This window comes from Oreochromis aureus, linkage group 15 (assembly GCF_013358895.1).
Source record: "Oreochromis aureus strain Israel breed Guangdong linkage group 15, ZZ_aureus, whole genome shotgun sequence".
Taxonomy (NCBI): domain Eukaryota; kingdom Metazoa; phylum Chordata; class Actinopteri; order Cichliformes; family Cichlidae; genus Oreochromis; species Oreochromis aureus.
Window position 1 is genome coordinate 770,031 of NC_052956.1, and position 277,428 is coordinate 1,047,458.

A 277,428-nucleotide genomic window follows, 5' to 3' on the forward strand; every position below is an offset into this window, starting at 1 on the left:
GAAAAGGGTGTGTTGTACATTATTTTTCCTGCCTTTACATCCAGTAAACTTTTTGTTTATGTTAAAGAGTTGTCTGGGGTTGTTTCTTTACTACTGATTAAGTTTAACTTGCAGGTCAGGGCTTACTGGTAGTTTCCCTGATTCCTGTCTTTACCAGAACCAATTGTGGTATCTGGGCTGTAACGAACCTAACACCCCGTCTAGGGGGTCCAAACTGAGGTACGTGGGTTTAGACTCAGTATAACGGGTGGGGTGCTACATAAAATGGAGGCACCGCTGGGATAATGACTGGTAGTAATTTGTAGTAACTTGTGACCCAGACAACCCTTAAAGAGAGAGTGATTTGAAGTTACAGTAAGCTACATCAAAGCAAAATTAGTTTGTGTTTGGTATTGTGTTACACTATACACATACAGTAAGATTCACACACACCCAGCACCAAGAAATGGCTCAGTTACGGCACTGGTGTAAAGGAGAAGGCCTTAACCCTTCGCATGCCATACTACTTAAAAATGTTCCCGAAGACACAGAGATTGAACTCATAGAAAGGACTCTGCAATCCATTAAAGTTCTTGGACGTGTGAAGGTTAGAGGACGTATGTATGATCCTCAGAGCAAGTGTTTGACCGTACTGTGTGAATGCAGAGAAAAGGTACATACTAAAGCCATTCCTCTGGACATTTTAGCTGATGGCAGCAATTCACCCTGGAGAATCATCGGCCGCTTAGAGGAGGATGATGGTTCAGTTGACCAGCTGGTTGCAGATGACTGGCAGGCACCTCAAACTGATTTGGGACCTGCCGCCACACTTCAGGCCTCTACTCCTGAAGCCATCATTAGAGCGGTTGGAGACTTTCTGCAAAATACCTCTAGGCCTGCCAGTGACCATAGCAGCTACAGGAGGTTGCGCACCTTCTCAGGGGTTATTCCCACACCCCCAGGAGAGGAGCAGTTGGAGAACTGGATACTACAGGCTCGATTGATGATAGAGGAATATGATCGGCCTGACAGAGAGAAGAAAATCAGGATAATGGAAAGTGTAAAGGGTCCTGCATTGGAGATTTTACAGGCTGTACGATTTAATAACCCTGAAGCAACACCTCAAGAATACATTGATGTGATTGAGAATACTTTTGACACACCAGAAACAGGAGAGGAACTCTATTTCGCCTTCCGTATGCTATGCCAACACAGAGGGGAGAAACTTTCTGAGTTTCTGAGAAGGATGGAGAGATCTCTGAGCAAGGTGGTAAAAAGGAGGTCTGTCTCCGCTCTCATAGACAAAGCACGTCTTGATCAGCTCATTAAAGGTGCAACGGGATCTGACCTGATGCTGTTAAGTTTGCGTTTAAGGGAGCGAAAAGATAATCCCCCTACCTTTCTGCAGCTGTTAAATGAGGTCCCCATTGAAGAGGAGCATGAAGCTTCTCGGCGCAGACTCAACCCCAACAAAGCTGTGCATGTCAAAAGTGCTACTGTACCCACAGGGGCACACGTGGAAAATCTCAGACTTGAGATACAAGGTCTGAAAACCCAAGTCAATGAGCTCACCACTACAGCAGGGGTGCCAGGTGTCCATTCACCTGGGGCAGCATCCACAGAAAATGCTGAAGCAGAAAGCTTGGGAGAAGACAAAAACCTCCAAGCTTTAAAGAAAGAAGTGGTGAGGCTAAGAAAACAGATCTCTGTCATGTCAGTCAACCCCAGCAAAGGGGTTGCAGTGCCCTCGCCCAGGCACCATGGTTCTCCCACGCACCTTTAGCGGGGAGCGAGAACACTCAGAGATCCCAGTCATTTTTTCTGTTATCGCTGTGGGGAAGATGGGCACAGCTCTACCAAGTGTAAGGCTCCAGAAAACTACCCCAAAGTGATACAAAAATTCATTCAGGCTCAACGGAAGCAGGGAGAAAGTAATAAAACTCCCAGTCCTGCAAAAGAACCGACCACCACCAACGTAGGTGTTAACCGGAGTGTTGTCAATGTCCGGACACCTAGTTTCCCTGAAGGACTGGTAGGGCCACCCTCCACAACTTGTGTGAAGGTAGATGGTGTACCTTGCACTGCTCTCCTCGACAGTGGCTCTCAGGTGACCCATCATTTTGACAGCTGGTATTCAAAACACTTGTCTCATGTGCCTTTACGCTCGGTCACTGGTCTAGATATTTGGGGCCTAAGTGAATCAGAGACCAGCTACCCTTACAGGGGGTACATTCAAATTGAATTGGGATTCGCTGAAGAAACACAAGAGAAAGTTGAGACTATCCCAGTCCTCGCTTTGGTGTGCCCGGACCCTCGGTGCTCAGATACCATACCAGTCTTGGTGGGCACCAATGTTCATAAAATCAGACCCGTTTCCGCAACTGGAAAGAGAGGGAGGGTGGAGAAGGTTTTCCCTACCAAAGTGAATGTTCAGCAGCCTCAGAACCTACCGACTATTAAGTCTGAGTCTGCCAAGGATGATGACAGTCCTGTAGCTAATGTTAAGTGGACTGGTCCTGGCCCACTGGTCATTCCAGCTGGGAAAGAACATATAGCTGTCTGTAAAGTCAAAGACATTCACACTATTGGAGACAGCATCCTCATCACGGAACGGGCAGCTTCACATGCCCTTCCCCCAAGTGTGCTTGTGCAGCCAACCGTACTGTTCTCCAAGATGCTTGATAGAGACAAGTTTCTAGTGCTCATGCGCAACCAGTCACTAAAGGACACTGCCATTCCCATGGGCACTGTGGTTGCACATCTGCATGTAGCTGATATAGTGACTGATGTCCCAGGCCCAAACACAAACGCTTCTCCTAAGCTTGACCCATCTCTGTTTAATTTTGGGGACTCTCCTATACCAGCTGAGTGGAAACAGAGGCTTAGTCAGAAACTTGCAGAGAGAGGCAAAGTTTTCTCGACGGAGGAATCGGATGTGGGTTTGGCTAAAGGAGTGCAACATCACATCCGTCTAGTTGACCATACCCCCTTCCGAGAGCGGTCCCGCCGTGTTGCCCCAGCTGACCTGGATGACTTACGCCGCCACCTGCAAGGACTTTTGGCAGTGGGGATAATAAAAGAATCAAGGAGTCCTTATGCTTCCCCCATCGTCTTGGCACGAAAGAAAACAGGGCGGTTGCGCATGTGTGTGGACTATCGGACTCTGAATCGCAGAACTATCCCTGACCAATACACAGTTCCTCGTATTGACGAGGCGTTGGACTGTTTGTCTGGCAGCAGGTGGTTCTCTGTCTTGGATTTGCGTAGTGGATACTACCAAATTCCTATGGCAGAAGAGGATAAGGAGAAGACTGCTTTCATATGTCCTTTGGGATTCTTTCAATTTGAGAGGATGCCCCAGGGTATAACAGGAGCTCCCGCGACCTTTCAATGAGTAATGGAGAAAGCCGTGGGAGACATGCACATGATTGAGGTCATAGTGTACCTTGACGATTTGATCGTGTTCGGAAGAACTTTGGAAGAACATGAGCGGAGACTAATCAAAGTTCTTGACAGACTGGAAGAGACTGGCCTAAAATTGTCCATCGACAAATGTCAGTTCTGCATACCACAGGTGACATATGTTGGACACATAGTGTCAGAGAAAGGGATTGCCACTGACCCAACCAAGGTTGAGGCGGTAGCTTGCTGGGAGCAACCCACTGATCTCCCATCACTGCAGTCTTTCCTAGGGTTCTGTGGGTATTACCGTCGCTTTATAAAGGACTACTCCATCATTGTCAAGCCGTTAACCGAGCTATGTAGAGGTTACCCACCGACCCAGAAAGGAAAGAGAGCTGTTAAAGTCCCAGCAAAGACCTACCATCGGGTGAATGAACCGTTTGGGGACAGGTGGGATGCGGCATGTACAGGAGCTTTCCAGAACATTATACATTCTCTTACAAATGCACCTGTGCTGGCATTCGCAGACCCAACCAAGCCTTATGTGTTGCACATTGATGCTAGCCTTCAGGGGTTGGGCGCTGTGCTCAACCAAGAACACCCGGAAGGGCTGCGACCAGTTGCCTTTGCTAAGCCGAAAGCTTAGCTCATCAGAAAAAACTACCCGTGCACCAGCTTGAGTTTTTGGCGTTGAAGTGGGCGGTAGTTGACAAGTTTCACGACTACCTGTACGGAGCACAGTTCACTGTGAGGACAGATAACAATCCCCTCACATATATCCTCACCACAGCCAAACTCAATGCCACCGGTCATCGGTGGTTAGCTGCTCTTGCCACCTACGACGTCACTCTTCAGTACCGACCTGGAAGCAGCAACATTGATGCTGACGCATTATCGCGTAACCCCTTACCAACAGAGGACACTGATTGGCAAACCCTGCCCTTGGACGGTGTCAAAGCTCTGTGTAAGCAGATCTCCTGTGGAAAGTTAGCAGGAGGAGGGGCGGTCAGCTTTGCTGAATCTTTGGGGGTTTCCCCTGAGGCACTCCCCGAGTGTTTTGTTTTCCCCACTCATCTTGACTATGGGTGTTTGGCCCAGATAAGCAAAGCCGAGCTTATCACAGCACAAGACAATGATCCAGTGATTGCTCCTGTAAAGAAATCCATGAATGGGGTGATTCCCTTTACTTTTGACAAAGACTCCAATGCAGAAGCCATGCTGCTTCAAAGAGAGGCAAACAAGTTAGTAATCACTGATGGAGTACTCTATAGGAAAGTACAGAGACAACCTGGAACGGAAATACATCAGCTTGTACTGCCCCGAGAGCATGTGGCCATGGTGCTTAGATCGCTTCATGATGAGTCAGGGCACCTGGGGGTGGACAAGACAGTGGAGCTAATACGAGACCGATTCTACTGGCCTAGGATGAGTGCAGAAGTTGAGCAGTACATCAGGAATTGTGGGAGATGTGTTGCACGTAAAGCACCTGCACAACGAGCTGCACCATTGAACCAAATCACCAGTAGTGGGCCACTAGATCTCGTGTGTATCGATTTTCTATCCCTAGAGCCAGACTCTCAGGGATATGCTAACGTTCTGGTAGTGACTGATCACTTCACCAGATATGCACAAGCTTTTCCAGCTAAAGACCAAAAAGCCTCCACAGTAGCCAAGATTCTCTGTGAGCGGTACTTTGTGCATTATGGACTTCCGGCCCGGATACATTCCGACCAGGGACGTGATTTCGAAAGTAAGCTGATCCACGACCTTCTGAGAGTGTTGGGAATCCGGAAATCCCGGACAACGCCGTATCATCCTCAGGGAGATCCACAGCCAGAGAGATTTAACCAGACGTTACTTTCCATGCTGGGAACCTTGGATCCCAAGAAGAAACAGGCGTGGAATCAGTCCATCAGTCATTTGGTACACGCATACAATTGTACGCAGAACGAAGCAACTGGGTACTCACCCTACCTGCTTATGTTTGGCAGGGAGGCCCGGCTGCCTGTGGACATCTGTTTCGGAACCAACGATCAGACACACAGCAGTCTGACACATCACCAGTACATAGCTAAGCTGAAAGCCGATTTGCAACAAGCTTACCGCCTAGCGGCAGAGGCTGCTGACAAAAGTCATCAGAGAAACAAGAAAGCACATGACAAGCATGTGAAAGAACAGACCTTGGCGCCAGGAGACCGAGTGTTGCTAAAGAATTTCGGTGTCACTGGAAAGCACAAGTTGAAGAATAAGTGGAGAACTGCACCCTACGTTGTGCTTGACAAAATGCCCCATCTACCAGTATACAGAGTGAAACCTGAGAAGGGACTGGGGGTGGAGAAAACAGTGCATCGTAACCACTTACTGCCTATTGGGTATCTGGTGAGGCTTTCAAATGATAGTGAACCAGAGTTGTTTGCTAGACCTGTCACTCGATCCCAAAGGGGATTCGGCAAGGCTAAACCGGTTGACAATCAGGGAGATGCAATATCTTCGTCAGCGTCGGAATCCGAAGATGCATGCCTGACACAATTCCCATACATGGGTTGTGAAAACCTTCCGTCACTGTCAGAACAGCTTCTAAGGAACCAGGGTCAAAAGCCAAATGTGTTGGATCTTGAGAGTTCAACCACGGATTTGGCACATATTGAAAGAAATCCAGATGATCATAACCCTTCAGATCTTCATCTAGACCCTGAGGCAGTTGCAGTGACTGGCCTAGAGGAGGGAACCGAAGAGAGTGGGATGTCGCTGGAGGGAGAGGAGCATCCAGTGGGCCGCCCACAGAGACTAAAGAGGCCTGTGGTGAGACTGAGTTATGATGAACTCGGTCAATCATCAGATCACCCTGTAGTGGTTCTGAGCCATGGGGTTTTGGTGGGAAGTGGCATTTATAGACATGCACGAGATCACACTTGCCAGACTTCATGGTGTCACCCACTAGCACTATGCCCTTCCTGTGTTAAATTAGGGCTGGACTAACAAAGCCCAGATTTTTGTGTTTATAAATCTGTGGGGTTTGATAGGGGCATCAAACACATTTAGAAGGGGGAGGGTGTAGCCCGGATGGGAGTTTGGGAATGGATGCTCATGGTTCCCATGGACTTGAACGCCACAGTAGCATGAGGTATTCACAGTTAATTTTATGTGATATAACTGTGAATGTGAATGAAATTTGCCCTGTAATAAGTCACAAGGTAAATACATGTATTTAGAGCAATGAAACTATTATGTTAATCATAAAGTACTATGTTATGGTATGTGACTCTGAAGAGAGTTGAAATGTTGATCGGAGTTCTGATTTTCTAGAGGCCCGTGAAGGTAGCATAGGACGGGACCTGTGTTTGGTTGAAGAGACGGAAGGGAGGTGTGCACGCGCGAGCTGAACAGAAAGGAGAGACTCCGCTAGTTTTTACTGTGGTTGACTAGCGAAAAAGAGTGCGTGATTCGGAGGTCCACCGTGCTAGAGCTTCGCGGCAGAGGTGGGCGAAGCAACTTTTCGGTTTGGCGGTCGCACCACCGTAGAGAGCCATGTTTCCAGCCGCGGCTGTCGGGACTGGAGGCTAGCTTGGACCTGCTTGGCCTCGCCACGGAGGTGGCCACGGAGGACTGTCGGGAGCCGGACGGCGTCTGGCTGATGCGCTGCGGCAGAGACAGCATCGGGTTCGCCGGGAGAGCGGAGAGTGGATTTAGTTCGGGACTGGAGGACGGTAACCTACCGAGCAACTGAACTGTAAGTTGGATTTTCGTGCTGTTACGGGAAAGAAGAGGATTTTTCTCTCCATCATCCATCGTGAGCAGCAAACAGGCCTGCAATCAGTGTGAATGTGAGTGTGTGTGGGGCCCATGTGTGAACAGTGTGTATCTAGTGGATTTATATAGCCTAGTTTCGCGTATATATTAGTGTGTTATGTGCCAAGAGGTGATAACATCAGTTGTATTGTTTAACCTAATTTCAAAGGGAATTAGTTCATTTACCCAGCATGTTTCATTTGTTTATGGAGCTGGATATCATTTGAGTTGAGCCGAGAAAAGGGTGTGTTGTACATTATTTTTCCTGCCTTTACATCCAGTAAACTTTTTGTTTATGTTAAAGAGTTGTCTGGGGTTGTTTCTTTACTACTGGTTAAGTTTAACTTGCAGGTCAGGGCTTACTGGTAGTTTCCCTGATTCCTGTCTTTACCAGAACCAATTGTGGTATCTGGGCTGTAACGAACCTAACACCCCGCCTAGGGGGTCCAAACTGAGGTACGTGGGTTTAGACTCAGTATAACGGGTGGGGTGCTACACATGTTTTTAATTTAGCATTACCATCTCACCTCTCTCAGCTTTAGCTGCCTCAAATCATCTCCCATCAAAGGGCCAGAGATTATGTGCTGTGGACAGCAAATACCACAGCAGACACTAACACTGGGAGGCTGGTTTACGTTCCACAAGGAAGGAGTTTCCTGCCCAGGATGAGGATGGACCACAATGTAGGCTCTCACAGAGAAGCTTGACTACTGAGAAGAGGCTGCTGACCTGAGCACTGTCCTAGATCAGCGGAGGAAACAGGGTTGGAGTACGGAAGCACGGAGGTATGTAGATGATAAGAAAGGAAAATGAAAATTAAAGGTCGCTGTGGGGGGAAAGATGAGCAGATGCAGGTAACTGGTGCAAGTGAGAGGGAAGTTACATATGAAGGGAAAGTGGTATACTGAGAAAGACATGAAGAGGGATGGGACATGAAAGAAAAGCGATGTAAGAAAGGAGGCAGGTGGGAGAGGAAGAGTAGGAAGGCATTTCTAAAGAAATACAAAATCAGATTAGGGGAGGAAGGGAGAGACAGAACTGGAGGAAGAAGGAGAGATGAGGTGTCAAAGGGAGTAATGAGCAATGGGGAAGAAAGTGATGACGCCCTGCAGATGACTCATCATATTCCCACTCAGAGAGTAGATGGAGGTCTAAACAACATAATGAGATAGTTTCATTAAGGCCTGTGTGTCTGGCTGTGATCGAAACAGCGACAGCTGCTGAAAAGGCTGACCTAGTTACAGCAGGTACAGCACGGGGGGGCCTGGATGCAGAGATGCTGCGTACTCAAACAGGCTCCTGCACCATTTTAGAAACTACGTACAAAAAAACCCTGTCACATCGTACTTTTGCACCAACTGTCATTTTTCTAAGTGTGACCTGCTGAAACTGATTTTTGAGCTATAACTGATGGGGGCGGGGCTTTTCTGAAATGTAACATTGGAATTTTCTTTGATGAAGACCATTTTTTTACACTCACCTTTACCTGACATACCAAACATACGCAGGTGCAACAGACTGATTACATCATTTTCCAGTCTGTAACTTCACCAGATAACGTGACCCTTTTCTCTTTTTCAGTTTTTCTTTAAGTGCTTTGACCCTTCGCTCATACCGAGGCTCTGAGCTCTGGCTAGCTTTAGCTTTAGCCACATGGCCTTTGTGAGCATCTATAAATCGTCCTTGTTCAGCTGGGTGAAGGTTATCTCAGTGTTGTATTGATGGTGGTAGGGTTAGGCCCTGGTTGACTCTTCTGTGCTAACACGTTAGCTTTGAGTGTGCACATGCTGAGCATGCACAGAATGGACCAGCTTGTTATGAAGCATACATGCGGGCTTGAGAATACTGGAAATAGTCCATGGCCAGTTTTTTGGGGGGTATGTCTAAGCCTAAACAGACTTGGACTGAATTTGGAAAAATAGCATTCAAATTTGCAGCTCCTTCCTCCTTCAGTCACTTCCAATAAAACCTGAAGGATCAGCTCTCACTGGCTGTATTTGAGGCCATAAAAAGGACTTGAACGCTGTTATTTTAGGCTGCAAAAGCTCACGTTTTATGGCCTGAGTGCAGACAATGACTTTGATGGATATTTTAGTTTTAATTGGCACTGAAGTTCACATTTTTTAAATCTTTATCTCTTGTACACTGGTGTGCTTATTTGTATGTATTTTTGCTGTGTGTATTACTGCTTGTACTGCAGCCAACCACCAAAACGGAGTGAATGGAGCTAAACAAATCAAATCAGTATTTCCACCTGTCCTTCGTGTTGTTAGCCAGCCTCGAAGATATATTTGAGATGTGGATGATTCCTAAAAATCATCCTACAGTGCAGATTCAGTGTTCTCAATCTACAGAAAGATTTGCACATGACTAGAAATCCTCTAAAAACACGTCTGAGGTTTTACAATCTGAGGGTTGATCATTATAATAGGTTGTGTATATATTTAGTGTACAGTGTTTCCTCCCAGAGAGGACAAACTCAACTGTCAACTCACTGACTAAAAACCTTCAGGATAACATTTAATTAAATTAGAACAAATTAATTAGGAATTTGGGTTCAACTGGGAATTAGGAACTGAACCAGGATTCAAATTAAACTTGGTCATTTTTCTATTTTAAAAGTAGAACATCAGTGATCGAGTAGCTCATCCAGCTCAGGTTTTTGTATGTGCAAAGGATCAAATTTGAGTCCTTTCTGGCTGCACCTGTTCAGCCAGCTAATTCAGCTTTTTTCCTGAAACTCTGTCCCAGAACACACTTATCAGGAATCCTCTCACCTTTCAAAACTGTGTTGAACTCATTCCCTTCTCACCTATACCTCCACGGGGATATCATCCGTCCCAACCACCATTCTACTTTTCCTTCAGAGCTGCCAGCTCGTCCATCCGCTCTCATTTTCAATCATTCTAATTTAAATTGTGAATGATCATCTATGGGAAACAGGAAAGATGGTACCAGAAATTCCAGGGGTGGAAAAGACTTGTTTTGTGGCAAAGTCAGCAAACTTTTTTATTTTATTTTTTTTTAGGATTATTTCAGTGTTATAAATAAAAGGAACAGTTCAAATATAAACAATGCATTAACAGTGAATTGTTAAAGGATTAGTCAAAGAGCTGGTTTGTATTCACCTCTGCTTGCCTCCTCAGCACAGCAGTATTCAAGCTCATTTGATCCACTGATAGTGTCCTAAATCTGTCTCTGCTTCACTGCAAGGCGGCGCATTTCAACAAAATCTCATTACACTGAATGTAATTCAGACTGCCACACAGTAATAGTCTGCAAGTCGCAGCTATCTTGCAGAAATGAGCTGTGTGTATTTTTTCATACAGTTTCTAAAGCTGAACTAACCAAACGTTTGCTCCATCAGCACCAAACCTTCATCATAATTAGAAAAGTATTCCCGGTTTCACTTCACACTGCTGTGATGTGGGCTAAGTGTGTAAAAGGAGGCATTTCCAAGGCCCAGCACCACCTTCCAATAAAAACACTACTACTCAGATTTAATAGTTTCAGTCAGACAGTAATGGTCCACCTAGAGCTTCACCTTTTTTCGACGTTGGCTCCTGCTACATGCAGCGGCTTGTGGCCAAATGTCTTCCTCCGCTGGCGCAGTCATCGTTGACTGTGAAGACGACCCTGAACAATTAATTATGTCACAGCACAGGAAACCGATGGCCTCAATAAAGGCTTCATTTGAATAAGCATCTTATTCTTCTGGTTTTGCTCACTTTTAGAAACTTTAGCTGCAGCCATGTTCAGGTGATCAGGTTATATATCAGCATATCTAGTTTAAGGCAAATTAAGAGTGAGCAATATTAGTTTTACCACCAAACTCCAAACTATTGGCTTGATAACCAACTTTCCTAACATACTTTTTTTTGACTGGCTATCAGGATACTGGTTATGAGGAAGTCTGAGGTCCGTGTTAGCACAGAAATCCAGCAGGGCATGTGTCTCCATCCATCCCCTCGGGGCTTTTCATAAATGACCTCTGTGTCACATGGATATGGATGTTTGTGCTACTGCGTTTGCTGCAAGTGCTTTTTTATGAATTAAAATGCAAGACTTTAGGTCATAATTGAATTTCAGCTGTGATCCAGTGTTTACAGTACTTTCCTTTAACCTCCACCAAACATTATTAGTCACAATATCACACTAATTATAAATTTAGGACTGCTTACATAAAACTGACACATCACTTCACTAAGTTCAGAGAGTGTGTTGGTTAGTTACTTCCAGGAAGCTCCTCGCTGCTGTCAGAGGTCCTGAAATCCCACCAAACCACATGCTTGGATGTTTGCGGCCTTTGGTTTTGTTCTACTTCACTGCTCCAGTAATGCTGAGGTCCGGCCTCTAGTGAGGCCAGTTCATCATAGACTGTGTTTCTATGCAGATATGCTTTTACTGCATTGGCCGTGTGTTTGGGACGATTGTCATGCTGAAAAGTCATCACCCACCAAATATCCCAGATGTTATTATAAGGTGGATATGTACTAAGTATATATACTATATATGAATATATATACTTTTCTGTTATGATGCTTTGACACAATCTCCAACCCCGCTGGTGGAAACAGTCCCAAACCATGACAGAGCCTTCACTATGTTGGCTGTAGACACACTGGCGTGCGTCTCTTCTGACCTCCTCCATACATACTGATGATTATTTCAACTAATTCCCAATTTCCCATTTACCTGTTGGCACTGATATTCAGTCTCATGTAACTGGCATACCTCAAAAACGAAAAATGGTAATAAAAATGGAAGCAGCAAAGTGCATGAAAAACAATCTTTGTACTACTGTCACATCCACAAAAGAACATTTTATTTAAAAGATCATGTGTCATCGCTGGTATTTGTTAACCTTCAAATGTGATATGCTGACAGATGACTGCCTGTTATTTTTACTGTTACTAGTTCACTACCACATTTTCCTTCACCAAACACCTCAGCACAGTATTTGGCATTAGAATAGAATAGAATAAACCTTTATTATCCCACGGATGAGAAATCTCAGTGTTACAGAGCTCTTACAGCAAGGGAAAATAAAATATAAAAGGAAGACACATTATATAAACTGTAATCATGTCAACAAGGAACAATCATCTACCAACTATTCCGCTTGTCCTTTTCAGGGTCACGGGGAACGCTGGAGCCCATCCCAGCCGTCTTAGGGCGAGAGCCGGACACTGGCGGCACCGGGCCCTCTGACCACCACCAGTAGGCAACAGGTGAAGTGTCTTGCCCAAGGACCCAACGACTGAGACTGTCCGAGCCAGGGCTCGAACCGGTAACCTTCCGATTACATGACTAACTGCCAACTCTTGAGCCACGATCGCCCTCATCCGTGGGATAATAAAGGTTTATTTAGTGTTTCCAGTTAAGCTAACTCCACTATCTGCATGTCTGCGGGAGGGAGAACCCCCACACACAAGGAGAACATGCAAACTCCACACAGAAAGAACCCACCCTGATGGTGGAATTGAACTCAGGACCTTCTTGCTGTGAGGCCACAGTGCTAACCACCGTGCTGCAAACTAACCTGCTTTAGTCTGTTTGTTTTGTTTTGTAGACTGAAATATGATAAGACACACAGCTGGCTCAGACTACGTTGCTAACAGAATAATTTACAGCCTATATCAGCCCTGATAGCATATTCATCTTGTAATACTGCAGTAGATCGTGTGTGAAGGCCCTATTGGCGGCTGATTCTGTGGTTTACAGGGACATCTAGTGGCCAAGTGTCAAAATAACACAAAAGGAAATGATCAAATATTTCATCCATGTAAATCACAAATGACCACAAATCTTTATTTTGTTTGTTTGTTTGTTTTAACCATAAAAAGAAAAAGATGGTTGCTGTTTGTTACTTTATCATTTTTTGTAATCCCACAAATAAACACAAATAAACAGACATATAGAAACATAAAGGCGGACTGCATAATGCAACACTTGTTGGTAAACAGTGACAACACAGAGGCAGCGTTTGTCACTTTGTAACATCTGAAGTTGGAAAGTAAAGATAAGATAAAAATGTTCATATAAAGAAAATGATAAAGGAGCATGCTTTCATGTTCTCGGTTCCAGTCACATACAAAGTCTACAGGTGTGTTTCTGTTGTGTTGCTTAAACCAGCCAAAAAAACACAACTGCTGCTCCATAAAGCTCATGCCTGTTTTGTGATCTGGTCCCAAATGCATACACAGTCCTTTTCTCTCTTCCAGTAGAATTCAGGACCTGTTTGTAATCACAAATCATGACTTAGAACAGAGGTTTAAGGTTCACACATGTACACGTAACCATGAAAACATCGAGCACCTAAAGTATGGACACAGGGAAAGTGCCTGAGATTGTGGAGCAGCTCTCAAGTTACTAACTTGGCTAACCGGCACATGGCTAACCGTGATGACCACAAAGAAGACAGGAATTTCATACCGCTCTCCCTCAATCTGCATTTAAAGCTTCATTAACGTGGAAATACTGCAGTCAGTTTGAACAGGGTTCTAGTCTAGCACAGTCTAACATTTCTTCTTAATCTGGTCATATTACGGTAAGGGAAAAATAAAGAATAACTACAAGAACGAAGGTAAACACACAGCTATTACCACTAAAATCATATCAGCTCCTTTCACATTTCACATGAATGTTTTTCCAAAATATGAAAATGTTTGAAGCCTCTTCTCCAAAAGTTGATTCTGTTCATCTGGACGTTTCGTCACTCATCCAGGTGACTTCTTCAGTCTCAGCTGACTGCAGGTTTCCCCAATCTTATAAACAGTACATTTACATTTATAAGTACGTGTACCGTAATCCTACGCATACAGATCAGTATTTAAGGTTTGACTCTCATCATCCACTGGAGCACAAACTGGGTGTCATCGGGACGCTACAACACAGAGCGAACACCATCCCCACTGACACAGCAGCCAGGGGAGGCAGAAGAACAGCACATCAAGAAGGCCCTGAGTAAATGTGGTTATCCCAGCTGGACTTTTGTCAAAGCTGGGAAGGCGCCTAAAGAAAGCTCCAGCCGATCCAGGAGAGAAGGACAACCGCTGCCCAGGCGAAAACCTGTAGTGATCCCATATGTGTCAGGAGTATCGGAGCAGTTGAGACGCATTTTTTCTAAACACCGGGTCTCTGTGGCTTTTAAACCCCAAAACACGCTGCGCCAAAAATTGGTCCTCCCCAAGGATCGGGTCCCCCGACACAAACAGAGTAACATAGTGTACGCTGTTAAGTGCCAGGATTTATACATCGGGGAAACCAAACAACCTCTGGCGAAGCGGATGCCACAACACAAAAGAGCCACCTCATCAGGCCAGGACTCTGTAGTCTGTTCACACCTACAGGCCAGTGGACACTCTTTCAATGATGAGGATGTACACATGCTGGACAGGGAGGAACGCTGGTATGAGGGCGCAGTCAAGGAGGACATTTACATGAAAAGGGAAAGACCATCTCCCCTCGAGGAGGGGGCCTAAGGGTACATCTGTCACCATCTTACAATGCTGTGATTGCAGCCATTCCCCAACTCTCTGTGAATGGGACTCATGGCCATTGATCAGTGTTCTTTGATCAGTGGGTTTTGGTCAGTGATTGTTGATCAATGGTCATGAGAATTTGCATAATTATGATTAAGGAACTGACCTCACAGCCCATTGTTCCTTCAGTGGGCTGGTTTCAGTCATTATGCAAATGTACTGTTTATAAGGTTTGGGGAAACCTGCAGTCAGCTGAGACTGAAGAAGTCACTTGGATGAGTGACGAAACGTTTCTCCCACAAAACGCTACGTCCAGATGAACAGAATCAACTTTTGGAGATTTACTTACCTGGATGATTGAGCATGCATCAAGACGTTTGAAGCCTCTTGCTGTCTGCTCTAACTGTACCCACTACTTACCTCTCAGCATGCCCGCTGTGGAGGACCAAACCTGCCAAAATAATAACTAAAATAAAAAGTTATGACGTAGTATGAAAAATATTGAGTAAAATATAGACCCTTATAATTGTTATAATAATAATAACTTCCTTAATATTTACTTTGGCATTTAATTTTGCATTCATTATGGTATTTTTTTTTTTTAACTTTAATCCCTTACAATTTGAATTTTGTTCTCTTCACATTTCTGCTCCAGTAATTTGCATAATGATGTAGAACAAAAAGAAGCTTTGGGACATATGAACTCATTCTCTGAGTCTTTTATTTCTATATGGTTTTATATTTTGGCATTTTTGGTCCTTCATACTATCGATAGCAGAATAAAGGTAAGATGAACTAAAAAGGGGGAGGGCTGGAAAATCATTATTTTTCTAAACATCCTAAAAACACACACATATGATCCTGTTGATTTGAACGACAGCTTTTCTCTACACAAGTACAAATAAAACAACAAAAATCTGGAACTTATTGATCAAAAGTTACAACTACTGCTACAAACGTGAGCGGAGCACTGCTTACACCGAGCCACTACTTTTTCTGTTTTTATATAAACAGAGCCGAGACACGTGAGCCCTCTTGTGTGGTATCTATAGCAACCACACAGATCGTAGTAAACAAGTATTTTTTAAACGCTTACATGCACACGTCACCACGTTTTGATTCTGAGGTGAAATTCTGACCATTTTACTCTTGCTACAAGCACCAGTGTAGTTATTAAATACAATTCACAAGTCTCCTTAGTTTAAACGCCTCTTCAGTCATAGTCGAAGAAATCAAAGTTTTAAACATTTCGTCCCTGCGCCGTCATGTTAGCTGGCGACTGCAGCCACTCGTTGTTGGGAGTTCTTGTCTGGATGATGGATAACGCAGATTAAGGGCGTTAAGTCCGGAAGGGCAGCCAGCGCCCGAGCCCTTCCACGAGCCTCCGCACGTTCATGACATAGAAGTCGACATTGTGAGTGAAATCGGTGCAGATGTTGGAGTAAGTGTCCAGCAGGGTGCAGTAGAGCGCAGTCCCACCTACACTGATCACCACAGTAACGAGGCACAGCAAAAGCAGGATTAGGCAGGAGTCTCCGCCCACTTCATCTGTGAGTAAGAAAGGGAGCAATACGGAGTTCATCATCAAACATGAAACATTTTAAATACCATTTCTATCTGAAATAAACTGTGCAGCAGCAGAAGAAGAAGCTGAGTGTCTCCGACAGCTCTAACTGTACCGTGCTCGCTCCCGTCCTCCGGCTCACTGAACCGAACTTTGCGTTTGGAATTTTGCTTATTGGCAGTATTGCTTGGGGGAGGTAACCCGTCCAGCGATGCTCTCCTCCTCTTCAGGATGGAAACCAGACCGTCTGGGGACGAGTTCTGAAGCAGACACAGAGACAGAACATAAAGAAGGAAGGACAGCAGCTTTGGGGAGTGTGGTCATGTTGACAAAAACAATGAAAAGATCCCTTTATGACCATTCAGCAGTTCTGTACTGTGCATGTTGGGGATATTAAAGGAGAAAAACTTTAAACGCAGAGTTGGTATCAGTCCATTATTATTAGTATCAATTCTGATTGTGATGAATGTGCTAAAATAAAGAAGAATTAGGCTGACGGGCCAACAAGCACAGGCAGTAACACCATTATTACTTTGGAACAACGCTGACCGTCTCGTCGAATGAGCTGAGGCGGTCTGTGAAGCCAAAACCCAAAATGATAATTCAATATAACTTTATGTGCACAAACACTGAAGTTCTCAGTACACTCTGTGATTGTAGAACCACCTTTAGCAACAACAAGCTGAAGTAATGATTTTCTGCATGACTTTATGGTCTTTCACACTGCTGTGGAGGAAATATGAACTTTGGTCCACTTTTCTTTGAGCATCTATTAATGCAATGCATTTCAGTCAGGCTGACATTTGAACCTTGACTGGGCCAATCCGACATCTTGATTCTTTTGCTGCTGAGATTCATCGCTCAGTTTCAGCCTGCAAAACAAAGCCGAAACGATAAGCCCTTTTCCACCGGGCTTGACGGTTGCTGTGAGGTGTTTGTGCCGATCTGCTGTTTTAGGTTTTTGCTGTGTGCTGCTGTGCGTTATGGACAAACAGGACATCGTTCCAGAAGTCTTATGGTCTATTCAAAACCAACTTAAGCAGTCTTAAGCTGTGCTGTCACGTTCTTTAATTTGAGAGAAGAGTGTTTCTCCTTCCAAACAAACCAGACTTCATCAGTCTTTTTCCAACTGTGCTGCCATGAACCTTAACATTTAACATGCTGGGGTTGTAGAGTCTTGAGCTGTAGGTCTTGGGGTAGAACACAGTCTGAACTTGGGGTGAATTTACTGAGACAACCACCTCTGATTAACAATAGTCTACAAAGTTTTCTATTGATTAATCTTTTTCTCGCTGTAAAATTCAAAATGTTTGCAAATCGTCTTACAATCCTTCCTAGATTGGCAGCAGCAGTTGCTTCCTTGCTGCATTCATAAAGGTGCCACAGATACACATACCTGCTTTTTAAAAGTAACAAACTGATAAAACTTTACTAACCAAAACTGAAACATTAGCACTTTATACTGTAAAATGCCGATACCCAACAATCAGATGAGCCCCTATGAGCAAGATCTTGGTGAAAGTGGAAAGGAAAAACTCCCTTTTAACAGGAAATGAATACATTTGACTTGAGTGTCCTTTTTTCACCAATGCCCAAGTCGAATTAGTCGTTTTGGTTTAATCAAAGCAGAAGCACTGTTACGACATTCAAGCCTGTGATTAAAAGCATCTACAGCTTTGGATATGACCATTTTAAAATTTAGTTGATTTATGATTTTGACAGTGGGACAAGCAGAGGCACAGCTGCACACACAGAAGCAGACATTATTCTCTGTGTTGGCCTGAATAATGTGTTTCAGGAGGAAGTCACGATTGGGCAAGCTAAGTATTCGAAGGGTCAGAGGGAGGAACTGCTTTCAACATCTTTATCCAGCACAGAGGGTCCATTTGCAGTGACAGTGAACAGTCAGCCTCATCAGCTCCTGCCTTTATTTACTGTGTGAGGCCACATTGTTAGCGGCGTACTCGATGTTCCACTGGTCATAGTTAACTCTATACAGACAGAACTTAATACACACTCTGGGACACATACAGCCAGGATCAGACATTATGGGGAAAAACATATGGTTTGATAAATCTTTTGAAACATATTTATCGCCTTGTTCTTGTTCTCATCTAAAATCAAAACCACAAATTCCAATCTCATAATTATACTAGAGGAAAACTCGCCAAGGTTGCCAGCATTTACCCTCTCGGGACCACAGACTGTATCCAAAAATGGACAAAGCTCATTTGGAGCTTTACCTGCTAACATACTGTTTTTGTGGACCCCAAAGGGACCATATTTCAACAGCAGTGGAGAGTGCTAAGTTATCAGCTCAGAAGCTTGGTTACCAAGCTGGACTGATAAAGGTGCACAAGATACTCATACCTGCTTAGCTACCTTTAATCCCAAGTAACTTATTGATAGAATACTGGAACTTTATTTACCAAGACGGAAACATTAGCATTATATATCGTAAGGTAAAGATTCTCCACTAATACAGAGGTAATCCCAACAATTGGACATTTCCCTATGAGCGAGCACTTGGCAACAGTGGGAAGGAAAACTCCCTTTTATCAGGTAGAAACCTCTGGCAGACCCAGGCTCACAGAGGGGCAGCCATCAGTGAAGCCATGTTAATCATCAAGCTTCATGAAAGATGCTTTAGAAAGCACCAACAACACAGTCACAAAGGAAAAGTCCATTTCACCGGCAGGAATTAGCTGAGGTGAACCTCAGCAGACAGGATTGGCTACGATATCCTGTGTCACTACAACTGTCAGTCTAGTGACATCCCGCCCTGCCCCACAAGTTTAACATTTGTTAGTACCCAAAAAATCCACCCACTGATTGGCTGTAAGACAAACTGCAATTTTTTAACCACTTCAGGGCCAACATTCAAATCTACAGGTATATAGGTTCACCCATTGGGTGAAAAGTGGGTGACCAGGGATTAAAATCTCGACAGTTTTATATTTGTATAAAAGACAGGGTGTAAGAAAGAGCTGTGGAGCTCTCCGAGCCAGCCAACGTGCTGCCTGATGGAAGAGTCACAAACACAACTGTGCTAATAAAAACACTGAAAACCACGAAGCGTAATAAAACATGACTCATCCCAAACAGGACACCGTGCCTTACTTTACTGTCCTCTCCGAGCTCATTCAGGGGCCTCTTCACACTGTCAGCAGTTTCCTGTTGTATGGTCTACAAACGAATCCTGCTTCCTGCTGCTCACTTTTCTCCACGAGCTGCTTTGGATGACACTTCTTATCATAAATCGGTATTTGCAAATTCTTTTTTTACTGTAAATTTCTAACTTAAGTCTTTACTGTCGTTTAACGATCAGGCATTGCACAGCAATAAGCATTTCACCACATGTCGTACTGTGTATGGTTGTGTGTATGACAAATCAAATTTGAGTTTGAAGAGGACCGAATGAGCAATGTGTGGGTCTGACAGACAAAATGGCTTTTTCGTCACAAGTGGTTTGACATCCTGTTAGTTCAGCCTGTTTGCTGCACTTCATTTTTGGTGAACTCCCACCTTGTTGTGCACAGAAGTCACTGCTTAAGCTCATCGCAGCATTTAGTCAAAACATATAAATAATTTGTCCAAGTCACACAACGTTTGTCATCACATTTTGGAGGTTTTTGAGTCAGATTTTTCATGTTACTACTGAATTTATAAAATGAATTGTGTAATTGTTTCGAGATGTAATGAAGTACAAATTTGCTGATGAAAAACATTCAAAGCCTTGTGAAATTTGATGGAAAGGGGTGCTTTCTGTAAAATGAGCCATGATCCTGAACCCATGAAGGCCTGGATCCTGGGATTACATCCCCACCTCTGCAGGAACCAGCCCCCTTCAGCTCAGTGGTTCAGCCAGAACATGATGTCTTGGCTCAGTAATCTAACACACTCGGCAGGGTGGACATCCCAAGTGTGAGGCTACACCAGTGAACATGGGTGGAGGCTTTCTCAACAGAAAAATGATGAAGGTCTCATTCAGGGAGGACGGATATGATTTGTGGGCGTGTCCCAGGAAGAACAGAGAGCTGCTCAGCATGTGGAGTTTTTTCCTGCAGGCAGACTTTGATGGAAAGGATAAAGGAAACAAGCCAGGATGGAAAAGGAAATAAATGAAGGGTGTTGAATGGAAAGTGAAAATATATTTGTGCCAATGCAGTACTGTGCAAAAGTCTTGAGCCAATCCTAATTTCTTTATGTTTTGCTTTGTGCGTGGGACTTGTACTAGGGTTGGGTGATATGTAAACACTTTCCAACCGACAATCATCAGTCCAGTAATCGCCAATGGGCTCAGCTTATCATCGATAGTCGATATATTCGCCCTAACTTGTACCTTGTTCCTCGTTTTCAAAGGAATCTTTATCCTTGTTTTTGACCTAACAGACCTATGAATCATTCAAGCACAAAAAAGCATCTAACTCACGAGATGAGCCAGTGTTGTGTCTACAGACAAAAGACAACAGCAGAACCGATTTGAAATGGTATCTTTAGACACTTTGTTACCAGCAGCTTTCCTTAAAATGAGTTTTTTCCCTTTCTTTAGTTGAATCTATGAAAAGTGCCTGATAGGACTAAAGTGCTAGTTTTGCCCCAACAAAGTGATTCCCAAAGAGCTTTTAGTCCAAATGTGGCACGTGCTGTCAGCGTGACCCTAAAACCTTTGAGGAAAGTAGCAGGGATGAAAACCCATCTGCAGCAGATGAACAGAATCTGAAAGTCATGTCCTTAAAAAACAGGAAAAAAATCCTGCTCCAGCTGTACAAACTCTGTTGTCTTAGGTGCTTCATTCCCATTTTCTTACAAAATATCAAGAAATAACGAGTGGCTCAAGACTTCTGCACAGTACAGTATATTAATTTAACATATGAAATGACAACATAGTCGTTTGTTGTCATTTCATATCCTCGAGTGGTGCAAACAGGGTGTAAAGGCAGATAAAGTGCAGTCCTACCCCCTCCTTGTGGGACAGTTTAGCCAGGTCCTTGTCTGATGCCTGAGGTACTCCTGTTGGCCACTCCACTTTCACCTCTTCCTCTTCTGGTGTCTCCTCACACTGCTCCTCTTCTTCTTCTTCTACTTCCTGCCCTTCCTCACATGTATCTCCATCCTCCTCCTCAGGGCCCGTCTGTGGTGATGAATGCTCTGACTCCAAGCTGTGTTCCTTTACTTCCTCCTGCGTAGTTTCTGACGTGTTGGCCGGAATGGAAATGCAAAAATCGTGTGACTTCAGTTATACTTTGCCACGATGCGCTCATTGTGCATCGTTTTGGTTGCATAGGTGAAAATCTAATTACCACACCGTCTCATTAGTTCACAAACAGAAGGTTTCCCTCGGCATCCCCTAAATTTGAACTCAGCAGGGTACGGCATTACCACATTACTTTACTCACGCTACGACATTTTTTCCGATTTTTAACATTTTGCAATATGCTGAGTAATCCATCCATCCATCCATCCGCTTATCCTTTTCAGGGTCGCGGGGGGCGCTGGAGCCCATCCCAGCTGTCATAGGACGAGAGGTAGGGTACACCCTGGGCAGGTCGCCAGTCTGTCGCAGGGCTAACACACAGAGACAGACAACCATTCGCACTCACATTCACACCTATGGGCAATTTGGACTGATCAATTAACCTATCCCCACTAAGTGCATGTCTTTGGACGGTGGGAGGAAGCCGGAGTCCCCGAGGAGAACCCACCCACGGGAGACCATGCAAACTCCACACAGAAAGACCCCGGCCTGATAGTGGAATTGAACTCAGGACCTTCTTGCTGTGCAGCAACAGTGCTAACCACTGTGGAACTGTGCTGCCCCTATGCTGAGTAATAATATACATAATTATTTATTACCTGTTCAACTGTAAAGTCAAACGTTGTCATATAAAGTTCGCTCACTGCAGTTATTTTTAATGTAAAATACACAAAGTGTCACTGAAAGCTGCCATAAATGTTGCTGTCAGGCTGATGAATATGTGGCACACAGCATAGAGCACACACTTCTAAACACATCATAATCTGTGGTGATTCTTTGGTATCAGTTATGAACAGAGATACGTGTTTACCTTCATCATGATGCGGCTGTAGTGCTTTGGTCTGAACGTCTGCGAGTGTCGTGTTGAGCTTGTTCTGGTGATTGAAACATAGTCGACAACTTTATTGTGAAGTAAAGGTCATAAATGGAGCCTGAACAGCCTGAACAGCCTGGCTGCTGGTCTGTCCTACCTGTTCCACACTGACGGATGGTCTGAGTGATTCCAAACACAGAGCAGACAAGCAGCAGGAGAGAAGAGGAGGAGAGGACGTTAATATATTACTGAACTTATGAGAAAACAATTTTAGACATTTGTCAGGCTCTCAGCTGTTCTTCAGTCAAACTAGATCCTCCTGCTTGCAGAGACTCTGGCCTGCAGTAACATACCAGCTGGCGTGACCCACCAGCGTCTGGCGTGCAAACTCCTGGTGTCTGTCTGCATCAAGCGAAAATGAATCTACAGGGCAAATCTTTGGTGCCCTTCCTAGAATATTGATATTCATATTTACACTTATTAAAATTGATTTCCATGCCTCCCTCTATCCTCACGCATCATCGATTCTGTGGCTCAGCCTATGACTTCTTGATTTGTCCTCGTGAGAGAGACAAAGATAGCAGCAGATTGTGTTAAAGCAAAATTGGTGCTAAAAGCTTTCTGTGTGACAGCGATGATGGCAAAAGGAGGGAATGAATGGCGTGAAAAGAATTTACTTCAGACACTGAGAGCTGCTCAGCTCTCTGCTGTCTGTGTATGAGTGGAGACACGTCAAAGATATGCGACATATGACACAGGACAGTCCCACTGTGGATTACCTGAGGTGAGTTCTGCACATCTGGCTCAGCGTCTCAAAGTGTTTCTCGCTCATGCCGTCCGTGTCAGAAGGCAAGCTGCTGCCGCTGTCCTTCTCCCTCCATTGGCTCTCTGCGAACACATAAGTGCAGTTACACGCAAATCACATGCAGTTTCATTTTGCCACAAGAATATGTTGTGTGTGTGTTTTTTTTAGGACTGATAAGATGGCAAACCCCAGCTCTGCTGCAGGACTGTGAGGTTGGAGAGCAGCCGTTCATGGTAGAGCTTCTCTAGCTGTAAGAACTGGATGGCCCACTGGTCTGGCAGCATAACCAGTTAAAGACACAACACACACTGGGTCCTACAATAACATCTCTGATCAACTTGGGCAGCACGTCATAATACAGAAGACGTCTCCTGACATTTAAATTAAGACTGACTACAGTATTACTATCCTTTAATAAGGCCATACCACAAAAAGCATAGTGTATTTGAGGAGGTCAGTATACTCTGTAAGACTGCCTGTGTCCCTAACAGCCATCAGTTAAAAATACTTTCTTTATAAACAAGCAATTATACTCTTATTCTGCTGCACAGTATCATTATAAGTATTTTTAAGTACTTCAACAACTACATGTTAATTACTAGAAAATTGAATTGTCGGCTGTTTTATGAAGTGAATATTAAGTCCTAACATGCTCGAAATTATTTAGACAATACAAACTGCTTAAATTCACCTGTTTTAATGCAATTTTGGACAAATTCAGAAAGCTGGTGACCGATGACAGGCAGCTTTCAGGAAACAAAACAACAGAAGGAACAAAAGACGCACACACTGCAAAGTGAAGGGCATCAATAAGCTTAGAGTCTAAAGGTGAGTTAGAACATTTAGCAACTTTGGGATTTATGTCATTTGGTGTAACAACATCAGCTAAATATGAAACACCGTGACAGAGAAACATGCCTACTGCCAGCTACCACTGAGGGTTAAATTACCCGTCAGCCAAGATAAATATGAACACATGACCTTTAAAAAAAGCAAGACAGCAGAAGAATCTATGTTTTCTCTACATTCACTTGAGTTTTTTTAGCCTTGATGTGTTCATGATCCAAACCTGCCTTTGTTGTTTCTGCTGTGCTTTTGCTGCAGGACGTGTTTCTCTTTGTCTCACAGACTTCATCCTTTTCTGATAAATCAGGACCTCTGTCTGTTTCTGCGTCTCTTTTCTTGTCTCCTCACACATAAACTCATTACGTACACACCACACTCCTTACAGCGAGACAGCCCATAGCTGTTACCACAGCAACAGCACAAACAGAGCCAGAGGAAACACTGCGAGCCCCTTGGGCCTAAAGCCAAACATGGGGAACACCCATCGCCTGAGAGACACAGAAAACCACATTAGGTCGACAAAGAGAAAGACGAAACCTTACAGAGGTTTTCTGCCTTCCACATTTCAATTATAACAAAGTTTACTCAGCAGTGTTACCTTTGACCCTGTAAGCCGCCCGGGCCCAACACGCCACAACTTGTAAATCCTTATCTCCTCGCTAAGGTAAACACAAGGTGAGGGTACGTACTGCACATGCTCCTAAACCAGGGGTGGGCAATCTCAGTCCACAAGGGCCGGTGTCCCTGCAGGTTTTAGATGTGTCCTCGAACCAACACAGCTGATTTAAATGGCTAAATTAGCTCCTCAACATGTCCTGAAGTTCTTCAGAGGCCTGGTAACGAACTAATCATGTGATTCAGGTGTGTTGACCCAAGGTGAGATCTAAAACCTGCAGGGACAGCGGCCCTCGTGGACTGAGATTGCCCACCCCTGTCCTAAACCATTTTTAATTATAATGCCTGCCGGTCTAGCTGGGTTATGAGATATCAGCTGTCTGTGCCACTGAAAGGATACAGTCTTGTTTAAGTGAGTAGGCCTCTGCAATCTAAAAGAAAAGACAGGAAAAAAGATGCTTTATTAGACAGAAGGCACTTTACACAAAATTACACAAGTCTACATTTGGCTCCTAACTGAATGTATGTTTCTGTCTGAGTCGCATTAAATCCCTTCAAAGACAAGGGTCACATGGTCTCGGAGACGACCTGAGAAACAAAAAGTCACATGCAGCAGCTTATGGTCTATGGTGGCGTACCTCTTTGGGCTGTTTCTGCCTCACAGATGCCTTTAAGTCCATCTCAAACACTAGTAGGAGAATCCGATTGCAAACAATTGCTTATGATTAGAAACAAATGAGCAGCATGTCTCACATAAATCACACAGAAACCCCCTAATCCTGGAAAAAGGATCATCTAGTGAAGACTCTGAATTTCAAACAGACAGCAGTTCAGTATCTGGCCAGATGTGAAGCCTTGTCCTCGTCCATCCCTCCTGTTCATGAGTTCCAACATCCTGAAGAGTGGCCAGAAAGTGTTTGTTGTGTTTTTTGAAGATGACATTTTGATAAAAGAGATGTGGTCACTTCATCTGGATTTACAGCCGTCCCTATAATTTTGGCACTGATATGCAGGTAAAGAGCATGTATGTGTCAGCATTCCTTGTTCCTGATGGGAACAGCAATAAGCAGCAGGAAGGCCATCCCCGACACACAAACAGTCCCAACAGTGAGAGACGCCACCCTTCCTACGCACAAACCTTTAAACACAGCTACAATAACAGAGACAACAGCACTGCTCTTCCATGAAACCTGCACTATTGTGTATCCACTGTAATCCACTAAAACCCAGCAGATTCTCATACTGAACATTAGTTCATTATTTTTTAATGATCTGTTCATGAGAGCAGAAACATTTCTATCCCACAAAATCCAGATAATTCCAGCATTTTCTTAGTAACTGTGTTTGCCTTTGTAGCTGTGATCGAGTGCTTTTGGGTATCTTTACTTTTAGACAAATATATTTAATGACATGTTCTGTGCTCTGAAACAGCAGGTAGCAGCATTTATGACACGTTTCTGCTAAATGTATAGTTACTGCCTCAGAGGCATCCCTCACAACAACAGAAATTCCTGGTATTTTGAGCGAACTTGCCAAAACAACTTGAATCTACGGCAACACATCAGCTGATTGTGTCTCTGGATGAAATGCCCTGCCTCTCCTTTCCATTATGAGAACTTAAAGCAGACAGCTTCCCCTTTGTTCCAGCTGCAGCCGGCTGCAGAGCAAACGAGTGCAGTAGCTGAAACAAATGAACCGTGTTGTGAGTGTTGTTAGGGAACAGTGACAGGAAAAGTACTGCACGAGGAACCCGCGGTGATCCTTTTAAAGCGAACACAGGGCTGAAACCTGACTGTATCCATCGGGCTTCTAATTAGCATGTGTGCTGAACACAGACGGGGGGTGGGGGGGCTACCAGTTCAGATCCTACACCTGCGCTGCAGAACACTTTCAAATAGCTGACCCTTTAAACAATAAACACAGCCACAGCTTTCATTTGCACGCCATTTGTAAATGTAACGAGCTACACTGACGCATTCGCCAAACGCCGGCTCTGAGATTTGCTGTGTTCGTCTCCACTCACATAGACTGTGCAACCAGGACACACCGAGGGACGTGCTGTGGATGTAAGCACACTCTCTCACACAGACTAAATAAAGACACTGAGAATTCCCTCTGGATGCTAAAGGAAAATATTCTTCACAGGTGCTCTCAAACCATCACACACACACACACACACCTGGTGCAAGGAGTGTGGCAGCAGCGTGTAGTCACTGTTTTCTCCGAGGAATTGCAGGGAGGCCAGCAGCTGTGGGGTGGGACCCTGTGATTCATCTCTGGAGACACTTTCTAAAAACATGAAGCACAGACAGAGCCTGATATAAAAATGATAAAATCAGTAATATTTCAGTGTTCTCTCAATATTTTAGTGTGAGCAGTCAGCTACAGAAAGGCAAAAAAACTGATATGTTGTTGCCTGGATTATTACCAGTTCCACAAAGTCTGTAAACCAGTTCTTGAATGCCTTCTGTGGCCGTGGAGAAGCTTTCTCAAGTGGCCTCATCCTGTGATGTCACCACTATGTCAGCAGGTTTACGTCTCTGTCGGAAACTTAATGACAGAAAACCTACGATCCAAAAGAATCTGGAAGTCCATCAGGAGGAGGGCGTCTAACAAAGAGATGCAAGCTTGACTCAAAGCAGGTGTGTAAGCGACGACAGCTGTAATTACGATGAACAAGCTAAGCTATACTCAGACATTTTTCACTTTTAAGAGTCAGATGACAGAATAGTGAGAGGTACGTATAACAAACTGAAGAATTGGCTGGACTGCCACCCGGCAGTGTAGCTGTGTTTGCAGTCTGTATGCTAATCATTAATCACTGTCCGGCCCTTCATAGCTACCATATGACGGTGGGATCAGTCTCCTCGTACTAAAGTAAAACATTGCATTTATCATGTATTTAAAAGCTTAACCATTCCTTTCTCCAGCTGACATAAAAACCCAAGCAGCATGAAAAATATTTTTTCCAACACACAACCTGCGTGTACAGTGTGCACGTGTATGACCACACAGAAGTGTCCCACTCTTACATAAGCCTGTGAATCTATTCTGAAATGCTTATTAGCTGAAACAGCGTGTAAGAAGATGCAGTCTTGGACCGTCTTGGCACAAATGTGTCACAGTGCAACACAGCAGCGACTTCATATATATGCTCTATAAAAGCTTGGCTCAGTACTGTGGGGAAGCATCGACCTTCGTGTTTACGCCATCGCAGTCTTGGTGTTTTAGGACTGCATGTCACTCAGACTGTGAAGTCATGTGACCAGTGGGACAGTACACAGTGAAACGAGGCGACCTTCCTCCAGGACCATGGTCCTACATATAACAGACAATCAACACAGGACTGCATAAAGTGCAATGTATGCAAAAACTGTAAAAAGCAACCCAAAGACAGGACAGAACGATAGACACAACAGCAAAACACTGAGCATGTGCAGAAAGTAAGTTGGTGTATGAACCTAAATGAACTGAATATCAGGCTGCGCTCAAACAGACTTTAAACCGCATCACAAAAGGGTTTGTGTAGGTTGTGTTTGTTAGGGCTGTTCTTACACACAGGCACACACACACACACACACACACACACACACAAGCTCCGCCCCGGCTCATTCGAAAGAAGGCAGGTTCAAAGTAGTTCAGACATCAAAGCTGTCTCCATCTTTTATTCGAGATTATGGCAGGTTAGCTTAGCTCAAGCATTTTAATTTGTTTATCTTTGCTAGCTCACGGCTCTCAGGCAGCGACGTGTCAGACGCTCAGTTACTACTATGTTCACAGTGCGGGTTTCAGACGCAGTTTACAGGCTTGAGGTTAGTGTGTAAGTCTGCTGGTAGTGAATATAAAGTAAGTATACTGTAAGTGTGTGTGTGTGTGTGTGTGTGTGTGTGTTTCACATCCTCAGGGAATACTTTAGAGCCTAAAGCCGCCTGACAGACCTCAGCAGGTTGCCGTCACAGACAGCCTGCGAGCCCCGCGATGCTGCGAATTACAATGAGTCAGGACGATCAGCTGCAGCTGTACGGGGCGCTCAGGATAACACAGCTCATCAGCTGCAGCTGTTTAGCACATTACGAGCTTAGCTTTGTCGAGATCACATCAAGCTCTACCTTCTCTGCGGCAGCGTAACAGTCTGTGGAAAGTCAGGGTCTGCCAATAGAGGACAGGCTTTAAACTGTGCGGAAAACCTCTTAATCAGCAGTCCCCTGCAGGTCGTTGGGTCTCACTCGGGTTTATAAATCTACTTTATTTGAACATGACAGAGTATTTCGATCGCATATTTGAGCAACACATTTTAACCGCCTACACTCGCTGACACTGAACAAAATGATAACATCTCCTGAGCTACACAAACTTTAAAAAGCCACGCGGCATTTGTGAACGACATTAAAAGAGGATCGAGACGAAAGCATTTTACCCGTGGCGCTGCTGATGAGTTCCCCTTCGTCTCGTTGTGTGGCCTCGGCTTCAGGGCCTTTGGGTAGGTTGGTGTTTTTGTTACCCATCTCCTCTGCCACTGCAGGAGTCCTCTCCCTCTCGTGGGCCGTGGCTGGGCCTTTTCCCCTGCACCCTCACTGAAAAACGATTAACTGTGTCTAATGTTGATCAGCGTTCTTCCACGTTTGTATCTCGCTAACCTCTGGCAAAGGGTCAAGAGCACCTTAAGCGCTGGAGAATGAGGCCTCAGCAGTGGTTTGGGATCACTCTTGATGGAGCATGTGATTTAATCCTGCATCACCTCTCCTGGGTGGCCGAGAGCGGAGCGGTTTGAAATGTCCACCACAGTGAAAGCAGGCAGGGCTGTGAAGGATGTAGTTCCCTGCCTTTGCAGGCTTCTTGCAGGGCTTTATTTGTCCCTTTTCTCTCTTACACAGAGTTCCCTGGAGCCTCCTTCCCCCATCCCCATCAAGCTGTCAAAAGAATTAGGAAGAATAAGGAGAATTTTAGAGAAAAAATTAAAACATCACACTTGCCTCGCATATTTAATACCAGACCAGAGAAAAGGAGACCTACATATAAGCACAACTGCTGGTTAAACAGCAGCTCTCTCATGATCTAACTGGGATGTGTTTGTGTCTAAACAACGACAGATAACAAAGGGGTGGCTCAGTGCTCCTCTGTGAATGACTCCAACTTCATGGCTGAGGGTGTAGTGAAAAAATACCAAGACTGTGTCACACCACAGGCTGCACTCTGTACACTACTACTATTTTAGACTCAGTTCTTCTTACAGAAAGTGCAATTTCGGGGATTGGGGCTAATTTCTGCAGGCGACATGTTGTATGTAGTGGGACAAAGTCCTGCCCTGTAGACCAATCAAAGCAGCATAATGTCACGCCATCAGCAGGCTTAAAAATGCTGCCGCAATACCTTTGTCCATATAGTGTAGAGTACACTAGGAATAATACTACAGACTGACACAACTTTAAGTTTCCTCTCAAATTTATGTCATAGCTGATATAAAGGGACATATGTGTCATTTACAGCTCCATATTTTCACTCCTGGTGTTGCTTTGCATGTGTCAGTTTTTATACTGTGCACTCTCTGAAATCAGCTGCTCTAGCTCCTTCACCTCCCTCTAAGCCCCCTTTCTTGTGACTGGCTGCCCCTCAGAAAGCTTTAACAGCAAGTGGGTGGGGCTTCTGGGCTCAGAATCAAAGCTACGTGCCTGAAATGGCCATATCGGGGTTTCAGTAACATCATACAGAACCAAGAGTTGTGCTTGACAGAAAATCAGGATCTCTTTAACATTGAAATCCTTTTTTTCTCATCATATTGTCTTTGCACAAGTTTTGCATAAAAGTGGGAAATGTAAGGTGCAAGCATTTACAGGCCTTAAGTATTAGCAATCCCTCTCAAGGTAGCAACACCTGACCCGAGGGCTTCTTACACCGTGTTCACCCTGGTTTACCTGTGACCTTTTCCACAGTCACTCAGCTGTCCTGTCACTGTAATTACTATTAGGAGAAACTAAATGCTGTATTGTAAAGGTGAGGTGGGAATTTTTTAAGCTTTTGTGCAGTTTTTTTCCTTACATTACAACAATGGAGATAGTGTTGTGAGACATTGGTGCAATTTGACACTGAAGCCTATAAAAACCATGAGTTCCTCTCTGCATCAAGCACTGGCTAAAGATAGTTAGATAGATTTCTGCCTCATGAAACTTATATTTTCAGCCTGAAGGTGTGAGGTCATGAAAGCTGCATGATACTATGTGTTCAAGCAGCGTGTTGACAGTCATGTAAACATTATGGATTCTGCAACATGGAATGGGACACAAAGTACAAACGCCAGGAGCAAAGACTCAGAAGATGCAGGAGTGGCTAAAAATGAAAATCTGTCTGAACTGTACTAAAACACATTTCGACTGTGGAGGGTTTGCTTTGTTCTCTTGTGAACGGATTCATACTCAGATTTTATTTTTTCAATTTAACTGGTGCTTGGAAATAAACTGCAGAGAATGAATGTTCTGACATTTTACATCTGAATCACTTTCTTGGAGTTCTGAGGCGTGCCACAGTTAGCTTAGCATAGATTACCAAGACTAGAAATAACAGCAAACAACGAGCCCAAATGCATTTATGCACCGTTCACTCAAGAGACAATGCGGGACTTCACCTGCTGTTTAATGTCACTTATATCTGTTTTCCAACAAAGCAGTGCTAGAGCCCAAACTAGAACAAAAAGACTTTTCTAATACCAGAAAAATAATGGTGGTCACCAAATAGGAACCTGGCTAATCGCTGGCTATGGAAATTCAACAAGGATCAGCAGATCCAGACAACATATTGTGTCATCTCTCAAAAATTATTCAAGTTCTGCTAAACCTTTTGAACCTATGTTCAAAAATCAGTTATCAAACTTATCAAAATGTGGTCTGAATCAGAAAAGACTTCAGGGCAGAAGAGAGGTACAGTCATGTGAAAATAAAAGTTTTCACAGGCCTCGCTGAAATACTGAGGAAAACTGCAAGTGTGAACACTTCTATAAATTTGCACAATTTTGGCTGTTTCTTTGCTAATATGGACCATTCAGGTTAACACAATTCCACAACCTTTCGCGGAGTCGACAGTTTCAACAAACTGACTGCACAGCCAAACTGTTCAATGCACAGAGAAACCCCAAAGCCTCAAAACTACATGCCAGGCTCTGCAGGCCTCAGTTAGTAAAAGTTCAAGTTCATGATAAAACACTTCACACTCGGAACCATTTTGTGTTATAAACTGGTAATTTTGGAAGGAACTCATTTCAAACCTAAGAATTTATAAACCTTAACGCCAAACAATACATCTTTATGTTTTCTCTATAGTTAACTTCCATTTTTGGGTAAAGCTTGTATTTAAGTGTGAACCAGCTGATCCTGAGCCATTGCTTAGCTACAGTCTCAGGCTGCATGGGGACTTCCCATGATGCACTGAACATATCTTCTCCTGCATTTACATGGTTGTCCCTCCCTGAGCCTGCTTCTGCCAGAGACCTCTACCTGTAAAAATGGAGCTCTTCCTTCCCACTGTTGACAAGTGCTAGTTTTTCCGAGGGTGTGGCCTCTAATACTGTAATACGTCACAATATTGTGAGTCGGTGCCATAATAAATTGCGTAATAACAAACGCACCTATGCTCCTAAGTTTAGACTTCTGTGACATAATTAAGAACAGGTGAGCAGCAGTTAGCGCGCTAACAAAGTGAAAGGTGGCCGTTTCCGTAATCCTGGAACATGCGCGCGCTTCCCTCTGCAGCTGAGCGTCAGATGGTCCGCGTTGACTGTCGCGCGGCAAGTGGGTGGCAGCGAGTGCGTCCCTGTGCACGTGCCTCTGACGTTTACGTGCACATCGGTGCGCTCGCGCTCATTAAACGTATTTTCGTGCTTTTTTATCGCACATCACCTGAGCTTTAACGTGGGAAGATTAAGGTAAAAAGAAAAACGCGCTAGCGTCGCCGTGTCGAAAGTGAGCTACCGAGTTTTTTGCGTTGTTCAGCGCTTCTCCCTGTAGTTTCACATCGCTGCAGAAAGCTTCACATTTGGCTGCCCTGCCCTTTAATCTGGTTTAAAATGACTACACTGAGCCTGCTGACGTTACTGTCGCACACCGACACAGCGGGCGGACAGGATGGAGACGCGTACTCACTGCTGGATGGAGCCTCTCTGTGTTTCTCTCCACATCAAGCAGCGTCGCGGTGTTTTCCTTCTCACTCTCTCGTCTGACTGTCTCTCATGCTTCTTGTTTACTGTCTTATCCGGGGATTTTTCACCTTCCCCTCACTGCAAAACATATATCGCTTCATGACAACTTTATATATTTATTTAAGCGTGTGGTGGAGGCTGCCATCTCCTGGCAGATGTGTGGCACTGGCTTCCCGGCTGGGTGTCAGCGGTTATGTAACGCCACATAAAGTGGTCAGATGATGCCACGTAAAGCAGATGAACCGTGCTGTGGATTAGAGTGGGAATGGTTTCAAATGTGCGTGTCAGTTTGTGTTGTATTGTCACTCTTACGTAATTAACGGTTACTCAGACCGATGATGTTTTCTCCGTCCTCCTCTTCTGTGCCGTTAGTGATCTCATTGAACACCCTATAAACGACAGACCTTCGCTGTGTTTTTAAGAGAAGACCAATTAGATTTAGCCCTTTAGGCACAGATGTGTTGTAAATGTAAACTGTTATATTTAAACAGCAGGTGTAATAATGTGATTATTACATATAGTAATGTGTCTTTGATATACAAAAAATGAGAAGAATTTACAAAATTATAGAATTATTATTGCCATCCTGAATACAGTCACTTAAATGGACATCACCATTTCATCTGATCACATTTTATGTGGCTACAGAGCTGCACCAAAGCTGGAGCAGGAGAGACAAGTGTTTGTGTGTTATGAAGGCAAATTTGAGTTCATGTCTGCAGCTTCAGACTGAACCTGCGGTTCATCATCTGAGAAAGGGACAGCATTTGGGCAGAACGTTTAAGGCAAAGGTTAAAAACTGGTTATGGACAAATCAAGTGTGTGATCATGTATGAGTTGTATAGTTTTAATGTTTTATTTGGGAACAGAATGGTGTGTATGTGTAAGTTTGGTGATGGAGTTTTTATTATGAATGAATGATGAATTTTTATGAATTATTATGTCTATTTTTTTTATGTTTAAGGACAACAGATGGAAATTAGCCTTTGGCTATAATCTGGCATGTTTACATTCATGTAATTTTTTTTTTTACATTTATGTTCATTAACATGCACTGTCCTAAATAAATAAATAAAAGGGTCCCGTTCAGCAAAGAAGCAAAAATGGGAAGAAAAGAGAGATATCGCAACGGGCATGTGGATAAAATGTCATCCTCTTAACCTCAAGCCACATCTCATGAACTGAGTCAGGGCTCTAACAGCTGAAAACATATTGGGTTATTTATTCCCAAAACTGTCGCAATTACTTATCAGATCAGACGTGTGAGTCTCCTGTTTCCGGAGCAGACGAGGAGCCAGCTGGTATCAGCTGGTTATAAAGTTCTGTACACTAATGTTAGGCTCGGTGTCCAAAAATCACACATTCTCCCTGAGAAACATTTTCATTACGTTCTCACATGATTTGAGAGTTTATTCACTAAGTGTCTGTGTCCAACAATGTTAGATCCACTTCAGTGAAATTATCACTAACACAGGCTAACAGCTGTAAAAAAAACAAAAAAAAAACAGCATTACTTACTAGCAGAACCCTTTCCCTAGGCAGTATCATTAGAAGGCATTTTCACTTCTATGCAGATGATACCCAAATCTAACCAGCCATCAAGGCAGATAACACACAACAATTATTTAAACTGCAGGAATGTCTTATAGACATAAAGGCTCGGTTGACCTCTAATGTCCTCTCTCTAAATTCAGATCAAACTGAGGTTTTTGTACTCGGCCCTGAAAATCTTAGAAACGTCTAACCAGATGTTTACTCTGGAACATAATGCACTAAGTGTTCTTCTTCTCTCACTGTGTGTTTATACACCACTCTGCAGTTCATCATTAGTTATTATTCATCTCTGGCTCTCTCCCACAGTGTGTCTTTTTCTGTCTTGTTGCCCTCACAAAGTTTTACAGCTGATGCAAACAGTGGAACGATAGCCTACGCTAACTATAGATGAACAGCTGTCCGAGTTTGTTCTGCAGCAGCTAGGATTTGCACTTTAACTGGGAGGGATAAGAAAACTATTTGGTAAACTGCAGTCTGCAATCTGCTGACATCTAGTGGTGAGATTTTACACATTCTGCCTACATTTAACATCTGGTGATGGTATCAGGCCCCAAACACAGTGTCTGATAAGGTTTATTATAAATGTGCCCTCTCAGCTTTCTTTATTAGGAGGCTTTAAAATTCAAGTTTCTCGGAGACAGAAATAGCACCTCTTTTTCCACCTCATGAGCCAAAGTGATGGAGTTCCCATGACATCTTAAAATAGTCCTTTAAATGTTTAAACTCAGTGTTTAAACTGGCTCAGGATCAGTTTGTGTTTGTAGTGGACAAACTGCCTCCAAATATGGAGATATTTCTAGAAAAAATAAAATGATATAAAACACATTATTCAGTTTTAAATGAGCTATGGACGTTAACCAGGCGTACAGTGTGTGTGCGTGTGTGTGTGTGTGTGTGTGTGTGTGTGTCTGAGATGAGGCTGAGCAATGAGGAAGTGGAGCAGAAAGAGAGGAAGGGCAAAAGTCAGGGAAGGAAACACGTGTGTGTGTGTGTGTGTGTGTGTGTGTGTGTGTGTGTGGGTCCCCCCAGGGCTGAATGTGGCTTGCTGTCTTTTCATTTGACAACTCAAAACCCCCCCTCCTGTTTTCGATGTTGCATGGCATCATAACGTTGCAGGAGAGCTCTCGCTTCATCATTCTTTGCACTCACACAGGTACGTACACATGCACACACACATGCACACATAAAAACAGGCTCTTGTGACCAGTAAGGACAAGATCCCAGATGTGATGGCAGCAGGTGCAGGAACAGCAAAGCACTTTTAATTTTTGCAAATCAAAGGATGCACAGTCTTTGCACACATGAAACATAATGGAGTGCTGTGCTCATTTATTCATAGTGACAACAACATGCTGATTAATATGATTCACAACAACAAACATCCAGCGTGTGTGCGTGTGTGCGATTCTTTCCCGTATATTTAAACGCATCGATCCAGGTAGACATCCCAGCACTGCTCACCGATTACTTTGCATCGTGGCTCGGAGCCACAGGGCTCTTCAGACACGATGACGTTATTCCTTTAAAGTAATTACTCCTCCATTACACTGTCAGTAGAATCTGCATTCTTTTATTCTACTCCCAATCACTTACTAATGTGTTTTACAGTCAGTGTATTGATCACCAACCTGAGAGAAAGAATTACCCCTCTGTTGGTGTAACTTTCACAAACACTACAGTTGTTCACTGAGATCCCTGCTAAACATTTACCTATTTACATTAGTTACAAATAAGGAAATGCACTACTTTTGTAGTTTTAGCACCAAAATCTATTTACACAATGGCATTATTGGTGGCATAATATTCCCTTTTTGTGAAAGCTGCTTCCGCTCTACGATGGCTAATCACGTTGCTACTCAAAGACAGCTCGAAGCTAAAAGTACAAATTGTTGTTTGAATAATGCAGAGTACATCGTGTTGGCTGATTACATGATGGGTTTGACCAATCAAATCAAGAAGAACAGCAGAGCACATGAGACTTGAAGAACATAATCGTCACGTTGAATTGCATTTCCCTCGTTTTGCTCTGTTTGTTGTAGAATGACAGTTTGAGGTATTGTAAATGTTTGCATCCAGTGGAACGGCTGTGGCTCAGGAGGCAGAGTGGGTAGTCCACTAATCAGAAGATCGGTCGTTGGATCCTTGACTCAAGTCAGCACGTTAAAGCGTGCGATAAAGTACAATTGGAATAAAGGGTTGTGTGAAAATGGCTTTAAGAAAAGCACAATTTGGATCGTCCACTTATCACAGTTTCTCATTAATTGCTTAGCAGAGTACGAAGGTGCTTCATTTTGAGCTGTAGTTGCCTCTTCAGCCGTCTTGCACAGATGTGTCGATGGTATTCACATAAATGATATTGTTGAGCCTAAAGACTTTCCAGAGAACCAGGATCTAATCCCTCATTTCTACCGTCACAGAACCAGAACACATTTTGACAGGTTTGAGTACCAGTGGTTGTGTTATTATCAGACGTGGGGGTAATTTCTTTGAGAAAATAACCATGGCAGACACAGACTTTGGACTGCTTCTACCCGGCACCATTTCATTTCACATGGTAGTCCCTCCCATTGTCCAACACTGGACCCAGCAGTTTTGTGGTACCGAGCTCGTTAGCACCAAAATATTTTAGCATTAAACGCTGCTTGAAAGTGATTGCATTAAATATACTGCCAAATGCTAAAAAAGTGCATAAACACACATCTTTATATGTTATTTAACTGCAACTACTGTCTGATACTAGAAAACATGAAGTAAAGGTTAGTTGAACTTTTTTGAAAGTCTAAATTGCAGCAGAGGAATTCCCACCAGGGGACCAGAGGCAGTGTGCTACTTCAAAACATAACAAGTGTATACATGAGGTGATCTCACCTCTGTGTCTTGAGTGTAGAGCTAACTTCATTGATAATCAACAAGTTCTACATAATAGTCTAAAAGAAACATATATTTCAGCCAGTAGGTCAGTATCCCTTTGTGAATCTATGATCTGCCGTTTTTCGCCGTCTCTTCTTACGGCGTCTCCTGGCGACGCCATCAAAGCAGGTGACCATCATGACGTTGGCCTTGCAGAGGCCGACCTTGCGCTCCAGCCGCGCCGTCACCAACTCAAGTGCTTCCAGATGCTCCAGGGAGTCCACCTCGAACGTCTGCCATAGGTCGACTGGGGAAGGACAATAAGGGTCAGTTTGCCACGTACACTTCTATGTGTTACTGTATGGGCAAAAAGGAGGATGAATCAAATCTTTGAGGTCAAAGTTCACATGGTAGATTTTTCACAAACCCACAAAAGTCATCATTGCATTACAAAACATTCTCATACTGTAAGAATTGCTTTGCCAGCAGGGCAATTTGTTGGTGTGACAGCCTCTCCTTCTTTAACAGCATCACATGCTCTGTGATAAAAGTATAATATAAAATGTCAGATGCTGGTGAGGGTATTACTAATGGTGCTAATGAGAAGTCTGGATGCTGCTCATGTAAAAGGAGGCTACAGCCTGCTGCATATAACAAGCTGATTACTTGCTTGTTCACTGAAGTGAGAGCTCAGATGATTAGTCATTTAACCAATTAATCAGCAGGATTGCTCATGTTTTAATCATTTCAGTCACCTTTCAAGCAAAATCACCCAGTTACAGAATTATGTCTTCATATTTATTTTATGGCTAAGTTATACAAAAATGTTACAATAGGTCCTACAAAACGATAAGATATAAGATAAGATGCTCTCCATCTGTAGCCAGAACAGTAAAGTATCGTAGTATTGAAAGTACATTTGTATTGTAGCCTGTGTTTTATAGCTTATAGAATGGTTGAGAGACCAGTGTATACGCTGTATACCTGTGTGTCAGTATGTTGGCACCAGGTTTGCCAGATACACATTGCATAGCTACGCTACAGTTAGCTCGCTAACCAGCCCAGGTGCGTATTATGGTGTGAACACAGACTGTATATAAAAGATGACTATAGCTTCTGAGTCTAAAAAGTGAAGCCATTGTGGAAGTGCCTTAAACCTGTATTACCTCTCACGGCCAGCAGAGGCGTCTCCTGTGGTTACATACAAGTTATAATGAAGTCTTTTCTGTTCTAACACCACTAAATATATTTTCCTGTTAACTATATGGACTCAACTGCTCCTCGATTTCACGGCCAGGTGGGCCACACATAGCTTCTGGTTTCAAAAATGAAGATGAAGGTAGTGAAAATGCTCAGGTTAAGGTTCACATCAGGACTTCATTGATACTGGGTGACTGCTGATGGATATGTCCGTGTTTTTATATCGTCTGTGTGAAGTTTTGGTACCTAACATTGTGGCTAGCTGGTTAAGCTCAGGACGCCTGCTCATTATCAGTGTCACTGGCAAAGTACTATGCAAAGATATATATATATATATATATATATATATATATATATATATATATATATATATATATATATATATATATATATATATATATATATATATATCGGATCGTTGAGTGCGAGAGGAACTGACCTGAAAGATAGGATCATGGCCAAGCTTGAAACCTGGATCCCCGTGGCGGTTACCAAGATTACGTGAAGTACCCTCAGAAGGTCTGCTAGATGATGTTAATGCAGCACTACGGACGATACCTACAACCACGATTACCGACACTAACAAGCTGATCTACACTACGGCAGCAGTGATCAGTGAGATGCTTGGCTACAAGTTGAACAGCCACAAGGGGCAGTACCCTCCCTGGAGAAGGAGGCTAGAGGGCAAGATCAAAGTAGCACGGAGGGAGGTTAGCCAACTAACGGAGTTGCAGAAAAGCGCGACAAAGAAGGTGCATAAGAAATACAGCAAGCTGTCCATACCTGAGGCCTTGGAAACTGCCAAGCAAAGACTCACAGCCTTGGCCAGCCGCTTGAGGAGGTACACCAGAGAGATAGAAGGCAGGAGAATAAACCAGCTGTTCTCCACAGAACCAGCAAAGGTGTACTCTCAGTGGCAAGGGAACAATAAGAGAACAGCACCACCAAGGCTGGAGACGGAGCAATACTGGAAGAGCATATGGGAGAAGGACGCAACCCATAACAGCAATGCTCAGTGGCTAGTGGATCTGAGGGCAGACCATAGCGACCTCCTGAACAGGGTCCAGTAACCATCACAGTGGCAGACATCCAAGAAAGGGTCTCCAGTATGAAGAGTTGGACAGCACCAGGCCCCGACATGGTTCACGCCTACTGGCTGAAGAAGCTGACTGCACTCCACGGCGTCTGGCAGCACAAATGAACCAGCTGCTAGTTAACGAGAGACACCGGAATGGCTAACCGAAGGTCGGACGGTCCTGATCCCCAAGGACCCCAAGAAGGGACCGGTCCCATCCAACTACCGACCAATAACCTGCCTCAGTACTACATGGAAGCTCCTGTCAGGCATCATATCGGCTAAGATGAACAGGCACATGGGTCAATACATGAGCGGGGCACAGAAAGGGATTGGCAAGAATACCAGAGGCGCAAAACACCAGCTACTGGTAGACAGAACAGTCAGCCGAGACTGCAAGACCAGACTGACCAACCTGTGCACTGCCTGGATTGATTACAAGAAGGCCTATGACTCAATGCCCCACAGCTGGATACTGGAATGCCTAGAATTGTACAAGATCAACAGGACCCTAAGAGCCTTCATCAGGAACTCAATGGGGATGTGGCGTACAACACTAGAGGCCAACCCAAGCCCATAGCACAAGTCAGCATCAAGTGCGGGATCTACCAAGGAGATGCTCTGTCCCCACTGCTGTTCTGCATAGGCCTGAACCCCTCAGTGAGATCATTAACAAGACTGGCTACGGATACCGACTCACGGGCGGAGCGGTTGTCAGCCACCTCCTGTACATGGATGACATCAAGCTGTATGCCAAGAGTGAGCGAGACATCGATTCACTGATCCACACTACCAGGCTATACAGCAATGACATTGGAATGTCGTTCGGACTGGAGAAGTGTAGTCGGATGATAACAAAGAGAGGAAGGTAGTCAGAACTGAGGGGATTGAACTACCAGAAGGCAACATTGCAGACATAGAGGACAGTTACAAGTACCTGGGGATCCCATGAGGCGAATGGGAACCATGAAGAGGCCGCTAGGAAAGCTGCAACCACCAAGTACCTGCAGAGGGTCAGGCAAGTCCTGAGGAGTCAGCTGACGGTAAGAACAAGATCCGGGCCATCAACACCTACGCCCTGCCCGTGATCAGGTACCCTGCTGGGGTAATAGGCTGGCCAAAGGAGGAGATAGAAGCCACTGACATAAAGACAAGAAAGCTCCTTACCATGCATGGAGGGTTTCACCCCAAGTCCAGCACCCTGAGGCTGTACGCTAAGCGGAAGGAAGGGGCGGGGACTGGTGAGTGTCAGCACCACAGTCCAGGATGAGACAACAAACATCCACGAATACATCACGAAGATGGCCCCAACTGACAGCGTGCTCAGTGAATACCTCAGGCAGCAGAAACCCAAGAAAGAGGAGGAAGGCGAGGAACCATCATGGAAGGACAGGCCCCTGCACGGTATGTACCACCGGCAGATAGAGGAGGTGGCTGATATCCAGAAATCCTACCAGTGGCTGGACAAAGCTGGACTGAAAGACAGCACAGAGGCACTAATCATGGCAGCACAAGAACAAGCTCTGAGTACAAGATCCATAGAGGCTGGGGTCTATCACACCAGGCAAGACCCCAGGTGCAGGCTGTGTAAAGATGCCCCAGAGACAATCCAGCACATAACAGCAGGGTGCAAGATGCTAGCAGGCAAGGCATACATGGAATGCCATAACCAAGTGGCCGGCACAGTGTACAGGAACATCTGTGCGAGTATAACCTGGAAGTCCTGAGGTCAAAATGGGAGATGCCCCAAGGGTGATGGAGAATGACCGAGCTAAGATCCTGTGGGACTTCCAGATACAGACGGACAAAATGGTGGTGGCTAACCAACCGGACATAGTGGTGGTAGACAAACAGAAGAAGACGGCTGTAGTGATAGATGTAGCGGTTCGAATGACAGCAATATCAGGAAGAAGGAACACGAGAAGCTGGAGAAATACCAAGGGCTCAGAGAAGAGCTCGAGAGGATGTGGAGGGTGAAGGTAACGGTGGTCCCCGTGGTAATCGGAGCACTAGGAGCGGTGACTCCCAAGCTAGGCGAGTGGCTCCAGCAGATCCCAGGAACAACATCGGAGATCTCTGTCCAGAAGAGCGCAGTCCTGGGAACAGCTGAGATACTGCAGGACCCTCAAGCTCCCAGGCCTCTGGTAGAGGACCCGAGCTTGAAGGATAAACCGCCCGCAGGGGCGTGCTGGGTGTTTTTTTTTTATATATATATATATATATATATATACATATATATATATATAATGTATATACAGTTTTTAAACTGAAACAGGCGGTTTTACACCTAGACAAAAATCTTAAACCCCCCAAAACAGAAATCAAAGTTCCAAGCATGAACTCAGTGATGATGAGTAGCTCCACCGTTATTGTTGATCACTCCAAAAATTCGTGGCGGCATGCCTGTTTCAGTTTGTTTTTTAATAAATTGCATGCTCAGAAAAATGTTTGGTCTCACTCCCATTTACTCTTGTTGCTTGTTTCCATTTTTCAACTGGTCTTAAACTTTTCATTGGGACTGTATATATTTGTTGGTGACTGGTGGACTCATTTCTCAGCTACTGTTAGTTATTGTTGCTCATTGTTGTCGCTGGAACTGAGTGTGGAACAGCAGCCAGAGGCTCTTCGAGGAAACTAAATCTAGATGACGTCTACTCTTTTAGTTAAGAGTCTTTTCAGATATCAGCAATAAGAAGTTCACAGTTTGTTTTTAAAGATAACTCCACTGACACTCTTGGTTCCACGTGGCGGGCTCCAGCATGAGGCGGTGTTTGGCCAGCTCCAGCTCTCTCCTCAGGTTGTTGTATTTGGTTCGGATTTCGGAGATCCTCTGCTGACGGTGCTCCAGAAGCTTCAGCTTGGCACTGAAGCATGTGGGCCCCTGAAAGCAGAAACATAACACTTTTCACTTTGTTTATTTATTTAAAGATTTTTAGAACACAGATTAAATTAAGTAAATTAAATTTACTCTCATTGTTTAAACAATGAGGCCTAAAATACTGTATCTGAGTACTTTGTAGGTTTTAATGAAAAACAGCATCCACCTGTCTTGCTCTTTATATACTTATAAACATGATGTTAGGGCAGAGATGGGGGAGCATGGCAGTCGTTTGGGGGTGAGGGGGTGTCAATAAATCCATATTTACAGTTTTTTAAATCTGGTATTTTACCTCCATTCTGTTCTGCTTGTTCGACTTGCCGTGTGCTTCTTTGTTCCCTGCTGCAGCACTGACCCAGTTTACCCCATGTGGTCATTAAAATTGTATCAACGTTGCCTGAGACTGGTGGAGGCAGGGAGTCGTCTCACGGGGCCAGACCTCTCGTTATGGGACATTACGTCACCACATGCACCACATGGACCCTGTTTTGCTATCAAGCGCATTTTTAAATGCCAGACAGAGTCTTTTATCTGAGGTTTACACAGTCAGCTTATTAAGCATGCTCTTCTTCTGCAGCATCGTGCTTCTACCGGCGAGGAAAAGAATTAGAAAAATATTCCCACGAGTGGGAAACGTTTGGTCTCCTAAGACATTTATGTCTATGATTTACTCACGAGTGACTCTTTTTGTATTTCTTTCCCATTTAATATGTTTACTTGATTCATATTCTTCGAACTATGTTACAGACGGAAAAATCTGCCACATTTATCATCAATCATACAAGAAAACAAAGTTTTATGAAACACACATTACATTTAAAATGGGTGGAAATTTATGCGTTAAAGGTGTGAAGACCTTGTAGCTGCTCAGTACAAACACAGGCTTAAATTGTGATTTGCTCAATAACTCACTCAAATATGACTTCCAGTTTTTGGAAGTCATATTTTCATGAGCTAATCTATGACCTCGAGACACTGGAGGAAACTTATTAACGCTGTAAATAGTCTGTCGTTGTTGTTTTTAAGCACTTTTTGAGTATACTATTTAAAAATAGTGTAAAGTATTTGTGTTTCTTATGCTGTAAATTTGCCCGGTGCACTCTCTTATTCCTTGTTTTTTCTAAGCTTTACCTTTGTGTGAACCTGCCTGTCTGTCTCTTTGCTGCTGGAACACGTGCATTTCCCCAGTGAGGGACAATAAAGGATATTTCTATTCTATTTTATTTTATTCTACTCTTATTCATTCTGTTCTGTTAAGTTGACACCATAGCTGAGGTTTCTCGCCTCACAATATCGGCTGTGAGACGGCAGATCGTTTCAATTTATTCTGTTTAATATATCAAAAAATGATATTGTGTGGCAGCATTAACATTGGTCCTTTTATCCCATAACAAAAAAACAGTTACTTACCATTTCGAATACAAAAAGAGAACTAACTGAGTTCTACATCAGAAAAGTTACTTAAAAAAAACAACAACCCACAATCCTGTTTTTTGTGGCTGTTCTCGCTCGTTGCTCGTAGAGGTTATAAAGGTCATACTGTTTATTATGTGATGCCCTTTAACCTCTAACAAAAGAAAATCAAAATAAACCCAGCACCTGTTTGCCAGCACCTGCTCTTTCCTGCATCCTCTGTACATTGTCGATCTCATAGACCTTGATCTCGTAGGCCTCTGGGATTCCTTGATCCATCCAGCGAGACCGCAGACCGCTAGCCGAGCGCCTCAGGGTCAGGGGTGGATCATGGGAAAGGTGGCGCTGCTGAGTACCTAGAGCCAAGAGCGCCAACACATGTAAGGCAGAAGCACATGTTACTCGACTTTTGTTGATTCTTAATGTAAGTGTTGAGCATTAAATAGAAAAGTCAGAGCAAGTCACACATTTACAGACGAGGCAGCTACAGCTGGAAATGATTCATGAGCTGAACATTACATGCATGTCCGTATGTGGCCGGCACCGTGGTTCCTGCTGGAACAACAGTTTGCCTCAGGCCAAAGTCAAGACCGGAGACACGATTAATGTAACTCTCTCTGAATTGAGTTAGTTTGCCAGTGCAGGACAAGATAGTGAGTGCTTTATATTTTCAAACTGTAGATTTTAGTTACAGAAGAGGACACATGAGGACAAACTGAGTGCACGCACAAAACGCAGTTAATACTATATTATTTCAGGGGACTATTTAAAAGTCATATACTTATTCAAGTCTTGTCTTCTCTGCTGTTCCATTAGCATTATCATCACAATAATGAGCCTGATCCAACATAACTCTGTTAGCACGCACACACCCATCTGTATAATTCACACAAACACGCTTCATTTTCTGTGTTTCTGTTTCCATCCTTACTGGGTTCATGTATTAATCATGTGACTTCCTACACAATCTGGCTTTTAATGCCAGCAAGGAAACTAGGTCTGGCTGCGTTCAACACACATGTCGTCTTTCATTAATGTCACATTAATATGTTATGTAGTCAGATTATGAACCAGACATGTCACCATGAAGCTAGTGTTGGTGGTGAAATGGCGGCGCTGTTTGTAGAAGAACGTCTGCTTTGTTCTTCTGTTGGTTTGTTTTTGTTTGCTTTATAAATCAAACTTGAAAACATTTTGCTTTATAATCTTTCCAAAAGTGAAAGTCATTTAATTCATTACATAAACAATGTTAGTGTAGGTGCTCTTACCTGTGCTACCTCGTCTCCGAGACGACCGGCCGCTGCGAGCCGCACTGAGGAGGGAGCCGCTCCTGTCGCTGACTGAGTCTCTGGCTGAGGTGCTGCTGCCTGTGGCCTCGCTGTCCCTCACCATGCTGTCATAGCCGCTGCTCACCAAACTGTTTCTGTTAGAAAAATGCAGGGATGTCTTCCCCATAGCTGGTGGTAGATCGCCACTCAACACACTGGTGGTGTCACTTGCATGCCCACTCAGGTGATCAGGCATGCGGGGAGATGTCAGCTGACTGTACGGGGAAGGCAGTGAGGTCATTTGGTCCGAGCCTCCTATAGTGGGACTCGGGGCTCTTTCCTTGAGAAAGTCTGAGAGGCGACCGTTAACAAATCCCTGAATGGCAGATTTTGTGGATGAGGATGTGGAGCTCTGGCTTGGAGTCCGGCTGATAGAGCGATAAGACCGTGGAGGGGAAGAGGGAAAAAAGGAGGATGTGCGTTCATGACTAACTGTTTTACTGTCTGGAGAAAGACTGGCACTATGATTGATGGAGTCCTGCAGGGTTTTGTGGGAGACGCCGGGGTTCTTGATGCTAGGAGCTGACGATCGACGGACTTTGGGGCTAGACGTCTTAAGCTTTCCCACAGCAGAAAGCTTGGAGTGGATATGCCTAGAAGAGTGAGTCGCAGGGTTTTCAGAAGGGAAAAAATGATGTTCAGACCGAGGATTTTTCCTCGGGCTCCTGCTGGCCCTCGGAAAGGTACAGTCTCCCTCAAAATTGTTTTTATAGCCAGACTTACAAGCTCCTTCAGTACTTCCCCTGGAGCTTCCCCTGGAGCTCATAGAAGTGTTGCTGCCGCCTCTTTCTAGGGCTGGGAAGTCTCTTGGGATCCGCCCAAGAGAGTTCGTCCGTCTAGCCAGCTGCTGTAGTTTGGCACTGAAAAGCCTGCCACTTTCCTCAATCGGTGACCTGAGCCTCCTGCTTGTATTATCACGTTTTACTGTTGAAGTTGATTTATCAATCACAGATCCAACACCCTTCCTGAAAGTACCACTAGGATCCTGTTTGAAGTCTGTTCCATATCTTTGAGGAGAGGAAATATAGAGGTTGTGGTTAGTAGGGGAGTGTTGCCTCACCTTCCTCCTCTCGAGAGTTACCCTTGGGCTGCAGGGAGTGGATGATGTCAGCCCCCTTGAGTCTACGAGGTGGGCATCCTGGTGTTTGGCACTTTGCCATGCTCGAGGTAAGCTACCTGTTGAATAGGAGCACAGGATGGTTTCTTGGCAACCAGGTGACTCACCAGTCCTCTTGGGCGTATTTCTGCATGTGATTTGAGTCCCCTCTGAAACCTTTGCAGTGTTAGAGGAGTAAACATGCCCACAGTCTCTGGGGTAGGACTTGTCTGTGTTTGTCTCCTCACACATTTTTTTGTCTGGAGACTTATTACAAAAACTCAAATGTTCTAAGACGACTGGCTCATAAGACATTTGGCTACAAGACTTGTCGGTGTTTTTGACATGTTTCTCAGAAGCTACAGGTGCACACTTCTTCTGAAGGACCTCCCTGTCTTCTGAACATCTAGCTTTATTTCTTTTGGACTCTGATTCTGACCTGACTCCTGCTAAAGTTTCACAATGACTTTTGTTGTCTTTGGCACACTCCAAGTCACAATCCACGTCTGTATTAATCAAGATGGGGTTAATAAATGAAGGCAACACCCTTTTCTCCCTTCTGACTTGATGCTGGGACTTCTCAGTGCCAGCAGGCTGAACAACAGAGCTTTCGGGAGCACCAGAGGAGCCTGGAGCTGCAGATTCCTCGCTGACGTTGCTGATTATCTGGATTGGCTGAGAACTAGCTGAGTCTTCAGCATGTGCCTGTGAATGGGCTCCGTCTCTGATGCAAATAATATTTCCACCTGTCCTTGCTCTGTCATATGCTCCACTGATGGTCACCTCTTCTACCATAGAGAAAACCAGCTCATCTTGACCTTTTAAGTCCAGTGGCTGTTGAACAGTCACTGTGATTGTGGCTTTCATTTCCTTGACATCCTGTTTGGGGTGACTGTTTAGGACGTCTCCGAGTATAACACTTTTAGCCAGGGAGTGTGAAGAGGAGCAAGTAGAAGAAGGAGATATGGGGGAGCTTTTGCCAACTGGTGAGGTCCTTTTGTCTGTTTTGAACCAATCAGCAGTTTCAGCATTCTCCTGTTTGTCTGAAGGTTCAAGTGCAAGAGAACTGGCCCCTGCCTTGACCTTTGTATCCATATTAAAGCGCTTGGAAGAAAGCCCATTACCTGATTTAAGAGTTCCGGTGTTAGAAGGCTCAGAGCGGCAGGTCGCGTTTAGACCAAGAGTTTGATTGAGCAGTTCCTCGCTGGAACTGGTCGCACTACACTCCTCACAGTCGTACAAACCTGAATCTTCTCTCTGAAAACTGTCTCCAGGGGCGGCGCCATCTGTTTGCTTTTCTCCAGCAGAGGTCTGACTGCAGCTCATCCCCTTATGCGGCAGTGTCTGTGGAGCTTCAGTATCTGCTCTTTTTACAGATTCCTCCTGGTGCTGGGACTTAACTGTGACATTATTTAAACAAGCACCCTTTAAGGAAGACTTGAGCACATCCATGGTCATTTCACTTCCATCGATACACCCCAGACGTTCTTGAAGTTGAGCAAACGTGTCACATTTGAGACAGTCCCTCTCTGGTTGCTTCCTTTCTCCTTTCAAAACTTCGGTTTGCCCCAGAAGACCTGCCTCTGTCGTCTTTTCTACTTGCAGCTGAGGAATTCTCAGAAGCTCTTGGAGTAGAGCAGCAAACTCTGGGTCATCCAAGTCAGCCTTGTTAGGATGCAAAGACGGTATGATTGGTACAAACTCGGGCTGTGCCTGCCTCGGGGCTGATCTGGGGTGGACTGAGCCATCTGAGTCTATCTGGATGACTGTGTCACAAGACTGTTCACTACTGGAGCGTTCATCCAGTTCATCACGCAGGCGAAAAGGACGGATGTCGACATCTACCTCATCGGTAGAGTGGAACGCCCGCAGGGAGAACGATTGCAGCCCTCTTTTTTCTCTAGTCAGACTCCTCGCACAAGGAGAACATGAGGTAGACTGCTGTTGGATGAAGGTGGATGATGCTATTAGATAAGTCTTTTAAATCCGAAGCAACATTCAACAATTTTGGGGTCCTAGATAAAGAGTGACCTGATTAGACTCTGTCATTTATACTACCTTCGTCCTCTTCTGTGTCCTGCGAAAACGAGAAGCAAGCTGGATGGTAGAGAAGTTCTCTTGAAGATGCGCCAAAGAATCCATGATTTGAGCAATTACTGTAGTGTGGCAATTTGTGTGACCCAGGGACTCTCGAAGGAGCAAAGTCAACTTTCCACTCCTGCAGAAACAGTGCAACCTCATGTGAGTATCTGCGTTCCAATGTGGTCGCAGGTTTAATTGCACCAAAGTCAAAGTCAAAGTAAACTTTATTGTCATCTCTGCTATATCCAGTGCAGCATGCGAGACGACGAGGCTCCGGTTACATCAGTGCAAAAACAAAAAGCTAATAAATCGATATAAAAAGGAGAAGAAAATAAATAAATATAAGAATTACAATAAGAATTTACAGTTTACAGTTTGGAGTGGTTTACAGTGACCTGTGTGGCAGCTTGTAAACCCGGAGTATAAATAGGTTAAAGACAACAGAAAGTTTTTAAATGAACAAACAGGTTTCCTCAGGTATTTTCCAGTTAGATTCTTACTTGTTTTGGGTGGTTTTCTGTCCACTTAGAAGAGACAGGACAATTGGGCCCAGCTCAGAATGAGGGGCTTTATTTTTGTTGACACCCCTCATACCACTACACACGTCTATCATGGTCAACTTGGTGGCGCCGCGGGAACCTAAGGAAATTATACAGTTGGACTTCAGAGGAGGTAATGCAAAAAGAATTGCAGGATTTTAAGAGATGCAAATCATAAAATATCCTGAATACTAATCGAAATTCTAGAATCAGTGGAAGATTCTGAATATTTCACTACAACCTTTTCCAATGGTGCTGCTCTCTGTACGTGGAGGCTGGACGTGAAGGGTGAAGAACATGATGGAGCTGTCACACAGGTATGTAATAAAGTCACTGTGCCGACGTGCTGCAATGGCTGCATCCAGGAGGGAAGCAGCCCGCTCGGCAGTGGGGGCCTTCACCCGGTTGTGGTTGCGTAGCTGGAAGGAAAGAAGCAGATGTAAAAGCTTATTTTACATCTGCTGTAAAATCAGCCCTTTAATCTGTTACATTTAATGAATTTTGATTCAGGTAATTCAATAATTTTATAATGATTTTAACTTTTTACTCTTGTGTCATTCGTCTCAGCAGCAAAATATTCAGGTTTCAGTCATTCTTCAAGTGTTGACTGAAAAAACAGAGAGGATGTGGTGCCCACCCACAGCAGAGATGCAGAGTCACAATGTAATCAGATATAATGTGCTGTGGAGCATAATAGGTTTCACTCCCAGCACCATTATCTTTTCCAACACAGTGCAGACCATTATCCAAACTGTCTAAATAAAGATTAATAAAACTTCATCTTCTCACATCCAGAGGGCACACACCATCACAGACAACAAATCGAACTAACCTAGTTGGCATGAACGTGTACTGTGAGAATACTTTCTCTTTTGAAACAATTAGAATAACTTTAAAAGGAGTTTTTGTTGTGTGCTGCTGCTGTCTCTTATCCACAGTAAACAGTATAACCTTTGCTCCCTGTCGTCTACTTTGGGTTAGCGTGTTTGTGTTTATGAAGCTTTACTAGACTTTCATGCCAACAACGGTAACTCCACTACTACAAATATGGGTCACTGGGCCACAGCGTGCCGAGGCAGAGGTAAGGGAGGCACAGTGGAAGGAATTTAACAATCCCTTTTCTTAATGGAAAAAACCTTCTGTTCTACCTGGATTCCATAGACCGGATCCTCCTGGAGTTTAACGTGGGCTTTCGGGCTGTCGTGGATGCTGCCTAATGATGGAACAACTTCCCCGAGCAGATCCCTCAGCGTGTCCTCCTCTCCGCAGCACAGTTCGATAGCAGACACTGACACACTGAGATCGGTCCACGTCCTCTCTCTGCGGCGCTCGATGGCGCTGTACAGCCAGGAGATGGCACAAGGAATCAACCCGAGCTTCCCGATGTTCTCACCACTGCCCACCATACTGGACCAGGACCCTGAGGTGGAAGGAGAACACATAGATGCACGCATTTTTTTGTATATAAAAATAAAGTTTTCACAAGACTTATGAAAAATGAAGCGCACCCCGAGATTCGATAGCTTGCAGCCATAACCAATAACTTGAACCAATTAATTTCTGTATGAGTGTATCAGCCTTCAATATTGTGTAATAATTTTTGACAACTTGTCTGTACAACATTGCTTTAGTTCATTGAACTTTGCAGGCATTTGTTTATTCTATTGTGGGTCACACTGACTGTATCACAACAGATTTGCTGTTGTGGGTCATTGCCTGCTGCATGATACAGTTTTAGCTGACAGAGCCTCACATTTGTCTCTAGGTTAGTTTGGAGTTCATGGTGATTGTCACGGTTCTGGGTCAGTATTGACCCAGCATTCTGAGTTCTGGTCTATTTTTGAATGAACGTTTCGTTTCTCTGGTGTTTTGATGATGATGATTATTATTGTTTGAGTTCTATAGTTTATATTCGGTCTGCGTCTGAGTCTGCGTCTGTGTCTCTGTCTGTCTATGGTGTCACTCCATCTGTTTGTGAATCTGTCTGTTTAGTTCAGCGTCTTGTCTGGTTCCCTGTGTCTGAGTTTCCTGTTTTATTGTGAAGGTCTGTGTCTTATGTGAGTGTGCTCAGTTTACGTTTCCCCTGTCTCGTCAGCTGTGATTTCTCCCAGGTGTGTTCCCCTCCTGTCTCTCATCCCTTGATTACTGCCATGTGTATATAAGCCCTGTGTTTCCTTTGTTCTCTGTCACGTCGTTAACGTCTTCTACCCTCAAGTTAACTGTGTGTTCCGTCTGCTAGCCTGCCTGTCTCCTTAGTTTATTTCTGTATTCTCTGTTTAGTTAAGTTTATGTGCCTTTTCCGCCCAGCGATAAAGCTGCGTGTTTTGAGTTTACATCTGCCTCCGAGTCCTGCATTTTGGGTCCTTCCTCCCTGCCTGCCTGCACACAGCCATGACAGTGATTATATGACTACTCGGTTCCCAGGTTACTGCAAAAATAAGCCCAAATCATCGCACCTCCACCAGCGTGCCTGACCGTTGGTATCAGGTGTTTATACTGATCTGTTGTGTTTGTTTGGGTTTTGCCTAAAATGTTGCTGTGCGTTACAGCCAAGCACCAACATTTTGCTGTTGTCTATTCAAAGGACATTGATCCTGAATTTTTGCAGTTTGCAAAGCTAAGCCACGCTGCCATCCAAACAAGCTATATGTTTTCAGTCTTTCTAGCAGTATCTTAATGGACTTTAACATTTAACATGCTAACTGAGGCTAACTGAAACGTAGCTCTTGTATTTTTGCAGTTTCTCTGAGCATAGCAGCGTCTAAGCATGGGTTGAATTTGCTAGGATGCACACATTTGGGTGACCTTCTGTTAACCACACCTGAATGCTCCAAACCAGCAAACTGTCAAAGGTGCTCACACCTGCAGATCATCAGTTAATCAGCTCCAACCGACTAACAGCACCTTCTTGCTAATTAGGGTTCCCTCTGATTCTTTGGTGTGCACTTATTAAGAGTGTAGTTAGTTGGACTGTGGACCGAGTCCTTTTCAAACTCTACTACATATGAATTAGATGAAGGTATGCATCTACACATTATACACTACATTCACAAATACACAGTTTGAGTGGCACAAACAGTTTTTATATTATTTATGTCTAAAAAATATATTAACCATATCAATGTAACGTGTTGCTGACAGAAACCGTTTTTCTGAAAATGGTGACAGGGTTTTTTAATAAATAAAATCACAGCTTCTGCAGGTCTGTACTGCCAAACACAATGGGGCCATAGTCACAGACCAGGCCATGGGCTCAAAATAGTACACACCAAATAAAGTTGAATCTGTGGAGCATCGAACTGTAACATCCACGTGTTAACATTGAAATAAAGGCAGGGAGAAGACGTGGTTCAGAACAGCACATCACAGAGCACAAGTTTGCTTGCAATGCACTGCAGGCAGAAATGACTGAATAATAAAAGATTTCATATCAGTGATAAAAAATATCAGCAAGATTTTTCCCAAATATAGATAATCACAGATCTATAGCAAAGTCTTGAAATAGGGCTAATTGCAGGAAAGCATTGGCACGAACAAAACACATCATATATAATCTCACAAGAATGCACAAATAAATGTTTTTATGGACCGACGCCATATTGTATCTTATTCTGGTGCACTTTTGCCCCACATTACTCCTGAGTTATGGGCTTGTTTCACCCTCTCTCGTCTTATCCAAACTCTAATTGAATGAGGATAAGAGAATTGGTTTACTCCAATTAAAGGCAGAGCGGTCTGCCGTTATTCAGAGAGAATAGTATTCTGTGGAGGAGATTGATATCCCCCTGGCTGTGGGCCACATGTAGTCTGTACTGGCCAACTAATTCAATCAGATTTACGGAGAGTGGCGTCATGTGAAAAAGCAAGTCCAAGGAGACCCTGTCCTTACCCCGTGTGTGTGTGTGTGTGTGTGTGTGTGTGTGTGTGTGTGTGTGTGTGTGTGTGTGTGTGTGTGTGCGTGCGCTACAAATCTATTAAACCCCTTTAGCGCTAAGTGCAGGGCTCCATCTCTCTAATAGCAACATATCACAGTCCACTTTGTTTGCAGGCCCTTCTAAGCTCAGCGCTTCAGCAAAATGAAGTGAAATATTTGCCTAAAACGTCAAACAATGGGAAGCTTTTACAAACACATGTATGCTGTATAATTGATGAACAGGCTTTTATTTATAAAGTAACAGGTGAAGGATGAATAACTTAAAGGGAAGAAGTTTTTTTTTCTTTTTTTTTAAGAGCAAAAAGAGAAAACTGACTGGGAGAGGAGACAAAAGATAGGAGGCTGGAGATCTGTATCGAGAGGACAGAGGGAGTTTAAAGTGATAAAGAAAGGCTGAAAGATTGCAGTGGGATAGAGGAGGAGGTGGGCCGGGGATGATAAAAGCATCCCATTCCCATCTTGAGATTTTAACCCATGGCCTCTCACAAGGACCGATTACTCACCCACATCAGCACAACCCAAGCCCAGAACACAGGCATCGCTGCCGCTGAGCACACAGCGGATGACATCAGCCAAGACGCCTGCACACACCTCGGCCTGCTCGAGAGAACAAAGGACAGCGAGCAGCTTGTGATTCATCTCCACTCTGAAGAAGCGCACTCGGTACAGAGGAAGAACCAAAGCAGAACAGCGATGCAGACTGATTGCCTTGGACTTAGATACTGTAAGCAGAGCTTGGAGAAAGTTGAATGTAATTGATGGACTGTGTAACTGTGGTGGCTATCCAGGGCCTATCAGTTTACAGGTCATCAGACAGAGAGAGGGAACTAACAGTATAGGATAAAGTAGAAGGAAATATGCGCTGTATACACGTAATGCTACACAATCCACTCACTGTCTGCCAACCTGATCACCATAGAAACAACTGAAGTCATATTTAAATGCTTTTCAACAGAGCCACACCTGGCTTGACTCCTGAGGATATGCACTGTCAAAGGTGAAGGTCTTCAGATGACTTTTGCCATCCCTGCCCACTGTCATGGTACCACGCTGTTGGCTTTTGGTGACCGGCTCCACTATGGTTACTCTCTTCTTGGATGGGTCGATCCGGAGAACAGGTGGTTGGCCTTGGCTCTCTGACAGCGATGGGTTCACCCTCAGCACGACTTTAACCTGTTCACCAAAGGAAATAGAAACAGAGTCGTGATGAAATTTAGACACAGTGCAGAACAAAATATCTGTTGGTCATTCGGTCCAATTGAAAAATACTGTATGAAAAAAATAACAGTACGAACAACTGCCATGAGATTGCAAAGAGCATGAGTTTAATCTCAAATTATTATTTACCCAAAAATGCCGTTTCCATCAGTTTAGCTGCACTCTGTGTTTGCTGTATGAACTGTATGCCCTGCTACGTTTGTGGGAAATCATCAAATATCAGTGGAAGGTTGAACATACCCACTGAAGTGTCAGCACCAACACATTCTCACTCCCACCTTATCAGATATTGGTGCTTTGTCAGAAAAGCCTTCCCATTCAATTATAAGCAGTTACACAGATACCAGGTTTCAAACATCCTCAAATCACAGAGCAGAATTTAGAGTCATTTAAATGCTTGGATTAAACTTTCATTTCTAACCTGTGTTTGGGGGAAAAACATCGGCCATTCCTGTAATGCTGCTTTGAAGTTTACATTATCGAGGGAATCTATAATACCTGAGTAAGACTTCTAACCAGCCATCAGTACTGCATGTGAGAGCTTGTTGTAGCATTGTGAATACGGTAGCATGCTCTTGTTAATATTTGGTAAAGCAACACTACGGATAAGCAAGGCTTCATAGATCCCCTAGTTGTTGTAGCGTAGTCTTGTTTAAACCTGATGGACTGAGCTTAACGTCCAGGCAGCTCTTGGCCACAATTACAGCTAATTCGATTACATTTAGCCGTAAGTGCGCAGATGGGTCAATCTAAATGCCACATCAACTTGTATTTTAGCTGATACAGTCTGCCCCATGCCTAGCACAACCATTCCTGGTCACCTGCAGCCCGTTTAATATTTCCAGTGAACCTAACCTTGACAAGCATTTCTTTGGACTGTGGGTTTAAAAAACAACACAAAAAAACAGGTCTTTCTTGCTGCAGTGCTAACCACCATATCATGACATGGCATGACACTATAGGCAAACTATAAAATGTTTGTATTGTATAATATTTAATGCTTGAACCTCATTGCAATGGCATTATAATGTACCTGTTGCTACTGTCCAGTCTAAGCTAAAAAGCTGAACGCTAACATGATGCTAGTATGTAAATATACAGCGCTAAATGCTAGCAGGTACCAAGAAAATGAGATCTTAATCTAAATGCCAATGAGGCAAGACTGAGTAGTACTATGTATATCATACATAGAGCCTTTAGGACAGAGACAGTTTTATTTGAAAACTCTACAGTTTATTAAATGCATTGGCCATTTGTGAGTAGCTAATATCCGCCGAAGGGATGTTCGACTAATGCCACTCTCCAGTGACATGCGGTGAGTGCTACGCTGTGGGCGCTTGCTGAATGAAGCTAGGACAGCCACTGATGTTTCTTCATTAGTGACAGTTTTCTTGCGTCCACATTTTGGCAAATCCAACACTGAACCAGTTTCACGAAACTTAGCAAGCAGTTTGCTAACTGTAGCCTGGGAGATGGGTGGTCTCGTAGGGTGTCTTGCATTGAAATCTGCTGCAATGACCCGGCTACTGCATTCACCAGATATCAACACAATTTCGAGCCGCTCCTCACGTCTTAACCTCTTCGACATGTCAATGGCTGTGAACAAAGAGAAACTTGTAAATAACTCATGAAAGAATAAAGTTACGTTGAAACCAAGCACACCATTGTTTTTCTTGTGACATTACCAATAGGTTTGATGTGTCACATGGCCCTCTTCCTATTGAAAAAACAAAAGTTGTATCCAAGATGGCCGACTTCTAAATGGCCACCATGGTCACCACCCATCTTGAGGAGTTTGCCCCCTCACATATACTAATGTGCCACAAACAGGACTTTAATATCACCAACCATTCCCATGTTATTACGGTGTATCCATATAAAAGGCCCACCCTGTACTGTCTTAGCAAATCCTCAGCTGGAAAAGAGAAACCTGGCAGAACAAAGTGATAAATGTCAAAGAGTATTAGGGCATCTTTGAGATGCTGAAGCAATGGAGGTGAACTTTGTTGAGCTAAACAGACAAACTGTCTTTGGACAACCATCGCCTGTTTTGTAAGGACATCAAATATAAATGAACTGACAACCAAGAATAAAATGGTGGTTTGAAACAAAAGCATATTACCTTTAGGCTGCAGCACACCACATGATTCAGTCAGTGCAGCAACTACACAACATCACACATCATACATCAGCTGCATGACGATGCATTCCTCCTGATGTATCTCTGCATGTCGTGACATTAATTTCTTAATGCACATCTCTGGAGGAAGTCTGAGATTTAGCAGCTTTAAGCTCTTAAATCGAGTTATATCCTGATTCTGACAGGCTCCTAACAAGGCTCACAGTTCTTGGTCTGCAGGAAAACGAGGCAGCATATACTAGACAGCGCGCCCTATTAGGGCTTATAAGCCAATTATAAAATTGGTTTTTCTGAATTCAGGTCTGCAAGACTGCAAGTAGATGTATGTTCTGACACCCACTCAAATGTGGTTTTCCTGAAAATGCACAGGACTGCATTACACCATTATGAGATCATCCTTCATTGACTGAATTTGAAAAGCCATTTTCCATCTGCCACATGATAAGTTCCCTCTGTCCCATGAAGGATTTTTTCCCCCTCTTCATGATTTTAATACCTTACGCAAGAAGTGATTTCTTAACCATATTGAACATGTGTCAAACTCTTTTTGTGAGGGTTAAATTATTCAGGAGAACCATTTGCAAGCAGAGAAAATCCTCCTCGGCTCTCACACGCATGCATATTCTTGCACGTTTAGACGTACAAAGCTGAGTGCTCAAGCAGGTGTGGCCGGCAGTGGGGTCTATTTGAGCCCTTATCTGTAACTCTAGACTACACCCAGGAGTCCATCTATGAGACAAGGGGAGGGCCCCCAGCCATATTGATCTCCCTGAGTTTCTCTCCCAGAGGAGGTGAGGAGAGGGGAGGAGGGGAACAAGATGGAGACATTAGCACCACATTATAGTGTATCACAACGGACGGGTGATATAGGATCTCATCCAAATTGACTGAGATCTCCTTACCCCACAACACGGATGGTCAGAACACTTCCAGGATGGTGCCTGTGGGCTCTTTGATGATTCGTCACCAGTCCAGGCTTATTCTATATATTTATACCTCACAATACAGGACACGTCGTTGCCCAATGACGTATTTCACTATGAAACCTATATATATTTTCCTTTTTAAATAATGTATTCAGGATGTCTGTGTGTATTATAAAGCAGTCAGTAGATGATGCACGTTATATCCGGTGGTGGCCGTGAGTTGATTTATAGTACTGCATTAAATCCATCATGTTAGCCTGATGTGCAGAATTCTAAGTACACACTATAGCAAAGCAGAGCACAATCATTGTGATTGATCCTATAGTAATATGCCATGTAAACATGTAAACACTGTGCACGGATCAGGATAGTACTGGAGTGAGCGAAAAATCTTATTGACTGTATTTGTAGCTTGCTTAAAATGATGATGACACAGACAGTATTCTGCCAGTGTACGGATCCATGTGTGATGACTAACCCTTACTGTGCACTTCACATGTTACACCTTGTCGATAGTGGGTTTGACCCCCTTTTCCCTTCAGAACTGCCTTAATTGTTCCTGGCGTAGATTCAACAAAGTGCTAGAAATACTTTGGTCCATATTAACAGGATAGCATCATCCAGGATGAAATCCTACCAGAGCAAACAGGCGCCATCTGAGTGAGCTCAGTGTCATGGACAAGAAACCAGCTTTAGATTATTTGAGTGCGCTATCCTGCTGAAGATACTGTGGTCACAAAGGGATGGATGTGGTCAGCAGCCATACGTGTGTATCCTGTGGTGTTCAGACAATGGTCACTTGGTGCTATTTGGACAGAGTTTGAAGAGAATATCCCCCACAGCATTACATCATCAGCACCACCGGACTGAACCACTGATACAAGGCAGGACAGATCCATGCTTTCATGTTGTTTATGCCAAATTCAGACCCTACCATGCGATGCTGCAGCACACACTGAGACTCATCAGACTGAACAATATTTTTCCAATCTTCTGTTATCCAACATCACTGATTTCATGTGAACTGTAGCCTCAGTTTCCTGTTCTTAGCTGACAGGAGTGGCACCCAGTGTGGTTTTCTGCTGCTTTAGCTCGTCTGCTCAAAGGTAGGTTGTTAGTTACAGTTCTTACTGTCTTGGAACAACTGTGACCACATAATTTCCTCTGGGATTAAAAATATATTCTGATGTTGTTACGGTTCTGGGTCCGTTGGACCCAGTATTTTGAGTTTATTATGTTTTGGTTTACTTTTTGCATCATGGATTATTCTTTATGTTTCTCTGGTACTGTGTTTCAGTTATCTTGGTGTTTTGGTGATGATGATTATTGTTATTAGAGTTCCATGTTTCTGTTTATTTGTATTTAGGATTTGTGTTCTCATGTTTTGTGTGAGTTCAGGTTCCATGTGTCATTCTCTGTCTGTCTCTCAGTGTCAGGTCTGCGTCTTGGTGTAGTGTTCTTGTTTCCTGTTTTATTGTGAAAGTCTGCGTCTCATGTGAGTGTGTTCAGTTTTACCTCTTGTCTCGTCTCATTAATTACTCCCAGCTGTGTCCACCACCTGTGTGCAATCTCCCTGTGTTTCTCTGTGTATTTAGTCACGTCTTTAGTCATTGTAGTTGCTGGTCCGTCTGTGTATCCACCCTGCTTCATTCTGTGTGTTTCCCTGCTGTCAACCATCATTCTGTCTTCTGCTCGCTGTTATTCGTGTTCAGGTTTGTGTTCTTGTTCAGGCTCAGTAGTTTAGTTTACCCAGTATAGTTCAGTTCTCCGTTTGCTGTTTTGTCCATTTCTTTTGTGTTTAATAAACCACCCTCTCACCTGTACGAGTGCCTGCGTTTGGATCCTCCTTTATTTTCCACACGGCTCCCCTCACTCGCCGTGACAGTTGTTGTAGGTTCAGAGAAGCTTTTCTGCATATCTTGGTTGCAATGACTAGCTGAGATACTGTTACCTTTCTATCAGCCACTCTGAAATGCCGCTCGTTGGATATTTTCTCTTTTTGAGATCATTTTCTGTAAACCCAGATCTGTTTGTGTGGGAAACTCCCAGCAGAGTTTCTGAAATACTCAGACGAGCCCGTCTGGCACCAACAACCATGTCCCTAATCCCCAACGTCACCTAAGTCATCTTTGTTCACTTTGAACTTCACCAAGTTGACCTGGCCATGTTTACATGCCTGAATGCATGAGTTGCCGGCATGTGATTGGCTGACTAGACATTTGCGTTAGTGATCAACTAAACAAATGAAGTTCCCGAAGACTTTAGACTCGATCAGTTTTCGAGTCTTTCTCCCTTTGCAGTGCTGATGCAGCTGTTGTTCAACATTTATTAGGAACGAGATTATCTCCATTTGACTTATCGTGAAGGAACAATGCAGACGCATCAAAGCATAAACGCAAACAATGACATCGACCAATATGGCGTTTTTTTAGTCAGACCTGCATAAGCAAATTATAAAAGCGAGCAGCTGAAAAAAAAAATACATTTGGCCTGCAGCAACGTGTCATCAAGGAAAAATAAATAAATAAAAAGGCAGGCGTGTATTTTTATCCAACCCCAGTGTCAGTAATGGTCTCCAGCCTGGTGATCACTACAGTTTCTGCTTTGTTTTTGCTTCATGACACATTTTAGCAAGTGCCTAAATTATGTTATCTCCTCCAAGTATTGATGGGATTTCTGAGCAGTTAATGTTTTTGTTGTAATACAGATCAATTTGATGTGCTAGAATTTGAAGTCTACCTTGCCAACGCTGGGCGAGTCCTTGGTTCTAGTGGCAGCTTGCAGCAGGCAGGTGGGGAGCGGCGGTGGGTTTTTCTGGATGATTTCCCTGAAGCAGGTGGAGAGTTGAGAGGGAGCTGGATCAGAAGCATGGCCCTTTTTCCTCAGTGTCAGGCTGAGCTTCTCAGCCGCCCTACAGGAAAGAAGTGAGGGAGCGTGTCATTGCAGCCAGTACAGATCCTTTTCAAACACTTGCAGCTATTTGGTGTGCATATACTGGCTTACCTAGCCAGAAAGGACATAGCTGCAGTGTTGGCAATGGACACCACTCTGGATATGTGCGGGATCTTAGAGGTGGTTTGTACAGCCCCGACGTCCCTGCAGCTCTGATAGGCATCATCTGTAGCCTGCCGGGGGAAAAGCTCATTATAAAAATCCAAATGTGTAATTGCACTGCAGCACCCAGTCCAAAAGGGGCTATTATCACGGGAATTACTCTGGGGAGGAACATGAGGTGGGCGTCTGTGTAAGTAGGGCACGCAGGCTGAGAGGAGCACGCTGGGTTAAACATACACCGTTAGTCATATTACAGATGCAGCCAACTGCATTTGTGAAGGATAGTTTGTGAAGGCTGCAGTGACTGCGAAACGTGATTCAGAGTAAACGCCGCCTCTCACAGTCACATCATCACTCAGGCAGCCTTACGCGAATATATTCCAACACTCCAACGCTCCAGCGTTTAGGGCTCATTCATGAGTTCACAGTGTGTCTGTGTGTGTCTGTGTGTGTGTCTGTGTGTGTGTCTGTGTGTGTCTGTGTGTGTGTCTGTGTGTGTCTGTGTGTGTGTCTGTGTGTGTGTCTGTGTGTGTCTGTGTGTGTCTGTGTGTGTCTGTGTGTGAGTGGCGTGGTCGACTGCACGCAGCTCAATGTGAACTCGTGCTGCAGGCCTCTGAGGCAGCAGCTCAGCTCGTTCTTAAGGAAAGATAACAAAGTCAACTTTTGTTTTCATAGCATCACAAACACAAAGTGCCAATTAGTGCCAGAGGAAATCGGTCATTGTTGGGAATGAGGAAGCCAGAGATAATATGGATAATGCACACTTCCCCGAACCCTCCTCCTTTCTGCTTTTTGACTCACGTCTTCTGTTGTAATCGTTTTTTTATCGCTTCACTTTCCCTCATGCAGTCTTTTATGATGTCTTGTTTTCCCCTCTCCTTCCGCGTTGCCCTTCCTTCCCTTCAACCCTTTCATTCCTTGCCTCCAATCTTGCACGCTTCATTTCCTTCTCTCCTTTTCTTCCGTTCTCCCTCTGCCCTTCTTCTCCTCACTCCTCGTCCTACGCTTTCACTTTCACCGACGCTGTAAAAACCTCTGTTGATCTGCTCTCAAACTGAAACACGTATGAATCATTTCTTCCACAGTCGTGCACAGTACAGGAGCGCTGTTATTGTCCCATTTGATTAGACGTGCCTTCAAAATAACAGTTTTTAAAAGAATCTCTGAAGACTCCTTTGGTCCAGTTGAGCACTCATTAGTATTCTCACGTAGTGATAACACGGGCTGATAAATTGCTTATCAGTCATTTTTCAAACAATGGCTCTGTTCAGACAAAAGTACACAAAGCAGACTTTCTTCTTGGATGGCGACTGTCAGTTTTGACAATTGCTGCTAGCAGATTTTTATCAGCTAGCTAACTCTGGTAGTGCTAATTCTCAGAGTTGAGTGAAAATGCCATCTAGAGCTGCCTCAGTTTTTATGAGGACTTTTTAAAATGGCAAATCTTTTAAAAGGACCTTACACAGATGCCTACATATACGTATACCAAGAGCCTGGAGCTAAAGCTGCATATCCCAGTTTGTAACTGAAGATCAAGCAGACGACATGGAAATACTGCCGTTATTCTATACTTATACACTCTATACTGTCCTGTACTGTAGATCATAGTGCTTATGATATTTAGAAGGATTCTAAAAATGTGTGCTATCAGCATGTAAGATCACACTTTATTTTATGCTAACATAATATTCAGATCCGTAAAAGCTCAAGCTGCCCCGTATCTTCAGTTCACTAAGTATATATCAAGTATATATAGCTTTGGTATCAGTACCAGAAGCAGGACGAAGTTTAGATTTTATGATTAGTGAATGGAAATCAATTTTTGGCTTTGGCAGAGACAAAGCGTTTCATGGATGCTAATGTTAGGAATAGCTCCTACAGTGAATGTGCTAGCATGAATCTGTCCTTGTCCCTCAGCTGAGCGTGCTAATATGTCCACAGGCTGCTGCTCTGTTTGAGACAGCTCCCGGAAAACCTTGAAGCAATTTTATACTGTAGACACCCTCCTACGATATGTTTATATGCAGTTTACAATAACATTCAAGGAGTATTTTAGCAAACTGAAAACTGTGAAATGGCCTACACACATTATCTGTCAACCAGGTCAAATATAGTCAGAGAATCTGTCACTAACTACATTAAATGAAGGATTTTGGGTGTTTTTAGTTGTTGACTCACAGCAAAGTGAGCCAACAACGAAATACAGAAAAGTCAGTTCTCAACCACCTTGTACAGGTTTATAATCTTTTTTATTGGGGACTTGGGAAGGACACGCTCAACCATCTTCTATCACGCTAATGCATATTTCGCCAGCCGCAGTGTTTAATACGACCATCCCTCTATTGATCACAAGTGCTTTTTGACCGGCCGGCTCTTGCGACAGGGGTAAATCATGACCCAATTCCATTCCATTAGCAAAAGTACTTTTGAACAACACACTCAGCCACGGGATCGAAATAGGCTCTGATTAGGGCCTATAAATCACTGGCTCGCCGACATGTGCACCCGTAAAGGCATACATTACCCATATAGCTCGTTAGGAGGGTCTGTGGGATTCAATGCTAAGAGAAGGGCTCATAGGGGTACCTGACGGTAAGGGTGTGTGGTGACACCATTAGCACTGGATGCAGATTTAGAAGCCACCAGCTGCTGCTGCTCCTCCACCCAGCGGCCCATGTCGGGGTTGGGGAGCTTGGGCCCCCTTCGTCGGAGGGTTTGTGGGGTCCTTTGAGGCGTCCTGGGGCTGCGTGGGCTCTGAGTAGTGTGGCTTTGATCCAGAGCCTCCCTCGAAGCCCTGTCTCCTTGCTTTGCTTCAATTTGTCCAAACAGTGAGCCAGTGCTGAGGCTGGCTTCAAAAGACGGCTTGGCTAATGCCTGACCCCGGCTCAGAGCCACATTGATGGCTTCTTGCTTGAGCTGGTACAGGTTCGTACCGCAGGCTCCACACTCCCCCTGATCTCTTTCTCTGAAGTCCGTGGTAGACCGACTATGGACCCGGAGGTTTTCATGAAGAAATGCTGACAGGTCACTCAAGTCCTGCACAAGTGAGAGAACATGGCAACAGGAGTTACAGACAGTTTATAGTACCTTTTCATTATTGCGCAACACTTTCCTGTAAGTGACTGACAAAATAAGATAAGTCCAGCCCAATCTTCACGTTAGGACACAGTAACAGTCTAATGTGCTCTGTTTGATATCTGGCTGTATGAATGATCACTGAGTATATGAGAACAGAGTCATGGGACGCCACTTTCTACATGGAGGTATTGATTAACACTGTCTTTATGATCCTTAACAGCGCAGTGAAAAAACTGTGTTTACTGCATCTCACAAGTGGATGGAACATGTCATAAATCTCAGTTCACTGGAAATTCTCGGAGAGCATGTCATCCTGGAATAATTGTTAAATGGGTTTTTTTGTCTGAAATAAAACAGGAAAAGTGAGACGTCAGCGTTTGTGCCTTTTTTCAGCCAATATTAGCATTTTGCTGAATGTCATGTCATCACTGTGTTACTGCAATAGACAGCTGCTATCTGGATTGGATATAAAAAATCCAATTTAATTTAGAAAAATCTGACAACAGGAGGTTAGAACAAGTAAAATCGTGCTGCTTTAAAACAGAGATTTTGACACCTGAGGTTCAGCTCTGGCCCCGGCTGTCACAGCTAACAAGAAGGAATCAAAAACCATCATCTTGTTTTTCATCCTGAGAAAGACATCCTGTGTCACACACACAGCAGCATCCAGCACGCACTATCCGCTGTTTTCCAAACGCCTTCCCTCCTACACACTACAATGACCGATGTTCCCTCACAGGACTTCAACAGGAGCTCTTAAATGTTGTAAAATTTCACTCAAAGCCAAAATGTGCTGAAACAGCTGGTGCTAAATAAACTTCCCCCATAAATAATATATAGGGATAATAACCCTGACAAAAATAAGACAAATTGAATTTCAGGTTAGACTGATGACAGATAGAATATAAGGTGCTGCAGAGACAGCAGCAACTCCATCTTAACAGATGACGTTATACACCCATGATGCTACTGAGAAATCACGCTTGGATCAATAAACCTGCGAGCAGCTAGATCTGGCTTATCAGATTTCTACTGACCACGTCTGTGGCCGCACGGTGCCTCCCATCTTCCTTCTGCTCTCCCTGTGGTCTCTAAAAACATGACACGCCCCATCCCACTTAAGAGGACAAAAATAAATAGCCTTCCCTCAATGGAGAGGACTGTGGAGATGACACAGGGATGTCGCCATGAAATATTCATGGACATTTAAAACCACTGGCGCAGGAATGTCACTGGTTTACTTTGGCGTTCAGAGTCCAAATGATGGATTTTGGTGGTGATGAATGTGCAGACGTGCACGCTTCTAAAAGGCTGCACTGAAGGTCCCACATGAGCCTTAGAACACTTGTTAAGCATCACCACTATATGCCTCAAAAGGAACTTCCAGTTATGCTTCTGTGTGACATAAGTGTCATAAAATGCTTTCAGAGCATGTGTATTGGAGTTTATCGGTCCACGCTGTCCCAATCTTACAGACTCTCACTAAAATATCATAAAAGACAATAAAATCCAGTAAATATTTGGTAGCAAGAGCCTTTATTTATTCAGTCATTTAGTATATTGTGATTCACAAAGTCTGCTTTTAACATTTTTCATGCATATTTATTCTTATTTATTCTTTCAATTCACAATATTCATGCCCAAAGGGGTTATTTGAGGGGGAAAAGCAAGTTTGTGAATACTTTTGTCATTGAATTGCATCAAAAAACAAAAAATATGAATGTGCATCTTTTTAATTACTGTAACAAATATACACCAGTAGCACCTGCTGAGAAGCATCCATATGCATTCAGCTTCATATTTCATTTCAGTTACGTGTTGTCTGTTGAGTCCAAACACGATATTATTACTGTAATTATATAGACTGCTTCGAAAGCATGCATGCCACATGAACCCCCTTTCCATCACAGCATCATTGTCACTGACCTTGTAGGAGAAGTGATGGTGAACAGCCAGGCTAAGGGCTTGTTTCTTCAGAGCAACAAGGGTCGCTGAGCACTTCTCGCAACGCACAACTTTCCGATCGGACCTCCCAAAGCCGGGATTCGCCGACATGGAGCCTCCTCTACATATAGTCCTGAAGGACATGGTAGTCCGAATGCGGTCTCCTACAGATCCAGGGAGGGACTTGTAAGACGGGACATCGTCTGCTCTCTGGCACATATTCCGATATGGGTCGCCCCTGGACCCTCCGGCACCCACAGGAGAGGGGCGCTCCTTGGACTGGCGGTCCTTCCCTGCGGAAAAGCCGGCGGGCTCAAAGTGATGCTGCACTTCTGTGCTCTGAGAAATAAATCATGATAAATAAGGATGTATGTGGGCTTTGGCAGGGGGAAATTAAATATCAATCGACTTGGGCTACTGTAACCACACCCTAATGTTTTGTTTTTTCTAGTGCAACAGTACTCTCAAGAAACTCTAAACCCCCACAAATGCTAACAAATTTTGCCCAAAACGAACAAATCTGACTTACCCAGAGTCCTCCTCTGATCGAGGCTGGAAACCCCTCTCCTCCTCTTCCAGTCAGAGATGACATGACAACTTGTAAATATTTAAAAAGATATCCGAACAAAGGCGGGGGGCATTTTCTGTTTATTGTTGCCAATCCTCGGGGACGTGGTGCAAAAATATCCACTCACGTGAGCGCCTAAAAGAACAAACTATACAACAAGCTGAAATGCTGGGCACAGTCTCTAAGAGGTGGAGTGATGGCAGTGGCACAGTGGAGAAGGAGTGAGAGCGCACGGGAGAACACTTCATGAAGTCACTTAGCTATTTATTATAAGCTCCTCAGGGAGGCAGCACGGAGCAACTGCTCGGAGAAACCTTAGAAAAAGGAGCAGGCGGCTGAGTGTTTGTATTTCTTGATGTGATTCATGTCCTACATACTGTCGCTGTCCCGCAAATGTCACTGCACCTTCTTACAACGGAACAGTCTGACAACATGCCTGAACAGACGTGTGCGCATGCGGAAATATCTATCCACATTATTCTTACAGTGGTTGTTTTCACCTTAGCAGCAATGGTGTCAAAGAGAAACTGCAAATATATCAAAAATATTTCCAAATGACTGAAATCCATGTCTCGGAAATGTATTTATTAATTCATTAATACATGATAAGTTAGTGTTTAATTAATACTTATTTTACTCTAAGTGCTTTAAGGAGCAAAGAAAAGTCATGTAGCTGTGTATCTGAGGGGTAACAAGTCCAGCAACAGAAGCGTGCTTGCTGTAGGGGTCACCATAGCAGATCATCTGCCTAAGCTGAGTTGTTACAGGTTAATCCTGTAACTCCAAATGTATCATGTTTTTAAATAAACTGAACAATATATTATTAAGCAGTAAATTGCAAAAAAAAAACAAAAAAAAAAAACAAAACACATGCATTGAAATAATTAGTACCCCATCAACCCAAGAACAGTTTGCTCTCGATGCTTATTTGTGGTTCCTAGAGTATTTAAAAGTAGCGCCCCTCCCTGAGCCAGGTTGTGCCGGAGGTTTCTTCCTCTTAAAAGAGGATTTTTCATTCCCACTGTCGCCAAATACTTGCTCATAGGGGATTGTTGGGGTTTTCTCTCAGTTATTCTCAGTCTTTACCTTACATATAAAGTATCTGTTGTTGTGATTTGGTGCTATATAAATAAAATTGAATTTTAAAAGTCTTTTTTTACTCGACAGCAGATTCAATAAACATTTTCCAAACAATTTTCCAGCAATTATTTCACAGTTGACATAGTTTACTTATGATTTACAGGATTAAGTAGTGGTATTAATAGGGATGGGTACCGGTGTCCGGTCTGACATAAGCGGTAGTAACCAGACCGAAAAGCAGCGCACATTTCGGTGCTTTATTTCGGTGCTTTTTTTTTTTTTTTCCTGAGCCAATTCTAGCCAATCATTTTACGTTTCCGAGGATAGTAGGCGGGGCCAGGTACGTACGTTCTTTCAGAGCAGAGCTACAGATTAAAAATGCCCAAGGCGAAGCGGTCAAAAGTCTGGCTGTACTTCACAGCAAAAGGTGCAAACTCAGCAGCCTGCAACAAGTGCTTTAAGCTGATACTGTGATACTGTCAAAGAAGGTAACACCTCAAATCTGATGAAACACCTGGCGACGCATAGCGTTTTTTTTTAAAGCCGAGAAATGCGCCGTGTTTGATAGCTTGCTGCGAGACCTCACACCATGCACATCTACTGCGGGTGTGGTGCCTGTTAGCAGACCTGGAGTTAGCAACATCCCCCCCAAAAGAGTAGAGTCCTGGCCCCTAGCCCTGTCAGCGTAGCAGAAATGATGACGGATGATGATGGCAGCAGCAGCCGTTCTCCTCTGCGTGAGTAGCTTCATGTTGTTCGTGTGTAATTAACGTTGAGTACGCTAACCACATTATCACATTAATGCATGTAAGGTGAACTAGCAAACACCGTCGTAGTTACATGCGGCTGTCTTCTTGTTTGATGGCAAATACTCCCTTCACCCTGGCCAAAAAGGCTAAAATGACCAAAGAAAGAGTGGAAAACAGCTAAACATGAGAGATTTTTGGACAAACCCATATGTAAAAGATATATAAAAATCTTATAAAGTTTGTATCTGTCTTGTGTGAAACTTGTATGAAAAGCATACAAGAGTGAAAACAGATATAAGATCCCTTGAAAAATTATATAAATGAAACTTGTATGTTTTGGATACTTACTAAAACAATATATGAAAGTAATGAGAAAGTGGCCACTTTCATGAGTGAATCATATAAGCCTTAAATGATTCACTATATGAAGTAGGCCACATGTTATGCAAGTCTTGTATAAGTTTTTACTATTTCTTTTCCATATGGGAAGTTTGTGTTTTTTCCATTGTTTAAGCACTACTTCCAGTCAAGAGTGAGACCATATATGCCCTATAGCTGCAGAAAAGGCTAACATTGTTATCTTTTTACAAAAAAACCGCTAAACATGAGAGGTTTTTGGACAAAGTTTGTGTTCTCCATTCTTTAAGCACCGGTTTGAGCACCGTTTAAGCACCGGCACCGTTTCAAAAGTACCGGTTTGGCACCGGTATCGGATAAAACCTAAACGATACCCGTCCCTAGGTATTAATAATGAGCGTGTCTCAATCTGTTAACACAAACTACCTTTTTAAATGTAACCAATCGGGATAGAAACCCAAGGACTTGAAAAGCTAATTCCCTCCGAAGATATAGAAGGACAATTGTTCTGAAGTATTATGAACTTTAATTTCAGTGATCACCAGGATCTAAAAAGCTGTATGTACAGTACCAGTCAGATCTGACAAAAAGGTGTACTGATTTGACCCCGAAACAGGGTTTATGACCTCATGACCTGTTGTTCATGGGTAATTCTGCAGCAATTTTCAGAAAATATGATGGCAGATGTGATGAAATGATTTAAATAATGTATAATTTTTGTCATTTTATGCAAATGCCCAAAGGAAATCCTCATTTCCAGGTAGTATTTTAATAAAATTATTCACATACCTTGTGTTTCTAAAACACTGAATAAAATTCCAAATACAGATGTGCATAAATGTTTAAATATATTTCAACATTTAAAAAAACAACTGTCTCACTGAAGTTTTTTCAGTCGTACAGTCGTGACTTTTCCAGGTGAACTATTTCCACATGTGCACCATTCTGAAAACTACAAAATACAGTTACAGTAATTTTGTTATTTTTCATTAATTTTACATATAGATGTGATATACATATTGTGTGGGACGCATCGTAAGCATCCCGCATTTGGGTATTTGGAGCTCTTGGTTCTGGTATTGAAGGCGTGTTTAGTCTTGGTGGTGTTCAGTAGTGTTTAGATTCAAATCGCTAAGTGAATCGAGCCTTCCCTGTATCCTGCTGTGTATTGTTCGGTCTTCTTATCTGTTTGTGATTCCTTGCTTAGTTGTTTCCTGTTTTATTTTGACAGCGGTTATTCTCCGTGTGAAGGTTAACTTCCCCCTCAGACTCATTAGCTTAATTTAGATACAATCTTCTAAACTAATTATTACATGATTCGTAGGCACGATTTAGTTTTCTTTCATTTTGAAAAATATCAGTTTACCATTTATTAATGATACTAACTGTAATGCCCTTAACAGTTTGACAATGCCAGGTATCAAAACAAAGAGGTACTTCATCTTACGTCTTTAGACTGAAAACAAAGAGTTTTTAAAAAGACTGTAACAAACTTTAGACGATAATCCGTCCAGAAAGGCGAGATCCTGCATTTCTCAAAATGTAAAAGAAGTTTGGATGTGACTTTCTATTGCAAAAACATAAATCTCAAGCCTAAGGTAACTCCGATGATGTAACCAAGGCTGAGCTTTGCGGCCACTGAAGCTCTTTATATAAAAATCGGTGTGCGCTGCTTTAAATGAGTATAACAAAGAGTTGGCAAATCACCAAAGCGCTTTCCAGAAGAGTCCACGGAGTTATGTGTTGTTTAGAAGTGCATGAACATTTTCAACATCAACTCTGAAATATCTACAGTTGACAGAAATAACAAAAAATAAATTTTAAACAGTAATCAGCTGCTTTCGTTACACGGGAGAGCGATAACGTGTATTCAGAAAGATATGTGTCGGCGTAGTTAAATATCACATTTGTGCCTCTTCTTGGATTTTATAAAATTGAAAAAGGGGCGAGAAGAGAGAGATCTTTGTACTGCATTGTTTCTAGCTTACCGATACTGATTATTCGTGTTGCACATTACGCAACTATTCGTGCTTTTACTCTACTGTCCTGGCCTGTCTTAAACTCACTGCCTGGTTAAACAGCCCTCTGTAAAATCTGTTTCGTTAAATAATGATATAAACTAATTAATACCGTTCGCGCTCTTTATTGGAACCATCTTTTCGCGTACTATCTGCCCCGCTTTTCCACAACAATGGTTTCTGAAAGGGACGTTTAGCTGCAGTGACAGATGGCCACAGGCTACATAACCAAGCTGCGCCTCTCTCTGGGCAGTTACGGTAGGAGACGACTCCTCCCCCACACCGCAGGCTCAGCACAGCTCTGTGCCGGCAAAGGATTGGTTGTACAGCGGGTGCCGTTTGGCGCAGTTTTGAGCTACATCCGTTAACAAAGGGCGTCCATTTATTTATTTCCCGTGTTATTTTAGCGCGTTCGCCGTCAAACATTCACCATGAGCACAATTAACGTGAAAAAGCTTAAAGTTAACGAGCTCAAAGACGAGCTGAAAAAGCGTAATCTTTCGGACAAGGGGCTGAAGGCCGAGCTGATGGACCGCCTGCAGGCCGCGCTGGACGAGGAGGCCCTCGCTTCTCCACAGGAGCAGGCAGCTGAGGCGGATGACGGTTTCGAGCAGGCCGCCGACCAAGAGGGTATGGCAGAGGAGGAAGAAGGAGAAGGAGAGGGGGAGGGAGAAGGCCCCGTAGAAGAAAGCATGGAGGCCAACGAGGAGGAAGAGCCGGAGAGTGGAGGCGACGGCAATGGCGTTGCCGTGGACGAAGAAATGGGCGAGGGAGAAGAGGAAGGAGACGAGGACGATGAGATGGACCCCATGCTCAAGGGGGACGTGGACGACATGGAAAAAATAGATACGGAAGACGGTGAGCCGGGAGAGCAGGCTGCCGAGGGTGAGTCGACAGAATCGCTTATGTAAATGCGGCTGGTTGGATGTGTCGTTTTTTTTGAGAAAGCGCTAGCGGTGAGGAAATTATGAAATTTGAATGCGCTACCGCACAGCAGAGCGTCCATGTTGAGAGAGAGAGAGAGAGCGTGACCTCACTACTAAGCTAGCCAGCGTTAGCACCGGTCTGCAGCTTGGTTAGCAGTCGTGTCGTAACCTTAAGTAGCCACAGTCCAGTCTACTAAAGAGACCTTTAGCGTCATGTTGAGAGCAGTCGACTAAAATTACTAAAGCGACTCTATTAAGAAATTTGCTACCGAATTTAGCTTAGTCTGGCTTTAAGTTTCGGTTTGGTTAGCGTGTTAGCTTGCCAGCTAGCGTCAGTTTCTTTGTGTCTGTTGTGCAGTGCCAACTAGCTGTTCAACCGGTTAGCTAATTCAGAGGTTCCCGGTGTTCCAGCTGGGGGCGTTGGAGAACATTTGCTTTCACATCCCATTTTAGAATGGATTGACGTGAAAACACAATGTTAGAAATGGCCACTGCAGTGGGCTGTCTTGCCACCCTTTCCGCCTTATTGTACCGACATCGTGTCTTGGGGTCGTGGGTGTTTGCCTTTAAAGGTTGCCGGGAACATCTGAATTAGCTAATCCCAAGATGTGCTGAGAAAAGGAAGGGCGCCGCACTGCTCGTATAGGTAGGACGTGGGTAGTTTTTTTTCCCCCCGTGGTTTTTATAGATAGTGTTGGATGGTCATAGAAATTATTAATCTAGGCAAAATCAGTGCAGTGTCGCGGGGAGGGGGGTGTAAATCAAGGTCTAAGTAGGCTTCCCCGTTTCCCTGCATGATGCATTTGTCCCTGGCAGCAGTAGATTTGCCCTCCTTTTAATGAAATAGATTTGTATCAAAAGCAGTATCTTTTAAACCCTTTACTGCAGATTAGTAACACTTTACTTATTAGAGACTTGTTTACCCAGCCCCATTCACAATGTTCATACGGGCCAGCTTATATTGTAATTACTACCTGGTCTTTTAAAGCTGTTACAGTTTCCACAGTATGATTGTCTTGTTTTAAGTGTAACTATGAGGTGTTGCCTCCAAGTAACCTTAATACAAATGATAATGGTCGACACACAATGTAACTAATGAACGGGCTTTGTGGGCCAGAACCCCACTGCCAGTCCGACCTCTCTCTCCCAGAAAAAGGAGCACCTCATTCTATATCTTTGTTCTATTTTCAAAGGGGATGCGGACAAAGACACGAATGCTGATCAGAAGAATAAGAAGGGTGTTAAGAGACGCCGGGAGGAACATGGAAGGGGCTACTTTGAATTTATTGAAGAGAACAAATACAGCTGGTAAGGATGGGACAGAGCGAAAATGGCCTTCAGCATCCCTGAAGCGCCATCTATAGCTTTGTTGAATTGTATTGGCTTTAAGTGCCAATGCACATAACTAGCAAGAGGAAAACCCTCATTTTTTTCAAGTATTATACTACTTGTAACATTATTTTCACACACATGCTTTGAGGGTCATCCCTGACTACTTAAAGAACCTTACCATTTACCTTTTTACAGTGCCCACTCACACTGTTTCTTTACTGGACTGCATTCTGTAGCAGAAGTGCATCTATCAAGTCTCTATGAATCCTCACACCTGTTCCTTATGCCACGTACTGTTTTGGAAAGCCTGTTGTGTCCCCAAGGTGAAACAAGGCTGCTCAAAGGGGAACCCAGAGGAACGTAGCAGATGTGCAATTTTCAGTGGGTGGGTGGGGAGAAACTAGCTCGGATTTGTGAAGAAGGGGTCCACTGCCGCAGGGTAGCAAAAAAACCCAAAACTCCAACGTCTGTTTGGAACGTCCACGGAGAAGCTCGCTATTGACCGTCCATCGTTACGCCTCGCAGTGGTCTATTCTTTTTCTTTTTTCGTTTTGTTTTTTATTTCACTGGTTGTATGATGTCGAAATGCTATTTCTGTCTCATGTATCATGTCCTGTGTGTGTGTCCGTGTTTTCATGGTGTGGGTGTGTGTGTGTGTGCGCATTTGCAAGGTTCTCTTTCTACCTCTGCTAGGTGACATCATGCATGGTGTGTGTGTGTGTGTGTGTGTGTCTACCTCTTGGTCAGTGTTTTGTTTTCATTGCGATGTCGATGCACTAAGGGTCAACAGGCAGATAATGGAATAACTTTGTGAAAGTTTTTTATTTCTTTAAAATTATTATTTTGGGAGAACCTTCGTCATGAATGTTTAGGCCAGGGCGGCAGAACTATTAGAACACCGAAGTATTGCTGCTCCATCACTTTTCCCTGAACAGCCAACTACTTTTGTGCAAGGATCCATTTTTCCCCAGATGTCCAGTATTTGCATTTTCACCCCCAATTAAACCTTCAGAGCTTAACTCTATGAAGTTCCACCTCAGGCACCATGTTGTCCACCAGCACCGTAAATCTCCCCACGGCAGCTGTTTGTATGGCATTCGGGCCTCTTGGGGGACAGTTGTGACCCATCGAGCTGTAGATAAGAGAGGAGTGATGAGCCCCGCAGTGGTTTCCTTCTCCTAAATAATTACTCAGCTGGAGTTGGACAATAGTTGGATGATGTCAAGTGAAGTGATGCTAAAGCATCATCCTTAATATTTAGAGATTCCTGAACTACAGAGTTGGTAAGTTGCTGTAGTTTTGACTACACTGATTTCTCATAAAACATGCTTACAACTTATTCTGCTTAGCGACACAGTCAGAAGTTAGTGGTGACCTTTTCATCTAGAAGTCAACACAGGGGAGGTTAAATATAACTGACCCCATATCAATTCTGGAGGCACAAACACACACTTATCTGACAGTGGAGAGGTCTGCTTGTAGTTTATCACTGTGACTCTCACACAGCCTTGCATACTAGAACAGGTGGACGTGCTTCTCTCTGTGTATCTTTCACATTTTAGATTTCGTTGGATTCTGCAAGGTAAGTGTCTGCTGAGGCCTACAATACAGCCAACATCCAGAAAGTCTGGAGGCTCGCTCAGTTATTTGGTTTCCCCTCTGTCTGTTTCTCCTTTTCTGTCTCCCCAAAATATTCTTCACCAAGTGGTACCCAAGGCATCTATATTTTCCATGCAGTTAAAGTGACGCAAACCTTCTTATACTGACTCTTGGTATCTGTTTTCAGTGCCTCATCCAAGTCACCTGTTCCCCCGTTGGAGGAAGAAGACGAAGCTAATGATGACACAAAAGTCTGCCTGGATAGCTGTATGTTTGCTGCTTTTGTACTTCAGACAGGATGTTTTCTTTTTTTTTAGACTTGTCAACTTCCTTCTGTAAATGACTCCTTAGAAACATTCCTAGAAAACAGCTTCAGGATTGAGCACGTTCTAACGGACAAATATAAACATGTATTTTAAAAGTATTGCATTATATTTGATGATTAACTTCAGTGTCACATTTTTAGCATAACATGGCAAGCACACGCCGTCTCAGCTTTCTTACACGTCGCTCTGAGTTGTGGCACTGCCATGTAACGCTGGCACGGCCCATATGCCAGCGTTCATTTCCTAAAGTCTTATATAAAAGGTTAATAGGAACCTGCCCAGTGGGCCAGTTGTCTTCACTGTTGGTTGTTTAACGCAGTACTCTCCTGAAACACGACCTGTACATCAGTGCTGGTGTAGTCATCAAAACGTTTTGGCTTTTTCCTCCTCAGATGTTGAGTTAACCAACAGCAGTGTGGTTAATGAAATGAGTATTCACTTTGCCTGAGTAGTATTTCTGCTACTTACTAATGAAGGCACCAAAGGTGATCTAGCTGACCAGTACACAAATGTGTACAGTCTTGTTCAAGAGTCATGTCTCAATTTGTACTTTTTCTGCCCGTTTAGACAACTCTGACCTGCACTTTAAGGTGTCACGGGACCGCTACAGCGCCTCCTCTCTCACAATGGAGAGCTTTGCTTACCTGTGGTCCGGAGGAAAGGCGACATACGGTGTGAACAAAGGCAAAGCTTGCTTTGAGATGAAGGTACGGTAATGATGCTCACGTCTTGCACAAATCTCTGAATGGCTGTATGTGCTGAAGTCATACTGGTGTCAGTGAGGTCAGTGGAAACGAGTGGTTTTTTCTGTGCGTGCAGATCACTGAGAAGATTCCAGTGAAGCATATTTCCAGCAAGAACATGGAGATTCATGACGTCCAAGTCGGCTGGTCCCTGGAAACGGGCACACTGCTGCTGGGTCAGTGCAATACTTGCCACAACTCAGTAAATACCACACTGACTCAGTGTTGGTGGAGCCAGCTGTAACTTTCCATTTTACTCATGGCACAATGCATTCCCAGGATCACTGGATGTGCAGACATGCTTAAATGTTTTGACCTGTGTATATTTAAAAGACTGTGCCACCATCTTAGGACAGCAGCGGTTTGCTATGACTCATACAGGCCGAATACCGCTGGGTTCAACATTTACATCAGCACAGTCCATGAGACGGTGAACCTTGTATTAAAACACAAACAGACCTAACTGTACTGCGTGTATGCATTTGCATGAAGGGCGGCCAAACAAGGCTGCAGAGATCCTCTGAAGGGCAGCGTGTCTGTAGGGGTCCCTCTGGTGGCCAGTTGGCTTCATGACACGTTTCTATAAAATGGCTTCAGCTCTGGCTGCGTCACAGCAGCGCTGCGTGGCCTAGTGCCAGCACAAATGATTCACACACCAGCTCCACTCTGTGTCTTAATCCAGAAGTGTTTTGTCATGTGTTTAGGTGAGGAAGAGCATTCCTATGCCTACTCCGGAAAAGCCAAGAAAACCACCAACTGTGTGACCGAGGAGTTTGGAGAGGCCTACGAGGAGAATGATGTCATCTGCTGTCTTATTGTAAGATATGAGATTGATTGGTGCTGCTGGTGTTTGTTTTTAATTTCCCCCTTTGTGTGCAGATAAACTGGAAGAATAATTATGTATGGAAGAGGCAAAGAATCACGAGAATATTAGTTTGACACGTTTGCCTTTCTGCTGACGCAAATGTGTTTTTATTACACACAAAAAAGCTCGAGTGTTGCTTTATTCGTGCAGGACTTTGAAGGTGAGGAGGTGGTGCTGTCCTACTCCAAGAACGGAGGTGAGCCAGCTGTCGCTTTCCAAGTCAGCAAGGACTCCCTGAACGGCCAGGCCCTTTTCCCCCACGTCATCTGCCGCAACTGCGCTGTGGAGTTCAACTTTGGCCAGCTGGAGACGCCATATTTCCCCCAGCCGCAGGGCTACACCTTCCTGCAGCAGATCCCCGTCAGTGATCGAGTCCGTGCTCTCAAGGGGCCGCAGACCAAGGCCGACTGTGAGGTGAGTTTAAGAGTTTTGAAGTGTTTTTCATTCATGAATGCAAAAGTGCGACGCTGCGGTATTGAAGTTCTCGATATATTGATCTCAATGTTCTCTCGTTGTCCAGATCATAGTCATGGTTGGTCTGCCGGGCTCAGGGAAGACCACGTGGGTGAATAAGCATATCCAAGAGAACCCTGGGAAGTACTACATCCTGGGCAGTGACACAATTGTGGAAAAGATGATGGTCAGTACTCAGACCAACATTACAGTGTCCCAGAAATAGTTGTTGCTTCTTCCTGTTGGTAGAAAAATGCTCTTTTCTTCTTTCATGCAGATCGGCAGCATGAAGCGTCAGTCCAAGGACATCACAAAGCTGACTGCCATTTCCCAGCGTGCACCGCTCTTCTTGGGAAAATTCATTGAGATTGCTGCTCGTAAGAAGAGGAACTACATCCTGGACCATGTATGTGGCTCTTGCTGAGTGTGGTCACAACCATGTATTTGATGACAGATTGTTCAAATAAGCCTCTTCTTTGTCTTTGCAGACCAACCTGTCTGCTCCGGGCCAGAAGAGGAAGATGTGTTTGTTCGCAGGCTTCCAACGCAAGGCTGTAGTCGTCTGCCCGTCTGATGAAGACTACAAGCAGAGAGTCCAGAAGAAAGTTGAGACTGATGGCAAGGAAGTGCCTGAGCATGCTTTACTCAAAATGAAAGGTAAAAGCATTAACGTTGTCTTTACCCTGTTACAATCCATCACACACTTGGACAGAAGCTATTCCAGTCTGCTGTTTGTCTTTTATTCAATCCCTGATCGTTTCCGTTCCATTACAGGCTTCTTCTCTCTGCCCGAGGAGGGCGAGAGCTTCAATGAGATCATCTATGCCGAGCTGCAGAAGGATGATGCTGCCAAGCTCCTGGAGCAGTACAAAGAGGAAAGCAAGACGGCTCTGCCTGCCGAGAAAAAGCCCAACCAGGGTAGCACGACGCCTAAACAACGCGGCGGACAGCGCGGTGCTGGACGTGGAGGCAAAAACCAGTTTGCCCGTGGCAGCGGACCTGGGCAGAGAGGTGGCGGCCGTGGAGGCTTCCAGAACAGAGGCAACTTCAGAGGAGGTGGGATTGATAGGTGGAAAATGAATGCTCCTTAAGAGCACAGTTGATGCTCAAGCTTACCTTTACCCTGGTCTGTCTGCAGCTCCCGGGCCTCGTGGCGGATTCAACCGTCCTCCTCGCGGCTTTCTGCCTCCCCCAGCCTTCAGAGGAGGATTCCCCAATCGTGGAAACTTTAACCGCGGTGGCGGCCCCATTCCTAGCCTGGGCGGATCCCCCAGGGGCGGCCCGATGAGGGGCAACATGGGACACAGAGGAGGACCCATGAGCAGAGGCGGTCCAGTGAACAGAGGGAACATGAGCAGAGGAGGCGGAGCTAGCATGGGTCGTGGTGGAAACAGGGGTCATCCCCATCAGGTTGGTTTCAGAATGACTCCTAATCAAATTATTGCTCCTCTGACGTCCGTTGATGCATAATTGACTTTTTTTCCTTTGTTCTTCCTGCACAGTTTCAGCAGAGAGGGGGGGGGCGCGGCAACTTTGGCAACAAGAACAGCAACTACGGAGGCAACAGGAATGGCATGGATAAAGCCCAGGCCTTCAACCAGAGCTGGCAGCAAGGGGTCAGTGTTTGTAAATCTGCCGTTTTGTAGTTGTTACACATAAATTATAGAAATAATCAAAGTGAAATGATGGACGGCGATTTGATGGTGTTAATGTGCCGTTCTGTTCTGTGCAGTTCTGGAACCAGAAGCCTTGGAGCCAGCAGTACCAGCCTGGATATTACTGAGACATTTGTTCTAATGGACTGGTGGGCGACACTGGGATCCACCGCTAGCCACGGAACATCATCCACTCCAGCGTTTGCTTACTTTCCTTTAGAACCCACTTTTACTAATGATCGTAAAACTCACGACTGACAGCGAGACTAAAGCTAAACGGAGAGACGACATTCCATCAGAGAGGAGACCAGGCAGCATGACTGTAACTGAAGCTTTATATATCGTCACACAGATGTACAGTGTGGGTTCATCCTCATTCAGCCATCTTTTGTTGTTGTATATTTTACCCCCCTCCACCTTTTTAAATGCTTTTAAAAACGATGTTTGTAATTTCAGGAAGCAGAAACGATTAGTCAGCCCGGCAGGCTTTGAAGAGATTTTCTTTTTTCAGGGTTGTGCATTTTATCTGTGCTGTGGTTTTTTGTTTTTCTTTTTGTATTACAAATTGTAAATATTTTTTTTTAATGCGTAGTTTGCATAAAGGTTTAAGGAACGATGATGATCTGAATGGAACTTTGGCTTCTTTACAGGAAGCGTTGGTAGCTGGTTAGACTGTACATGTCTTTAGAGTCCACTGTCAAACAGCCAGACTGAAGCTTTTCTTTTGTTCCACTATCAATCCTGTAACATAAACTCCATAGAGCTACAATAAACACATCGTTGGGTTTTTTACATTCTTCTCGGCTTGTGATCTTTGATTTGGTTCAAAGGTGTGTAAATGACCTTTGAACGGGCCGTGGCCTGGTTTGCTATCAGCCCTGCTCAGCACCTCATTAGTTAATAAATAACCTCAAGTGTCTTGTCTTTGATATGTTGTTTCCGGTCCTTCAGCTATTCAGTACTTTTAATTTGAAAATGTGTTTTGGCCAAGCCATTTTTAAGGATAGCAGTAAGCCATTTTAGTCATACATTATGCCTCTTAAGGTCTTTTTTTTTTTTCCTTTTTTTAATTAAAATTAGAGCACTGACTTCGCTTCATTCTCAGGAGATTGTTTCCTAGATTGTCTTGATTAACGGTTCCTTTTAGTGCAGTAGACTTCTGAGAAACGCCAAGCACTGACCAGTTATAAACGTCTCCACGGTAACGACTTCCCTTTTCTTCCTTGTACTGGTGATTCGTGTAAACTGGCTCTTTCAGTTTTGATGCCAGTTCAGCACAGAAAGTGGTTTTTAAAAGGAGGCCGGATTGCTCATTTTCACCAGCAAACCTAAAAAGGGCTACACAGTTTGATAACCAACCTTTCAAACTCTGACGGTGTAGTTTTGGTTTTTTTAAATGCTCTGGTGTTTGTGTTGGTGACTGTGTGGCCCGGCAATAACGGCAGCTCCACCTATAGTGTTTCTCCACGTGAACCTGGTACCCAGCTTATGTTTGACACTAGATCCAATCAATCCAACAGTTTCTTTCTTTAGATTTTTTCATTTGCCCGTGTTATTTAATAAACATGTAAATACTAAATGCATCACTAATTCAGCCATGCACGAATGTTCATGAATTAATAAATGTGTTGTGATAAAGAAAGTATTAGTTTGCCGCGTACTGCTGTGTGATGAACTATTTAAATGTCTGGAGAGTTTGACCTTTTTTTATTATACTGGATACATAAAATCTAGCAGAATGCAAGCTTTGGGTTTACAGTATAATCTATAATACAACAGACACTATATTTTTATCGCTTTGTGTTGCAGGTTGTATATCAGGTCTTTTATTAAACCAACAGTGCAAAAGCTTTGAGGCTTTTTCAGATTTGTTGTCTTTTCTATCTGACAGTTTTTAATATTTGTTTGAAAAATTGGGATTGTAATTTTTTTTTTTTTATTTGTCTCTATTAAAGTTAAAGAAGCTGGTATGCAGTGATTGTGTGATTTGTTACAGTTCCTGTAAAATGTTTCCATGCTTTTCTTTAGAGATTTTATATATATATATATATATATATATATATATATAAAAGGCATTTAGTGGTTACCTTTGGCTTTATGTTTGCACCCACTGTCCTGCTAGAAATGACAGCCTTGACTGGCAGTTTTGTGCAGACCATGTTGAGCTTAAAAACAGTTGTGTTCAGTTTGTAGGTGTTTGTAACGAGAGCTTTAGTAAAGCCGTATTCTCAAAGTGAACAACTGGAAACGCCCGTCAAGCTAACGACATTCACTTTGTGAACACCTGCAATGACTGCAAAAACAACTTTGAACACATTTACCAAAAGGTGCCTGAAACAATACCAGTGTTGGCTATCTAGCTAATATTGTTGCAAGAAATGTGTTATGAATCTTATGTACCATAAATGACAGTTGACAGGTGTACAGTAATAGTGAAAGCCATCTTGGCCTTTTTGCTGCAGCTCGTCCTGTCAAACCTGCAGCTCGAAGTCTTCCCCTCACAGCTGAAACTGAGCCTTTCTATTACTCTGTGCCTGAAGCTGTTGTCCTGTGAGCCGCCTATCACACAGGCTGTTAGCTCTCAGACACTTGTCCTCTGACTCAGGTGTGTCTTTGGCTCTGCAGACCTCTTCCTGTCACAGTTAGTTTCTGAGTGACTCACTCACACTGTGACTTTCCTACAGAGAAATGGCAAAGACCTACATTTCTATGATGGTCTGTCTCTTCCATGGTTAATTCCCCTTTTCTGTAGCAACACTCTACTTTCTGCAGTACAACACTGTTCAGCTGATGCTGCCGAGGGTCTGGTACCACGGTGTGCTCCAGCACTGCAGACAGAGGGGGCTGGAAGTGATCCAGAAAAGTTGGAGCAGCTGTAGGATGTTTCAGTTCTGGGTAACTTTGTTTTAAACCTCAGGTGTTTCACCATTTACCTTTGTACCATTTCAAGCTGTTCACTGGACTAAATGACTTGAACTGCAATAAATTACTGGAAAAATTGGGCTGTTCCAAAACGCTGGACCAGTAGTGTATGTCACATTGGGCATACACGGTAAATGTATTCTTTATTTGGAAATTAATGTCCTAGTTGTTGTTTTTTTAAAGTTTTTTCCTTATTAACACAGAATTTACTTTTTATTTGCATTTCCATAACATTTATGATGATCATAACTTTTACTGGTTTTGTTTAACAACAAAATGTTGGGAATTTTGCATTGAACAAATATGTGTGCTGAAAAAAAAAATCCTGCTTCATATTGGAGGTACTTTCAACAGCTTAGTGCAGAAATCTGAACATCATATTCATGTAAATGAGAAAAAAATGAAAATATTGTTAAAAAAAAGTATGCAAAAACAAGAGAAATGAAAATTATGTAAGATCAGCGTATGCTTTAACAACACCCAGCATGATGCTTTGCCAGAACAGGTAGAGATACCACCTCCGTGACATCACGCGCTACTTGTACCTTGCATCAAGGAGTGCTGTGTGTTGTGTTGTACTGCTTTGTGTGATTTGCTCCAGCGTTGCAGCTCGTCCTGGGGCTCAGTTGCACAGTAGGATGAGAGCACGTGTGGGTTTGTTGCTTTCCAGAGGAGAATGTTACCATCTAGCTCAGGCTAAACAAACGAAACAGACCTGCTGTCCCACATTTTTATAATTTCATTCATTTTTCAGTCTTATATTTGTTTAAATATACTTGGAATTGAATCAAATGATGAGTTCATCACCAGGCCTCCGGAGAACTTCAAGACATGTTGAGGAGCTCATTTAGCCATTTAAATCAGCTGACACGTCTAAAAGCTGCAGGACAGCGGCCTCGAGGCCTGGAGTTCCCCTCCCCTGGGTTACACCAATCATAACGTTTACCCGTGCTGGCCAAAAGCTCCTGTTTTAGTGTAGTGTCTAACCTTTGTGCTGACAAAGTCTTCCCTGCTTCTTAATCATTGCAAGTAGCCAATATCTGTAATAAATGGCAAGCAAGACATAATATCCATTTCTTCCAGTTTTTCTTCTTTGACTTTAATATATTGTTGTGTGGCCAACAATATATTAAACTTTTTGACTTTTCGCACAGCGCTAATGACATAAAAGGAAAACCATCCACGTGTATGTAAATGTGAAAGGCAAGGTTAAGCCACCACTGCTTACAATTACTTAAAATGACTCAGAGTGTGATTCGTGTCTCCTTTCCTGTAAAGTTCCTCACTATATAAAATTACTCACAGAATCTTTTTTTTGTATTTTTTCCTGTAAAAGGTTGAATTCTTACCCCCGTATTCTACCACCGTATCTCCTGGGAAGGACTTTTAAGGTTATGTCGTAATTTAAAGTGGCATTTAATTAAAGCAGAATGGCGCCATTGTTGAAGGACCACATTATAAAGCACAACCAAATGTCCCGATAACTGCTGACTGAGTAATCCGGCCAAGAAAAACACTGAATGAATAACAGAGCGTGTGCAGAGGTAAGGCCGATACTGCATAAGTAATATTAAACACGAAAACTTACTGGGGGATTAAACATGTTTATATGCATATGTGAAGTATGTGTGGTCTTTCTGACATTCTGGTCTCTTTCCTGTACCACCCGTGTTTCCTTTTCTTTTCCTGCTGAGGTGTGTGATGGATATTCACTCCCCTCGCAGACAGCCAGCTGCTTGTCTTTGCAGCATGTTTACCCACATCAGCAGCATATTAGCGAATGACAAGACCTCCCAGTCAGACAGCAAACAGTGCATTAGCTATTGGCTCTGATTAGTAGTGTTTGGCCCAGTCTAAGCCTGATGTAAGCGCACGAGGAGCCCGCTCTAGCTTAATGTGAATAGACTTCATGTTTCTCTGTAAGCACCCACGTAGCTCCTTCCCACTGCAAATAAAGCTCATTTGACCTACATGACAGTGAGGCCTCAGTGTAACAGGTGTTATAAGTCATTAGGCAAATGATTTGCTCCGCATTACAACTTCCTATAAGTGCAAACAACAAGGCGAAAGACACAGGCAGCTGTATGTAACTACATTTGAATGTGATCATGAATGTGAATGGAGCCAGAGAGACGTGCCTGACAGCAGGGAGGAGGAGGAGGAGCGACCAGGAGCTTTAAGTGAGACAAAATATTTTAATTTTCCAAACATAAACTCATTCATATTATTTACAGGTGGAAAATATAACACATCAAACAGAATTTGAATGACTCAACGCAGCTCACACAAATTCAAGTATAAAAAAAGGGAAAAACTATCAAAATGTACAAAATATATCAAAGTGCTTGTAGACGGAGTTTAGGCAGGAGTACTGCCCGGTGTGTGTGAAACTCCAGGTAAATGTCCTTTTAAATAAAAAGTATTAGGTGTGCTTTTCTTGAAACCATTAAATATATCAACACTTTATTGAAAACAACACCACGCGTGTACTCATAATACATCCCCGCCCCCAGTCTGGATTCTTGCGAGCCTTTCCCGTGACTTCATACTATCGAGATGTTGTCCAAAGTGCACGCGCACCTTTCTACAATCATATTGGGAAATTCAGCCACCTCTATCTCGGTGTAGTCCCCTTTCTTCACCAGGTACATGATGGGTAAAGGCGCACTCTCGGACACCGTGCACCGCCGCTCCCCATACCCAAAGTTGCGCTTGGGCTGCTTGCAGCCGCCGGTGCACCTGAAAGCCTGGTACCCAGCCGGCTCAATGATCCAGTACTGTGTCCATGTCAGTGCGCGGAAGTTGATGAAGTACTCCTCTCTGCAGCAGGTGTCTTTGTTTTGATTGTCGCAGTCACCGCGAGAGCTGAGGACGAAAAAACAAGGAAAGTTAGATGACAGCTGCTAGCATTAGCGGTAATGCGATTTGATTGATTTGTGTTGGTGGGGTGGGATCAGGTGCTCCAAAAGCTGTCAAAGGCCCCAAATGTCTTAGCTACACCCCTGCCTGCTATGCAGTGGTCAATTTATAGATTGATTTGTATTTTCAGTTACTTAAAATTACTTTAGACCATTCATGACAGAGAGCATATGGTGTTCTTCAGTGGCAGTCTGTAATTTGCTGCTAGATTTCTCTGAAGCACGAGAATCTGTAAACTAACGCCCCTTTTGCCACCACACAACAGTTCTATTAACGAATGCAAATGTTGACAGGTAGAAACGGGACAGGGTTAATTGTCACACTGACACAATATCCTGTATTTCGCGCCCTTACCCGTACTCTTCGAGGTTGAGTGTGTAGAGGACGAGCTCGGGCTTTCCCAAGGTGTTGTCCGTCTGCTCCTGGGTGGTAAAGCGGACACTCTTGGCCATCTCTGCCGCATAACTGCCAGGTCTCTCGCCCTCGATCCACACCTCCAAGTGCATAGGTGTCTTCTGCTGTGTCTTGGACCAATAGTGCACCGCCTGGGTGACATCAAAGCTCTTCCAGCCTGTCTCGTGAATGGGGATCAACCTGTAAACGCGATGGGGGCCATTCATTAAAGTGAGCTCCAACTGATAACTAGCGGAGAAGAATACCGCTGTCTTTTAATTAAGATAGCAAGTTGATTGAGGGGGGAGGGTGATCATTTAACGGATCCCTTACCGCGAATCTACCAGCGACGTCCGGTTGGATCCGTTGGGCAGCACCTCCACCCAGTAGATGCTGACCCTAGCGTTGTTGACGGGCCGGTGGCTCTTCCTCTCCACCGTGAAGCGTTTGTGGTGGGAAGCCCGCTGGTAGAGCTTCAGCTCGGCCATGGTCACCTCACTATTATCCGGGATCCTCGCCTCCATGTCGAACATCACGCGTTGCCGAGTGGTGTCAGAGTACACGTACTCCCCGGAAATATCTAAAACACAAACCATTTCCAGCTTTTTAGTCAATTTCGCCTCTTGTGAAGATTAAAATGACTTTTTCCATGAATATATACTGGTGCGTAAAAGAGCACTGGGTGTTACAGCTATTACGCACGTGAAATACTCTACAGCAAAATCTTTTTCTTTTCTTTTTTTGAATCTGCATGCTCCATTTGTTAAACATTTAAGAAGTGCCTACCTGCATTGCCGGGGATTCCTTTCAGGATGCCCGCAAGACTGGGCAAAGATCTGCGCCTCCTGCTGTGGTGCATCTTCAGCATGGTCATGTACTTATTTCTTATATGCGCCGGAATCACCAGATTTTCCACATCCCTTTTATGGATTCTAGGAACTTCATCCAACCCAAGCTTCTGTAGCAGTGCGTCCTTCATATCCTGATGCGTAAAAGCCTTAACGAGACCGAAGAGAGCGGCGAGAAGGACACAAGCCCGAAGGAAATCCATGACGAAAGAGAGAGGGGAAACTTCAGTGTGACAGACACACACAGTAGCGCAGGAGATACAGAGTGTGTCCCTCTGACACTCCTCTGGTCCCTTATATTGTTGCGGGTCCTCCCCGTCTTTCGCACTTTGTCGATGGGGGCAGGGACCCTTATCAGAACAAAGGTGCGACAATACAGCCCCATCCTAAACAGGATATCTAAGTGGCCATACTTCAAACAGCAACAATTAAGACTTGAGGGCCATCCGTATTGCGGAGGTGTAATTTCACCTCAGTTATGTTTGATGTGGCCAGAATGAGAATTTTTTTTTTAAAAAAATCCGTTTCGTACTGTGTATTAAAGTGACAAGACAATCACGTGATCTCTGTTTTATGTGTTTTATGCGCTTATATATTGTTTTTACTTTTGCGAGCCAAACTTGAAATCTGTGATGTTTCCCTTAAAAAGAAGAACACTGTGGAGAAGAAGAGTTTTATTTGCAGCGAACTTGTCATATTTGAAGTGCTGAAGAGCTTCTTTGGTTAAGTTAAACAAATGACCGTCGCTGTCTTTATCTGGACACTAATTTCTCTTTAATTGGAATACTGTCCTCCCACTGTGTGTCCTATGCAGCTACACATGTGCCTCAGACAGACATTACTTGACCCTGTGAACCTGAAGTGCCCTCTCCTCCGTAGCACCGTTGTCTGCACACACACACACACACACACACACACACACTGCAGTCTGATGTGTACATTCCACTGGACAATGTCAGCCTGGGTCCAGTCTGGCAGCAGTTTGTCACACGGTGGGCTTAACTTCTGTCTGGATGGCTGCAGAACCGATTTAATCCAGCAAAAGGGTGAAAGACTGAGTCTAAAACCAAGCAGGATGTTCACCTTGAGTCTATAACAACCAAGGGAGTGGGTGGGTGCGTGGGGGGGGGTCCACGGAAAAGGAGTGCAGAGCCTCGAGGGAGGAGGGGACACTAGGGGATTAGATGTTTATTCGGACCCCTGTAACCCATTCTTGGTCCACTCCAGCAGATTAAAATTATTAGCCAAACAGACAGTTAATCCAGGGGCCGGTATGAGAAAGGGAGTGTGTGGGGGGAGGCAGGGGGTGGATGTGGATTGGGGCAGGCTCTTCACAAGTTGGTGATTATCTGATTCCATTGCGAGGATTTGCCTTGCCTTTTTTGTCACACAAACATTAGAAGAGGGTTGCTCTCACTGGCTGCCCAGAAGCTCCAGGCTCTGGTTGTGTATTGGCCGTGTTTGCTTAGAGATGTCAGACAGACTGAAGGAGCACACAGGAAGAGCAAATGACAGATGACTGCCAGACCCACTTGTAGCAGCTCGAGAGGTTGCATCTGCCCAGTAAAGACAAATTATTAATTAGTGGCAGAGCCCCAGTAGCACATGACACCGTGCACATGTGGTGTAATCTTTGAAATGCATTTACTCGAACATACACGCTGGAGACGGGCTCGGCGTGGCTGCATGTGTGCAAAGGTAAAGTACGTGTAAGTGTGCAGAGGTATAATAAGCGGGTAACGAATAGATGCGATCTGTTCTGTTTATTTCAGTTATACTAAAAATGTGCGTCTGCGTCGGGATTCTGCATTGCAGCTGGTTGTAAATCAGCATTAGAAGCCTTTGGCAGGGTTAGTGTGCGCCTGTGTTTATGTTTCTGATTTTGATGAAGGTCAGGTTTTCAGTTCGGTTTGCTTCTGATTTGGTTTTACCCTTAAAAAATGTTCTTTTTGTCCACTATTTCATTATTATATATGTATGTGTGGTATTTGTCACACTGTGAGAGTTCATAACTTCAGAATGGCACTGCAGTACAATAATACAGTACAAACATGTGCACAGTCATGCACATATCCAAAATGCCAACAAGCAGATATTTTATTAAAATTAGCTTTATAAGTTCGCCATATCACTTCATTTAGTTTTTCTCCTGCTTTATTCTAAACTAAAAAAAATCAGTTTATTTAACAAGAAAAATCATGCTTAATTTTAGTTCATTCTAACGACATCAGTCTTTGGTTTCATAATATTTACTATGTATATATATATATATTGTATTTTAGGACATTTGATGTCTGTGGTATTCTTACAACCCAATTACTGGAAACAACGTTAGTCACCAGACACTTTGTTCATTTTATTAATTTAAATGATGAGACAGCGCTCATTAATTAGGCTTTAATCAACAGTCTAAAGAGCCCATGTTCAGCCATTATCTGTAACTAGATGTTGTTAATTCTTTGAGGTCTCAGTGAGGATTACAAGTAACCCCGACTAACCCAAACTCAGCCTGGACTCCAGTAGTCCAACATCTGAGCCACCGAGGGGTAACATCTTTTATTCGGCTTCTCTGGCACGCTTTAAAAACATATTTTGGGGAAACTATTTTGTTTCCCCAAAATATGAAATGCTTTCTTGTTTTCTTCAAAGATTACAGCTGGGATTAAATTAAAAATAAAAAAAATTATGCCCAAAATGCTGACTTAAAGTAATTTGATTACATGTTTCATGCCATTGGAAAAAAATGAGAAATGTAATGGAATCTGGTCAAATATACATTCAGTTTATGCCAAGCATAGTTTCCTTGAAAATTCATTATTTTAATAAACAAACATTTGATTTGATATTTTTTATTTCAGCTGTATTTTAATCAAAAAATTTAATTGACGTTTATCAGGATCTTTTCTTCGTGTAGGGTTATGACTCATCACAGACTGTTACAGGGATCTTGAAAATAAAATAAAGTGCTGTTGTACATGCACACTGATGGCCTCAGTTGTATACTGTTACTTCTGTTTTCCTTCAAACACTAACACCTGGAGGAAGGATAAAGCTGCTCAAAAGTGTATGCTAATGATAATAATCAGTGCATCCTCCATAACAAAGAGCCACTGGTGAGGTCCAAACCTGTAGACTGTCTGTGGTCAGCAGACATGTAAATTCCAAGCAAATCTTGTCCAGTCCAGCCAGATGCCAGTCTAAGTGCCTGCTCTCCACAACCTAAAATACTCAGCCCTCTGCTGTCCTCTCTGCCTCACATTACAACCCCTAATTTGGGAAATTAAGATGGCCTTTGTGTGATATTTCTCAGTCCTTCCTTCCCATGCCGTTCAGAGATGAGCTGCCTAGTTCAAAGCCGCATCTCATACACCCATAGGTGCCATTTCTTTTCAATCAAAGGCCGAACGAGCTCCTTCAATCCACAACGCAGGTGTTAATTAGTATCCACCCATTTGCATTCAAAAGCAGTCCAATTTATAGGTCAATCCGTTCCATTTGCGCAGCATCAGACCTCCCTGTTTCTGCTTTGAATGCGTATACAGGAAGAGGGCAGAGGCGCAGTTTGGTTTGCGCATTATGTTGTAGCATCTCATTATTACGCGTCTCCCTGGGAACAAGGCGGAGCTGCTGCATGCTCCAAAAAGTCAATATTGAACTTGTGGTCGTGGTCACGGCAAAAGCCCTCATTATGATGCACTCGAGGATTGTCACCCACTTCCTGGCCTGCTACTGGCCGCCTTATCTCCACGTCAAATATTTGGAGAAATGAACCGCATTAGTTTGCACCTTAATGGTCCACACCAGCTCTTCTCTTTCAGCTCCCGCAGACGCGTCTGGATCTAAATCCGTGGAGCTGGCTGCCAGTAATCATCGATCAGTCCGTGACAAAGACGAAGCGCTAGACCCGTGCAGGGGCAATACTGTCATTGCCCTCCGCAACGCAGACCAACCGCAGGACGGTTTAACTGCATTTCGCACAGCTAATGACGCATCAGTCAGCGCAGACATGCGCGTTAACCCCGCTGCAGACAAATGGGATCAGACAGGTTTAATTAGGACTATCAATACATATTTTCATTGGTGTTTAATTCATCGACAGGCTGGAGTTGTGCTGGACTGAAGCAATGAATGTATGTGGCTCCAACCTCGGCTAGGAAATATTTAAAAATCTACAACCCGATGAGGGAAAATCTCACGCAAGAAATTCAACAGCGCTGTTGTGCAACTTACAAAAAGGCGCGTGGCTTTCAGTAGCTGTGCTGAAACGGTTTGTACACCAGAGGACGCCATGCGCACGCGCGTAGTGGCTTTAAGGGGTATTTCCACCGCGAAACCCCCATTTGCGCTGTGCTACGTTCAAAAGATCAGATAATCATGATGACGTTAAATAGATAGCAAGAAGGCAACAGTGACACTTGGATTGAAAACATCATCGGGGAAATAAATATATGAATAAATGTACAGTTAGATGGGCCTTATTATACTTATTATTTTGTCCTATTCTAATTAGACCACTTCTGAGATCTGAGGTGAACATGACAGTTGAATTGAATTGTTCATTGTGCATGACTTTTAATAGGATACCTGCAGTGCTTAACACATTTATTAAACAGCTTGTCAAAAAACAAGAAAAATATCTCAGAAATCTGCCAAGCGCTTGTTTAAAACGAGCTTATTTATTTTATTTCATTAAGAGTAAATGTGAAAATTCGTGGATAACAGCAATAATTGTATTTTGGCATTAAAAACAGCATTTTGATTTAACAGCTTGCGCACACTGGTCGATTAACCATTACAGAAATATCAGAAATGACTTTGGTCATTCTGACACTTTAGAGCAGGGATGTTAACTCGTTTTACATCAAGGGCCACAGACATTCACCCACAGTGATCTGAAGTGGGCTGGAGGAGTCAAACTGCCCTTTCTGTCATTCTAAAGACATTTAACTACATTTAATCCCAGAGATATGAGATATGATATGATAGATCATAGAACATAAAGAATTTCAAGAGCACATCTCAGGTTTTCTACATGAAAGATGTGTAAAATCACTGAAAACGATCTGCTCATTGCACAGACTGTCCCATACTTATAAAACATAGTTTTTGTTCATTCACAGAAAATGTTCTCCCCCCAAAGTGTCTGTAGTACACAGCGAAAAACAGGAAGTTGTCTGTCATTTATTTATTTAGCCATTACTTAAATACTTTGGTGTAGTATGAATGGCCATGTGGGACATCTTTGTCAGCAGAAAAAGTCATATAAAAGTTATAAAAACACAGTTTAAAGTCAAAAAATGGATCCTCTCCATCAAAGTCATCCAAAGTCGTCCATCCAGTCGGATTGGAGGCTTTGGCAGGCAGATTCTGGCCCCCGGGCCCTATGTTTGGCACCACTGATTTCAAGTAAGTGTTGCATAAAGCTTACATCGGGTGGTGTTCTAATAGATGTGCAAAGCACTGTACGTAGTGAGCAACCATCACTGCTGTGACAAACTGTTTTACATGATATTAATTCTTTCACAGCAAAATGACACCCGATTGACACGAGGACATATTTGAAGGAGTCCGAGTGTCGACCAGTTCTTTGCTCCAGGAAGGATTTCATATTTCTACAAACTTTCAAGACCCATGTCACACAAACTCTGATGTAATCAAGTCTGCTGAAGAACAGAAGCATACGTTTAATTTAAGCATTTAAAACTATCTATAGACGTTTCCCATATGGAAAAGAAATAGAAAAAACTTATAAAAGACTTGCATAAGATGTGGCCTACTTCATATAGTGAATCATATAAGGCTTATATGATTTACTCATGAAAGTGGCCACTTTCTCATTACTTTCATAAATTGTTTTAGTAAGTATCCAAAACATACGAGTTTCATTTATATAATTTTTCAAGGGATCTTATATCTGTTTTCACTCTTGTATGCTTTTCATACAAGTTTCACACAAGACAGATACAAACTTTATAAGATTTATATATATCTTTTCCATATGGGTTTACATGAACATAATTCACCTACTGAACACGTTTTTACGATATTATTGAGGAATGAGTGTCGTATCAGGCTATTATTGTCTGATTAGATCCTGTTCATCAGATAGTTCACATTTTAAACTACCAGTGCAGGGAATGACAATTTTGGAAAGTGAAATAATAACAATCCTTCCACGTTAAATTATTCTAAATGGTAAATGGCCTGCATTTGTATAGCACTTTACTTAGTCCCTAAGGACCCCAAAGCGCTTTACACTACATTCAGTCATCCACACATTCACACACTGGTGATGGCAGCTACATTGTAGCCACAGCTGCCCTGGGGCGCACTGACAGAGGCGAGGCTGCCGGACACTGGCGCCACCAGTAGGCAACGGGTGAAGTGTCTTGCCTAAGGACACAACGACCGAAACTGTCCAAGCCGGGGCTCGAACCGGCAACCTTCCAATTATAAGACGAACTGCCAGCTCTTGAGCCACGATCGCCCCTGTAATTGTAATGTAATTGTAATACAATTACACCTCAGTATATGCAGTGAATGCACAGAGGCTGAAGGCGCTTTGTTTCACTGAGTTTGGCAAAAAGATTCTGTGAAGAGCTCAGAGTGACATGTGACAGGATTATCTCAGTACACACCACATTATTTCTGCTTTCTCACCACACATCAGTTCATTTTTATGGTCGAGCTGCACTCTGTTCTGAAGCATTTAGTGGTGTGTATTAACTGTGCTTTACTGATAAAATGTACTTGTGAAGATTGAACATGCATTGATAAAAGGATAAAAACGACGTGTTCAACATGAAATGTACTGATCACAGATCTTGTAAATGAAAGCAGAACAAAATCTTTAATCACACATGATCCACATTTGAATTTAATATCCACACGGGCACACGAGACCCGTTTTCAGCAACCATCACTCCTGCTGGAAGTGAAGGTTATTACATGTGGGAAATTGCCAGAAAGCTTAATGTTTCATGCAGTGGTGTGTACTACTCCCTTTCACAGCCAAACTGGGCCAAGAGTGCATAGCTGTGCAGAGTAACAGACTGATGATTGGCTCTCTGATGAGCTTGGTTAACTGTTCAATCCAACAAGGGTGATAAACATCTCCAAACAATCAACAATGAAAACTCAATCAAAGGCACAGCAGTCTCTGTGCAGGCTGACAAAGACAATCAAACACATCAAATGTGTTGGAAATATAGCAACAACACTTGTATGTTTTTGCAAGGAATTGTGTTATATCTAATAACCAAAGCACTCAGACGTATACTAAAACTGCATTGCTACTGTTCAAAATCAGAATCTTTATTGACATTGTGCTTTCAAACAATGAAAATTGTATTCAAACCTGTTCAGTACAAGTGAAAAGAGGGCACGTTTAAGTGTTGTATACAAGAATATGACCTCAGAGTTGATTTCCCTTTAAACAGGTGACTGCGTCTTATATGGTATGTTGTTGTGCGCTTACTTCATCACATTTTGTGTCTTTCTTCTACAGTCAGGGGGCCCTGAATTATTTATTTTCTTAAGTATGGAAGTTTTATGCTGCCCTTTGTTGGTGTGTGTGGCCCAAAACACCTTCTCCTCCCTTCTCCTCCCTTCTCCTCCCTTCCCCCAAAGATTCAGCCACCGAGGCCGTTATTGATTACTGGGTGCACTTTGAGCAGTGATAAGCACTACAAAGGGATCATTTCTAAACAAGGAATGATCAGTTCAGACTCTGAACTACATGAAACCCCATGCACTGTTTATATGCAAATAGGGAGCAAGAGCATGCCACACAGACCCTTTTTGTGTCAGGACATGTAAGGTGTGACTATGAATGCAAAAGCAAGACACATTTGGTAGATTGCATAATGGTTTATGGCGAGTCTGAATGTCATATTTGATGCATGTGGCTGTGTGAGGTGGCTCACTGTCACAGCTAGCTGGTCTCGGTACAGTTGCATTGACTCAGGCTGGACTGTATCTCGTGTAATTGCTGTTTGCGGTTAAAGGGACAGCAGTCATTGTTACTCCTGCGTGAAGAAAAAGACGCCACCAGCACCAGCCCGCAGTTCCCATTCACAATATTGACAACACCCCCTCCCATCAACACCCCCACCGTCACCCCCCGCCTCTCCCATTCGCACAGCAGATGCTGTGACGGGCGCCATGATGATGATCTGGGATTTTGCCTGCAGCAGCAGCCAGAGACGTTAGAACACTGGTAGATAGGCCGCGAGCTGTAGAGGACATCTCGAAATACGGGAAACATGGCGGAATAACGGGCATGCGTGGAAGTTGGAAACTGTAAACGCGTTACCTAACATCACAGACTGATAACCTTTTTTTTTTTAACAGCGTCGAAACGTGTTCAGAGACGCTGTATGAGAAATCAAACTGGTAAGACGAGACTGAAATATTTAAATAGAAGCCTCCGCGAGATATCCACAATAGCAAACATGGTGGTAGAAGTATAACTTCCAAAGAAAACAGAAAAAGAAAACAACAAAAACCTTACAAACAACGTAATCATTGGTATTTTTCTTTTACTTTTTACTTAAAGTAATGTAATAAAATTTCAAAATAACTCCCCAAATAACAGCCCAGAAACATTACTCCGGGTGATTGGTCGTAGACTGGAGAGACTTACTTCTAGAAGGATCTTCAGTGGTTACAAAAAGAAGGTACGTATGTATTAAAAACACATAATTACGTTTCTGACGCGTACAGTCGAGGTCGAGAGCTATTTGTAAGCCATTCATAATTTCCAGCCAAGCCACTTTTCCCACAATGCAGCGCGGTGCTGCGGCGCACCAGAGCAGTGTATAGTGGGTGATCTTTTCAGTTTAAAGCCCTTGGCATCGAGCCGCTGGTAGCTGACTGGGGAAAGACGGCAAAGCAGCGACCGACCGGCGGGGGAGACTGGCAGTGCAAAGGGAAGGACGGGGGGGAATTTAGGCTGTGTCCCGTATTTGGAATAAGCGAGGCTAGAGCTTTCCCCCTGACGTGAAACGAGCTTTTCTGTAACCTTCATAAGAGAAAAAGGGAGCCGCATTTTTTCTCCTTTGACGGCTAACTTACAGGGCTGCTGGTTGGAACTCTTGGCGAACCATCGCTTTTGAACTGTGAAGAAACTAAAGAGACGTTGACGAAGAATGGGATTTAAAGAACATATCTTCCAGCAGTGAGTTGTGAAAACGGGGATATTTTGCAGTTGGATAAAATAAATAAATATATATATATATATATACATTGTCAGAGACCGACTTCATTTAGTTGAGTCGTGTTAACGCTGCGTGTTACATGTCAACTCCCGGGAAAAGGGGGAAGTTATGGTATTAAGGAACGGCGAAAAGTAGTGTTAACGTTAGCTCCCTGGTTAGCTGAATAGCTAACCTAGCAGGCTGCTAAGCTTCTGTCGCCCTTCCATTCCTGGAGCAGAGGAGGGGCGCTGGAGCTTTGTAGCATTGCAGATCTGGTTTGGATTTTTTTGGATTGCTGCAAGAATGGAGAATCCCAAATATTTGTCTCAACTCAGGGAGGTGTTTTGAACGGCTTCGACTTGGTCATTTTAAATATATATATATATTTCGTCTTAGCGCCAGAGGAGAGCAGAGAACTGTCTGCTAACGCTGCGATTCCAACAAAATCAGCCGGCCCGGGGCAGGCAGGGGCTGTTACTAGCTTACTTCTTTTCTTATGCACCCTTTGAGTGGTTGGGGGGGATAGGTATTAAAAAAATGGGGAAGTGCTGCACGTCTCACCCAGCTTCAAGATACTGGCTCTCGAGAGGGAGGTCATGATTAGGCGTATTTTAACGCTTATTTAGCCCCGGCTTGGCCTCAACGCGCAAAAGTTTGATTATATTTTGAGACGTGCAGTGGCGAGAACTTCTTTTCAAGCCCCCCCCCCCTCTGCGCTGACTTCCAGGCCGAGGAGTTGTTTGCTCGTCCAACCCCATCCATCACCATTGCTACAAAAACCCAACAGTAAGGAATAAAACATGTCGGGAGAGGTGCGTTTGAAGAAGCTGGAGAAGCTGATCCTGGACGGGCCGGCTCAGTCTAATGGCCAGTGCCTGAGTGTGGAGACGCTGCTGGATATCCTGGTGTGCCTCTATGATGAGTGCAACATCTCCCCCCTCAGAAGGGAGAAAAACGTCCTGGAGTTTTTGGAATGGGGTATGTATGCTTCTTATTTACTCCTTTTTTCCTTTCTTTTTTTGGTAAGATGATCAAGCTAATAATATTGTTGGCGCAGTGGCCCTCCCTTTCTCCCATCACATTCCTTTTATAGTAGCAGCAGGGCTCACTTTGGCCTCCTCTTAACACACTGGCTCTCCCTAAAAACTAAAGAGAGAAGGGGGGGTAAGCAAGGCCACTTTATTCTCCTGTAGTTAAATGTTTTATATGTTTTGGAAAAAAAACAAAAGCATGTTGGAGGGTTAGACATTAAAACAGAAGGTGCCAGTTTATTACCAAAAACAGAGATGCTGTAAAATACCAAGCTGACAGTGATAAAAGAGGATGTATCAGCTGTAGTGAGGAGGATGGTGAGCAGGCCTGTTCAGATTTGAAATGCATCCGGGACAGGTCCAATAAAGATGTTCTCTCCCCTGCAGGCTGCCATTTATTCCAGTGGGAATGCACTCTTATGCGAAGTAGATGGCTTTTCTGTCATCACGGCTACTTTGCATGTCAGTTTGCTTGGGTTTGTATGCACGTGAAGGGTAGAGTTGTCCTATCAGACAGAAAACACTTGCACATGCCCATGGTTTGATTCGTTTCTACAGAGGAGAGGAGGGGGGTTTTTTGTGCTGTTTGTGGCTGTTTTGTAACTTTAAGACTCCCCAAGGTTAGAGAAAAGGAGAAGAGCAGGAAGACCACACACACCAACAAGAGTCATTTGCAGAGAAGGTGTGTGTGTGTGTGTGTGTGTGTGTGTGTGTGTGTGTGTGTGTGTGTGTGTGTATGAGTGACATTGGGGTTTGGTTTGTGCATGAAGCAGGAATGTGAACGACTCACCTTTTTTTTGTTATGTAGGGCAGAGGCCCAGCTAGCTGCCGGAGCATGCCTGGCTGCCTGGCCTGTGCTGTCTTTTACAGCCCTGAGAGAAGGGTGGCAGTGCAGGAGCAAATAATTGACCTCACAGGCAGAAATGTAGATTAAAACAAAAGGCAATGAGAAGACGTATTAGAAGGAAAGCGCTTGTGTGTCATATCTGCAGGAATCTTTTTGTCTATGTTTCTAAAAATACAAAAACCCCTCTACAGACAGACTAGCAGTTTGGCCCGTCAGTGAGTGACTGTGTCAAAGACAGACAGGATGGCAGTTAAACAAGTGTTAAATCTTTTGGCTGTGGCTGCTCAGTTCGTCTACCCCACCAGCCACCATCTGGCCAACCTATTCTGTGCTAAAAATGGAGTTGTGCAGGCTGGAGGTGGCTGGATTTGGCCATTGTTCATGTTTTTTGGGGGAGTCTGCATGAGGATAACGAGGTACTTTTGTGCCTCTGCTGAAACATGTTGTTTCCTTTAGGACAATCAGTTGTTGCCCCCCCCTTTGCTAGTTCTCAGCTGATGTGCTGCATCAAGTTGGCTTTGCAACAATGCCAGTGAGCCCAAGCCTTTAAGGAGAGGCGCTTGAGTGCCAAGTGGTGACTTCATCGTGACATTTCCCTGTGTTGACACTAGAAACTGAGCTCTAGCAGACACAACAGACAACATGCAGATGTATTCAAGCTGTCATAATTGTCTGGAGGTCTCGTGTTGCTGCTTGTTATTTACCACTCCAAAGGCATTGATATTGAATCCTCCATGTTTAATAATGTAAGTTGAAATGGCTGCTAAAACAAAGCTAAGGTGTCCTTTCCAGAATAGAAATGTGCCTTAATTGTAAAGTTCTAATTAAAAAGGGCCTTTCAACAAAATCCATTAAAAGGAGCTCTTAAGATTGTTCTCATCCTCTGCCGCACACGTACAGTTCCCGTGGTGGACCAGGCAGTTTTTCTACTCTGGGCTCTGAAGGATGTCACTCAGAGAAGATATTACCTTACATGGTTCTCTCATGCAGCTCCGTCATTGGCAAAGAATATCTACCCACGTGCAGTCCCATCCTTCTGTTTGCAAGCGGCACCCATTCAGCTAAAGGGATGGAAAAAGCAGATAAAATGGCTGGTTTCAGACACTGGTTGGTTGTGCACCCGGGCTAAGTATATAAATAAGAATTATTTGGAGTTGTGAACAATCTTCTGGCACAACTCTTGCTGGATTGGTTCATTTAAACCACTTGATTTCCTAGCATGGACTTGGTTGATTCGGTTGAGACAGAGGGCTTGGCAAGGCCATTCCAGAAGCTTAATGGTAGCGTGCTTTGTCCATTTTAAAACTAGTTTTGATGTTTATTTGGAATCGCCGTCCTGTTGGAACACCCAACTTTGTCCAGATGTCACTGTGTAGCTGTTGAGGTGAAGTTGAAAAATTTGGATTCCATCCACGTTATGCAGTGTAGCAGAATAGTGGTACTACCATAGTGCAGGTACAGCGGTCTCACATGTGGTCGTCCAAGCATCTCTCTCGTCTCGTTTGATCATAAGACATTTTCTTTTTTCCCAGAAGACATCTGAGCTAAAAAGAGCTGAAAACTTCAGTTGAGCTTGAAGGTGAGTTTGGAGCCGAGGCTTCTGTCTTGGTTGGGACCCGCTTGGTCCACGGTGATGTGGAACGTGCTTCACTGTGGACAGTTTCCAGTTCATGGCCCGGGTGAGCCTTTGTGGGTCCCGGGCTCTTCCTGAACTTGTATATTTGAGCTTGCATGGATCAGATGAAATCCAACGCTATTCGCGCCCATGATGAATTGTATGTAAACGACTGACGTGCACTGTAAATATGCCACTGGGTAACTTCAGAAGACATTGTGGACTTTGGTCAAACCAATTTGCCCCAGTGGTAAACAGCTAGGGAAATCCTGTCCAGACAGATGTCCAGGATGTGTCACTTATCTGCCTGTCGTGCTTATCTACAGCTCTGATATATAAACAATTAAAGATGTAGCACGATACTCGGGGATTTTTTTCCTGCCTAGAATAACTATAACATTTCCCCAATCATGTGCTGTCCAGAGCCAAAGGAGTCTAGCGCTGTAATAAAATAATTTCTGTAACTATTTTTGTGAATTTGGAGTTAAAATGTTAGTTTTGACATTTTGTGTCTGAGACAGTAACAGGAAAATGCTCAGATTTGGAGCACTGACAGGTTCAGCTTATTTGTAGTGTTACTGCCCAAAGGCTTTTTCTGAACCTGAAGAAACACCCTGCTGCTGGACGGACTAGTTGGACAGCAAATAATCACATTTCTTACATTTGTGTCATATTTCATACAAATGTAGTTCATAGCTGGTTAATTTCACTAAACATTTCAGCAGCTCAGGTTTCAGTGTTTCCCACAATAAGACTTGGTCTGGCCACACGGGCGTGTTGTGACTTGTTTTTGGTCACCGCATTGGTGGTTTTTGTGCCAATTATGATTTCCTCACAGCCGGTAACCATTCGCACTGGGGCTTGAAGCGTGCCAGACTAGTTGAACTGTAGGTGTTTAAATGTCTAAGATCATTGCTGCATCTACATGATTTGCCATATTTGAACTGCGTTGGTGTTAAATCAGTTCGTCCTTATGAAATCCAAAGGGCTGCCGCGTGACCACATCAATAAATGACACATTTCATCTTTAACTATATATTTTTTAAGATTTATTCAGTGAAGAGCTCAGGGCCAAGAAGAAAACCATTATAAACCGACTCCCAGATGGTCTTTTATTATGGACAAGATGGACAGGTGAAAGTGATTCAGTTCAGCTTTATCAGTACAACCAGCGGTGTAACAGTGAATCGGTCCAGACAATAGTTCTTCCCTCTCAGTGGAAAGATTTGAAGGAATCTGCGTGTAAGGTTTTATCCCTGTGATAACGCGCGTCCATGGTAGCAAACCACACCTCTGTGGCATAGCTGTACACAAAAGTATGGTAGAACTGAGGTCAAGTCTCGTCTTGTCCTCAAAAGTTTTGTGAGCGTCACCACTCCCATGTTTTTTCTTCTTCTTGGCAGAAAACCACAGGGTCAAAGGAAAAAAGCACACCTGCTGCACATGTAGTGCAGTTCTCAGGATTTGGACACTTATTAGCTAAATGCTAACCAAAGTAGTGACATAGTGCTGTTATAGCTCCTTATTTGTACTTCAGCAGAGGAGCCAAAGTGCACGTGACCAATAGGAGTCTATATAGGAAACAGACTGGAACAGCAAGATGGTGTTAACACGTACTTAAAACACGGTTTTATCCTACATGCAGAAAAATGGTTCAAGATGGGCCCAGTGAAACCTAAGAGCTCCTCAGCCTGTGAGCACTCGGCCTTTGTGCGGCACACAGAGGCTGCACCTTCGCAGCTGCCCTTTGTAGTCAAGTCACTGCGCCTGCGTGCCTTTTTGCTAATGCAGCACAGCCGTGACAAAGGTGCAGCAGTGTTCCCCTTTCTTCCCGACAATGTTTATGAAGCGGAGAAGAGGACAAACGCGTGGAGTGGGTTTGCTTTTCGTCTTGTTGGGTGACCTCATTCCACCTGAAATGGAGACCCCAACATGACCTGCAGTCACCGGGAACCGAACACGGGAAAGTACGCTGCATCTCGGCTCCTCGCATATCACAGCATTTCCTGCGTCTAGCAGCTCAGGCCTGTGCTTGTGTTTATTCACTTGAAGCTGAAATTTGGTCTGAGCCAGGAACTCCCCCCACACTTATTTTAAATTAATTACACTGAAATATTTCTGATTAAGCTGATTAAGAGTTAACTTGAAGAAAACACTCCTCCTCCTTTTCTTTCTCAGCAGCTGAGCTACACCTACTGTCTTTTTCATGGAACAAGCAGGAGATGAATAACCGATCAGTTTGAATGTAATTCCTTTAGTTTCACATTGATCCGTGGCTTACGTAGGCAGGCACCAACGCACCCATGATGGTGATCTTTGCAATCTCACCGTGTGCTCGATCTTTTTTTTAAAGTTTCTCCCATCGTCACCTCCTTTGTGTTTAGTACCAGCCTCACTCCCCGGGTTGGCTGGCAGCTGAATGAGAGTGGGCGGCACTGCCAGGCCACAGTTGGCAAACATGGGGGAGGCTTCCTGACCTTTTCTCAGTCCAGACTCGATGTTAGCCCGCAGTGGCCAGCTGTTCAGCTGCAGCTGATGTGTGCTCCACCCTGCAAGGCTTTCATTGGCAGCATGCCTCACACACTACTCGCAGTGGAGGCGTGCACACATACACGCACACACACTCTTATTATTGTGGTGTTTTTTTTTTGCCTAACTAGGCTATCTCATAGTGCACAGACCAGAGTTCTTCCCTGTTTTTCCGTTATTAATGAAAGAGCTGCCACTTAAATCATGCTGCTTCCAAAGAAGAATTTTTGGATCACATAGTTTAAAGTTGTCCACCACACCAAAAACAACCACGTTCACAACACTTTCTAAGCCTCTGCATTTATACACTCAGTCCCTTCCACCTCTGCAGGCCGGGACCAAACGTGCTCAGACTGTAACCTCCGCATTAAGGATCAGCGTCGAGTTGGAGTCGAGCATAAAGGCCAACTCATCCTGGGGTTTTTCCCCCCTCAGTCAGAAGTGACCATATATAGATAAGAGGAGTGAGTGCTGAGTTATCAGCTTATTACTGAGGTATAAACAAGGCCAGGATTTGTTCTGCCCTACATTCTGTTAACTGAGGCTTCATTTACTCGAGTCACAGTTTGTTTATTAAATGATAAGTAACAGTACAGTCACCATGCCCCCTCACAGACCCGTGCAGAGCTGGTAGAAATACATCGGGAAGTAATCACAGTCTCCATTAGGATGAACTTGGTTGACAAACCTCAGTGACTTGGATTAGCAGCAATTCTTACTCAAAATGAGAGCGAGCACAGTGATCCAGGAACGAGAATCCTACCCGGTACAGTTTTCATGAAGCAGGAAATTAGCTTTTGAGACAAAATCTAGTTTGTGTGCAAAGTGGGTATTTGGGCTAAATGTGGCGTTTTAACACGGGAAACTATGGTTTTGGAGACTGCCTTGGGTGGCCATTTGAGGGATTGCAGTTTTCAGCACTGGAGCTTGCTACAGAGCAGCTATTGTAAGCAGCTGTTCCAGCTGTGCCACAGTAGCCGGCCTTATTCACGCACAGGAAATGTACATTTTTATTTTTACCTCACCTGCGTGGTGGATCGTAAAGACAGAGCAGTGATTTATTGTGTGCAGACCCCGATCTGGGTTAGTGTCTTTGACATTATGAGGATTCAATAAACGAAGTAACAGAAAAGGTTGCTGAAAAAGAATTTGAGATACATTGTAATTGGATGAGAAAATATTTCACCCTCAAACAGGAGTGATGTGGAGCAAATGCATTTTAGAACTCAAGTGTGCACAAGATTCCCTAATCTGTGTATCAAATGTCAGTATTTGTGTCAGATATTAAAATCGTGTTTGGCCTCGATCAGCACATCCTCGTAACCGCTACAGCTGTTCTGCCGTTTCCTGTCTGGCTGTGGCTTTGGCGGGCACAGTGAACAGGAAGGAACCACAACAACTCGGTGAGGTGCTCCGGACCCAGTGAGAACATGATGTCATCCGAGGAAGCGGGGACATCTGTATCGCATTGTGTCATTGTGTACTCTGTGGCTCACCGTGTCCAGCGTTTTGGTGTCGTTTTGGGCGCAGCAAGGTCACGCTGTTTATTTCCTTTCTGCTGAAGTCCTTTTCCACACCGACATCACATGCCTGTTTGCTCACTCTCATTAGCTCTCTTAGTGTTTCTGTCGCTTTTTCACACCCATGATCACAAATGCCAGCACGTGTAGAGGGGTCTGTGGTATGCGCAGGATGTCCAAGATGTCCTGTTCTGTCTACTAAATATTGATCCTGAATTTGGTTAGATTAAGCAAAGCTGGCTTTTTGTTTTTATTTGGAGTCCACTCTGGGGGACCTTTACCAGGGTAACACATGTGAAATTGTACAGTTTCAGCATATTCACAGTTGGCCTTTAAAACACTTGGTTAATCTGTCTAGGGGCTTCGTAGGCAGAGAAATGCCTGTTCGTAGTTGTGATGTGTCATCAGAAAGTGGCAGGGGAAGGCTTGGCTTCCTTTCTGTGCCTCCCAGACGACGGGCATGAAGCTTATTAGCCAGCCTCTCAGGACCCCTGGGATCTGACTGCACATGGCCTACCCCCCCCCCTGCCCTTCTCTCTCCTGTTTCCACTTTTCTCCACCTTCATTTCTCCTCATTTTCACATCTTTTCCTTTCTTCTGTTCCCCACCCAATCCTCCCCTCACAGTGGCTGACCTCCCCTTTCAGCTGTCTGTCCATCACTGCAGCCAGTGTTTGCAGACTAAATGAAAATGAAGCTGCTCAGCTTTTGGCTGCTTTTGTCTCGTCATAATGTTTCTTTTCCTGCTGCAGTCGGACCTGGAGTGCAGCCTTTCTTGCATTAGCACAAAATAAGTCATAATTTCCATCTTTTTAGGAATCGCATCTTATACTTGGTACATAGTGCTCATATAACCTCATTCAGGTCTTTTTCTTAAGTCATTGCTGCCAGTTTGAAGCTGAGATGAGTTTGTTGAGACTTCAGTGTGACTCGATGCTTTATTGTTACTCTGTGCATGCTGAGGGGAAAAAGTTGGTCTCCTGTAATGACTCTTAATCTCAGAGGAGCAATTAGGCAGAAACAGGAGGACTTACTGAGTGGACAGCAGTTACACACTCATCAACGCCACACACTGACCAATGGTGTGTTCCCTTTATCTTTGTTTTTTTTGTTTATTTAAATGTTGTCAAAGGATGAATTTGGGGAAAACAGCTCGCCCCCTTTCAGTCCATTCAGCTGAAACGGTCCCATCGCCAGCTGGCGAAGGCGCTCGCTTGCATAGTTTTGTCTTTTCCCATACTCACTGAACTGGAATTGTGTGTCACTGGCCTTACTGAGGGAACAGAAAACCATTTTGTAGTGATATTGGAAAAAAGGTCTTAGAGAGGCACATTGCAAAGACTAGTTCATTCTTAAAACCACACGGAGTGTTTGTGTGAAGGATTTTGAAAGTCTCTTCTTGGTAACGTCTTGCATTAACTGCGGATGTTGTTCAGTGCACTCAAACGAGACTGCTCACTCCATTTCTTTTCTTCCTTCTGTGCTGCGATAGACCTTTGATGTGAAAGCGAAATGTTCCAAGTCTGGAGAAAACGTCACGTTTAACCACCGTAAAGTCGATGGACAACAGCCATAGACACAGTTTGCCCTCAATGCATTATCTGCTCAGTCCAACTCAAACTGTTTGTACACTCTGTTGGATAATTTATGTTGTATTTAAGGAAGGTGTTGGTGTTCTCTGGGATACGTATTCAGCAAGGTCAGATTTCTCCAAGAGGGACAAAGTTCAACTCTGAGGTACAAGTACCCTAAAACATTGTTGTTTTTGTTGTTGTTGTTTTTTAAACCCACATGTTCCTGTCAGCTCGCTGATGTGCCAGCTGCCTGACCCTCCACCGCCTCAGACCTCAGGTCAAAACCTCTTAGTTTAACCTCAGCAGCCTTGTCACTGCTTACGAGTTCACAAACATGGGAGAAAATTGCAGCTTATGATCTTCTCTGGCCCTTTGGTTTCTCCTGCTCCCAAGTTTTTTCCTCCTCGTACAGAATCTTTCTGACATCCAGACGAGGAGCCAGACAATTTTGGCCTAAAATCTCATCTGTGATGGTATAGGCAGATGCCAAGAGCCCCTGCTTGTCTAGGCTTGAACTAGCTGTCACATTGGCTCTGCTAATGGGAACATGTTCCTAATTTATATTTCCTATTGTTGCGTAGTTTGGATGTAATGTAATATCGGCATTAGACGCGTCCCAGTAAGAATTCATTCCAACCAGATCGGCAGCCAAACTCAGGCATGTGATGTGTTTTTTTTCTTCAGTTATTGGGATGTTATTTATTGGTTATTGGACCAGCTGTGGCTCAGCAGGAGGAACAAGAAAGACGGGACTTGCGGCAGAAAAGCCGATCAGCTGATCATTGATCAGTTTCATGTTTGAAGTAATAACAGGAGAGGAAGGGGGAGTGAATGAGAGAAGTAGATGCAACTGTGCAGCAAAGACAGAATAACTCCAGCTTTGTGTCTATTTTTTTAATTCTAGCTGGAGTCCGGGACAAATCGCTTCTTTTTCACCTCAATGTGGAACTCCGACGGCCAGTCCAGCTGTGGCTCCATATATCAGTTGTTAAGCTTAACGTGGAAATACTCTGCAAACATTCAGGGATGAACTTACACACTTGCTTTACTTCTCTGGGATAGTTTTCGCCGAGATGAAATGCCGCGGTTAGGAAGCATGTAGCGAGGCTCCAAATGCTCCAACAGACCGCCGACAGGTCTCGCAGACAACAGCCGCTCTATCACGTGACACATACTGCGACACATACTGTGCCGAGCTGGGTTACGCCAAGTAGCGCATTTTGTGAGGTGATTTTGCGATCCTTCGGATTACATTTTTTATTTCTCTCCGATATCCGATCCATTAATTTAGTTCAGTATCGGACCGATACGTAATATCGGATCGGTCCATCTCTAGTTACAACCCAGCGTAGCTCTTGATATGGCCACCACTCGATGTCGTAAAATCCCCTGCTTCGTGGATAATGTGGAGGCAGTCTCTGACAAGTGATGTAAACACTGTGTCAGGTGTTAGCTTGATCATTTTAAATATTGTCAAGCCCCAGTTTTTACTATTATGTCTCCACTACCTTTCACTTTGATGCATCGTTTGCAGCATTATTTAATTTTATGTAATGGTACTACAGCATTAGTAGTTGAAAATGTAATTTTGATGCAGTAATTACAGTTTAAAAAGCTTTTCGTTGGTTATTTTATCAAAAAACAAATGAAATCACAGTTGATGGTTCGAGTGCAGCACCTTTAACTAACGTGGCTGCTGCAGGACTGTGTTGTCCCCCGGCTGCTTTAGCAGAGGGCTCAGCTCTGTGGAAAAAGCGCTGACTCAGGCCCCAGCCCCTCACGGCCGGGCTGCCTGTGGAATTTCGAGCTGAGGTGCAACGTTGGGGAGAGCGGCAGCTGTTTCGATGAAGCCAGGTCTGGCTGTTTGTCCACCAGCACCACTCGCACATTCGCTCTGCTCCTCTCTGTCTGTCAGCTCTTCATGCATCACTTTCTTTCACTGCTTACTTCAGTGTCAGACTCTTCATTTGTCTCTCTTACTTAGGCTTTATTCAGTCCAGTGCTCCACACCTTTTACAGCACAATATTCTCTTTGCCTCAGTATCCTCTCCTCTTTTCCTCACCTCTTCTGTTTCTCGTCCTCCTTTTTATTTGCCCTGTTTGCTCTTTCCTCCCCCTCCCCTTCATGCCTCTCACAACTCTGCTGCCCCCTCCCATGCCTCCCCCCACGCTCCCTCCCTCCCAGACTGCTGCATCCCAGCTTTGCCTGGTGACAGAGACTGCTGGCTTTGCTAGTGTCTGTGCAGGGCAGCAGTACTGCACGCTGTGCATATTTGTTCATACTCCTCTCTTTCTCAGGGTACGTTTGCACACTTTACCTTAACATGAAGTGCATAAAGCACCACATGTGTAGAAGCTGACAATGTAGACAACCTTCAGCATCTTGACAGGACGGAGCCGAGCTGCATCCCTGATAAAGCACACACTTTGATCCTCTATCGCATGCTGTCATATTTGTAAAAGGAAACTTCATGCCAAAGAGAGAGGATTGGTATTTGCCCTCTGAATTTGCTCAGACTAAATAAGGACTGAACACACCAGGGGCCAAATTAGCAAGAGTGTTAGAACAGTGCTGCAGCTGCTTACAGCCAGACTATGAAATCTCACAGTTGCTGAGAAATGTAAGGACATTTTTTTATCCACTCCTTTCTGTTTTCAAAGTAACTGATTTTAATGGGGAGCCTCCTTTGCTTTGTTTTTTTTCTGTTAAATACTATTACAGTGGTGGATGCTTATAATAAATATGACCAGATTTTCAAATAATGAAGTTGGTGTACGTGCAGGTAATTGCTGCAATCCTTAGACATGTTTCGAAGGTTTGTTTGTTTTTTTAACTCTTTCTTCTGTATGATGTTATAAAGAGATCAAATTTTCTGGTTAGGAGGGGCAGCCAACCAGAACAAAGCTGGATTAAAATAATTTGGATGAACTGCGGGGCTGCACCAAGGTCCAATATAAGATAAAAAGGATTAATTTGAACTGCCAGGGGTACAGAACATTTCCAGCTCCAGTAGAGTCGAATCCTGGACTCTGGAAATGAGAATTAAAGAAAATTATACAGATTTGTAAAAGTATAGAGGCGCATATCCAAACAGCATTATGTTGCACATATATGCATCATATCGCACATCAGCATCTTCTCTACTTTAGGAATGCAGCTGTTGGATAACGGTGAAAAACAGTAATAGAGTTAATTGTGCTGTAGTGTAATTGGCATGATAACACACACACTCCACACAGTGAGCTCCTTGTCCCATACATTAATAATCCCACCCACACATATGAGTCAGTGGATTGACTGAACATCTCACTGTAGCTCATTTGTGCGTGATGGTGTGTGTTCCTCGATCGGCTTTTTTTCCTGTTGCTTTAGAACTTCGGGGAAAACAACAGATAATTTTGGCGTTACTTCACTTTTGTTAGCACAAACGATGGACACTGTCAGTTGTGTGTGCTTAGTCAGACCACTGTGGGACACATTAGCATTCAGTCTTGCAATTTGTGGCATTTCGGCTCAATCTCCTTAACTGGATAATGAGAGGGGGAATGTGACAAATTAGGCGAAGATGATGAGAGCACGAGCAATGAGGACAAATTGAAATAGTTGAAATAGATTAGGGGAGCCCACAGAGTTGGCTCGTATCGGTTCCAGTTGTCGTTCTTTGTGCCTCTGTGCTGCTTGCTGACACTGATCAAGCGTTGACCTTGGCTCGTAGCATGGTGGCGTATTTGACAGTGACCTGTCTATTTTTAGGCCCGTCTTTAATATCTACACTGCTTTATGCATTTATGTCTCTTGCACTCGCTGTTCTGACCTCCTGCCTTTGGAGACACATGACTCAAATAATGTCAGCAGCTTGTCAGCACAATTCTCCATCTTCTACCTGAATGGCGGTCATTCAGGCCGGTGGAGCTTGCATGCAGCTGATTCGTTGTCTGGGCGAATTCTCGATGATAAAACAAAGCGTCTGTGCAATGCTGGGCAGTCTGGTTACACATTCTCTCATAAGCCTGTTTGTTCCACACACAGTGATTTGGTGGTTTTGTGGATAAGTGTGTGAGAATGGGTTTGTGACCTGTAATGCACACAACTGAGAGACTGACTGTAAATAGACGTCTTAAAATTCCCCTAAACATTAAAATGAATTCTATGTGGTTTGACGAACCCACAGCCCACTACGGCGTCCTGCGCTGTCCCTCTCCTCAGAAGCCTCTGGTGGAAATCCTGCGGTCGAACTGATTGTCATCTCAATTGTTTTCCACTGAATCGTCTCTGTTGTTCACCTCTATATATAGAGAGCTGCCTCACACCGTTTCCTCCCTCTGCTGAAGGTCAGCAAACAGACAAAACAATTGGACATGCTGCAATTGAGTAAATCTCATCACCCCAAATCCATTTTTTCTCCCCTCGGGCAGTTAAAACAAGACCAATTAGGTGCTTCATTCATTTTTCCTTCCTGTTCATTGATTGGACAGATTTTAGAGTCGACACATGTGAGCAGAAGAAAATGTGTCATGTTTATTTTTCTAAAAAAGGAAATGTCATGTAAATATTTCTGTTACTCTCTCTCACACACACACACACACACACACACACACACACACACACACACACACACATACACACACACATACACACACACACACACACACACACACTGGGCCTTGGCTTAGGCATTCGGGTCATGAAACAAGCTGTTCCATTTCCATTTCGTCTGACTTGATGCTTGTAAACGTAGCATGTTTAAATGCTGAAGAAGAAGAAAGACTTTTATAGGCTGTAAAGACAGACTCTAAGTAACTGAACAGTTGCTCTTTGGTTGGGGTGTTTAGCAGACAGTAAGCTGGCCCTAAACACAGATTCTTGATGGAGGTTTTGCTTTGTTTTAAAACTTCAAATATTTCATAGATTTGCAAGTGCCTCACATGTGACAAGGTGTAATGGTTTCCAATAGACTTGAACAGCTTTCTATGGACGGTATCAGGAACGTCTGCTTTATCTGTGTTTCCTCTGCTTTTCCAAATAAAGTCAGCTTCTTCTGTCAGTGGCCTCTTTCTTCATTAGAAACGCAGGTCGTTTGTCTTCACATTGATGAGTCCACCCAGCAGTAAAAGGATGTTGGGAGACGGTAACGTGACCCCCAGCCTGAGCGCACTGACTGCAGGTGTGTGGAGGGAGAACAGTGCCTGGTGATACGCTACGTCCGGCACACTGTGCAGCCTGCGGTTATCAGCATGTTGAGAGATTTGGTGCCTGCGATCACCTGGGGTTGTCTCACATCCTCGTCAAAACAAGTGGCCGTCCCCGCTGTATGTAGCCTCCCACGCTGACTCAATCTCCTTATCAGTGAGGTCATTAGCCCTGTAACTGTTATCTAAGTGTCTGACGGCTATTGCGCGGCCGCTGTTTGTTCTCACAGCTTACAGTGCCGAGCTTGAGCTCATGGAGAATTCCTAAATGGATCAGACCTGAGCTTCCTTGCCTGGTTAACTGTTGGATAGATCCTATAATTGGTTTTCAGGTTAATTGAATTAATTTAGTGATTTTGTGCCTAAATACATTATGAATGGATACCACAAGTCTGGTTTGTTCTGCAAGTCATTTAAAGGATTATTAGCTCATAATAATCTCTGCTTGCTTTGATAATTTGTAATATGAACCTGGTTAGTCTCTGTAATAATGGCTTGGGAAACACCCAGCCCTGCTCCCTGCCTCATTACCATCCTCGCCGCTCTACCCTTTGTGATGGTCATACGCGTACCTTCCCTCAGCTCTGTACAGGCAGCACGTCCTAACTCGCCCAGCTGTTGCCAGATGAATATTTTCAGCATGCTTTTGGTTACAAGTCCCAGCACCGACACCTTTCTTCTGGAGGTTATAATTAGTAGCCGAGCTAGTATTTTCGCAGTGAACGGGACTGGTTGTGGCCTAGAAAGTGTCTGTTGTGCATGGCTGCAGCAGTGGGAAGTGTATATATAGCGTAGCACTTCAGTCCTCTCCATTTATTTTGGGAGCAGAAAGCCGTAATTTCGTGGTTTTCTCCATATTTCAGTGTTTGTTAACATTACAGCCTTCCCAATATTCACTTGAAAACGGAGGGACCACCATCTGGACTACAAGACTGTCTCACAGTGTTAGGGTACTAGCAATAACTTACTTTGTAAACTGTATTTTTGGATTTTGCTTTGGTGTGAACTAGATGCACAAACAGGAGGCCCACTGGTTATGCAACGATCCTTGAGATTTTATCAGTTTGTGTTGCTTTCTCAGATGGTCCAATGAGGTGCACAGACAAGACGGGGCACACTAACTAAAGCGTTCTTGAATTAGGGGCTATTTTGGCTCTCACTGAGGGATCAACTATCGTCTCATTTTCTTTGTCTGCTGGACTGCAAGTGAAACAAAACCTTTCTGGTTTTGACGACGTATCTCGAGATTAGATAAAGAAATGATGACTGAGAATGACTTGATGCATGCTCAGTCATCCAGGTGAGGACCCCGGGTCAATTCTGTTCATCTGGACGTTTCAGTGGGAGAAACGTTTCATCATCATCTAGGTGACTTCTTCAGTCTCAGCTGACTGCAGGTTTCCCCAACCTTTAAACAGTACTTTTGCATAATGACAGAAACTAGCACCACTGGGGGACGATGCAGATGTACTGCAGAGTCCTTTGTTGAACGAGCTTGAAACATGTTAAAGTCTTTTCAGCTGTTGCTGTGTTGCTACATTTCTTGGGCTCATGTTGGTTTGAGCATTGTAACAATCTAAAATGAAAGCGATCATTATGTAGCTTCAGATTTGACAGAATCTTGTAAATTGTTGCAAATATCTTTTGTAGTGATGAATCCACTGTGGTAGCAGAGGGAGGAGGACAGAATGACCCATATAAATATATGGACTATCTCAGTCATTGTGGTTTTGGCAGTGATTTCATGAGTTGTCCTTTCTACAAAACCATGAAAAAAGAGAATGGTTGTAGAAAAGTTCGGTCTAGTGGAGCAATAGTTCATTTCTGTTTGCTTCCATTGAGAGCTGATTCATTTAGCTTTGGTGTTAAATTTCAGCGAGGTTTGGTAAAATGTGGTTAGCTTGGAAGATTGATTCATGCACAGTCTGATGGTTTCTCCAAATACTGATTCAGAGGATGCCTAGAGATGTCCAAGAGGATGTTGGGACAGGTTTTCCGCCATGACAACAGATTTCATTTTTGCTTGCTTTTTTCTATGGTATTGTCACTATTTTTCTTCTCGTGGCTGCAGCTTCAGGTTCTTCCTGTCAGCGTGAGCTTGAACATGCCTACCTGGGCAGGGTTGCAGCGCATGAAAGGGATCTTGGGTTACCTGCATCATGATACATACATAGCATTAAGATGTGTTCAGGCTCTTTGGTGCTAAGGAGAAAAGACCTTACGTCGTCTGTAGATCAAATGGCTCTTGGGTTGATGGCAGTGGAAGCATTCCCCGCATTCCCTCCTTTTACTCTTCCCCTGTATCTTCTTACTAAGCATGCTTTTTTTTTTTTTTTTTTTAAATGGTTGACTTCTCTTTACCTGTGACTTGAAAGTCTCTCTCACTCTGCAGCAGAGCCATCTAAATACTCTCATCATTGTCAGCCACTTGGCTGTTGATTTAGAGCTCTTAGGAAATGCACAAACAAGTGGGTGCCTTAATCCATTTGGGTGGATCCATTTATAGTATGGGTGGTCCCATCGGGAATCAAAGCCTTAAATGGTGCAGTGTCAGTGCTGGGTTGTTTTACCAGTGACTGTAGCACTGAACCCCCCCTTCTTTTCCACAAGCTGCCGACGTCTGAAAGGGGGGGAAAAGTCAGCGAGAGGATGAGCCCAGAAAAGGCAATAGGAAATGTGTGCTGTAATATCTGTCAGTGTGTTGTGACATGTTGGTGCTGGAACACCACTGGCAATAAATTCTTGCTTTTGTTTAAGTGTCTGATGACTTTAATTTAACTGATGTTGAAATTTATGAACTGCTGCTGGAACTTGATGCCATATCCCAGTCTAGCCCAGTCTAGTTACATTGTTGCGTGCACGCTGTGCCAACTGGAATTTTTATGCACACAATATTGGAAAAACTCGCCTGTGTTGCAGAACACTCCCACAGCACATGCCCGGCATCTGTGGGAGCTCTGGCCTGTAAAGGCGCTAAGAGGCTGCCATAAAGTCATTTGTTCCTTGGACTGAGAAACCAGTCTTGTGCTGGCAGTAAAAGCAGAAGATTCATACAGCTGTCACGGTTTCTCTGGTAACGTCATCCACCTCTTTCCAACACAGAGATGTGTTCGGAGCAAACATCACATATTATGTATTTGTAAGTCTGTTACAGCTGATTGTCCTGGCAAAAGGAGACAGACATGCCAGGCATTGACCTTTTTAAATATAAAACTGGGTGTACCTTTCAACCACCTGATTTAACCAAAGTCTTGCTATCCTTCTCTCTCCCCATCTTCATTAACTTTAATAACAGTTATTTACTCTTTTATTCACGGCTAACAAGGCCCCACCTCTAAACAAATGTTTAAATTTTAGTCGTCTTCACTTGATAAAAGCACATGAAAGTTTTATTTCATTGCAGGTGTAACAGATTAATATAGCATAACAAAAGTTAAGTATCATTCTCCAGTATCTTATAGGCATCACGCTTTTGTCTTTTTCAGTTTTCTTTGTAACTGCTTTGCTCCTTTGATTATACCGAAGCTGCTAGCTTGTAGCTAGCTCTGAGCTTTAGACACTTTCCCTTTGTTAGCTTCTTCAAAATGTCCGTGTTCAGATCAGTGAGGTTGATTGAGGTGTCTGATTAGTTTCGTGGTCCCAGCACTGTTTATTCTTTGGCAAACTTTGTGTTTTTGCTCACAGTGAGGGGTTTTTATGCTAATTAGATATTAGCATGTTGCTGTGAGTGTGCATGTTCCTCATGAATGGAACGGACCAGCCTGCAATCAGACATGGGAATTTGACCGACAAGATTCCAGTCTGGGATTAGAATGCTGGAAATCATCCAGTTCCTGTCCCTTGCAGGTCAATCGGTGCATCTCTACCAGTCGTACTGGTGACCTTGATTTCCACTGCATCTTAAGCATCAATTTAGTTATTATATGTTGTAAGATGATCAAGACTGTATGTGTGACTTGAACTGCACACCACTGTGCTTGAAAACCTGTTGTGTTATCAATGTGCACTATCAACACCATGCAGAGGAACAATGCAGCACCTGGTGCTTCCACCACCAGCAGAGCGGCAGACAGTAAGGAGAGCCGGCCAAGCTGGGTAACAGCCTGGCAGGCTCCTTTCATATTGGCTCTTTATCTGCAGATGGTATCGGGACGCTGTGTTGACACAGAATTGTGTAAATCGACTTGTTTGTGGTGTGGGTTGAACAGGTCGATGTGCTGGTTTGGAGACCTCTTTGAAGTCCTGTGAAAACTTCCTGTATAGCCAGCAGAAAGTGATGTAGCCCAGCCCCTCCAAGGCCGCTTTTCTCACATCGCCTGGCCTGGGTGTATGCTCACTGCACCAGTCTCTGAGCTGTAACACACACTAGATCTGATCTATTGTTTTGTCAAGCCCTGCCCTCTGCTTTTCTTTGGTGTTTGAGGTTTTTTAATATTTTGGGAACATCCTGTTTGTGTGTTTAATGCTGTGGGGCACAGATTGTTTAGTTTAAGGCCTTTGACCATTCCCGCCCTCTTATTAGTGTGACGGAGCAGGAAAAGCAGATGGAAAAGACCAGGAGAGCTTATATGTTGGTAGAGATGAAGGCATGGGAAGGAAAAGAAACTGGTCAGGATGGCAGGGAAGGGAAAACGACATGGAGTGGAATTTGAGGTTGGCTGTGGGAGTGGGGAGGGTTGTGCAGACAGACACCACTGGCAATGCTGGTGTCGCTGGTGTGCACACTAGTATTAAATACAATTTAATGCTTAAAGGCTTGTTAATGTGTTATGGAAGCGACCCCTAGTTTTCCTTTTTAGGTTTCTGGTTCTTGTGATTGACTTAGTGGTGTAGGCCCACATCCATAAGTAAAGTGTAAAGTGTGTTGTGTTAGTCCCCGAAGGGAAATTACTCCTCTGCATTTAACCCATTCACCCAGTGAAGCAGTGGGCAGCCACCAATGCAGCGCCCGGGGAGCAGTGTGTAGGGACGGTACCTTGCTCAGGGGTACCTCAGGGTAGCCGTTCAGTGGGGTCGAACCCCCGACCTTCCGATCATGGGGCAGACACTCTACCTACTGAGCTATCCCTGCCCCTATCCATGGCAGCTAACATGCATCATATGTTGCAAAATCTGTTTTCTTGGCTTCTTTCAGTGCCTCATGACATCACCTGTGAGTACTTTGCATGGACACACAAACCTTTTGTCGGGGCAGGTTGTGCCTGGCAGCACATCTGTTGGGGGAGCCTCTGGTTGTGACATAAAGGGGCCTGGTTCTGTTTCCATCTGTAATTTGTGTAATTTACTGGATGTTTTTAAGCTACTTGCAGTTAAATTGCTAAGAGTTGGTTTTTGAAGTGCCTCTGGCACCGAGTCACTTTTCCTTTTAAGGACTAGGTTATTAGAATCACACAGCTTTCATTTTTCCTTTGATGACCTTGCTGTACTATTTATATAGCCCTCACTTAATAGTATTTATTCAGCCTTCATTTAACTGGGAAGTACTTTTGTAATCAGGCAGCTGTTATTTGTAGGGGACCAAAGCCTTGTATTTATTTATATAAAATAGGGCATGATGGGTGTGGAACGGTTTATAATGGCCCTATTTTTAGAAAAATAGAGGATGAATATCTCATTCTTCATGTTGTTACCTGGAAACTTTTAAACAGAGAAGCCGATTACACCTTGTTTGGGAATGACGGCTTTATGACCTCATTCCAAGGACAGAAGGTAGCAGAAGCAGGAAGATTATACAGGAGAGCTGGTGGGATTCTGTTGACATCATGGATCTAAGATGTCATATTCATGTCAGTAATTTAGAAAAAACAGTGACCATGTTTAACTGCAAGCTGGTATATTAGATGACCTGTATGAAAAATAGCCAGCTCCGTGTTTAGTGATCCTTATCCCTGCAGGCAGTGATCCCAGTCATGTTAGAGGCAGAGCTGGGTAACACTTAGCATTTCTCTTCCTCCAAATGCAGCTGGTCGCGTTGATGCTAGATTTTGGTTTCATACACAGCACTTTGTCCTAAGTCTTTGCTAAATCTTTCGGATGTTCACAAATCGCATCATTAACAAGCTCCTCCCGCCTACTTTTGGGCTGAACCACTTTTCTCATGATCATCCTCAGCCCATGACACAAGATCCCGCACAGACCTCCAGACCGAGGACTACTGACGGTCATTTTAGTTCTTCCATGTCCAAATGATCACACCTTGGAAGAGAGGAAAGTGCATTGGGCCACGAGGTGCTTTATACAAACAGCCAGCTCAGTGACTGACGGATTGACTGCCTGTGGCGAACAAATCATAATCTGTGAGCCGGACATGGACTACCATTACAAATTAGAGACTGTTAATTGAGCAAACTTGGAGATTCATCAAGGGATTAAATAATTATTCCCCTAACTGTATATCTTTTCTGAAATGTTAACAAATAAGGATAAAAATAAACCATAATGGTGCAGCAGTGTTCAAACGTCTGAATCACAATTTCAGGCCTGTTCATATTAGTTTACCCTTGTTTCTTTCCACAGTCTATGAAGACTCCTGGCTTGTTTATGAGATATGGTTAGTTTGTCTCTCCAACAAGCTCACTTTGGTCTCGGGCTGTTCGATATAACGGTATATATCGGATGATGATATGAAAACGTCTATCGTTTCATTTTACGCTATCGTTTGTTTCGTGGTGTCGCAAAATAAACTGTTTACGGCAATATTTTTTATCGTTTTGGTCACTGTAGAATTTCTTAAAGTTCTCTCTTTCTCTTATATTTAATATAACCACACTAGCGACAAGCAACTGTTTTTATGCGTTGTCGTTAGCAACAACGACAGTAAAACCATCGCGTGGCTCCGCCGTCCGCTTGTTTATTTTCCACATAAACCTTTCACAATAAAGCTGAAGATCCTGTTGAGATTTTTCAAAATAAACTGAATCACGTGAAAGAGTATGCAGAGTGTTTACGGACAAGAAGCTAAAAATAGCCGTCAGGTGCTAAAAAAATAAAGCTTAGAACAGGCTTTTCCCCGCAACACGCCGTGTAATAAATACTCACAAAGAAAATTGCGGCCATTTCAACTTATATAACACTCGACTCCAGTTACACGACACCCAGCTGAAAACACTTCACGCAAGTCGAGCTGCCCGAAGTCCACAGAATTTACAGAAAATGTAAAATGTTTGTGATTTATATCGTTGTCAGGACGATAAATGTCTTGTATCGGCATATGAGATTTTGGTCATATCGCACAGCCCTACTTTGGTCAGATGGAAGGAAAAGCCATCTGCTCTTCTTTGTCCATGCCGTTCTCCTTCTTCACGTCAGATAATGAAAGGCCTCTCTTCCCCTCTCTTCATTTGTCTCCCCTGTCTCTCTTGCAAGCTGCATTTTTGTGTCATTACATCACTTATTATGGCTTCCAGATGTCCCTCCAATCCCACTCCGGGGATGGGATTGGAGCACGTCGCGGGTGCAAGGTTTGGACACTTACTGTAACTGGCTCAGCCGCTGCCTGTGGCTGGGATGCCTTTTCTGGCTCTCTCCCCACACACTGTTCCCCCAGAGCTGCCAGCCTCACTTACTCTTACAAGCTGAACTTAATGTTGTCTTAATGTTTCCATTCTGTTCTGTCTTTATTCATGTTTTTATCCTACAGTTACCTTCCATACTCGTTAGAATTCATCCTTCCTGTCAATTGGCTTTCCATACTTGAATATCAAATTCTTCACCTTGAATAATTAGGCTCCGTCATATTCTTATGAATTCATAGTGTCACACTTACCGAGCACTGGAGGCTCACTTGTGGTTCTCAGTTTCCAAAAGTAGAATGGAAGACCGAGTTCCCAGCTATCAGCCCTCTCTCCTGTGGAACCAGCTCCCAGTTTGGGAGACAGACGTCCTCCGTGCTTTTAAAAACATTCCTTTTGATAAAGTTTATAGTTGGAGCCGGATCAGGTAATCCTGAACCATCACTTAGTTGTCCTGGTGTAAGCTGCTGTGAGACTTTCTGTGATGCACTCCTCTTTTCACTCTCCGTGTTTATAAAGCACTGCAGCCTGTCGTTACATTTTCCTTCTGCCTGCATGTCGTCTTTTCTTTCCCTTCACTTATCTGAGTTTGATCTTATCCAACTTTATTGGCATAAAATATATTTTGTGACTGTCGCCAGTGTAATCTTTACATGCCTTTACAATGGAAGTCTTAAAAAGGCGAGACTCAGAGTTTGTGTAGATTTGAAGCTGCCTGCGTAATGTATGAGCGACATACGTCTAAATCTTTGTCCCCATGTATGCAGCTCTGAGTCGCAGTCTGGAGGAAAATATGACTTTAGTGGAAATATTTGCATCAATTTTATTCATAGGTTGGCTTATTTTCTATCAGAACCATCCAGGTTCTCTTGAACACAGCCTGGAGGTATTGTGTGGAGGTCTGTACTGTCGTCTGTCTTCTCAGTCAATCATTTTTTGGGGGACAGCTGCTAAGTGAACACAATCGACTTTTTTAAACAGTGATTTTCACACAAACCAGCACTGACTTATCTTGTGGTTTTGGAACAAGATGGGCCTGATAAGCACTCAGCATTTTGGGCTAAACCAGTCTGGCTGTGTGGATTAGGTGGCGTCACTCGTGTTTTTCCAGTTTCGCTGCATCCTAAGACTTTCTACTAAATCGTGTGTGTGTATTTTATATGTATATTTATCTTTCATTGTACTTTGTTTGTCTGCGCCTCAGTGTCTTCATGCAGGACAATTTTATGACACTGACATGTCTTTTTTTTTTTTTTAATATCTTGGCTCAGCTACACATTGCAAAACGGCTCCAGTCATGCTTGGAGGCTCGGATGGTTACCTTCGCAGTGTTGCAATGGATTCCTACCACACCTTGTCATAGCAACGGTTGCTATGTTTTAATGTCTCTACTTTGCTAGTGAGTTGGGTTGTATGATCATACTTTATGGTATGTGTTTTTTTTTGTTTGTTTGTTTGTTTTTTTTGTTGTTGTTTTTTTTTAAGCATGTGGCATGTCTTTTATTGATCTGCATGAATCTATAGAAAAACTGATCCCCGTGTAAATGAGTGAGTGCAATCAGAGTGAGAGAGAGACCGACCCCCCCCATGACAGAAGTTTTTGGCAACGAGGGGCAGCCAGTCAGAAGACTGGGGAGGGTCTCTAAAATGGCCCTTATTTGTCTCTTATTTCCAAAACACTCAAACTTATGACGGATGTGTAAATTATAGACAAGTGTTACACAATCATATCTGGCCCTTTCACCAATAAACCATCTGCTCTTCAAGTGGCGCCCAATGATTTTTAATCTTCTGTTTAATTCCTGTTCAGAAAAGCGATGTGTGAAATATGTTTGGCTGTAAAGTTTCTGCCAAGGCCAAAGCGAGACAGAGTCAGCAATTATGTGTCAGATGTAGATGCAAGGAATTTGCCCTCGCTCTGTGTGTGTCTGCGTGCACATATTTGTGTCCGAGTTTGCAGTTTTGCTTTGTTGTGGACGGTGCCTGTGGGCTCCTGGCTCGCAGATGAAAGCCATATCTCATGTGGCTGCTTCAGTGGAGCTCCTGAGTCAGCGTGCAGCTACTAATCAGTGTTTTCTCCTTCTCAGCTGGCGTGACTCTTCCCCTTACTCTACGGCCTGCCACCATGTTAGCTTTTACTTGTAGAGTGCATCCAGAATTTACTTTTAGCCTTTTGCTGTATTATATGTAATAGAGTCCATACAGTCCACAGCCTCCCACTCTACCTCCTCAGGTCAACTTGGAGAAGGTAGATGTGGTGAGGAAGCAAGGCGGGTGACAAATGGTGTGGTCATCCTACTAGGTAGTACAGTCAGTATGGCAGAGTAACGTAAGCTACACGTGGTGTCTGACATCAGGTCTCATTAGACCCCCTGTGTTCATAGGCAGGGGGCCCATTTGTGTCCACTATGTTGAACCAGCAGTCTGCCTCTTGAGATAACTGCGTCTACTGAAACTGCCGTGAAGAATTTCAGTACACATCACAGTTGGTTTCAGAGATTATGTGACTGGTTTGATTTTTGTGCCATGAACAACTTTACTAGAGAGCTGGATTGGCCCAAAATCTGATTTAATTTTTGGAGTTGATCAGGAAATGTATTTGGATACAGGAAGTTTGAAAGGCTGTGAGTTTATCATAGTGAGCTGGGACATTACTGTCAAATCCCCCTGATGTCCTCAGGAAAATATCACAAACTCATCTGGATTTGAGCTTTTATGGAGGCGAATTTCAGTTGTGTGGCGTCAGAGAGCTGCTGCTGAGCACGTGGACAGCTGATTCAACCGTCAACATTTATGTTAGAATCCAGTTAGAAACAATTTATGCATGTCAAACTCTGAATATGAAGTTCTTTTGTCTTTACAGTGTAAAAGCAGTTCTGGATCCTCCCACTGTGTTTTACCAGTAAAGAGAAAAACACCGTATCAAATGGATTTCATCGCTTTATAATTGTTTGCTGCTCAGGCATGGTTGTTTACCTTTGATACAGGAATTAAAATGAATCCGGTGGGATTTCATAGCAAGATGTTATCTTAACCGTGGCAAACGTGCCACATGGTTAGGTACAGGGTAAAATGGTGTTTGGCAGCTGAAACCACAGAATTTGCTGTACACAGCAAGATTACCATCAGCCCTGAGCCAAGTGATGGTGACTGTCAGAGTGTGGTGGCAATCCCAAAACACAATAAAACACATTCACTGATTGGTGTGTCACACAGTGACACTTGCACAGGGCAAGATTTAAATTGTCACATAGCTGGACATCATATCTTAAATAAATCCTGTCGTATGAGCTGTGAACTCTACTTCACTCATTTCAATCATCGCTCATGTGAACTGCCTCAAATTTGGTTTGGATGAATGCTCTCACATACCAGTGTTTCTCCTACAGTGACTGCTGGCTGCTCTGCTGTGTGTGTGCATGCACATGGAGCTTTGACATTAGTTAGAAAATAATTAGAACATTCAGAGTAGTTTTGTATTTTCTATTTTTTCTATTGTTTCTTTATTCATTTCTATTTTGCATGAATTCACTTTAGGTCCAGTCAGTCTCCAGAGTGGAGATGCTCGTTTCAGTTTTTGTTTGTTTCACTGATTTAACCCTCTAACACGAGAACCTGCCAGAATGCTGATGGTCAAAATTAATAGTAAAATAATCTGATGGTCAAAAACTCGCTGTATGTTTTTATTTCATGTTTTTTCTGGTGACATGTGACTTCAGTCAGTTGGTCATGTGGTTTGCCGGAGCATCTCCTGAGGAAGTGGGATGCCACCGCCTGCCTGTTGTGAACACACAAACACATTGAGTGGGGTTTGCTATGTACAGGCTCTTTCTGCAGAGCACTGAGTCGTCAGAGTGCGGCACCTTTAGACGACGTGGGTACAGTGTAGCTGCACACATGTGGGATACGCAGACGTAGCTGTTGCCTGGATATGTTGTTTCTAGCCGTGTATTGAGTTCTTGGCTTTTTATTTGTGTTGGCGCTGGCTCTGTCAGGAGGTTAGATAACGCATGAAAAAGTGAAGCAAGGGCGCACAAGAGCGCTCTGTGAGAAAGAACTATTTGGCTGTGTCGCAGTCTTGTTTGTCATCGTTTCTGCAGACTTGTCGCATTTCCCTAGCTGCTTTCTGAAAGCTGGCTCCTGACTCCAAATATATCATGGTTGGTCAACCACTAGACATGGCTTCAGTGCTTCTGGTCGACTTATGCTGCAGGAAAATTAATGATATGATTAAACATGTATTTCCCAGCCTCACACAGTGTCACCGCCGGGTTGCTTGTGTGTTTTAGGTTTGTGGAAATGTGTGCCAAGACTACTCAGGCCCTCGCTTTCTCTCTGCCCTGCGGTCACAGCAGGCCAGCTGTCGGCGGAGTTGGGAGGGAGTGTGAGGAAAACTGAGAGCGAGAGATTGTTGAGCTATGAGTGACCTGTTTGTTTTATATCGGCAGGCATTTCCCCGTCTCTCAGTGGGAGAAGGTCCTTTTTTTTCTCCTCAACACTGGAGGTTCTGTAAAGTTACAGCAACCAGACAAGTTTAGCTTGATGATTAGTCATTACTCTCGGTCTCTGTCTGCCACAAGCCCGCTCTACATTAGATGGAGATTTAGTCTTTTGTTAACCGAGAGTGCGACTGTATGTAAACATCAAACATGTGCTCGTGTTTGAACGCCTACTTGGATGTATGCTAGCCACGCTAAATGTGGCTAATAAAACTGCTCAAGCACTGTTGAAAAACAGGCACAAATAATTCTAATCTATCAACTTTTTCAGAAAGCCATCACTGAAACTAATATCCTGACCTTGGTGAACTTTGAGCTTATCCAGGTTATCCTTGGCATGCTGAGATCATGTAAACCAGGAAGTGGTTGAATAGCCTTCCACAAATGAGGGAAACGCTGACTTTGTGGGCCTTAGATGGAATCTGTCTAGCTTTGTGAGAGGACGTCAGCAGCCCTTACAGACCCCTTGCAGCTCCTCCCAAACCAGGAACCGTAACTGCAAACCTAACAATAGCCAGCGTTATCGGTCAGCCTATCTGGATCCGCTGTCATCTGCTAGAAAGACCAGGTGGTCACAAACACTTTATTAAAGTTAATTTAGAGGAACATGGGGCCTTATACATGGGAATGTAATGGCTGTTTCTTGCGGGTTATGACATTACGAACACAAGCGTGGGTCATTTGAGGCTCAGACAGAAGTATGTAGACGTTCCCGCTTTGAGCACCAAAGGTTATTAGTGACGTCATTTAGAAACGGAAAACCAGACTGACGTTTTCTTTACTGCACAATGACCATGAAAAAGTAGCCTTGGCTATAAAATGCTTTGACAGTCTTCATCATCCACATTGTTAGATTATGTTATACTGTGTTATAAATGGCTAGCTGTTTATTTGCTGCTTTGAATGCCACATTGGGAGTGCCATTTACTTTCATTACTTTTAGGAGGAGCTCGACATCTGTACAGAGCAAAATTGAAAAGCTTGCAGCTGAATGTTATCCAGAGAAATTCTTCTTCTTTTTTTTTTTTTAAATTTCTGACTTGACCTCTGTCTTCTTTCTCTCTTCAGCCAAACCCTTCACATCCAAAGTGAAGCAGATGCGCCTGCACAAGGAAGACTTTGAGATCCTTAAAGTGATTGGACGAGGAGCCTTTGGAGAGGTAACACCTTATTTTTATTTCACACTCAAACCATTGCAGCAGTCCACAAACCTGCAGATGGATTCTCTCCCTTTACCTGTAATGGGCTCTGCTCTAATTGGTCACATGATCATTGTGACACAGTGCGTCTTCCCTGAAGCAGAGACGACGTGATTAACAGACAGTATTTCTTAACAAATGGCCGTTCTCTCTTAATACCAGTGTTATGCGAGCTGAGAGTGTTGTGGCGTTTCAACCTTGAATTCTTTCTGCTGCATTCCAACAGCAGCGCGTCGCATTGGTCTGCCACATGAGCATGACTCTACTTGCAGCACGAGCTGAGCTTTTTGAAGCTTTGCTCACGCTGAACCTGTGAACAGAAAATGAAGTGGAGTTCAGAGGAGCCGTCCACTGAGGGTTTATTTATTAAAACATTTTTTCTTTGTTATTTTTTCCTTCTTCTTTTATGTGTGCCCGCAGGGAAGTTGGAATGCATTTGTCACTGGGTTTCAGGTAATGATGTCAAAGCTGGGGAATGTTGAAGGGACAGATGACTGTGTTGCATAACGTAAGCTCGTATATGGAATCTGACAGTTGACAATGCTGCTCAGACCTTTTCTTTTTCTACGAGAAGCCTCGATATGATCGTCGTAAGCCCTGCTTCAAGCTTGCAGACAATTCATATCTGGCATTGTTATCCAAAATCTGTTGAAACAAGCTGGGGAATTCCTTTGAAGACGCTCTGATACACGGAACGAGACGGAGAGAGAAATGTCAGTCGGTCTGGAAGCGGGCACACCTGGCAGCATATAGCAGTACCAACATCACATGCAGGCGTGCTTACTTGAGCTGCTGGTAGGAGTGCTGCTGTGTGAATATGGGAGTCACGTGACGCTGTGTGTCTCTGTTTCGGGCTTGTGTTCAGTGATGTTGCCTGACCCCTGAATGGAGCTACCTCGTGGTAACTTTCCAGCGGCCTTTTCACTAAACCACATCTGTTTTTACGGGTGTTGCGTGTCAGAAAAATTAAATTAGCTTGGGAGACATCGTGATTGTCCCGTGGCTCTACTATTTAATCAGCTCATAAAAATATACCTTATTTTATCAAACTGTGACCAGGCGCTTTATTTTTGTCAACTAGAGAAGGAAACAAGCCTTTCATTTGAAGCTGGCTTCTATTTCCAATGCCCCTGGGTCAAGAATAACTGTAATTGTGACCTGATAAAGGGAGCTGCAAAACAGTTTGAAATGCACCACATTACTCGTTAACTCTTTCCCCCTTTGGACGTCTGATAGTGACTCTTGTTTCTCTTTTCTGAGCTGAGCAGTTTCAGGCTTCAAGAACAAAATGACTGGGTGTGCACCAGAGGTTAGTGAGGGTGATCAGATCACATCATTAGTGATATATACTAGAGATGGACCGATCCGATATTACGTATCGGTATCGGTCCGATACTGACGTAAATTACTGGATCGGATATCGGTGAGAAATTAAAAATGTAATCCGATACATTAAATATAAAAAAAAAACACCTCACAAAACTTGCGACACGGCGTAACTCGGCTCATAACCGTAGCACGTCGGAGCAGTATGCCTCACGTGATAGAGCGGCTGTGTGTATTTGTAGCCTCGCTACCAAACCAGCATTTCATCTCCGAGGAAGTTATCCCAGAGAGAAGTAAAGCAAGTGTGTAAGTTCATCTCTGAATGTTTGTAAAGCGTTCCCATGTCAAGCTTAACAACCGATATATGGAGCGACTGCCTCTTCTCCCTCACCTTCCTGCAGCTACTTCAATCTTGAAACTGATCAATGATCAGCTGATCGGCTTTTCTGTCGCGAGTCCGTCTCTCTTCTTTGTTTTTGGCCCACTTTGCACCAGAAAGAGGAAACCAGCGGCTGAACAACAGCAGCACGTTTAACCTTGATAAGCTGTTGTTAGAATTTATTTAATATTACTTTCACACCAGGATCCTTTTCACGTAGCTGACGGCTGGTAACTGTGCAGGGGCGGATCTAGCAAAGTGTAGCCAGGGGGGCCGATAGGGCATGAACAGGGAAAAGGGGGCACAAAGACATACTTTTCTTTCTTATTCTCATTTAAAATGCCTAGCTTTTAATAAATAATTATCTGAATCTTACACCCAAAGTTTTAATCTGATGTAAAATGTATAGAAGTCCATTACTGTATATAGTAACTGTTAAGTCTAATATACCCTAGTAAGCTATAGTACTTTTTCCTTTGGGAAGGTACCATCTGTGCAGTCTGCAATTCTGTTGAAGAAAGATGTTGAATCTATTTAATTATTCTTGAAAAATAATTTATTTCTGTGCATTTTTTTTCACCCTGCATCAAATTAAAGTTGATTACATCGATTAAGCATCATGAGGTGGAGGGTGGGGATGGTTCCCTATTTTTTTTTGCTGGGAGTTTGCAACCCTATTAGTTAGGTTGCTTAATATTTCTGCTAAGTACTCTTTAAAATACCAGAAGAGGAAGGATGGAGTAGGTTTAAGTTTATTAGATTGATCAGTTTTGCTGAAATATAAAATATTTTGGGTGCAGTGTATTTTTTACATACAGGTATAACAGAATAGCTTTAGTGTTATTGTTTACTTAAACTTGAGTATGAACTTATACAAAATGCAGCAAGATATTAAAAGAACAGTTTTATTGATTAAAAAACACACTATATCGGATTCATATCGGTATCGGCAGATATCCAAATTTATGATATCGGTATCGGTATCGGACATAAAAAAGTGGTATCGTGCCATCTCTAATATATACTGACTGGTGAAATGGTCTGTTGTGGTGAAGAGTGTAAAAGCAATGCTGCTGATCAGCCGGTCAGTCTGTTCCTATGATCACGAGCTCTGCGTAGTGACCAGATGAACCAGGCTGCACATACGAGTGGCAAAAATGAATGTCCTTCAGAGGAAGTAGGGTGAGTGGGAAAATGGTGAAAACTGTCCATACGGTTGTTGCATGTTTTTAGGAGCCATTTTTAGACTCGTAATTATTCACAAATAAAAATCTATTTAAAATGCTGCTACGTGCCGCCTTCTAAAACAAGCACAGTGTCAGCTTGGTTTGGTTATGCAGCTACCCTCTGTCCCTTGCAGGTTGAATGTGTGAAGCATTATTGTTGGCATTTTCTCGGAAAAGAAGGGTGACCCAAAACTTAACTGTCATTATGCGTTAATAATATATGAATGATTAGTTCAACAGACTAGTATTTCCAGTTGGGGCCCCAACGTTCAAACACCTCGTTGGCTAACCGTTAACATCCCTGATGCCAGTAAACACATTTCACCTAAGTGTAAAGGCCTCAGCACGGCGTCGTGTTTTACACATTTGCCTCATAAATACAAGCTCACCTGGTCAGTTCTGGTGGACACGTCCCCTCCTGCCTGTTAACCCTGTGGAGCTGCCTCTGTGGTGACTCCTGTGAATGAGGAAGCTGCAGAAAGAAGACACACCTGTTAGTAATGCTGAAAAATGTACTTTTTTTGGTCCATTGCTAATATCAAAGATGGATTACACTGGACTGGATCTACTTTTTTATGTATGTAACTATGCTGGAAGCAGCTGTAAAAATGGTGGCTCATAGTTACGACTACGTTCCAGATCAGATATAACTGTTTAGGATTTTTGAGCCATCTTTATTTTTTTTTTTAAGCACAGAGTGGTGATGGTGATAGCAGACACAGGAAGCAGAGTACAGTTACCAGAGAGGCGGTCAGGAGAACACACAGGATGTTTTGATTTCATCCTCCCATTGTCAGCAGCAGGCAGAGGGGTGGCGCAGATGCGTGACGCCGTGGAGTTTGCCTGATGAATGGACCAGTTTGTACTGGCCTGCTGCCTGTGAGGATGCTCCCATTAGGGACTGGGATGAGTCTTCGTCAGCACAAAGGGCCAAGAGCTGCTCTGTCTGGTGTAGTTAGTGCCTGAGATGAGGTTGGAAGACCTCGTTTGCTGTAAACACCATGTTTTCCTTGGACTCGCTGGCTGCCAGTCAGTGCTATACATTTTTGAACTGCTTGTCACACTGAGTCACCAGTCAGCAGCCCGCGTGCTTGTAAATACAGCGTCGGTTGTTATTTCGCCAAAGTTTCACTTGTAATTACTCGGTCTGTGGAGTAATGAAGTTACCTGCTCTGGTCCGGTCCTTACTGATAAACTAATTGTGAAGACGGCGCTAACGGGGGGAGTGAAGTCATAAACGCAGGGCAGGGAGGACACGATGAAGAAAGAAATTGAGAGAACAGAAAGGAGAGATGGAGGAGAGGACAAAAACAGCTCGATGTTGCCAGAAAAATGCACTCCCCCTGTCCTCCTGTCCTCCTCCTGCAGTCGCCTCCTCTCCTCTGGTGAGGGATCACTCGGGGAAATCCAAACACTGCAGGAATGTTATCGTTGTATTGCATTAGTAGCATTCCCCTGGTTAATTTAATAGACTGCAGACCCCTCTGTTGCGTCGACTGACTTTGTTTGTTTCACTGTTTTTCTGCATCTTTGTCTCTGTCTGTATTTTTTCTGCTTTTATAATTTTCTTAAGATTTTTTTTTTTACATTTAGGTTTATTTCAGTGTGGAATTAGTTTTTAGTCTTGAATTTGGTCAACGAGGCCAAAGCAAATGTTCTTCTTTCCTTTTGTGGGCCAGTAAAGCAGGAGAAAAAGAAGAATGAGAGAAATTAGCAGGGACATAAATTTGCATGAACATGCGTTTTGGCTGTCAGCTCGCAGTACTTTGCACAGCTGCCTGCGCAGCTCCTTTTTTGGCAAAATGTAAAGGCCAGGGCAAGTTTGTCAGAGCAGTGTTCAGCAATTATCACTCAAGGAAAAGTTGGCCATTGTTTATGCTGTTAAGACGGTCCAAGGTCTGTGAGAAGCTGCAAAGCTGAGCGGTCCGCTTCAGTAAAGGGGGAACATGAAAAGTCCAGCTGACGCTGTGCTGGGGTTTTCCCCATCTTTGACACAGTACTTTGGGAAATATTGATACTTGATAGCATTACGAGTATTATACAGAAGAGAACATAAAACCTTAGTTTTATTTACTTTACATACAGAGCCTGGTTATTAACCAGGCTCTGTATGGTGCTAGCTCTGATAATCAGTATCACATCACTGCCTGTTTACAAATCACAGGGACTCAAACAGCTGATGAGACAATTTTTTACATTTTTGATCATATTAAACATTCGAGTGTCCAGCTGTGCAAGTCTGTGGTCCACACGTGTGTGTTCTCGCTCAGCCTAAAGCTGCGTGGTAGTGTCTGCGGTCACTTCCTGCCCCCTCCCCCCACACTGCTGGTTCTTCCGCCGTACCCTCAATGCTTTATTTTCCCTTCCTGGTCCCGTCTCATTCCCCTCCACCTTTTTGTTTTCCCACTCACCGCTTCCTGGTCCATATTGGATCTATTCTTTTTTTTTATCCAGTGTTGCATGATTATTCCTTCCCGTGCTTCTCTTCTCTCTTTTCCTTTTCCCTACGTGCGACTGTTTGACTTGATTCTCGAGCTCTTCCTCTTTTTTCTTTGAACTCAGTCTCCATACTCATGGACTCTGATCTAGATCATTTAATGTAATTAGACTACATTTTTCCTTAATGTCTGAACTGTTTATTCACATCTGTTTGATTGCTGTTTTGTGTGTCTGTGTTAGTATCATCACTGAAAAATGATTCTTGTGCATCCACATCCTGCTCTTTTTCCTGTTGCCTCGAGGCTCAGATAATAAATGGATGGATCTTTGTAAATGGCTTTCGTTCGTCATCAGCCTCGCCGTCACACCAAGTATTAAATTCACTCTCATAACAGCTTTCTTTTTTCTTTTTGCAGGTTGCAGTGGTAAAAGTGAAAAACACTGACAAAGTTTTTGCAATGAAGATTCTCAACAAGTGGGAGATGCTGAAGCGAGCAGAGGTGAGTATCTTTTGTTACTCCAGGGGAAAGTTTATATATACACACAATATTAATAAATATTGATCACTCATTTAAAAACACAAAGTGCCTGTCTATGCACAGAACAGGCCTTCACTTGCGAGTTCTTGCAGAGCTTGTTGTTGCATGTTTTTCTCATCGACCTCTCCCGACAGTCTCACATTCTTGTCCGTCCCCTGAGTCTTCAGTCTCCATGCCTCAAACGTCACACACCAAAACGTGTGTGTGTGTGTGTGTGTGTGTGTGTGTGTGTGCAAACGCCTGGGTGTAGGAGAGGACGTAAAGCAACACGCAGACATGCACGCTGAGCATGCTGTGGTCTGGCCTGATTTGTCTTTTATTTTAGGTCTTCATTTTTTTAAGGCGGCGGTTCAGACAGCCTGAACGGTTTCAGTTTCTTTTTTAGTCAGACTGCTGAGATTGAAAGATCACTGAGAGGTCGGGGTGTGTTTAAAACATGAAAATGTTCTTTTTTTTTTTATGTTTGTGTAGATGTGTGGAGCTTTTTATAAAAACCCAAAACATTTTGATTTGATCAGATTTCACATGTGGCTCTGGGTATATTGTAGGTGGGCAAGATGGATTAGGCTTAAGAAATCAGGTTATTCCCGAATAACTAAACCTCCAAATGTCGTCAGATGGATTTATATGTCCAGACAACCTGTCTGATTGCCTAATGTAGCCTCCTCCACCTGCATTATACAGTAGTGACGTCTACTTTTTGTAAACCTACATTCCAGTGTTCAGTGAGCTAAGTGGAGGTGAGCAGTCTTATCATATTTTTCTTAAATTTGAAATTCTGGCTTTATTCAGCTACTCGCGTCCAACTCTCAGCGTTTCCTGAAGCAAACGAAATGGGGCTGATTTATAAACGACAGTAAACTTGGCTGATTTCATGTGTTTAGCAGCAGCTCGGGGAGATTTTACGCGAGCCCTGTTGTCCAAAGGCGAGTTGCTAACATGCTCCCAGCTTTAAGCACACGCTTGCATAGGAGACCTTTGACCTCACATAGTTTCCAGTACGTGTGACATTTATGGGGTGTTGTATCTCTCGCCAGACGGCATGTTTCCGGGAGGAGCGGGATGTGTTGGTGAATGGGGACTGCCAGTGGATCACCACCCTGCACTACGCCTTCCAGGATGACAATAATCTGGTACGTCTGTATACGTCTGTGTTAGATCAGATAACTTCCCTTAATAATAGCTGCTCTCCCTTTTTGTTCTTCAAGCCTACGTTTCATTTTTTAGACAACAGTGCTACCTCCACATTGTGGCTGGTGCATTCACCTTTTACCAGTAAGCCCAACATAACTTAGCCTTGTAGCAACAAGTCAACGCGGTCAAAAAACACTGACCTAAAAGCCTGAAGGAATGATTTTGGAGCTAGCTGATTGGTCAGACTGCTTCACACTCCCATTGGCTGCTCCAGGCAGTCGTTCTCAAATTAACCTGACTTCTCTCCACGACCCTGAGTTCAAATGCCACAACTGGTTGTCATTCCATTTCCCACATTCTCAAAACAAATGTTTTAGCCTGAACACTGCCCAAGTCTTAAAAATATACACGACTGCCCCTCTGACCATTTATTTTTAAATGAACCTGTAAAAGTTGCATCATTTAGGTGTTTTCCCTCTTTTTGAAAGAAGAGATGTACGATTGTAGATTCATTTCTTGCAGCTTTGTTCTTGTTGTTTCAAAAAAGGCTGCTCTGTATTAGTTTGGCTCTAAGCAGTGCTGTACAGTTTCTGCTGTCTGTCGTTGTGCTTCTGTCTGACACTTTGGCGTCTCTGTAGTACCTGGTGATGGACTACTATGTCGGCGGTGACCTGCTGACTCTGCTCAGCAAGTTTGAGGACCGGCTGCCGGAGGAGATGGCCAAGTTCTACCTGGCTGAGATGGTGCTGGCCATCGACTCAGTTCATCAGCTACACTACGTCCACAGGTGAGAGGCGGGGAAAGGTGTTTGGGCACATCAGGAAATATTGTAATTATATTTGGGCAGGACTGAGCAAGAAGTCCTGATGATGGACGCATCATTCGTGCTGTGTGAGGATTTACTTTTGCTCAATGAAAATGAATAAAAGCAAATTATTTAATTCTTGATGTTTGATGTCAGGTCAGTGCTTTAGAAAATAACTGTAAGCTAATTTGCTTGATTTAAAGCTGGAAGAAAGCTGGCCTGACAGGGGCAGCGATGGTGAAGGTAGATGAGCTAAAGTTTGACAGACACCAAGGCCCAGTGTAGGATGAATATTACAGTTTAAGAATAAATATAAGGAGCTGAAAATGGCACAATAGCTCCACGTTAAGTAATCGCTCATTGCTAGAAGTGAAAACACTCACAGTGGCTTAATGAAATACTGTGGGAAGCTGTGATTCCAGTTACTTTAAAGAAGCTCACAGCTTGCACAATATCTAAACTTCACAATGAAAATGCTGCAAACGAGGCTATTAATATATCACACGAGCAGCAGAGAAAAGAACAAACAACTGATTGCATTTGCAAAAGTTTTAATTGGATTGGGAGAGCAGTGCGATTACATGTTTACATCCACATGTCAAATACTTTCAGCTATAAGGTATCTGGCACTATAAAGGGTTCATCTGGTGATGCTCCTTTGTTTGCAGAGTTTTTTTTCCCCAAGTCTTAAAAATATACACGACTGCCCCTCTGACCATTTATTTTTAAATGAACCTTTAAAAGTTTAGGTGTTTTTCCTCTTTCTGAAACAAGAGATGGACGATTGTACATTAATTTGTTGCAAGTATCTGGCAACAAAGCGGGGCCACTCTTTAAAATAAAATAAAATCTGTAATCTGTGCTCAGCACCAAATGACAGAGGCTCATTTTAAAAAGAGCGGCACTTTGAGCTGTTAAAAAGCGCGCTGTTTGCCTCTAGAGTTGCTCAAAATGCAAAGGTCGAAGGACCCTTTCACTCTATTAGCAGCTGTAGCTAGCACCTAGAGCAGGGGTGGGCAACTCCAGGCCTCGAGGGCCGGTGTTAGATCTCACCCTGAATCACATGATGAGTTCATTACCAGGCCTCTGGAGAACTTCAAGACATGTTGAGGAGGTCGTTTAGCCATTTAAATCAGCTGACACGTCTAAAACCTGCAGGACACTGGCCCTCGAGGCCTGGAGTTGGACACCCCTGACCTAGAGCAATGTTACAACGTTTGGCTGGGAGTTGCGGTGCAGTGTCGCTTACATGGGACATACCTGGCCCGACCTCTTCTCCAGCGCCAGGCTGTGCAGTGTCTTTAGCTGTCGTATCATTTTAGTCCAATCCTGCTACAAGTTGGAGACACTTTCCTCTCACTCATTTCAAAGACTGAAAAATAAACCACCTAAAAGCACATTGTTTAGAGGGCACAGCACGAGAAAGCGTTCTTCTCTCTGAAGTAGGTGCCAAAAGAGCTTTTCAGCCAATAGGAGGATGCCCTTGGGAGCAGGATATACAGTTCTTCCAGACAGGAAGCAGTCACATTGGCATGTTAACATGATTACAGTGTCGCTTTCGCCGGGGGCTCGTCACAGCAGTTTAGTTTAGGGAGCAAGGGAATGATGGATAGACGGAGGGAAAGATGAGAGATGGATGTAGAAGGGAGGGTCACGGCGTTCGGTATTTTGGGTGTGCCTGTAGTTTCTCAGATCTCTAATACACCACAGCAAACACACACTCTGGGAGAGCCAGTGCACTTATGGAGACATGTATATAGACATTTTCTAAGGATGAAAGCCAGCGAGTCTGTTCAAGGAGACAATAGTGGCGAGCCACTAATTGCACGGTGCTATCGGGGGACGGGGACGGGGAGGAGGGGACAGCACTGTTTCTCTTCTAGTCCCCTTGTGGACTCGTTGGGACAATAATGATGGGGTATGGGAGGTGTGTGGGTGGGGGCGTGGTGTGTGTGCGTACCAACCCCCCCAGCTCCTCCTCCTGCTCTCCCTTCCAGAGTCTCCGGGGAGATTTTTGTATGGTTGCTTTGTAGAGGGTGGGGACAGCCAGACAGGTCCCCAGAGGAGGGTGTGTCCTGCTGAGCAGTACCATCTGATGAGCTCTGTATGTTTGGGTGCACACACATCAGGGTGTGTTTATCCTGCTGACCATTTGCATGTACCAGTTTGGTTTGTTTCCTTTTCCTATATGCAAGTTTAGGGCCGTGTATTAATGTGTCATTTAAAGGATTACATGTCTGTTTTTAAAGTCCACCCTCTATTCATGACTCAGTTTCAGTTGCACTAAACACATAATGAAGCCACTGTTAGGAAATATAAGCGGGCAGACTGTCGCTCTGTGCAGCACTCATTTCCTCACTTTTTCTCTGTGATGCCAATTTCTGCTGGGAAAATTTGAGGTCCCACTCCAAATCTCAAGTGACCCATTATCAGGTCTGCACCAAGACCACAGATGCACAGGCCTCATATGTTTACTACTATTGATGCTCCTATTAAACAAAGTTTCAAGTAAAAATAAAGGAAAATAATATAGTGGTGTTATCCACAGCTCACTGACCTCTGTCCTTGTTGAAAACTAATCAGTGTTTCTGTCGGGATGACAGGTGATGTCATCAGTTTTCATGCATTTTTACTCGCTCTGCAATCCACAATAATAATAAAATTATAGCACACTGAAATAAAAGACAAAGTGTGGATTATGAGATGTTTACGCTGGAGTTTTATTTTGTAGTTTGCACGATTAAAAATAGAGCACTGAACACAATCCTTATATAAATCATTTACACAGCTAACGTTATTAGCTTGTAGCATTTTAGTCTATGCTTTAATATTCTGCTCGAGTGTTATGCTGAAAGCGCCACTCTTTTAAAAAGAATATTTGCAGCCTCGTTGACACTAATGCAGTTAAAAAGAGCCGACATGAAAGGAACGGAGCGCAAAGAGCCTCGAGGTCAACCTTCTGTCCCCTTCAGCTGAGTCCCACGAGGGACAGCGTGTGGAAGTCAGATGCAAAAGAAGACAATTTATTCAGTGGTCAGTGATCTGTGGCTCCCAGAGGGCCTGGACAAATGTTTCAGTAGCCCAGCTCAGCATGGCTTTGTGCTGCCGAGCACCACATCTGTCTGCCTCGCACACTGTGTGTGTGTGTGTGTGTGTGTGTGGGGGGGTTCTGATAGTGAGGACTGAGATGGGGGCTGGTGTAGAGGGATACCAGTGTGTGAGTGCGTGTGTACATTTGTGTATGGCTGAACAGAGGAACGCACACATTTGATGTTATCATAGTCTCACATAGAAACATTAGTTAAAGGTGTGACGGTAACTCCTGTCTTGGGTGGGTCTGGTGCACTGAATGTTGTAGAAGGGTGTGTGTGTGTTGCCAGATTGATTGCAGCCTTTAATGTGTTTTACTATTGATGAGGGCCATGCGTTTCTCACAGCTGAGGGCTCCAAGAGAACAGAGCTCTTATAAACACCTAATAAGTTACAAGTAGCTTCCTTCACATTGTTGCAGATATGGTTGACGTCTTGCATGGAGCTGGTGAGGCTGAATGTCAGAATCAGAATACTTTATTGATCCCTGCGGGAAATTATGTATGTAATTTGATGGAAGTGACGATCAGGAGAATATTTTCAGTACATTTACAACAGAGTGTGTGTGTGTGTGTGTGTGTGTGTGTGTGTGTGTGTGTGTGTGTGTGTGTGTGTGTGTGTGTGTGTGTGTGTGTGTGTGTGTGTGTGTGTGTGTGTGTGTGTGTGTGTGTGTGTGTGTGTGTGTGTGTGTGTGTGTGTGTGTGTGTGTGTGTGTGTGTGTGTGTGTGTATCATATGACAATAGGTAAGTAGGTAAAGCAGCAGGCCTGCAGTGTGTGGGAGCCTTTGATTCTTCTCCTTTGTTGGCAGTGTCATGTGATGCCAGAAGTCACAAAGGCAGCAGTTCTTTGAACCGGTGGCTAACAATGCTTGGTTGGAGCCATGTGGACATGTCTTGTCCTTGCAGTCTACAGAGCTGGTGCAGGCCACATTGTGTGTATGTATGGGGGTGTGTATTACGAGGTGGCGTCCAGATGGCCCTCACAGATGGATTCTGTGGTTTTAAAAGAGATTACCTTCCTCTATTCCCGTCTCTGCGCTTCTTCTTAAGACCTCAGGAGCCCAGTGACACAGTAGCCCAATTAGCTGTGCTAACTTGCCTAGCCTAGCATTAGCCTAGTGTTAATGGTTCCTGTGGTTTGTCCATGAGTGGAGTGAGCATGTTATTGTTAGGCTTTGAGTGTGTGTGCGTGCATTGACTGGGAACATTAATGTGGCCGTTCTGATCACTGGTGCCTTCATCAAAACACTCAGAGAGAGACTAAAGGGCAAACGTCCGGGGGGGGGGGGGGGCGCTGGGCAATGGTTCCTTACAGGAGAGAAAGTTGTGGGTAAATGTAGCTTTTTGGATCTATTGATTAGCAGCTGAATCCACCATTCCTCACCCCACCATGACACTTTGTCTACCATGCAAATACACTTGTGCACATTTGTGCACAGGCACAGCACGACAGGGGTCGAACCATGCTGTCTGCTCTTTGGCAGAACAGAAATCGCTGAAGCAGATTAGGGCCTTCCAGCAGCTGAAACACCTGCGCAAACACAACAAACGCACACAGACACACACAGACACACACCCTCCCCCTCCCTACAGAGCCACGTGCGAGCAGTCTGGTCCAATACTTGTAGGTGTCATTCATGATTTGTCCGGTCTACACAGTGTGAAAGGGTCCCACTCGAATGGTCGCTGGTTACTCAGTTAAGTGGACAATTATATATTTATCAAGTTAAAAACTACTGAAAAAGCGTTAGTTAGTTATTTCAGGTAATCGATGATTATACAATTGTTTCATGTTCATCTTACAAAACCCAAATGCTGAGAGAGTTGAGAACACAAGTATTATAATATTATAGAAATGATTATCCTAACATGTATTGGGGTCTCTCTCTCTCTCTTAAATACCACCACCATCTTCTATGATGCTGCTGCTGTGGGGAACATATATACTCATGCCAATATATATCTGCCACTGATTGATATCCACTAATAATGTAAGCCAACCCTTATATTATTCTCCCTCTGACTTTAATATATGTGTAATTAATTTAAAGTGCTGTATTTTTTTCAGCGATCATGCTCAGGTTTGTTGTTCCCTCAGTTTCAGTTTGTCAGAGTTCAGGTGAAGGTTCATAGCAGTGATGCTCAGTGTTGTCCAAGATGAATCTTCTTTACAGGCGTAACAATGCTGAGAGATCAGGATGATTTTTATGCTCTTCGATGACTTTGGGTCTTGTTCTTGTCAGTTGCTTGTGGGTGTTTCTGCATGTCAAGCTCATGTTATTCCAGACTGGTTGCATGAATGTATGCACTTGGGTATCCTATGTGGTTTTCATCCAGAACTGTACAGGATCCACTTTGGAAAACGATGTGCGATCTGGAACTCATCTCTGAGGCTCCGCAAAGACAGAAGTCTCACTTAGCCTCGCAGCGAGCTGCAATTTGGTCAAATTATGTGTCAGTTTTTATGTGTTTTGTAGCCCAACTTTATGTGTCTATACCAGTCACACATGTGCAGATATTCCTTTAATGCACAGTTTTATAGGTTGGTGATTTAGTGTTGTCTCTGAAGAGGAGAGATGGCTAACCCTCCCCCTTGCTCCTGCTCCATAAGCTGGGACCATTATTACTTCTGGAAAAGTACCTCTATCTGAAGACAGAAGCATCACAGAAACATAAAAGAAACATATTGTCGTGTCTTTGAGTACTTAAAGAGACATTTCATCTGTTTTCATTCGGCCCTGAAGTTTTTATCTGAAAACAAATGATGGTTTTACAGAGTCGTGTTACCTGTTGGCTGCTGTATTATCAGCTGGACTTTCTGTGATCCAAGTGTTTTATTGGATGCAGCTTTTGGTTAGGGTTCGTTAAAATCAAATGGAGAAATGCGGACGCATATAATGTGAAATTTGGAGTCACAGATATTAGGAAACAACACTGACTGATGAGGAGCTAAAAGCAGGCAGCCTGGTCTGTGTTTTTGAGGATTTTTAATTTACACATGCTCTCATTCCTCTTCTCATTAGTGTCAGTGTTGCCTGTGTTTGTGCTTGAGTTTGAGAGAGGGAGGGTGGGGGTGTGTGCTTGTTTTGGACATTAGATTTATTATTTTAAGCAGAGCTACGCTCTCATCACTGCGCAGAAATAGCTCAGTTCTGTAACCTGTTACATCAAGTGTGTCGGTGACTGCAGAGTTTATCATCTTTTACTCGCCGTCACATTTGTGCGTTGCTGCGTTTAAGGTCCTCACGTGTTCCTTTGGACGCTCGTTAAAGAGGTTTTTATGTGGCCTGTGCGCTGTGTGTATTCAGGCGTGTCAGGGTTCAGTGTGTTGATAAGAGACACCAGGGTCAGCCCTCAGGCGAAATCACCCGAATGGTCAGACAAGGACAGACTCTGTTTTTACCCATAATGTAGCTCCAGTTATGCCTCTGTTTCATACCAGTACGAGCCAGTGTCTTTGGGGTTGTTTAGTATGTATTCTGACTATTATGCTCCTGAATGCAACATCCACACACAGTTACTCATGTGGGTACCCTCTGTGGACACAGGTCTGTGCTACACCAGGCTGCAGCCTGAGCCACCTGTCAGTGAGCACCTGTTGAACATACTGTGACACATGCTCGGTGGAGACCTGGGCCTAGAAACACTCTGAACACTCAGGATTTTATATGGATGCACAGCACAGAAAATATTCGTGCATGTTTTTCCTCTTTAAAATAATTCCTTTTGGCCCACGTGGGGAAAGTACAGCTTGGCAACCAACAATAAACTTTTAAACATGCAATAGATAGATAATGGATAAAAACATGTATGTGCTGTACGTCAGGCTTTGAAAGCTGCACAAAGACAGGTGACGGTTTAGGCTGAAACACTTGGGATCATTTATAAATTCTCTTTGCTTAGTAAAACAGACGAGAAGATCAGGTCATGTGTCCATGCATAAGAAATCATGCAAAACATAAATAATGAAAGGATGACTCTAAATTAACAGTGTGGTCCTCTGGGGCTGGGGTGAGGGGTGCTGCGTGTTATCGCTTCTTTAGAACTGAAACGAAAGCTTAAAATAATTAAAAAATCTTCATAAAGCTTTCTCAGCTTATTCACATTATTGAGTGCAAACAATAAAATGGATAATTATTAAAATGACCCCTGCTGGTCATTTAGTTTTAAAAGACTTGAATTAGCGGATGAAACGGTGGAAAGTAGTCGAGGAGTGACGAGTCGTTGTAGCTGGCAGACAGAAAAAGTGTCCCGAGTCGTACAGGCCAGCGTATCTGTAAACATGTCATCAGCAGTAGTAATGCAGAACAGATGCAGGGTGAGAAGAAAACCTACAGTGGCCACGGGGAGCACATCTGTAAGAGACTGTTCCCCCTCCAGCCCCCCCGCTCTGCTCGGCTCATGCACATCAGAGCAAAAAGAGATGAGGGAGTGTGTTTGTGTGCTGCGTATTTCCTAACTCTGTGTGTGTGTGTGTGTGTGTGTGTGTGTGTGTACACATGTGTACTTCGGGTACAGCTAATTCCCACAAGCCCAACTATTTTCAATGTTTGTTTTTTCTTTTGGTCAATTTAAAGTTGTCACGCTGCTGATAAATGGACTGAGGCGAATTACATTTAATTGAATCACAAATGTATCTGAATTATTATACACATTCTTTAAAAGCAAGCTGAGACAGTGAAATTTCCCCAAGTTATGTAACCTAATTTGATGATAGTTGATGGGGAATATGAGATCAGGCTTGTGTGTTTTGGATGGGCCATGTGTAGGTATTGTTTTATTTGGAAGAGTGTCCCATTTTCTTCATCATCTTTATTCTTCTGAGGAATCGCTCGCTCACTCTTTTTCCCTCTTTTCCTCTCTTCTCTCCTCCCTCCATCCTCACTTGCCTTTCCCCCTTCCTCCTCTTTCAGGGACATCAAGCCCGACAACATTCTGCTGGATATGAACGGCCACATCCGCCTGGCTGACTTTGGCTCCTGCCTCAAACTCATGGAGGATGGGACGGTAGGTTTTTACCACACTGCTGCTGCTGCCTCGTTTGGGCCAAAGCAAACATACCAGAGCTTTTCTGACCTCCTTTTCAACCCCCGGGGGTCTCCCAGGAGGAGAGTGCGGTTCAGCTGCTTGGCTGTGCCTGCACTTTGTGATTCAGACCATTCTCCTAGCCCCATCCCAAAAACAAGACGGCATGAAATAAATGATCAAAGAAAACCTCAGAGGGATGTTAACGATGGCTGAATGACTGTTTGAAAAGGAAAAACCAGTCTACAAATAGATTAAATGGAATAGGAATGTATTTCTAAGGTGTTTTGTCTGCATTAAAGCAGCTCTTTGAATTAGAAGCAGATACAGAGAATGAGCCAACAGCCCGAATGTTTAGTGTTACTCTGTAACTATTCAAATATGATTTACAATGTAATGTTTTCCCAGTTACACGGTTTTATTATAATTCAGGCTCACTGAAAGTGAAATCATTTGAGTTCTGTAGATGTAAACAAATGCTGCGTTCCTGCAGTGGTTGAATTTATCTCATGTTACAGACTTTTACCTTTAATTCCTCATCATCACTCCTGTTGCTGACTTTACACGCACAAAGCAAACTTTTGTCACCTCTTAATTTCTTTCTTATACTTTGTCTTAAATTCTCTGCTAGGTTCAGTCATCTGTGGCTGTGGGAACCCCAGACTACATCTCTCCAGAAATCCTCCAGGCTATGGAGGATGGGAAAGGCAAATATGGACCAGAGTGTGACTGGTGGTCCCTGGGGGTCTGCATGTATGAAATGCTGTACGGCGAGACTCCTTTCTATGCAGAATCCTTGGTGGAAACCTACGGGAAGATCATGAACCACAAGGTGGGCTGACGAAGTTAAAAGGTGTAAATTCGCCTGGAATTAGCCCAGTTTGACCCGTAAACACTGACTTAAATGTGATCGTATCTTGCACAGGAGAGATTCCAGTTCCCACAGCAGATCACAGATGTTTCTGAGGAAGCGAAAGATCTGATTCGCCGACTTATTTGCAGCCGAGAGCACCGATTGGGCCAGAATGGCATCGAGGACTTTAAGCAGCACCCCTTCTTCGCAGGTACAGGCTCTCTCTGTCACACACAAAGATTACCTGAAAAACCTCACCGGCATCACCTCAGCTTACCGTTAGCTGTATGCTACTTAATAAATGCATCTACTTGTTTTTCACCTGTGGCCTTGTTAGGCATCGATTGGGATAACATTCGCATGTGTGAAGCCCCCTACATCCCAGAGGTCAGCAGTCCTACAGACACCTCCAACTTCGACGTGGACGACGACTGTCTCAAGAACTCTGTACGTTTAGAGAAGTGAACGTCATCCTGTCACGATGTTGTCTGACTGTGGATGTATTCATACCGATGTGCAGATTTCACATGATTTCAAATCCTTTTCAGGAGACTATGCCCCCTCCCTCTCACACTGCTTTCTCAGGCCACCACCTGCCCTTTGTAGGTTTCACCTACACAAGTAAATGGTAAGTGTTAACAAACAGCTGTTTGCTGCTACCACTCACCTGTTTCTGCCTAAACCACAACCAAATCATACCAAATCTTACTACAGCTGCATTTCCTGTCTGTGTCTTTGCTGAAGTTTGTAAAAAGGCAAAAAGAGAAGGAAAAAGTCTCTTAAGCCTCTTCCTAAATCAGACTTGGGCTTTATTCATTTAGCCTCTTTTGAAAGTCTTCCTTCAGACTCATTATAATGACTGTGGTAGTGAGGAGGAGCTATTTTCCTCCAGTGTAAAATAAGATTGGTAGGAGGAAGGTTTTGACAGGTTGTCTTTATATGTAATAACTTTATTTTTAAATGGATTTCCTATACAAGCCGTCTCTCCGTGTGAGGAGGCGTAGGAGTGTTAGATTAGCTTTCCTCCCTAATAAGGTGATGTTCATGACTTGCTGTACATCCTCAGGCTGAAGTGGTACTCATGAGAAAGCACCAGACCCACCAGCTGCTTCCTTATCTTTTCAAGCCTCAGTGATAATAGCCTTTTCCTTCCTTTCTGTCCTTCTTTTTCTCATTCCACCTCGCACTCCTCGTCTCCCTCTCCTGTTTTCTCCCATGACTCAACATATTGTCAACTTTCAGCTTATCTCTGTCGCCATCACTTCTCTCTCCCCGATGTTTCTTTGTATTTTCTCGATGACCGGTTTGATATCATCAAAAACCACCAGCACCAATGTAAATAGTTTGTCCTCACTTGTACTTCTTTTGTTTACCCCCCCCTCCTCTGTAGTACTCTGTCTGATCGGGGTTGCCTGCGACAGCTGGGAGGTGAGCCGGGTAAGGCCGGGCAGGACAAGCTGGATGTTGAAGTGCAGCGTAGCCTGGAGGACAGCCTGGCCACTGAGGCCTACGAGAGAAGGATTCGCCGCCTGGAGCAGGAGAAGCTAGAGCTGAGCCGCAAACTGCAAGGTGAGGTTGGAGCAGTGGTGCATCAGCTCAGATGTATTGCATCATATATACATGCACACAGCCATCATAAGGCAACAGCATCCACTCTGCACATGCTGAACTTCAAACTGTCCACTCTTGCCAGTATCGCTTTTAAAAGGCCTATAAATGATGTTTCTGATTTGATGTGCCACAGAGTCGACTCAGACGGTGCAGGCGCTGCAGCACACGGGCGAGGGCCCCCTCAGTGCTAACAAGGAGGTGGAGATCAGGAGCCTGAAAAGTGAGATCGACATTCTCAAGAAGCAGATCGCTGGTCAGGACACAGTGCAACTCTTTTTTCCTTCTGAATCAGCTTCTGATTGTTTCTGAAATTAAACAATAGAAGCAACAATGTGGTTGTTTGACAAATGTCTGACAGTTTCAGTTGCGTTTCAAACCAAGTGTGTGTTTGTTTCAGACTCAGGCCAACTGGAGAAGCAGCTGGAGGATGTGACGCTGGCTCGGAGAGACTTGGAGGACTCGTCCAAACACATCAAGACTCTTGAGAAACAGATGAAGAGCATCACACAGGAGAGGGATGACCTACAAAAGGTACAGCTAGTGTTTCGTGTCATTTTCTGGATATTTAAAGAGCTACAAACGCGTATGATTTTATTGATCAAGCTGAAATAAGTTATTGGACTACTTTGTGGGAGGGATGTGAAAAGCTCAACTCTGCTGTCATCTGTGTCGTGTTCAGGATCTCATGGACGCCAGCGAGAAGTTGAAGTCTCAGTCTAAAGAGCTGAAGGAAGCTCACAGCCAGAGAAAACTGGCCATGCAGGAGTTTTCAGAGCTGAACGAGAAGCTCACAGACCTCAGGTAGAAGCACGCGCCCGCGTCTCGGGCCTCCATTAATACGCTGATCTGGAGAGTTTCTCCTGTACTGGCGGGAATGCCAACCGTCGACTGCTAGAGTTTGTTTAGTAATGTTTTTTTTACAAAGTCAAAGTCCCATCCATAAATAAAACGCCTACGCTGGATGTTTTCCTGTCCCGGCTCAATTGTTCACAGGTCGGCGAAGCAGCGCCTGGTTCGTCAGCTGCGTGACAAAGAGGAGGAGATGGAAAGCCAGAATCAAAAGGTGGAGGCTCTCCGCCTCGAGGTGCGAAAGGCCGAGAGGGCCAAGAAGGAGGTAGAGTAGACTCCCCTGTGGTTGCTAGCACACCCTGCTCTGCGTTCACCTACTCGAGGTTCATCCAAACGTCACTGTGACTTTATGCACTGCGAAAAATGTAACGTGTGCAATCGCTGCAGACGTCCACAAAGTTTCACATCCACAGATCACAGTGGCATAAAGTCACAAAATGACATGAAACGTATTCATCTGAGACGTTGTTCCTCCTGTGTTCGTAGAGCAGCATTTACCTGTTTAACATGTGCCTGGCATGTATGATTGGTGGCAAGAAATGGTTGGTGAATTTTATCGCTCTCTATAAATATAACATCATATATAATCTTATTTTCAGCCACGGCCTGAAGGTAGATGGAGAGAACCAGTCATGCAAATAAAATGAAACCATTAGAAGAAGTCAGTTATTAAGAAAAATACAACAGTGTTGCATATCTCTGAGGGGGGAAGTATGTGAGCCACTGCTGTAAATTAGAAATTCAACATTTCTGATAACTGTCCATAAGTTTTAGTCTTTATTAGAAATGTCCTAATCCAGAAGTTGCACACAGGTTTAATGTGTTTGTCTCTGTAATGTAAAATATTTGTGCAGAAATCTAGAAACGTCCAAAGCGTTCACAAACGACGTCTTGCAGCTGTGACATGTTTGAAAAGCTCGTCTGCTTTCATCGTTTGTGTGTCATCAGATGGAGGCTCAGGTAGAGGAGCAGGCGGCCGAGGCTCAGAAAGAGAAGAAGCTGCGAGAGCGCAACGAGCAATACAGCCGACAGCTGGAGGAGGAGCTGGAGGGGCTGAAGGTGAGTGTACACAGCTTGTTTTTAACCATGTTTAAACACATTTGAGTGTAAAAGAAACAAAACCATTCACAAAATACTAATGTCGTAATCAGCCTGTTGAAGATATTTTAGGGTTTTTCCCCCTGCATGAGTACAAAGAGTCTCACAGGTACCTCTCGTTTCTTCTCCATACAAATCTTCGTCTTATTCCCACCACCCAGGTGAAGCAGGCTGGCTCCTCTGCTGCCCCGGCCTCGGCAGATCAAACCCAGGAGGTCGGTCGTTTACGTGGAGAAATGGAGAAGAAAACGATGTTCTTCGATGAAGAGTTGGCCCGCAAGGAGGCACAGCACAGCGCCGAGCTGAAGGCGCTGCGTAAAGAGCTGAGAGACGCTGAGAGCCAACAGCTCAACCTGCAGAAAGAGATCATGATGCTCAAAGACAAACTGGAAAAGACTCGTCGTGAAAGGTATCGCACAAGTTTCCCTTTCCTGGGGACTGTGTTGTTAGCATTAGTTCACTTCAGCAGGAAACACTTTAGGTTTCTCTTTAATACTTTGAGTTCTCATGTAATTCTTCTGTCATCTCTTTCAGTGATGATTCCATGAGGTAATTACAGTTACTGTTAACGATAGTTTCATCCCCTTAATCCCCTTTGTGCTATAAATATAGTAGTTTCAGTAGAGCTCTAGCCGTCCCCTAACATTTCCATAAATTCCGGTTAAATGGATCGTAAATATAACAACGAGAGTTTCCCAGGCACACTGTCACAGTGTTTGCCCCACAAACATGAGTGGATTTCATTCCCAAGGCTGCACTAGTCCAGCCGTCCCTTTTATTTTTTAAGATTTTAAATTTACAGCTAATGGTAATAGTAGGCTGGTAAAATAAACATCTTAAAAAATGAAAATGAACTCGATGCTTAGGTCAGCTGGGCTGCTGGAGGAAAGGTCTCGCTGAGCTAGCCGGCCCATGAGTCAGAGCTGGAAGGATGCAGGTCCCAAACTGAATTTGAAAGGTTTAAAAAAAAAAAAAAAATGATTCAAAGGTCTTGAATTCACCTTATACCTGTAGATGTCCTGATTACCCTGAATGACTGCTGTTTTGGCTTTTTGGGTTTGGGAGACCCGTTACTGTACTGTTAGCGTTTTAAATGAATCTGAAGGAGTTTAAAGCTGTCTGTGCTCAGCGGCTACAGCGAGCTAAAAATCTCTAATATGTCAAAAAGGGCTGCATACCCTTATTTCTTACAGCGGGCTGACACACATGCTGATGTTCGCTCTGCTGCAAATCATCATGACTTATTCTTACGTCTGCTTATATGTAAAGCTACAACATGCAGACGATGGAATAATTCTAATGCAGATGTTGTAAGATGTCTGTAGAGAAATGTTTCAGATCTGAGTGTTTGTTTAGCTTCACTGTGTTTAAAGATGGCCACATTTGCCCCTCAGTTCATCCTGGAGCACAAATTTAAAACCAGACTAAACTAACAGTGCTGTCTTCACAGGCCTGTTCAAACTTCACTGTAGTGACTACACAGTATTGGTTGGTGATAAGATGAGAGCAGCAGAGGTTGAAATGGTAAAAAAAATAAAAAGATCTGTCAAAATGTGTCAACGTGGAGATTTTATACCAATAAATGGAAAGAAGTTGTTTCTTCTGCGGCACTCAGGCTCACCTGATCCAACACTGTGGACCGCTAGTTTAATAAAATTTGAATAAAAACGTGTTTTTGTGGAGAAAGCTATGGCGCTTTGTTTTTGTACCCTGTCCCCAGCCATCCTGCCTGCTGTTAGTGCCATATTACTCCCACTGCTTTCTAATTCAGTTTCAAACACAGCACTGTATCAGATTCTAACTGCATTAATGTGTTTGGGCTGAATAATGCATCTTGGTGTTTGATCTAAGGTTTGGAGAGGTGTGGGAGGAATCACACGAGAGCTCAAACAGACCTGTGTTTCAGGACTGAGGAGGTCTTAATGTTAAAATGACAAATGCGAGAAATCAGATGGAGTTTTGCATTTATAAGTTGTGGGTTGGGAATAAATGTAAGTTTATACAAAGTCACAAGTTTTACAATAAGTCTGTGTGTGTGTGCTTTTTCCCCCGTCCAGCCGAAGTGAGCGGGAAGAGTTTGAGACAGAGTACAAGCAGAAGTATGAGCGAGAGCGAGTCCTGCTCACCGAAGAAAACAAGAAGCTGTCCAGTGAACTCGATAAGGTGCCATATCTCTTCATCTGTTTATACACAAAGTAACAAAATGACTGTCAGCACACAAACCTGGGTCATCTGTCAGAGTGATCTCTCCAACACACACTAACACTGCGCTTTGACCCCGGGTAACCCCAAACTCTTTCATCACATTCCTCCCTCCACCCCCGCTCTCCCAGCAATGCCAAAGAAATCACTGTTCAATATCCTGCGTAAAAACACCCCGTAGCCTCCTCCACAGGCGGATGGAATGACTCTCTGGACTGAGCTCTGTTGACTTTGGAAGTTCAGAAAGGCCCTCGTTTCAAGCAATGTCTCATAAGCAGGAGACATTCTGACATATGGACTAAAGTGTTGGTGTTAAAGTCTGTGGCTGCTCTGTGATTATATAGATTATATCACTGTACTTATTTGTGTTTTGTTAGTTCACACACTCAGTTGTATTTTGAAAAGCAATCAGGATGGATTCGATCTGCGTGTGCACTAGCTGCACCACCAAATACTTTTTCGGCGCGTTTTGAAGCGTGTAAAAATATTATTGTTTGACTCGTCTCACCTTTCAAAGGAGGCTCCAGAATTCACATCAAACTGCTTCATCTTCACTCTGCACCATTTGTGCACAGTTACATGTTGTTGTGTTTCTTAGGCTGTGTTGGCGCAGTACCAGAAATGCATGAAACGACCTGTAGGCTGGACTTGTGTTCAGTTTGTCCAACTTTTCAACTGCATTTGACCTCCATCGTTGGTATCGGCCTGAATTCCCACGATCAAAGAAACATCATCACAGGAAAAGCTGCTTGCTCTCAGTGTCAGCTGTTGACAGAATGAAATTGGCATTGAATAAATATGAAAAGACATCCCAGTATGAGAACATCATCCATTGTCAGTGTAAACTGTTTTAGCAGCAAACATTATGGTTAGAAATGAAAAAGGAATCTGGACCCCGGTCAAGAATATCTGCAGTTTCTTCTCCAAGAGCAGGCAGATGTGATTGATTAGCATCATTTATTTCCCAACAGAAGTTCTTGTTCTTCCCCAGCGTCGTCAATTTCATGTTCTTGAACTTGCAGTTAAAAATAAACCCATTAAAAACTAACAATCGTTGTCAGCTGGTAAAAACATTACTGTGTTGAGAGATTTTACTTTCAGAGAGATGCTTGAAAATAAAGTGCATCTTTCTGCCATTTCAAAAGTCGGACACAGTTGAGTAACTTTGGTAATTTGCACTGTTACAATGTTGCTGTTTCAAATATTGAGGTCTGTGTATGTGCAGAAAATCTGAGCCAAATGTTCAGGCTGCAGACAGCTTTTGGTTCTGTGTGACCTCAAAGAGAGCCGATATCCATATATGGTCATCCCAGGCATACAGGACATACACACCTGTGTACCTGCTGCTCAGACCTGCTGTTTATCAGGGTTGCTCAATCTGGATAAACTGAAACGTCTTGTTTAAGACTGAATTATTCACAATTCAAAACGATCCTCCTTTATCTTATACTCTGTTCATCTAAGCAGAACAAAGTGTAATACGCCCATTTAAAGAAGTCGTGGGGAGAAATGATACAGAATCTCCATGACATGTTTAACTTTCTCCAGCATGAGGAATAGTGTTTTGTAGAGCTTGTTTCGTTAATGGCTACATCCATGATTTCCTGGCATTTCCAAACCCGAGTAGCTACACATCTGTCACATCTGTCTAGTTCTGGACGTTTTCATTGTAACTCTGACTTATATCTGGGCATGAGGTTAGGGGTGTGTCGAGGAGCATGTTTCACGCCTAAGTTGGTGGATTTGTCCCCAAAGATTTGTGTGCTGAGGAATGTCACAGTTTGTGACGTAAAGCGTCTTTACAACACTGACATTTGCATTTGCTGGAAACCAGCTTGTAGACCAGTTGCAAAACAGCACTAACTATCCCACTTTCCTCATTCCACAAATATAATGAGCAGTGAGCAGTGAGCTGACCTCTCATATCAAAGGATATCACCCTCACATGTGAGTAACATACATGTGGTCCTGGTGTGATGGAGCAGCTGGGGACTGAATCATAAAGTCCGTCTTCAACAATACGCTGATTAATTTTACACGTGCTCATTGTGTTGGAGGCCGAGCACCTGAACCTCTCATATTCACTGGCAACACCAATGGCAAACTGTGTGTAATGAGTTCATTTACCAGGCGTTAGACTTTGACAGCTTTATGATTTGACACTTTACAATATTGTGTTTAATAGCATGCTCTCCTTCCCCCACGTTTGTTCTCATTCCCGTAGCTAACCACCATGTTTGAGAAGATGAGCAGCTCCAACAGGCAGCTGGAGGATGAGATGAGGGAGCTGGCTGATAAAAAGGAGAGTGTAGCTCACTGGGAGGCCCAGATCACAGAAATCATCCAATGGTAAGACGCACACTCGTATATGCACACTGCAACCTTATCAAATGTCCCAAATACTTGCTGAGGCATACGCTTTCCCCGCTGATGCTAGAGCGCCAATTCAAAGACGTTTCTGTTCAGTGTGACAAAGTGCGAGCGGACACATGCTTCTGTCTCGTAGTGGATTGGGTTCCTTCTTGGAGTATAACTGCAGCATTTCTCACATACCGCTGAAGATCACAGAGCTGCTCAGCCCTGCCTTCCACTCAGATCACTTCCCGGTGCAGCTGACACCTCGCCAGCTGCTCAGCCTCTCACTGTTGGACAAGCCTAAAGTCTTTACATAGCACACACACACACACACACACACACACACACACACACACACACACACACACACACACACACACACACACACACACTCTTCAGACATGTAAGTACAAGTGTTGAGTGTGGTATGCAGGTTTAGAGGAATTTAGTGATCACTGTTGCCCCCTGGTGGCTGTGGTTTGCTACTGCAGGGGCTAAATAAGGAAGTAGGATCACTTGTAGGTAAAAACAAAACGAATGGAAACATCCTTTCATGACTTGACATGAACTCTGATTTTTGAATATCAAACGTGTGTGGCGTGCACTCTGTGTGAGCGCCAGAAAATGTTTACGTTAGCAGCAGCTTAAGTGCGTGCTGTGAACACTGTCAGTGTTTATTCTACCTGAGTGTTCAGGATTACCGAGCTACTCAGAGTCCTGCAGGCTGAACGTGTGTCTGTATCTGTTTTGTGTTTCTGCGTGTGGTGAATGATGTGTAAGCAATGGTTAAGTGTGATACGGGTCACAGGACCTGAAGAGCATACAGTGAAAAGGCGGTGTTTACTCTGTGTGTGTGTGTGTGTGTGTGTGTGTGTGTGTGTGTGTGTGTGTGTGTGTGTGTGTGTGTGTGTGTGTGTGTGTGTGTGTGTGTGTGTGTGTGTGTGTGTGTGTGTGTGTGTGTGTGTGTGTGTGTGTGTGTGTGTGTGTGTGTGTGTGTGTGTGTGTGTGTGTGTGTGTGTGTGTGTGTGTTTCCAATTCTGCCGCTGAAGGATGTTTGTAGAGAGCTTCAAACAGCTCGTCAGTGCTCTTACTGACCAAGAGTAGAATACGTCTTTATATGTAAAATAAATAATAATGATATACTGTCAGTGTGTTTTAGTGTTGGATTTAGACTCTTATGGTTTTATGGTTATGGTAAAGTTGACACTCATAGAATGTGTTTGCATTTGTAGTAATGTGTGTGTGTGTGTGTGTGTGTGTGTGTGTGTCAGGGTGAGTGATGAGAAAGATGCTCGGGGCTACCTGCAGGCTCTGGCCACTAAGATGACAGAAGAGCTGGAGGGGCTGAGAAGCAGCAGCCTGGGAGCGAGAGCCACGGTAAATAAACACAAACACTTCATCTGTCTGCTGCAGAACTAAAAGAAATCCCTTGTTGTTCTTGTTGTTGGTAGAAACTAGTTCAGTAATTATACGTTTTAAAACGATGAAGCCAAAGTGTAGCTTGAATGAATATCATCAAAGAAGACAGTCTTTCACTCTTTTACACTCACAAATAAGTCGAGCAGTGGTGCGTCCCTTTCTGTCTTGTGATTCACTCAGTTTCAGCTTCTGTCTCCGTTTCAGGACATGCCGTGGAAAATGCGGCGTTTGGCCAAGCTGGACATGTCTGCACGCTTGGAGCTGCAGTCGGCCCTGGACGCTGAGATCAGGGCCAAGCAGAGCATCCAGGACGAGCTGAACAAAGTAAAGGCCAACAACATCTCCACAGAATGGTATGACTGCTAAACTTTTCTTTTTTAAAACAACTTAAAACAACTTTTGCTAAAAACAGCTAACGTATCATTGTGTCTGATCGATCAGTAAACTGCAGGAAGTTGAGAGTAAAAACCAGGAACTGCTAGCTGAGATTGAGCGTCTGAAAAAGGAGACGGAGGAGCTGCGGCTACGGCGAGGTGAGTACGCGTGCTGTGGCTGAATGGGCGCTGTGCACGGAAACCTTTGGAGATTATCACACTACAAGAGGGTTATGCAACAATCAGAAGCTTGGGACTCTTAATGTGCTGTGTACATAAAAATGTATTGTTGCTTGGAGCTCATGAATCTGCCCCCCAGCTCTTTGAAGCAGTCCTGTGACTCGTGTAAATCACCGTTTGATGTTTTGATATTGCGTTCTTAACAATGGTTGTCTTATTCATCCTGTGACTACAGGTGTCAAGCACCAGGATTCCCAGAATTCCTTCTTGGCTTTTCTCAATGCCCCCACCTCAGCTCTCGACCAGTTCGATGTAAGCATTAAAGAGAAAATCTGCTTATGAGCACAACAATGTGTCTACCTCAAATGAAAGATTCAAGTCCATGACTTTAAATTCTCTGCTCTCCATTAAGATGTTGTTGTTTTCGTCACGCTTTCATTATTTATTTGTTTCAGCAGTTTTTATTTTTGTTTTATCTTTCATTTTCCTCACATCACTTCCTGCTACACAAGGATTCTTATTCCTCATCCTCATCTTCTTTAATTGAGTTTTGGGAAGATGTAAGTTTATCTTGGTTAGTTGGGGGGGGGTGTGTGTGTGTGTGTGTGTGTGTGTGTGTGTGTGTGTGTGTGTGTGTGTGTGTGTGTGTGTGTGTGTGTGTGTGTGTGTGTGTGTGTGTGTGTGTGTGTGTGTGTGTGTGTGTGTGTGTGTGTGTGTGTGTGTGTGTGTGTGTGTGTGTTGTAGGACTGAGCATATGAACTAGATGAAAAGACGGTGTATGTGCATACTGTAGATTTGTGTGTGTGTGTTACTGTATGGAAATGTGGATCCGACAGTATTAGCTGTTATTTGAAGAAGGAAAACTTGTGTTTATATTGTGCTTTTGGCTCCACAGGATGAGTTTCACATTTCAGCTCACAGATATTAGTTAAAACTAAAACTTGTGATCCTACTAAGATAAAAATGAAAAGATAGACAAACTATCCTTTTAGTTTCTGTTAGTTTGGTTAAGAAAAGGTTTTGATGGACGTGTTTGATGGAGACTTTGAGTGTCTGCCAGACTGAGTCAGCTGCCCTTTAAAACTTCTGTAACTCTAAGACGAAAAACTAAAATAAAACTAAACATTTTCAAACAATAAAAACTAAAGTGGAAGAAGAAAATCCACAAAACTAAACTGAATAAAAAAAAAACTAACTAGAAAATGCACTAATAACTGGTTATTTGTACCATATCTAAGCCCATAATCCTTTGAGTTTGGTGAGTGACAGAGAGTAGGACGCATACTGAGCTGACTGCAGGGCAGCTGACCGTGACATTCAAGACACGTTCTGTCACTTTCTCTTTTCATGTAGTCGAGAAGGACGCCAGCAGAATCATTTTGTCTATAAAAGTTGAAATTAGGAGGGTTTGATAGCGAGTATGAGCCCAGGCAGTGAGAGTGAAGTAAACGAGTGTCGAGGGCTGACAAAAAGTGAGTTTGCACTGGAGCACCAAAGGCAGCATGAAAACACAACAGTAGTTGATTTCCAGTCTACATTTTCTGACTGTCGGTCAGTGTTACACTGGCCTGCAGGTTTTACTTCAAGCTAAACTGGATCCGCTGCGTCTGGCTTCCTTAGAAGCTACACGACCTCCGTGTTTGCTGCTAACATGAGAGCATTTTGGATTGAAGCTGCTCAGCGAGGGAATAATAATATTGTGGCAGCTGCCTCTAAACACACTGAGGACAAACGGGGAAAAGTGGAGTTTGCAGAATGTGTCCGCGTTTAAAACGAGATGTTTCCAGTGCAGTCAGATTCATTTTACCTGCTTTAAGAAAATAACATGGCTTTATAGTTTAATTCAATATTTAGTATAAACACTTGTGATGGTGGACATTTCTTGTAGTCCTTGTATTTAGATGCTTGCTATGTTACTGGACTGCTGGAATGGCTCTACTTTGGCTTTCTAGAGCGAGAACCTTAGAAACAACATGATTCACAAGCTTCATGTACTTGATGTATTTTCCCAGTCAGGCCTGTCACTGTTCTCTGTGCTGCATTTCCTTAGTAGCTCCTGTACTTTCCCACCACGTCTGCAGCACGACCCTCATGGATACAGGAATCTAATGCAGTGCTTCCCAACCAGGCCCGCTGTGCCCCAGTGCGATATTACACAGTTCATTTGACTGAAACAAGCAGCTTAAATTCAACAAAGCGACTGAACTGAATAATGTTTGTTTGAGAAGAAAGTGATGGATCCAGGTGTGGTGAATCGTGAGCTAGAGCTGATGAAAAATGTAAATCGATGGTTTTATATTATTTTCATTGTGCTGCAGAGGAAACGCTGCATTGGCCGGACATGGTTGGGAATCACTGGTCTAATGTAGCCTTTTTCTCCCATTTTCATGTGTCTCCCTGAGTCTGTTTAAAGATGTTTTCAGCCTTTCTGACATTCACTCATCTGTGTCTCTGCCTCTCCTCCCGCCACTGAAGCACTCGCCATCCGTCGGCCCAGCTAGCAAAGGCAGACGTGTAAGCACCATCGCAGATGTGTAGTCTTGTCACGCTGGTTTGTTTGTGTGGCTGTGTTTGCATGACAGGGTTTTGTTTGAATTTGTCAGATTGTGCCTGTATGTGGTGCTGCTACGGGTGCTTTGTTTGTTTGCATGGTTTCTGGTGGATGCTCGGCATGGGCCCTGGGCTGTGACGTGTGATACTGTTGTGCTTTGAAGCTCAGTGAATGTGATACAAGTGTTTGCTGTGTGTTTTATGGTGACAGCCCTTTCCTGTTAGCATGGATGCTGGCTAGGTGGTTTGTTTAACTAATCTGTTCTTCTTTTCTTCATTTTCCCTCATCGCCTTCCTTTTACACCTTCCTCCCGTTTGTCGCACCTTTCTTACTCTCTGTTCTCTCTTGCAATTTTCCTCTCTCTCCACAGGTGGACTCCGTGGATAACTTCACCCCTTCTAACACTCCGTCTCGGGAAGATGACCCCAAGTCCCACCTCAAGTCCCGCTCTCGTTCACCCTCCATGGCTAGTGACGTGGAGCCAATAGAGGTTAGACATTCCCTAAATGTGGGCGAGAAACGCACAGCTCCAGAGTCTCAGCCTCGTTTGCTAACCAGCAGCACATTAGCCTCCAGAGCTTTCAGACTGAGGTGAAACATTATGCAGCAAGTAAACATCAGAGCTGCTGAAAACCAAAGAATATGTCGTCACTGGCAGCTCGTTATGATGTGCATCTTCTCACGGCTGAACATTTGTGATCCTGAAGCTTCACCAAGCTTGTTCTTTGTGACACAATAATTTTTCACATATTTATAGGACGAAACTGTGATGGATGTTTTTTGTGTTGTTGTTCACGTAGTTGATCGATCATCCTCGCTCAGTTCAGACGCCCACCATTCGCTCAGTAGGTTATGGCAGTATCGGGCGCTCCTCACCTAAGGTTGGTCATCGATTACTCTCTGCTGAACAACCATGGCTCAAGTTTCTGTTTGATAACCGCTCGTTCTGTCTGTGTCGCTCATTACTGCCCTCTGCAGCCCAAAGCACATCAGTTTGTAGTGAAGACATTCAACACACCCACTAAGTGTAACCAGTGCACCTCTCTGATGGTGGGGCTCATCCGTCAAGGCTGTACGTGCGAAGGTGAGCAAGAGAGAAACGGACGGGGGATGTTTGACACGATTCAGTACTTCTACAGTCACAGCCTTGACCCGTCTCCCTCTGTGCTTCTAGTATGCAACTTTTCCTGCCATGTAACGTGTGCGGACAAAGCTCCAGCTGTGTGCCCCGTGCCGCAGGACCAGACCAAGGGCCCGCTGGGCATCGACCCTCAGAGGGGGATCGGTACTGCTTACGAAGGACACGTCAGGGTGAGTGAAGCCTCAGAGACCTGTGAATGCAAATGTGTGCAGTGTGTACGATCCTCGCTGTTTGTTCAATGTGAAACCGTTGATGCTTCGTAAGATGCAGGACTGATCGAACTGACGCACAGATTCTGTTAATGGGCTGTTTGTGTTTGTAGGTGCCCAAACCAACCGGGGTGAAAAAGGGTTGGCAGAGGGCGATGGCTGTGGTCTGTGACTTTAAACTGTTCCTCTATGAACTGGGAGAAGGAAAAGCAACACAGCCAAGTGTGGTAGTCAGTCAAGTCATAGATATGAGGTAAGAACTCCTGAAACTAAGAAATGGTTTCAGCATTTAAGGAAGAATTGCCTGCTTCTGGCTTTAAATGTCACCAGAGTGTGACTTTTGTGTTTGGATAAAATGTGTGTTTTAGAGACACATACGGGTAAATTGTGATGGAAATCTTTCTGTTTTCTGACACGTTTAAACCCAAAGATTCATTTAAAAAAAGAGAAAGATGAATCAGTCGTTAAAATCATGCTCATAAACTGAGCGTAGGTTTAGTTCAGACAGGCCACAAAGTGGAGCTCGGCCATCAGCTGGTGTCAGTCGGTCGGCTGTTGAAGCTGCTTTAGCACGCTTACAGTCATCTGCAAGCTGCTTTGCAACTCACCTCCACCCTTCATGCTGGGTTAGACATAAACAATAGTGCATCTGTTGCTCTCTCAGTCCCAGTCGTGCATGTGGAAATAACCAGCGCCTGTTAACTGCAGCGCCCTGACGGGAACGTTTCCAACAGTTTCTTCAAAATGTTTTGGACTTGCAGCAGAGCCGTTAGTGACGAGCATCGTTTCAACGCAAGAGTACAAAATGTTAACGGCCTTCACATGTAAACACTGATCTCAATCTTTCACCCAGGGATGAAGAGTTTTCAGTCAGTTCAGTCCTGGCCTCTGATGTCATCCACGCCAGCCGCAAGGACATTCCTTGTATATTCAGAGTGAGTACCTGTCCACGCCGGCTGTGTCAGTAAAGCGGCTCCTGGAGGTTAAAGGTCAGGGCTGTGCACAGTCATGTTTGTAATGTATTTCTAATGATTGTCTTGCTTTGGGTGTCGTTGCCAAAGAACCATATTATGACAACTGGATGAACTTGAAGAAGAGATGCGTCAAACGCCAAAATAATCTCTTTCAAACACATAATGCGACCCTTCATCGTCCCTCCTCTTTCCTCAGGTGACGGCGTCCCAGCTGTCCCCCTCCAGCAGCCACAAGCCCTCCATCCTGATCCTGGCCGACAGCGACCAGGAGAGGAACAAGTGGGTGGGCCTCCTCAACGAGCTCCACCGCATCCTAAAGAGGAACAAGCTCAAGGAGCGCTTCGTCTACGTCCCCAAGGAGGCTTACGACAGCACCCTGCCCCTCATCAAGACGACACAGTCTGCTGCTATCATAGGTGGGCGCCACAAACACGCTCACCCCTCAGCAAGTGTTAAAGGAAATCCAGACCCACAAACTCTGTGTGTTGTCATCTAACCCGAGTTCAGTCGTGTTTTAGAAATGCACCGTTTAATCGTTACCTGCTGAAGTCAGACAAAGACCCTCCCAGCAGTTTATCGATAGTTTTTTAAAGCAAAGAAAGCAGCTGAAAGTTTTCAGTACAGTCTTTGTCTCCTTAGCGCAGCTGTCTCACCTCATCTGTTTTACTCTCAGATCACGAGCGCGTCGCCCTGGGCAACGAGGAAGGCCTTTTTGTCATCCATGTCACCAAAGATGGTAGGATCTGTGTTGATGTTTTTGAGAAGAGTTCCCGGCTGTGCGACTTGTGTCGCCTCTCCTTCTTGCCTCTTTTCCCTCACTCCTCCCTCTGTCCTCAGAAATAATCCGGGTGGGGGACAACAAAAAGGTGCACCACATTGACCTGATGCTCCAGGAGCAGCTGCTGGCGGTCATCTCTGGCAGGAACCGCCACGTCCGCCTCTTCCCCACGCAGGCCCTGGACGGCCGCGAGACCGAGTTCTACAAGCTGGCAGAGACGAAAGGCTGCCAGACCATCGTGTCGGGTCCGGTCCGCAACGGCTCCCTCACCTGCCTCTGCGTGGCCATGAAGAATAAAATCATATGTTACGAGGTCAGAAAAAGCTCACGCTTGCTAACCCTCGAGGCTTCTGCCACGTCTCACTTGATGTGACTTGATGTGCTGACACTCTTGCAGGTGAATAAGAGTAAAATGCGTCACCGTCGGCTGCGGGAGCTGCAGGCCCCGGGGCCGGTTCAGTGGATGGGTCTGCTCAGTGAGCGTCTCTATGTGGGCTATCAGTCTGGCTTCACGCGCTACAGGTACTTTACATCATTGGGTCTGGTTACAGTTGTGTTCCTCTGATCCCTTCAGCCTACACAAGTCTGACTTTGAGCTCCTGAAACCCTCCACAGTGTCCATGGGGACATGTCCCCTGTCAGCCTGCTCCACGCTGAGGACCACACACTGGCCTTCATCCCTCAGCAGGGCCTGGACACCCTCTGTGCCGTGGAGATCTCCAGCAAGGAGCTGCTGCTGTGCTTCAGTGCCATCGGGGTGTACGTGGACTCACAGGGCCGCAGGTCGCGGCAGCAGGAGCTCATGTGGCCGGCTGTGCCCAACGCTGCCTGTGAGTGCACGCTGTTACAGTTGATACACAGATGTGTGAATGCAACACGTGTGTGCGGGGCCGTTACAGGATGTTGTTTGTATTTGTGTTCATTTATGTGAAAAAGTGAAACTGCGATCTCAGCTGTTTTATGTTCCTCAGGCTACAACGCCCCCTACCTGTCCGTGTACAGTGAGAATGCCGTGGATGTGTTTGATGTCAACACCATGGAGTGGATTCAGACCATCCCGGTCAAGAAGGTCAGTGTCTGTGTGAAAGTGACTGAAGCTTCAGCAGAAATAACTCAGTCTCACCTTTGATGGCTGCACAGATCAGTCAGCTTTAAACAGTGATGTGTGTGGTGTGTATGTAAGGTGCATCCAGGGACTAAGCTCAAAGCTCACAGGTCACAAGTTGGTCTGAATCTTAGCAGATTTGCTGATTTCTCTGCTCGTCCTCCAGATGCGACCTCTGAATGTGGACGGCTCTCTGAACCTGCTGGGGCTGGAAACCGTGCGCCTTATCTACTTTAGAAACAAGATGGCCGGTAAGATCGCTCTCTGTGCCGTGTGAGGCGAGGAATACGTTCTCAGTCTCTTTTTAGCATTTTTCTGTTAAAAGTCTTTATTATTAGCGCAGGATTAACTGCAAACTACTTTAGTGGCAGGTCAGGATCCAGCTGATGGGACCTGCTTATAAGACAACCTAAGGCAGCAGACCAAATTACAGCGTGGCAAACTTAAAGGTTAAGGTGTGCGCTAGTTCGGCCACATGTCATCACGACCCTCATAGATGGAAGTGGCTGATGTTTGTGTCATGTGACATGCAATAAGTTAAAGGAAGTCGCACATAAAAACAAAAAGTCCTCTCTGTTGCCGGTTTGGAGCTTGCTCCTGGTTTTAATCTGTGTCCAGCATCAGCAGCCAAATGATGATCTTTGTTGATCTTTCAGAGGGCGACGAGCTGGTCGTCCCGGAGACGTCAGACAACAGCCGGAAGCAGATGGTGCGCAGCATGAACAACAAGAGACGCTACTCCTTCAGAGTGCCTGAAGAAGAGCGACTTCAGCAGAGGAGGTAGCTTACCTGAAGCTTTGTATTTGCTGCGAGAAGCTCTCGGAGAACTCACCCTTATTTTCCCAAAGCTTTCCTCACCGCGTTCTGTTACTCTGAGCTGCTTTCTAATGCTAATCTAATGAATGATCCCCTGTGCCTGATGGCTGTGGATCTGTATTTTTAACTACACCAGTGGTATTAGCATCATCACTGTAGGGAGGAAAAAGTGAAAAACCCCTCTGCTCTCTTTGACGCTCTGATCCTGTGTCTGTGATTCCAGAGAGATGCTGCGAGATCCCGAGATGAGAAACAAACTGATCTCCAATCCAACCAACTTCAACCACGTGGCTCACATGGGACCAGGAGATGGGATCCAGATCCTAAAAGATCTGCCCATGGTACATCTGCAAACACACGAACATGCTTCCTTTATCCTGTCACGTGAGCGTGCGATCCCTGACGTGTTCACATACTGAACCCCCCTCACCCTCACCCTCACACTGTCTGGTCCTGAGTTGTGTGTCTGCAGAGAGCGTTTTTCTGCCCAGAGCGTGTGTGTGTGTGCGTGTGTGTGTTATTTACATGCACACTCCTCACTCCTCTCCCCCCGCACTGCACTCTGTGTGTGTACGTGTGTGTTTGTTTTTTGTGTGTTTAAACCAGAACGTCCGTGTTCAGGATACCCGAGCGGGCTTCAGCGGCTCCGTCAGCATTCCCTCCATCACCAAGAACCGGGCCGAGCCGGGCCGCTCCATGAGCGCCAGCAGCGGACTGGGCATACGTGAGTACCGGCAGTCGTGTTAGAGCTCACGTTCAGGAGAGGTTCGTCTGTCAGATTCTGTGGCTTCATGTTCGCCGCCTCCTCTCATCTCTGCAGGCTCGTCCTCGCAGAATGGCAGCGCTCTGCGCAGGGAGCTGTCAGGAGGAAGCTACGGGTCCAAACGCCAGACCATGACCTCTCCTTCCGAGAGCTCCCTGTCCTCTGGCGGAGGGGTGGACTGCGGCGATGCTCCGCTCTCACAGTTCGACAGAGAGGTCAGTGAACATGCAGCTTCATGTGAGGTTGACTCTGAGCATTAAACAGAAAGTGTTTCGTCCAAACAAACTAACCTCGCCATTACCTAAAGGACAGTTTTTACTGGCTGTTGGCTCAAACCTGCAACATCATGTCAACCAAACATCAGCTTCGTATGAAGTCCACATAGAGACGCTTGTTTTCTTGTCGTGAACTTGTAGCAGGTAGACATTATCAGCAGAAACTGCCTTTACTCCCCTTTGAACAAAACTCTTCCCTCCATAAGTCACGAGCATCCCGACATCTGCAGGCCGCGCTCCTCATCGCATCGCTCCGGCAGGTGTCAGCTCCCTGTGATGTCAGTAGAGACGGTTATTGCCGTGATTCTTGCTTTTAGCTCTTTTAGGTCAGATGAGAGCCAATCAGACTCCAGTCTGGCACTGGTGGTGCGATATCGCTCATAAAGGTTTACGGCAACATCACTTCTAAGTTGTTTTCACTCGCATGAAGTGACTCTGATCGAGACTACAGGAAAAAAGAAAAAAAGCAGTTATGGGCGACGTCTGCCCCCCCCCCCAGTCCCCCTGTCATTCCCCCTGCTGGTCCCCCCTTCCCATTGGACGCTGTCAACTCCATCCTGCCCCATCTCGCCTCCCTCCATCCTAACTCAGCTGTCCCCTGCTTCGTGCCTGTCCCCCCCTCCCTTCCCCTCCCTCCCCACCCCAGCATGTTGTCTGTGGGCTGGGCGCTGAGTCTGAACTCTCCTCTGCAGTGGCAGGCAGTCTCACCGTCGGAGAAGACCCCCGATCTGAAAAGGGCTTTAAGGACCCTGCTTAGTAAGATGAAGGTAACGTCAACAGCTGCAAACACACAACTGAGAGCACCGTGTCACTGTGTATCAAGCGCACACACACACACACATATATCACTGAGAGTCTGTGGCCCCCTTCGCTGCACCATTTCAGCGCCGTCACATCAGCAGCCTCTGATTGGTTTGTTGCATCTCTCAGCTGCACCATCTGGCCTTCGTGTCATCGCTGGCATCGTTGCTGATGGAGTGGTGTGACGCTGCTTCACCATTGCTAATCACAGAGCATGTGTGCTTCCATACTGCCCCCCGATGGCCTGCCCATGTTTCCTAACCAGGAGCTGTGAGCTCAGAGCACAACCAGACCTCAGGTTAATCAGCAGGTGATGGGAAGTGAATACAGAGTAAAGCAACAATGTCACAAACTTGAATAAACAGATAAATATTTTGGCGTTAATAATCCACACAAGTTTTTAATGCATGATGTTTCCTTGTTTGTCGTTCCATCGTTATATTGGGGGTGCCACCCAGGACGCCCCTGGTTATAAGACTGTGCCGTCACACACAAAGCAAAAAAAACTCCAGAAATTGTGTCATGATGGAGAACAAGAGCGCGCATGTTTGAGTGACGCGTGTCAGGTCACTGTTTAGTCGATGTGGGCGGGAGCAAAGTGTAGCTGGGCAGCCCTGTCTGCGCCTTTGCTGCCCATCTACACTGACTCATGCAGCTGTGCTTCGTGTTTCTGTAGTGTGACTGTGCGCTTTAGTATTTTATAGGTCGAGTGTGTTTAGATGGGATATAAAAAGACGATTGGATCAGTGAACTGTAAGAAACGTACATTACAGTGTATGAAACACCCAGGACATCAGTGAGCTGGAAGGAGCGCCCACACACACACACACACACACACACACACACACACACACACACACACACACACACCACCAGCTCGGCCTGCCTGCATGTTTGTTTTCCTTCAGCTGATCATTTCTGGTCAATCGAGCCGTTCATCTGCGGAAGACGAGGCGGGGGCGGGTCAGCGTCACTCAGTCTGACTTCCTGTCTGCCCCGCCGTCGCAAACAGCAGATTAATGAGCAGTGCATGTGCAGCAAGCACTCGTCATCAGTAGCTGTTAGGAGCAGCAGACAGAGGCGCAGCTTCATCTGTCGTACACGTCCCAGTTTACTTTGTGGAAGGGATCGTCTAATTTCTCCAACTCTTCCCTCTTTCCTCCAGGATTCGGACTCCCCGCGCCACTCCACGGCCTCCAACAGCTCCACCTTCAGCAGCCCTCCCAGCCCGGCCTCCCCACACAAGACCAAGTCCCTGTCCTTGGAGAGCACAGAAAGGATGGGCTGGGACACATGAGCCCCCAGCGACCCATCCAACCCCCCTCACCCACCCACCGACCGACCGACCGACCGACAGCACAGGACTCCAAATTCTCCAACTCTTCCTGTTTTGAATATTGTTCCCTCACTGCCCAGAGAACTGCACCTGCTGCCCACCACTCCCTCCCAAAGAACATTTGTCCCACTTTTACCCCCCCACACTGTGTCTCAGCGTTCTTCCACAGTGGGGCTGAAACACTAAGAAAGCAAGGGACAAGCTATCAAATACTATCAGTGGTGTACATGTGGGTGCTGATGGGGTGTGTGTGTGTGTGTGTGTGAGAGAGAGAGAGGGAGAGAAGGTGTGTGTGTGATGTCGGGCAGGTGATGCAGGAACAGGAAGCTCCCATTTTGGCTCTTTTTGGTCAACTTGTCGAGATTCACTGAGAGACTCTTAAAAAGTCACGATGCAATCCAAAAAGAAGATGAAATATTATTGAGAGCAGAAGGTTTGTACATAGGACCCGCCGGGATTCAGGGGGACAGTGTTTTAATTTATTTATCAATCATAGCCCCCCCCCCACCTGCTTTCTCTCTGGGTGCTGCAAAAAAAATTAAAAAAAAGGAATTACTTTTATTTCTTGCTCCTGATACTAAGTGCAGTGACTTTATAATATTTTTAATTTCCACCATCAGCAAAAAGCTCCAACAGCGGCTCCTGTGACATCACACGAATCATTTGGTTCCTCAGAGCGAATGACATCATCAGGGCTGCGTGTCCTCCGTAGATGCCAAAACTCCCGTCACAGTCATGTACATAGGTTCAGAGTAGAGAATAATATATGAGAAGGAAAATACTATAGAGAACTACACGGACGGAAAACTCCGCCTTTATTTTCCCGCTTTTGTTTGGAGTGATTCCAGGTTGTATCGCACTCGAAGCCATTTTAAAACCACTTTTTTGTTTTTACTGATTTATTTTAGATTTGTTTGTTTTCATGTTGTTTCTATGATGTGTGTGTGTGTGTGTGTGTTCATCCCTCCCCTCCACTTGATATGAGTGAAAAAAGAAAAGCTGACATGTGTATCGGCACTGCTGCCTGTACTCTCTCTCACACTCACACACACACACACACACACACACACACACACACACAGGCGGTTGTTGCCTTGTTGTGCTCCTCTGACTGTTGGCGGCGTTTGAACGGTCGCTGAGCTCCGTTTCACCAAATATGGACAAAAGAGGGCGACGCTGCGACTTTGCTCATTCCAACGAATGTTTTAATGACGTACTCGTGAAAATTTGTAAGAGGAGGGATTTAAAAGAAAGAAAAAAAAAAAAAAAAAAAAGCTACAATGAGAATGTAAACAGTGCGAGGAAGTCACACCTGGGCTTGGAGGCGATGGAGTAAATGACCTCAGTGCTGCCTGTTGTTGTGTGAGCTGAACAGGGCGGAGCTCTGAGCCGCCTCCACGGCACTACTTTACTTTCTTTCCTTTGTCAGAGAGGAAAGGCCTTTAAAAAATAGAAGAGGGGGGAAATGGTGTGGCAGCTTCTGGCTGCAGAGCAGGGCATTCACAGCCAAAAACCTGTTACCTCTGTTCATCTGTAAGCAGACTGAAAGGCATTTTGACCCGAGGGACATGGCGGCATGGCATTATCTGTGCAAAGAACCCACAGAGAGGGTTTTAGCCTCGCTCCACACTTCCACTCGTCCTGTTTGTCACAAAGGGAAAACTCTTCAGTGGTCATTCCCCCTGTGGAAACACAGCAAAAAGCTGCAAACAGCTCATTCCAGGTGTTATTATTTTATTTTATTATTTTTTAATTTGAAGAGAGGTTTAGAGCTCCCAGCTGGTTTTATTCCAAATATCTTAGAACTTTTTTTTTTTTTAAGCTAGTTGACTCTCCTTCGTTCCTGCGAAGAGTTTATCTGCAGAACGATATGAGCTGGTGTGTGAGGTGTTAGCCAGGCGGCGTTTTTCATTTTTGGCCAATATTGTGCAGAAAATCTGATCCTAGATGTCCCAGTTCAAAGAGGGAGAAGAGGAAACTCAGGAAACAAATTTTCAGTCAGATGAGCGTAATCGAGGTGCGTTTGATTCATTTGATGGACGGGCAGCAGTGAGTGAGGGAATGTGACCCGGGTGGAGACGGCAGTGAGTGTTGGGCGACAGGTGGCTTCACGGCTGAAGTGCCGCAATTTAAAGAAATGGAAACGCCTTTACATTTCAGTGAGGTCTTATCTCCAGTACCTTCTATATTGTTTTGCTCTTTCATATCATATTCCACTTTGTTTTCTAGGATTGCTTTGTAATAATTTGTACAGTTTTGCATGTTATAGATGTAATCATTTTTGTTTTCGGTTTGTCGTTTTATTCTTTTTGGGACGGTTTGGGTGTTTTACTGAGGATAACCCACTACAGCTGATGTAGATTCTTTTTTTGCACAAAAATATTTAAGGTGTAAGGTCAAAACAAAAATAATGTATGGAAGCGGCTGCCACACTTACGTGGAGAACTCATTATATTAACCCGACTCCGATGTATTTCAATAAAGCGGAGGGCTGTTACAAATACACTCCAGTGTTGCCGTGTGCTCATTTCTCTTCAGGAAACATCAGAAGCTTTTGATTTGTTTGAAACTTTATTAGAAATGACACTTTTTACATCTATGAACATGTTTTGCCTCTCGAGGAAACGTTGCTCTAACAGGACGGAGCAAATCTGTTCAAAGCGAACGTGTTCGGACGGAAAGGGAAGGTAAACTGTGTTCAGCTGTGTTGGTGTTCAGGTGTCCGCACAGCTCCATGAAGCTCACTGATGCTCTGCTTGAGGTTTTTTGCACGTCATTAAATCTGTGCTTCATCACCTCTGTTGGGTTTGTTCTCTTCACAGTCATAAGGCAGGAGTTTGGATTCAGCATTTATATTCTGGATTTCAGCCCTTGGGTTTAAAACAGTAAAGCATAGACTGACATGACTTCCTTGTATCGTTCCATACGTTATTGCACAGGTGCAATAAAACACTCACTAAAATCCAGCTTTTAAAATGAGGCGAGGCTTCTAGAAAGTTCAGCAGACTTAAATCCCTTCGTGTGCAGAATAGCAGGTTCAGATTCAGCAGAGATCTAAAAGCTGTGGATGGATCTGATGACGTTTCATCCTCTCACTGAAACCAGTTGTTTCAGTTCTTCTCCATTTAGGCCGGTTTTCTCCTGATTGGCTGCCCCTCATAAATAGAAGAAAACATGGAACAAGGGTAATGAGTCTCTTTGTAATCTAAGCCCCACCCCCACCCCAAAAACCTCCCAAACACTAAAAACTAGAGGACGGAGCTCCAAATGTCTCGTGTCCATAATCGAAGTCCTTTTATACAAAGTAAGCCGCGTCGTGCGGTCGGTCACATTTGTCTGGCTCAGTCGTTTAGGTCCAACGGTGATGTTGTCGTTCCCTGACTGGGTGGAGTTTAAAAACTGTGCTAAGATCAGTTTGAGTCACACTGGGAGGCTACGTCATAAAGCTGTGAGGATGTTTAAGGCAAAGATTTCTGTCCCGTGCCCTCAGTGCGAGGCCCCCCCTCTGTAATCGGACTCCGTCTTTAAGCTGATGCAGCATTTGTTTCATCGTTATTTCGGCTCTGAGCTCCAAACGTATCAGAGTGGCTGCTCGTCGACACTCTGCTCCTCGGACTCCACCCCTTCAGGCGGTCGCTCCATCCTCCTCCAGGACTCTGTGGATCCCGTTTCCGGGCACTCCGAGAACCGCCGTGGCCCCGCTGCTCAGGTCCCTGATGCTGCTGTGGCGCGACTGGCTCTCGAGCCTCTGGGTGGAGCCGTGCTGCGACAGGCTGTCGAGGTGATTGGTGCTGCAGTGCCTGGACTGTGATTGGTGGTTTAGACGAGGCAGGCTCCCATATGGCAGCCGGTCGTCTGCAGCCCTGAAACTGGAGGCCGTGTATCTAAATGGAGAGGAGCAGAAATGAGCCTCGGCTGTGCGGGTGGGCGGGGTTAATGAAAGACCGCGATGTGGGAACCCACCTGCTGTCTCGCGAGCGGTGCAGGCTGCCGTGGTAGCTGCTCATCTTGGAGCGGGCGCTGCGCACAGAGCCGGCTCGGCTGGTGCTGGCGCTTGGCGGCTCGTCCAGCATGGCCAGGTGGGTGGAAGAGGCGTGGGTGGAGGTCCCTTGCGTGGATGTGCCCCGTGACTTCCTCACAATGGGGGTGTTGGGATCCCTGAGGAGCAGCTGGGTGAAGTCGGGCTCCTGGAGCACTTGTCGGCTATCGTTGACCATCCCGCTGCAGCAGGTGGAGGTGGAGGAGGAGGGGAGGGGATGCAGGAAAAGATGCAGGGTAGAAGGGAGGGAGAGGGGGAAGGTGGAGGGGCAGTGGGTGTGGTAGAAGAGGATTGAGGAATGTGTGGAGCAGGCAATGGGAGAGGGGGTTAATGCTCTGTTTGGAGGGGAAGTGGTGAGTGCAGAGGAGGTGTTCACAAAGCCTCAGAGAGCGCGTCACTGCAGGGACACAAAACTAAAGACTGAAATCAGGATCTATTTGTTCACATTAAGCTCTGCGCTCATCTGCAGGTCCTCACATCAGGCTTAATAAGAAGTGTGTGAGACGGTTGCACACTCTGCATTTATAATATCAGCTGATAACTAAACATTATTTGTTATTTTGGGACCATGTGTGAGGAGCTCCAGAGCGTCGTCAGCTCCTCTGAAAGAGCCGAGCTCCTGTCAGCTGCTGTACACACTTAAAACAAAAGAAATGAAATCCAGGTCTCCTTAAAATAATATTTGAATCAGTATAATGTGGAAACATTTCAGCTGTAAAATGTTTGAACTCTAAATGTGTTTCGGGACGAGAACGCGAGCGCTTGTTTAGTGTCTCCATTGAATACAGATGAAGAAGAGATGGGAAGTCCACGTTTACAGCACTTCATCCAAACTCCAGTCTGCTGTCTGTCTGTACGATATGTTTCCCCAATATTAGCGTCTCTCGCTGTTTAATCTAATTAAATTCTCCTCATATATCATGTCTGGAATAATCAGATCTTATAACACCAAATGATCCTGGTGGAGCACTTTGCTCTCAGGCTGCTGGATTACTCGTGCTTCCGACAGGTTTTAAAAGTAGAATGGGAATCGGAGCCTTCAGCTTTCAGGCCCCTCGTCTGTGGAACCAGCTCCCAGTGTGGTGAAGTTTATATTCAGGGCTGGACCAGCAGATGCTCAGCCTGCTGCGACTCCCCATGTGTTGTCTTCTTGCTCCTGTAGTTGTTTTGTCATCACTGCTACAGATGGCCCCGCCCCTCCCTGAGCGTGGCTCTGCTGAAGGCTCCTTCCTGTTAAAAGGAGTTCTTCCTCCCTACTGTTGCCACCTGCTTGTTCACAAAGACGGTCTCACTGTTGACCATTCGTTTGCTTTGAAGAAGAGTTTGCTGATGTTACTGCCGTGCCCTGTGTCTCATTCAAACTACACTTGGATACTTTTTATTATTATTATTTCATTATTTTTTTTTTTTTATTATTATGCCATCCACAATCAGATGCTGGAACAAGCTCTGAGGTTGAAACTAAACTTTTCATCTAATTATCACCACAGAGAGATGAAGCGCTTTGAGCTGTAAATACTGGGACAAACCTTATGTAAGCTTATATATATTTAGCAAAATCAGTTTGAAGCCTGAGCCACACAGACGCCATCAGAGTGACAAATACGTACTCTTTATGTCTCTTGCCGTGGAAGAAACTGGCCCACTCGAAGCAGGTCTTCTTACTGCCCACCCAGAACACAGAGGGGATTCCTACAATCAGCATCATCAGGTACTTTATGAGGAACAACACCAGGTCGGGGTGACTGGTCTGCTCCACCTGGAACAAACAGAGAAGAGGGTGGAGTTAGTGCAGTGACTCTGCATGACCCCCCCCCCCCGTGCCTTCACAGGTTTCCTCCTGCAGTTCAAACGTGCACGTTAGCTTAGTGACTCTAAATCGGCTCGGGCCTCTTTGAGAGCAAAAGTTTGTAAATAAAATTTATGGTCTTACTGTAACAAAGAAGTACAAAAATATATCATGTATATCAGCATCAGTGTTCAGCAGTGTGGAGCTCATCAGTCAGTCGGTGTATGGAAATATCAGCATGAACGAGCTCATTAAGAGGCCTGCTGACTGAGTGTCTTCATCACTTTCACTTTCCTGTGTGTGTGTGTGTGTGTGTGTGTGTGTGTGTGTGTGTGTGTTCCACTCTACATCATCACTGTTGCTGATCATGAACCTTGCTGAGGGCATAAACAGTGTCATCCATCTCTAACTAATAGCAGACAACCAGCACCCTCCTGTTTCTGTGCAAACACACAACACGCTGCTGCTGTGAAAGGTGGAGGTTTCTGTCTGATGGATGATGTCAAATATACAGCGAGCAATAAAAGGTAAAGTAGCAGTGCAGTTATATCCATGCAGGTGCAGAAACCACTTTTGACTGCACTTCTGCAGCTTTCCTCACACAGTCCAAAGACATGCGTGCTAAGCTAACTGTCTATAGCTGCAGATACTGGCAGCCCTCACAGCGCAGCATCCCAAACTTATAATAAGGCATGTTGTTTGTCAGCGTGTAAACGGGAGATTTCCTCAGTCACAGTTAAAACAAGGTCATTTATTTCCAGCTGAAGTTGAGGAAAGTGCACAGAGGCCCACTCTGTTCGCCATCAGAGTGCTGCTTCCTGCCGTCTCTCCTCCTGCTCCTCGTCCACACAGATGTCGTCATGATGGCCTCGTTATAAGCGGACCGGGCGGAGAGCCTCGAGGCTCAGGATCCACAGAAGAACTCATTACCGCACAGAGATAAGAGACTCGATGCATGACTGCAGGCAGCATCCTCATTACAGGCTGTATGACCACACAGCTGTCCAGCCATGTAAGCTCACGGAGCATCTCTCAGGAGCTCTACACAGAGCGCTCGGCCTCAGGGAGAACTCTCTAGGTATAAATATAGTTCAGCACTTTGAGTCGAAGCTTTCTGCTGATGCACGCGTGTGTGTGTTCACACATACAGCACGTGCGTGTGTGAACACATACAGCGCGTGTGTGTGTGTGAACACATACAGCACGTGTGTGTGTGAACACATACAGCGCGTGTACGCCTACTGAAAAATCTTTACACCTTGCAGCATCTCTGTAGTGAGTGATGAGTGTAGTGAGATACTGTGGTGAGTCACACACACACACACACACACACACACAGGACAGATTAAAAGCACAACTTTGCATCACAAACATCTCATCTGCGTCCTGGACACGCAGCTCTTCCCGTGGCTAACGGCATCATAAGGCTGAGCTCTATCTGACACTGGGAGGTAAAAGTATCACATGCAAACATCCAAACCTGAGAGTTAATACTTCTATTCCACCAGTACCGCAGCCAGAAACACAGTCTGCCTCTGCAACACTCTGAGAGCGTCTGTGCAGAGGCAGGAGGCGATCCCTGCTGAAAGGAACAGAGAACGAGAGACGTCTGAATTATTAACGGCTCTATGGGAGGAGCTCCGGTGTGCGTGCTGATGCTGGAGGCTAACGCAGCTCTGTGAAGCATCGCAGCTGATATAAGAGTACCTAAGAATTAATCATCATCTCCATCCTTTCTGTTATTTATTTGGAGATTATGTATCAGAATTTCAGGAGCAGGACGCCTCCACACACGCTCCTTCCGGCTGTCATCTGTATAGGTTCCCTCAGTTCTGCAAGCTGTTCATTCTCGTTTACGTGCCCCTCCCTCCCTCCTTGTTCTCTATTCTTTAACTTCTTCGCTTCTATTTAGTACACGGGGATCTGCCAGGCCCGGGAGCCGTCGCCAGTCCCCTTCGAGGCCTTCCCCAAACCGCAGCTCAGTTCATGTCCAAGACTTTCACCTTTACCTACTAAAACGCTGTCAAACCTAAAATGAGGACGTGGGCCCAGCTAGAGAATTACTTGTTTTTACGTTTACCTGGTAGGGACACGGGATGTGGTAGTCTCTGCATTTCTCCTGGACCCAGGTGGTCTCCCAGACAGCCCTGTAGCTGCTCTCATAAAGGTAGCAGGCCAGAACGGTCAGCAGTGGAACCAGGTAGAGCACGGAGAACACACCGATACGAATCATGAACTTCACCAGCTTTTCCTGGTTTTCCTTCTCCAGCGGGATCTCCATGCGGACTCTGTTAAGAGCAGCAATACCTGCCAGCAGCAGGACCACGCCCACCTGGAGACACAGACGTGATGTCACACTGACGGTCTGATCAATGATTCAATAAATGAAGAAAAAAAACTTTCATTTTATTCAATTTGCAACACAAACGGATAAATCTGTGCAGAGCGAGGCAGCAGCTGCTCTCGTTTGCAGTTCTTACAAAAACCATTTCTCACACACACACACACACACACACACACACACACACACACACACACACACACACACACACACACACACACACACACATATCTCTAAAGATGCTGCCTCTGTGGTAGTGTGTGCTGCTCACTGAAACACACAAACCCTCAGTAATCCTGACTGACAGCATTATTATTTTCAGCGCCATCAGCCGAGCACCTCACTGCCCTCGAAATCTCTGGACCGGACAGCCAGACACACACACACACACACACACACACACACACACACACACACACACACACACACAGAGGAATGAAAACAAAGGTAAACAGAACAAAAACATGCATTTTGTAAATTATGAATCTGACGCATTCGGGTTTTACTCAGACTTGAACGTCTTTCTCGTCCCGGCAGTTTTGCAAACGGGCTCGGCGCACAGACACAGCGAGCTAAGGACAGAGACAAAAAGACGTTACAAGACTTTCTGCCAGGCTCTTCCTCACCACTACATCCAGTCCCAGCGGGGCCAGCAGGAACCAGCGCAGGGCTGTTAAGTTGTAGAGCCCGACGAAGCAAACGCCACTGATGCCGTCTCCCTCGATCTTGTTCATGGCGAGCAGAGTCACCGTGAGGACGCCGGGGATGCCCCAGGCACAGGCGTGGAACAGGAGGGCCTTCTTCTCTATAGCCTCACTTCCCCACTTAGGAACAGCAGCTAGGAACCAGGTAATGGTTAAAATGACCCACCACACGCTGCCAGCCATGGTGAAGAAGTACAGCACCATGAAGAGAAGAGTGCAGGCCTGCCAAAGAACAGAAAAACACACAGTCTGCATCGATCTGTACGTATGGAAGGAGGAGAAAACCGGGACGGTTCAAGCTCGACGACAGACCTTATTATGGGAGCCTTGAGTCACGGTCGAAGCCCTAAACCTCCCAGGACTAGCTGCATTACAGGAAACTTTGTCCTCCAACAGGAACCCCAGGAAGAACACCAGGGACACCATCATGTAGCACACGGCGTAAAATATAATCGGGCGCTCCGGGTAGCGGAATCGCGACACGTCGATGAGGAACGTCAGGAAGGTGAAGAGCGTGGCAGAGAGGCAGACGATGGACACGACTCCGATGAAGTAGCGGGCGAATGTCAGCTCTTCACGTGTGAAGTACATGTTGGGACACGGAGGAGAGCAGTCTCGCACCCCCATGAAGGAATAGCCGAGCTCGGGGCTGATCTTGAGCTCGCGGGGACACCAGAAGCCGTAGTCCCTCTGGACCGCGATGGGAGACTCGGTCGTGTCCGAGCTGGACAGGAGGTCCACGGGGCGGGGGTAGGGCTCGTCGCAGTCTGGGAACCTGAGAGCAGACGAGAGGCGGTGACCTCGTTTCAGGTGTTAAGCCTTTAACAACAGACTACACACGACGCCAGCGTTGTAGAGCACACTGTCATAAGAATTCATCAAAAACATTTTATACCTTCCAGGCACCTGGTCGTCCTACAGGTGCAGAGTAAAGCACAAGTTTAGTTTGCAGAGACTTGAAACTGAGACAGGTTCACATTCAAGTCTTTTTTCTTCTTAGTTACTTTATCAGCGAGTATGATCCAGACGGATATACACAAGCTAATGACAAACAAGCTAAATGACCCTGCTTACTGTCACTCCTGTATATGTTTCCATATATTCAGTTTTATGATGCCCCCTAGACTTTGAGACGTGCACTCCTTCCCTTTAACGTGTCCGTTTCATGTCTCCCACAGCTTTTCCTAAAAAGTCAGAGCCCACTAACATGTATGCGTCACTTTCAACACACAGTCTGAAAAGCTTCAAAGGTGAGCGCAGTTTGGGAGCAACAAGTGGCAAACGCCGACTCTACCATCAGATCAGTCACAAAACGTTATTCAAATGTTACCAAAGTTAACTTTATAATAAAAATAAATTATTTTAAGGATGTTTGCTGGTCTCGTTCCTCCCTCCAGCAGGGATGTAAAGAGACTGCCGCTGCTGCACCAACCTGTTGCAGTCCATCTCCTCTGGCCAGCTGACACCAAACATGTCCATCAGCTTGTAGCAGTCGCTCTTGGCCTGCAGACAGAGGCGGCGACACGGCAGCGTGATCCGACCGTACTCGGTACAAACTGGGGCGTAGAGCGCACACAGGAACATCCTGAGCTCCGGGGAGCACTGCAGGTTCACCATGGGATGGAAAGGCTGCAGGTGGAGACAGAAAGAAGAAACACGACAGTGGAGCGTGAGCATTACTCCACCTTCAGAACGTGAGCCACAGAGGACACAAAGACACCAGCCGAGCATGTCCACTGACATTTGCTAGCGATGAGTCCATAAAAACAACTCCGGCCCCTTTCCTAATAATCCCTCCACCCCAATCATTTTTCTGCTCCTCTTTATTCATCCCACAATCTCCAGACAGGAGGAGCACACACACACACACACAGGGCCTTTGTGTTGCAGGGAGGACCACGCTGTGACTGACTGACACACTGGGGCAGCATGCTTACACAAACACAAGGAAGTGTATTATCTCCACGTTCACACACCCACAGACCGACACAATAATGCTCTCACACACATGAACTGTGCCAACAGACAGTGTGGATGCAGGAAGCATCCGTGGGTCCTGCTGCTAATATGCAAATAGTCAGAAGACACAGTTTCCATGCATGTGTGTGAGTACAGCCAAACACACTGCTGTGTGTGTGTGTTACAGAAGGAGCCACACCCAAGTCAATCTCACACACACACTCGCTGCCCTTCCCCAGATTTTAAAGACAGTTGTGTGTGACAGACAGGAACAGGCGGGGGGGGGGGGGGGTTATTAGAGAAATGGATGTAGATGTGCGTGTGCGTGAGTGTGTGTGTGTGCGTGTCTACCAATCAGAATCTTGTTGGCATTACAAATGTAACAGATTTCAGTCACATTTTAGAAAATCAAAGCGTGCGTGCACAAAACCGATCATTTAGACTCGACAGCTGTGTGTCGGCGTGCTCACCGTCCTCTGTCCTTCACTGATTAGCAAACACTCAGCAATAAAAATGCAACATGTTCAAATCCGGCTGTTTGGGGATAAACCTTTCAGAGAAGCAATGATGACGCAGGAATTTCTGTTTGTCACCTTAACTGCAATCAGATTTAAACACTGTTCCCACCGTATGTCTGCAACACGGCGCCGTCTCCTGACAGCATGTTCGCCTGCCACACACATGTGACGTGCTTCTGTAAAAGGATTAGAGTGGGTGTTCGGCTTGGCCCTTACAGCACAAAGCACCCACGTCCGTGCAGCTTTTGTCAGCGCCTTGTTCATATCGCTCCTCCTGGCGTTGATGGCTTTGCGCTGCGAGGGATCAGCGATAGACGGCACGATGACACAGATTTATGATCGAGTCGTAGCTCAGCACAGTATTCATACGCTCTCTGAGAGAATCGCCTGTCGTGTCTAAGCTCAACCATCCAGCCAACGGTGTAGTTTCTGTACAAATGGAGTCATCACGTTTCACGAGCTCCACCGTGTAATGACACGAGCACTCGTGGCACGCTATGAGCCAGCGTGAAAACAAGTGCTTCAAACGTGACCCGCCTTAAAACCGATCCGTTACTGCAGATTCATGATACGACCATGAATGGTCCTCAGAGTTCTCACAGATCATCACTGACATGTAGAAACCTTTTGCCCCTGTGTGCACCAAAGCTTGGGCCTGTGTGGCCGGTTACCTCGCACAGTGTAGCACAGCTGCCACAACAATTACTTTTAGTTTCGGCTCCAGCGCTTCCTGACGATCGTGTTACAGCTACAGTCAGGTACAAGAGGGAGGCTGGCTATTCTCTGGAGGAAAAACACAGAAAATCCTGAATGTAGCCACGAGAGGGAAACGGGCGCTACTGTTGTGATCGGCCCTCCTGTGACTCGCGTTGCGTGCTGCTGCCAGCGAGCAGCCCTGTGACATCTATTACTTCATCAGCGATGCCCTGTAAACACAGCTCAACCACTCAAACATGATCTAATGCAGCGCAACTGAGTTTGCATCTTCGCTCTTTCTCTCCCGTTTGATTCCTGTGGGCTAACGCTACGCTCCATAGAACACAATGTTCCACACAGGACGGCGCTACAAAGGGAGACGCCAAGGGCCAAAGCCGAATCACTATAAAGGCTACCAGATCTACTAAAGAAAAAACACATTCATCTCTCTTCCTATCATCTCGCCATTTTTCTATTTTTGTACCCTTCCATCCTCTTCACCCCTCCTGCTCTTTTAACCCTCCCGCAACTCCTCGCGTGTCCATTTAGCCTCTTTATGACAGTCGACCCATCATGTGTGGTGGCTGTAGCTCAGGTGGCAGAACAGGTCAGGTCGGTGGTTCGATCCCAGGCTGCCTCCTGGCTGCATGCCAAATATCCTTGGGCAAGATACTAACCCCATGTTTGCCTACTGGTGGTGGTCAGAGGGCCCGGTGGCGCCAGTGTCCGGCAGCCTCGCCTCTGTCAGTGCGCCCCAGGGCAGCTGTGGCTACAATGTAGCTGCCATCACCAGTGTGTGAATGTGTGGATGACTGAATGTAGTGTAAAGCGCTTTGGGGTCCTTAGGGACTAAAGTAAAGCGCTATACAAATGCAGGCCATTTCATGTGAGAGAGCAGGACTGAGCCAGTGGATGGTACATGTGGCCGGTCACAGCTCTGCCCACACAATCAGCAGCATCACGAGCTCTGCAGAGCTCTTACACTCTCCACAGGGTTTAGTGTTAATGGCCACAGCAGAAACAGCTGGTGAACCATCGGCCAGAGGCTCGTCGTGCCGCTTTCCTCCCCAGAGTCAGCGATGTAAGGAGAATCGAGCATGTAATACCCAACCCTGTGGATGCTGAAAGCCTGGAGGGGCGGCGGTATGCTAATGTGACTTCAGCTTCGATCCTGCTGCTGCAGTCATTATGGATTCATGGCAGTTTGTTGTGGGATTTTTGGTCTCTGAAAATGTGGAATAATGTGTCCTTCTAGAAACACACAGAGGAGACGTGTCAGCCAGTCGCCGAAAAATGGTGCATTCTGGGAGTCCAAAAAAGGCCGACAAACAGCCAACGAGGGGATAAATGCAGATATAACAGGCTGATCTGCTGCACAGTTTACGACTCAGGCAAAACATTATTAGTTAGAATCAAATGCATTTATTGAAAAACAACCTTGTTGTGAGTAATTCTAATAGTGCTGCAGTAACCCTGAAAACTCGTTCAACGAGATCTGTGACTCGTTTGCAGTCAAATACAAACAAAGAAGGAAAAAAGTGACACAAAGACGACCGAGAGTGTGGAGACGTCCGATACGACTGAGCCAGCTTTGTCCAACATAAGGATGCAAGAAATGATCACGTGTTTCCTAAATTATTAAAAAAACAAAAACTCTTTTGGCTCTCCAAAACACTCATGAGTCAGCATGATGATCAGTCAACAGGACCAATACCGTCTCATACTCGGCTCGTACGGTGCATCTGTGACAGCGAGGCAGGCACAGCTTCTGTGAGTGTCACTGACTGATGGCGTCCCGCAGCTGTCAACAACGCTGAAGCAGAGACCTGGACGCTGTCCTGCAGCTGCACTTTCCCACACTGTGCTAATCGCAGTGTGAGGTAAAGAGTTCGAGCCTGTGGAGTTTCAGGTGGTGTTTCCAGTCTTTCTGGTGATTAAGAGCAGACACACTTCTACAGCAGCAGTCGACCTGGTTGTTCTGACATATAAAAGGCTCCTGTGACTGGGACCCACTGCTTTCACAGTAATTAACCAAATCTCACATTAAACTGAAGAACAGGAGCAACATCTGTAAGAATCGTCCTTCCTGGGACGATGTAGTGAGGTGCATTACTTATCATGTGGCTTTGCATATTTCTGCATATTTCTGTGCTAAACCTCTAATCTTAAACACAGCAGCCTTTGGAGAACGGGGAAAACCAGCCGTGACCTCAGTTTCACCTCTGCAGTATGGACACTATCCAGCATGTTCTGAATCAGATCAAGATGCAAGTTATCTAAGATTAATATATTAATTATGAATACAGCCTAGTATTCCTAATGCTAAAGCAGTGGGTTTCCATTAAAGGCTGAGATGGTGTGACTGATGAATCGCTGACAGTGAAGCCCACTGTGGACGACTGGTTCTTGTTGATTTGCCCTTTAAAAAAATATCTCCTAGTCACCTCTCTTCCCATCTCCCCCCCTTATCCTCCCTCTTTATCCCCCTTTCTCCTCTGCTGCCATTCCAATTCCCCAAATTTCAAAGCTCAGTGCCATGGTGACGAGTGATGCATCACCAGAGTGGAGGTGGAGGAGAAGGAGGAGGACGAAGAGGGAGGAGAGCGGGGTTCGAGGAGGTCAGGGTGCAGGGCGGAGGGGACCACCTCCCGCGAGGCGAGAAAGCCTCTGCTCCTTTTGTTAACGGCACAATTGGGACCGTTTCCTGGGCAACGGGCGAGCCCTGTGTAGGGGGAGGGGGAGGACAAAAGAGGTGGGGGAGGAGGGTGAGAGACCGGGTGAGCAAGAGAGGACGGATGGGCAGACCGAGTCGTTCACTCCTAAGACAGTGTTTGAGAACACGCACGCACACACACACGCACGCACGCACGCACGCACAGTGAGAGGCTGCTGTGCTTCTTATTCACTCCCCTGCCAATAAACACGGTGTTGGACATTAAATAAAACAAGAGGCTCTTTTATAGGCCAGGTCACGCTGGGTAGGGTTTATCAGACCATGTTGTGTGTGTGTGTGTGATCAGCTGGGATACATCTTTACTAACATAATAAGCCTGTTAAAACGTGCCAGAGTGCACAAAAAAGTACTCTGTTTAACACACACACACACACACACACCTTAGCTCTCCTTTACACATCCATTCAGGCAGAGCGGGGTGGAGTATCTGGGTTATTCTTCAGAGTCTGTAACACGACACAGTTTATCTGGACTTGTTGTAAACCTGAGACAACAGGCTGATCTAAGGAGGAGGAAATGAGTGAGTCTGAGCAGATTAAGAGCCGGCCGCTGATTATTCTTTGTGTAGCTCTGGACCCTTCATTCGACAAGCAATAACCCAAAAGTTATGACAAAACAAAGGTTATGATAACCTAGAAAAAGCCCAGGAATCTTGCCTGTATCTCTCATTTCTACTATAGTGACTACATTTCCCCCAACGCAGTGACTCCTAATCTTGATGCTGGCTTTGGAGTCACGTAAACAAGCCCAGTTATCAATCTAATGCAATTAACATCTTCAGTGGGCCCTGACCGTTGCGTGGTCCATCTGGCCTTGCGGTGACAGTCACATGACTCCGACCATTGTGAAAGCCACTGCCATGTCTCCATCCCTTATCTGCTTGAAAGCTTCTGCTAAATATAAAAGAAACCCACCAAAAGGAGCTGGATTTACCATAAACTGATATTTCACTGTTATACAATATCTGCCAGACTTCCCCAAGAAAATCTGGGCGCTCATTTTACCATTTGTTCATCTTATTTTGACACTCTTTGGTGTTGTTGAGGAAGTCGTCAGTATCATTCAGCTCCTTCTCTCTAGAGAAAATCTTCTCCTGAAGTAACACAAGTTTGAGCCTGAAGCTCGTGTTGGTAGTTCCTCCAACCAGACTCTGCAGCAGGTTGCAGCTACTGTTGCCAGCTGCTGTACAAGACAGTGGAGCGGACGCCATTTTCAGAGGAGAAACTTCTAGAGCATTAAAAACGATGCATAGATGCAGAAGAGCAGGATTATAAACGACCTTAATTAAAGAAAAGTAATATGATCCCCACCGAGCGGTGAACCACACGCCATCTGCTCTGCAGGCCGAGGACAGTTCATAGCAGCGTAATTGATTTCCTGTGATGGGCCCACACTGGTTCATATTCATCAGTGTGCAGCTATCTCTAAATGAGGGGATTTTGGCCCAGTCCTTTCTCTCTTTTTGTGGTGCCAGTCAAATCCGCCACGCTCTCGGTTATGCGACTGTGGCACAGTATCATTGTGACACAGAAATAGCCGATTCCCGAGCCCGAGGCCACCGTCCCACTTCAGCTGTGAGGTCATATGGCGGTCAGCGGTGACGGATCGAGTGAGAATGAACACGGGAACATTAAAATCCATTTTAAGAAACTGGGTGGTTTGTGTGACATTCTGTTCACAGCTGTAGAAAATAAAATAAAAAATGTGCATGTGTGAGCGCAAAACAAAATTCTGTCTGTGAAAAGGTTCGTATGAAAGCTCTGCAAAGACCTTCTGACACACCAAAGAAACTACAGTCATTAAAGTGCATTTTCACAATTTGTCTCTATCGGTTTGGAGCTTATGAGATTGTGACAAATTGTCCTACTTTCCTAAAACAGTAAAATCTTGAACAAAAAAATACTTAAAAAGCAAGACATGAAAAGGGAATCCACAAAGACTCTTCAGGGGGTTTGAACAAAAACTGTAAGAACGGCAGGCGTTGGTTCTCATCCAACTCCCAGTTTCTCCACGGTGCGAGGCATTCATCATCCTTATCACGCCTATTCAGCGGACCTAATTCCCTTTAAAATCAACTGTCAATTCTCATTTGGCTGCCCTCGACGTCTCACAGGCTTTGAATTCTCCCATGAGCTGGATCTGGGGCCAGTTATCTGGAAAACAAGAGCCAAGACTGGGCTCCGTGGTTTTGGAACCTGTTGGGTTTCCGTGTGTTTTCCAATCCCAAACAAGCACTAAAAGAGACTTAATTGTGAATCCATGACCAATCAAAGTGAACACCGTCTAAACCAGAAGCGCCTCTCTCTCTTCACTGCAACACACACACCCACTGATTAGGCGTAAAAAGCTAACCTGGCCTCAAACAACATGAAGCTGGTAACATTTATTCAGTCAGAGAAATGAATACGTGAATAATGACCTTCAAAAATCTCCCTCGAAATATCCTGGAAAGCACCGCTGCACAGCGAGAAAGGTGCTGGTACGAGCGCGAAGTCATGGGATCGCTTACATTGTTCCAAACATGAGGCCGAATGTGACCACAGCTGTGACGCTACGTGCTCCAGCCGGCCAGGGCCTGTTAAAGTTACATAACCTCCATTCTCGTGGTACGCTGCTCCTCCCACCCTCCATCTCTCCTCAGCACCGTGAACCGGAGCGGGCACAGATGGTCGGCAGAGTGCTGCGCGTCCGCTACGCCGGGCAGAGTGGGGCCGGGCGAGGGCGAAGGGTTAAAGTGACGCAGAGATGCTGGGAATCGCTAAACTAAACACAGACAGGCAGAGAGCTGAGCCAACAGAGCAGTTTGGCCCGTAATTACTTGATAGACAGAACTTGACGAGGGATCGGCCTACATAAAGGACGGGATTAACTTAACGAAGCGATGCATCTGCTCAGTGCTCCATCTTTTAGCAGCCGTGACAACAGTGAGATGCTGTGGATGGTCAGTCTGTGGATTATCCACGAGGCTGAAATCACAACCCAAAAACAATGAAACTGTTTTCTTAAAGCCTGACTTGGTTGACTAACTGCTCAAAAGCCTGTTATATAAAATAGCTGTGGTGCGCAGCAGCTGATGTGTCTACATGTTGTGGTAAATCGCTCTCGTCTGTCAACAGCCCAGATGTGCGGTTCAAAACCATTTCAGGACACCACGCCCTGTTAAATCGCTGGCGTTTTAATAATGCTCTGTTCTCATGGCCCAAAGGGACAAATACTAAACCTTCATTGTCTGCTTAATGTTTTGGTAATATGCTCCCAGCCTCAGCAGCTAGATGGGCCAAACTTAAGTAGGCTGGCACCCTCTCTCAGCAAATACACAGCTGATCATGCTGACACCTATCTAAGCTGCTCGTGTCCACGGGAGCAGAAAGTGTGCCACCCACACCGAATCACTCATTTCACATATATAACGTACATATGAATCTGCTGCTGCTCTCAAAACGTTGTGTCAAAACGCAGAGAACGCTGAGAGAACAAATCCATGAGAACAAGAACACAAACGTTCAAATCAGTCAGCACTTTAACCCAACAGCTCCCATGTGACGTAGGACTGCGCAGGTACGAGTACAGGTGAATACACAGTGAATTTACAGCAAGCATCACCTGTGGCTCACTACATCCAGGCAGCTCTATTAGCTAAAAATCTGAAGCGTCTCAGTGATCCAGGTCATCGCAGTCTCGGAAAGAATCTGGGAATCTCCACCGTCAGCTCTGAGAACTGAAGAAGCTTCTCAGATGAGGGACTATTTCATGCTGTTGGCTACTTGGGCTGATTGATCTGATTCATCCAACAATAACTGGAGCTCATATATGAAATGTGCGATCCTCCAGGTTACTCCTTCATATACTCTGTGAAGCAGTTATCACAGCTCTGTTTAGTTTGGAGTCAGATTAGAACAGCTGCAACTGGCCGGCAGATTTGATTAAAATGATAATACAATAAACTTTAAATATAACACTGTTCATGTACTGTAACATACTATTTCACATGCAGTATAAATCTAATTATTGCTTTTTTGTGCAAACTCTGGAAGGGATTTGAGACTTTTTAACTCGCAGCTTTATTCACTACTGTTACACTGTCAACTACAAAATGTTTTTAAGCTTATAAACATTTTTAAATGTGTATTTCAAAATGTAAACTCATTTTAAATGTTGAAAAAAATGTTTGTTTGAAGCTCTATTAAAGGCATTTGTGTCTCAAATCCAAAGTTAGCGTAACCAACACACTCTGTGGCAGCGTGACTTCATTCATTTAAAAAAAACAATATAAACTGTGTTAAAAAACATATATATTTCTTTTTTGTACAGTTTTTACATATTGCATAATATATATTCAATTATGGGGGTCAGTTAATCCTTTATTTTAATTTAATAGCTTCTGTGTTGTGTGAGTGTGACTGGTGTTTTTGGGGGAGGGGCAAATTTTATATTAATTTTTTTTATTTTTTAAATTATACATTTATTAAAATACAGTGAAGAGCAATTTTTTTTTTTATGAATCGCATGAATTTTGCTGCTGTCAGAGTTTGAGCATCATAACAGGAAAACTGTCATTCCTTTTGTTTATATACATTTATGTGTGTGTGTGTGTGTGTGTGTGTGTGTGTACAGATAGATAGTTTGTCTTTCTCAGATCACATGGCAGCAGTGTACCGTACCTCCATGGCGAGAGCAGCGGTTTGCTGGTCATAGTGGTTGAGGACGTTGGGCATGAAGGTGGAGTTGTAGGGCAGCCCCTGACACATGCGCAGGGTGATGGGCTCACAGGTGAACAGACTGTGGCTCCCGGCCACAGCATCCATGGGGACGGCAACACACACGGTCAGCATGGACACGGAAAGCACCCACAGGAGATCCATGATCCGTACAGGAGAAAAGAAGCAAGACCCAGGAGATGACGGCTCACGGAGAGGGCTCGAGCCCTGTCAGCATCGTGGTCTTTTAACCAGGAAGTGGGAAAAATTACCAGACTTAAGGACCAGCTGTTTGTCCTTTCCTCCTCGTTAGATCACAGAGAAACACCATGGGGTGGGCAGCGAAATCCAACAAGGCCAAGCTGGCTGCATCCATCACCATGACTACACTGAGTCACAGGGCCTCCATCACCTAAGTGATGCTGTGGTCCTTTAAGATGCTGAAAACACTCCTTCGTCTCCGGCCTTCACGGACCACGATGATGCTGGTGGAAATACGAGCGACGACCCCCTGTGGAAATGATGCTCTGTCTGCAATCAGAAGAATACAGTACAGCACCTTGTAAATGTAAATGGTTAGACATTAGTGGTCCATTAATTACAACATTTTGAAAGTGCAAACCAAAACAAGACCTTTTAACTGAAAAAATGGACTAATTGTAAGCGGAGCAGCACACAAACGGCTGTTTGAAGAGGCTGTGTGACTGCTTTTCACTAACTATGGTTCTGCCTATCAATGACAACATTAAATGCATCATTAAACAGCCATAGATCATTAAAAACCCAGCAAAATAAGCAAATGAGCAGTATTTAAAGGGCAAGTCTGAAGAGATTTACCTGCAGTACTTATGTAGTAATAATAGTGGTAATAGTATTAGCTGTGGGAGTAGACACCACCGACCATTATTAATATTATTATTTTTACACAGTTATCTTGACTAATCACAGCTCAGAAACTGTTTAAGTCATGTATTAAAGTTATTTGTTATTTATAGAGCACATTTTTGCTAAAGCATTTTTTCCATGCTACAGCACACACCCTCCCCAGCCCCGCACAACACGTCAAACACGGTCTCTGCTCCGTCGCACCTGCCGGTGTCTAACCCAGGCTGCATTTCAACTTTCATTATTAACGCGACACAAGCGCGTCCATTAGCCTACCTGTGCGTCAGCGCTAACGGGCTCCTCCTATAGCTCCTCACCGGGACTCAGACATTAATTGCTGCTCATACATGGGAGTGTAGCTACCGAGCGTTACACGGAGGCTCGTCGCGGTTGTGTTTTCCCGCTGTAACCGACCCGCAGCAGTAAAAACGAGCGACCTGAACCGAGAGAAGCGTGAAAGCGGCGCGGCGCAGACAAAAGATGACGGTTAGTTCATCCTGACTCACGGTAACCGCTCCGCACCGGTGCATTCAGTCACCGCACCGAGCCGGGCGGCAGCGGAGGTGGTGCTCTATGAGTAACACCTCCACACCGGCTGAATTTAACGCAACTTTACCTGAAGGCTGTCCGCAAAATTCGGGGAGTAAGCGGGGTCTTCGCCGCTCCTCGAGTTGGTAACAATGACTGAATGTCCCTCCACCAGCACCCTCCTCTCCCCCTCCTGTCCTCTTCCTCCGTCCTCCTCCCCCCCTCCCTCTACACAGAGCGACAAGTGCGCGAGACTTTTTTAACGGCTTCCGCTACGGACTATCAAATTAAAGGCCTCTTTATCAAACGCTCGACTTCGTGGAAGCCAAAATACGACTAGTTACGTTTAGTCGAGCTGAATACATATGAAAGGAGCGATACGCTGTTTGCCACCTTAGTCGCGGATGTTGGCCCAATTTATTGCAACATACAAAAATATAAAAACATTTTTTTTAGTTTAACAATAAATGTTAAAAGTGTTGAATAATTGTGCTTAAATGATTTACATTTGATATGACCACCTTTATTCTTCAACTCAGTCTGAACTTGTAATTTCTTTAAATATCTTCAGGAATAGTTCTCAGGCTTCTTGAAGGACATTCAAAGCTCTTCTTTAGATGTTTCTGCCTTTTGTTCTGTTCTCTGTTAGGATGATCCCGCTCTGCTTCAGCAGTGTTGAGGTCCGGGCTCTGGGGAGGCCAATCCATGATGGTGTTCACTGATGGTATTCCACTGTGTGCTTTTCTATCCAGGTATGTTTTTACTGTATAGGCAGTGTGTTTGGGATCACTGCCTTGCTGAAAAATAAAGAAATCGAATGAGATGCTTTCCACCTGGGACTGCACGGTGGATGAAAACTTGACGGTGCTTTTCTGTGTTCATAATTCCATCAGTTTTGACAAGATCTCCAACAGCAGTATCTGAAAAGCAATCCCAAACCACGTCAGAGCCTCCACTGTGTTTCAAACATGGTTGTAGAGACTTCTTCTTGTACCTCTTTCCTGATGACCCCTCGACATGCTGGTTAATCAAAGAGTTGAAATGAAGAATTTCAAATTTGGGTTCAATACTCCATCAGACCTGTTGCCATTGATTTTCAGTCCAGTTCTTGTGTAAAGTGGCATACCTCAGCCTTTTCTCCCTGTTTCACTTCCTGAACAATGGCTTCTTGGCAGCCGCCCTTCAACTGAAAGCATTTCTGATGAGGCGTCAGTGAACAGTAGATGGATTATCTGAAGGTCCAGATGCATCTCTCAGATCCCGTGTCAGATCTTGGGTGGATTTTTTCCCCTGTTTCTTAAGGACATGACTTTTAGATATTGGTGATCTGCTGCTGATGGTTTTGGCTGACAGCTTCCTCTTTGTCCTCCACATGTCTAGTTTTCAAAATGATATAATCCAAGTTTTCAGCTAGTACATAGTTAAAGCCAAACAGTTGTGCTCTTAAGTTTACATTAAGACATTTGTATAGTAAATTTCACAATTCTGAATTTGTGTAATATGGCTGGTTTTTGGCTTTGCTGTAATAGTTTTCAGCTAACAGCTCTTTGGGAATCACCTTACTGGTGCAAAAGTATCATTTGGTGCCAAACTGTGGTGCTGTAGGTGGTGTTTGTATGTTCAGCTAAACTATTGAGACCAAAGTCTAAGGAGCTTGGAAAGAAAAGCGTCTGGACTTCTTTGAGTTGCTTGAAGACGTTTCACCTCTCATCCGAGAAACGTCTTCAAGCAACTCAAAGAAGTCCAGACGCTTTTCTTTCCAAGCTCCTTAGACTACGATGACCTGGATGACTGAGAACCTTCACAGACATATTGAGACCAAATATGTTTTTGCGACTGGTTGCTAGTGCTTAGTGCTTAAACATGCATATATTTAAAACTGTTTCTTTGCTGACTTCCTGTTATGTGTAGAGAAAACACTGGTTGGTGTTAGGTGAGTTGTTTCATGCTGACTGACTCACAGATCAGGTTTAAGCGACTCACAGAAAGACAGAGAGAAGGACAATTCTTTAAAACTTGTCAGAGAGACTTTGAAAGACTTCTTGGTGTCTTGTTTTGCTTTTCCAGTGAAACAAATGTTTCTTCTTCAGTCCAATAAAAAGTGAACTATTACTCTGAAGGCACAGGGCTCGTGTTTCCGGTTACACCCCTGCGTGTGTAACTTGACGCAGTTCTCCGTCTTTCTTCGCAGCAGGTTTTCTGTCCTCGTTGCGCGCGACCGCCCATCCGAGAACGAGCAGGCTTTCTGTCTTTGAATCAGAAACTTGTGTGACTGCTGGGAATGAATGCGTGAAGCTGGAGGACTGCGAGACACAGCAGACATGTTTGGAGCTCTGAAGACGCTGTTGGTTTATTATTCTAATTACACACCAACTATTGGTTATTACTCCATACACAGACTCGTTTGTCCTGGGCTTATTACTGCTGCTTCTGCTGCTACTACAATAAATAATAATGCTTTGTTTTTCTTTCTTTCTTTCTTTCTTTCTTTCTTTCTTTCTTTCTTTCTTTCTTTCTTTCTTTCTTTCTTTTGTTGCTGTGTCAGCCAGTGCGGAGCAGATGGTCATATTAACTGCAGTGTCAGGATTTCTGCACCACGTTTGTCATCACTGGAGCCAGTGAGGCCCGCACACGCTGTGCACAAACTCCTCTGTGCTTTGCGCTGCAGCGACACTCAGCTCACCGCCACCATGTGTGTCACAGGCTGTGACAAGCAGGAGAGCGTACACTCACAGTTACTATGGAAACAAGTAAACTATCCATGGGGAAGTAGAAGAAAGAAGTGTGTGGACACAAAGGCCGAGCGCGCACCTACAAAGTGAGTTTGGAAGCCGAATTTCTTTCTGCCAGCTGAGCTGAGGGTGAGTGAAACGCCACAGGACTGAGTTAGTGTTGGCTGGATTTAAAAAAAACAAAACATGAAACTATTAGGCACTACTGCTTCATGTACACTTACAATGTAAGAAAAAGGAATAAATACCCGAGTAGCAGTTACTGTTTTTGTATTCTAGAGCATCATCTTTGTTGACGCACTCTGTGATGGCACTTGCAACAAGATCTTTTGCAAGCTGTGCGAAGACGCAGACCAAACTGAGCACCTGGACACCTCTGAGCAACCCACGGGCCAACAGCAAGGTCACATCAGCTTACACCGAAACAGTGCCGACAGCCAAACGGTGGCTGCTAATAGTTTCAGTAACTTTTATAAGATGTACAGCAGTATTTTAGAAAGTAAATACTAACGACATCTTTTGATGAACGGTGTGAAAAAAATGTAAATTTCTGTCTTAAAGCTGGTGAAGTAGAAAAGGGGAACACAAAAGTACAGAACTGATCCCTCAAAACTTACAGAGTACTGAGTACATAAAAGAACGCTAACAGTCAAGTGACTCTCAGCTTCTTTTGAAATGTTCACTTTGCTGTAGTAAGATTTATGTCTACGTTTCGGCCTGTGCTTGCAGGACCAGGTGTTTGCCTAATGCACTCTTGAAACCCCCAAAATTAGCCACAATAATTTGACTTAAAATCATTTGATTACATGTAAATTGACTTGAATTTACTTTTGGCATACATTCAGTTTATATGAAGTAAATTTTCCTTAATGACTGATTATTTAAATAAATAAGCCTTAGAGTTTATATATTTAGATTTTTCTTTAAATTATTGCTTCCTGTTTATGCCGGCAATTTGATTTAATTTTTTTTAACATATGATGTGTTTAGTAAACACAGTCACAAAGCAGGAATTCAGGAATTCATAATAATGTCTGTGGACGATCTAGACAGGCAATAATATCTAAATTAATATGCAAAAAATATTAAACACAGAAAATTTTGATTTGAAAAATGTGACATTGATATTTGTGTTATTATTTATTTTATTTATTATTTATTATCTTTGTTTTCTGTTTGACGGTGTTGGTCTTCCATAAATACCATGTTTCTCAAAAGATTAAACAACTAAAAACTTTAAAACTAAATACTTTGTATAGTATAGTTGTCAACCTTTGTCACTGTTGTCTCATTGTAGGTGTTTGAAGAGAGACGAAGCCTTCTAGCAAAGTGGGTATGTGTGAGCAGATGAATGAAGAAGCACCTAATGCGCCCTTACAGTGATCCCAGCGTGAGCTGAAGCCCACACAAATCCAGTTAGCAGTTAGAAACCATGCTGTGCTCACTGCGGACTTCTTTTTCCATCTGATTCAGTTCAGCTGAAGAAGGCTTTTCTGCTGTATTCTTTCATGTCTTTACCAGTTTGACAGGTGGTCTGACAGTCAGAGGAAGGCGGTGCTGCAGGACTTGGTGTTGAGCTGTTCAGTGGAGCAGCTCAGGTTCCTGAGCCTCAGTGTGAGCAGACAGCTCCCCCTGCAGGCCGCAGACTTCACCCGCCTGCTCCCCAGAGCCCTCTCCCTCTATCTCTTCTCCTTCCTGGACCCACGCAGCCTCTGTCGATGTGCCCAGGTACATGTGGATTCATTAATTATGAATGACGTGAAGTTTTGACCCTTGTTCTTGTGAAGAAGTCTGGTAAATGAATGATTCGATCCTCCGTGCGCAGGTGAACTGGCAGTGGAAGAGCATTGTGGAGCTGGACCAGCTGTGGGTGCCCAAGTGTCTGAGGCTCGGCTGGCTCCTCAGCTTCTCCCCGACACCATTTGAGCAGGGCGTCTGGAAGAGACACTACATCCAGACAGTCCAGGAGCTGCGGCTGAGCCTCCTGCAGGTTAGGAGATCTAGAAGAGATTTAAATAATTATCCTACCTTTGTTTAACAACTCGATAAAACAAGATAACATTATTAAAATCTAGCTTTTAAATTTTTTTTTTTTTTTTCCAGAGTGCTTCATCACAGCAGCAGTTTGTGGTTCCAGATATCGCAGCAGCAAGCCGTGGTCACAAAGAGCTGTCAGAAATAGCCGCCATCAGGTTGGAGGAGTGTCCAGCATCCACCAAGCAGCAACCTGGAAGCAGCTCCAGCACAAGATTGAGAAAGGAGAAGCAGCCAGGTGCAGCCCCACCATGGAGAGACTCTGACAGACGTCCCAAAGACACACTGCGCTTCAACTACCTGGACAATCTGGACCCCATCGCACAGGCGCTGAGAGCGTAAGACAGCAGGGAACATTTGGTGAATCACGTCTAGCATTAATGAAGCTTTAAGGTTCTTTATAGTGACAGCCCCATGGTGGCTGTGGCTCAGGTGGTAGAGTGGGTCACCTACTAATCGGAAGGTTGGTGGTTTGATCCCCGTCTGCTCCAATCTGCCAAAAGTCCTTGGGCATGACACTAACCCTAAGGTGCTCTCTGGTGCATCCGTTGGAGTATGAATGTGTTTAAATTGTAGTGAGAAATAGAAAAGTCCTATATAAGAACCAGTCCATTTGACCTTAAAGAATATTATAAATCCCAAAGAGTGTCCTGTTAGCATGCACTAGGTGTCTGTGGAGAGAAAAAGTTCCCCTTCAACAGGAAGAGACCTACAGCAGAACCAAGCCATCTGCCCAAAATGTATATAAATGATGGACATTAACAACACAAAGAGCTTTGACAGCTCCAGGTAAATGCCTCAGTGGTTTTCAACCGCACATGATAAGTGAAAGAAACTCGTCAGTCCTAGAGTAGACAGCCTCTGAAGCACAAACTGCTTTGTCCTTATCTTTGGTTCAAATGGGGACCAATATTTATTATATCAACATTATATCCAAATAGGAACTAGAAAATTTTAAGCCGGGTTATATCATATTTGGGGGCTCGTCCGGGAAATTTTAGACCACTTTGTGGAGAGAGGGTAACATCAGAGGTTTTTAGCCCAGCCTGGGCTATAAAAGAACTGTGGTCAGCATTAGGACCCTACATTCTGTTTCTTCTAAATATTTCATTGATGACTGGAGTCTTCCCTGAATGTTATAAATCAGCTGTGGTAGTACCAATCTTGAAAAAGCCTGGACTAGATGTTGACATGGTTGCAAACTATAGACCCATCTCACATCTGTCTTTCTTGTCTAAAGTCTTTGAAAAAATGGTTTTTAAGCAGCTCACTGAGCATTTGTCAACAAACAATTTGTTTGAACCATTTCAGTCTGCTTTTAGACCAAATCACTCCACAGAGACAGCTTTACTAAAAGTGGTGAATGACCTGCTGGTACATGCAGACAATGATCGCACTTCAGTTTTATTACTACTGGACCTAAGTGCCGCATTTGACACTGTTGATCACGGCATTTTATTGGATAGGCTTGAACATTTTATTGGAATTACAGGGAATGTTTTATCATGGCTGAGATCTTACCTGTCAGGGAGGTCTCAGACTGTTAATTTTAATAATGTTCTTTCTGAGACCTGTGTGGTGAGGCATGGGGTCCCTCAGGGCTCTGTGCTTGGACCACTGCTGTTCTCTATGTATCTGTCGCCTCTTGGTGCTCTTTTACGTTCTTTTTAAAGTAACCTTTCATTGTTATGCTGACGACCTGCAGCTCTATGTTCCTCTAATAATTGGAAACTGTACTGAAATCTCTAATTTGGAATCTTGTCTATCAGCAATTAAGGGCTGGTTATCGGATAATTTCCTGTGCTTAAATACTGATAAAACAGAGTTGATGGTCATTGGACCGCCTAAATTTCAGCACTCGTCCCAAAATTTTACCCTGAGAATTGATGATAGGGTCATAACTTGTAGAGACAAAGTAAAAATTTGGGCGTGTGGTTTGACACGGCGCTCTTTTGAGTCTCATATAAAAGAAATAACAAAAACCGCCTTTTATCACTTGAGGAACATAGCTAGAATTAGACAAGTTTTGTCAAACGATACTGCAGAGATTCTTGTTCATGCATTTGTGTCCTCACGCATTGATTACTGTAATGCTCTTTTCTCAGGGCTACCAAAGAAAAGTTTTAAAGGTCTACAGATGGTGCAAAACGCAGCTGCTCGTATTTTAACAAGAACTGGAAAATTTGAACATATTAGCCCTGTTTTATACTCTCTTCATTGGCTACCTTGTCCGGTTCGAGCTGATTTTAAAGTCCTGTTGCTCACTTACAAGGCTTTAAATGGATTAGCACCTTCGTATCTCTCTGACCTTTTACACGGTATATTCCATCCCGTGCTCTCCGATCTCAGGACTCTGGTCTTTTAAAAGTTCCTAAAGCCAGGAAAAAGAAAATTGAGAGCGTGCTTTTTTTCTTTTCGTGCCCGGTTTTATGGAATAACCTCCTCAAGATATTAGGCAGGCATGCTCTGTCGAGGTTTTTAAAGCTAAGCTGAAGACACACTTGTTTACCTTATCCTACATGTCTTAACTCTATGGCTTTTAGGTTTTAAATGTTTTCTTCTTTTTATTTTGTTCTTAATTTCTCTTTTTTCTCTGTTCTTAACTTGTACTGTGTCTCCTATCTGTAGTGCTATGTATTACTTTTAAACCCTTTTAATTTCAAACAGTTGTACAGCACTTTGCTTGAAGGTGCTTTATAAATAAAGTTATTATATTATTTTTCTTCACACCGTGCTTTCACCACGGTGTTTTTCAGGTCTGGGAGAACCCAAAGACCAGAATATTGCAGAAGGGCATTTTAATTTATTTAGAGCTCTTGGAGGAACCCTTTGCAACTCACCTTGCAGTGGCAGTGCAGGAGTCGGCAGGTGTTGCCTGGGCTTAATAGTTGATCAACTAATTTGAACTTGAGTAACTTTTCATGATTCTCAGTTTTCCACGTTCATCTTGAGGCTGCCCCTCATGAGACGGTTTGAATAGGTGGTGGGTGGGGCGATTTCTGCCTCACAACTGTCTGAGAGCTGAGCTTTTTCATCACAGTGTTCACTTGTAGATAAACTGATGTCATTATCATGCATAATTGTTCCCTTTTACGGACTCTGCTGTCTCTCTCCAGGCAGATGAGAAACAGCGCCTCCACCTGCTGCACTAACACATCAAAGGCGGATGATGGGAAAAAGAAAACACTCTCTGAAGCAAATTATAAACTACGCAAAGCCAAATCGCTGGTAAACCACTCCCCATTCATCATCAATGCCATATGGCTGTGACCTCCTTGTCTTAATCATAGGGAGATAATAAACGGAGACAAATCTCTGGAGACTGTGCATCCAGCAGGCATCATGCATTATGGAACAGCATTTGCACAGCAGGAGGCAAATTATGCTGATGATGGTGTTTGAGAGAACGGTGGAGGAGAGGGTGAAATAGAGGACACTGCTGCATCTAATATTCAGGCCTCGGTGGAATTACTGTATAATTATCTAAGATCTGGGTTTGCACTATACAACACACCACACTTAGACTGTGTTGAAGTTACTATGAGGTCACATCTCTTCTTTCAGATGTTCCTCAGCTCCAGCAGCAGACCCCACCGTCTTCCTCATGATCAGACACAAACTCACCCCACGTGGACATCGCACAGTATCACTGATCAACTCGTCATTGCGGAGGCTGCTGAGAGCCTGCTCCACTTATCCCAGTGGAACGCCGGGATCCGTCCGAAGCCGGCGAGGACGCCGGTGCCTCGGGTGAGCGTGGAAGCGCTCAGGGCGTTCCAGCGTTCACACAGGAGCGTTCCCAGTAAGTTTTCACAGTTCCTGCTGTTCCTCTGGCCTGAGTATGATGTAACCCCACAGCAACAAGAAACCCCCTCAGGGCAAACTGTAGGTTCAAAATCACTGCCTCTGCAGGAAAGTGACTGCGTGCAGTTTGACCCCGTTTGAAAAACTGGAAATGTGTTTGGTCTCGCTCCCAAATGCTGAGATTAATCAGTTACTCTGTACTGCAAAATATTAATATACTCTTTGTGCGCTTGTACAAAAAGTTAGGTAGGTCTCATACTGGGCATGTTTTGCTTTAGCCTAACAATTGTGGCACATCTGCAAACTGCTTTGCAACCCACCCCCAGCCTGTCCCTTTCCTGCTGTATTTGACAATGTCATGCCCGAATGGTGATTGATATTTACATATGCAGCCGGCATCAAACTTCTAACCTGGTCCTTGGTGAAATATTACTTAACATGAGAGATCTGCTTCATAGTGTTACTTCACCTGTCTGCTGAGTGGATAAAATTTAGCTTAAGAATGGAACATGTTCAGAAACAATTCTTCAGTTTATGAAGGTAAACAAACAAATATTGTTTAGTTGTTTTTTTTTTATTTGTTTTTTTAAAAAGCAAATAATTAAGCAGATGTTTCTTAAACTCCAAAATCAAGGGAGGGGTGGATTTATAAAATTCTAAAGAATCTATATTCTGTATAGCTCTGATCTTTGGTGTACTGGTGTGATATAATTTGATCGATTTAAGCCTGTCCACCGTGTACAGTCAGCACGGCTGTGCTGAAAGATGACACCAACAAAAGCTGCGAAGAGTCTGAGAAGCAGAGGAGGAACAGTGTGTGTGAGAAGTGGTGGAGGTGTCACCAGTCTTAAAAAACTGTATTTACTGACTGTAGGTACACCCCTGTTTGAGGTTCAGCCCTGGACTGCGTCTGCCTCACATTTGCAAGAGAAGAAGTAGACCGCCCCCTCCTGGAGGAAAACGGAAGTACAGTCTGCAACCTCAAGACCTGGAGCTCGAATCTTTCTGTACATGCAGTGTGCAACCCTGACTAGATGTAGACAGATGGATGATTAAGACAAATATTTGACATTTAATTCCATAAGAGAAATGACAAAGAGACAATGTCAGCTTTTTCTAGACAGTAATTCAAATGTATTTCAGCATTAGTACTGTGTTATCAGCCTCACTGTGTTAACAGATGGGATGGGCAAATTAACTTTTTGATCAGACTCATCATAAATGTAGTTTCTGGGTCAAAAAGGTGACAAATGTGGAATTGCCTTAAACTTGCACTTTTTCTTACAGCCCCCCCCCCCCAAAAAAAACCTCCAACCCTGTAAGAGTCTACCAAAAATTGAGTCTATACGCACTTGATTTGTTACAACAATTAATACTTTCCTGATGATTTTATGACTCCAGCAGCTCTTTGGGCTCTCATAATAATGGACACCAAGAATATTTAAAGTCTACTTTCTGCTAGCCCAGATCAGCAAATTAGAAATGCACCATGCTAACGAGACTAGCTACTTAGTGGTAAAGTTAACTCATTAGCTCACACGTTTGTCCAAATATTTACCCAAATTTAAAAACGACAGGACTTTAATCTGAAAAACTTAAACCATCAAAACAGCAGTCCACATTTTATATACAGTCTGAGGTTTTAATACGTTTAACATGAACACTTTAAAATTGCTGACAGTTATAATCAGCTGTAACACAAGAACGCCAAAACAAACAATGTGTGTAAGAAATGTACCACCTTTATTATCCAGTCCACACGTCCCATTCAATATGCAATAACACAGCAAAAGCCATTTCTAACACCAGTGAGTCTGAACTCCAGAAATACTTAACAGTAAATGTCAGTTTGAGACAAAGTAACTGATTTTGATCAGTATTCAAAACAACTTATCAACACACAGTAGCAAAGAGGGAAGCCTCGTGTACATCAATTATGACAGACAATGTCATTTTTTTAAATAAAAAAAATCCACATCAGTCAGATATGAAATATCACTCTCATACGCACAGCCCGGCTTCAAACGAGCTTTCACTCGTTGCATATAAACATGGCATCTAAAATGTATGTATATGTTACTAAATACAAGAGAAAGAAACTTATATGAAAGACAGTGTTAGTTTACTGTTAACTAATCAGAGGATGAATATTAAAGACCAGGAGTGTATTTATGGCTTTTGGATTCAAAATAAAGTAAAACTGTGGATGTTTCACAGTTACTAACACGTGTCGGCCCACGGCAGATTTTTAAGGCAAATGTGGCGCTTCGCAATGAGCCACAGACACCGCAGGGGTTAATCGTCACTCAGTGGATGACACAGTTATTACTGTGATTAGGTCACGTTGTAAAAAGGCTCAAACAACAGAGCTTACAGCAGGTGGATAAAAAAAAAAAAAAAAAAGTAAAAGTTGACTGCTGTGTACAAGGATTTGTTGCTTCGTATAATATACGTGCTGTCCTGATGCACCAGCGATCAGATGACGTTACAAATGAACTAAAACTAAAATTAAAGCACAGATTGTCCAACCGACTGTGAGCAGGCTCTGCTTGGAGATAATCGGAAAAAAATCCCCCATAATCAGAGTGAACCATTCATCTAATACAACAGCAGGAGAATGAGCTACAGGCCATGATCAGTGACAATAACCATACACTCCGATGTTTGATTTGAGTTTGTTTTCTCAGACGCGAGTCTTGGAATTGTTCACAAGACCGTGATGAATTCACACATGATCAAAAATCACCTCCCGTAGAGTCACGGGGAAATGTTATTCAATTCTTTCCTTAAAGAGACTCAAAAACAAAAGTGGGAAATCCTTCCAAGAAAAACAGAATTTATTCAGAAAATTAAAGACATTTTTGGCTTTTCTTTTAAAGAAAGTTCAACAGCAAAGCCTCGCAGATTAAAAGTCACTGAAAAGACGGCAAAACACACAATTATTGTCACGCAAGTCAAACACGACTGAGTAAATCGCGGTGGGTTCATCGACTTCTTTCACCGACTTCACATCAGTCGCACCCCTCAGCTTTGACATGCTGGATCTCACTGGACGTGCAAAGTAAGGTTTCATGTTCACAGTGGGTTTAATTCAAAGGGTGCTGGAGTTTGAACACAGAAAAGAGAGAGAAACATCCCTCCCTGCTTTAGTCTTCAGCCCTTCCCTGCGACACAAACGTCCACCTTTAGAATGATTGTACGTCTCATTGTGCGCGAGTCGAGAGAAGACACGTGAAGATGAAATATCTTCAGTGTCTGTCACTGGATTTGAGGAGAAACAGGATCATGTCCACAGTTCCAAATAAAATTTTAAAAAGTACATTTTTATTAATTAAAGGATGTTTTGCTGCTGCCTGGGATCTTTATTTGTTGTGCTGCTCGCAAAGCTCAGGTGTAAGGCTGATAGGTAACCATCATTTGTGCTCTGACCGCTCACCGCTCGAGGCAATTCATGTGAAGCTTCTTTTCTTTTTGCAGTGTACACATAATCTGCAGGCTTCAGTAACTTGGAGGGAATGACTATGCAAATACACACAAGTATTAACATCGACTCTTTAAATAATGTAAACATATACATCTTATCTGAGGTCAGAGCAGTGATCCTCTTCATATCTATTTATATATATATTTATATAAGAGAGAAGGAATATTACTGGAGCATCGTCCGGATGTTCTTTGGAGTGGTCTCGTCATTCAGGTGTTTTGTGGTGAATCTGAGGAGAAAAAAGGAGTCAGAGTGGACGTTAGTGCACCAATGAAAACATCGAGGCGGCGTAAAGATTGCAAAGCTCCACCAAAGGAATTCTTGCTGACACAAAAGCGATTTTCACACGTGTAGTTTGGACAGTTCTGTGAGAATCGGGTCAGGATACTTCCCACGGTTGCAGGAAACTGTGCTCCTCAGACACGTTCACACTGCTGCAAATACTCCTGTGGTTTAGACGATAAGCTAGCTGGAGACGCGTGCAGGAGGCAGCCACCTAAACCTGCTCGCTGGCTTCAAACGCACCGGACTATCACCTGTACCAACCAACCCAGTGTGACATCACACATACTTTAACCTGCCAGCTCCCTATTGTAAAGGCCAGGCAAAGTCCAACTGGACATTTTTTTCAGAAAACTGTGTGAAAATAGTTACAGTTCGGCTTTACCTCGGCAGGCACACATACAACTTCTCATAACTTTCACAGCCAAAATGGATACAAAGCATGAGTCAGAATCTTATATATAATCAGAATCAAACCCACACAGGAGCACTCGGCATCCAAAGGCGAGCTGTGAAACCTACTTGAGTGCATTCAGGAGGCCTTCCACGTTGTCTGCTGGCTGGTCCTTCAGGACTTTTATGCAGCCTTTCATCTGAAGACAGATCAATGATGTCAGCAATGACTTACAAGACTGTCTGATGTGTGTGTGTGTGTGTGTGTGTGTGTGTGTGTGTGTGTGTGTGTGTGTGTGTGTGTGTGTGTGTGTGTGTGTGTGTGTCTTACATCTATCTTGGAGGACTTGTTGAAGGCGCCGTTGGGGTGGACATGGTCATACAGAATGATGACTCCAACCATGACCCTCATGCAAAACAAGAGCGTGTCCTCACTGCTGAAACGACTCGAATACTCTCTGCATGCACACAAGAGGAGGATCAGAAAAGTTTAATGATTTACGTGTGTGTTTGACAGTGTGTGTGTGTGTGTGTGTGTGTGTGTGAGTGAGAGAGAGACTCACGGCGTCTCGAGCATGACTTTACAGACGCTGGCCATGGTGCTGAGACAGTCTGTTGTGTTCTCCAGTGGAAGCGTCTTGTTCTAAACAAAGTCACATGTTACCATCACAAAGGCTGATGGTCAAAATATTTTTAGACCTGAAAATTAAATTTCTGAAAAACAAGTGCAAAACTGAACTTTGAACCTCGCTGTCCTAAAATAAAAGAGCAACTTTAGGCATCGACCTGTGGCCATGAATCTGCTGTTCTTCAGCTGAACAACAAAAGAAAATCATTCACAGAAAGATACAAGTAACTAAAGTGCCACATGTAGTCTCTAACAGTTACTTTTGTCATTTAAAAGCTCAAAGCTGTGGCTCAGTATTCACAGAAGCTTGTCTACTGTTAAAGGTCTGTGGTTCGATCTGTAGCTCCCGCGGCTTGAAATCTCCTCGGGTAAGATACTGAGAGTCAAGGACCCAAAACATCCATCCAACCTGTGTGTGTGTGTGTGTGTGTGTGTGTGTGTGTGTGTGTGTGTGTGTGTGTGTGTGTGTGTGTGTGTGTGTGTGTGTGTGTGTGTGTGTGTGTGTTAGCTGAGAGTGAAAAAGCTCTATACAAATCACTGCCTGTTTACGGTGACTAAACTAGCAGAGGGCAGAGAGAACACTGACCAACCACGCTCACTTGATGGTGCGGTCAGATTAGCTAAATGAGTTAGCCTGTTTAAAAGGCAGCATCGGTCACTTGACAGTGAGAACATCTGAACCTGTCCACAGACATGTTGTCTTTTTAACCGCTGACTCTAAAGCTTGATTCAGACCTCTCTATGGGAACTCTGTGTCCACTGTAACTCCTTTCACATCCTCCGAGTCGTTACGGGCTGTGTAGACACGATGTGAAATGACATTTCTCAGGCGTCAGGTTACGTGGAATTAAAAGCAGTTTCCGGTTACAATGTGAGTGACGACGATGGCAATAACAGTAATGTGTTTCTGTGTTTGGACTCAGACACACAGAAAACTAAAGAGCTGAAACATAATGTTTGAAGGTTGATCTGTAACCCACTGACACAGATCAACCCACTGTGGAAAACAATCAGGTGTAAATGACTTTTTTGTATTTATAAGTGACAAAACAAAAAAAAGTTGTTGATAAAAAAGTTGATATTTGTGTCATTTGTGTTATGAGGACAGACTTTTACACTATGTCAGTGAAATGCATCATGAAAGCCAGGAGAAAATCGACTCTTACCTCTGTTACAAAGCTTGTGGTTGCATTGCTGAGTGTTTTCAGCATGGGTGTGGCCTCCGCGTAGAACAGAGACATCCTGTTGGCCATCTCGTTGTTGACTTCATTCTCAATGTCCAGCTGTGGGTGCAGAAATAAGCACGAGGCTTCAGGTTTATTCCCACTGCTGAGCAGAAACAAGCGTCCTACACTGCCAACATCAGGCTGCCAGGTTTAGATGGAAAAACTAATCTGATCAGTTTGTTCTCGTCCTGACTCAGGTTCACCACGAGAAAAGAAAGGGACCCTCTTTTAGACAGAGTACGTCCTCCAGATACAAATCTGACTAAAACATGAAAAGATTTTTCCCCAGGCTACTCACGTTCATGTTGTTTATCTGGTTTCTGCTGATGGTCCTTCTGTAGTAGCTGAAGTCATTCTGGATGGCAGGATTCCTCATCTACGGGAAAACCAAGAGACAATCCATCATTTAGCCATCACATACGCACACGTCAGTATTCGATATGACCGTACAGTATGACACACGAGGTATCAGCTGACTGTGTGTGTGTGAGTTTAGCTCGAGTGTTTCCACAGACCTTGAGCTCATCAAAGCGCAGAGTGAAGTGGAGGATCTCAGCGAACTGTTTGGCCAGCGCCTGCTCCCTCTCCAGGTGCTGAGTGGGCGTGAGGGGCGGACACGTCAGAGACTCCAGCAAACTCTGCAGAGCCTTCTCTGTACACACACACACACACACACACACACACACACACACACACACACACACACACACACACACACACACACACACACACACACACACACACACACACACACACACACACACACACACACACACACACACACACACACACACACACACACACACTCTTTATTCATAATCTTAAATGTAATGAGAAATATGACTTTAACATAACCTGTTCAGTAACAGAAATGAGGCGTTTGTTCAGCACCTAGTTTGAGGGAGAAGCTGTAAAACCTCTTGAGTTTGATGACGAGCGGGCAGACAGAGTTCCATGCTTTCTCCTGCAGGCTGTGATCACTGGGGTTTTGGATCGCCTGGAACCAAAGAAACACCCATCAACCGTCACACGCATCTCTACAGCACGGAGAGGTGACGTGCACAGATGTAAAATGGTAAACAGGGTTTTCCATATGATAACAGAAGCATTCACGGCTTCTGTGGCGGGCATCTCTCCACTTGCTGTCGCCGTAAAGATGTACAAAAGTACACTTAAATAAACACACTAAAATTCCATTATTATTATTATTATCATTATTATTATTATCATCATCATTATTATCATCATTATTATTATCATCATCATCATTATTATTATCATCATCATCATTATTATCATCATCATCATTTTATATACTTTTCCATGCATGCAGTTCTTCTGTTCCACGGACTATTGAAATAACTGCACAGAAGCGTCAGCAAAGCTCCTCCCTCTAGGAAGACTGATTACAGCAGCTCATTCTGTGCAGCTGATTAAATTTACAATCAGCGGTTTAGTAACATTCAGCAATTCTGCAAACGTCGTCGGGTTTTTGAGAATCAGGTCTTCTTGGTAACTCTGCTGTGAGGGCAGTTACTGAAGATGAGCCAGAAAAGGCCATAACTTTGATCTCAGTGATGACTGGGACTGTGCATCCGCTGCATGCACAGCACACTAATGTGACTAAAATCTGCTTCAAGTTTAATGTTGTGATTACAATAAGCCAAGGACAGTGAGGAGTAGAAATGCTCCCACAACACAGCTGAAGCTGTCGTGAAGCTTCACTTGCATCAGTCCGACATCATAACTCGCTCATACGTTTCTTGGTTTGGGAGTTAGTGATGGGACAGCTGCCATATTTGGCATTACGAAACGAATCCAGAGATTTCCGTTCAGGATTCTTTGCCATGCCGTGTCTCTGTGTTTCTCCTTACATCTCTGATCTCCTGGCCAGCCCCTTTGTAAGACTGCAGGCCACCCAGGATGCTCTCAGACTCCTGGAGGACTGAATTCACCTGGTTCCACACCTCACGCTCTCCAGCTGTTGGCTGTGCATCTAAACACAAACATATATCAGAATAAAAGCCAACAAATGACACGCGTGTCTCTTTTATAATTACAGACAAACCTCAGTGGATTTTTTTCAGCATGCTCGCTGAATGTTTTTGCTGCTAGAAAGGAACTCATCGTTGGTTTGAAATGGGAAACTCAACAGTGGGAACAAAAACGTTCAGCAGCATGACTCGAGTGAGGGACATCACTTCATACAATACAACTCTGAGGTCTTTTACAGTCAAACCAACAAAACTGCCTTTAATGGTTTTAACTGCAAAAAGCCAAATCATTCTACAGTGAAAAGCACTAAATCGGCTCCATAATCTTTCAGCACCTCTAGCTGAACACCCACGGTGCCTTGTTCTTCAAACGAGGCCACATTTACGTCAATAACACACAAACATATCTGAATATGGCAGCTCACATTAAGGCAGATATTTTGAATATTTGACTGTAAAAGATGAGAGATGGGCAGAGTGTGTGTGGGGGTCAAAGGTCAGTGTGTCTGCACAGGGTCATCCAAAGCATGCCGTAGCCACAGAAGGAGCTTGTACGTGCTCGAACAACAGCTGTGATCGACTGAAACAAATATCAGGTCTACTGTACGCACAAGCTCACCGGCTCTGTGTCTCCTGCTGCATGCCGGAGACAATGACACCATGCATTGGCAGCAATGACCCGTGCTTCTTCATCTCAGCTCTGGCAGCTCAGTTGTAAAAAAGTGTGAGGTAATGCAAACTCTTCAAGACTCAGAATAGAGAGCTGGTTATCACGACCACAGAGAGTCTAAATATAGAGCATCGCTGACATTAAAACTCTGTGTCTGGGCTGTTTTGCATTTCAAAAACCTTCCACTCCTATCATTTCCTCTCTGCTGAATAAACAAAGCCTGGGGTTGGCTACACTGTGCGAGCTGCTGAAATACCACTGTGGAGGCGTATTGTGTGTGTGTGTGTGTGTGTGTGTGTGTGTGTGTGTGTGTGTGTGTGTGTGTGTGTGTGTGTGTGCGTGCGTGCGTGCGTGTGTGTGTGTTTACACATTATGTCACATTTGGGTGCATGAAATGTATCACAAACACAAAGAGGTGCATGCGGACGAGTTAGTAAAAGCAAACGGCAAAGGTCAAGGGTCAGATCCATTCCTCTTCTGCTTGGCAAGCAAAGAAAAGAGTTCCTATTTTAAAACAGGACTGAAATCAATCATGAATTTTAATGACAACATTAGAAATTCAATGAAGGGAAGGTTCACAACTCAGCGGCTGAACAGTCTGACCCCTGACCAGCCGGAGCGACAGAGAGGCTAATGGGAAGACTGGTTTAGGGAAAAGGAGAGTGTGGGAGCAAGAGGACAGGGAGAAGCTGCGCTCACTTTCAAAATCAAGGAAAAAGTTTGGCCCCTGTTCAAGCTCTGTGCAAGTGAGCACTTTTAATAGATTCCCCATTTGGTTTCTGCAAGAGAGAGAAAAGACAAAGAAAGGAGGAAGAGCATGTGTGATGTTAAAGAGTCACCAAAAAAAGGGAGAAAATAAAGTTGCTTGATTAGAGATGGGAGATCAGAGGCGATGCTGCAGGAGGTCGAGACCGAGCCAAGAGGGAGGCGAGGAGAAAAAAGAGAGAAAAAGAGGACGCCTTCACGGTTTGGTCATTGAGAGCAGAGACCGACGGAGAGAGAAGAACGAGCAAAGCAGGATACATCTCTTCTCCATCCAGCTTTAGTCCCGCTGCCCCGCCACACTTACTTTCAAAGTCCAGGAAAAAGTGTGGATAGTTCTCTATTTCCCTTGTTAGGACTTTTAGCAGGTTACCCATTCCAGCAAACCTGATGGTTAAAATAGAGTCGTCACCATAACAGATACCAATACATACAGTTTCACAAAAACACGTTCAGTGTGGCTGATTTCAGACCAGAATAAATCATCTTACGAACTGAAAATGTGCTCAGGTGTCATTTGTATTGATTATGATTTCCATTCAAACTGATTTCAGACCAGCTCATTGGTTTACCGTGTCTGTAGGAGCTGGATATTAAATGATGCATATACACTCTGAAGACCAACCACAGTCCTTTTCCATTTAATTGAGGATTTAATTAACTACCTGCAGTAAAAACTTTCTAAACAGACAAAACTATCCATCAAAAGTTTACAAAATAAAATCATATTTGCTCTTGGTGAAGTTTTTTTAAAATGCCCTTTCTCTTGTTCTTCCTGACTGGCTGCCCCTCGCAAACAAAAGATTCAAATACAAGGTGGGTCGAGTCAGCTAAGCTTAAAGTCTGCGCTCTTGGCTCATGTATACACTGAACTCACTACTTGAAGGTTTGGCTATGTTTACTGTACCATTTGCAGTGTGGGAAAAACTATTATTGTTTGTTTGTTATTTGTTAAATTTAATCCTTGCTGCCGACCTTTCCGTCAATCATTCCTCTGACAGAAATGAAACCAACCATGCACTAAGCTTTGCTAGCTGATCTGAAAATGCAGATGATGATTATCCAGGTGCAATTCATCGCTGTCTCTTCACACGTGTTTCCTGGTCAGTAAAGAGGCTGTGAAAGCAACCTGAGCAAAAGTCTAGTTTCTTAACCGTTCTTTTGGATTCAGGCGTCTCTGAAATCAGCCAAACACAGAGTCCTAAATTACAGTTACACTCTATAAAGTTTTTATTGGAGGCAAAAGGCAGCAATTTCCTGGGAAAAGTCTCCCTCCCCCAGCTGTGACGGGTGGTCACAAACTCTGTAATCACAGTGGGCCTAAAACTACAGCAGCATAACGTGAGGCTACGATTACAGTAAAACGGGTAACGTCACAGGAACTCACAGAGATGCAAATAGGAATAGTGTAACCCTCCTTATTTTTTAAAAAATGAACAAAAAAACTTAACCAGCTAAAAAAATGATTTTAAAGTCTCTGTTAAAGTCAGTATATTTGGCACACTTGCATACACAAGTCTTCTTTTCTCACACATAGACAGCCAACTTCCCTCGACTTAACCCAGAGAGTGAAGTGACAACAATAGAGACTCTGTGCAGCAGCGTGCACATGATAATCACACTGCATTTCTCTGCACAGCCTCCAGCAAGCTGTCGACTATTTTTCAATCATGGTATTCGCTGCACATCCTGTGCTCGTCATAAATTCAGATATAACTGTGTGCATAATAACAGGCTGCATACTGTTCCTACAGCCTTTGATTGGTAGGAAATTATATACCTTAAAATGCATCCGATTATTAAATTCATGCAGAGCAGTCAGACTCTGGGTTGCACCAGCAGGGGGCAGTGTTGACATATGCTTACATTCACTAACATACTGTGACCCTGTCATGCTGGTACATGTGCAAGCCTTATTTTTTCAGGGCAGACTCTAACCTGTGGCTACGAGTCTGCAGCAGCTTTATCTGCTGTATTCTGCAGGAAGACTCCACCTCCCCTCCCCTCAGGTACCAGCGAACCATTAAAAATGACAGCTGACTTTAAGACTGCCGACGAAGGGGCATTTTTTACCTCTGAGATAAAACGGTCCAGTCAAGCACATTTGTGGTTGAGTTTTCATTTGGTGTGCACTGGGAATAAAAGATGTTGATCAAACATTTAAGAAACAACCACGTGGTCTAAAGTCGTCATGCATCACTTTGATTGGTACCTCTCTGAAGTCTTTGCACTACGAGTCGCTTCAGTTCCTTGGCTCAAAGCTGAGCCTACCTCACAATGTTTGGGGATTTCACCTGTTGCTGCATCTCCCTGATATTCTGCAGTATCCGGCTGCCACACTGCTGCCGGGCTCGTGCACTGTTACACGCTCTCTTTCCTAAACTACACCAGGGTCACTTTTAACGGTCTACAGAGAACTGATTCATGCATGTGCATGTGTACCTACTCACACAGCTAGCCAGTCAAACACTTTATCTACAGCACAGCTATAACTGAGGTGATATCATTTAAAGTTTTATTCTATTGTATTAAAGGTTCAATACAACATCTGTCACATGTATAGTTTTTTTTAAGCTGTACAAAGACGGGAGAATTATTGGACCTTGTATTCAATTAACTAAATATGAGATGATAAAAAACAAGCACACAATGTACAAGTGAAAGCAGTCAGTACTCTAGATAAATGTCACTCTCACGACATCATTCTTCTCTGATGATCTGTTACATTTTCAGAGTGAACGTAACCCAATCAGCATCTTTTAACGATGCATCTAAATGGAATGTGACCACGTCACCATTTATTGTTTATTTAATTACACCTGTGAGTGGCAGGTTATAATGTGCACAACAAAGAACACGCCTTGGTAATGTTTAGTCTCAGATCATTAGGTACAGTTATGAACAGTCCTGCAGTAGAGGTTGTGTCTCTTAGTTCACTCTCAAGCTTCTTGGTAACACCTGGTATACCAGTACTACAGGTATGCCAGTAATACACCAACAGTAGTGTCTGTGTGAATGTCTTGTTCCAGTTTGAGAGCGAGAGGGTGGGGGTGGGGAGGCTCACAGGTTGAATGTTTACAGCGTCATAAAGAAAATCGTGATTTGGGCCTGCCACGAGTCTTCACAATCACGCTAGCATTAGCTCCCTCCTAGCTCCCACTGCACACTGATGGTGTAAACAGGTGAGACGTAGACTCCAGGTCAGAAAATGAAGCCAGTGTGGAGGAGCCTTAAACCTGAACTCCATCTGAAGGCCGCTGTCGATAGCTGAGGATGAGATGATGGACGTTTATGGTTTTCTGTGTTGACCTTTAAACACTTTGTGAAGAATTTATGGACTTAGTCACACATTGTGGGTCATATTGAATAAATAAACAAGTCTATTTTGTAAATCTTGATCATACTATGTTTTAAAATGAATGACCATCGGTGGCACGAGAGCGCACACCCAACAGCTAAGGACTTGTGGTTGACAAGTTGTTCGCCAGCCAGTGAGTACGTGGTTTCACACCCAGACCCATCTTTACTCATCACATCCTTTTTTTTCTTTTTGCACAACCAAGATGGCGGCAACGGTGGAAACGCTCGAACACGCGATCGATACGCTAACAAGATGCAGACTCCACCAGCCATCTTCTAAATACAGTCTATGAGAGGCCTGTGAGGTATTAATGTGCACATCAGCTCTTATTACAGTCTGCAGTTCAAATAACACTATATTCATTTGGTGTTTTGAGCTACTGGAATCAAACTTTCATATAACTGCGACTCCTTTACATTCAATTTGTTTTAATAAAGGGAGTTTTGTTGTTTACACTGGCACTTATCAAGTATCTGTGGAAACTTGACTTTCCTCTTTCCCAGAGTATGGAGCATCTGCTGACACCGGTTCAATCACCGGGAAATGTCACCAAATAAAATAACCATGTGAAGAGACGACTCAGTGAAGAATACGCTGAGAGTGGAACTAGAAATCATGAAGTGAGCCTAAGTTTGAGATTAAAGCAGTTTCCCTAAAAGAGAAGAACATAAAAATATAATTTGTTAACATAATCCCCTCTGCATGTCTAATGGTAAAGCCAAGGCCTTTTGTTTTGTGAGTACTGGATTTTGTCAGTGTGTTAAGACAGGTTACCTTTATGTTACACGTGCTGCTCTCAGAGACCAAAACTCTGCTGCTTTAACCTCAATTTAAGCATTCCTGCTGCAGTCTGTGCTGCCATCTCAAGGCTATTTAAGCTTTGTAATTAAAGCAAATTCTATGCACTTAAAGCACTAAAATGAGTTCCCTGGTTAAACCTCCTCCTCTGCAGTCTGGGGAGTCCTAACCAACACGTGCTCAGAAAGAAAATCTTGATCTGAGCAAACTGGCATCTGACATTATTTGTAGAGTTGGAGCTTTATTCTTTAAAATAAAAAAATGACAGATATTTTATTGCAGTCTAAAAAACTTACTTTAAAGCTACCATGAGCTCACTGGTGCTTTTTCCTTTTTAAATGAATAAATAAATTCAGACAAACGTGTTCGACCCTCAAAAAAACTAAAATAAAAAAGGGGAGTTCCCTTTAAGTGACACTATAGATGCTACACTCAATTATGAAATTACACAGAGGTGTTTAGAGGATGCACTGACCCTTTTCAATTTTTCTCTTTTAATCCACTTTGTTCATTGCAAAGTTGCACAGATACCTTTGGAAAACCTGAACGTTTGGTAATCCTCCTCAGATCCTGTAAATACCAAAGGAAGGTTTGCCTGTAAAGCCCAGAGAACGAGGAGCTTTCTGAGGCTTAACACAACAACCGCGGGCTAATCCCAGCTACCTAAGATCATCTGAACCACAGTGTTGCTGCTGGCTGATGTGTCTTAGTGGCAGCTTAGAGTGCCGACTGTACGAACATGAAGCATACTGTGGTCATGACTGAGTGATGTACCTTCTCTGGTGGAGGACGTCAGGCTGCGGTTTATATCATCCGCTTTCTTTGTGTCTCTGAAACAACAAGAAAGGGAAAAAAGGACTTGAAAAATGACACGAGTAATACCAGCAAGGGAAACACTCGCACAGTTCCTCATAAAAAATACATGTGCAGGTGTGTGTGTCACTACGTGCATGTCGCACACCTGCCGACTGAACGGGCAGAGTACACAGCTTTCCACATTAACCAACAAAATTACCCTTTTCTGCTAATGCACACGAGCCTTCAGACAAATACAATCCTCCAGCATCACAAAACACACCTCTGAATTATTCAACACTGAAATCGACACCACTGTCTGCCATATCCAAAGAAAAGCAGCTGATTAGCCCGTCTGCTGCAGGTTTACTGAGGTACTGAACATCCTGTGCCATGCTGCGGCTGCTAGCGGTCCGTGAGTTGCACAATGCTGTAATTCTCTTTAAGGTGGGAGCAGAAAATAGATGGTGCTGTCAACTAGGACAGCGTCCAATCAAAAGAAAAGACCAGGATTTAAGACTCAAGATTCAAAGTGTTTATTGTCATTTGTCACAAGAGAAAAAGGCATTTCTCTGTGCAATGAAACTCTTTCTTTGCTGCCCACACACAGATGCAGATTAGTATATACACAATAGAAATAGAACAGATAAAATACAAATAGTACAAATAAATAAATGAAGACAGAAAAGGAGACAAAATATTGAAGTGTGAAACAGAGATGTGTGTAAAAGAGCTATAGCTTAATATGTGGGAAGAAAAAAAAAAAAAGGCTTCAGGATCACCTGAAGCTCAGCGTTCGTCTGTGAGAGCTGAGAGAGAAAAGGATTTTTTCACATTTGAACCTAATATTTGTCATGGCTGCTTTCTAAATGTGTTTGTGGGTCAATGATGCCCCAAATCTGGCTCACAAAACCCGCTCATGGAGAGCGAAAGTCAGTCAGACTATGAGAGGTATTCTCCTGCTTAACAACAGAGAGGGCCATTTGTGTGGCAGACGCTTTCCTGGTGCTACAGTCTGGAAAAATATTCCTGTTTGGGAATGGGCCTATACTGGCCTGCAACAAAGTACTTTTAAATTATGGAGAGGCCTGACTGGAGAGAATTATGCAGCAGCAGTAAAGCTGCGCTGTGGATGGTTACTACGTCTTACTACATTTCCTGTTGTGGCTTGAAATGTTTGTTTTACGGCCCCACATGGCTCATTCTGGTCTGACCGGCTACTTGTGGACTGCCAATCTAGGCAGGAGCAAATATTCATGTGTAAATAATACTCCTGCATTTGTGTGCAAAGAACTATAACCTTATTTATACCTTAATTTAATAATTGCCTAAAAGGGGATCTGTTAGGCTTTTTTTATTCTTGAAGTTCATTGGAGTAGCTGCGCAGCTCGAGTCACAGTTTAATATCATCCCACTACTGTTCAAGTCAACGTTTTTCTGATCTGCACTCTGCTCTGTGGTGGTCATGTGGTTTCACTGGGCTCATCACGTGATGACCTTCAGCTCCAGCCAGCACTCTGGCAGTTTGCAGGTGAGGGTGAAGTGGCTGGGATGAGAACTGGAACCTCAGAGCACTCAGGGCCATTATTATTGGATGATCATAAGAATTAGTCACCGTGCAAGGCTAATGACACAGTGGGCATCATTATGAATTTAAAAAGTTACAGCCTTCACGTAAACACACACGCATGCACATACGCACTAATAAGCTCATGCATGTTTATATGACAGCAAGGTAATGAACATATAATACATACATCATGCAAATACTTCCACAAACACACAAATGTTGGGTTTCTCAAACACATTTTGTTCAACATAATACATTTTTGCAGTGCAACGTCTGACACGGTTGACTGGAGATATTACTACCTCATGTTACACAGAGAAGACAATTCATCTATTGCAGAGGTTTGTTGATACAAAAGCCACATGTTTGGTCTTGGCATCTGATTTTCTGATGATCAGCTAATCCATTAAATAACATAATGTACACACATTACCAACTGTCACTGAAACCTGTGCTTATTCGTCTGCACTGGCCCTGCTCCATCCTCTGTGGAACCTGCACAGCAACACTGCTGAGAGAAGGGATGCTGCGGATGATTGGGTGGGTGGATGGATGGATGGATGATTGGGTGGGTGGATGGATGGATGGATGATTGGGTGGGTGGATGGATGATTGGGTGGGTGGATGGATGGGTGGATGATTGGGTGGGTGGATGGATGATTGGGTGGGTGGATGGATGGGTGGATGATTGGGTGGGTGGATGGATGGATGGATGATTGGGTGGGTGGATGGATGGGTGGATGATTGGGTGGGTGGATGGATGGATGGATGATTGGGTGGGTGGATGGATGGATGGATGATTGGGTGGGTGGATGGATGGATGGATGATTGGGTGGATGGATGGGTGGGTGGATGATTGGGTGGATGGATGGGTGGGTGGATGATTGGGTGGATGGGTGGATGGATGGATGGATGGATGATTGGGTGGGTGGATGGATGGATGGATGGATGGATGATTGGGTGGATGGATGGATGGATGGATGATTGGGTGGATGGATGGATGGATGGATGATTGGGTGGATGATTGGGTGGATGGATGATTGGGTGGATGATTGGGTGGATGGATGATTGGGTGGATGATTGGGTGGATGGATGGATGCGTCCAGAGACATGAGATGCTCTCCTTGTAAGGGCAGAAAGTGCAGCTGTTCCCTGTGGTCGGACACATGAATGGTCTTTAGATGCTTCAAAAATCACACCCACTTCACTTTTTATACATCAAACTTCCTTCTTTTTCTGCACTTCAGCTTCTTTGAACTCCTCCTTCCTCTTTGCCCCATGTGTCCGTTTCATTCCCTTTTCCTTCTCTGCTTCTGCTTTCAGTCACACAGAGGAGGATTTCCCCATTTGTCCCCAACTTATCTACACAATGAAATCAAGCACGTTTGCAAAAGTCAGCCAGTATGCATTGCACTAGAATAAAAATAAACAAATAAATGAAATATGCAGCATTAACAGACCTTCACACTTATGCCATTCAGCCCAGTGTGCAAACCAACAATCTTAAACTACCAACACATTTATCACAGCACTCAGAGCTGAGTGCCGGTTTATTAGTAAGTCAATAAATCTGTCAATCATCCCGGCAGGTGGTGCAGTGAAATGGTGTGGAGGGAGATGCATGCAGACTTCTCGAAAATAAACATGTTTTTCAGGAAACATCAATCAAGAGCTAGAATGGAATTTTCCAGTGACCTCAGAGGAATAACATGCACAGTAATACATGGGCCGCTTCTGTCCCATGGTGAGCTACTGAAGGGGAAAAAACCAAAACATCTGAGCACAGTAATGTTGATTTTATCCAACAGATCTGCTGTTAAGAGCACGAAGGTATGAGTGAGGAATGAGACAGTGAGACAAACTGATGGAGGAAGCAGGAAGAGAAAAAGGAGAGACGAGAATAAATCTGAGACTGGCACAAAGAAACCAAAGCTGTGAGACACAAGCCAAGCAGCCTGCTTATTGCTGGACTAGTAAAGAAAATTCACTAGTTTGCTATGAATCACATTTATCACTATAGTTAACTAAAACTAACATTTTAGTTTGAGCTGTTTTTAGTTATTATCTGTTTGGTGAAAATGGTAACACAGCTGAGGCATTGTGACTGTGAGCAAACTTCAAAAGTTCTGTTTGTATTGTAAAACCTCTGCTGAGTGTCCTACGCCTCGGCCCTCATACAATAATACTAAGAAACACTAAGACTGACACTGAAACTAATAAAAGAAGCAAAAAACAAAAAAGCCAAAATGAAATTAAAAAAAAAAAAAAAAAAAAAAAAAAAAAAAAAAGAAAGAGGATAACCTACAGGGAATATCCTTCCATATTGTTATGAGAGTCCATCCATCCATCCATCCTCATCCGCTTTATCCGAAGTCGGGTCGCGGGGGCAGCAGCCTAAGCAGAGAAGCCCAGACCTCCCTCTCCCCAGCCACCTCCTCCAGCTCATCCGGGGGAACACCAAGGCGTTCCCAGGCCAGCCGAGAGATATAATCTCTCCAGCGCGTCCTGGGTCTGCCCCGGGGCCTCCTCCCGGTTATGAGAGTGTTTAATCAAAATAAGTAATCCTTATTAAAATATGACTTATGTTCAGGACAGACGAACATGACAGATTCAGGGAAACTAAACAGATGACATTTGAATGAATGTATGAGAAAGATGCAGAAAATGAAAGTGCGGTTTGTGCTAATGTTTTTAGGTGATCTAACATTAAGGTGACGCAGCAATAAGGAACTTGCGTATGCATTTTAAATTTAGCGACAAAAGCATGCAGAGCTGCATACTGGTGTTCAGCTGGACTTCTTTGGAGTGTTGATCCCAGGACTCATCATCAGCTGTCATTTCAAGTCAAAACACAGGACAGCACAGCAAACATCAAAATGATGTGGCATTATAATAACGTAGCAGCAAAGTCATAAACACACAGACGGATTAGTCATCCACACTAAACAAAATCCAGTGACTGTAACTTATTGATCATAAAGTCTGCCCATGCTGACAAAGATGGTCTGGCAGCCGTCATCTTTAAGGGAGGTTAAATAAGAACGTGGATTACACTCGTTTCTAACATACAAGAGGCGAGTGCCACAACACATGACCATCCCATTTGGCCTACTGTTTGATCCCCACTCTCTACAGCCCTGCCCTTTCTGCTTCCTGCTTACTGATACAGACTATTATCCTAATTTTCAGCTATATATTTTTAATCATGGACTTAGTCATACAGTTTTTTTATGTTATACAGAGGCTCAGCAAGTGTCCCCAGTACGCCTACTGTCTGAAATAAGTGGTTTTACCTCCATTCCTTCCTCCCTACAAACAAGACAGCAAGTGGGTGGGGCTTCTGTGCACCTGAGGTGGCCCTATAAGACAGTCCAACTCCCGGCCTCGAGGGCCGGTGTCCTGCAGGTTTTAGCTCTCACCCAAATCAGATGATTAGGGGTGGGTGGTAGCGCTCGTCTCTGTCAAATATTAAAAAGCAAACAAACAAAAAAGCAAAAAACAACAACAACTAATTATTGAATGACGTGCTTCATCTCTCTTGAGCGCATATGTTTTTTCCCCTCAGCTTACATGACACTGCAGCAATAATTTAAGAAATTTGACGTGTCTGAAGAGCGCAATCAGGGAATAGAAAAAGAGCAAATTCACCACTCTGCTCTTATGTTAGCTTCATGTACAGACAAGTGCTGGCACCCTCCCCGCATGGATGTAAAACAAACTTACATGAAGATGTTAACAGTCTCTTTGTGTGGACAACCACACATTTGCCTGCATGGGCTCGTCTCAAAACTATCCGTTTCCATGGTGACAGCAGAGAAATGCGTTAAAATAAGGAAGGCATGCAAATATGAAAGACCGACAGCCCGGAGGGGACAGACAGACATGTGGACACACACTTTGGTCTATAAAGGCTACCAGTCAGAAAAAGGGAAGGTGTGTGATGAAAGCAGCTGTCGCTAACGATGTGAATCTCTGCCAAGAAGGCTGCTTAAAACCGGAGAGTGGCAGTCTGCAGACATGTGAGGAAGACGAGAGGAGGATTCACCAGAGAGGGAATTGTGGATGAAAACAAAATCTAAAAAAATGTGAAGAAACAGATTATCATTATCATGACGGAGCCTCAGCGTCGCTGAAGGGAACGAACAAAATGAAGTCGAGCAGACATGAAAAAGGCTCTCTTAACGTGCACAGATCGATCTGTCTGTGTAAACCTCATAAAACAAGTCCATGTAGGGAAAAACGGAGAGCTATAGATCTCTTTGGTGTTTTCATGTATACAGCATAGAAAGCCTTGGAATACTGAGAGGCTCAGTCAGCGTTTGCACAGGAAAACAAAAGACTGCATATCCCACAGTTCACTGGGTTAAACTGACCATAACAGCAGATAAGTCCTTCTTATCTGGCTGTCATATCAGCTGTGTTTTCACAGTGTGGCCAGCATTAGATAACCGCTGACCACCCAATAAATCTGCAAACACATAATCTAATGCAAATTTGTCCAACAGCAGTTTCCAAACAAGTGTAAAAAACTAAAGCCTGTGTAAACACATCATATCTTGGGCTTTATTTATTCAAATTTTAGTGTCTACCTTGGTAAGATGTAGATAAAAGTCACCTGTTAAAGACATTTTATGCTATTATTCAAATGGAAATGATCTGTTTAGCTTTCTTCACAGCTGTGATTTACAGTCGGACCTGTTGTTTAGTCATAAGTATACGGACATGTTAAAAATGCAAGACTCACAAACCCAATCACAGGAAGCTGCATTGCGTTTGTCAAGCCTGACAGCACAACTGACTCTCCAAGTAACTCTTTCTGGAAAGCAGAGGGAGGGAGCAGAGGCGATGACCCACTTTGGATGAAAACCTATTGCCTACTCGCTGCTACGTTTCATTTTCGACAATCAGCACATTTACACGTAGTACTGTCATCATTGAGTGCAGACAGCTGGATGAACAATTTAACCAGCATCACTTGTATTTTCCTTGAATCTCAGTTAACAACTGCCTATTGCAAACAGTAACGTTTCCCTAAATGAAGACTGCACAGTGAAGCAGGTTCACACATTTTTGATTATTAATCCTGTTTTCTGAGTACTGTGATGCTTCTCTTGTGAGTCTCTCATCCTGCAGATGAACTTCAGCTCGACTGACTGACAGCAGCCGATAACTCGGGCACAGCAACCTCTGAAGCAGTCCTCCACCCGCCGTAGGTTCTGGTTAGAGCAGGCCTCCAGCTCAGAGCAGATCTCCAGAGCAGAAGGACCATCACTGACAGCTGGAGTCTGAGTGCGTCTGACCATGGGATCAGATCCTCTCTTGGGAAGCAGAATGTTATTGAGGATGACCACCACAGCAAAAAAGGCTGGGTTAAACATAAGAACAGAAGTACTAGGGCTCGCTGCGTGGGTGGGGCCAGACCTTCATTATCCACGCCTGGTGATGTTTTGTGAGCACAAAACAGACATGAAACCCAAAATGGCGTGACAGCTGTTGATATTCACAGGATTGAACCTGTAAATCAGTTATTTACATGACTGAGCATCATATCCACCACTGGAAAAGCACACTTCCAGCATCACTCCAGGTCACGCAACAACAGTCGGTGTGCAAATCTGTGAGTAAGCACAAGTCGACCGCATGGGGCGACCGTGGCTCAGGGGATTGGGAAGCGCACCTGTAACCGGAAGGTCGCCGGTTCGATCCCCGGCCTTTCTGTCCTGGTTGTTATGTCCTTGGGCAAGACACTTTACCCTACTGGTGTTGGCCAGAGGGGCCGATGGCGCGATATGGGAGCCTCGCCTCAGTCTCGAACTGCCTCCACCAGTGTATGAATGTGAGCGTGAATGAATAATGGCATTGTAAAGCGCTTTAGGTGCCTTGAAAAACGCTATATAAATCCAATCCATTAAGTCCCCCGTCAGACCAGTCAGGCACACATTTTCCAAACAGGTGATAAATGACATGCACGTATACGTGTAAATAAAAGTTCATGATGTGAAGAGGATGGAGAGAGGACACATGTGGCTCATGACGAGCTGCCTTCTTGTGACTCTGTCAGGGTTCAAACAAAGGTTAACCCTCAATGGAAGTTCAATGTGCTGGAAGACTACAGCCCTCCCGTGAGTAAATGAGTACGTGTGCGCCTGTCTGGAGCGTCTTGCCTCCTTTCTGCATGGCAACAGAAAGGATCACGAATCAGAACACCTCGGTGAGCTCTGCCACTGTGGATTTGATTTTGTTTATTCCCCACTTTGCATTAAACTCCACGTTTCTTAGAAACTCACTGGCCTTTGATACCAACTCACCTTCAAAACAGTACAATTAAAAAAAATGTATTTAAAAATATGTAATCATACATTTTTATAAAAACCGCACAGGAGACCGTCTGAATTCACACTAATGCAAATGTGGCCTTTCATTCATCAAGTGCTAACTGTTAAACAGGAAACATGTCAGTCTGCTCGGTATGACAGAAACCTCAAGTGACGGAGCAAGTGCTGAAGCGTGTGGGAACTGTCTGCAGTTCCTTTGTTCTCATGCAGGTACTGCACAATTTCATGCGTGTACCAGCACAATAAATCAGCATTGGTCTTCTGGTAAACAGAGCAGTTCCTCTTCAACATGCTGGTAAAAACAAAAATAAATCTCATGAAATCGTATGATGTTGTTCTGTTTCTTCAAATCACTTCATGAACGAATAATCATATCAGCCACAACATCTACCAACACAGTCAGCATGGTTATTTGGCATGCAGCAGTGAGTACTAACATTATATACTGATGGTTATTATACGTACAAGTGATATGTGAGGGGGGGGGGGGAATGCTGTACTGATGCTGGAAACGGCTCGCTGAACCTGATCTGCACTTTGTGGAATGTGGTTCCTGTTTGATTCGTCACAGGCCTGTGAGCATCTGAGCCAACAACGTTAAACGGGGGGAAATATTTTCCTGTCCTGTAGCATTTTAAACAGTGATGCTGGTGACGCTCCATTGAACCTGGAACATCAGCATAGGCTGATGGCTCAAAGATGATCTTCATGTTAAGCAAAAAGAATAAATAAATAAATAAAAATATTTCTAAAAAGCTTGTGGTGCTGTTCAAATAATTCCCAGATGAAGGAAAATGAGCAGCAGCCAAGCGCTCGTACATTCTGGCTGGGAGGTTATCTACAAGCGGCTCTGGCAAGGAATCAGCTATAGAGCTCTTGTAAGACAACGCAATAAATATCTGTTGAAAAGAAACTTTCCTCTGAATATTATGTCTTGATTTGAGTGAACGATGCAGGACGAGCCACATTTTAGGAAAATCTGCCCAAAGAGCTGTTACAGATTAAAATCAAGAACGACCACATAATAATAAAATAAACAAAATAATCCCTTTCCATTATTTTCAGTAGCATGAAGTAGTGCTGGGCGATATGGAAAAAATATTTATCACGATATGAATTATTTTATATCACGATAACGATATATATCACGATATACCACCTGACCTGTGGTCATCTGGAACGTATGCAGTCTGTAAACAGTAGGGATGGGTACCGGTGTCCGGTGCCATGATGGCACTGGTTCTGACATAAACGGTAGTAACCAGACCGAAAAGCAGCGCACATTTCGGTGCTTTATTTTTTCCTGAGCCAATTCTAGCCAATCATTTTACGTTTCCGCGGATAGTAGGCGGGGCCAGGTACATACGCTCTTTTAGAGCAGAGCTACAGATTAAAAATGCCCAAGGCGAAGCTATCAAAAGTCTGGCTGTACTTCACAGCAAAAGATGCAAACTCAGCAGCCTGCAACAAGTGCTTTAAGCTGATACTGTGATACTGTCAAAGGAGGTAACACCTCAAATCTGATGAAACACCTGGCGACGCATAGCGTTTTTTTTTTAAAGCCGAGAAATGCGCCGTGTTTGACAGCTTGCTGCGAGACCTCACACCGTGCACATCTACTGCGGGTGTGGTGCCTGTTATCGGGCCCGGAGTTAGCAACATCCCCCAAAAACCCGAAGAGGACAGTCCTGGCCCCTAGCCCTGTCAGTGTAGCAGAAATGATGAGGATGATGATGGCAGCAGCAGCCGTTCTTCTCTGCGTGAGTAGCTTCATGTTGTTCGTGTGTAATTAACGTTGAGTACGCTAACCACATTATCACATTAATGCATGTAAGGTGAACTAGCAAACACCGTCGTAGTTACATGCGGCTGTCTTCTTGTTTGATGGCAAATACTCCCTTCACCCTGGCCAAAAAGGCTAAAATGACCAAAGAAAAAGTGGAAAACAGTTAAACATGAGAGGTTTTTGGACAAAGTTTGTGTTTTTTCCATTGTTTAAGCACTGCTTCCAGCCAAGAGTGAGACCATATATGCCCTATAGCTGCAGAAAAGGCTAACATTGTTATCTTTTTACAAAAAAACCAGCTGAACATGAGAGGTTTTTGGACCAATTTTGTGTTCTCCATTCTTTAAGCACCGGTTTGAGCACCGTTTAAGCACCGGCACCGTTTCAAAAGTACCGGTTTGGCACCGGTATCGGATAAAACCTAAACGATACCCATCCCTAGTAAACAGCGAGTGGAGAGGGTGCAGTCTTTGTTTTGAGTTACCGTAAAGCATGTCACAAATCCGGGTGCACATACAGCAGCACCATGTCGCAAAACCACAAGACGGAGTTTCTTTGCAAAAAATATCATTTTTTTATACTTGCATAAAGTTAAGAGTATATATAGTGAGAAGACAACACTAATATATTTGCCACAGGCTATTTAACCCTTTAAGACCTACCATAGAACCAAGTCCGCCAGAGCTTATCTTTACATTTTACATGCTGTGGAGCCATTTGTGGGAGCATTTCAAGTTGCTATACATCAATACAACCGTTATAGCCCAAATTTTAATAATATGTATGCATTAAGTCCATAGTAACTACATAAATTGCAAAAAAGTGCAATAAACTACAAAAAAATCATTTTTGTTTTGTTTTTTTTACATATATTTCTAGTTAGAGAAATTTAAGAGGCTCAAAACTGTAAATACAAAAAAGTTGCACAAAATAGTTTCCAACCACGAGAAATTTACTTTGAGTGTCTTCATAGTTTTATGTTTGAGATACACTAATTTTTATATACTACAGGACAAATGAAAATAAATATTATAATGCAAATTTGCAAATAAACAGCATGTGCATCAAAATAAACTATTTCCAACAGTGTAATTTGACTTCTAAGCATCCCAGAAACGACACAGAAAAGCATAAAGTCAAACATGACTTTTAAAAACACCAACATAGGTAAAAAACTACATTTTCCGCGAATATGACGTCACTTCCGGTTTCGGACAGGTAATGGCGGACATGCGATAGTTCGCGCTGACTTATATTCCAACGTAGGAAGTGTTATGAACAGCTGATCGGATCGGCAAAGGGTGTTTCTGGAATATTGTGTTTTTGTTGCTGGAAGTGCTTTTTATGCAATTTTTTGCAAAGCTATATGTGGAAGGAAACCGTGACCTCGGGCAAGCTAATGGAATAAGATGCAAGTACAACTCCTCCGGTTTCATATGCAAAAAAAATTACTGCGCTACCTTACGTGGTTCCAGTTCTACAGGGATTTAAAAATAGTTGGGCAAAATGGAGTGTGCCCGCTCCGACCGGTTGTAAAGGGTTAATGATATATTTTATGTAATAATTTATAAAATTAGGGTTAGAAACGATAGAAGACAAATGGCACGATAGAAACTTTTCTATCGTTCACACGATATATATCGTCATATCGCCCAGCACTAGCATGAGGTATTAATTATTAAACCACATCATTACAAATTTATAGCCTAACAAAGTGTAATTAGAAGCTACATTGAAACACATGACAGGGCTGCATGATACGTTAAAATCTTGGTACTGGTCCTAGAACAGCCCTTTGTCGTCATTCAATTCAGTTTTATTTATACAGCACCAAATCACAACAGTCGCCTCAACGTGCTTTATATTGTAATGCAGACCCTACAATAATACATACAGAGAAAAACCCAACAATCATATGACCCCCTATGAGCAAGCACTTTGGCGACAGTGGGAAGGAAAAACTCCCTTTTAACAGGAAGAAACCTCCGGCAGAACCATGCTCAGGGAGGGGCGGGGCCATCTGCTGGGACCGGTCGTACATATACAACAAAACTTAAGTGAATAGCTTGTGAAAACACACAAAAGTAAAAACAAAAACAGACAGCGAGTCCTCGGGTATGCTTGCCCACTTATAAGCACATTAAAGATCAGTTAACCATTTACAAAACAACAGAGCAGTTTCAAGTTTACAAAAACCATCCAGATAACTGCTTTCAACCAGTGATTGACCAATTATCTGTGGTGATTAATAATTATATTGATTCTTCACAAAAAAGAACTATTAGCATCAGTTTAATTAACTCTGAATTAGTGACTGTTATGATAACAAGTTCCCAGAAAACCTTTCTTGCCTTCTGTGGATCGAGAGCTGTGACACCTGAACTTCAGTTCTGTGTGTGTCTGTGTGTCTTTTGGAAACATGGAAAGAAACAGCATCGTGCCAGTTACGACACTAATGCTCCCATTTTTCTTGGCCTGCGTGTGCCCAACCTGTGTGTTCATGTGCGATTGGCTGGCGCTGCAATGAAACAAATATTTTAAGTTTAAAATACTTCTGTGCCAAACCCAGACGTTCTTATGTCTGTGAAGTCAACCGTTTCCTCTCTGTATAAACCACAGGAAACCAAAATCAACACCAATGCCCTGAAATAACTTCTGTTTAGGAATCTCTAGGAAAATGGCTGACAAGCATAAACCAGTTGTTTAACTGGTGTCTGTCACTTACAGTGTAATCTAAAGTGGCTTTAGAGTAACAAAACGACACACTTTCTGTGGGGACGGCATCTTTCGCTTTGCGCCCCGTCCTTCTCGAGCAGCATCCACTACAAAGCTGTCGGTACAGCTTTCCCTGGACACCGCGAGTGCAGAGAAACTAAAGAAACTGGGGGCTTAACACTAAAAATAGTTCGTAGTTCAGTCTGAACCTCAGTTTGGTCGCTACCGCTTTAGAACAGCAAAGAAAAAAACCCCCAAAAAACACTCTTTTAAAAATATATTTAGAAAAAAAACCATAACACAGTCTCAATACTTACTGTATGCTTTTATGCTGTGTGCTGTCTGACAGTAGAATCGGTACACAACAATGATTAAACGTTGCACACACACTTAAGAACACTAAAACTGATGTACAGTTTGAACTTAACTAATGAGCCTTTTGGGGGGAGGGGGGGTCACCAAGGGGCATATGGTCAAAAACTGCTCAAGTTAAGCCCATTAACTGTAGCTCCTCCAAAATAAAAGCACATTCAAACACACCAACTTGGCCCCAGCTCTCTGCATCCATTTTTAAAATCCCTCGGCTGTTTTGACTGGCCAGGAAAACAGGCCTTCAAATTGGGTTAGGGGAGCTGTGTCTCCCTCAGGCGCCCTTTGCTGGAGCAAATGTGACAGGGAGGCATTTTGGAGGGGGTTGAGCTCAGCTCAAGGGGAGGTTGGCTGAGTTTTGCCCTAATATGGACATGGGCTGGGGGGTGGGGTGCTGCTGGGAGGGAGGCAGGCAGGCAGGGAAGAGGGTGGGCTGGGTGGAGAAGGGGAAACCTGCCTAGCACCACCACAATGGCAGCCTTGCTCTTTATCCTCCCCTCTTACAGCCTGATTCACATACCAGCACAGGGTTCAACTGTTTTGCTCTGCTAACCACACTCTGGAGGCTCTTTGCACACTGAAGAACTCTTCAGCAGCCAGGAGTCAGGCATCGAACACAGTTCACTTTTAAGTGCTTGCGCTGCTCTCTGAAAGGCTCTCACTCAGAAACAGCACATCTCATATCTGACAAACAGCTACGCGCTGCAGCTTGCTGACACTGGAGCACAGAGCTGAGCCTCCTCCTCAGCGGCCGCTCTCAGCTCTGTGTGCCCTCTGGTTCAGCCAGCTGGGTCATTTTACACTTGCTCCATACAAACTCACCACTATCCCTCCTCCAACATCTGCAGGCAGATGAAGAGGGACGGAGATAATAAACAGGCAAAAAAGTCACAGTGACGGTTATTCTGTTCGGTGAGTAGGAGGGGTGACGGGGGGTGGGTGGGGGGTGGGGGGGTCTGCAGGCATAGTAAACATCTCAGAGAGGCCTCTGTCAGTGCTGAGAGAGAAAGTGGGATAGATGGAGGGAGAGACTGCCAAGGCGTTTAAGAGTGCATGAGGAGAACAATAAACGAAGGAAAAGACTCGAAGAAAACGAGCAAGTGGGAAAGCAGAAGCAGGAGGTTGGTATTTGGAGAGCAGGGGGAGGCAGAGTAGCTGGCTACTAGCAGCTAGTGCTGCGTAGCGTGGGACTCCAGGCGTAAAAATTCCTCCTACGTTTCTGTTCAATGCCACTTCTGTTCTGCCCAGCTCTGCTTGTCAACAGCAATGTAGATACAAAGGGAACCATGTCTGTGTGTGACTGGCTGTTGTATGAATCCAGCGTTAGCAAATATGAATGTGAATGCATCAGGCTAACTTCCTCAATACACGCCCTTTCTTTGAGAGCTACAGAGAGCTGAAGCAGCAAGGTCGTCTTAACATACTCAGATAAACGTGCTACTGCCGCAGACTGCCTTGAAGCAATGACATCAGTAGACTGTGACTTGGTGATACTTCACATACTTCAGATAAAAAAAGTTCTTATTCTAAGAGAGGGAAAAACTTTCTGACAGCTCGATAAGGAGACTGGCACCTGCATCTGTCAGGTAAATATGAAAACAAGACAGCCACAGGCTGAGTTGGCATTAAAAAACCCAAACAATCAGCCTTCGAGGACTTATCAAGATCATCCAAATATGTAGGCTGTTTATTTATTCTTCTGAATGCTCCTGTGGTTGCAAAAGAGATCTGCTTGTATAATCATTTATGTGAAAACAGCCACTCAGCCACCTTCATCTATGACCACATAGATGGCCCTGGTGAAGTTTTGCTCTTCATTATCAGTTTCATGTCTTACCCCTTACAACATGATGCTCATTAGTCACATTTAGAGTGTAAAAGATGATACAGCAGGCTATGCTTTAGGAAGGGTCTGTAATATCCCCGAGTGTTTTATACCCCCAACCAGAAGGTGATGTCATAGTGACAACCTCCATCTTTTATATTCTCGATTATGAAAAAGGTCACAGTCGAGTCCAAAGAAACTGCAGTTCTAAGCAATGGCTAGAAGGGATACAAACCAAAGTCAATAACATACGATTGCTAAACAAAACTGATTTCACCACAAAGGTTAGCTAGCATAGGTTAGCGTCACTGCAGTTACAGTTAGTCCATCGTGGCCATCACATGGATACAGGCACTTCTCTGAGAGCTATGTTACATTCACTGAAGCAGCAAGGTTATATTAGCAGACTCTGAGATAGATTGCCTTAAGGTCATGACATCAGTAGACTGTGACTTGTTGCAAGCAGATACTTCAGACAAGAAGTCAAGCAAACATGCATTCACAGGAGACAGTGTCAGGGAAAACAGCTCGATCAGGAGACTCGCAACCGTATCTGTGAGTTACATATGAAAACAGGACAGCCGCTTTAATTAGCATTAAAAAAAAAAAAAAACATACAATATCCACGATCAATCTGTTTCTTTGCATATACATGCTGGTCAAACACAGTCTTTTGCTAATTTCTGTATTTGCTCTCTACCAGTGAGGCCTGGCAGCCAGTGCTTCTTTCCCCTTCATCACGCTTCACTCCAATAACATTATTTTTCTTCTTATTAACTCTTTGCATTTTCAGCCTGATGCATTTCACCCACAGATGATGAGATTGCTGTTCACAGCTTAGAGGAACGGTCTCTGTAAAAACAGAGTGAGTGGGGCACCGAGGTGCTGCTTATGAAAATGAACCTATTTATGGCTTTGCATAAACACTCTGCTGTGAGGGCCGGTATCATCACTTCAAAATGTTCTGAGGCCAAGGCACACCACGGGGCAGCCATTTTTGCTGTTACAGCAATCTCACATTGATTTATTTTCAAGAAATAAATATAGATTTTTCCTCTGTATATTACTTACACACTGTTACAGCCCAAATTGCTTCTGTGTGTGTGCACAGTGTAAATCCAGGGTTTCCCATTGATCTAGATACTGAAGTACTGAAAGGTAATTTTTGTATAAATATTTTAGGGATTAAATTATTAACGTTCCCTTTTTGTTTGCAATACAATATTCTGTAATGACAATTTCTGCTCAAGAAAATCAAAAGTGGTTGAAATCAGCAGTTAAGACTTGGGAAACACTGTTCACAGCGCATCAATCATTAGTGATTTATCACACACAGCAAATGAAATAATGATAAATAGCTGTTTATTGTGGTTTGGCAGGGCTGCAGTACGTAACAAAGTCTATTTTTTCCTGTAACACCCTCTGTCTGGAATTCCAATTAATTACAAAATCAAATTATCAAGATTAATAATCAGCATTAATCATCACAATCCCAACATACAGTAATCGGGGTCAGAGTTTAAGCCATTATTCTGCAGCCCCCCCCTCCTGCCCCAAGCTGCTGCTGGTTAGCATGACAGCCACCCATTCCTGCTCTCACAGACTTTTAGCTCGTCATGAATAATAAACTCTGAATTTCTGGGTTCCTGCTGAGACTCTGATCCTTCTCAGAGTTGTGCAAATCCAGAAAAACAAGCGGTGTGGCACAGCTGGCTGACTTCTATCAAAGTTAGATATTATAAAGTCAGAAATAATGTCTTGTGTATCACAAATACACTGAGCAGTGAGTCCAGTTTGATTCCCAGCTGACTGGACTATTTGCTACCCTGACCTTCTTTCCCATGTTTCCTGTTTTCCCCCCACTCCATCCTTCAGACTCGCTCATCTCGCAGCAGAATTATGCTTACAAAGAAAAGTGTCTTGCACCACATGGACTAGGAAGCATGTAGCAGAAGGCTGAGAGTGTTTAGTGTTAAATGGTGATCGCCTCTAAGGAACCGAACACAAATGTAATTACACTTTTACACCCACGAGCAACAACATAAACACCAGTGACAACTGGGTCAAATGACATTATTCACTGCACAGGCACCAGTTAATATTAGGCTGCATGTCGACAGTCAGTTATTAAAGTTTAATGTGTTAGGAGCAGGGAACATGGGCGGAGTACGTATCTATGCGAGTTTGACATTTCCAACATGGAAGCCGCTGTGGGGTCTTCACATGTGCAGTGGTCATCACCAAGCCTGGCTGGAATTATGACATTACAGTAAACTGGAGAACTTAGCAATCCTAATGGTCTCATTTTCACCAACACTGAGGGCAGCTGCTGAACAACAAGCTGAGCTCAGTGAGCTGTGAAGGACAACTGATGCAAGAAGAGCAAGAAGGGCAACGCTTGGATTATTCTTTGCTGTGGACAAGTAGTCATGTCTGTTGTACTTTTATGTTATACTTTTATCAAGCTTGCAGTTATAGTAAGTATAAAACCTGCAGTAGTCAGTGTGATCAAGTCTAGAGGGACAAAACTGAGTTTAGCTCCAGACGCTCCAAACTGTCACCCCACTCAGGACACTGACATATGTCCACAGGAGAATGATGGACTTTCCTGATCAGCTGAACACAAACAGAAGTCTAGACTAATCGACTGCTTTAACAGTAAGTAGCTCACATGAGCAAGGCTAGCACCAGCAGCTACCTGTCTTTGTCAAAACTAAATGTTTATGTTCAGTGTAGTGATTCCTGTGGTTATGGCTCAGTTTATTCTGACACAGCCAAACAATCCTGATTATACGAGACGCACCACTTAATCTTTGCTCATTTTCAACATTTATTACAGTCGTTAATGTGGAGATAAGGGAGCTGCCCATCTGCAGTCTCCAGCAAAGAGCAGTGACAGGTGGCTATAACAAAGCCACCAGTAAACCAGTGTTGTACAACAATGACAATTAACAAGGCTTAACAAAGTAGCATCGCAGCTGCCAACAATCACAGGTGACAAAGCTTAAGCGTGTAGTTGGCTGATCCCTCACATCCCTCCCTACAACGGCTCAGTCTGACTCTTATCTTGTAGTTTCTAAACTTTCAACTGAGTTTGAGCTGCTCTTCCAAAGCTTTCCAATTTTCCACTGGCCCAGAAAATATGATGCTTTGGGCATTTGGGACCAAGTTAACTGCCAAAGCAATTTTGTGCAAACTGTTGTAAGTAGTTTGCATATGGTGTGCATTTGAAATAACCACTTGTATAACGACTTAGGCTTCAGAAACATGTTAATACCAGACATAACGCAGAGCTCATGAGAATAAATCTTAGGTTGATTACAAAGTAGCAAAACCTGAACAATAACCAAAGCAACCGAAACAAACTTAAATAAATATGTAAAAAAAACAAAACAACAAAAAAAAACACAAAACCAACTGTTGCTGTGTATTAGGACATGTGAGACAGTCTGTGGCTATAAAAGCGGATGACTTCAAATCATGTAGTTGACTAAAAAAGTTTCCTATTATAAAATAAACTTCAAAACAACTGGGAGTCTGTGTTCCCAGTACAACATCACACCAAACCAAAAAATTACTACTAACAGTAATACACGAGCAGCTGAGACACAATAAACAGAACAGAAGTGACCATTACAACCATGAGCCAGCGACACAGAGCTGAAACTGCAGCAAACAGCCAGAGAGCTGCTGTCACGCTGACAGGATGCAAGCAGAAAAAGTGAAACGTGAGTGGGAAGTGTGCAGGGTCATGAGACAGAACAGTTGTACACACACGTATTCGCACACACAGACAGATAAAAAGACACACAGACGGGTAGTTCGGCGTAAAACAGGAACTATGGCAGGACGGCCACGGTCTAGTACACACAAATAACTACAGTAATACAACCAGGAGAACAATATTCGCGGTGAACACTAAATGTTGGAGGATTAGGCTTTAAAAACATTTTAAGCTTTTAAGAGAATAAGCTGTCCTAACAGTTAGGATTTATTCATCTTGCTCAGCCAGACTGAGAGCCTGAAAAGGCTCATTGTTTCAGTAAGCACTCAATTAAAGCTGAAATGATCACCTTAATTAACAGCAGACATTTGTTGTTGTCACTGCAGTAAAAGCACGGGTGTCATGGATAACACTGGGAATGGCTCTGGTTTATTAAGGTGTTGCAGTAGGTGGAGGCAGTGTGGCAGAAAGCAAACATGCACAGAACCAGGACCCCAAAACTGAAGCAGCCACTTATACTCAACCACCACCTTTGCTTTCCATGCACAGGTAGTTTTATTCTTGGACTCGAGAGCAGCTCAGGGTCCTTATTTAGCTATTGCTGGGCCTTGGTGCCAACCCTCAGCTGAAGGCATTTTAGCTCACTTCCTTGAAAACAGAAGGGTGGGTGGGCCTTCGCTAATCACAGCCAGATTTTAATTAATATGAAAAAACAAAACATAAAAGCAGCAGAAGAATTACTGACAAAAAAAGGAAATTATTCTGAGCAAAACAACAAATCCTCCAACATAGGGGGGAATTTTTTCCTTCGAGAACATTCCAAAAACATTGCAGTTTTATCTGCATAGAGGAAACAAAGACGCCCACCAAAGATGTTTTGGCCTTCCAAGACTGTTTCAGAGCACAACACAAAATATACTGTAGCTTTTTTTTTTTTTTTTTAAAAAGGGGCTAGAAATACCAGAAAAATGCAAAAATAGTTGATTTCTGTTGCACCAAACATAGCTATATGTGCAGCCACATGCACGGCCACCCCCAAACACCAATTTAGATCCCAGAAAAACCTGGAATACAAATCTGAATAACAAGCCAATTTTAGGAGACTTTCCCTTTCTGATTTATAGCACGCCACAACACATGTAATCTTCTCAGACATGTTCTCACTATTGGACTGACTCAGGTTGGTTTATGTGACGGTGCTTCCTGAGCAGAGTGTGCAGGAGGCAGAGCATGAGCACTCACTCGCTGCGAACGCCCTACGCCAGCGGTCCCCAACCCCCGGGCCTCGGACCGGTGCCGGTCCGTGAGTCGTTTGGTACCGGGCCGGGAGAGTTGAGGCTCAGGTGTGAAATGTATGGTTTTCAGGGTTTTTATCGGTTTTCAGCGTTATTTTGTTATCGTTTCTATCGTTACCTCGGTTTTCCTGGCTCTTTTCACGTGTGTTATGAATAAATCTTCTTTTTTTCGGTACCGGCACTAGTTTTATTTTGTTGTGTTTATCCGCGACACCTTCAAGGCCAGTCCGTGAAAATATTGTCGGGCATAAACCGGTCCGTGGCGCAAAAAAGGTTGGGGACTGCTGCCCTACGCTATTATCTGCAGACCTCTCACGCAGATGTCCACACACATGGACATCTGAAGAAGTGTGTCTTGGATCAAACACGTCTTTTGTATAACTCTTGTATCCCTAAACTTATGAGGTCTCAAAACGCTGGAAAAATAAAGCACCGAGCACCTTTGAGGGGTAACACTGACAGTTTTCAAATGATCAAGGTAAAAATTTTGCACATCTGGATTGGACGGTAACTTTTGTTACCAAACTGCATCTAATGTTCTGCACCTTTGCTGGAAAATGCCTTTTTAAAAAAAAGTTCAAAGCTGCAGCTCATATATGAAAACAGCTACACAAACACACAGAATCTGTTAGCAGAGCAGCCGAGGCTCTGGAGCCAGGGAGAAATCTGTCGTGTTTTCTCTTCCAGCCCAGATGGCAGCATTGGCTGAGTCAGCAGTGGCGGATGGTCCACAGCAAACTGGATGACAAGCTGCTGATAACAGGAGGAGAGCTCTTAGCCAGTGTGTTCAGTCTGAATGAAACTCATGACTTTAACAACTCTAACACAAATCCTTTCTTATCCTAAAAGGAAGTACACATTCAAACTATTATAACTGCCAAAAACCCTCATGTTTGACTTCTCTAACGTACTTTATGCAAATATACTATTTTCAATCCGCACATACATCAGTAACTGCCCACACTGCTAAATGAACACAGAAAGAAGAAGCATTTTGACCAAAATGTGCCATGCATAAATAAAATGTGCCAGACAGTCTGCAGAAGCTGCAGGCTGGCCTTGGCTGGCATCAACGGTGAAATAATGACACGACAAGACTTCCCACTGCTTGCACAGCTTAAGCCTCAAGATATTGGACTTGGCAATGGTGCAGCGCTAGCAGGAAATCCTTTGGGATTTCTCATGTCGTATCACAAAGCGACTTGTGATTCATAGCTGGACTCGGGCAAACAAAAATTGCTGCTGTGAGCAGTTTCATTTGAAGTCTGAGAGCAGCGAAAACTGCAAATATCACATTACCTTTGAAACAGCCCGCGACAGGCTAAAGTGGCGCTCTTCAGTAAAGCTGCTGCTTCACTCTATGGCCAGAATGGCTGCCAGGGCGGCACCAATGGCTCTCCTGTGCAATCACAGCAGTTCGCACTCAACATAAAGATAATGTTTTATTAAAACTAACATGCAAGTTTGGGCTAGCTTTGACACTGACAGGTGTCAGGTTTTTTTTTTGTTGTTAAAGGAATAGGAAACAGGCATTCATGCTCTTCTTTGAAGCAGGTAAGCATCTTTGTTGTCATTTTACAAAGCATCTCTCAGAGCCACACAGTGGAACTAATTAAAAAGGAAGTCTTCCCAAGCTGTGACATACAGCAGTGTTATATGTGTAAAAGTGTTACACAGTGTTACACCATGTGCTTCCCTCAGGCAACCTGTAATGCAACAGCAGGTTGAAAAACCACAAAGTACAAATATGCCACTGTTCGACAGGGTGTGAGATACCATATCCTGTTTTTCTGTTGCAAAAAAAAACCTTGAGCGGTGAGAGCGCAGAACTACGAGACTTTCAACTGCTACCTGGCAGCTTTCTGACAGGATGACGGGCGAGCAGAGTGCCGGGCACGCAAGCCAGCATTCAAATTGTGCCATGTCTATTTTTTAAAGTCAGACACATTTTTCGCCCATGTTCTCATTTTAGCTGGGAATGCTGGAATATGTTGAATGGTTTACAGCAACCACAGGAAAAGAAATATAAACTGATACATCAGTTACTTTAGCCACATTGTTGAAACAAAGGTAGATAGTTTCATTCTTGTCACACCCAGCGTACAGAACACAGTATGCATCACTCTGATGCTCCAGAGGTCACCAGAACAATATGCATTCATAAGAATATTTAACAAAGGTCCTTCCCAGTAGTGCAGAGGACCTCTTATTGGACCAAAAGTCTAATAAAGTCAAACAGAACTGGCTTAAATGCTGCAGCATGTATGACTCTGTGTATGTTGAATTACATGCACACAAAGCCCTGGGTGTCCATCTCCACTGTTTCAGACTGAACACTACTACTAGTTCTGCTAGCCCATGCAAATAACATGCAAAGCATTTTAACTTCCTTCATGTGAGATCAGGTTCATTCACACCAGCTACTGTCTAACATGCAGAACTCTGAAAAGTTAACCAGCATTCCAGAAACGCTGCAATTACTCCTGGAATACTGACTGAAACAGGACAAATCTGCTCACACATGCCCCCACCACACACACACACACACACACACACACACACACACACACACACACACACACACACACACACACACACAGAGTTGGGAAGTGCAGCTGTTGCTGTATGTCCTCTTGAACAAAAGAGCGCCATTTCAATACACCAAGGCCTTGATGGGCACATTCCTCTTATTGCCTAGAAAAATTTGCATATCAAGGTGGTTTTCAAATTTAGAGATCTGAGTCAAGACAAGTTTGTCAGTCTGCCTGTGCTGCAGGCTGTGAACAAATTTGCACCCGGCTCTTGGACTATGTTTGGTTAATTCCTCAGGCAAGCCACAGTGAATCTAGATTCCACCGCCTACATGGCAGCACTGCAGTGGATGGAGGTACTGGGCTGAATGAACCAGGGGCGGAGGTGTGTTGTTGTTGTAATAGGAAATAATAAAGTATAGCCTGGAATAACACCCAGAGGGCCGACGCAGAGCTCCACATTGTAGATCATGTCAGGAGATACAAACAGCTACTTTTATCAGCTGCAGACTGAGGCCACAAATATATTATAACCGCCTTTCCCCCTCTGCCAGTTCAAGAGGCAGCAATCAGTCAGAAATTACAGCAGTAGAAAGGAAATCATTTAATCCAACCACCTGCCTGAGGATGAACCGGACACTGTTATCAGTCTGCAGCGGTCTCTACACAGCAGTGATTTCAGACGGAGATAGTTGTTAAACTGTTATAACTTTTTCACCAAACCGGGGTCTAACACATATCTGCTATCAACATAAAGCAAAAACGACGTGTTTCTATAAATCAACAACGGGAAAACAAGAGCAGTGTGGCTCGAATTTAACGCCTCCAGCAGTCCCGAGCTAAGTTTGTGGGCTAGCCGGACCGCTTAGAAGCTAGCACCACTGTCAAGTAAACCGCGGAAAAGAAATCACAACATATGGGAATATAATTAGGACAAAACCGCTGACAGATAAGACTTAGAACAACAATTACGCTACCACGTAACTCATTTCAAGAGCTAATATTAGCTAGCAAGTTGGCGCTTCCTCCGCCTGCTCCACATTACTCCATGTGAACTCGTTTGACAGTCCCTGATTTGTACGGGGTACACATTTTGGCAAGACACCAAGTAAAGTTGACCCACAGACCCCACCATCTTTGTGGCCGGCAAAACACGAATCAAAGTTGCGCAAACCTAAAAACTTACCGGTATGTCTCTCGGTGTAGGAGTCTACAGCAGCCCAGCACCGAAGCCTTGCTGTGTGCAGTACTTTCACCGACCTTGGCAGCTCTGTGTGTTCCCGGCAGCAACAGAAAACAACACTCTCATCACCCCTCCCTCTGCCAGCAGAAAAGCCATGAAGAAAAGTCCAGTCTCAAGCCCCGCCCACTCCCGTTTCGATTGGTCGATATTAGGGACAGTACGAGAGAAGCCAATTAAATCCACTCTTTTCTTCTTTTTCATATCCAATGATTATGCGGGAAATTATTTAGCCTACGCAGTGCCTGGCAGAGCTTTTCTGTCTCAAACTGAAAGTTCACGATGAAAACATAATAAGCTTTGTATTATTCATTAAACATAAAGGTTTATGCATTCAGGTAAGTTTAAAACAGACAAATCAGGCTACGACATAATGAGATTTGTCTGTATTACATATTTTCAGTGTGTTGAAAGGTACAGATTAAATAAACTGATGACTCATAAGGATTTCTTGATTTATTTCACGACAGTAAACTAGGAAGAACATTAAAGAGTTATTTGTCAGAATAAACCGCACAATCACAGATAAGGATAATAATTAGAAGTTAAAATCCAAAATAAGGCAAGTTTGAGCTCTTTTGAATTTGTAGGACTTATCTCTTGGGTTGGGAATCTATCTAAGCAAGCAATAGCTTACAAATTGGATCTCACATTGCTGGACAAGAAACATTTGAACATTGCTTTGCTTTTCGAACAGGGACACTTTCTTGGTTCAGGCAAATCAACAGACACACACACGCACACACGCACACACAAACAGACACACACACACGCACACACACACACAAACAGACACACACACACACACACACACACACACACAAACAGACACACACGCACGCACGCACACACACACACAAACAGACACACACACACACGCACACACACACACACACACACACACACACACACACAAACAGACACACACACACGCACGCACACACACACACACACACACACACACACACACACATACACGCACACACACACACACACACACACTCCATTTAGAAATGTCAAGGCTCTACAATCAAAGCTTTTCAATGCAAAGCCACATAGAGCTCACAGATGCTTTCTTGCCTGTGCTGCTGCTGGAGATGTGATTTTTGAGAAAGCTTATTGTTCTCAGCACTGAGGCTGAAGCTATGCACAGAGTGAACTTTTATGATTCCTCTACCACAGCTGCTTGCTTTTCATGGAGTTATAGTTCCTCTGGTAACTCTATGCACGCCGACACAAACAAAGAGGCATATTTTATACTGTCCAGCAATCCCACTGTCATGTGAGTTATACAATAATGGGGCACAAACTAATGCAGGAAGTAGGTAAGTGAAAATGAAAAGTGAAAGTATCACTACCTTAAGCTGACAGGAAGAAACATTACAGAGACGATACCTCAAATATCGGGAAGAGCAGAGGCTACTGCAATTGACTGAATACATTTTAAAAAAATCATATCTCGCAATAAGAAATATGTATTTGTACACTAAATCATAATTAATTTAATATATTTTCGCTTATATGGATCATAATGATAAATTTAATACAAGACGTCATGCTGCCTTTCTATTAGACTGCTACTTGCACATTAGCGAGGCATCCTGGTTGGTTTTTCTGAACTTTATGTAATTAAACAAAGGACAAAACAAAAACTAATGACATGGTTTCTAGTATTATTTGAAAATACAATAATATTCAATTCAATTTGGTGCCAAATTACACTGACAGTTGCCTCAAAATGCTTTATAGTGTGAGTAAGCACTTAGCAAAAGTCCCTTTTAACAGAAAGAAACCCCTGGCTGAACCAGCACCAGTATCTATGTATAGATATAATATAGATGTAGTATATGGTAATGTAATATATATTATGCTAATGAAAGTCTGTTTTTCAGTGAGCGCTGCATTAGAAGAAACACAGTTATTATAATACATCCTTTTAAAGATAATTGAGTGAGTTTGAATTTTCCTAACAGAGATATCTGTCAGCACAAACAGGACAAAGGACCACATGACTCACGACCAATTGTATCATTGTGTATAACTGTTGAAAACTTCTGCCACTGAAACGATCGCGTTCCTTTTCTAAAGAGATTCCTACTGATCATTTAAAGAGTAAGTTTCACCCTCTAGCTTGTTTCTGATTGGACTGAGTGCGATCTTCCCATCCTCTGCTTAAACTAAAATGTTGAGCAGCTTCTTTGGCTGACTTTTCAGATCAGCTAAATTTAACTTTATGCTTCACCCCTTCCCAGACTATTTATGTCTTTAACCAAAGGTATTAGTGCAGCTTCCAAATGTAAAAGGCTGTATGCACAAAGATAACACATTAAAAGCTGAGATTTCTCAGGTTGTTCAAGTCCCAAACTGCCACCTTGTGGCGATTTCTAGCAACGTTATCATGATGGTGGCAGCAGTAAAAGTAGTGCTACAGTTTAAAAGTCACACTCTGCATTAAATCTGTACTGAGAGTGCATGCAGTGGGCAGTGTCATGTGCAGGAATCTCTATAAAAAATAAAAAAAAGATAAAATTTTTTTTAAAAAAAATCAGTGCTACTTGAATCTGTCACAGAGTAATAATAAAGTCAAAAACAAATCAGGTTGCTAGATCATGCATTGTCTTTCTCAGTTTTCCAGAGAATGACCAAATGCTCAGTTAACTTACTCAAAGGTATCACTTCAAAGTAATCATTGCTAATGTGTAGTTCTACTGTAGTCTACACCTGTGGCTTCTAGAGTGAGCATGTTCACAAGGCTCATATGCTCGCTCTATCATATGATAGTTGTTCTGTGCTTCTTTACATTTAGTTGGTCTGGTGGTGTTTTATTAATTTCATGCTAGAATAGCAAAACTGTCACAAAGTGAATAATTACTCACTGTAAGATTTATAACAGACAAGAGTGCATGAATACGGAACGCATTTAAATTCACTGCATTAATAATTGCATTCTTTAATTTGAAAATACACAGTGATGGACTACGTTTGTATAAAAGAGCATGTACACAGCAAGTAATATTTTCCAGTTGTTTTCAAATCATGAAAACAACTGGCTTTGAAGATCAAATTAAACACTTGCTGCAATTTTTTTAATTGAATTAAATGCTTTATTTCAGAACTTATGAACTTATTCATGACTAAAAATCACCAAATTAAATGCATATGTTTTTCTGGCATGCAAATGTAGCAAAAAGTAGTCTCAGTACTTATGAACTAAAAATGGAAATTACAACCTGCAATTTAGAAAAAGAAAAGACAAATCAGCAACATTATTCTTGGTACATACTTAATCTTTATACATGTACTCATTGCATTTAAAGGTTCAGCAGCATCACACACATCAGATAACTCACAGATTAAGACTGTAGACTTATAAACAGTCAGTCAGTCAGGAGGTCACACATGCACAGTCTCAGTTGCAAATACTTTATATACTTTATTACTTTATTAGGTTTATTACATGCAGGACAATACTGCAAAACATAATAAGAAAGTTCACCTCTGGGTGGCAGTAGCTCCCTACAGTCCTCACTCAGCTATGTGTGCACATGTTACCAACTGATCTGGACACAAAGAGGAAATCTGTAATGTGTATCAGTGATGCATTGCAGGTAATAAATGTATAGGTGCATATGTGGTGCGGTGCGGCTTTATACTTCAAGTATCATGTTTTATGGCTGGTGATTCATGAACATTTGCTGTCAGTCTCCTGCTGTTTCACAGGCTTACAGGTGCAGAATCACGCTTCAAAGGGAGAATTTATACATATTTAACAGGAGCCAAAGGCAGACACTGTCATTCAGCTGTGATGCTACAAGCTGTATGTGAAATGTTATCCAGAACTGCGTGAACTCAATTTAGTGGTGACAGAACCAGGATGAGCTGCAGTCCTGTATTACTCGGAGTGCGTCGACATCAGGGCTTGAGTATACAACTGGTTTGCTACCAGTGGAGCAGACATTGTTATTTTATATGCTATTTGAGGCATGATGCAGCAAATTGCTAAATATTTTAGAATGGTTTGTCTGTGATAACAAAAAGCTGCCCATTAGCAGGTAAACAAGAGAGAAGGAAGCTGGAGCCAAACGGTGGCCCTGAGCAAGGACACCCAAGTCTTGTTTGTGCTTTGCATTAATCTACTCCCAAGATGGGGGATGAAAATGAGCTTAATATGGTGACATAATGCAATTGGCGTCAGATGCTTTTTGAGAGCATTAAAAATATTCTAGCATTAACATTCACACCCCGGGGTTGGAAACAAGCACAAAAACAATGCTGTGTTAGTGCTCCCCTCTCACGTTGGCCTTGGTGTCTCACAGAGCAGAACAGTTCTCGTCTCCTCTTTCATCTCCTGTACCAGACAGAGCCAGGGCACTTCTGCTAACGGGCTGCATGGACTGTGTGTGTGTGTGTTTCTCTGGATGTTCAGCAATCCTCTCACACAAAGAGCTAATAAAAATGTATTTGATCTGCTCTCATTAAGCACATTCTCAGCCTAATTAATTGGTCTGAATCCTGGTTCTTTCCTTCCAGATGCTTTATGCTTTAAAACTGATATATGCAAAATGTTAAGTGGTATGTCAGCATTTCCACTCGTGAGGGTTGGACTCTAAATGCTGCCAGTACAGATGTGAGTATGAACCGACTGCAAATGGCACCACCTCTGACTGCCTTTCGGTAGAACAGGTGCACTGAGGTGTTGTTGTGACTTTCTCAAGACCTTCAAACTGCAAAATGTCCAAATATGAAATAAAGCGCCAACTTACGAGGCTGAAAGATGAAGCAAAATCTTAGTTCTTTGTGTCAGTAAGTGGTTATTTTTGTTATTCGCTATAGTCTCCTGAGTTTCTTGTTTTCTTAACCTATCCCTTGTGCCCTGCTGTGTTGCACATTGGTCTTGTCTTTGTGTGTAGTTACTTCCTGTTTTATTTTTATAGTCTTTTGCCTCTTGTCTCATTCAAGTCCACATCCTGCCTACAACACAGCTACAGTTCCATAAACTGCAGTTCCAATAATGACCACTTGAGACTGAGTTAATAGTATTATAATTATTTATTTATATATTTCTACAATTCATCCATGTGGGTGGTTGCTTACTAGATTATTTTAAATTAAATAACATGATTAACAGTATGTCCTGCTGTGTGGTGCAGCCCATCCAAGAAGTTTGTACTTCGATTTTGCTGAGTGAAATGCTTGTGCATTTTTTTTTAGAATTGTTAATTAGCATGTGTCTGTATTTGTGGGTTACACTGGATCCAAAACTACAACAAAATGCAAAATCCACGAACCAATATGTGACGTTATGGTTGTTATATCTTTGTAATTCTATGTTGTAATACACACAACCCCCCGACCACCACAACCACAGATATGGACGTGTCAGCTCAAACACTGACTGGCAGCCTATGGGAAGTTCCTGGCCTTGCTGAAGGGCCCTTGGTTGGGTGGAGATGCTCCCAGGAAACTGCTTTCCTTTCTTTTGAGTTCCTCCAGTGTGACCTTGTCTGAATGTTGTGTGTTTAGTGGTAAAAAACCCAGCAAAAAACAACAAAACCCACAAACACAAACACAAGCTTCACCCTCTTGTCAAGCTCACAGCTATTTGAAATGAAATGCTGTTTGAATGCTTCCTGTCCTTAGAGCGGGCAGTGCCTCAGTGCTCCACTTCTGTGCAACAGCCAGGTGCCTCATAGTGCAGTCACACTAATTGGCCTCTGCTCTCTGAGTATGCACACACACACACACACACACACACACACACACACACACACACACACACACACACACACACACACACACACACACACACACACACACACACACACACACACGTACGTTAACAGCAAACAGCCTCTCCTCAGATCTGCCAGGCTCTCCAGATTTTGGATCTTTCTGGGCATTGATCTAATTAACTCGGTCGTACCTCTCCTCCTTCTCTGCCTGTCTCTTTCAAGCTTGTTATCAAAACTCCTGCCTCTAGTGCCTCGCTGCACTGAGAGTGGTTTGATGGTGCTTCCTGTTAATTGTTCGCTTTTCGAGACAAATAGATTTTTAAACACGACTATTGCATGTGACACACAACACACTGTGGGATGATGCTGAGACTGAAACTGGCACTTCCTTTTTCTTTTTATTAAGTTATTTTGCGTTATCAAAATTTCCTACAGACTCATTGACTGTGTTAATTTTACGGTACATCCATATGCTGTATTTAAAAATACACCAAAAGTATTCACTCATGCATCTAAATCATTGACCTCAGGTGTTCAATCACCTCGGTGGCCTCAGGTGCACTAAACCAAGCAGCTATGCATGCAGACTGCTTCTGCAAACATTTGTGAACGAATGGGAGCTCAGTGGATTCCAGCATTGTAATAGGATGCCACCAGTGCAACAACTTCAGTCCTCACTAATAATTATTCCTCTGTCAACTGTTAGTGCTGTTATAACAAAGTGGACACAATTTTGAATGACAGCAACTCAGCAATGAAGTGGCACGTAGTGTATTTCTGGTGCTGGGCTCTGCCCCATAGTGCCAGTGAAAGGAACTCTTAAGCACTGGCATACCAAGACATTTGGGACAATTTCATGCTCCCAACTTTGTGGGAGCAGTTTGGGGGTGGCCCTTCCAACATGACTGCATACCAGTGCACAAAGCAAGGTCCATAAAGGTCCGTAAAGACCTTGCTTTGAGTAAGTCTGGTGTAGAAGAACTTGATTGGCATTAACAGAGTCCTGATCTCAACCTCATAGTACACCTTTGGGATGAATTAGAACGGAAACTCTGAGGCAGGCCAGAAACTCACAAATGTGCTCGTGGAAACCTTCCCAGAAAATCTGAAGCGGTTACAGCTGACATCACATTAAACCCTATGGGTTAAGAATGGGGCGTCACTCAAGTTCAGTAATAGGGAGACGAGCAAATACCTTCAGCAATATAGTGTACTAAAATAATGCACATAGACACCCGTGTCATGGTTAGCGCTGGCAGACCGTGGGGATGTGGGGAATGAGGACCCAAATGCAGGACTCTGGTGATGATGACAGTGCGTTTTATTTACAGTGCAGACAAAGATAACCAATAAATCCCTGTGTATTCCTGACTCCCATTCCGTGTTTCCTCTTCGTGCCTGTGCTCCGTGTCTCCGCTCCCTGTGTACCATCCACCCACTGCTTCCTCGTTCCCACAAGTGCTCCTGGGGAAACACACACTAAGGCAGCCTTTAGAATACTCTACAATCGCAGCAGACTAGCACTTACTGGCTTGCTGGGAAACTAACAGGTAGTAAGGCATAACGATCCCACGCCGTGGAGCTCCCAGCCACACTGCTATGTAGCTCCCCAACGACGTTAGCTCCAGGTGTGTGGGATGATCCAGCTGGCAGGGCCACACCCACTAGGCCTGAAGGTGCCTGTAACAGCCGCACCCCCACACATGCACGCGCGCGCACACACACACACACCTATACATAGAAACCAAGGACAGCAGCACAATACAAGGTCACGGTAACCAATATATTATTTAAGCCCTTAACTGCTCGCGACCCAGGGCCCTGACACACCGTGACATTGGTTAGCCAGGTCCTGCCGTGAAACCTGTTCACTTTGCCCACAGCATAGTGATGTTTGCAAGTGATGCATGATGGAGGTAAGCTGCTGTAATCACAAGGTCAGCCCTGCTTTATCGACTTTTTTACACTAATAGAAATAAAATGATCATTGTGATTCATTAAATAAAACTTGGAACTCCTGACTGATCTCATAAACTCATTAGATCAAGTGAGCACTTATAGGCTTTTACACAACCAGACCTCTGCGTACAACTGAGGAGACGCCCCCTGCTGGCCATTAAAAGAATGCTGCTTTAAGATGCTTCAGCGTTCTTCACTTTTCATTTTTAAATTTCAGAACAAGCTACTGACATCCTTAAATTGCAGGTATCATTTCTACTTTGCTGTTTTTCAGGTGCACCTACAGCTATGATCTTTTTAAATTAAATTATTGTACACTTCAGGCTAGTGCCAGACATTAGGCAGTGTGGGTGTGGGTGGACGAGCATGTGTTGTTTTCTCAGGAACAGATAAGGAATCCATCCTACAGCTTGTCCCTGATAATAAAAATGTATATAATGATGGTCATACAGATGATGGAGCTACAGAATTCAGGGCAAAAAATCAGTTAGAAATTCAGCCAGAGTCAAACGAATCCTTTAGGCTTGGTCAGATCCCATAAGGCTGAAGTATAAACTCTAATTCTAAAATGCTGATGCTTGTTTTTACCAGAGGGCTGTTGTGGCCTATTTTTATCCTCCATCACTTTCTATTTCTCACTTCGTACTGGCTACATCAAGTCAGCATCAGTGTACGCACAAATAAAGGGATACAAAGGAGGAGCACAGAGAACACAAATCATTTCTAGAATTGCACAAAATCCCTCACAGCACCAACACATGCATGAACTATAAACTTATCATAAATGCTTATATTCTAATCTAGTATGGTCACAGAGAGATCATTTAATTATTTCTCTTAACAGCAAAAGTGTTTGCACAGCAAACATAACAGAAATGCATTGTGGGTACTGTCTGCTGACACTGACTTTTTCAGAAGATTTGAAGATTCTCAAAATTTTAATCCTTTTATTCTGATGAAGGAGGAACGAGCTGTGGACACGGGGACAATCTTACAGCGTCACATAGTCATGCTGGATTTTGACATAAACATTCAAACAAACATAACATATATAAACATGACATTCAAAATGAGCACACACTGAGCACAACTATAAATCATGTTAAATCTTGTTATCAGCGTGGCATGCAAGTCTCCCCTTTGGCTCTAAGTGTGTTTGTCTGGAGCTTGGTTCACAAAAGGAAGTGCACAATGAATGTGGTGTCTTTTTTTCTTTTTGCCTTAAAGAAGATCTCTGTTGTCACAAATCCTCTGTCATTTCTCAGGTTTGTATATTAGGACATAATAAAAAATCGGTCTGGTCTGGTACACGCTGTGATTTGGTATCATGTAGAATCTCCTTAATCACCTTTGTTTTCTGTATGACTTTATTAGTCGCTCACATCATTGTGGAGGAATTTTGCCCCATTCTTCTTCACTATGTTGCTCCAGTTTCTTGAGGTCTGCAGCATTCATTTCTTTATTCACAGCTCCCTCATGGTCTCATCACAGCATTTCAATCAGGCTGAGGTTTGGATTTTGACTGGGTTATGCAGCATCCTGACTTTATTTTTTTCCCCGGTCATTCTGTTGGAGAATTCCTGGTGCGCTTGGGTTCAAAACAGAAGGACAGATGGTTCGCAGCCGAGTGTGAAGCAGTGGGAATGAGAATCAGCACCTCCAAATCTGAGGCCATGGTCTTCAGCCGGAAAAGGGTGGAGTGCCCACTCCGGGTTAGGGACGAGTTCCTACCCCGAGTGGAGGAGTTTAAGTATCTCAGGGTCTTGTTCATGAGCAGAGATGGGCAGTAACGCGCGTAACGCGTTACTGTAATCTGATTACTTTTTTAAAGTAACGAGTAATGTAAGTAATGTAAGGGAGTAATGTAAGGGATTACTATTGCAAAAACGGTAATTAGATTACCGTTACTTTCACGTAGGAACGCTGTGTTACTGCGTTACTAAAACCGTGATTTTTTGCGAGAACGTCTCATGACAGTGACGTAAGCGAGTGCGACGTTCGTGACAACAGCTGTCTGCAGATCATAATATATCGAGTGCGGGACAGAGTGTAGCATGCAGCGTTTAAAGCGTGGAAGTACTGACCTTACTTTGAGTTTGATTCCATAAAAAGTGACAAAAACATTAGTGTCCGTTGTGCGTGGGAAGAAAACTTCTTTTTACAGCGAAAAAAAGCCCTAAACTTCCAAGCAATTCAATTCAATTCAATTCAATTTTATTTATATAGCGCCAAATCACAACAAAAGTCGCCTCAAGGCGCTTTATATTGTACAGTAGATAGCACAATAATAAATACAGAGAAAAACCCAACAATCATATGACCCCTATGAGCAAGCACTTTGGCGACAGTGGGAAGGAAAAACTCCCTTTTAACAGGAAGAAACCTCCGGCAGAACCAGGCTCAGGGAGGGGCGGGGCCATCTGCTGCGACCGGTTGGGGTGAAAGAAGGAAAACAGGATGAAAGACATGCTGTGGAAGAGAGACAGAGATTAATAACAGATATGATTCGATGCAGAGAGGTCTATTAGCACATAGTGAGTGAGAAAGGTGACTGGAAGGGAAAAACTCAATGCATCATGGGAATCCCCGGCAGCCTACGTCTATTGCAGCATAACTAAGGGAGGATTCAGGGTCACCTGGTCCAGCCCTAACTATATGCTTTAGCAAAAAGGAAAGTTTGAAGCCTAATCTTGCACTGTAAAATCTAACTTGTTGTTTCAACTTAAAAATATCAGGTACAGGGCTGCCTTAAAATTTTAAGTTAAGTCAAGAAATAGAGTTTGTTCTTATAACACAACCAATTGTTATCTTAATGAAAAATCACATGTTGTCTAAACTTTCGTCTTAGTTTAGTTGACTGAGATTTGTTAGTCAGTTCAACTCCTTTAATTGTCATTTTTACTTGGGAAAACCCTTTCAGCTAAATTAAAATAATCTATTGTTTAAACTCTTGTCCTAGTTCAGTTGACTTGGGTTTTTTAGTTAATTCAAATACTTTAGTAGTTCTTTTAACTTAGGAATCTATTTTAGCTTAACTAACATAATCTGTTAGCTAAGTTGATTTAAGTTTATTAATTAACTGAGCTCCTTAAGGTAGCTGAGTGAACTCGTAAATTAGTTTCATTTTAATTATCAGAGTTGATTGACTGGATGTAAAGAAAAATGTGTATTAAACATCTTAAGTTTTGTTTTGTTTTTAAGCTTTCTAACATCCATTTCAGCAAAACTACCTGTTAGGTTTATCTTAGATCTCAGGTTTAAATATCTACATTCCTTTAAATTAATTTTCTGTTGTTTACAGAAAAAAAAATAAAAACCCACAGATTCCATTAAAGTCTATCTGATCATTTCATACAGAAAGTTTGTTTTAAGAACATGACAAGACAATTACTAATGAGCACCCAACATTCACCATTTATTGTGCCATCTTAGTCATCTGAGAAACAGAAAAATCAGTGACGTAGCTCATCAGGCTCACAATCCATCAAAACTCAAAGGCTGCTCCCTGTGAAACAATACATTTGAACTTGGTCTTGAGCCCAGTTTGGGTGAAGATGAAATTCTGACCAATACTCTAGGAGCAGTAGTGATTCTTGTGAAGTAACAACATAAAGTCTGCATTAATGTAATGTATCAACGGAACACTTGCTATTTTAGAAAAGTTATTCTTTACATTTGCAAAGTTTTTAAACTTCATTGTGCTCAGTCACACCTGTTAGCATAAAACTTGAAATATTAAAATAGTACAAAACCTTTGATAAGTGACAGTAAAGATCAGTTTATAACAACTAAGACATCAAACTCTTGTATTTGTCTTCGTTTACAATTGCAACAAATTCCACAGAACCAATATCTCTGAAAATGAGTGCATGCTTCTGAAACATTTGATAAGATGGATATTTCAGAAACATCAGTTTGAGTCTGCTCAATTGCAAAACAAAGGAAAAACTACTGACTTGCATGAGATAAGCATCTGCAAAGTCCACCATTATATTGTTGTTCACATAAGTTTCTTAAACCATGAACAAATGAGTAATTGTCTAATCTGGAATGTAAAGTGTAGTCATTTAGTGACATACAAAAGTGAGAATGAGAACTTGCAAGAATAAAAAAACAAACAGTAAAATAAAACTGTCCTTAACACTAAGGCAATTGTATGCTGTGAGCATACAATTACAGTTCTGCATGGCTTTCTGCAAGAGTCTGTTTCTTAGACCATGCACTAGTGAGATGCACTGCCTTCCACCAATGTTCATTAGGATGTTCTGAATGACTTCAAAGATGTCCTTAAGTTCCTTTGGATAGTCTATGTTGAGGGCAAAAAGAAGGCCCATCAGCATGGAAATGGCACTTGAGACATCCCTCAGATTAGACAGGATTACTGCCGCCTCAAGGACAACCAACACATCGATGATGTCTTCTTCTTTCACCATCGCAATGCCAACTTTCATCCTCCTAGAAAACGTGTCTTCAATACCTGTCGGCTATAAAAGACAAAAAAATAAATAAATAAAATTACACAATTACAATTACACAATATCCCTTGTGCTTAAGAATTCATGTCTTTCCAAAGAAGAGCCATACTGATGCTTTGGATGATGGTGATTGGCTTTGGGTAACACTTATTAGTTGTTAAAGTTTTTTCAGAATGAGATATGCACCCCATGTTACAAATCCATTTCTTGCTTTAAACAAAGACCATGTTCATAAATAACTGAGCATGTCTTCAATTGCAGAATTCAAACAAAATTTTCAATTTAAATGGTAAATGGCCTGTATTTGTATAGCGCCTTACTAGTCCCCTAAGGACTCCAAAGCGCTTTACACATTCAGTCATTCACACACATGGGTGGATGACTGAAACTCAAGAGTTGACAGTTCATCTTATAATCAGAAGGTTGCCGGTTCGAGCCCCGGCTCCGACAGTTTCAGTCGTTGTGTCCTTGGGCAAGACACTTCACCTGTTGCCTACTGGTGGTGGTCAGAGGGCCCGGTGGTGCCAGTGTCCGGCAGCCTCGCCTCTGTCAGTGCGCCCCAGGGCGGCTGTGGCTACAATGTAGCTGCCATCACCAGTGTGTGAATTTAAATCTACTTATGCTAAATATTGGCTGTGCTCTAAACCAAATCTGGCTGAGAATACATGAAATGTGCAAACTGCAGCTACACTACAGGATCAGATTATGGCTCCATAGACAATGCTTCTTTAATCAGTTTATTGATTAAAGTTTATTATTCCCCCTATATTAACAGCATGAAAAAAGAGCATATAGACGTGGCTGAACAGGTTGCATAATTGGCACTGAATATCAACATCCACCTTTACCCAGCTGCCCAATGACTCTCGGCCAGTAACCTTTAATTGTTTACCCAGTCTACACAGTCTCTTTTCCAGGGTCCAGGACATTTCACCAAAGTATTGCCCCCACAGCTGTAGCAGCCACTGCAGCCCTTAAATATCCTAATATCTCTGCCATTACAATATACAATGTGAGAAATCAAACGTAAAGCTGAAGTGAACAGTAAGGCAGCGAAATGTCAAAGACCCTGGTGAAGACATGAATAAACACAAGACACTAATAATATCAATGCTAGCTTGCCAGTTAGTTTCTCTGAAACCCAGACCAAATCCAGTGTCAAAGATCTTGTAATAATACATTTGGTGAGGAAAAAGTACACATATTATCATGTGGCATCTATTGTTTCATAGATGCCACATGTTTCATTTAAAATCCACTGTGGTGCTGTCATTATTAAATTTACTAAAAGAAACAATGCTAACCTTCACAGTCTTGAAAGTGTGTGAGGATCTTCCTTTAGAAAATGAGGTCCTCTGTCCTCTTCCTTTGTGTAGGGCTCTGGTCAAAGAAGTCAAAAACAAAACACTTTTTAAACAGTGTTTATGAAGCATGTAGACAGCTCCAAATTCACAGCTTTTTGATGCATAATTCCATCAATATATGATTATCATTGGAGATTTTGAATCAGGCTTATCAGGACATTCAAGTAGAATATGATATCCAACCTACCACCAATATACACAGATTCTGTAAAAGTTACCACACTAAATGTCCAGTTGTGAAATATGATGACAGACTTTACTTATCAGCTTTCTTTCAATGAGTTCATCAGTTGAACTGGATAACCTAAAACTTAAACAAAGGATTAGATTTCGCAGTTGAACACTTACATCATCACCGAAGCATCTTATGAGCCTCGTTAGCCCTCCTATGCCGCTCTTGATTTTGTACAGCTCCACGAACCTCTCCATAATGGTCAAGCACAGCAAAAGGAACCCTTTCAGGTCAACAGATGTAAGACAGGCAAATTCTGCTTCAACCTGAGCAATAGAAGAAGAGGGGTGGAGAGTACAGGCAGAATAAAAAAAAAGATTCATTGAGACCCAAATTTAAGCAAACAGTCATCTGAGGCCCATTAGAGAAAACACAAACACACAAAAAGCAAACAAACAAAAGATGCACTTTACCTGCCGTTCAGCAAACAAGGAAGTTCAGAGAACAATAAGCTCTGTCCTGAAATCTTTTAAAGTAGAATGATTGTGAAAATGACTTATGTGATGTAAAACTTTAGTAAGCGTGCGATTAAAAGAACACTGAGTAAAAGGACAAGTAACAATTTCCTTATTCCTCAGATGTTTACCTTGATGAGCAATACTGTTTTAGTCCAACTGCCTCATTAAAGTTACACAACAGGCTTTTTACATTAAAGCCAGCAAGTCCATTACATACTCCCTTTTTAGATCTGAAATACTGTGCACATTCTGTGTATATGTAGTGGACAGCAATTTACCCAAAAGAGCGCAAAGTTTGCAAGTCCACCTCATTTAAATGACGAAGTCAGATGTGATCATCTAGACCTGTGAAAATAAATTAATGACAAACCTGCAGTTATGGATGTTATTACAACCACAAGAACCTAAACAGTCTGCTCCATTGCTTTTGTTAATGAATCATTTGTTGGTAACACATCTGAATATTTAGTTTATGCCACCTGCATGCAATCATCAATAGTGCCATATTACTTCTTAAGAAGTACCCTGACACTACAATCTTTATATCATTTGTTCTACAGAGCTATTAAGTTACAATATAATCTGTGGTGTTTCCAGTATGACAAAATGCACAAATTGTAACTTACCATTTGACTCCACTGACAAAAATAAATCCCCAGCATCAAGTTTGGCTTCACAGACCTAAAATAAGTAAAATAAAAATATATGTTATAATTATATTGTTTTTGCCATTTATTCATGTTTGCTAATTTTCTGACATATAAACAATGTTAGTTTTGTTACAATACAGAGAATGCAGTTTAATTAAAAGGTAAATTATGCAAAAAAAAACAAAACAAAACAAAAAACTTCTGCAGTATACCATGCCAAAAATCAGTGTCTCTGATGCCAATTATTTTATCACTACAGCTCTTTTAGTATGGAAACTCACACAATCTAGTCATACTGATCACAAGAGTTCAAAAATAAGTTAAAATGGTGAGCTGTTGTTAAGCATAAAGCATTTCAGGCTAACAAATAACTGCACAATATAATTAAAGCAAAAAATAAACACACTGGAGGACTATCTGATAAAAACTAATATAATGCTGGTTTGTAGACCATATTTTGTCTCAGTCCTCAGTGCACTCTTGCAGCTTAGCATGCAGCAGTTAATAACAACTTAAGTGATTACATAGGGGTAAACAGATGACAACAAGCATCCGAGTCCTGCCAAAAGTTCTCTTTTTGAACCCAGTCAGTTATTGGAAATATTGCCAAAATGAACTTCCACCAAAATACAACAGCCTGTGAACTTGAAAGAAATTTACAAGTACAGAGACAATATGAAATAAGCTTTATTAATTAGCTGAGTTAGCTTGCTAATATCGCAACAGTGGTTGAGTGCACAACCTTAAAGCTAGCGGCACAACACTTGTGATTTGGTCAGCGCCACATTAAACCCATAAAAAAGGCCATGTGTCAGTTTATTAGGTTAAGTTTGGTCATGACACACAAGCTGGACCTTGTCGGCTAAAGTTACATTAGCTAAAGCAAACATTTCGGTAAAAGAGAAAAACACACATCATGCCATAAATTCAAAACATGTTCCAACTTTTGTAGCTCTCTTTCCTTTATAGTTATAACCAATGTTACTCACCTTGAAAGCATATTCCAAAGAAGACGATTAGAAAACGTCCAAGTAAAGTGAGCATGTCGTTAACCGCCAATTCCCCATGATGCACCTCGGTAGCAGTCACATGAGGCAGTTTTGAATCCTGCTGTGCTCAACTTACCCACATTGTCAAGTTCACATAAGTTGCTGATTTAGCTGGACATGAGTTTTCAAGTTAGCTTTTTTGGTGTAATTGGGACGTTTTAACTTATAATTCTATGTTATAACAACAACTTCAGTCATCTATCGTCAAACTGATATAGAATAATATGTTGAAATAACAAACATCTAGAATTACATTTTACAGTGTAGAGATAGTGTCTGTCTCCCGAATCCAAACTGGAAGCTGGTTCCACAGAAGAGGGGCCTAAAAACTAAAGGCTCTGCCTCCCATTCTACTTTTAAATACTCTAGGAACAACAAGTAAGCCTGCAGTGCAAGAGCGAAGTGCTCTAATAGGGTGATATGGTACTACAAGGTCATTAAGATAAGATGGGGCCTGATTATTTAAGACCTTGTATGTGAGGAGCAGGATTTTGAATTCAATTCTGGATTTAACAGGAAGCCAATGAAGGGAAGCCAAAACAGGAGAAATATGTCTCTCTTTCTAGTCCCTGTCAGGACTCTTGCTGCAGCATTTTGGATCAGCTGAAGGCTTTTCAGGAGTTTTAGGACATCCTGATAATAATGAATTACAGTAGTCCAGCCTGGAAGTAATAAATGCATGAACTAGTTTTTCAGCATCACTCTGAGACAGGATATTTCTAATTTTAGAGATGTTGCGCAAATGGAAGAAAGCAGTCTTACATATTTGTTTAATATGTGCGTTGAAGGACATGTCCTGGTCAAAAATGACTCCAAGGTTTCTCACAGTGTTACTGGAGGCCAAGGTAATGCCATCCAGAGTAAGAATCTGCTTAGATACCATATTTCTAAGATTTTCAGGGCCGAGTACAATAACCTCAGTTTGATCTGAATTAAGAAGCAGAAAGTTAGCGGCCATCCAGGTCTTTATGTCTTTAAGACATTCCTGCAGTTTAACTAATTGATGTGTGTTACCTGGCTTCATGGATAGATAGAGCTGCGTGTCATCTGCATAGCAGTGAAAATTTATGCTATGTCTTCTAATGACAAGCACCGAGTGCGCTACGACTGTAATGGGAAATTCACAGAGAAACTCGCGGATTCTTCCACTGACCGCTGCGGCACACCTGCACCAGGCTAAACCTCCACCTACTCCCGTCCTACTTTACAGGTGAAAATAGAGCAACTAGCCTTTGACTTTATTTATTTTCTGCTGTGTTTTACTTGCATCTATTTGAAAGAGTGAGTGTAAACACAAAAATTTTTTATTTTATGTGCTGGAATGTGCAGAAAATAGGTTTAAATGTTAAACAAATTTCTTCCAGTCAGAGAATGTTGCAGATAATTAAATTTTTGCTTGATGCATAAAGTTAAAAGATTAAAACTAATAAAACAAGTTTTAAAAAGAGACTTTTCCATTTGATTACATTTTGTATGATGGATTATGCAGAAAAAGTAGAATTGGGCTGAAAGATCTATCGCTTTATCACCTATTCAGGTTGTAAATCGTGTTTTTAAAAAGTAACTAAGTAACTAAGTAACTAATTACTTTTGAAAATAAGTAATCAGTAAAGTAACGGGATTACTTTTTGGGGGAAGTAATCAGTGATTAGTAACTGATTACTTTTTTCAAGTAACTTGACCAACACTGTTCATGAGTGACGGGAGAAGGGAGTGGCCGGCTGCAGTGATGCGGACACTGTACCGGTCTGTTGTGTTGAAGAGAGAGATAAGTGTAAAAGTGAAGCTCTCAATTTACTGGTCGATCTACGTCTGTAGGGAACTCCTGAGGGCGAGGCCCCCGCGACCCGGCCCCGGATAAGCGGAAGAAGATGGATGGATGGTGCTGTGCATTGTGGCCACCAGTGTTGGCAAGTTACTTGAAAAAAGTAATCAGTAACTAATTACTGATTACTCCTCCAAAAAGTAATCCCGTTACTTTACTGATTACTTATTTTCAAAAGTTACTTGGTTACTTTTTAAAAACATGAAACACAACCTGAATATGTAATAACGCGACAGACCTTTTTCTATTTTTTCTGCATAATCCATCATATAAAATGTAATCAAATGAAAAAGTCTCTTTTTAAAAATTGTTTTATTAGTTTTAATCTTTTAACTTTATGCTTCAAGCAAAAATTAAATTATGTGCAACTGTGTTTGACTTGAAGAAATGTGTTTAACATTTAAACCTATTTTCTGCATATTCCAGCATATAAAATAAAATCATGTTTTGTGGTTATACTCACTCTTTCAAATAGATGCAAGTAAAACACAGCAGAAAATAAATAAAATCAAAGATTCAGCAGCCCTGAGTCCTGTCGCTCTTAAATCTATTGTCACCTGTTTAGCAGGAGTGCTGCAGCGGTCATGTCAGTGGGGGTTTCTCTGTGAATGTCACATTCCCATGGCAGCGTGCTCGCTGCTCGCTCAGAAATTTAGGGGTTTAGTTTTCTTCCCACGCAGAGTTTACAGCAGACGCTAATGTTTTTGTCACTTTTATGGAATCAAACTCAAAGTAATGTGAGTACTTCCACCCTTTAAACGCTGCATGGTCATCTCTCTCCCACACTTGATATATTATCCATTGTTGATCTGCACATTTCTGTTACCACGAACGTCACATGTGCTTACATCATTATCTTGAGGCGTTACTTGTAACGCGTTACTGCTCATCTCTGGTGCCCACACATTTGCACTTTGGCCCTGCCTGTCCACTGGACGTAGATCTGGAGCTCTCGTGTGTGTTTAGATGCAGCTTTGTGAATCTAATCTGTGCTGATGTTCTTATTAAAACGAAAAAAGCTTTCTCCTTCAGATTAATTGTACTGTCACAGAGTACTGTCATTAACCTGAACCATTTACAGAGATCTCAGAGGTTTTGCTGTCAGTTTCCTGCCCTAAAAGAGTAAATATGATAAAACTGCAGCTTTCAAATATCAGTTTGATGATAAAACAATAAACAACATTTACAAGAGGCAACACTACATCAAAAATCCACAGTTTTCCACAATAACCCCCCAACCCTTCCACAAACACACCATTGTGTGGCGTTGGTGCCCCCCGGCACACAGTGAGTGGCCGTTTGACACCGTGTTCTTATACAATCAGCTGAGGCATCAGAGCGCAACTAGCAAGAAGGCGTGAGGGACTGCTCGGTGCCAAAATGAGCGACCAGAGTGCTGCCTCTACATCTCACGAGGGAGTGAGATGAAGGCGAGGAGAGAACGAGAGCGGGAAATACTTGAGAGAGCCAGTAGATACAGTACACACACACTCATAGAGGCTTCTGTCAATGCAGTGTTACAGGAAGGCACCAGGAGGAAAGTGAGGACACAGGAGAAAAAAGACACAGATAAATAGGATGGGAATCAAAGTGAATGACAAAGGAAAGGAGGGGAAGGAGGATAAAAATAGGAGGGGAAGGCGAGCATTCAAGAACGCGTGAGAAACGCCGCTCTCTGCAGCTCAGACCACGACGCCACGCTGCAGCATCACTCCCACTGTCCAGCAACACATTGCGTTTGATTTATGACCTCATTACAAGGTCGCAGTGTAGGTTAAAAAAAGGGAATTCATCTACTTACCACAGTAGGGTGCAGAGGGTGTCCACCCACGAGCTCTGCTCTCAGACTACAGACAGGATTCATTTTTTAAAATTCATTTTTTAGGGCACACTTCTCTTATTTATCTTACAGAATTATTGCTCTCCTTTGGTGCTATTCTGTGCACGGGAGGGTCTGAATCAGACGTATTGCTAATGCATAAAGAAACAAGAGGGCAGGGAGGAACTGTAGTCATAAAACAGACCGAGCTTTAAGATCCACTATAGAATTACGTGAGTCCTCAGGTTCTCATTCTGCATGCACAAAACGCTCCAATTGCTAATATCACATATCCCCGTAGAGAACTGCTTCTGCCAATTAGCAATATTTGAAGTCCAGTGCAGGCTGTCTGTTTGATAGACTAGGGCTCAGTGCAAGCTCAGCTCATGCGCTTCCATCTCAGTCAGATCCTGCAGAAACCTCCTGATTTAAAGGAGTAATCCAGTTACTGTGGATATCATTTGGGACAGTCAGAGCAGGTAGATTAGAAAAAAATGATCGAGAGACTAAGTTAAGTATGAAGTATGAACCGATCCTCACACAATGAATTCTGCATTTTTCATTGTTTAACTGAGTTCTGACTTTCTTTAAACTTCAGCTGTATTTATCTCTCCTCATAATTACCTCCGCCGATGTCTTCAAGATCAACTCAATGATTTATTTGTGGAAAACAGACAAAAATCTTTGTAACTTGGAAACTATGATTTTTTATCCTCACACCTCCACATCGTTATTTTTACCACAATAGGTTTTCTTCATCATTACATTTTAACTGCTGGACACTCAATCAACATGTCACCTTAACTCAGATTTAAACACAGAGATCAAATCAGTCGCTTGCCTGGTCTTACTTCAGGGTTTGTCTGACCTTTCTCTACCACTTCCATTTAAATAACAAATTACTGCAGCTCAGTGAGTTTTAGTCACAAAGTTTAGGATCCCTTACATATGGCCGCATGTTTTTCTATTAATAAATCTCCACATGGTTCCCTTCCCTTCCTTTAAAGCAACACATCAACCAGCAGAGAATCATCTGGTGTCTCATGTTAACAGTTTATTGCATTCTGCACTGTTACAGCACTTAATTCTCACTAAGCCCTGTTACTGCAGAGCACTGTTCACCACACTTTACTGTTACACTGAGCCACTTCAGTGTCGTCTCATATTTGTTTTGATATCAATTCTGTTTTTGTTTTGTTGATTTTGAAATAATTAACTTAATATATATTTATATATTACCATTATTTGCTTATTTACATATGCCATTGGACTTGGAGCCTGCAGCACAATCATAACTGTTGCATGAACTTAGAGTCTCATGTGATCTGTTGGACCGCTCAGTCAGTTTCTGTCTTCAGAGCTTCAAGACAGCAATAAAATGACATTATGATGGAGTCAGTTTATGATAACACGATTAACTGTGATAAATGGGTGAAAACTGTAAATCTGTTGCTGTGTATGTACACGGAAATTCACATCAAACAAGATTTCACATTAGCTTTTTCATTCAGAGTCTCGGATACTCGAAACATAACTCTAACAGTGTCATAGCTGCTGCAGAGTTATTTGTTTGTTCAGCAAGCTTGCTTTAAAATGGGAAAATAACCAGAATGCAGCCAGCTGGCAACCAGTTGAATTGAGTCTCCTTCTACAATTAGACAATGCTGCCAACAAGTTGCGTTCACTGACACAGACTGACTCACACTGATTTCAAAGTGTTGCCAATCTGTCAAATTAGGCATCTGCAAACTTGGTCATTCTACCTGAGAATGACTTCAGTCAGAGACAGGCTGCCTCCTATTTGATGAGCTGTGATCAGCAGTGGTCACCTGGAAGTCGAAGGTTTCACACACTCAACCTCTGGATGGCCACAAGGTTGCACAGCAAAAAGTCTTAGGTCAAATCCAGGCTGGTGCTTTTCCGTGTGGAGGTTACATTTTCCCCTCATGCCTGTGTGGGTTTTTCTCTGGTGCTCTGGCTGCTCCTAGCAGTGAACCCCAGGAAGGCGGCCGGTCCAGACGGAGTTCCTGGCAAGGTGCTAAGAGCATGTGCACACCAGCTCACCCTCATCTTCACCAGACTCTTCAACCTCTCACTGGATCAGGCAGCCATCCCATCCTGTCTAAAATCAGCCACAGTCATCCCAGTGCCAAAGAAGTCTCCCATCTCCAGCCTGAATGATTACCGCCCTGTGGCCCTCACGCCGGTAATCATGAAATGCTTTGAGAGACTAGTCCTTCAGCACATCAAGGATTACCTCCCCCCAGAATTCGACCCCCACCAGTTTGCATACCGTGCAAACAGATCCACAGAAGACGCCATCGCCACAGCCCTCCACGCTGTGCTGAGTCACCTAGAGCAGCGGCAGAGCTACGTCCGAATGCTCTTCGTGGACTACAGCTCAGCCTTTAATACAATCATCCCGGACATCCTCATCACCAAACTGGTCACTCTTGGCCTCCCTCCTCTCACATGTGCCTGGATAAAGGACTTTCTCACAAACCGGCCCCAGACTGTAAGACTCGGCCCTCATCTCTCCTCCACTCGCACACTGAGCACCGCCTCCCCACAGGGCTGTGTGCTGAGCCCCCTCCTGTATTCTCTCTACACCCACGACTGCAGTCCGACCCACAACAACACTCTCATCATCAAGTTTGCTGATGACACCACGGCAGTCGGACTCATCTCAAAGAGAGACGAGGCAGACTACAGAGAGGAAGTCCTGAAGCTGGCAGCCTGGTGTTCAGAAAACAACCTGCACTGAACACTAAGAAAACCAAAGAGCTCATTGTTGACTTCAGGAGGCACAGCACTGACTTAGCCCCCCTCTACATCAACGGGGAGTGTGTGGAGGGGTCCACACCTTCTGGTTCCTTGGTGTCCTCATCTCTGCTGACATCTCCTGGACAGACAACATCTCAGCGGTCGTCAAGAAGGCCCAACAGCGGCTGCACTTCCTGAGAGTCCTCAGGAAGTACAAGCTGAACTCCGACCTGCTGCTGACCTTCTACTGCTCGTCCATTGAGAGCCTGCTAACCTACTGCATCACGGTATGGTACAGCAGCTGCACCAAGGCGGATAGAGTGAGGCTTCAGAGTGTGGTCAAGACAGCACAAAAGATCATCGGCTTCCCTCTCCCCTCCCTGATGGACATTTATTCCTCCCGCTGCCTCAGCAGAGCAGCAAACATCATCAAGGACAGCTCCCACCCTGGCTTCAACATGTTCAGCCTGCTTCCCTCAGGGCAGCGCTACAGGTGCATCAGCACAAAAACCCACAGACTCAAAAACAGTTTCTTCCCCAAAGCCATAACCACCCTGAACTCACACATGCACCGATAACACAGCCCCCCCTCCCCCATTTTTTTTTTCTCTTCCCACTTCCTCTATGAACCACCACTGTGCAATACCAAATTCTATGTGTACTAACCCAACTGTATAAACACAACACTATTTATTACATATTACTTTTTTAAAACCGGCTTGTATATTTGTACATTTTATATACATATATATATATATTTTTCCCTCTGTTAATACTGTTCATATGTATATAGTGCTGCAGAACTGATTGGTTGCTCCTTGCAAAGAAGAGAAGGTTTGAACGGCAGGTGGGTGGAGCTTGTGTGCTCAAAAACAAATATGGGGCTGGACCAAGATCCAAAATAGGGATTTGCACCATCTATGATGTCATATGAAGCAAAACATTACTAAATAAATGAAGTAGTTGAATTTTGACACCAGTAGAAACTTCATAATTGAATGTTGGGGAAGTCAGTCATGACTAATCGCCATGGAAAAACAAATTTGTTCAGTACTCGAGGCTATCCGGTTAGCTCAGAAACAATCATCACTTCCACAAAATATCCAATCAGCCTTTTATACATGCTATTAAAATAAACTGACCACGTGGTCTTTTTCACTGCTAACAACCACACATCTGCAAAAGTTGAATCTGTTCATCTGGACGTAGCGTTTTGTGGGAGAAACGTTTCGTCACTCATCCAAGTGACTTCTTCAGTCTCAGCTGACTGCAGGTTTCCCCAATCTTATAAACTGCCAGGACTCTGCAGTCTATTCACACCTACAGGCCAGTGGACACTCTTTCAATGATGAGGATGTGCACATCCTGGACAGGGAGGAACGCTGGTTTGACGGCGGAGTCAAGGAGGCCATTTACGTGAAAAGGGAAAGACCATCTCTGAATCGAGGAGGGGGCCTAAGGGTCCATCTGTCACCATCTTACAATGCTGTGATTGCAGCCATTCCCCAACTCTCTGTGAATGGGACTCATGGCCATTGATCAGTGTTCTTTGATCAGTGATTGTTAATCAATGGTCGTGAGAATTTGCATAATTAAGATTAAGGAACTGACCTCCCAGCCCATTGTTCCCTCAGTGGGCTGGTTTCAGTCATTATGCAAATGTACTGTTTATAAGGTTTGGGGAAACCTGCAGTCAGCTGAGACTGAAGAAGTCACTTGGATGAGTGACGAAACGTTTCTCCCACAAAACGCTACGTCCAGATGAACAGAATCAACTTTTGGAGATTTACTTTCCTGGATGATTGAGCATGCATCAAGACGTAACAGCCACACAACTCAGCTACTATTCACTCACTTTATAAGTATGTGTGGGGTTACCTTTGAATTTTAGTAGGCCTTCCTTATAATCGGACTTAAGAACCACACACACACACGGCAGGTATTAATATCTTGTGGGGACGTCTAATTGACATAATGCTTTCCCTAACCCCTTACCTAAAACCTAACATGTGACTCTGTCACTAAAACCACTTTTGGAGTCTCAAAATTGTCTTCAAACTTGTGGAGAGCAGGATTTTGGTCCCCACAAGAATAGTAAACTTCCAATTTTTGACAATATCTTTTAAACAAAGCAAGAGTAAACTTGTAAATTTGTCAGGAGTAACACATGCTCCAGTCTGCTACAGCTGCCTCAAAACTAAAATTTCCCATCTGAGGCCAACAGTCCTCTTCTCTACGGCTTCTATCACAGACAGCAGACTCTCCTCTCTCAGTGACGCAGCAGCTGCTCAGTTTACCTGCTGCAGATGCTGTTCATGCTATAGCACGCTTTGAAAGCATATAGGATGGTGGAGAGAGAGACAGATGACAGAAGGAAGTGAAACGAGCCATTATCAGACATCAGAGAGAGAAAGCAGACGCGTAGAGGTGAGGTAAATGAAGTAAGAAACTTAAACGGGGAGGCAGATGGAGAAGGCGAGAGACAGCGAGTCAGACGGGAGGCTGAAAAATGTGAGAAAGAAGAGGAAGCGTGAGGGCTTCACTCCTCCTGGTCCAGCAAACGCAATCACATACTGAATTATAGCATTTATATATCTGTGAAAGTCTTGTGAGATGACCACAAACAAACATTATTGCACTCATTTAGCCACAAAGGAGCATTAAAAGTCTTATACAAGTAAAAGAAACTGATGCACTTGCGTCAGAGTGAGAGTTTTCAGTTATACAACTACCAATGAAAAAACTTGACATGTTTTCTTTTCTCTTTTCCTCACAAGTCGTGCTCATATTTAATATAAAAGCTGATACAACTAACAATTTAGCAAAGAGATTCCAAAAACAAACCCCTCCGACTCCCTGCAGAGAGTGAGAGCTCAGGCCATTTCCAGCATGTCGTTCACTATCAAATGAAGGCTAAAACACCTGAAAAAACACCCTATGTGAGACAACACAAGCAGCCAGTCACATCCGCAATATTGACATTTTTAAGCAGGCACACTACGCTCCGATCTTAGACCCTACGGATGTAGCCTGTTGGAGTTGGAAGCAGCCACGGTGCGGCACATTGGCCGTTATCATCTTGTATTTTGGGAATCTAAATTGACCATAATTGGATCACATGACCGTTAAGCTGATCTTGTCATGGTCTGTGTGAGCAGCTGGGTGTGTTGGGGAGAGCCTACATCCTCTCACCAAGTAAGCCACTCCATCCCAGTACCTCTGGCCCAATCCACGCACCCACTAACACCTTTTCTCTCTCTCCAGTGTGCCCCGCGAGCACCACGACACCAGTCACCGTTTATGTAACGTACCTCGGGCTGCCACGCTGGAATTTTCCACCGAGTATTATATTGTATATCAATCCACGCCGAGCTTCTAGGTTTTGTTTCACCTTGTCAGTGACGTGTTGTTGTAAATAAAAGCTTCTTCAGTTAAACTGTCCTGCCTCCACACTACAATCCTGCACTTGAGTCCAGTTCCGGTACAGGCCTCTGGCCCCCTTGACAGATCTAGCAACAAGTCACCGCCTTGCTGAGTCTCTGGTACAATCCTGTAACACTGGTAACACTTTATAGCGAAGCTCATGACTAAGGATGAAATTCCTCTGTAATTAAATGATATTTTATTTGAAGTTAAAATGTACTATTATGTATTATTATATTATGGAGTGGATTTTTTTTTAACATTATTCAATATTCATTAAGTTCACGTGGATAATGGATATTCAGTTATTCAGTTCTGCTTTTTAACTGATGCTGTACTTAAAATGACTTCCAGTAAATTGTGTCTTTCTTGTAAAATACCCAGAAGTCAGACAAGGTTAAGCAACTCCATGATACGGCCTGTACCCCTGAAATCACACTTACGATGTAAAAGGGCATAATATTTGTTTTTCCGCAATAAAATTAATTATACAGTGCTTAAGTGTACTTACAGTATAATTATTTCTTTGTTTTCTATAATAACCTGACTTGTTACTCCCTTATTCTAGTATACCTAACTTTAAGTATTTGTATGGAAATATATTTGCATTGTAATTTCAAATAAAACACAATGAAATTTCATTTGATTACAGGGGAATTAGTTTGAATCCAAACAATACAATTAGTATAGTATAGTAAGTAAGTGCTACACCAAAAGAACCAGAAACAAAGGAACCATGCTTACATTGTCCATATTGTGGACGCATCTTACTGTAAATACCAAAAAGCAGTTTTAGTTTGATTTTGCAAAGCACCATTTGCTAATAATGGCTGCTCACCCAAAGCATGGCGTAGGATTAGAGTCAGGGTTGGCACATATGATGAGCTCAGAGGGTTAATCAAGTTATTTATCAAAGTCTTCCATAAAAAATGCTCCAAAAGACGCCAACACCAGACACGGTGCTAAGGTTGGGTTCGGTGACTGAGATTAGCTGAGGTGACCAGCATGAACTAGCAGACAGCTAGCAGCAGTGGCGTTAATCATGCGTGACTACAGCGTCGGATTCAGCCTGGGTGTGAAGCTTAAAATAACAGGTGGACAGGTTGAGTGAGACAAAGACCAGAGGTTTGAGCAGCTGATTATGTGTAATCTGGTATTTTGCAGTCTCTTCGGTCTTTCTTGGATCTGATCTGGTCCTTCGGGGGTTCAGCCGCTCCTCCACTGTGAGTTTGAACTCATGCATGAAGCTACAAGCTACAGACACAAAGGTGAAAGTGGATTTCTCTTTTAAGTCTAGGCGGATGCTGCTGCTTTGTAGTGATGACCTCAGCGTTTTGTGAGTTTAGATGCTTGCAGTTGAAAAAACAAATGAGAGGAGCTCTGACAACAGCTGGTGTTGTTTTCATGTACAGTAATGTTCAGAGAGGATCGCCACTGCGACACCGTGGGGAAATGCTCCGTCGAGAAGATGTTCTCTTCATTAACGCCAACAAAACGAGACGAGAGGAAGAGGTGAAAGCCAACTTCTTTTTTAGTAAATAATGAATATTCTCTGAAATATTCATAAAAGTCTGCATTTGAATTATGTAACGCGGCCTCTGTGAATCAAACGTCCCGGTCAGAGTCGGAGTCGCGTAAGGCTCAAGATGGAAGTCAAAGGCCTCCGGGCGCCGTCGTTACTTCTACTTAAAACAAAGAGCGTTCCCCGGCTCTAAATGGTGACAGCTGTTACTGCATAACATAAAAACTGTTAATTGCAATCCTCCGTCTCTGCTCGCTCTGCTGTTATTTTTCTTTCGCACACGCCCACATGCACTCATGCACACACAAAATGAGACAGGCGCCACTGATTGCCGTGAATTTTGCATGACTGACATGCAATCAGTGGCTGGATTTTCTTTGCTTACCCTGTGGCAGTTTGCAGTGTGGGCCTCGGCACTGTTTTTTTTAACCCCCCCATCCCACATAATTAGGCTTATGCTTTTCTTTGTGTGCTCTTGAATAGTTTTGCGGCTTGTGTTTTAATGTTCTCTGGGACATGGGAAATAATTCAGTCTTGCTTTTTAGTCAATCTAATCAAATTCCACAATGTTTTTGCTCTTTCTGAGGCCCAAAAGCACATTTACAATATACTGTGCATCGAAGAACTGCTGGTGGCAACCTGTGATTGAACTCACAAACTAAAGGAACGATTGGAGTTACTGTTGTCATCTGGATCACAGAGGATCCCTGACTGGCAGAGGATGATGCAGCACTCATGGCCGAGTATTGCTGCCCCACACCCAGTTTCAATACCCGAGGGAAGGGGAACGAAACAGTGTTTACCTACACTCTTGTTCCTTTGTGCAGTGCATACATCGGAGAGCACAGCACATGTGGCCCCACTATCCATTCAACCACTTTCCCAGACTTCAATTTGTGAGTGGAGATTGAGTGGTGGGGGGAATGCATGCATACAGGAGCTGCTGATTTTAGCCAACATGACATATGACATGAATCAACTGAGGATCCAGATGCATGTCTCGGGTCCTGTGTCAGGATGTTTTTTCCCTATTTCTTGGGTACATGACTGTTTATCTGCTATAGCTGATAGTTAGTTTAGTCCTGCCACTTCTTTTATCCTCCACTTCAGTTTCACACTGCACACCTTCTGCGTTATGCCTTTATTCTTTAATGATTCAAGTGTCAGTGTGTTGAACTTAGTTAAAGAGTAGCCAGTGTGCAAAGAAAAACTTTGAAAGATCTTCACAAATCTTGGGGGAGTTACTGTTCGAGACTACCTAAAAAATTGCAATAACGTCTAGCTTAAAGTATAAAGAAATGAAGCGTGGCTGAGTTTTGCACAGTACTGTAGATGACCACATCTGAATATCCCAGGATGCTTCAAACAAATTAGGAAGAAAGTTCAGAAAGACAGTTATTAACAGGGGTGCACATAAGTGGTCCGCAGGTGCGCATGCGATGTCTAAATAAAAGACGCGCACCAGATAAGAAGTTGCAACGTGTTTGCGTCCATATAAAAGGCGCTGTTTTTGTCCGCTAGAGTGGGACTTTCACGGCATATTCTGCACCACATCTCTGTGCGTTCATCATTTGATTGAAGCCAGCTCACCTCCTGCAACCACTTTTCCGAGAATATGCGCTTCTTTTGCGGTTCGGACTCCTTCTGACATTTCTTTGGAGGTGGAGGAACACCAAAGTAATTGCTTAAAGGAGCTTCTTCGACATGTTTAAGAGTTCTGAACAAATGTCTGTCCTCCTCCAGAAAATCTTATGTATGCAAACGCGCGTTGCAACTTCTTATCTGGTGCGCGTCTTTTATTTTGACAGTGCATGCGCACCTGCGGACCACTTATGTGCACCCCTGGTTATACAAGTAAAAAGTCCCCAGTCCCTGAGATAGGAGCAAGACTCTCAGAATGAAAGAGGCACAAAATAATGATGAAAATATTTGTTTGAGGTTGCTTTGCATAATTTTGTTTTCTTGTTCCATTTCTTTCATTGTTTTTCAACCAAAGTTGATCTGAGAAAGTGAGTGTCAAGTGTTCTGTGTCTGTGAGGAGCCTACACTTGAAAAGACCCGACTTTGGATTTCACTCCATTTATTTTTGACAAGTTTCAGCTTCATTCAGGTAGGTAGCTGTTTTGCTAGATAGATAGGTAGTAGGTAAATAGGTGAAAAACCTTTAAACACAACAAAATAAAGAACATTTCGTTAATTTAACCAAGGATTTTCTTTTACACAGAATTGTTCACCTTAAATCAAACCAAACATATTTACACTAGTTTTAAGATTTAACCACAGATTTGGGGTAGCTATTTCTAGTATTAATTAACATAAATGTGGGAAACACTATCTACATAAACAATTTATTCAAACTTAAACATTCCTTTTAATATCAATATAATGCTTTAAACTTAAATGCAGTAACTATTTCCCAAAGCATAAATACATTTCCACAATTGAGCTTCCATAGGTCCCAAACGTATAAGCAGCAAATATGAGACCAAGAGCTCACCGATAGCCCGTCTAGTCCAAAGTCTTCCTCACAGTGGCAAGTGGATTGCTTTGTTTGCTGTCCTCAGTATGTCGCTCTCCGGTCAAATGACTGCTGCATGCATTTTAAGGCTTACTAGGCACGCCCGCCCTTGATTTCTCTAATTCAGCTCACCATGGAGCAGCACGCATCAGGTCTAATCAGCAGCAGCGCAGAGCAGGTAGTGCAGGAGGAGGAAGAGAAGAGCAACAGCCACACCTACTAGGTCAGCGCGACACCTCCCACTCGATCTTTCCTCAGCACTGCATGGAAAGATCGCACTCAGGTGGGCTGGTCCCTGGCTTGATCTTCCACCGGTAAAAGGACCACAAGACGTCGGATGTCCCGATGTAAAATGGTGCTCAGCTCAGGACTTCTGGTAGCAGATTTTGGACTCTTGATTGCAATGCTGGAACTTGGAGAGACCCTCACCTGCACATCCCGAACGATCCCTCTGGAATCAGGATTCACGCTGATGACTTTTGCGAGTCTGAACTGCCCTCTAAGGGCGTTTTGGTCGCAGAGCCAAACTATGTCTCCAACAGCAATGTTTCTCTCTGCAGTATGCCACTTACTGCGGATGAACAGATTTGGTTGGCTCCAGGACCTCCAGAAGTTGTTGACCGTGGTTTGTACTTCTTTCAGCCTTTTGAAAGGATAATTTGTGAAGTCGATCATTTTGAAGTCCCCACTTTGTGTGGCTCGACCAAGCAACAGATTATTCGGCGTGATGTAGTCAATGCGATCTTCTCGGCTCTGAATTCTGGCATCAATGGGTCTTTCATTTGCAAGGTTGGCAGCTAGCTGGAGTGCTGTCAGAAACTCACTGAAGGCAAGAGCCTCTACATTGCCAAGCGTATGAAGAGCTCTCTTTGTAACTCTGACAGCGGCTTCGGCGGCCCCGTTTCGGTGAGGTGAGTCAGCGGGAAGAATCTTCCATGCCCAGGTTGTCTCATTTTTGGCAGAGTATTCTTCAAGCGACTCCTTGTTTTGTTGTCTCAGGTAAGCATACATTTCCTCTAGCACAGGTTTGGTGCCGACAAAGTTTGTGCCAGGATCTGACCAGATTTTTCGGGGATGGCCTCGAACAGAAGTGAACCTCTGGTAGGCAAGCAGGAAGCTCTCTGTTGATAGTGTGCTTGCTAGTTCGACATGAATGGCTCGGCTTGCCATACAGCAAAACACAACTCCCCAAACTTTCATGGTCACTCTTTTCTTGACATCATCCCTCACATGATAGGGTCCAAACAGGTCGACAGATGTGAATTCGAATGGTGCAGCAGGATTTGACCTCTCTTCAGGTAAGTCTCCCATTACTTGCTTACAGGTTCTTGCCTTTGCCTTCTTGCAGATGATGCACTGGTCCACGACCTTTTGGGCAATAATTCTTCCTCTGACAACCCAAGCCTTCATTCTCATCCGCAGTAAGGTTCCTGCCACTCCGTCATGTCCCTCGCTGTGTGCTTCTCTGGCAAGGAGGGTGGATAACCAGGCTTGGAATGGTAGAAGGGGAACGGCTCTGCGGTCTTCTTTGAAGGTCTGGATTCTGCCACCACAGACTAGAAGTCCACTTGTTTGGTCTCTGTAAACAACTAGTCTGTCTGTTGTGGTGCTTGGGAAGTTGACGCCCTCTTGTGCTGCTAGGCAAAGGTCTCGAAAAGCATCTCGTCTCTCATTGACTGTGAGGACACCCGAAGATGGTACTACCTCCCACTTTTCTTGGTCTCTGGTCTTGGATCTCATGAACTTTTTGGCAACCCTCCAGACCCACGCCACGGTCCCAATCAGCCTTCTCAGGTTGCTGAATCGCCTTTCGTTGATTAACTGTTGGGTTGCTACTCCTGCCAGTGGTCTTCTCGACTCTACGTGTACGGAGTCCTGAGCTGCATTGGTGTGGATTCTGGTAAGGACCGCAACAAAAGCCTTTTTCTGTAGCGTTGTGACCTTTTCTCGAGCTTGGGCAGCGACTTCTCCGGCGGATTTCTTCAGCCACTCATCTTCAGAAAGTTGGAGAAACTTTGGACCCGACTGCCACTCGGAGTCCTCGGTTAGGGCATTTGGACTGGCCCCTCTGGTGAGAATGTCTGCAATGTTTGCTGACCCGGGAATCCACCACCAATCTTGGACATCAGTGCTACTCTGGATTTCACCAACACGGTTTGCGAAGGAGGTCTGGAAACCGTAGCCCTCACGCTGGATTGCACCCAAGACGGTCTGGCTGTCGACAAGGTGGTACCATTTTTGACCTGGATTCTGCAGTGTCTCTGGAAGTAGGTCTTCAGGACGGGCAGCAAAGACGGCGCCACACATCTCTGCTTTAACAGGATCGCCTTTATGGTTGAGAGGCGTCAGTTTGGCTTTAGACTCCACTAGTCTCACGATGACACTATGGTTGCAGTGCCAGCGAAGGTACATCACTGCGCCATATGCGTGTTCACTGCCATCAGAGAACGTGATGGCACTGGGCTCTGCACAGGGATCTGGTGGAGTCAGGGCTCTAGTGAAATGCAGTTTCTTCAGGTCAGCATACTCTTCCAGAAGCTTTATGGCATCTTCTCGGAGACCTCCAGACAAGGCTGCGTCCCATGTGTCTTCGAGGCAGTATTTTGCTTTTGCTTCTTGAAAAGCGCTCCTTACCAGGATGGCACCCTTCTGTTTGACAGGAGTCACAAGACCGAGTGGGTCATATAGGCCGGAGACTTGGCTTAGCAGTTCTCGCCTGGTTAGTGGATCAGGTGTTTGCTCTCTGACTTCTTCTCTGAGCAGGTCTTGACCAAGGCGCATTTTCCTCCTTTTCTTTGAAAAGTTAACTGCAACCATGACATGAAGTTTGTCATCATTGATGGTGTAGCCAAGGCCAAGGGCTTTGTTGTCATCTTCCGTCAGCTGGTTTGGCAGGATCATAGTCTTTGGCTCTGATCGAGGCAACTCTTTCTTTGACTCCTCCCTCCCACTTTGACTGGAGTAGACCCAAGGCTTCATGTAGAATCCTCCAGCTCTCAGGATGTGCTCGATGTTGGCTGTTAGGCGTCTCAGATGGTCGAGGTCATTGTGTGATGTCAGGATGTCATCGACATAAGCGTCTTCTTCCAGCACACGTTTTTCTTCTTTGAAGTGACTGAATGAAGGTAGGTTTGCAGTTTCTCTCATGGCGACTTGGGCTATGCAACCAGCAGGTTTGTCTCCAATGTTGACTCTCGTTATGGCATAGTCTTCTATGCCTGCATCTTCTGTGTCACGCCACAAGAATCTGTGCAAGTGGACTTCTCGATCTTCCAGCCAGACGGAGTTGTACATCTTGCGGATGTCACCAAGGGCGGCGTAGACACCAGCTCGGAACCTCAGCAGGACAGCTCTTATGGGGTTCAGGACATCAGGACCTTTGATGAGGATATCATTCAGGCTGAGGCCTCTGTACTTCTGGCTGCTGTTCCACACCAACCTCACTGGGGTAGAGACCGAGTGTGGATTTGGCGCGATGAGGTGGCTTATATACCATAGTGGCCCAGTCCAACTCTGCAGGACTTCTTTGGACAGCTTCACTGCAGCTCTGCGGTTTACCATGTCATGAACTTGTGCAGTATAGGCTGTCTTCCACTCAGGTTCTTTAGATAGCTTCATCTCGGTTCTGATGAATGTTGCTTCTACTGCTTTCCTGTTATTTGGCAAGGTTGCTGGATCTTCTACCCATGGGTACTTGGCATGCCAATGCGGTTCACTGCTGTGGTCATCTCCAGTTGAATAAGTCAGGCCATTTCTCACGATCTCCAACTCCCTCTCTTCTGCGAGCGTCATTTCTTTACCCCCTGGCTGGCAGTTCCCACAACGACACCCTCCACATCTCGGCTGGCAAGCGGCACCGATGCTTTCCCACCTCCACCACTTCAGAAAGTCTCTGCTGCTGGTAGCTGTGGTGGATAGAGTCTCAGGGTGATCAGGACGCTGACAGGAAGCTAGGACTTTAGTGAACTCTTGGTACTTGAATGCAGCAGCTCTCATTGATCTTGCGAAGTGCGTCTTGGAGGCGTGGGCCATCAAGGTGACTTCCTCAAAGAGGTCTGGATGCGTGCCCCCGATTGTCTTGCCAAGTGGACCATCCCAGAGCACCAGGTCACCGATGGAGCGGATCTTTTGGGGCACCAGCTGGCCTTCTTTATGGCTGATTAGAAGCTGGATCTCTCTAGGTCTGATGAGGTCTTGGAGAGGGACGTCAGGGAAGATCTTCTGTAGCTTCTGAGGTGGAACATGCCTTTCCACTTCAGCAATCTTGTCAAGACCATAGCAGACTAACTGGTGAGGTCTTAAAGTTCCTCTTGAGGTGTTGACACGGATCTTGAGAAGGTAGCGCTTGGTTGCCACAGATACCTTCATACCTCCGACACCCTGGATGACAAGCATGACGTCTTCACTGCGAAGGTTGAGCTTACTTGCAGCTCTGTGGGTTATGTAGTTTGTGTCAGATGCTAGATCAATTAGTGTCCCAATTCTCTGCCCATCATTGGCGATGACGTCAAGGAGCATCAGGATCACAGGGTACTCTTTTAGACCAGTCTCCTCCAGTAGACCTTTCTCCGCTGCCATGGAGTTGAAGGCTCGTGATGCGACGTTGCAGAAAGCTTTCCGACACTGCTGCGCTAGCTCTGGCGATAGTTTAGAGATGAACTCTTCTTGAACCTCTGTGTACCTCCTCCCCTCAGCTCTCACCGGACCAGACTTGGGCCTTTGTGATAAGGGTCGTGGCAGGGGACAAAGAAGGTAATGATGCTGGTCTTTGCACTCTGGCTTTCCACACAGGTAAGTAGTCTTTCTGCAGGGTTCGTCGTGGATCTCGAGGCACCTCTCGCAGGCTCCAAGTTGCTGCACTGCATCCTTTTTCTCCTGTAACTTTGTGTTGGTTCTAAACCGTCTGCAGATGTAGAGCTTCCTCTTGTGCTTCGGGTCCCCACAGATGATGCAGCCTGCTGGATCAGTACTGGATTTGACTGACTTGGTACGGGCGTACTTTGTTCTCTCCTTGGCAGGGTCGATGTCTCTCAGCTGGTCTAACTGCTCGTAGATGGACTCTTGAGATTGGAGGTAGGCGAGCAGCTTGTCAAACCGGTTCTGATGAGTCACAGCATTTTTTGGATCAGCAGCGTGGGTAAGCCAGTCTTTCTTTAGGGACTCAGGCAGCTTGCTTTCAATAGACTTTATTACTAATAGGTTCTTTATGGCATTTGCTTTATCCAGCTCATTCAAATCATAGAGGGCCTTTTCAACTGCGTGGATAAGCTCTATTATTCTTCTAGGCTGGTTGCTACGGACAGGAGGGATAGCTTGAAGCTCCTCAATGATTTCAATGGCGATGGTGGCTTGATTTCCATAGCGGTTCTCAAGGACTCTGAAGATCTCATCTGCCGAGGTGTATGCGGACAGGCGCAGATCTTTGGCCACGTTATCATCGAGGCTATCGAGAAGTTGGAATTTCTTTACTGCCATGGACCCGGTTGGTTCACCTTGCTTTTGCAAAGCCTCCCATTCCTTCCGCCATCTGTAGAACTCACGCTGGCTGCCGGTGAACTTTGGTAAAGCGGTGGCTTTCAGTTTTATGGCTGCGACCGGGGCTGCGTTGCGGACTGTGACAACTGCTTGGTCGGCATCCCTTTTAATTCTCTCTGCTTTGATCAGGGCTGCCTTCCCTGACACCAGCTTTGGAAGGCAGGTTTCGAGCTCCATTAGTCGACGATCACAATCCCGCCTCTCAGCAGGTGGAGCCCAGCGGTTCCATGTCTGGTGTGCCTGCTTAGCTTTCTTCACCAGTTCTTCTAGGTGGTGGAGCATAAAATCATATACCTCCAGGGGCATATCAGGCTGAGTGGATGAGACGTTCTCACACTCCATTTCTGCTGATTTTAGAGCACGGGTCAGTTCTCTTTCACCATATGATGTCCACAGGGTCTCTCTGATCAGGTGCTTCGCCTCCTCCAACTTCTGCTCACATTCTTTCTCCGTTTTCTCGACGTCTGCTCTCTGTTGGCCCATCAGCTCCGGTGTGCCCTCTGCTTCACACTGCGTGATGTAGGCGGCCTCAAGCTCCTCATTCACGTCAATCACTTTGGAGCCCTCTGCTGTGAGTCTCTTGAAGGAATCCTGTAGCTCCTCTACAGACATATCCATGTGGGTCCTTCTTATATGGTTGGTGAGTCTGGAAAACAGTCTCTTTGCAGTGGTTCGCTGTATTTTCAGCTCTTCGAGTGACTTGGACTCAGTCATGCTGCTTCCTTGGTTATTGGTGGGACAGGCAAACGGCAAGTTGCAATTTCCTCCAGGCCCCCAGGTGGAGTCTTCTCAGTCTTTGTGGTGAGCTTTTGTGGAGTCTTCACTGGTCAAGGCCGGTTTCTTTACTGGCCAGGCCGGTTTTTCACTGTCAAGTGTTCTGTGTCTGTGAGGAGCCTACACTTGAAAAGACCCGACTTTGGATTTCACTCCATTTATTTTTGACAAGTTTCAGCTTCATTCAGGTAGGTAGCTGTTTTGCTAGATAGATAGGTAGTAGGTAAATAGGTGAAAAACCTTTAAACACAACAAAATAAAGAACATTTCGTTAATTTAACCAAGGATTTTCTTTTACACAGAATTGTTCACCTTAAATCAAACCAAACATATTTACACTAGTTTTAAGATTTAACCACAGATTTGGGGTAGCTATTTCTAGTATTAATTAACATAAATGTGGGAAACACTATCTACATAAACAATTTATTCAAACTTAAACATTCCTTTTAATATCAATATAATGCTTTAAACTTAAATGCAGTAACTATTTCCCAAAGCATAAATACATTTCCACAATTGAGCTTCCATAGGTCCCAAACGTATAAGCAGCAAATATGAGACCAAGAGCTCACCGATAGCCCGTCTAGTCCAAAGTCTTCCTCACAGTGGCAAGTGGATTGCTTTGTTTGCTGTCCTCAGTATGTCGCTCTCCGGTCAAATGACTGCTGCATGCATTTTAAGGCTTACTAGGCACGCCCGCCCTTGATTTCTCTAATTCAGCTCACCTGGCGGAGCAGCACGCATCAGGTCTAATCAGCAGCAGCGCAGAGCAGGTAGTGCAGGAGGAGGAAGAGAAGAGCAACAGCCACACCTACTAGGTCAGCGCGACAGTGAGGATAGTAAAAAAATAAGATAATAAATATAGAGACAACCACAACTCGCGGAACTAGAGGCACGAGGAAACTGGAAGACAAACACTGGGGAAAGAATCAGCCCGATAACGGAGGAGGGGACAAAGACGAGGTCAAATACACCAGGGCAACTGAATACAGTTAGAGTAGAGCAGACAGGATCAGGATAATGAAGGGGGCAAAACAACTGAGAGCAAAATAAAGAGTGCTAGATTTAGCTGACTGATTTAGATTTAGATGAATTAACACGTAAATTCAGGTTGAGACAACTCTTCTCCTACTGTGCTTTTTATTCGTTGATTCAACAGTCCTTCGATACAAAACACAAACATGTAAATTCAACTTATCAAATGTACGGCGTCCCCAAAGCAGCTCACAGACATGCTCTGTCAGCATGCTTCACAGGGCACCGCACCTGAAATGGTCCCACATTTATTCTCAGAAAGGAGAAAACACCTTTGAGCACAGAACGTGAATCACCAGCCTGTCTCTGGACGTTAAAGCTAAAGTTAAATAATGTGTTTGTGTTAGTCCCCGTAGGGAAATTACTCCTCTGCCTTTAACCCATTCACCCAGTGAAGCAGTGGGCAGCCACCAATGCAGCGCCCGGGGAGCAGTGTGTAGGGACGGTACCTTGCTCAGGGGTACCTCAGGGTAGCCGTTCAGTAACCCCGACCTTCCGATCATGGGGCAAGCACTCTACCTACTGAGCTATCCCTGCCCCCCTGGATAGTTATGTCATAAATATCCAGACTGAGAGCCACTTAAAAAGATAAAGGTCAGAACTGTGTTTTTGGCCTTTATCTTTTTATTTATTTTATACAGACACATGTAAATCATCAAGGTGACGGTGTGAATGTTTCAGGTTTCTACTGAAATAAAACATCAAATGAAACCATCTCTCTCACAAACATATATATACATCCTGGACTGACGGGGAACAGTAGTGTCACCTGTCCCACTGACAGGTGATTGGCTACATTATATGTGCGTCCCTCCATCTGCAAATGCAACAAAAGCTAAAAAACAAAAGACTATGTTCATCATCACCTGCAGCATAACCTGGGAGCACCTGTATTTATTCCTGCTGACTTTATATTTGAAATGTTTACTCCAGGATAGTAAAATACTACAGAAGTACTACGTTAATATTAAAGATTCATCCGTAAATAAATCCATAAATTTGTTCAGTATTGAACAGCAGAAATTAGGTTTTCTTTTCGGAAGAATGTAAAAGGGAAAAAAAACAGCGGCGACAGCGCTGTAAACAACGGTAGATTTGTGCGTAACAAGCAAGCGAATAATGCAGAAAACAGATTTTTAGACGGGAAACTGTTCTTGAAGTACAGAGAGAGGGGGAGGGGGAGAGAGAGAGCTAGCAAAACAGTAAAAGTCAAGAGTTGTTGTTGTTTATGTGAAGCGTAGTTTGGATCTTCTTTTGCTGCTGGTTCGGTCAATATCGTTTGGAGAGAGATCAAACTAACAGCTTTAGAATCAGCGCAAAAAGGGCGTGAACACAAAGCGCGGACCCGCTGATCAGAATCAGCGAGCTGTCGGCTTTCAGCCCGACCGTGAGAAAGGCGACATCTCACTGATTCTGATCCGCGTGTCGCGCTGTGTGTTTACGTCTTTGTGCAGAATCCGTGTTCCTGCTCTCACTTACTGTCTTAGCTGTTTGGTGGTTGTTGAAATTTTGTGAGATTTCACCTGAGATTCTGGCATTTCGGGCAAAATAAATTTATATTAAAAAATCGATTCAGGATTTTAATGAATCGATTTTACGTTATCCAAGCCAGAATCGATTTTAATCGATAAATCGATTATAAAAACCCACCCCTAGTGAGAAGCACTGATATTTGGAAAGCTCCGGCAGTGACCAGCTGTTCCTGCACAGATGTTGTAATCATTTCTAACTGTTTTCATTTGTGGACATGATGTCTCAGTGAAATTCATGGTTGCTGGTTTCCAAATCTCTTTTCCTTCCTTCCTGAAAACTAACACAGACACTAACAGGATGTCCTGGTACTTACTCCTGGGATATTAGAAACTACTTCAAAGGTGATCCCACATCCACTGAGATGTTCTCTTCAGCAGGTTCTGGGCAAAACCCTGCAGCACAATCACACAACAACACATCAGCTCCAAAAGTTTGACTGACATTTGGTAACTTCTCTTAAATTCTGATTGAAGCGACGATCAATGATATGGCAGGATACTGCTGACAGACAAAAAAATCAGCTAGTAAATACATTGTTGAAGGGTACATAGTAACGGTTGCTAAGCAGTCACTAGGGGTGGGGACGATGGAACAGTCGTTTCCTGTGACGTAATCGGCTTGCCTTTGAACCTTTGAACTTCTGTTTGATGTCATCAGCCCCTAAACCCATAAATAAGACCAGAAACTGTCTCTGAAATAGCAAAGTTGGAACTTGCATTTTACAGGCTTTCAACGTGGTCGGTCCATTTCAGACGCAATCAACTCAAAACCGAACAGATAGTCATTTAACCCATTCTAACATACAAATATTAAAAATGGAAAACCCAAATATCGAGAACATTAAGAAACTGACAGCAGCACGTCTGTGTCCTGTCATTAAATCCTTTTTAAAAAATTTGACAGATGAACACTGGCGTTCCATTAAATTAGGAAACCCCGACATAGCCACTAAGACTCTTCTGGCAGAGGCCATTATAGAGATCACTGAAATAGCTTCAAAGCATCTGGCTCAGTATGCCAACATTAAAGTGTCGGAAGAGGGTGTTTTGGACAACATGGGTACCATACTTCCAGAGCCTTTGGCAGAAGCTTTGAAAACAAATGATCAGGGCCACAAGGTTAGCACTGAAAACTTAGGGCAGCTGCTTGCTAAAGAGATTGAACACTCAGCACAATCTGTTGACACCAAAACAAATTTATCTTCAGAAAGGGAACACATAGTTCCTCCAAAACGCCTCAACAAAAAGATCAGCCATTTTGGTGGGAGAATGAGGAAACCTTTCGTCTCCATGATGAAGTTTCTCGGGATGAGCACTGACACCATTAGCAACACTGATTCAGAGGTGGAGACTGAAAGTTTAGATAGCCAAGAAGTCCCAAAAGAACCACTGGACCAAGAACACAAAAGACTCATGGTAGGCTCCCGGCACAGCTTAAATACGGCAGCTCTGAAAACTGTGGAATCTGTCATCCAAAACGCTGTCGCTGAGTTTTTCCCAGTTTTGGACCAAACGAAAGATCCTGAGTCTAACAAGCCACAATCAGTAATAAGTGAAGAGAGTGAGCTAATTACAAAAGAGCTCACTCGTTCAATTCGGGCAGAGATTGAAAATTACCCAGAGAGTGATGAAGTTATCACTTCTCCATCATTTAAAGAGAAATTGAAGCAGTCACTAAAAAACAATTCAGGTAAAATCAAAGCATTGTTTGCGAAGCTATTTGCAAAAGCAACAATTCTTCGCGCGGTCAAAAACATCAGGGCAACATTTCAGAACACGGGGAAAGACGAAAGCAGGGAATTGATGGAGCAGCTTGTTCATGATGTTGATTTTCTGCTTCAGACCGTAACAGAAGATGAAACCTGTGAGCTTCAACTATTCAAATACATTTCTACTGGCAAATGTATGGAGTTCACCAAGCAGCTCACAGAGATGCTCGACCACCATGCTTTACAGGGCGTGGCACCTGAAACTCTACCTGATCATTTCAGAAGAGCATACGTTAACAGAAAGGTCAAAGTATTCATGGCACTCATGAGATGGTGGTTATTCACCCAGGCTGAGAGCCATAGTCAGAGCATAATGCTCACAATACTTAGCACAGAGTCAGCGACAGAACCACAGTCAACGACAGAACCACAAACAATGACAGAACCACAAACAATGACAGAACCACAGTCAATCACAGAAAGCATCCCAACGTCCCATCCAAAACCTGACCATGTTGTACCAGATGCTTCTGCACGTAAAGCTTACATTAAAATAATCCTTCACAAATTACGTAGCCGTATAGCTAAGAAATTAAACACCATGTGCACTTGTGGCTGCTCAGAGAACATCCACAGTTGGCTTCTGGAAGAAGTATGGGGTGAACTCCAGGATAAAGAACTTATTATAACTCCACAAAACCTTAAAAATCTTGAAAAGCACATTCTTAAAGACCTGCGCGATGTCTTTGGGGGTGTAGAAAGTGTTCAGGTTGCTCTGGAGTTACAGAAATCCACAGCTGTAAAACTCATTGCGACTAGCTTGATTGAACATCTGTCAAAACCGAAAAAGACGTCGTCTGCCGTTGTCAGGTTTTTCACTGCATTGGCCAAAGCCATCACCAAGCCGTTTAAACGCACAACTTGAAATGGTGGCTTTGAACACCAACTCAGTATTCATCTCTTTCTTTCAGACCAATACCTAAATACATCACATCAAAAATGTCGTAGCAAGAGAGAAATTTGATAAGAAGTGGATTCAAGTCCCCCAACCGGTCTCGGCAGATGGCCGCCCCTCCCTGAGCCTGGTTCTGCCGCAGGTTTCCTCCCGTTGAAAGGGGTTTTTTCCTGCCCACTGCCGCCAAGTGCTTGCTCATAGGGGATCATCAGATTGTTGGGGTTTTCTCTTTTGCACTGTAGGGTCTTTATAATATAAAGCACTTTCAATCAGCTTTTGTTATTGGGTCCTATTTAAATACAATTGATTAGCAATTTGTTAAAAAATACCAAATCAATAAAACAAATTCAAAATTTTAACTTGTATTTCTGTCTCTTTTTATTTTCTGTCTTTTTATTTAGCAGGCTAAATAATGCAATTCACTGAACTTCATCTTCTGTTTTCTTTTCAGATGCATAAAAAAGTCAAGTTAGACGTGCAATCTTATAAATATGAGGCAGTACTCAAGCTCTTAAGGTTACTTTGTTTATCAGCTGTTGATCAAGTCATTTCTTTGTGTGTGACAGAACAAATGTACTTTTAAATAACTCATGACCAAAACTAGGAAAATTTGGCATACACCATGAATTCATTTACTAGACGATGTAATTGATGGAAAAACTGTGACTATGTGAGGGTGGGAAGATCGATTAGCCAGGAGTAGCCTCAGTGTAGCTACAGAGTTCTGTCTGCAAGTACACTGAAATGTCATTAAAGAAGCATATAGAAATATTAATGTTTCTATACGTGTATAAATAAATTACAGTAATTGTTAAATAAAAAGCAGGGTGGACCCAGAAGTTACCCAGATAAGCTTAAAGTCTTTCTTCATCGTATAGAGGCCTATGAAACAGGATTTTTGACTTATCCAGATAACTTCAGGGTTGATCCTGGGTTTTCAGACCCAGACCATTTTCAGGTCTGGGTCAGAGGCGCTGTTAGGTTCAGCTTCTCACTCTGACTTGATGAAAATATCCCTGTGTGCTCTTCCTTGGTGCAAATAGAAACTTTCACCCCCATCCTGCCATTTTAGGCATTGGTAGAGGATTTTTTCATCTGGCTCAAGCCAAGACTATTTACATAACCTATCTGTAGGCGCCAGACGTCTGCTTTATATTTTTATTTACGATTGAGTTCATGTTTGTTTTATAATTCATAGATTCATTACATAAGTCATCAACTGGAAGCATTTCTTTTGGAAACCAGAAACACGCGTCAGCCATAGGCTCCTTTTTTGAACTTGGCATATTGGAAATGACCCTACACTATCCATGGGGGAAAAAGAAGATATGAAGAGAAACTATGATTTCTGGGGACTTCATATTCTGCCCTGGCAGCTTTATTTAAATCCCCATTATTTAAAGCTGTTAATTCAATAAAAAAAACCCACTTTTTGTAACCCTTCATCCTGTGAGGTTAAAGATTTCGACAGCAGTAGTCAAAACAGTCCTTCAGCTGAGCACGATGGACGGGTATCCAGCTTCCCTGGTTTTCATAGGAACGGACTAAGAAATACTGTCTGCTGCAGTGCAGACTGCAGTTTACCCTTGACTGATTATTGTTCTAGGCTTTCCAAGCATGAATAACTGCTAGCTATCAAATGTCAACATCCATCTCCTTATGCTCATAAACTCTTGTTTTAGTTCAAGTTACATTTTGATTCTTCCTGCACTACAGCTCTCCAATAAGTACGTTGTTCTCAAATAGCCAGACAAAGTGAATTAAGCAAATTATTTTTCCACTTCTGAATATATTTTGTGTCCTGTCTCCCAATCCCTCTACATTAGACACAGTCCCTGACTTTATATCAGCGTGCCTTCCTTTTTTAGAAGCAGTCAATAGTTATCAAGACAAAGCTCCTGCTGCGCCGCCTGACTGCCAGGCGTCTGCAGCAAACTCCCCCTCCTCCCTCAGGAGGGAAAGCCTGGGAAGGAGAATCCCTTTGTGTGAACTGCAGAGCTGGAAGACACTCGGCTGGGCGGGATGACAAGCTGACTGCAGAGGTGAAAATGAGGAGAGATGGAGGAGGTGAAGGAGGAGGAGAGTGGTGCTTCTTCTCTTTCATCCCTTGCTCTTTGTCTCCCTGTGTTACTGCATCTCTCTCTCTTCTTTGATTGGTATGCAGAGCCAGGCCTGTTCGGTTCTGCAGTGTGAGTTTGTGAGTGCTGCTGCATGTCAGAGAGGGGGATCGCACTGCAGTGGCGGGTGGAGTGAGCACAGCTCACACACTTGCAGATACATACATACATCCTGTGCTGAACCAGGAAAGCCCCTTTTCAGCTGACTATGTCATGCCTCTCATGTTATTTAAATCTAAATTTGTATTTGCTTCTGTTTGCTCAAACAGAAATACGGCCTGCGGCTATCGATTACTAGAGTTTTATGGTAAATGTTCTGCTACAGTATGCCATCTTTTTTCTCATACAAAATACACAATGTCATGAAAAAAATTGTCTCATACATTGCTGTTGTCTCTCTGCACACTAAGCAGGAGAGGCTATGTTAGAGATGCTAGTGAAGGGAGAAAATGAAGAAAATATAAGCAGTCGGCTCTTGTAGTGGCAGTGCAGGATTGATCTGTCTTTGTTATGTATATGTACAGTGCGTGCATTCACATTTACAAGCATGTAAACCTCTGTGCCAGGACTGTACCCTGCTTCTCTCTGCAACCCTTTCTGGTAAATAGCTAAGAGGAAGGAATGATAAATGGATAAACCAGAGGCGGAGAATTTGATAGGTAATCAGACAAGTTTTTTGTTTTGATTTGACAAAAAATACCATAAAAACGAAGGCTGCTGTCTCACCTCTGCAGAGTGAATGAGAAGGCGCTCGCAAATTGGACCAATCAGGAACTACTTACGACCTCATCAGTTAAATACCTGAACTTTACAGATTTGTGCATTTGAAACAGAAGAAGCACAGAATTGGATTTTAAAGAAAGGAAAGACACAATGCTGTGGGAGTGGACCCACTGATAAATGGAAAGCTGCTCCTTAACATTGAGTTCTCTCTTTTTCCATAAGTCAGGCTCAACTGCTGCTTCATTGCTAATCAGCTGCTCTAATATCATACAGCAATAATGAATGAAAGACCCAACAGATTTAGCTCTGCTGCAATAACATAAAGACAACAATAATGTTTAAAAGCCTATAATCGAAGAAAAGAGAGAAGGCCATTAGAAACAAGCCCTCACAGACTGACTGGAGCGCCCAAACAAGCTCATTTATTCAAGTCTTCATTTAAGAATCATTTCCGGTGAAGCCACATGTATCACACACAGAAAGCTTCGTCTTTCAGGCCTTCCTCTCAACAAAGTCACTGACAACAGTGCTCAAATTCAAAGTCCCGGTCCTCATGTCTTTATTGAGCACCACTTTTTCTCTGATTTGGCTCGCTAAATATAATTTATGACGCCGCTGCGCTGACAAACGATTCTATTCTGAGGCGCTCTACACTGAAAAACAAATCACTGCATAGCCAATGCCAACAGCTTCACTCGGATTCTTCAAACATGAGCGAGAGTGGGGTCAGGAAGTACAGGGAAGATATTTCCCCAGATTTCATGTATGCCCCACACCATCAACAAGGTTTCAGAAAAGCCAGCTGCTTTAATCAACAGAGTGTAAAATTGAATTTGAAGCTGAAATTCAACTCATAAGTAAAATATATATATAAATAAAGTTTAGTTCATTCTATAGTTTAGTTTATTGTTAGTTCAGAACATATGGCAGGACTTTTGTAATATAGTAACCAATGTTTGCATGATGTGTAATGCAGAGGGACTCCCTTTTCAGACCTCAGGGCTGCATCCACACATCTTTTATGTACAGTGAACGGGTCTGATTTAACCACCAGAAATCATGTCATCTGCAAAAAGCAGATATGATTATGAGCTCTCTAAGCCGGACATCTGGCTGTGCCTTAAGACCTTGTTCAAGAATATCACAAAAACAATCAGAGACAGGCGGCATGTGGTTATTACGGTAAATGAAATCAAATAATCTCTACATATTACCAAGTCATTTTTTAGGTTTATGGCATTATGTGAATATGTGTCCACTGGCCAGTATTTCAGTTAACATCATAATAAAACTGAAAGTTCTGTTTTTGGTGTGCCACCCCAATATTTCCAGTGGCCCCCATTATAAAAAACAGTCTGGAGGTGCCCATAGCCTGCTCATCTACAGCTGGAAACAGAATAAAAGCCCTGAAACAATCAGCTTCATCTATGGACATTTTATTGCAGCCTGTAATAACAGCACAGGCTGAGTGGAGTCAGCAGCTCAGAGTCACTTGAGAAAGATGTTGAGCTGAGCTGTTAAGTAGCTAAAATTATGAGGATTTCTTATTAGTGGCCTCCCGTTCCTACACTATTTAGGTGCGCTCGCGTCGGGGTGGATGATTGAGCCGCTTCACTGGTGTGGTAATGTCTCGCTCTGCAGCAGGGAGGTGGGAGAGACGGCGGCTCAACAATCTGTTCTCTACTGCACCGCAGAGAAGACTTCAATGGATTTTCTCTCCTGGCGCTGGTTGAACCCAATTACACTTGAAGCAATAAATCCTTAGCAGTGCAATTTCCCCTCCAGAGGAGATGTGCCGGGCTTCCCCCCCTAACGCTCTCTGCTGCTGTCTCTTTGCTCTGCAACACACTCAAGCGGTCTCTGTCCACCTCTGTCTCTCCCTCCCTCCCACCTTCATGCTACACTCCTCTGTCTGTCACTCATTCTCCCCGTTTGATTTTTCTGTTTTCTCCCTCCTGTTTCTCTCCATCTTTATCCGTCCTTGGCTCCCGCTAATGCTTGTTCCATGCCCTTATTACATCATCCTCCCTGCGACCTTCCTCTCCGCCTCCTCCTTTTTGCCCTGAAGATGTTTTTTCCTCCCTACATATCATCATGTCACCTGTCTGAAGTATGTGCATCCTCACATGGGTAACTCCATGGATGCATGGATGCATTTAACCCAGTGGGGTCCAGTGAACCACCGATCCAGCGCCCAGGGAGTAGTATGTAGGGACAGTATGTTGCTCAGGGGTACCTCAGGGTAGCCTGAACCCCCAACCATCCAATCATGGGGTGAATGCGCTACCTACTGAGCTATCTCCTGGGCTGGGGTTTTTCCCTGTTATGATGATGAGGAATGTGGATGGCATGTGGAGTCCATCAGACATAGAGGGCATGTCAGGTTTCTTTGGCTGATGTAAAAGCAGGCTCGTTTAGAAGCTGTTCAGCTACAGATGTACCCGTGCTCAGAAGGACAAAAGGCAGAGTAAAAATGAACTGTACACACGACGTGTTACACATGATCTATGTTATCGTGTAGGTTTTACATATTGGACATATGACACATATTTGTGGCATATGACACAATTCACACATAACAATATTTCTTCATATTTATATATATATGATACAATATAATGAATTTATGTAAAACATCAGAAACCTATACAACCATATTATCACAGTATGCTGTTGTGCAGGTGGAGAGGCCAAACTATTATAAATCTGTTTTTTAGTGTTTAAAGTTGGGCGGACTCTGTTTTGGATCCTGCCTGACGCAGCCGTTAACAGCACTGCATCTTTCAGCAGCCCAAAACATCTGATATGTAGTTGGCATCAGTATACACAGCAAGTTTGGATTCTGTGTTTAAAGAGAACACAGACTCGTTTTATGACTCCTACATGGCTATGATATTATGTGACTCTTATTAATTGCGCATACAGCTTTGAACCATCAGGGCCTGATCACTGGACTTCTAAAGTATCTGAGACTGTCAGCACCGGGCGTTAGCAGGGCATCTTGCTCATGCTGAAGTGCTGCAGAGGAAGCTAGGCCAATGCCTTGAGCTCTCTTTGTGATGGTACAGAACAATCCCATTGGGGATGGGATTAGTCTGCCACGAGGTAAGTATCAAAGTAACATCAGCGTGAATAAAAGGACTCAAAAATGTTTCAATACTGTGGCTGGACGGTGTATGTAGGTGGATAAATGCAGAGGCTTGTAAGAGTGCTGCTGCTGACATGTCATTGAAGCCTCGGTGTTGCTACTTCAAACAGCATTTGGAAGCTGCTTCTGGCCTGAGGCGAGAGCCTTGTTTTATTTCACTGATTACACTCTTCAGACGCACAACAGAAACCAGGAGGTTTTCTGAGTAACAGCGCTGAGAGAACAGCACCCTCTCTGGAAAGAAAGCCATAATGAGCTGTTTGATTTTGCTCATAAAATAAAGCCATTATGAATTTGATTGATTCCGCTCAGGTTAATGCGTAATCGATAAAAGGCAGATCAATGAACTCTCTGTGTGCTCTGCATTTTGCTCTTTTAGTTCCACCCAAACTCAGGTCTTTCCTGTACACGTTTCAAATGTTTTTACACTCTCGGGATGCTTTTACATGCTTACCCTGCACGTATCAGTGCTGAGGAATACCGCTGCATATCTGGAGTCCGTCACTAGACACAATCTGTCCCATGACTTATTTCTGAAGCTTGTCCATCTCTAAGGGCAATTCGGATTGTATGGATACCACCATCGTGTTTTTCTGCCAACATTTTCCTGAGGGTCAGCGCTGTCAACGGCAGGCCGGTCACATTGTGACATTTCTAAAGGAACCAGCAGGGAAGGGACATGGATATAACTGATCTGACATTCAGAGGAGATACGCAGATGTTAGTCATTTGGTTTGTACTGTCATGCAAATGACATATATTGTTTTTCAGTAAATCTTATTTTGGTAAACTTCTCAGTGACTAGTTTGAAGGTTTAAAGATAAAAAAAAAAATCTCTAAACCATGGATATGGTTTATTCCAGTTTGTTCTGGTGGGAACTACACATGGTTTTTGAGCAGTGTGCATATGACAACACACACAATACATAACACACATAAGCAGACCTAAGCTGTAGCTACATAATCAGGTCAGGATCTGAATACTCCAGGCGTGTGAACAACCCTTCCTTCAGCCTGTGTTTAAGTAGAGAAGAGTGTATATTTACTCTGAGCATGCACCACTATTTCATTTTTCAAGCTCAGCATAATTGTTAGCTGTGCACCTGCAGTGGCCACATTTCTGTTCTTTTTAGATTCGGCAGAAAAGCTACGGAAACATTTTGATCAAAATCTGGAAAACTGTTGAGGTCTACACTCACAAGTTCACGCTAAACTGCGTATGGCCACAGCCTTGTAGATTTGAAAGAGGAACTCCTCCACAAACAGTGATGTGGTTGTTGTTGTAGAACAGAGGCTTATAATGTGACATATGTACTGTCGGTGCTTGTTAGCTCTGCACAACACTCTCAGCCTTGTTTGGACCCAAACGAGGCCCTCTAATACCCAGCAGCCCAAATTTAGTTTAATGAAACCTGACCTCTCTGGAGGGGAAATAGCCTTCAAAAATATCCATCCACGCTTATCCTTTTCAGGGTCGCGGGGGGCGCTGGAGCCCATCCCAGCTGTCATAGGACGAGAGGCGGGGTACACCCTGGGCAGGTCGCCAGTCTGTCGCAGGGCTAACACACAGAGACAGACAACCATTCGCACTCACATTCACACCTATGGGCAATTTGGACTGATCAATTAACCTATCCCCACTAAGTGCATGTCTTTGGATGGTGGGAGGAAGCCGGAGTCCCCGAGGAGAACCCACCCACGGGAGACCATGCAAACTCCACACAGAAAGACCCCGGCCTGATGGTGGAATTGAACCTTCTTGCTGTGCATCAACAGTGCTAACCACTGTGCCACCGAGCCTTCAAAAACAGGTTCTGGAATTTAAATCACTGAGAGGCAGTGAGTATGGTCACGCAGAGGTTGAGCGTTGAGCGTGAGTAAGCTTGTATCTCCGTTACTCAATGCCTCCACCTCAGGTTTTTCACACACAGATCTGTTGGGGTTGTATCGGGAAGGCCATCCAGTATAAAAATCTGCCAAATCAAGACTAAGAAACTGTGGCAACCCAGCCAAAAGTAGTGGGTGGGAACTTTCATTTATTCAGTCTCCTTTCGAGGCACCGAGGAGGCAAGTTCTGTAGGTCTGATCTCTTTCAAATCTGCTCCCAGACCCTGAGGAGAAGGCCAGTTTATGAGGGACTGACAGAAAGACCTGATCCAGCTTTGCTCCCCACTGCAAAAAATTTCATCTGAGATCCCGTCACAGCAAAACTCCAGCTCCAGCTGTCTGTAGGTGTTTGGATATTGGCTGCTTTTTCACCCATTTTCAGAGGAATGTTTTTTGTTTGCTAAGCCTCTAACACTGACCCACAGTGTGAATCATTCAAACATAAAAAAGGCACCTACTCGAGGGATGAACCCAAGTTTTGTCTACACATAACAGACAGCTTAGCAAAGAACTGGTTTTAAATTGTATCGTTAGTTGCTCTGTCACAAGCAATGTCAGATGGTCTCCTCCATGTCCATGTCCAGAGTCCTCAGAGGTAGAAACAGACCAGCTGGAGTCCAACTCTGACTCATCTCAAAGTGAGTGGAGAGGAGATGGTTGAAGCAGTGACAAGATGGAGTTCTTCATCCCCGTATCTCCATCTCCCACAAAAACTGCAACACTCTGCCAGCCAGAGGTTTGATCCTGGGACCTCCACACCATGCCCACCAGCTATGCACTGCTGCTGATGGATGAAACCCTGCAGCAAACTGTAGCCACGACCAACCTGCATGGGAAACATGCAGGTTGGTCGTGGCTTATATGGACACACAGGAACTGCAGGGTTATGTATAGATGCTCCTACATGCAAAGACCAGAGTCTGTCCACTTCCAGCCTCTGCACCACCTCCATAAACTTTAACTATTATTGGATATTTATATTTAAGGCTGAAGTAGTTTTAAAAGACCGTGTCATTCACAGTGGAAAAAGTATTACTATATAATATTAATATAATTAAAATAATATAATATTACTACAAAAACATTAAGGACCTTCATCTGTAATGTAACCCCCCCGCCCGCCCGCCCGAGGGAGTTTCTCTGAGACAGAGGAGCAACGAACAGGAACGACTCTGCAGCATCGGTCCGAGTTCCTTAAGATACGCCTGTGAATATTTAATGGAGCTGCTTTTGAAAGCCTATTTTTATCGGCTTGGCTCAATAATTCAAAGCACACTCCTGTTCTTATCTGCAGCACTGTGTGTGGGTGTGTCGCTGTGCTGCACATGCATGTTTGTCTTGTGTGTTCTGTTGTGGCACTGTGGTATTTTGTGAACCGTGTGACAGCGAAGCAGATAGAGAGAAAGGAAACACTTTGTTGTGGTCTGCGTCAGTCGCTCGGTAATTCGTCTGCCCCCATGCTGGGCTATCAAAGACGCCCAGCCGAGGACATAATTTCAACATTCCTGTGCCTCTGACCAGTTTTTCATCCTATCAAACTCTGCGGGGAGTTTGGGGATCTGTAAGCTTCAGAATATTTCCAGCAACAACTGAGATGAGAGCGAAAGCATAACGAGAAACGGTCAAATTTTCCCACAGCTTGGAAGTCCTATTTCCTGTACTCAGTTTCCCCTCAAGTCTGAAATCTCATCATGAAAAAGGTCTGTGTTTGAATAATAAAAGCTTAATCAAGCTCAGACGCAGCCAAACACCCAGCACTTGACCTATAATCAAACAGCCAAGTGTGCAATCAGAGAGCTCGCCATTTTTATT

At 43.8% G+C, this 277,428-nt stretch overlaps 8 protein-coding genes across 22 annotated transcripts; 3 read left to right on the plus strand and 5 right to left on the minus strand.

Annotated features, from left to right (window-relative positions):
• Positions 1–14,932: 14,932 nt before the first annotated feature.
• Positions 14,933–32,832, minus strand: cnstb (consortin, connexin sorting protein b). 5 transcript variants are annotated; one of them, XM_039598544.1, is made up of 11 exons: positions 32,685–32,832; positions 28,973–29,465; positions 26,735–26,844; positions 24,956–24,986; positions 23,282–23,363; positions 23,069–23,177; positions 22,447–22,468; positions 22,287–22,350; positions 21,179–21,411; positions 16,334–16,478; positions 14,933–16,202 (listed from the first exon to the last, which is right to left on the minus strand). In XM_039598544.1, the coding sequence occupies exons 3-11, from the start codon at positions 26,827–26,829 to the stop codon at positions 15,994–15,996; spliced, it is 990 nt and encodes a 329-aa protein (XP_039454478.1). In that variant the 5' UTR covers positions 26,830–26,844; positions 28,973–29,465; positions 32,685–32,832; the 3' UTR covers positions 14,933–15,993. The 5 variants fall into 5 exon arrangements, with proteins under 5 accessions (XP_039454478.1, XP_031597696.2, XP_039454476.1 ...); XM_039598542.1 differs by having other exon boundaries at positions 14,934–16,202; positions 23,282–23,368; XM_039598543.1 differs by lacking the exon at positions 32,685–32,832 and adding an exon at positions 32,040–32,238 and having other exon boundaries at positions 14,934–16,202; positions 23,282–23,368.
• Positions 32,833–35,532: 2,700 nt separating this feature from the next.
• kif26bb (kinesin family member 26Bb) lies at positions 35,533–65,860 on the minus strand. 2 transcript variants are annotated; one of them, XM_039598501.1, is made up of 15 exons: positions 65,579–65,860; positions 65,032–65,388; positions 62,614–63,063; positions 59,977–60,098; positions 59,713–59,884; positions 53,653–53,862; positions 53,193–53,286; positions 49,904–50,175; positions 48,997–49,174; positions 48,717–48,855; positions 48,193–48,352; positions 44,979–48,075; positions 43,897–44,066; positions 42,150–42,300; positions 35,533–37,451 (listed from the first exon to the last, which is right to left on the minus strand). In XM_039598501.1, the coding sequence occupies exons 1-15, from the start codon at positions 65,639–65,641 to the stop codon at positions 37,252–37,254; spliced, it is 5,835 nt and encodes a 1,944-aa protein (XP_039454435.1). In that variant the 5' UTR covers positions 65,642–65,860; the 3' UTR covers positions 35,533–37,251. The 2 variants fall into 2 exon arrangements, with proteins under 2 accessions (XP_039454435.1, XP_039454436.1); XM_039598502.1 differs by having other exon boundaries at positions 37,265–37,451; positions 43,911–44,066.
• Positions 65,861–70,091: 4,231 nt separating this feature from the next.
• Positions 70,092–79,688, plus strand: hnrnpub (heterogeneous nuclear ribonucleoprotein Ub). The gene is made up of 14 exons (XM_031741841.2): positions 70,092–70,706; positions 71,941–72,055; positions 73,866–73,945; positions 74,572–74,711; positions 74,824–74,923; positions 75,452–75,564; positions 75,763–76,026; positions 76,133–76,252; positions 76,343–76,471; positions 76,554–76,722; positions 76,840–77,121; positions 77,204–77,475; positions 77,568–77,681; positions 77,798–79,688. The coding sequence occupies exons 1-14, from the start codon at positions 70,253–70,255 to the stop codon at positions 77,846–77,848; spliced, it is 2,403 nt and encodes an 800-aa protein (XP_031597701.1). The 5' UTR covers positions 70,092–70,252; the 3' UTR covers positions 77,849–79,688.
• A 3,269-nt stretch (positions 79,689–82,957) lies between these two features.
• On the minus strand, positions 82,958–85,005 carry lft1 (lefty1). The gene is made up of 4 exons (XM_031741831.2): positions 84,741–85,005; positions 84,288–84,534; positions 83,916–84,155; positions 82,958–83,507 (listed from the first exon to the last, which is right to left on the minus strand). Exons 1-4 carry the CDS (start codon positions 85,003–85,005, stop codon positions 83,186–83,188), a joined length of 1,074 nt encoding a protein of 357 aa, XP_031597691.1. The 3' UTR covers positions 82,958–83,185.
• Positions 85,006–93,661: 8,656 nt separating this feature from the next.
• On the plus strand, positions 93,662–161,671 carry cdc42bpab (CDC42 binding protein kinase alpha (DMPK-like) b). Of its 3 annotated transcripts, XM_039598774.1 has the most exons (43): positions 93,662–93,980; positions 94,727–94,977; positions 121,383–121,474; positions 127,300–127,383; positions 128,460–128,555; positions 129,195–129,343; positions 137,365–137,458; positions 138,108–138,308; positions 138,402–138,540; positions 138,667–138,776; positions 138,878–138,957; positions 139,720–139,898; positions 140,074–140,193; positions 140,338–140,471; positions 140,620–140,741; positions 140,934–141,054; positions 141,738–141,848; positions 142,049–142,296; positions 143,945–144,050; positions 146,314–146,438; positions 147,716–147,821; positions 148,068–148,216; positions 148,305–148,396; positions 148,653–148,729; positions 150,893–150,931; positions 151,339–151,458; positions 151,769–151,849; positions 151,947–152,052; positions 152,143–152,279; positions 152,432–152,571; positions 153,172–153,253; positions 153,489–153,708; positions 153,966–154,028; positions 154,130–154,383; positions 154,468–154,592; positions 154,686–154,900; positions 155,042–155,139; positions 155,342–155,426; positions 155,832–155,955; positions 156,215–156,332; positions 156,598–156,715; positions 156,812–156,969; positions 158,996–161,671. In XM_039598774.1, the coding sequence occupies exons 2-43, from the start codon at positions 94,800–94,802 to the stop codon at positions 159,125–159,127; spliced, it is 5,328 nt and encodes a 1,775-aa protein (XP_039454708.1). In that variant the 5' UTR covers positions 93,662–93,980; positions 94,727–94,799; the 3' UTR covers positions 159,128–161,671. The 3 variants fall into 3 exon arrangements, with proteins under 3 accessions (XP_039454708.1, XP_039454710.1, XP_039454711.1); XM_039598776.1 differs by having other exon boundaries at positions 93,662–94,977; positions 156,613–156,715; XM_039598777.1 differs by lacking the exon at positions 150,893–150,931 and having other exon boundaries at positions 93,662–94,977.
• fzd3a (frizzled class receptor 3a) lies at positions 160,370–180,272 on the minus strand. Of its 3 annotated transcripts, none has more exons than XM_031740802.2 (9): positions 180,145–180,272; positions 178,608–179,174; positions 169,472–169,668; positions 168,352–168,814; positions 167,962–168,261; positions 167,075–167,326; positions 164,816–164,964; positions 163,130–163,387; positions 160,370–163,050 (listed from the first exon to the last, which is right to left on the minus strand). In XM_031740802.2, exons 2-9 carry the CDS (start codon positions 178,806–178,808, stop codon positions 162,792–162,794), a joined length of 2,079 nt encoding a protein of 692 aa, XP_031596662.1. In that variant the 5' UTR covers positions 178,809–179,174; positions 180,145–180,272; the 3' UTR covers positions 160,370–162,791. The 3 variants fall into 3 exon arrangements, with proteins under 3 accessions (XP_031596662.1, XP_039454712.1, XP_031596663.1); XM_039598778.1 differs by lacking the exon at positions 180,145–180,272 and adding an exon at positions 179,805–179,931; XM_031740803.2 differs by lacking the exons at positions 160,370–163,050; positions 163,130–163,387 and adding an exon at positions 163,403–163,602.
• On the plus strand, positions 179,877–191,333 carry fbxo16 (F-box protein 16). Of its 5 annotated transcripts, XM_039598780.1 has the most exons (11): positions 179,877–180,014; positions 180,706–180,808; positions 182,602–182,917; positions 183,068–183,191; positions 184,086–184,121; positions 184,310–184,516; positions 184,614–184,778; positions 184,892–185,160; positions 187,939–188,050; positions 188,387–188,624; positions 189,501–191,333. In XM_039598780.1, the coding sequence occupies exons 4-11, from the start codon at positions 183,096–183,098 to the stop codon at positions 189,563–189,565; spliced, it is 1,188 nt and encodes a 395-aa protein (XP_039454714.1). In that variant the 5' UTR covers positions 179,877–180,014; positions 180,706–180,808; positions 182,602–182,917; positions 183,068–183,095; the 3' UTR covers positions 189,566–191,333. The 5 variants fall into 5 exon arrangements, with proteins under 5 accessions (XP_039454714.1, XP_031596664.1, XP_039454713.1 ...); XM_031740804.2 differs by lacking the exons at positions 179,877–180,014; positions 180,706–180,808 and adding an exon at positions 182,294–182,400 and having other exon boundaries at positions 182,606–182,917; XM_039598779.1 differs by lacking the exons at positions 179,877–180,014; positions 180,706–180,808 and adding an exon at positions 182,320–182,400.
• fam49a (family with sequence similarity 49 member A) lies at positions 190,347–226,501 on the minus strand. 2 transcript variants are annotated; one of them, XM_031740807.2, is made up of 12 exons: positions 226,356–226,501; positions 202,999–203,054; positions 198,373–198,452; positions 196,514–196,635; positions 195,531–195,636; positions 195,155–195,291; positions 194,938–195,015; positions 194,580–194,696; positions 193,349–193,428; positions 193,117–193,243; positions 192,915–192,985; positions 190,347–192,339 (listed from the first exon to the last, which is right to left on the minus strand). In XM_031740807.2, the coding sequence occupies exons 3-12, from the start codon at positions 198,440–198,442 to the stop codon at positions 192,276–192,278; spliced, it is 972 nt and encodes a 323-aa protein (XP_031596667.1). In that variant the 5' UTR covers positions 198,443–198,452; positions 202,999–203,054; positions 226,356–226,501; the 3' UTR covers positions 190,347–192,275. The 2 variants fall into 2 exon arrangements, with proteins under 2 accessions (XP_031596667.1, XP_031596666.1); XM_031740806.2 differs by lacking the exons at positions 198,373–198,452; positions 202,999–203,054; positions 226,356–226,501 and adding an exon at positions 198,003–198,356.
• Between the last annotated feature and the right edge of the window lie 50,927 nt (positions 226,502–277,428).

Coding starts and splice junctions, on each gene's coding strand:
- cnstb (XM_039598542.1), bottom strand. CDS start 29,060: ATGGGTAACAAAAACACCAACCTACCCAAAGGCCCTGAAGCCGAGGCC. Junction 23,369..24,955: donor CTACTCACTTAAACAAGACT/GTATCCTTTCAG, acceptor TTATGCTGCCAG/ACCAGTGGGCCATCCAGTTC. Junction 21,412..22,286: donor ACAGCCGCATCATGATGAAG/GTAAACACGTAT, acceptor CCAACACGTCAG/AAACTACGCAGGAGGAAGTA.
- kif26bb (XM_039598501.1), bottom strand. CDS start 65,641: ATGTCATCTCTGACTGGAAGAGGAGGAGAGGGGTTTCCAGCCTCGATC. Junction 59,885..59,976: donor GCTATGTCCTTTCTGGCTAG/GTAAGCCAGTAT, acceptor TCTTTCCTGTAG/GGCGGCTGAGAAGCTCAGCC. Junction 42,301..43,896: donor GAGCAGGTGCTGGCAAACAG/GTGCTGGGTTTA, acceptor TTCTGCTTTCAG/GGGCCCACATGCTTCAGTGC.
- hnrnpub (XM_031741841.2), top strand. CDS start 70,253: ATGAGCACAATTAACGTGAAAAAGCTTAAAGTTAACGAGCTCAAAGAC. Junction 76,253..76,342: donor CAATTGTGGAAAAGATGATG/GTCAGTACTCAG, acceptor TCTTTCATGCAG/ATCGGCAGCATGAAGCGTCA. Junction 77,682..77,797: donor ACCAGAGCTGGCAGCAAGGG/GTCAGTGTTTGT, acceptor TGTTCTGTGCAG/TTCTGGAACCAGAAGCCTTG.
- lft1 (XM_031741831.2), bottom strand. CDS start 85,005: ATGGATTTCCTTCGGGCTTGTGTCCTTCTCGCCGCTCTCTTCGGTCTC. Junction 84,156..84,287: donor ACGTCGCTGGTAGATTCGCG/GTAAGGGATCCG, acceptor TCGCGTTTACAG/GTTGATCCCCATTCACGAGA. Junction 83,508..83,915: donor CTCAACCTCGAAGAGTACGG/GTAAGGGCGCGA, acceptor TTTCGTCCTCAG/CTCTCGCGGTGACTGCGACA.
- cdc42bpab (XM_039598774.1), top strand. CDS start 94,800: ATGTCGGGAGAGGTGCGTTTGAAGAAGCTGGAGAAGCTGATCCTGGAC. Junction 138,958..139,719: donor TTCACCTACACAAGTAAATG/GTAAGTGTTAAC, acceptor CCTCCTCTGTAG/TACTCTGTCTGATCGGGGTT. Junction 154,384..154,467: donor ATAAAATCATATGTTACGAG/GTCAGAAAAAGC, acceptor ACACTCTTGCAG/GTGAATAAGAGTAAAATGCG.
- fzd3a (XM_031740802.2), bottom strand. CDS start 178,808: ATGGATCTCCTGTGGGTGCTTTCCGTGTCCATGCTGACCGTGTGTGTT. Junction 168,262..168,351: donor CTCAAGGCTCCCATAATAAG/GTCTGTCGTCGA, acceptor GTTCTTTGGCAG/GCCTGCACTCTTCTCTTCAT. Junction 163,388..164,815: donor CACGGCAAGAGACATAAAGA/GTACGTATTTGT, acceptor CACCTGCTGCAG/CGGGATGGTCAACGATAGCC.
- fbxo16 (XM_039598780.1), top strand. CDS start 183,096: ATGGCACTTGCAACAAGATCTTTTGCAAGCTGTGCGAAGACGCAGACC. Junction 184,517..184,613: donor GCCTCTGTCGATGTGCCCAG/GTACATGTGGAT, acceptor CTCCGTGCGCAG/GTGAACTGGCAGTGGAAGAG. Junction 188,051..188,386: donor TACGCAAAGCCAAATCGCTG/GTAAACCACTCC, acceptor CTCTTCTTTCAG/ATGTTCCTCAGCTCCAGCAG.
- fam49a (XM_031740806.2), bottom strand. CDS start 198,075: ATGGGGAATCTATTAAAAGTGCTCACTTGCACAGAGCTTGAACAGGGG. Junction 196,636..198,002: donor CTTTTTCCTTGATTTTGAAA/GTGAGCGCAGCT, acceptor GTTTGTGTTTAG/ATGCACAGCCAACAGCTGGA. Junction 194,697..194,937: donor ACCAGATAAACAACATGAAC/GTGAGTAGCCTG, acceptor CTGCACCCACAG/CTGGACATTGAGAATGAAGT.